Raw genomic sequence first — 210,270 nt, 5'->3', positions numbered from 1 at the left:
ATCAGCAAACATAATGCCCCATAAACACTACATTGCCAAATTTTCCATGCAGTGCCAGAAAATGCCTAAACCGTGCCAACTATAGTGTTTCCCTTGTCAGCCCCTTATTAATAATTACTTCTGTCCTCATCCATGGACCCATTCTGTGCAGATGTTGGGGATAAAAACAGAACTTGATCACCTTGGTCATGCTGGGCGAGATCAATGGCACCACAACTTCCAGGAGATTTCTCACAACTGGCTTAGCTGCCCATAGCAGCCAATCAGATTCCACCTTCCACGTTTCAGAGATTCTTTGGAAAATGAAAGGTGGAATCTGATTGGTTGCTATGGGCAACTAAGCCAGTTCTACTTTACACCTGTTTGATAAATCTCCCCTCTTGTCTTTGTATTAGGCCTAGTTCATACGAACGTATGGCTTTTATAGTTTTTCCGCTCCGTTGTGTTTCCGCTTCTGTTCCGTTTTTCCGTTCCGTTTTTCCGTATGGCATATACAGTATACAGTAATTACATAGAAAAAATTGGGCTGGGCATAACATTTTCAATAGATGGTTCAGCAAAAACGGAACAGATACGGTAGACATACGGATGCATTTCCGTATGTGTTCCGTTTTTTTTGTGGACCCATTGACTTTAATGGAGCCACGGAACGTGATTTGCGGCCAAATATAAGACATGTTCTATCTTTCAACGGAACGGAAATACGGAAACGGAATGTATACGGAACACATTCCGTTTTTTTGCGGAACCATTGAAATGAATGGTTCCGTATACGGACCGTATACGGAACACAAAAAAAGTCCCGTACACTCGAAAAAAAAAGTTATGCCTTACTGATATGATCCACAAATACAATTAGTGGGCCTCAACAGGAAAACATAGCAACCAATCACAGCTCAGTTTTCATTTTTAATTAAAACGTTAAGAAATAAAAGGTGAGCCCTGATTTGTTGCTATGGGCAACTAAGGCCCCTTTCACATGGGCGAGTATTCCGCGCGGATGCGATGCGTGAGTTGAATGCATTGCACCCGCACTGAATACCGACCCATTCATTTCTATAGGGCTGTTCACATGAGCGGTGATTTTCACGCATCACTTGTGCGTTGCGTGAAAATCGCAGCATGCTCTATATTCTGCGTTTGTCACGTAACGCAGGCCCCATAGAAATGAATGGGGTTGCGTGAAAATCGCAAGCATCCGCAAGCAAGTGCGGATGCGGTGCGATTTTCACGCACCGTTGCTAGGAGACAATCGGGATGGAGACCCGATCATTATTATTTTCCCTTATAACATGGTTATAAGGGAAAATAATAGCATTCTGAATACAGAATGCATAGTACAATAGCGCTGGAGGGGTTAAAAAATATATTTTTTTTAACTCACCTTAATCCACTTGCTCGCGCAGTCGGCATCTCCTTCTGTCTTCATCATAGCTGTGTACAGGAAAAGGACCTGTGGTGACGTCACTTCGGTCATCACATGGTCCATCACATGATCCATCACGATGGTAAAAGATCATGTGATGGATCATGTGATGACCGGAGTGATGTCACCACAGGTCCTTTTACTGCACAAAGCTAAGATGAAGACAGAAGGAGATGCCGGCTGCGCGATCAAGTGGATTAAGGTGAGTAAAATTCTTTTTTTTATTTTTTTTAACCCCTCCAGCGCTATGTTACTATGCATTCTGTATTCAGAATGCTATTATTTTCCTTTTTAACCATGTTATAAGGGAAAATAATACAATCTACAGAGCACCGATCCCAAGCCCGAACTTCTGTGAAGAAGTTAAGGTTTGGGTACCAAACATGCGCGATTTTTCTCACGCGAGTGCAAAACGCATTACAATGTTTTGCACTCGCGCGGAAAAATCGCGCGTGTTCCCGCAACGCACCCGCACATTTTCCCACAACGCCCGTGTGAAAGAGGCCTAAGACAGTTTTTCGGGTGGTGTTGGCATTTACACTACAAATACACTGTGCCTCATTTATCAAAACTATCTTAGTTGCCCATAGCAACCAGAGCTCAGCTTTAATTTTTTTTTAGAAAACATTAAGAAATTAAAGGTAAGCGCTGATTGGTTGCTATGGGCAACTAAGACAGTTTTGATAAATGAGCTTGTAGTGTAAATGCTATTTTCGGTCATTGTGCTCAGTCAGTCTGACAGGATTTTGGAGGGATGGACCGCTGCAGCTTCAGTAGCTGAGTGTCGACAGTCGTGGCAAGATTTTGTGCAGTTTTACACTCGGCTACTTATGGCTGCATTAGCGCTCCGTGCCTCCAAAATTCTGTCAGGATGGCGGAGCACAACACGGATGCAGAACAATGTACAGTATTATGTCCATCCCACAAGCCGCACAAACAGTCCCCTTTACATTTTAAGATGGGTTTCTCACAGGATGGCAGCCATCTTTATTCTGAACCGTGATGTCACCCACTAGACAAAACAAGCATAGGTTGTTAAATAAAGGTGCTTTTTATTTTTACTCACGTTTATTCATTTTCTGCTTTGTTTTTCCAGAGAACCCCTTTAGGCCTCATGCACACGACAGTGAATAATGGCCGTGTGACGGCCGTCTAAGTAACGGCCGTCACACAGCCATTTTTAGCACCAATGAAAGTCTATGCGGCTATTCACATGGCCGTTCTTTTAATGGACAGTGAATAGCGTCCGTCCAAATATAGGAAGTGTCCTATTTTTGTCAGTTTCCACGGCCAGACGGACCCCATTGAAATGTATGGGACCCTGTTTAACAGCCGATTGACAGGAGTGCACCCATCTAACGGCCGTTAAAAACGGGTACACTTTATATGGCAATTTAGGGGTTAAAAAAACCCTCACCTCATCCACTTGCTCGCGCTGCGGCAGTCTCTTCTCTCTTCATTGAGCAGGACCTGCCGAAGGACCTGCGGTATGTGTGGTGACATAACCACGTAGGAGTGCGCAGTGACGTCATTGCGGCAGGTCCCATTCAGTGAAGAGAGAAGAGACTGCTGCAGCGCGAGCAAGTGGATAATTAGGTGAGTTTTCTTTGCAATGCGCTTTGCACGTGCGTGAGAAAAAACTGAATGTGGTACCCAGACCCAAACCCGGACTTCTTCACTGAAGTTTGGGTTTGGGGGCTACTTTCACACTTGCGTTCAGAGCGGATCCGTCTGAGACGGATCCGCTCATATAATGCAGACGGTGGCTCCGTTCAGAACGGATCCGTCTGCATTATATTGTTAAAAAATTTCTAAGTGTGAAAGTAGCCTCAGACGGATCCGTCCAGACTTTACATTGAAAGTCAATGGGGGACGGATCCGTTTGAAGATTGAGCCATAGTGTGTCATCTTCAAACGGATCCGTCCCCATTGACTTACATTGTAAGTCTGGACGGATCCGCTTGCCTCCGCACGGCCAGGCGGACACCCGAACGCTGCAAGCAGCGTTCGGGTGTCCGCCTGCTGAGCGGAGCGGAGGTCAAACAGTGCCAGACTGATGCATTCTGAGCGGATCCGCGTCCACTCAGAATGCATTAGGGCTGGACAGATGCGTTCGGGGCCGCTTGTGAGCCCCTTCAAACGGAGCTCACAAGCGGACACCCGAACGCTAGTGTGAAAGTAGCCTAAGGTGTTCTATTCATTTTATTATTTTCTCTTATAACATGGTTATAAGGGAAAATAATAGCATTCTTAATACAAAATGCTTACTAAAATGTTGATTGAGGGGTTAAAAAATAAAAAAATAAAACTCACCTCATCCACTTGTTCGCGCAGCCAGCATCATCTTCTTTCTGCAAAAGGACCTTTGATGAGAGCAGGAAAGGAGGGGGCGTGGTGAGAGCAGGACAGGAGGGGGCGTGGTGAGAGCAGGACAGGAGGGGGCGTGGTGAGAGCAGGAAAGGAGGGGGCGGGGTGAGAGCAGGACAGGAGGGGCGTGGTGAGAGCAGGATAGGAGGGGGCGTAGTGAGAGCAGGACAGGAGGGGGCGTGGTGAGAGCAGGACAGGAGGGAGCGTGGTGAGAGCAGGACAGGAGGGAGCGTGGTGAGAGCAGGACAGGAGGGGGCGTGGTGAGAGCAGGACAGGAGGGGCGTGGTGAGAGCAGGACAGGAGGGGGCGGGGTGAGAGCAGGACAGGAGGGGGCGGGGTGAGAGCAGGAAAGGAGGGGGCGGGGTGAGAGCAGGACAGGAGGCGCGTGGTGAGAGCAGGACAGGAGGGGGCGTGGTGAGAGCAGGACAGGAGGGGGCGTGGTGAGAGCAGGACAGGAGGGGGCGTGGTGAGAGCAGGACAGGAGGGGGCGTGGTGAGAGCAGGACAGGAGGGGGCGTGGTGAGAGCAGGACAGGAGGGGGCGTGGTGAGAGCAGGACAGGAGGGGGCGTGGTGAGAGCAGGACAGGAGGGGGCGTGGTGAGAGCAGGACAGGAGGGGGCGTGGTGAGAGCAGGACAGGAGGGGCGTGGTGAGAGCAGGACAGGAGGGGGCGTAGTGAGAGCAGGACAGGAGGGGGCGTGGTGAGAGCAGGACAGGAGGGGCGTAGTGAGAGCAGGACAGGAGGGGGCGTAGGTGAGAGCAGGACAGGAGGGGGCGTGGTGAGAGCAGGACAGGAGGGGGCGTGGTGAGAGCAGGACAGGAGGGGGCGTGGATGCCAATAGCAGGAAAACCAGGCAGATCTGCTCAAGAAAATATATTAGTAAGTGTAATATCTACCTACTTTTTTAATAGTTTTAAAAAGTGCTAACAGAGTGGCCAAGCCCTTTAAACATGTTTCCTCAGGATAGGTCATCAATATCTGATCGGTGAGGGTTAGACTCCTGGCACCCCTACAATCAGCTACTGGCTTGTGAGGTTGGTAACATGGCCTTTGTGAAGCTAAGTACTATTTAAAGGCTATGCACTAAAAATCAATAACCCCATATCTCACCGTAATGCAGTACATAATAAAATTGCACTTTGTTTACTGGTATCAGCGTTGCTTCACATGCTCTCAGAAATGTTCTTCTTCTTGTTTTGCTCATGCTGTCATCTCCTATGAGGCTCTGTGGACGTTCCTGTTGCTTTCACATCCTGTTACATAGCACAGCTAGCAGCCACTTACATATAGGCTGCTGGAACTTGCAAGTAACTTGGTAGTAAGAGTTCATTCCAATCCACAACATGGTGAGTCTTACAGTATGCTACAAGCTGTAATCAGCAGATCTATTTCTCACTTTCTATTCTGTAGAAAGTCCATTATTTGTAGACACAATAGATATTTCTGCTGGTAATGTTAGTGCCGCTATCTACAGTTAGAACCATGGTGTTATAAGCAGATCTCATTACTGACAGCTCTCACTACCTGCACTCTCTTCTGAATACAGTATTGTGTGCAGTCCGCACAGTGAGCGGTCACTTTTCCCACACAGATTTGTACAGTGTGACTTGTGTTTTAAGTTCGGCGTACAAGGTTCAGGTTATCTAAGCATTCTGTTATGGATTCCGCTACCACCGACGATAAGGGTCCATTCACACGTCCGCAACTGTTTTGCAGTCCGAAAATTGCGTATCTGCAAAACACAGACACCGGCCATGTGCAGTCTGCATTTTGTGCACCGCACATGGACGGGACTATGATAGAAATGCCTATTTTTATCCTTGGCTGCGAACAAGAATAGGACATGCTCTATTTTTTTGCGGGGCCGTGGAACGGAAGTGCAGATGCGGACAGCACATGGGGGTGCTGTCCGCATCTTTTACGGTTCCATTAAAAAAAAATTTGGAAAATTGTTTTGTTTTTTTAAAGTGTTGTAGTTGATCAACTGAAATTTGTAAATATATATATATATATATATATATATATAAATATGCTAAAAAGATTTTTTTTAATATAAAATGATAAATAAAAATAAAAAAAACAATATATAAAAATTATTGTTCACTGTAATAAGTCTTCAAAGGAGTAATTCTTATTAGTGTCCAGTAGGGGGAGCAATTACATAGAAGTTGTAAAATGTATGAATGGATAGCCTAGTATGAGGCAGCACGATGTTGTAAAAGTCTGCCTGTAATGTATCAGCGGTTCTGTATGTACTGATACAACAGAGGACTTACTTTTGATTTTTTTTAAAAGTTTCTTTTGACTAAATAATAGCTGTATATGTCGCTCTATAACAGGAGAGAGACTGGTGCGATATATCCCGCTGCCAGATAACTATAATTCTAGCGCTGTCTTGTGTAAATGAAGGTAATCGTTAATTTCTAACGATAATTTGTTTTCCCTTAGTCCTAACAGCAGCACAGATGGGGTTAACTGCCCCCCGTGGACTGGTAGGACCGGCGGAATGTTTAATGAGCCCAAAGAATAAACCAATAAAAGAACTCCAGCTCCCTTAAAGGGAGGGGTTCATCCCCCAGCCCACCGTGTATATCACAAGAAAAAAATGCTTTAGGGTGGGAAATTTGTGTGCTGCTGTTAGGACTAAGGGAAAACAAATTATCGTTAGAAATTAACGATTCCCTTACGTCCTACCAGCAGCACAGATGGGGAGATAGCAAGAAGAATCCCCTAGGGAGGGTCCTCATGCTCGGCAGAAGCAAGAACTGTCTGCCCAAAGGCCGAAAACTCTGATACCCTAGCATCAATCCTATAATGGGAGATGAAGGTTGATTCAGAGCTCCAGGAAGCTGCCTTACAGATCAACTCTAGGGGGAGAAGACTTCTCTCCGCAACAGAGGTAGCTACGGCCCTTGTAGAATGGGCCCTCACAAACTCCGGAGGATCTAAGGATTGAGAGGTGAAAGCTTCCCTGATAGCTTCCTTGACCCAGCGACTAATAGTCGTTTTAGACGCCTTACGGCCTTTAGACTTACCGGCAAACAGGATAAAGAGATTTTCATCCAACCTGAATTCTTTGGATCTATCCACATAGATCTGAAGGCATCTAGATATATCCAGTGGATGTCGCACTGGGACATCAGAGGAGGAGGCAGAGAGTAATACAGGTAGAGAGACTACCTGATTAATATTCTGAAAGGTTGAAACCTTAGGTCTAAAGTAAGGTAGAAATTTTAAAAGGACCCTATCCTGTAGAAACATGGTATATGGGTATAACGCGGAGAAAGCTTGTAGCTCCGAAATTCTTTTGGCCGAAGTTATGGCCAGAAGAAAGACCATCTTAAGTGTTAAAAATTTAAAACTTGCCTCCTCCAAGGGTTCAAAGGGGGGGGATGCTAGCCCCCTGAGAACAACTGACAAATCCCATTGAGGGACGGGTTTCAGTATTGTAGGCTTCAATCTTTCCGCTCCTTTAAGGAAGCGCTTGATGAGAGGGTCCCGAGAATATGGTCTGTTAAGACAGGCCGAGATGGCAAACACTTGGACCTTTAGGGTAGATGGGGCGAGACCTCTGTCCATCCCATCCTGAAGGAACTGTAAGATCGCTGCGAGGGGCGGATCTGCAAACGCCACCTGGTTGGAGCTACACCAAGAGGTGAAGATCCTCATGATCCGGGAGTAGGCCTTTTTAGTAGACTCTGCTCTGGAATGCGATAAAGTTCTCAGGACCGACTCAGAGAGCCCATCCACTCTGGGAAGGGACTGATCAACCTCCAGGCTGTCAGGTTGAGTCTGTGCAGATCTGGGCAGAGATGCGTGTCCCATGACACCAGGGTCTGCTCCGGGGGGAGTCTCCAATATTGTCCCCGACTCATCTGAATGAGCTGGGAAAACCAGGATCTCTTGGGCCAAAATGGTATGATGGCTATTACCGAGGCCTGATCCTGACGGATTTTCATCAATACCCTCGGAATCATGGAAAGGGGAGGGAAGATGTACGCCAGCCTGAACCTCCACGGTGTTGTCAGAGCGCCTATCGCCAGGGGGTTGTCCTCCCTGTCTAGGGAACAAAACCTCTGTACCTTGGCGTTGAACTCGGTTGCCATGAGATACTCCTATGGCATCCCCCATCTGAGGACTAACTATTTGAAGATCTCCGGATGTAGTGACCATTCCATGGTCGATAGGCCGCAATTTAGGCGGTGCGTGATGACGTTGAAGGAGCCTCAGATGTGAGTGGCGGATAGATGGGATAAGTTCAGCTCTGGCCACCGCAGAATTACCCCGATCACAGACGGAAGGGGTAAGAATCTTGTGCCTCCCTGCTTGTCTATATAAAGCACGACAGTCCTGTTGTCTGACGGGACTTTCACTGCTTTGCCCCGAATCTGAGGGGCGAAGTGAAGGAGGGCTAGCCGGATAGCACACATCTCGTGGAGATTTGAAAAAAGATGCCACTCCTGAGGAGACCAGGATCCCCGAACTGGGGACCCGTCTATATGAGCGTCCCAGCCTACTAGGGACGCGTCCATGGTCAATATGAGCCAAGCTGGTTGGGTCATAGACTTCCCCTGTGGTAGATAAAACCACCCTGTGGGGGAAAGTTGGGACTGGTTGAATAGGGGGCACAGGGAATCCAGCCCCAGGGGGCTGCCGTTCCGTTGTTTAAGACCTCCGACTAAAGGGGCCGGAGGTGCTATAAAGCTCAAGGGACTGCATCCACAGTCGCTGACACGAGCCCCACCATCTTCATGAGGGTCCATATGGAGACTCGTTGTGGTACATAAGGGAACCTTGCTAGGTCCTGTATCCGCATTCTTCTTTCTGGTGTCAACTGGAGGGACATCTCCAGAGAGTCGACTAAGAATCCTAGATGACGGATAGAAGTCGAAGGGCTCACGTTCGACTTCAGCCAGTTGACAATCCAACCTAGGTGGAGCAGAAGAAAAAATGCGACATGAAGAAGATGGGAAAGTAGAGGCCAGATGTCCAAGTAAGGGACAATGGTCAGATCTTGGAGTCTCAATGCTGCCACTACCGATACTATGACCTTGGTGAAGGTCAGGGGGGCAGACGAGATTCCGAAGGGAGGGGCGGCAAACTGGAGATGTCTGCCTACTCCTAGTATCTGGACCGTGATCCTGAAAAATTTCCCAGCCTTGAGGTCCAGAATGGCCATCACCTCCCCAGAGCTGAGGAGGTGGCTGACCGACCTTATAGTTTCCGTGTGGAATCTGGTCCTCCTTAAAAAGGGATTGAGAAGTATTCAATCTATGATCGTCCGAAGATCTCCCGTCTTCTTGGGAACCAGGTATACTGGAGAATAAATCCCTAGACCCTTCTCCCCTGCCGGTACCTCCTCCAGGGTTCCCTTGGAAAGGTAGTCTTGAACATAGACCTCCAAGATTCTTTGCCTGGCCGGCAAAAAACTGCGAGTAGCAATGAGTCTTCCTGGGGGGAGAAAAACAAGGTCTATTAGATTGCCTATGGCAACGATATTTTGGACCCAAGGATGCGGGATTTCTTGGGCCCATAAGAGTCTGGATAAAAGACGCCCCCTTAGAGGGAGGTGGAGAAGGGGTACGGGAAAAACCAGAAGTGTAACGACAGGGATAGCAGGGCTTATCCAAGAGCCTCAGAGAGGCCCATAGTCAGGAGGTTTGTTTTGCCTCCCTGGTGGGTTTACGGGAGCGCCTAGAAAATTTTCTAGGCGGCCCCCCCCAATCTCTGCGTCCAACCTGCTGTCCTGGCCGGCCCCCGCGGGCTTGTCTACCCCTGCCTCGAAAGGATTGTTGGGGGAGACTCTTCCCCTTTTTATCTGAAAGACCCTCCATAATGGTGTCTAATTCAGATCCGAATAGACGGCCAGGTTCAAAGGGGAGCCCACAGAGGTTATACTTGGACGCATTATCTGCGTTCCAAGGTTTCAGCCACAGAGGTCTCCTAGCGGCAGATACTAAAGCCATTGTTTTGGCTGCCAACTTTAACTGAAGTTGGGCTGTGTCACATAGGAAGTCCATGGCCAAATTGACGGACTTGAAGGCAGCGAGGATATCATCGCGAGAGACACTCTGGTCGACATCCGTCTGGATCTGATTCAACCTGGCTCTGAGGAAGGACGAGACCTCTGTGGCAGCAATGGAAGTCGAGGCGGAAGCGGCGGCAGCCGAGTAACCTCGTCTAAGGGTGCACTCTGTCCTTCTATCTAGAGGGTCCTGCAGGCTAGACCCATCGTCTGCAGGAACCAGAGTGCGCCTGGACAACTTGGCAATTGCCATGTCCACCTTAGGAATGGAACCCCACGATTCCACTAAGGGTTTAGCCATTGGGAACATTTGTTTGAATTTCCTGGTAAGGACTGGGCCTTTTTCCGGCTTTTTCCACTCTGTGCGCATCACAGAGAGAAGGGTCTCATCTGCCCTAAAGACCCGCTGGGTCCGGTAGGCGGGATCGGAAGACTCCCCTACGTCAACATCATGGTCCCCCGACCTGATGGACCTCAGAAGCTTCTGAGTCTTTTCCGGTGGAAAAAAGCCAGAAGTCGATTCTTCTTCCTCAGAAGAAGATGACCCCACAGAAAGGGGTAAAGGCCTATCGGGGCCCCCGCTCACCTCCATAGGAGCTTGGGAGGGAACAGGTAGCCTCTCATTAAGGAGACGTACGACCCCTTGAATGGAATCGTCAACATAAGTCTTGGCCCACTGGTACATGTCCTGCATCGAAGGCTCAGTAGCAGTGGTGGAACGACAACTGTCACACCTGGAGAAAGGGCAGCTCTCATCAAGAGGCGTATTGCAGTCATAGCAAGCCAGGTGTTTCCTCTTGGTAGCTGTTTTCCGTAGCTGATTGGGCTCTTGGGGAGAGGCCATAGCTGAAAATAGAAAGGGAAAACAATTAAAACATCAAAACATCCTAAAAGAAATAAGGGAAAAACCCTCCATGATTTTTAGGAGCACGAACCAGAGGAGTCAGTAATAAGCTCTGAAAGGCAAAAAAATCCCGTCTGGATAGAGAAATATCACAGAAATGCAGGAGACTCTGGAGCTTGCTTGTAAGAGCAGCGCAGCCAGAGACCGACTGAATGGAAGCAGGGAGCTTAAATAGAGTAGCTCCGCCCAGGGGAGTGGTCTTTGTTAAAATAATCCTCCCCCTAACGATACTGCCATTCATCAGCTGTAGCCTTCCCTAAAAGAGAAGGTTAATGAATAAGTGGTGATCCCCACCACACCTCCATCCCCCCTAGAGAAAGAAAAAAACCGGCCGGTACTCTTTATCCTGAATTTCTGCAGTCAGGACCGAACGGCCGGCCGAGGGACCGGAAGTGACGCCGCGGCTAGGCCCGCGTCACTTCCGGTCATGGCGGCGCCCATACCAGCCATGCAGCGGAGCGCTGCCGACTCACAGGGGGAGACCGAGGCAAGTAGACTAATCCACTTGCAGAAAATGAGGCGCAAAAATAAGCGCACTAACAACTGGAAAAAAAAGGGGGACACTCATGGCTCTAAGAGTCAAAAAAACGTCCCCAATTCTCAACAAGGAGAGAGTAAAACTCGCCAGTCCACCTGTCCAAAGGACAGAAAAAAACACGGTGGGCTGGGGGATGAACCCCTCCCTTTAAGGGAGCTGGAGTTCTTTTATTGGTTTATTCTTTGGGCTCATTAAACATTCCGCCGGTCCTACCAGTCCACGGGGGGCAGTTAACCCCATCTGTGCTGCTGGTAGGACGTAAGGGAATTTGTAATTACCACTGTGATAGCGATATGCCGCTTCGGGGGAAAGGACTTATATTTGGTTGATCGGATACAGATGACAGGCTGTCAATTACATTACCCATCCTGATGTCCGTAGGAAGGTGAAGTGCTGGATGGCCGAGTGTCATGCCCTGCTCAGACTATGTGCGGAGGTCTGCCAGATTAGCAGTACACGTATAGTCTTTTTTTTGGAGTTATGTTAGATCCGCCTCCCTTCAGGTGCACTGGGTGGGGTCGTTGGTTTAAATTACTCTAACTCCCAGTGTACCGTGCGGGCTATAGCTTCTGTCAGGCTGTGGAAGCAAGGATTGAAAGATTGGCTTTTCCTGCTCTGTTAAGATAAATTGGTTTCTGATTTCTTTGGTTTGCTGTCTAGGCTGTTTGTGTGTCGTCTGTTCCTTCCTGGTGCTGAGGGAGCAGGCTGCCCCTTTTCCCCTTGCACCATCTCAGGGATTCTAGGGTATTCTCAGCCCAGGCACGAGGACACATTATTCCCACCTTCAGGGTCTAAATGTGGGCCTAGCAGAATAGGGAGAGCTGTAGGGATTTGCTAGGAGGTGACCTTATCCCCGACTTCTCGCCTAGAAACTTGTTTGTTTAGTTATATGTGTATATGATATCCTGTCCGCCGTGACACCGAGCTCTACCTACCCGTGACGTGGCGTCCCAGGTGAGCGGGTTCAACGGCGTGGTGTTCGTCCTTCAGGCAGAATAGTTGGTGATGCTGAATATCGAGCGGTCCTTATCTTAAAAGGACCAGCGGAACTCTAAGGTGCAAAGAATTCTGTTATACTGCAGGGTACCAAACGCGTTTCGAGGCTCAGTGCCTCTTCCTCAGTGGCCTGCAGTATATGACTTGTATAACACATATATAGGGAAGTTACGTCTTTCAGGGAAGGGGTAACCCCAAAAGGTCAAAGTAACAATGAAGACATGAAATGGATCGTCCGTGGAGCATGTATAAAATCATACCATTACACATTTAAGAAGTATCAATTTGAAATCTTAATAAAATATGTCAATTGAAATAGTGTATCAATAAAGGAAGGCCCGAGTAGAGAGGATCTCATGTATGAATTAAATGATGGCCGTGTTGCTGATAATGTACAGGTAACCTACTATATTACAATACGCTTGAAAAAATGATGATATTGTTCACAGTGGACCGTGGTGTATATAGTAATAGTCTCATTAGTGCACTAGTCATGTGCTATATGTAGTGGTGGTCTCATTAGTGCAGTGGTGGATATAATTATGAAGTGATACACTGGTGTATCTGGTGTACACTGGTGTATTCTGTGCAGTATTTTTATATTTTATTATTTGTTTTTGTTTTTTTATTTTTGTGAGTGTACATTATTAATGTGTATAATTTGTTAGAGTGAATATACTACTAGTATATCTGATACTGTAACTGTAGTAAGTTATTAATATTCATTTTTGGTTTCTTTATCTCTTTGTTCACATGAGGTGTATTTGTACAGTGTACTGCAGTGTATTGTCATTCACCGTAAGCCTGATCAGACTCAGCTATACCATGGCAATCCGGAGACCTGTGAAGGTGTCCGGTTGCCATGGTAACCATCGAGACGCTGCCACAGCAGAGCAGCAGCACGATGGGGGAGGGAGCTCCCTCCCTCAGTTTAGCCTTCAAGCATCGGCCGCTGCCACTCCATGTGCAATGACCAGGAACGGGTAACACTGAGGCCACTTTAATGCAGTGGCCAGGTCAGGTGGATAATATATCCTGTATTTTTCGTGACGCCAATTGCAGCATGCATAGGGTACTATCCCAGGGCCCTTCCAAGGTGTTATAACGCACGTCCCAGATTAGGAATGCCAAAGTGGTGCAATGGCCGATAAGGTCTCTATATCTTGATGTTAGTTCTGTCACCTACCTGTGTACTGCCAGACTCCTGGCTCACTTGCAATAAATTTGAGTGTAGTGATAGTAGGAGTAATAAAAGAACTTGGCAGAATAAGTGATGTCCAGACCTTTAGATGAAGTTCAAACGTTGCTTTACTTGAAATAACTTGCATCCAAGCGGTATACAGCTTTGGTCTCTTGGTCCCAGCAATCATTGGCAAGAATGAGTACTTCTACTTTAAATGTGGAGCTTGCAGGAGAAAACGTCTGCTTGGTAGCTCTGTAATGGTGGCGTGGTTAGCTTCTGCACTTATCAGGTAACTTTTGCTGTGTGGGGACAGACTAGCTGAGGAGGAATTGGCTTCTCCTAGGCACTGGACTTATCTCACAGATGGATTCTCAGGGAATGCTTTCTTCCTGGAACTCTGGAGGTTGTCTGTAGTTTCTGCTTTTCTCATCCAGCTGAGCTGAAGGTGCTCAAGCTGGGTTTATGGCCAAGTCTCAGCTGATACTAGGTCCTTGCTGACTTCCCTATGCAGGGGGCTTTCCTGAACGCCATCACACAGCCTTCCCCAACAGGGGTGGATGGCACACTACTCTAACTTCCTTCTCCACCCATGCTGCAGGATGTGGGACCAACCCAACTCTCCACAGGGGGGGAGCTAAGCTGAAATAATAATCCATTCCAGCTCAGATATACTAAACCAGGAATGCTCAACCTGTGGCCCTCCAGCTGTTGTAAAACTACAACTCCCACCATGCCCTGCTGTAGGCTGATAACTGTTCAGGGATGCTGAGAGTTGTAGTTTTGCAACAGCTGGAGGGCCGCAGGTTGAGCATGCCTGTACTAAACTATACCTGCCAATGAGTTGCTGCCACCTACTGGTAACCAGGCAAATTACATGAACAATTGTATTTAACATGGTTTTATATGCACATTTGTGGAGGACATAATATAAATTACATCAGATAACAGTATAAAGGCTCTCAGGAGATAGTAGCGGGGTAGAGGCGTGTAGTAACACAACTCTGGGGTGTTACACATGCAGCGGCATGGAAGGGGTTAAATGGCAGACAAGCAAATGGGGCTTGTTCCTCACCGGCCATCCTGAAGGGGGGGGGGGGTCTTGTTGCCTTGCCAGCCATCCTGAAGGAAGGGGGCGGTGGGCTTGTTGCCTTGCCAACCCATCCTGAAGGAAGGGGGGAGGGGTTGTTGCAGCGCGGGGCATCCTGAAGGGGGGTGGGCTTGTTGCCACGCCGGCCATCTTGAAGGGAATGGGGGTTACAGCTTGTAGGAAGGTGAGGACGGCATCCTACACGGTGGAGGAAGAGGGACAGCATCAGGCCGCTGCCACAGTAGAGCAGCGGCCCGATGATTAGCCCCTTCCATGCAGCGGTCCCTAAGGAGCATGGCATGGAAGGGGTTATATGTGATAAGTTACAATTCCAGCTCACCTGTGCATAAATACTCAGCGTGCACGGAATGACCAGGGGATCCAAAATGTGATGATAAGAAGAAGAAAAAATCCGGCACTGTAGATGCTTTGCAGTAGAAATCTTCCATTTATTACAGCAACATAAATCCACGTACAGACAATGCAGACACAAGCGGAACTCTGTTGACGCATTTCAGAACAAAAACGAAAAAAGATAAACAGAACCAATTGGAGAAATGATTTTCTCCACACAAAAAAATTTGCATAAAATTGTTTTGTTTTTACAAAGGTGTCCATGTCCATATTAAGTGTACAGGACTGAGCTACAATACAAAGTACAGCCTCTGTACACGGCCCTGAACTTGGTATACTATGAAAGGCTTTAAACAGCTGATTGGCAGTGTAACACCCCAGAGTGGCGTTACCACTACTGCACCCTGCTACTATCTCTAATAGGCTAATATAAGGATATCTTATGTATGTCTTTCCAGGTCTTCCACAACGTGCATTCATAATCTTGTTATGTAACTGTTTATTACATGTAATGTGCCTGGTTCACCAGCAGGTGGCAGCGTAAATGGCAGAGCTAACCTTAGAGAGAATAGAACTTAGCATTCCATTCTCTCCTCTTTGGGCAGAAGTGGGCCAGTCCTGCTTGCTACCAGAAGGAGGTGGGGCAGTTCTGGTTGAGACTCCATGTTAGAGCTGCCAGGATTCAAACCTACTTTTTGGATGAACTTAAGTGCGACTACAAAAGAGTTAAGTGCAGCATATAGAGGAAATAAAGAAACCAAGTGAGCTTGTCAGTACAGCAGAGTGAAAGATATAGCAAAGTTGAGTTTACCTGCCAGTTCAATGCTAAAGCCTGCTGGAATCAAGACAAAGCCTGAAACTGTTTGGATAAACGTTTAAAGTAAAGCTGCCATTGAACTTCATCTCAAGGTCTGGACTCAAGTTATTTCTTCAAATCCCTCAATTATGCCCCCTATTTATTGCTTCGGAGCCAAAGCCTGGGGTCCAGCCATATCCAGGTAGAAGCACCATGACACACATAAAGAGACAAATTTAGGCCGCAACATACCACTCTGCATTTCCTACACCTGGGACACGATAGGAAGGGCCCTGGGGGGCGGCGCCCATTGCAGCAGGGATGCCAGGAGTCAGACCCCCCCACCAATCAGATAATAGGTCATCAATATTTAAAGGGGTTATTCAACCCCTAAAATGCCTCCCCATACGCCAAGCACCCTGACAGAGGTTATACTTACCCGGCTCCCCGGGCACCCACATCGCTTCTGACGCCCATGCATCTGGCGTTGCAGGGGCAGCCAATAGCAGGCCACGACGGGAATGAGCCTCCTTAGCATCGCATTTTTCTCAGCAATCCTGGCACATATGAACATGGGACCAACATAGATTCCTTCAGCTGCCAAGCGCACAGGTCAGCCAGTTTCATAGGTACAAATCTGCTGACAGATGCCCTTTAAGTCCAAGGAAAACCTATTTAATCCCTAAAACTCCATATCATAGAGGCTCAACTTCTTTAGGTCAGTGCTCCACAACCTGGGGCTCTCCAGTTGCAGGTTGTCACTCACAACTTTCACTACATCTAAAAGGAATTTTTTTTTTTTTTTTTTAGATCATCAATTGATCACAAAAATTCATAAAATATTTTACACAGAATTGCTATGGAGAATAATCAGCAAAACAGACTGGATGCAGTAGTCCCCCCCGTCGGTGCCTCAAACACCCGCCAAACAGATGGAATACATGTCAGTGTAAAATGCAGTGAGGTGATTCACCAGTAGAAAGTATCAATGAATATCCGCTACAAGTGTCTGTGATGTTCAACTCGCTGCACAACCCAGCGGAAGATTAATGTATGAGAAAATGCAGCCCAAAAATAGTAATACAATGGAGCGCAGAGTCACATAACATCCACCAAATACATCCAGATGGAATACGCCCATATACAATAAATCAAAAATAACAGGCTGCAAGATCAAACTCCTACACAGAAATGTCCACTGGGGACGTGAACATACCCACAGACATGATGAAGGGTTAAGGCACCGAACACAGGGCAGGAAAGAACCCCGACGCGCGTTTCGCCTCAGCTTCGTCAGGAGGTTAATGTGAGTGTGGCCATGGCTCCCCCTTTATACCCCTCATGCAGCTACACCTATAGTTAATATAATTCAGCTGATACCTATTAATCGAGCGCTTGTGCCCGATGATGCACGCCGAGGACATCATGAAGACGCCGCATTCATCAGGAGGAGGGGTGGAACGCAAACGTGTGTTCCAGCCCGCCTCCCAAGGAAACGTAGCGGCGTCCCCACGTGACCCGGCGCGCAGCGCATCCTGGCCAAGCGCTATATCAGCCTATACGGCAAACCTGCCAAACGGCTCCGAAAGTACCAGAGCCCATCCAAATATATGGCGAATAATCCTAGCCCTTAATGGGATTTGCATGAGGTATATAAAGTCCGGAAAAACCACAAGACCACATGGCTCATGATAGGGATAAAAAAGGGGGAGAGAATAAAGGTGGGGAAAGAATAAAGGAGAAGAAAAACAGGAATAAATCAACAAAAAATGAACAAAAAATCTGCACTGTACGGTAGTATAAACATGATTCCACAATTTCATAATTTCATACAGATATTCATGAATTTCACACCATAAATTAGTACATAGGGGACAGCATGATTTTATATAGATTGAAACCCATGATATTATAAAAGCGGGTACACAAGAATTTAACAAATTTATACGCCGGAAATAACATGATTTCCTATGAATTAAATCCCATAGTTTTTAACAATAAATTTACATATCCATGACACCATGATTCCATATATAATTACAACAATTTATAATAACCAAATTTTAGGTGCATGATTATGTAATGTAATATTTAATATATATTTCCTCTAAGACATAGTATATGTATATCAATTATGTATATGTACAGAAAAGAACAATATTTTTCAAAAAACAAATAGTGATATTATGTTCTTGCCAATATTATCAAGAATAAATGCAAGTAACCCGTGCAACGATAATTATATAAGTATAGGCCCTAACCAATAGAGGTCCCATCCTATCTAGCCCATTCAAAAGAAATCTGCATAGACCCTGTGAAATTATACTCCCGCTTAAATATTTTCAAAGTAGGAGACCGTGACCCATTCAATTCATCCCATATCATAAAAAGATCCCACAACCATTAGGAAGGGGAAAAAAATTCATAATTAATGTGAGGTACTGCGGGGGATGATCGATGGACCCGAGTGCCACTGGGCCCACCTAAGCCTAGTGGGTCCAGTGCAGTCAGGCCCATCGTCACACCCCAGCAGCACTCAACATATACATAATCAGTTATCCTAAGACCAAAATTGTGAACTTATACAGGAAGACCGTACTGGTCAATAACATCTTCCAGTACGGACTATATTACACCCGCCAGTGACCTAACCTGTGCAAAGAATATTGACTAAATAAATAAAAATTCCAAAATTCATAATCATAAATATACATAGAGTTGATAATTCATACTAAAGGGTGAGGGTGTGTCCAAAACCAGCTGGGTACCATCAATCATGGTTATACCAGCCTAATCGGGCACAACATCACCCAATGATATACATAAGGTCCTAAAACAATATTATGTTTTGATTATAATCCATACAGATCCATTATCCAATAATCTAGCCCATATATCATAGCAGATTCCTTATCAGATAATCATGGCACCAACCACACAAAAATAAATAAAAAGATCATGATGTTTCTTTATGTTGATATCCTCTTTTTTATTTGCATCATAGAATTTCCGGCACATGTGAGAACTGCTCCTCTACTCGAACACCTCCACTCCTCGTACCATGACCACACGAAAACTAAATAGAATAAAAACCAGTTAAAATCACTGAAAAATTCAGTAACAACGCTACCCTAAATAAAGGATTTGAAACTCAAAGCCTCATTTAATCCATGAGGAGTCACTGTGTTGAGCAGAACCATCCATTTAGTCTCTTTTTGGAGGAGGCAGCGTTTTATGTTGCCCCCTCTAATCCCCAAACGTACCCGGTCTATCCCTTTAAACAGAATACCCCTGGGGTTGCAGCCATGCACCTCCCTAAAATGTTTTGCCACTGGTTTCAACTTTCTAAGTTTCTCGCACTCCGTGATCTCGGCAGCAGCCTTGATGTCACGAATGTGTGGTCATGCCTATATAGACCAGGCCACAGGGGCACTCAGCACGATAGATCACCGCCTCCGTTTTACAGGAGATGTGATGCACAATTTTATACTCCTTCTCCCTGTTGGTGTTAGTAAATTTGTCTGACCGAATCATATATTTACATGCTGTACAATCACCGCAGGGGCCCTTATCTCCAAATATCCCTCCCTTTGTAGGGGCCACATAGTGGCTCCTGGTCACAATATCTCTCAAATTTTTAGCTCTCTTCCAAGTAAGGCTACTTTCACACTAGCGTTCGATCGGATCCGTTCTGAACGGATCCGATCATAATAATGCAGACGGAGGCTCCGTTCAGAACGGATCCGTCTGCATTATTTTTAGCATATAACAGCTAAGTGTGAAAATAGCCTCGTACGGATCCGTCCAGACTTTCAATGTAAAGTCAATGGGGGACGGATCCGCCTGAAGATTGAGCCATATTGTGGCATCTTCAAACGGATCCGTCCCCATTGACTTACATTGTAAGTCTGGGCGGATCCGCACGCCTCCGCACGGCCAGGCGGACACCCGAACGCTGCAAGCAGCGTTCAGCTGTCCGCCTGTCCGTGCGGAGGCGAGCGGAGCGGAGGCTGAACGCCGCCAGACTGATGCAGTCTGAGCGGATCCGCTCCATTCAGACTGCATCAGGGATGGACGGCTGCGTTCGGGTCCGCTTGTGAGCTCCTTCAAACGGAGCTCACGAGCGGACCGACGAACGCTAGTGTGAAAGTGGCCTAACCAGTGGCCTATCCGAGATGACCTTTTTCAGGTCTCTATCTGTGCGAAGAACCTGCCAGTGTTTATGGAGAATATCTTGCATTTGTCTCCATTGGGCATTGAAGTTGGTAATAAACCTAGGAAAGCCAAAATCTTTTTCTTTTTTGCGTGAGGATTGTTTGAGTAAACTATCCCGCGAGGAGTTTTTGGCCCTATCATAGCCTTTTTTGATTACTTTGTGGCTATACCCTCTCTCTCGAAGTCGCCTAGAGAGATCCGCTGCCTCTCGCTCGAAGCTTACTTCGCTAGAACAAATTCTCCTGGCTCGACAAAATTGTCCAATGGGTATAGCGCGAGCGACTTGTGGATGATGCGAGGAGGAGGAGAACAATAATGAATTTGTGGCCGTGGGCTGCCGATGTATATCAAAGCCCAAAAGGCCATCATTCTCCACAGTAATCGCAAGATCCAAAAAATCGACACGCTCGCCACTATAAACCCACGTTAACTTTATGTTCTGATCATTGGAGTTAAGATCATCCATAAACTTCTTCAAGTGCGACGTCGAGCCCTGCCAAATGAACAGCACATCATCAATGTACCTCGACCACGGCGTCCATTAAGGGCTAGGATTATTCGCCATATATTTGGATGGGCTCTGGTACTTTCGGAGCCGTTTGGCAGGTTTGCCGTATAGGATGATATAGCGCTTGGCCAGGATGCGCTGCGCGCCGGGTCACGTGGGGACGCCGCTACGTTTCCTTGGGAGGCGGGCTGGAACGCACGTTTGCGTTCCACCCCTCCTCCTGCTGAATGCGGCGTCTTCATGATGTCCTCGGCGTGCATCATCGGGCACAAGCGCTCGATTAATAGGTATCAGCTGAATTATATTAACTATAGGTGTAGCTGCATGAGGGGTATAAAGGGGGAGCCATGGCCACACTCACATTAACCTCCTGACGAAGCTGAGGCGAAACGCGCGTCGGGGTTCTTTCCTGCCCTGTGTTCGGTGCCTTAACCCTTCATCATGTCTGTGGGTATGTTCACGTCCCCAGTGGACATTTCTGTGTAGGAGTTTGATCTTGCAGCCTGTTATTTTTGATTTATTGTATATGGGCGTATTCCATCTGGATGTATTTGGTGGATGTTATGTGACTCTGCGCTCCATTGTATTACTATTTTTGGGCTGCATTTTCTCATACATTAATCTTCCGCTGGGTTGTGCAGCGAGTTGAACATCACAGACACTTGTAGCGGATATTCATTGATACTTTCTACTGGTGAATCACCTCACTGCATTTTACACTGACATGTATTCCATCTGTTTGGCGGGTGTTTGAGGCACCGACGGGGGGGACTACTGCATCCAGTCTGTTTTGCTGATTATTCTCCATAGCAATTCTGTGTAAAATATTTTATGAATTTTTGTGATCAATTGATGATCTAATAAAGTATTTATATTTCTACTGGGCATTCTATGGTTGTCTTTATAGCAGCATTTATAGGTTTATATGATTGGTTCTCTGTTTGCCCTTATTTACGGTATTATAGGGAGGCCTTTTTCTTCTTTTTTCGGTTCTATATTTATTTTTTTAACCTGGAACTTGAGTGCCAGATTATCAGATGTTCTAGATGGTCGTTGAAAAGCATATGGAATTCAGTGTAAAGCTGAAATTGCACATGTAGGTTCTGATAGTGTTTCAAGCCAAAGCCAGTAGTAGATCCTCAGAATGGAGAAGTATACGTACTTCCACTATATTACCTGTTCCTTTTAAACATATTTCTGGCATGGTCTCAAAAACCTGCATCAAAAACTGCATGTGCGATTTCAGCCTAAGGGGACGTTCACACTGCAGCTTTTAAATGGAATTTTGGCACCGACAGCCGCGCTGAAATTTGGCTGAAAACCAGCCAATGGACGTGTCCTTTCGGCCTCCCATACATCTCTACTGGATGCAACGCTGAGGATCGCAAAGCGGCGGCTTAAAGCCACGGCCGCGCCAAGAAGGGACCTGTTGGCAAGCCTCAGCACTGCCACTCCTATGTATAGGTAGCAGAGGGGACGCAGCCGTTGGTGGGTTCTTGGCGAGGCTGTCCGCGCCAAAATTCCACTTAAAAAGCCGCTGTGTGAACATCCCTTAAGTGTGGAAACACTTCAGGACACTGCCAGCTATCTTCTGTACAGTCGTGGCCAAAAGTTTTGAGAATGACACAAATATTAGATTTCACAAAGTATGCTGCTAAACTGCTTTTAGATCTTTGTTTCAGTTGTTTCTGTGATCTAGTGAAGTATAATTACACGCACTTCATACGTTTCAAAGGCTTTTATCGACACCTACATGACATTTATGCAAAGAGTCAGTATTTGCAGTGTTGGCCCTTCTTTTTCAGGACCTCTGCAATTTGACTGGGCATGCGCTCAATCAACTTCTGGGCCAAATCCTGACTGATAGCAACCCATTCTTTCATAATCACTTCTTGGAGTTTGTCAGAATTAGTGGGTTTTTGTTTGTCCACCCGCCTCTTGAGGATTAACCACAAGTTCTCATTGGGATTAAGATCTGGGGAGTTTCCAGGCCATGGACCCAAAATGTCAACGTTTTGGTCGCCGAGCCACTTAGTTATCACTTTTTCCTTATGGCACGGTGCTCCATCGTGCTGGAAAATGCATTGTTCTTCACCAAACTGTTGTTGGAAGAAGTTGCTGTTAGAGGGTGTTTTGGTACCATTCTTTATTCATGGCTGTGTTTTTTGGGCAAAATTGTGAGTGAGCCCACTCCCTTGGATGAGAAGCAACCCCACATATGAATGGTCTCAGGAGGCTTTACTGTTGGCATGACACAGGACTGATAGTAGCGCTCACCTTTTCTTCTCCGGACAAGCCTTTTTCCTGATGCCCCAAACAATCGGAAAAGAGGTTTCATCGGAGAATATGACTTTGCCCCAGTCCTCAGCAGTCCATTCACCATATTTTGCCATTCCTGAGCAAGCTCTGCACTAGTGGCACTCCGATCCCGCAGCTGAATCCTCTTTAGGGGACGATCCTCGACTTTCTTAGACGCCCTGAAGCCTTCTTAACAAGAATTGAACCTCTTTCCTTGAAGTTCTTGATGATCCTATAAATTGTGGATTGAGGTACAATCTTAGTAGCCACAATATCCTTGCCTGTGAAGCCATTTTTATGCAACACAATGATGGCTGCACACGTTTCTTTGCAGGTCACCATGGTTAACAATGGAAGAACAATGATTTCAAGCATCACCCTCCTTTTAACAGGTCAAGATTGCCATTTTAACCCAATCAGCCTGACATAATGATCTCCAGCCTTGTGCTCGTCAACATTCTCACCTGAGTTAACAAGACGATTACTGAAATGATCTCAGCAGGTCCTTTAATGACAGCAATGAAATGCAGTGGAAAGGTTTTTTTGGGATTAAGTTAATTTTCATGGCAAAGAAGGCCTATGCAATTCATCTGATCACTCTTCATAACATTATGGAGTATATGCAAATTGCTATTATAAAAACTTAAGCAGCAACTTTTCCAATATTTATGTAAGTAGTATCAATGAGGCTATCTGGTTTGAACATCTTTTCGTTGAAGGGTTCTGCAAGCTGTCCAGGATGTCCTGCTCCTAGGACACTCAATAATCAAGTTATTTATGGAGTTAACTGGCCGCAAGGGTTCAGTTTACAGCAGAACCACCATGAAAAAGAAAGTATTACATAGTTCCCACTGAAATGTATTGGGAGTCTGTATAATGAATGGATGTGCTGCTCTCTGCTCCAAATAACAGATAAGGGCCCTGAAAAGTGGGCCAACCCCCTATCAATTCCTCTAATGGGATATATTAATTTAATTGGATTTCAACAAACAGTAATTCTCTTAGAATAAAAAATTCTGCAGCAACCAATAGTGGGAGCTCAATGTAAATGGATTTATGCCATATCTTTTGACAAAAGTAAATTTGCTTCCAGTAAGCTCCCTCTAGTGGTGGCTCCAGGAAAACAGAATATTCTTATTTATATCTAGGAGTGAATTGGGAGCTCCATATAAGAAAAATGCAGCTCTCATCCCTACAAACAAATATTTAAAAATTACTCATCACAGAATTTCGGTCCTCGTTTCCTGTGTCTGGTCTTAAGAAACATTATTTTGCAGCTATGTTTAGGAAAATTAGACATTCTGGACGATTAGATGCTGGATAAAGGAATTAGAAGGTACACCCATTTCCAATACCCCAAAACAACAACTATATCAAAAGGAATTATTTAATCTTTCAGTGGCAATAAAAAAATGGCATTTATTTTTCAGAAATCTGGAAAAGTGGAAGATAGTCCATAACTTAGAAGATACAAAATTTATTGTGAACATCTTGATTTTTCTATTTTTATTTTAGATTTTTCCCTCTGAGCTGCTCAGGCTCTAGATACTCGTAGGAGCCCTCTAATCCTCCGGAGCAGGGCCTGGATGAAGCTGTGCCGAGATCGCACTTTACAGTACATGCTTTCAATATCCAGCAGTCTCTTCTGCAAGGACTCCCCAAAGAGGTTTGCACCTTCTCTCTGAAGCTGTAGATAAAAAATAAAATAAAAAACGGTAGTATTAAATGGGTGTTCTCATTTTGTACTTAAAGGGGTTGGCCACTATACAAGTACTTTCCACTATATAGTGGAAGGTAGGGTAAAAAAAGAGAGTTTCCTAATATACTTTATTAAAAAACCCGAATGGTAATGTTTTTATAATGAGCCCCACCCCCACTGAGCCCCGCTCTGAGTGCAGCCAGTTCGTCCATGGCTGCACACGACATGGAGGAGCTTTAGAATTAGAGAAAGCTTGTCCATGGCTTTATTCTAACCGCACATGCGCTGCTTTTCCTAATAAGAGCAGCGCATGCCCAGTCTGCCCCTGCCACTGGCGCGCTCCCAGCTCCAACTCTATCTCTACAACCGGCTTATTCCTGTCAGAGTTCGGAGTGGGAAGAAAAGTAAGAGCGCCAGTGGCAGACTGGGCATGCGCTGCTCTTATTAGCAAAAGCAGCGCATGTGCAGTTAAAATAAAGCCATGGACGATCTTTCTCTAAAGCTCCTCTATGTCGCGTGCAGCCATGGACGAACTGGCTGCATGCAGAGCGGGGATGAGGGGGTGGGGCTCATTATAAAAACATTATCATTCAGATTTTTTTTATAAAGTATATTAGGAAACTCTTTTTTACCCTACCTCCCACTATATAGTGGAAAGTACTTATATAGTGGTCAACCCCTTTAAACATTCTTCAATCCTAATTCACAACACCTTAATGAAGTGTGTCCCTTCAAAGCTCAGCCGCTTGTACTGCAGAACTCTCACCCTCCCTAATTCACCAACAGGAAGCTAGTCTGCCACGATATAATGAAGCTGCAGCGCAGTCACAGGTCACCCTGTACACATACTATTTCACATTACACTTGCCATTTCTACTCTTCTACCCTGCCCCTCCAAATGCAGAGACTGTCTGCCTGAATCAGTGCTGATGCTGCTGTGATCACAGGTCTTCATTAGCTACCAAGTTCCCTTTGAAGGTCACACAAGCATTCATTGCCTCTTTGGGTAAGATTCAAATTATTTTAGGTGCCTGTCCTATGAGGTGCGTTGCTGGAGGTACCCTTTAAAATAATAAGTTCACTAGCCGCACCCCTATACAATTGGCAATAGCAATAATGAGGCAGAAAAAGCATTACATTATAAGAATCTAGGAAATTTGAGTACATGTAAAGGAATTTGCTTAGTAGGGTGCAATATATTGCTCCCTGTTATCAGCAGGGCCGGTGCAAGGATTTTTGCCAACACAAGCGAAGCTACATTTTGCCCCCCCCCCCCTCGCTTCTCCTCTCTGTGGTCCTGGTTTCTTCTCTCTGCTTCAGACAATGGCTGGTTTAAGGACAATATTTTTCGCCCTCTAAGACACACCTAGGTTTTAGAGGAGGATAATAAGAAAAAAATATTTTCCATTACACCTCAGGTCAGACCAGCAATCAGACCCCCAATGTTAATCAGACCTCAGCTCACAGCCCCAATCAGACCCTCAATGTTAATCAGACCTCAGATCAGAACGCCATGTCAGACATCAGCCCCCAATGTCAGCCATCAGACCCCATGTTACATTTCTCCCCCTTCATGTCACATTTTTCCGCCCTCCCCCAGGGTGCGCCCTAAGGCGACCGCTTGGTCTGCCTTATGGTAGCACCGGCCCTGGTTATCAGCCATTTCAAACTCTGGAGAGGCTGAATAAACTATCACTACTTAGAAGAAGGAGGTCATACACATGCAGAAAACGGTCAGCTGAACGATCTGGCAGTGACTTATCTCCCAGGAGAACAAAAGGATTGTGTGAGAATATTCACTTCACCCGATCCTTCTCTCCTTGACATCATTTGTTAGTGGACAGTCTGGGTCTCCCCATACACGTTAAACGGTCGGTGGGTTTGGCTGCCAGCACACTTATGTGTATGGGGACCTCAAAGGGGTTGTCTCCGCTCGCCGTTACTAAGGCGAGAATAGACAGTCCCGACCACCTCCCAGATGGGAAACAGCACTTTCCCTTACGTCCTACCAGCAGCACAGATGGGGTTAACTGCCTCTGTGGACTGGTAGGACCGGCGGAATTTTAATGAGCCCAAGAACCAATAAACGATCTTCGGCTCCCTGAAAAGGAGGAGATCACCCCCCAGCCCACCGTGTTTTTTTCTGTCCTCTGGACAGGTGGACTAGCGTATCGCTCCCCCTCAGGCAGGATAGAGTGCTCCTGAAGTTTTTACCATACTTCAGACCTAAGGTGCCTACCTTTCAAAACATCAACCAGGTAATCTCTTTACCAGTTTTGTTTACAACCTCCTCCTCTGATACTCCAGCTAGAGACCCGCTGGATATTTCAAGATGCCTCCAGATCTATGTGGATAGATCCAGAGAGTTCAGGATAGATGAGAATCTCCTTATCCTGTTTGCCGGTAAGTCTAAAGGCCGTAAAGCGTCTAAAGCCACCATTAGTCGCTGGATCAAGGAGGCCATTAGGGAAGCCTTTGTCTCCCAATCCTTAGATCCTCCCGAGTTTGTGAGAGCCCATTCTACTAGGGCGGTCTCCACCTCGGTTGCGGAAAGAAGCCTTCTCCCCTTAGAGTTGATCTGCAAGGCGGCCTCCTGGAGCTCTGAGTCAACCTTCATCTCCCATTATAGGATAGATGCTAGGATGGCAGAGTTTTCGGCTTTTGGGCAGACTGTTCTTAGTTCTGCCAGGCATGAGGACCCTCCCTAGGGGATTCTTCTTGCTATCTTCCCATCTGTGCTGCTGGTAGGACGTAAGGGAATCGTTAATTTCAAACGATAATTTGTTTTCCCTTAGTCCTAACAGCAGCACACAAATATCCCACCCTAGATACATTATGCTTGTTAAAAACACGGTGGGCTGGGGGGTGATCTCCTCCTTTTCAGGGAGCTGAAGATCGTTTATTGGTTCTTGGGCTCATTAAAATTCCGCCGGTCCTACCAGTCCACAGGGGCAGTTAACCCCATCTGTGCTGCTGTTAGGACTAAGGGAAAACAAATTATTGCTAGAAATTAACGATTTTCAGTAGCTCTCATGCACGGCTCAGATGACTTCTGCTGTTTCCCGGCCGGGAGGTGGTCTGGGCTGTGTCTCATCTTGCCTTAGTAACGGCGAGATGAGACATCCTCTTTAAGTCACATCATATTTCCAATGCTAAATGCCACCTGAGATGTTTACGTCGATGCATGCGCCGGTTATCAGCTGCTACTCTTAAAATGCTACTGAACTATTATAAAACTGTCAGTGGCCCTTTATTCACAATTATATAACTAAGAGATGAAGAAGAATCTCTCTCTCACCATTTCCATGTCCTGCTGGCTCAGTTTGTTCGTTGTCCTGAGGTCAGCATTACGCTCGCCATTTAGTGTGTCTGCCAAGAAATAAAAATGTTACGTTTTCAGTAGCCAGCTTCCAACACTTGTCTGCGCTCTTCTGGTAACTCATGAGAATTTACCTTGGAATCTTCTGCTGGTAAAAGATGCATTGGAGAATAAGGAGTCCTGGCCGTCACTTGGTGTGCACTGAAGCAGGTAGTACTCTAGGTGGCGCCATAAGATGAAGAGGCATGTTTCTATGATATCTATTACAACAAATGGTTAAGGTTAACATGTGATGCATATACAGATGAGTGGCCCAGCATAAAAGGCTACTCCTTCTCCTCCACAAGGCTGTGACCCTCAGGGTCACAAAGAAAACGGATGAACCATGAATACATACACCTGCTAAAGAGAGTAGTCCATATAATGTAGAAACAGACTGGTGATCACATACTTGCTAATCTCACAGATACAAACCCACTGGCACCAGTAAAACTCCAGACACTGTTATGTTAAGTGCAGCTCTTGATGGGGTGGGGCATGACACAGGGTTTCAAAGAAATGTCACTAGGCTTAAAAGGGTTGTTTAACCCTAGGGACCTCTTCTGCGTACCGCCCCCCAACCCCCCTATACTTTCCTGATCCTCACTCACCCCTGGGTTTTCTGCTCGATTATTCTCCCATGGGCTCTGCAGATCTCACATTTGTTTGACTTGGGTCACGTGGCCGCTGCAGCAAATGACTGGTCACAGCAGTGACCCGTCACCCATTTGTCATGTCACTGGGTCATGTGATCTATGGAAGACACATCATCAATGACTCGCTGCAGTGGCCACAAAAACGAGATTTTTGTATAACTTACCAGTAAAATCTCTTTCTCGCTCTTTCCTTGGGGGACACAGAAGACCTTGGGTATAGCTCATCTCCATAGGAGGCGTGACACTAAGTGAAAACTGTTAAGCCCCTCCTCCACAGCTATACCCTCAGCCTGGAGAGAGAGACTGCCAGTTGCGTGTCCAAGCAGTGAGAAAAGGCAAAGTCCAACAAGGAACCAACAAGCCAACTACCCAACGGGTAACAAAAACTCGGAAAACGCACAGAGAAAAAACAATTAATGGGTGGGTGCTGTGTCCCCCAAGGAAAGAGCGAGAAAGAGATTTTACTGGTAAGTTATACAAAAATCTCGTTTTCTCGCCCAGTTTCCTTGGGGGACACAGAAGACCTTGGGACGTTCAAAAGCAGTCCAAAAGGGGGAGGGACACAACACCAAGGCGAAGCACCCGAAAGGCATCAATGAACCGCCGCCTGTAAACCCAGGCGGGGTAAGGCAGCATCTGCCAAAGTCAGAGTATGCACCCTGTAGAACTCAGAAAGGCGTGCAAGGCAGACCTGTGGCCACCGTGCCCAAATGCACGGCCGAAGCCCAATGCCTCCGGCCCAGGAGACACCGACCGCTCTGGTGAAAGGAACGGTGACACCAAAGACAGAAACCTGCCCTAGGTGCGGTAACCTCAGCAATAGCCAACCTGATCAAGCGGAGGAAAACCACCCTGGAGTCTGCCAACCCTATGCACAGACCTCCTGGAAACCCAAGAGGCCGAACGACTGCAAGAGTCGGAGATCTCCAAGTAAACAACGGCCAGGCCCAAACAACGTCCAAATAGGTGAGGTGTTGAAGCGAAGGCAACACCACCTTCAGAAGGAAGGAAGGAAGGAAGAAACGAGATGCAGAACAGCCCTGTCCTGGAAAGGACAGAAAACTCATAACAAAAAAAGGGGGCCATGCCGGCACCCGTCAGAGACACGACTGATACGGAACACAACCGTACAGGACAGAAGGAGAGAGTGAACTCCTGTAACAGCTCCAAGGGCAAGATTGGAGCGCCGAGAGCTCTGGATATAGTCCCCAGGGCGGTACCGAAGGACAGCACAGAGGAACCAAAGAGCCACTCCGAGGAAGAAGGTCTTGGCAGGCCCAGAGGGTCGGGAACGCTGGAAGAGGAAGAACAGCGCCGACACTTGACACCTCAACCAAAAGACAGAACCATGGGGAAAGAACTTCAGAGTGGGGAATGCACAGCTTTCCACAGAACCCCAGACAAAAAACCCTAAATCTTACGACAGAACCTGGACGAGACACAGCCAGGAGTGGACAGCAGTGAACCCGCTGGAGTCGCCTGGCAAGCAGGCGAAACCCAATGAGAACAGGCGCAGACCAGTAACACGGGCAGAAGGGTCGACAAAACTAGCCCCGTCGGCCCCGAACAACGTTGACCCGCATCCACCCGAATGGGGAGCAGAAGGACAGATGCAAAGACCCAAAAGGATCCGCCAGACGCCAGGAGAAGGCAGGCTAAAGACCATGCTGATGTAACCACGTTGAACAGCCCCTGTGTGGGATCAAAGGACAATCTGAACCGAAAAGGTAGTCCCCCCAAGTTACCGAGAAGGTAAGTTTACATCAGGACCATCGTCTTAGAACGGGCCACGCAATCTGCACCCAGCGGGAGGACAGAACGCGGTAGACTCGGTAAATAAGCACACAGCTAATACAGCCAGCGCGAACAAGGGAGACAGTACGAGGCCAAAAGGAACACCGGAACCATCCACAGGAACAACCAGGCTCACCCCAGAGGGGAGGACAGTGAAAACACAGCCTCCGTAGTCTTGTGGGAAGCCACATCGGAGTGATCTGTATAGAGCGGGAGCCAAACAAAGCCGGCGAAAAGAGGCAGTCGAGACAGAGGCCGACATAACACCCTCCAACCGAAAGGAGGAGGAGTGGGCAACAGGGAAGCCATAAGACAGCTCAAAAACAGAACCCGCTACACTGTGAGACGCCCGGTCCACCGCCTCGCAGAAGGCGAATACCTTGAAGAACCCAAGGCGGAGGTCCTCCGGACCTGGGTAATCCAGCACCCAAGAGAAGTTGGGTGACCGTCCCGAGAAGAGCAGCCCGAACCCGGCAGCAGATCAGACAGAAAGCGTAGAGGCGCCAAGAGGAAGGACTCATACCACACTGCATCCGAAGAGGAGGAAATTGCGGCAGGCAAGGGAACCGCAGTCCTGACAGCGCCAATGAAGAATTCGAGAGGCCCCGCAGACAACAGCACTCTCGACCATGGGACCACTAGCGCAGGGAAGCAATGCTGCAGAAGGACGCAAAGGGCATGCATCTAGGACCCACGAACACTCCCTGGAATGAAAGGCCAACTAAATGAATGAGCACCACCCAGCTCGGTGCAGCAGAGAGAAATAGAGCCTGTCCGGTCAAGAGGACAGAAGGAACTCCCTAGGGACGAGTGCAAGGCTGGCGGCAAGCATCGGCTCCCAAGAAACAAAGGTATGCCGCAGGAAGCAGGTGAGGCATACGAACGAGCAGCCCCGCAAGCAGCGAGAAGGCCAACCCACCTAGAAAAAAGGGGGGCTCGTCCCAGAGCGCCACAGCATGTACGGAATCGCAAAGTGCAACCTGAAAGGGAGCTATGCACAAAACCAGTATAGCATGCGACGGAACGCAATCAGTCCACCCCGAAAGGGGGGAAATTGTACCTGGCCAACTACAGTTGGCAAGAGTGCAAAGACCGGTCCCAAAAGGGAGTGATGCCTAAGGCCGAACCTACTTCAGAGAAGCAGGACATACCCTATAAACCAGCAGGAATGCAGGAGGTCCATCTAGTGAAAGGGGAACATGCACAGGGTATCCTAGCATTAAATGAGTGTGCAATAATACACCCAACACTGAACTCAGCGAGAGAGTAACTACTCTGCCAATGAATGGGGACATGTACAAGTCCAGCCCAGCCACATAAGGACAGCCGTGAATCCCAGGAGCGTGCCAAATTCTGCCCTTGAAGTGAGAAGTGGTCACGCACAAGGCCAGCACCGTATCCAATGGAAGTGCAAGCGTTCCACCCATGATAGAGGGCCATTCTCATGGCCAGCAATGTATCCGGTGAGTGTAGCACACCGCCCAGAAAAAGGGGGTAAAGCACATGGCCAGCATCTCCTCCAGGGAGAGTGCGAGCACACCGCCATGCATGGGAGTCATACACATGGCCAGCAACGTACTGGCGAGAGACAACCACAGTCACTAAGAACGCGTGCATGTCGCCTGAGGAAGGAAGGCATGCCCCTGGCTGGCAGCGAATCCAGCAAGAGTGCGTACACTGCCTACGGAAGAGGAGTCATGCCCATGGCCGACAGCGGATCCAGCGAGAGTGCAAGCACCCTGCCATGTATGGGGTACATGCACGTGGCCAGCAACGTACCTGCGAGGAAACACCCAAAGACAGAGGGATGTATGTATGCTGTCTGAGGGAAGGAGGCATACCTAAGGCCGGCAGGGAATCCAATGAGAGTGCAGCATACCGCCTAAGAAAAGGCCGGCAGCGCAATCAGTGAGAGTGCAGCACAATAACATAGTACATAAGTACATCATAGCACATCAGCGAGAGTGCAGCATAATAACATAGTACATAAGTACATCATAGCACATCAGCGCCGCCTGGAAGGGGGTCGTGCACACAGCCAGTACCGTATCCGGTGAAAGTGCAGTATCCCGCCTAAAAAAGGGGGGATGCACATGATCGGCATCAGATCCAGTGAGAGTGCTGCGTTCCGCCCAGGAAGGGGGTCACGCACATGGCCGGCAGCGAATCCAGTGAGTGCAGCGTTCCGCCCACGGAAGGGGGTCACGCACATGGCCGGCAGCAAATCCAGAGAGTGCAGCGTTCCACCTATGGAAGGGGGTCGTGCAGAAGGCCAGCACCGTATCCGGTGAAGGTGCAGCATTCCGCCCAAGAAGGGGGTCATGCACATGGCCAGCCAGGGAGAGTGCAGTAGCCCGCCTAGGAGGGGGGGGGGGAATGCACATGGCAGGCACCATAACTGGAGAGACGATGAATGCTGCCTACAGAGGGCCGAATGCACTTGGCCAGCGCCGTATCCTGGAAGAGGCAAGAAAACCGCCTAAAAGGGGAAATGCCCTAGCAGCGACGCAGGCTGGGAGCGCAACACCATGCCGCCTGTGGAAGGAGGTCATGCAGACATGCAGCATTACTGATGAGGCTGCAGCGTCAAGCGCAGCCCAATAGAAATCATGATCTATTATTTTTATTTCATTATTTTTTTTTTTTTTTTTTTTTTTTTTCTTTCAACTCAGCCTCTGAGGTTAAAGGGGAGCCACCATATAGGGGCCCTGAGAAAAAAATGGGGGCCAACTATACAGACCCAATTTTGGGAGCCGGCCTGCACCCAAAGGGTTAACAGGGATCCGGCCTGGAGGGCGGCGTGCGATCCCCTGGGGGCGGAGGAACCTCCAGGCGGGAAAATTCGCGCCTGGAGAAGTTCCCGCCCCCTCCACCAGAGACCGGAAGATTGCGGCCTAGTAGGCCGCGAAGCCGGGGGCTAAATTGCGGCCCCCGGCCCGTCATACCGCCGGGACCTGGGGCGGAACGGCGCTTCAAACCGGCCGCGGGAGCCCACCCCGCGGGCCGGTCGGGATTGCGGCACAGCAGGCCGAAGCCTGGGACCAAGTAGCGGAGCCCCGCCGACCGCCACCTGCTGGGCATAGCCCAATGCCGGCCGCGGGAGCCCACCCCGCCGGCCAGAAGAGATAGGGGCCCGGAATGGCGGTTCGCCGGCGCGGGAGCCCACCCGGCCGGCCGGAGAGACAGGACTGGAATGGTGGCTCGCTGGCCGCGGGAGCCCACCCCGCCTGCCGGAAGTAAGGAGGCCTGGAATGGCGGACCGCCGCGGGAGCCGCGGAACCTAAAATCTTTTGCGGCGCCCGGCCGCACCGGAATATTAGTGCTGACCGGACCGGAGCCCGTGATGGACCAGGGGCAGCAAGGCGCGGGCCCTGTGGCCCTGAAGCAGTGGCCGGTAAGAGGGAGGGGGACCCTGAGACCGGGTCTGTGAGGGTGGGAATCCTGCCTAACCCCTACGTCAGGGGCAGCTAGGTCTGCAGCTCCCCAGGCATTCTTCTTGCAGGAAGAAGGGTGCCATGTCCTATGGGAGCAAAATGTCGCCCTGTGGCAGCCAGGGGCCAGCCTAGGGCTAGCAGGGACAAAAGGGTCCAGAGGCCCTGTCAGTATGGGAGTCAGGCACGCAGGAGACCGGGGTGGGGTGAGGGGTGAGGGGGGGGACGTAGGGCTGGAGAAGCCAATCTCTCACCATAGCCGTCTTCACCCTCGGTCCGTTCCAGCAGGGTCGCCCCTTCAGCTACTGGCACCGTAGTGGCAGGACGCTGGAAGAGGGACTTGGCGTGCGGGCGACCCTTGTGCTGGCGGGATGTAGGGGAGCTGGGCTGCCCTGATCCACCTTGCCTTCTGTGGGGGAGGCAGCAGTGCGGATGACCGGCACTGGCGCAGCTCGACCCCGGGAGAAACAGAGAGGTCTAGTGCGTCTCTGTTGTCCCTGATGATCTGGAACAAAAAGAAAAGAAAAAAGTAAAAATCAAAATTTAAAACAAGGGGAAAACAGCCCTGCAGTAGCAGGGAGTGTCTTGCCTCCTTGGACACTAAGCAAAAACTGGCAGTCTCTCTCTCCAGGCTGAGGGTATAGCTGTGGAGGAGGGGCTTAACAGTTTTCACTTAGTGTCACGCCTCCTATGGAGATGAGCTATACCCAAGGTCTTCTGTGTCCCCCAAGGAAACTGGGCGAGAAAAACCCATGTCAAACCAGCTGTTGACACTGGGAGACCCGAGACCTGTAGTGCCTGAAGAAGGCAATGGTGCTGGAACCAGTGGCGGGAAACAGTTAAGTATGATTACAATGTGGGTTTGGCCACATTGGATGGCTCTTCAGAAAAGGTTAGGGAGGGCGGGGGGAGGTGTTTCATATACTTCCTTTTACTTTAATAATTTCTCAGTGAACAAGTGCTTTGACACCCCCCCCCCCCCCCATGTATTATAACAGAAAAAAGGATACAGCAGCAGACGGACAACAGCTTCGCTCTGCTATTGATGAGTTTCACCAGTCTCCGTCTTGCCAGTAAATGCTTCTGGGTGGTTGATATTTTATCTACTCCAACTGGTGTCTCAGACTGGCAAAGCTAGAATAAAAAACACAATACAAAAACATGAAGGATCTGTATGAATGGGGTAGTAAAAACACAGAACAGCTTGGCTGATACCTCTTTGATCTCATCTGGGGGGAGTTGCTCCACGTTCTGTAATTTGCCGACGCTCTGTCGGTGGATGTCGTAGTATGTGAAGAAATCACTGGAGCATTGCTTCAACAGAGACAACACAATACCCAAACTGGGCAGTCGCCAGGACGGAAACAGTGATGCCTGGTTTTCTGCAGCAGGAAAAAGAATTTCGGTTGGTACAGTAGTAGGCCAGGGTTCTTGGAGACTTCAGTATTGTAATATCCTTAGGATGCACCTTGAAAATCAGATTGGTTAGTCGACTCCTGGCAGCCCCACCAATTTGCTGACTGCTCAGATGGGTGCCATGGCCCCTTCATTGGTTACTAGGCACTGCACTGACATTTGGTAGTGGCTGCTCCTGGTATTGCAGCTCAATCCCATTCCCTTGAATCGAACGGAGCTGCATAACCAGGCACAGCTACTGAAGGAAGGGTATTTGTCAGCTTTCCCCACCTAAAGAAAGTCCTGATGTTTCTTTTAAAGTCCCATTACTTATCACAACTGACTGTATATAACACTCTCATAACGTATACCCACAACTTGCCTAATCTGGAGGTATCTCTGCTGCTGCCGCTCTCAGACAGGCTAGGGGTGAAGAGACACACCATTTGCTGGAGGTTAGGGGAATTCTGCAGCATCAGCGTATGGCAGTACTCCATCACATTGGAACAGATCTACAAAGAAAAAAAAAGAAAAATGCATTAAAAACTGGTAACAACTATTCACCTAACGAAAGGAGCTATGTGAATCATAGAACACAATAGAGGAAAGGTATCAGACAAGGAGTCAGGGTAGAATGGAATAATTTCCCTCAATGGGTATTATATGCAGATAAAGAGATAGAGTTCCTGGCTAGCTCACTTGCCTGCTGCATTGCCAGCTCCATGTCGTCCTTCTTGCTCACACCATCCTCGTAAGGGCCATCGTCCTGTAAACTGAGCTGGCGGAGTTTGTCGGAACCCCCAAAGCGGTTTAACAAAGACAGGCAGAGGCGCTAAAAAACAAGATGTATAATGAGCAATCACTATGACACAGATAAAAATAGTAGAAGACATTTTTAAATAAAATCTGGTGATCAGATTTCATCACTGAGAGAAGTTTCAGTTTGTGGCTCACTTCTCCTATAGCGGCCACAGCAGGACAAATGTGGTATTACAAAGTGGCCACTCGAATGAGAGACCATGTAAGGCTACTTTCACACTAGCGTTCGTCGGTCCGCTCGTGAGCTCCGTTTGAAGGGGCTCACGAGCGGACCCGAACGCTTCCGTCCAGCCCTGATGCAGTCTGAATGGATGCGGATCCGCTCAGACTGCATCAGTCTGGCGGCGTTCAGCCTCCGCTCCGCTCGCCTCCGCATGGACAGGCGGACAGCTGAACGCTGCTTGCAGCGTTCGGGTGTCCGCCTGGCCGTGCGGATCCGTCCAGACTTACAATGTAAGTCAATGGGGACGGATCCGTTTGAAGATGCAACAATATGGCTCAATCTTCAAGCGGATCGGTCCCCCATTGACTTTACATTGAAAGTCTGGACGGATCCGTCCGAGGCTATTTTCACACTTAGCTTTTATATGCTAATATAATGCAGACGGATCCGTTCTGAACGCTAGTGTGAAAGTAGCCTAATACATAATTCACACTGAGTCCTCCGGAGCAGGAACCTCTTTGTAAGAGGGCTTATACAGGGAGTGCAGAATTATTAGGCAAGTTGTATTTTTGAGGATTAATTTTATTATTGAACTACAACCATGTTCTCAATGAACCCAAAAAACTCATTAATATCAAAGCTGAATATTTTTGGAAGTAGTTTTTAGTTTGTTTTTAGTTTTAGCTATTTTAGGGGGATATCTGTGTGTGCAGGTGACTATTACTGTGCATAATTATTAGGCAACTTAACAAAAAACAAATATATACCCATTTCAATTATTTATTTTTACCAGTGAAACCAATATAACATCTCAACATTCACAAATATACATTTCTGACATTCAAAAACAAAACAAAAACAAAATCAGAGACCAGTATAGCCACCTTTCTTTGCAAGGACACTCAAAAGCCTGCCATCCATGGATTCTGTCAGTGTTTTGATCTGTTCACCATCAACATTGCGTGCAGCAGCAACCACAGCCTCCCAGACACTGTTCAGAGAGGTATACTGTTTCCCTCCTTGTAAATCTCACATTTGATGATGGACCACAGGTTCTCAATGGGGTTCAGATCAGGTGAACAAGGAGGCCATGTCATTAGATTTTCTTCTTTTATACCCTTTCTTGCCAGCCACGTTGTGGAGTACTTGGACGCGTGTGATGGAGCATTGTCCTGCATGAAAATCATGTTTTTCTTACCTTGCAGACTTCTTCCTGTACCACTGCTTGAAGAAGGTGTCTTCCAGAAACTGGCAGTAGGACTGGGAGTTGAGCTTGACTCCATCCTCAACCCAAAAAGGCCCCACAAGCTCATCTTTGATGATACCAGCCCAAACCAGTACTCCACCTCCACCTTGCTGGTGTCTGAGTCGGACTGGAGCTCTCTGCCCTTTACCAATCCAGCCACGGGCCCATCCATCTGGCCCATCAAGACTCACTCTCATTTCATCAGTCCATAAAACCTTAGAAAAATCAGTCTTGAGATATTTCTTGGCCCAGTCTTGACGTTTCAGCTTGTGTGTCTTGTTCAGTGGTGGTCGTCTTTCAGCCTTTCTTACCTTGGCCATGTCTCTGAGTATTGCACACCTTGTGCTTTTGGGCACTCCAGTGATGTTGCAGCTCTGAAATATGGCCAAACTGGTGGCAAGTGGCATCTTGGCAGCTGCACGCTTGACTTTTCTCAGTTCATGGGCAGTTATTTTGCGCCTTGGTTTTTCCACACGCTTCTTGCGACCCTGTTGACTATTTTGAATGAAACGCTTGATTGTTCGATGATCACGCTTCAGAAGCTTTGCAATTTTAAGAGTGCTGCATCCCTCTGCAAGATATCTCACTATTTTTGACTTTTCGGAGCCTGTCAAGTCCTTCTTTTGACCCATTTTGCCAAAGGAAAGGAAGTTGCCTAATAATTATGCACACCTGATATAGGGTGTTGATGTCATTAGACCACACCCCTTCTCATTACAGAGATGCACATCACCTAATATGCTTAATTGGTAGGAGGCTTTCGAGCCTATACAGCTTCGAGTAGGACAACATGCATAAAGAGGATGATGTGGTCAAAATACTAATTTGCCTAATAATTCTGCACGTAGTGTAGATAGGGGTGGTCCCATTAGGACATGCTACACCGTATTACACCGAGCTGTCTACTAAGTATCTTTATATAATGTTTATCAGATTTATTTTCATCCACTAAAAAGCCTCAATAGCTGCAGAACGCCGATATCTGCCTGTGTTCTCCTAATGTACTGGTATAATAACCACTACCATCTTCTATTGAAATCCATAGCGAGGAAAGAACTGTAATCACATTACCTGAAATCGACCAACATGTCCGTGCAGCTCGATCATGGGACCCTCATTTAAGACAGAACCCAGATCATTGACAACCTCTGCAGGACAAGAATATGAAATTAATAACGTTAAGACGGACAGTGATGGCTCCTTAATGACCAAGAACAAATCAGATATCTGACCAGTTAAATAGCTTTACTATATGCAAAGTAACGTAATTTTTATTAGATGCATGGAATCGCTAAAATGAGCATATTTTCTTTAATCCTTTAGGGATACAGTTCTTCTACAACTTTTAAAGAGCATTTATCATGATGATCAACCCTAGTAAACCAGGCAGGGGCATATTGGGAACGTAAAGTGGCCCTGGAAAAAATAAATAAAAGCTCCCCATGTTGTAGACGGGTCCACAATTAGGCCGGGCCAGCACATCATATTGTGGCACAAGATACTGCCCCAGCAGAGCCAAATACCACAGTGCAGCACAAAATAATGCCCCAGCAGGACAAAAACTGGATTTTTGTACTTACCGTAAAATCCTTTTCTCGTTGGATGCATTGGGGGACACAGCACCATGGGTATATACCCAGCTGCCACTAGGAGGGAAAAAAGTGTTGGCTCCATCCAGATGGGCTATACCCTTTGCACAGATACTAAACTAACCAGTTGGTACTAAAGCAGTAGGAGCACCAAAATCCAGAATGAAAAATGAAGCCAACATATCCTAAACCAGGAAGAGGACCAATATCCAAGAGTCCCGGTAAACTGAACGAAGAAAAAACATCAAGGGTGGGATCTGTGTCCCCCAATGCATCCAACGAGAAAAAGATTTTACGGTAAGTACAAAAATCCAGTTGTCTCGTGAATGGCAATGGGGGAAACAGCACCATGGGACGTCCCAAAGCAGTCCCCAAGGGTGGGAAGAGACAACCATGCAAAAAACATAACGCACCGCCGCTTGCAGAACCTTGCGACCCAAACTGGTGTCAGCAGAGGCCAAGGAATGGATGTGGTAAAACCTGGAGAAGGTGTGAACTGAGGCCCAGGTGGCGTCCTTGCAGACCTGGGAAGCAGAGGCCTGATGCCGGAGCGCCCAGGATGCCCCGACCACTCTAGGAAAGTGAGCGGTCAACCTGAATGGGGGAACAGAACGAGGACGCAGTTAACTGGAGATACAGCCGGAGCGCCCGGACCACATCAACCGTGGAGAGACCACTCTCTGGGATGAGAGGGGTTGGGACAGAATGAAGGCAGTACAATCTCCTCATTAATGTGGAAGGAGGAAACCACCTTGGGGAGAAAGGAGGGAATCAGGTGCAGGACAACCTTGTCCTGGTGGAAAACAAAAAAGGAGGGACCGGCAAAAGAGTGCCACCAGCTCAGAGACTCTGCGAATGGAGGTAATCGTGACCAGAAAGGCAAGCTTAAACACTTCACATCCACCCATAGGATATAAACGTCCTATGGGTGGATGTTTTTCTCTGAATGGACGTTCTGGAATGTCCATTCAGAGATGGCAGCTGCCGATCGGGGGTCCCGCTCACCCCAGAGAGAAGGCAGGGACAGTTCTCAGGTGTCCCTGCCTCTAAAAGTCGCTGCATACACAGCGCTCAGCGAGTGATGTGTATACAAATCGCTTCCTGTCCCGGCCCGGTGGTCATGTGACCGCCGGGGCCAGGAGAGTGCAGGAGCTGTCGGATCTTCCATAGACCTTGATCAGCTCTGCACTGAGGCTGTACAGCGCTGTACAGCCTCTCTGGGGGCTGAAGTAAATGTCCCCCAGAGGTCTTATGTGACCTTATGGGGGACGCAACGTGTAAAATAAAAAATAAAACAATAAAGTGTTTAAAAAAAAAAAAAAGGTTTCACATGTAAAAAAATAAAAATAAAAAAAATACCCCAATCACATAGTAACATAGTACATAAGGCCGAAAAAAGACATTTGTCCATCCAGTTCGGCCTGTTATCCTGCAAGTTAATTAAGTAGTAAAAAAAGAAAAAGTAAAAAAAAAACCTGTAAGACACAGTAACAACCGACTCTATAAATATATCACATGATCCACCCCGTCCGATAAACACCATTAAAAAAACACCTTACATCACAAAAAGTGCAACTCCAAGCGATCAATAAGAAAATCGCTCAAAAAATAAAAACTATAGCTCTCAGAACATAGAGACATTAACCCCTTCCCGACTGCCATACGGCTATATACGTGCCCTTGCAGCTAGCACGTGTATAGACGTCATGGCAGCTCTTTAGTTCAGTAATGCCGGCAAGGGACCGATCAGAGTGGTCCCTTGCCGGCAATCGATCCGATGGGTTAGTCTGTGCAGACTAACCAATCGGATCGCGGGAGTGTAAAGTGCCTGTTCCAGGCTCTCAGACTACGGAAACACTAAAACATAATTTTTTGTGTTTCAAAAATGCTATTATTGTGTAAAACAGCTGGCCCAGTGACGTTACGACTAGTATCAACTGGCCTGGGCGTCTAAGCTCTGTTCACTTGAATGGAGCTTAACCCCGCCCAGGCCAGTTGATACTAGTCGTAACGTCACTGGGCCAGCGGTAAACAGTGAGAGCGCCGCTGCCTTCTCAAACAGCTGATCGGCAGAAGCCCTTTAAATAAATAAGTAAAAGTATACATATTAGGTATTGCCACGTCCGTAATGATCTGCTCTATAAAAATATGTCACATGACCTAACCCCTCAGGTGAATGCTGTAAAAAAATAAAATAAAAACTGTGCTAAAACATAGTGAAATAATGAATGTTCAAAAAAAAAATCATATGTACCCAAAAATGGTACCAATAAAAAAGTCAACCCTTCCTGCAAAAATATGAGCCCCTGCACCAGATGATCGGCAGAAAAAAAAATAATAATATGGCATTCAGTAAATGGAGACACAATAATTTTTTTTTCAAAAATGCTTCATTATGTTAAACTGAAACAAACAAACAAAGTAGACATGTTTGATATCATTGCGTCCGTAACTACTTGGTCTATAAAAATAGCACATGATCTAACCCTGTCAGATGAATGTTGTAAAAAATAAAAACAGTGCCAGTGGTTAGCTTGCCTCACAAAAAATGTAATATAGAGCAATTAAAAATTATGTGTACCCCAAAATAGTACCAATAAAACTGTCCCCTTATCCCCTAGTTTCCAAAATGGGATAATTTTTTTTTAGAGTGTCTACTGTAAGGGTGCATCAGGGGGGCTTAAAATGGGACATGGCATATCTAAAAACCAGTTCAGGTAAATCTGCCTTCCAAAAACCATACGGTGCTCCTTTTCTTCTGCGCCCTGCCATGTACCCTTACATCAGTTTACGACCACATGTGGGGCGTTTCTGTAAACCGCAGAATCAGGGTAATAAATATTGAGTTTTGTTTCGTTGATAACTCTCGATATGTCAAAGAAAAAAAGTGGATTAAAATGGAAAATCTTCCCAAAAAAGTGAAATTTAGAAATGTAATCTCCAATTTCCTTTAATTCTTGTGGAACACCTAAAAGGTTAACAAAGTTTGTAAAATCAGTTTAGAGTACGTTGAGGGGTGTAGTTTCTACAATGGGCCCCACAAAGTGACTTCAGACCTGAACTGGTCCTTAAAAAGTGGGTTTTGGAAATTCTCAAAAATTTTAAGAATTGCTTCAACATTTCTAAGCCTTCTAATGTCCTAAAAAAAATAAAATGACATTTCCAAAATGATGCCAACATAAAAGTAGATATATGGGGAATGTTAAGTAATAAATATTTTATGAGGTATAACTTTCTGTTTTAAAAGCAGAGAAATAGAAATTTAGAAAATTGCGGGTTTTTCATAATTTTTGGTAAATTTGGGATTATTTTATAAATAAAGGTAAAATATATAGACTCAAATTTACCACTGTCATCAAGTACAACGTGTCACGAGAAAACAACCTCAGAATGGCTTGGATAAGTAAAAGCATTCCAAAGTTATTACCACATAATGTGACACATGTCAGATTTGCAAAATTAGTCTGTCAGGAAGGGGGAAATGGCCCGGATGTGAAGTGGTTAAAAGAGACGTAAGAAAGGGAGATCTCCTTCAATGGCTCAAAGAGAAAGAACTGAAGGGCATCTAAGACCAGATTCAAATCCCATGGTTCCACCGGAGAACGGAAGGGAGGGGCGCGATGAGCCACCCCCTGAAGGAAGCTTTTCACTTGGGAAAGAGAAGCCAAAAGCGTTTGGAAAAGAACAGACAAGGCCGAGACCTGACCGTTGAGAGAGGCTAGTATCTGTGAAGAGGGTATAGCCCATCTGGGTGGAGCCAACACTTTTCCTTTCTAGTGTGAGCCTCCTAGCGGCAGCTGGGCATATACCCATGGTGCTGTGTCCCCCAATGCCATTCACAAGAAATACCTCCTCAGAAGCTGTCCATTTGTGGTGGCCAGTGCTAGCTCCAATTGCCTCGGGATGGAAGCACAGTTAAATTTAGGATTTAAGAAGGTACCTGTGGTCACCAGCCAGGTGCATAACTACTCGACTGTGGAAGCATCAGATCATTACTTACCTGGCTGGCAGCCGTGATGAGGGCTCAGACAGCCCCCCGGAAATTTCCCTGTAAAGTCTAGGGCCATACTGCTTAGTAGGGATGATCTTAGAGGATAAAATAATCCCTATATTACTGCAAAGAGATCTGATGTTGCAGCATAATTATTAGTGTGTTTTGCAAATAAGGTTATCAGAGCACCAAGGGGCTGGTCTATCCCCTCAGAGCACCGTTTCACCTACTCCTCTTCGAAATGTAGCAGTTGAACTGGAGAGACTTCATAGGAGCATATGGGACTGATCTCAGGAGGCTCTCCCAGCTGAGATCTGAACTGTGCAAGCACAGAGGACAGCCTCAGTGCTTGTGCCATATAGGAGAGTGGCGAGTTGCGATGGGGGAGAGGAGTAGGTGAAGCTGTGGCCAAGGGACCAGGCTAGCCCCTCGTTGCTCTGAATACCTAATTGTATAAAAATAAATAAGTATACTGCAATGGCACATCCATTTGCAGCAACATAGTGCTCAATTTATACACCATGATCAAACCTAACAGGCAGTGTGACTGGTTTAAACGGGTTGATCATGGTGACAGATGCTCTTTAAATTGTTCTGTCTACATAGTCATAACAGGGTTGGTTTTCCCTGCGCTGCACGTTTACGGTGCTTGACACTAACAATGTATGGCAGATGCTTCCAAAGGGTTAACATTTCAACAGGGGACAACAGGATTATGAATAGTTTAGATCCACATATCCACAAAAGATTACTGGCCCTGGATATTTACAGGAATCAAATGAAAAAGGAGGAGGATATAGGAGATTGCACTAGACACTGCACATATTAATTCCCAAGAGGAAATGACCACCTACCTGGAAGTGCAGCTTTACTGATAATGCCGGTAAGAAGTGCCAGCTCCTGCAAAGAACCAAGGCTGCCCTCTTTGCTTCGGAGAATGGCGTGGATTGTATCTGAATGAGCTATTAGGAACTGTAACACCTATCAGAAAAGAGGAGCAGTTAGAAAGAAACGCTTTTCTCTATATTACAATTTCTGGCATATGCAGAGTTAATAAAAAATATGCGAAAAGCAACAGAACCCCTCCCCACCTATCAGCAAAATTAGGGTCCCCTGATTCCAGCCACCTATCCTATTCACTCTCTGCCTAGATGTTGCTGGCTTTGGCCATCTCATCTTTGTGAACAGTAGTCAGAGTTTTCAATAGGTAGGAGCCCCCCACCCACCCCCACCTCAAAATACCATTCTGCGGATATGTCATAAATGTCTACACTGGACAAACTTGTTAATATCGGACTTTTATGTCTTTCTTGCAGCATACATGGCCGCGGCTCTCGTCCTGACACATACCTGTCCTGCCGCCTGTAGATGTTGTGCTGTGCTGGAGGTCAGAATCACTTGGCATAGCTGCAGTGCAGGTAACAGAATCTGCCTGTACCTTTCTAACGGTGCTGGGATGAAGACAGGGGTATCTCTCATTCCGTACACTCTAAATACACAAGAAAGTACAAGATTAACTTGCATATAATAAACATCATCATTAGATTAACTGTGCAGTTTATATCCAGTGCCAGAGCCAAGTCATGAGCAGGTATCAGAGGAATGGAATAAAATGTTAAAACTGGGCAGTCAGCAGCTGCCTCTAGGGGTAGTTTAGAAACTTACCGCATACGGTTTTATCATCAAGTTATTAACCCTTGCCACTTCACAATACAATGGCACATCACAATTTTCATGAAACACCATGCAGGAGCCAGCTGTAACCAACCGCCAACATCCCGCTGTAAAAAAAAAAAAAATGGGGGGCACATTTATTAAGACTGGCGTTTTAGACGCCGGTCTTACTAAAGGCCCATAGCTTGTGGAGGATCTGCCGAAGTTATGAAGAGGCGCAGGTCTATTCATAACTTCGGCGCATCCAGTGCCAGTTCTGACTTGTGTACATCTGACTTGTGTACTTGCCTATTATTCCCTGTCTATAGCCTAAAAGATTGCCTTTCACTAAAAACACCATCAAACAATATTACACTGAAATGCAGGAGTATTGTAGTGTATGAGGCAAGAAGACCACACAATCATGTTCCAGAGTGGTACAAAAAAAAAGGAAAAAAATGTATTTCAAAAAATGATAAATAAACTAATTTTAATAAAAATTCCCTTGTATTATAATGTAAAAATTGTGAACGTAAAGAATATATAGTGATCCCTCAAAATACAATGGCCTCAGAATACAATATTTTCAACTTATTAACTTAACTTAAGCCATCGAAAGTTGAAACAGATCCATACAATGCCTCAGATCCAACCAGTCAGTATGGCCATTTCTTTGGTAAAACACCTGTATTGGTTGTCTAATAGCGCCTCTTTACAGTACAGTGCGGTACTTTTGGGGTTTTGGAACCAATTACAAATTTTCCACACAAGCTACAATGGTTTCAACTTAATGGTCGCCTTGGAACCAATTAAATATTGTAACTTGAGGGACCACGGTACATGTTCGGTATTGCGCAATTCTTACCGACATGTAAAAAAAAAATTAAAAAAAAATTGAAATTAGTGTTTTTCACATTTTCCTTTAAAACATTATAGCAGAGAATACATAGTATAGCAGCTGTCCTTGTTATTAAAGCTCAATCCCATTCACTTTAATGGGACTGAGCGCCATAAAGACTGGACGTGACAAAATAGGCCGAGGCTGCAGCCTAAATGCAGCGGTCTCCTTCACTGAACGGGCAGCTGACTGTCGGAGATAAACACTGTACATCAGAGCCTCTAAACCCACCTTTACTCTACTGGTGTCAGATGCAAATGAAATTGTAAATGATCACCTTTCGGATATCACTGCATCCCTTGAGATATTCTCCAGATTTTAGTTCTGTAACTAACACAATAGACATCACCCATTTTTTCTCCCTGAGCGTTACTACAAAAATAGTATTCTCTGCCATTACCCATGTTGATCTGTATCCGGACGCATGCCATATACTTGGCACTGAGCCAGTCTGATGATAACCCCTGACCGCAACAGTTCCAGGGCGCCTTGCTGGCCTTTCGCAACACGGGTTAGGAACGCCTGCAGAAAGACAATTATTATTACCAATATGTAAGAAAAATGAATAGACCAAATATAAAATGTGCTTGTAAAAAAGAGTTTGTGTGCAGAGAGACTAAACATGGAGAGCATTGAAGATTAACCTCTTAGGAATGCAGCCAAGTTTGGTACTTAAAGGGGTTGTCCGGCTCAGAGCGGAACCCGGACATATCCCCATTTTCACGCAGGCAGCCCCCCTGACTTGAGCATCGGAGCAGTTCATGCCCCGATGCTCTCCTAAGCGCTGTTCTCTGCTGCACATCCCAGTTCTCCCACTGCTGGGACATGACATGTGTTCTACAGCGGAGGACAGTGATTGGCTGCAGCAGTCAGATGCCACACCCCTGCACATCACCGACACTGTAATATGCAGGCATATGGTACGTCACCACTGAAGCCAATTAGTGTCTGTGAGCGCCGCGACCTTCTCAGAGCTCTTCCTAGGTCAGTGACGACACGTTCATGTGTCACATGGCCTAGGAGAAGATCAGCCCCATAGAGATGAATGGGGCTGACCTGTGATACCAAGCACAGCTGGTACACAATGTACGGCACTGTACTTCTCAAACAGCTGATCGGCGAGCTTCCTGGGTGTCAGACCTCCACCAATCAGATACTGATGACCTATTCTGTGAGTTACTTTTCGACCATGGTTCTACTAATTGTACCCTCAGCATCATGTGTACAGTCACCCAATGATCAGACTGAAACTCACAGCATTATAAATCACTTTGATGCCGTGACTTCAGCAGAGACAAGTTGAGACTGTCCAGAAAGTGTGACCGTCACATGGACTGTCTTTTCCGGACCACAAATGGTCATCTGAAACTGGCCTCAGTCTTTGTCTTAATAGACAATAAACCTACTGAACTCGTACCATTTTCGATTCGTAGATGTACAGAGCCTTCAGTAATGGAGGCTGAGGATTGAGCAGGTTCTGTAAGATGACATCATCCTGTGCAAGACTGTCCACCAGAGCCTGGAGGTATCCGCTGTTACAGAGGTACACCAGCCACTGCTGTTGCTTGTCCACACAGACTATCCTGTCCAATAAGGCTAGTGCCAACATCTGAAGAAAAAAAAAAGAAAAGATTTTTTTTAAAATTTAATGAAAACAAAAATACGGCTGCAATTTGGTGCAAATTAGCCAACATTCTCTGCGAGTCAAACTCTACTTACTCGGCCTATTTCACGCCCATCGCAGGAATCTCTACAGATGACCTCCATTAGGGCCGCCCCGTAGCTCTCAAAGATGTTGAGATTGTCCCTCTGGAGTTTACTGAATACATCTTCTGGGGCAGTCAGTCTCTCCCACATGGTCTTATTGGCTGAAGATGCAAAGTAACAATCAGAAAGGCTGCAGTATACATGATCTTACCTGCTTTATCGTTATCCCTTCATGCATCTTGATGTGATAGTATGTTAGGACGATTGCACAGCAGTCCCACTGTGCCCATGCAATCACCAGAGGAATGGCAGCTCTAATACACAGCTACAGCTGCACTGTCACCCTTATCGTGACACTTTTACCAAGGAGACCCCTTTATTGCTTGGTTTGTTCCTCCAAAATGAAATAAATAAAAATAAAATGCCCCAAAATAGCACATATACCACAAAATGGTACATAAAGCAACAGCAAATTGTCCAGCAGAAAAAAAAACAAAAAAAAAAAACCATACGTTGCAGAAATAAAAAGGGTATCAGTTCCAGAATGGCCAAAGGAGACATCTCAACCTTTTTTGTGGTTCTAAAGGAGTTGATACACAAACTTGTAACCACTTTGTAAAATATGTCACCTGCTGCCAGCAACTGTAGTCCGTTGTATAAAGATACTGCTGACCTACAAAGGAGATGCTTCAAAGTGGCTCCCCCTTGTGGAGACAACAGGCATGAGTGCCACGAAAGAGTATGAGCTCTGCAGAACAGTGCTCTATATTGGAGGGGCTGTCCGGGATTAGCAAAAATGGTTTACAAGCCATGGGTTGTGTCCGATATTGCAGCTCATCACTGTTCAGGTAAATGGAGCTGAACGGCAATACCATACACTGCCCATGGGTATGAGTGGAGCCGTTTCTGGAGGGAAAATGAGGCAGTTCTGTTTCTCATCCTCTACGACCTATTTAAAAAACATAGGATGTTTTGTGCTTGCCTGTAAAAATGCTTTTCTCGCTGAGTTCATTGGGGGACACAAAAGACCATGGGTATAGCTGCTGCCACTAGGAGGCGACACTAAGCAAAAGAAAAGTGTTAGCTCCTCCCCTCAACTATACCCCTCCTGCAGACACTGAGCTAATCGGTTTGGACAAAAGCAGTAGGCGCAGCCAGGAGAAGCCAACAGGAAACAATAAAAAGTACGAAAGCGTAGAGGAGTCAGAATCAAGAACTGGAGGGACCAATCAATGAGCGCCAGCAATGTACTTACGGGGTGGGAGCTGTGTCCCCCAATGAACTCAGCGAGAAAAGGATTTTACAGGTAAGCACAAAAAATCCTATTTTCTCGCTCGTATCATTGGGGGGACACAGAAGACCATGGGACGTTAAAGAGCAGTACCATGGGGAGGGAACAAGAACAGAATGAATCCAAGGCCCGTCACAATGCCCCGCACAGAAATGAGGGGGAGGACACATCCGGAACCCTGAAAAGGGACAGGAAGAATCATTCCCAGAAAGGCCAGCCAGAGAGCGGCTGAACACGCACAGGCTCCGGCTGGGCAGAAGAAAAACTGTCCAGGGAATATAAGTCACGGCTTAGGAGACTGCAGAAGATACAAGAGAGAGACCTAGCCTGGATTTAGAAGACTTCTGAGGAAGTGATATCCATGGATCAGAACCCCAGGAAAAAACCCTGCTAGTGCCATCAACAGACACAACATGGTGCGAGAAGAAAAAAGCTCAGCGGAAAACTGATTGGAAGAAGACCAACTAAAAATGGCGTCTGGATATCAAGGGACAGAGGAAGTGCAGATGTGAAAGAAATGTTGCCCCCCACGGGGGACGAAGAAGGGGTGCCAGAAGGCAAGGCCCCAAAACCGTAACAGGCTGCCAGAAGAGAAATTCACTCCAATGGGACCATGACGAACAAGGCAAGGCTAGAGAACCTGGATGGCATGAAAATGGCCCACAAGTTCTTGAGGGAGTGAAGAAAGTCAATGGGAATAAGGCAGTGAAACTGACCCAAACCACAAAAAAGGAGGGGAGTAACCTGGCAGGAAAAAAAGTGTCCGCTTCAGACCTACGGCCAAGGGGTTTGCTGCAAGGGGTACACCAATAGGATAAGTAGAGGTAGGTAGAGTAGGACCTCTTAAATTCCAGAACAAGATAGGAGAGAAGCCGTCAGATACACCATGGAAGGCTGCCTGAACTGGTAGACCTAACCGGAAGCTGAAGAAAAAAAACAAAAGGGATGAAAAATTGAAGGCTGTGTAAACTCATCAGACACTGTTGACCGCCAATGTGGAACAACCCCGCCTAAAGAAGAAAAGAATGGGGTTAAATAAATTCTGCGCCAGGAATGGAGTGTGGACACCGAACGCCACAAGTCCCAGGAAAAAACTGGTAACAGAACCAATATGACCCTCGCAGGCACTCTACAGCAGAAAGGGGGAATACGAGAACTCAATGGCTACGGAAACTGGCCGAGCAGGCAGAAAAAGGAGAAAGTGGAACTACTCGCCCTGCGGAAGGGGAGAAGTAGAAGAGGCTGATGCTGCTCAGTAGGGGACCAGCATTTAGGGGTGACAACAAGGATAGTACACAACCGCTCTACCCGGGGAGGGGAGCCATGGAAACAATTCACATATGCAAACTGAATAGGTACATACCCAAAACCACAAGGAGGCAACGCAGATGCTGTCACCGTAGTACATGGTAGAGGCAATGCATTACATGTGAAGAGAAGTAGGCGCGAAGCCAGCGCCATAGAAATCGGCAGGTTACACCATGCACAGAAAACCGTACTAAAACCCACGAGAAGTGAGCAAACCCACCAGCTGCAGCATGTCATGGCATGGGCAGATGACAGCACTAATGGGAATAAGAGTACCTGTCAGCCAGCGCCTCAGGAACACCAAACATATAAGGCCTAGAGGATCTATCGCACCCGGTGATGGCAGAACATGAGCACAGTGCCACCTGTGAGAAGGAAATGTAGGCACAATCACCGCTACAACTAGCAAGAAGGTTCTAGAAGGAGGAATAGTGCGCAGATACCACACAAAACACCAGGGCCGATACTCCAAATGGAGAAAGGGCATGCAGTAAAAACCATGAACACAAATACTCCCCCTGGGACGGAGGCACACAGTAGTGGCTCCTATGAAAGACTGAAAATGCAATAGGATCGACAGCTTCCAGATGTAGGGAATCACTCTGCTGATGGAAAGATGGGAACCCGGCAAGATGTACCAGGACCGCTGATAGTGTAAGCACTACAGGTTGTGCAACTACTCCTCCAATGGAAGGAGGGTAATGCTACAGGATCTACAGTATGCAATTGTGGTGCAACTAATACACCTATAGGGGGGAAATCCAAAAGGACAGATGATAACCACTATTAGTGCAATTACTCCGCCTGCGGAGGGGGTAATGCAACATGACATATGGTATCTGGCGGAAGTGCAGTTACCCAGTGCAACAGACGGCGGCCTCACCCCGCGGGCCGGGCAAAAAACTGCGCTGCCGGAACACCATTGCGCTGCATGGCCGAAAGCGTGGCGTCCGCTCCCGAAAGGGGTGGATCATGGCGGTATGTGTCGGGGAGCGGGAGCCCCCTTCGCTCCCCTATCTGCATGTCTGACCGTGCGCTACGGTCCACCGCGGTGCGCTCAGCCTCCCACTGTTGGAAGCGCCTGCCAGGGGGTTCCACTGCATTAACCCCCTATGTGCCGCTGTCCCGGCTTGGAGGACAACAATGAGCGACTGGAACCTGCCAGAAGGGGAGTGAAAGGGAATGGCTTCAGGGGTGCTGGGCTACGCTGAAGCCCTGTGCCTGTTAACCCCTGAAAACTATTGCCACCAACGAGGGAGGGGGAAGACCAAACGACCCAGGAGGGTAAAACATACTTACCTAGTCCCGTGTACTCACCTCATCTTCATCCTCTTCTCTTGCCGCCATCTTCACCCTTTCTCTTCTCCAGCAGGGTCACCCCTTAAGCTACTGGCACCGCAGTGGCAGGACGCTGGAAGAGGGACTTAGATGGGGGACCCTTCTGCTGGCAGGATGCAGGGGAGCGAGGCTGCCCTGGTCCACCTTGTCTTCTTGTGGGGGAGGAGGCAGCGTGGCGGACCAACGCTGGCATGCTCCCCCGAGAGAACAGGGAGACAAGGCGACCACTGTTTCCCAACTGAAAAGAAGTAAAAAATAAAATAAAAGGAGCTACCCTGCAGAGCAGAGAGGCCTTGCCTCCTATTGACACTAGAAAAAAAACTGAAGCTCTCTCTCCAGGCTGGAGGGGGTATAGCTGCCAGGGGAGGAGCTAACAGCTTTTACTAGTGTCAACGCCTCCTAGGGGTCATAGCTATACCCACGGTTCCTGTGTCCCCCAATGAATATGGGCGAGAAACAGAGGCTTTAAGAATCCCTTGCCTTCTGGAGAACGGGAATGAGCAGCGGGCTTGGTGACCCCCTAGACTCCCGTCTCTTGGGTGGGAACGCAGGCAGCTTGGAGACTGCAAACAGCCCAGCTAAACACCAAGCTCAGTGTCTGCAGGAGGGGTATAGCTGAGGGGAGGAGCTAACACAGTTTTTTTGCTTAGTGTCGCCTCCTAGTGGCAGCAGCTATACCCATGGTCTTCTGTGTCCCCCAATGATACGTGCGAGAAAACAGTGCACCACAGTGCTATTATACAGTGTATTAGGAGAATACGCAAAATCCTTAGTCACTAACCATTTTAGTACATTTTTTTTATCAAATATTCTTTATTTATTTTCAGCATAATTTAAATTACCGTACATCCAAATTAAGAAATAAATTAATCTAATCTTCTTTCCCAACAATTATCCACCCCTAATAATAACCCCCCCACCCTCGGCCTCTGAACCAAACATAAGCAGTCCTCCCACATAGAACTTACTACTAACCTAGGAATTCCAGATCACTTTAAATATAATATTTTTTTGCTTTTTAACTATTTTTTGTGAATAATGCAAATTATGAATTATATAGGACTGGGACAACCTCAGTGCCTGACTTTAAAGGCTACTGATGACCTATCCTCAGAATAGATCATCATTATCTGATCTGTGGGGGTCAGACACCTGGGACCCCTGCCGATCAGCAGTTTGAGAAGTCACCGGCGCTCCTGTGAGCACATCGGCCTTCTCCTTGCTCACCAAGCACAGCGCCACTTGTATAGAGGCTGTGCTTGGTATTGCGCTCAGCCCCATAGACGTGACTGGAGCTGAGCATGATACCAAGCACAGCCTCTATACAATGTACAGCACTGTGCTTGGTGAGCAAGGAGAAGGCCGCTGTGCTCAGAGAAGCGCCGGTGCATTCTCAAATTGCTGATCAGCAGGGGTCCCAGGTGTCGGACCCCCACAGATCAGATACTGATTACCTACCCAGAGAAAAGGTTAGGACTCCCACCTAATCAAATACAACCTCTCTGTAGAGATGATTCCCAAGTCGTTCTACCAATATTTTTTTTACAGGGCTGAATACATTTTTTACACCTTTCTTTTTGATAATACTTTATATAATTTAGAAAACATTTTACTTTTAAATAACTGCTCATCCCTCTTATCGATCTGCACCTACCTGCTTCAAGTGTGTCCGGTTCATCTGGCCTCTGGGCAATTTGCAAATAATACAGCAAAGCGCCATACAGATGTGCTCGTACTCTCTGCAATCCTCCACCTGCTCAGAAAGAAATGAAAATCAGAGAGTGACGCACACCAATCTGCAGCATTTCACTGGATCTGGCTAGGGCTTCCCCCACCAAAATTAGTGCTGGTTTCCAGTCCCAGGACAATCAGCTAATTGCCCGGCAGCAACACTTGGAACAGGCTGTCTCTCATGAGACAGCCCCTTCAATCACGGCAGAACAATTCCTAAAATACTTTGGGCCAGATTTATCATTAGCTCAGGTCAGAATAATGGAGTGAAAAAGTCCCCAAAAAAGTCCCAAACGCTAAAACTGCGCATAAATTTGCGACTTTTTTCTGCTCTGCACTATGCTTGCCAGTTTTCTGAAAGTGGGCGTGTTTTCTTATGTAAATGAATCTCTAGACAGATTTACTATTGGGACTATTTTAAAAGTCACAAAAAAGTCGCAACGTGTGACTTTTGTAAAGCTGCTTACTGACGGATAAACTGCTACCGTCAAACCACATTTATTACAGTCTTAAAGGGCCGATCATAAATCGGACTTGGCTAAAACTGACTTTAGCCATATGTTAAAGTGGAGTGAGCTGTCAGAGTCATGATAAATCTGGCCCTTTATGTTTACTTTCACATAGAGGCTTACAGACCCAGCAGCTAAGGCGTTGAAGTCCAGGCAGTTCTGCTTACTAATGATTGTCTAGACTGGACCCAACTGTAACAAACCCTCCAGTGTGAGAAATATCAGGTTTTCAGTCAATGGATGTAAACAAGACTGTTTCTGCTCACTGACTGCAAGAAGATATCTTAAATATGTTGAGAATACACATTGTATATTCGTAAACAACTGAACTTTTAATTATTCAGTGAAAACATTTAATTTGCCTAAAACTGGGGAAAAACAAACTTTAAACCCATGGATATAAATGATACAAACAATTTCTAAGATGGCTTGTACTTTGGCCTCAGCCACCTGTGTGATTGGCCAATTCTGGAGGCGGAGACAAAGTGAAAGGAGGAGCTAGTGCATGTACTGCCACTCATGCCAATGTTAACAATGGCGCCATCGTATGGCAGACTATTGTACCTTTTTCATCTGCAGGTGTCTGTATGACCCTGATGATTCACTGAAGAGCAACAAATAGTCAAGAAACAAGCAGTGCTGTGCCAAAACAGCTAGCCAATCTATTTGGGCAGAGTTTAAGCTCTGACCTGTCTTTAGAATAAATTCCAGCAGTTTCCTAAGGATCATATGAAGTGAGGAGTCTCCAATGGAGGCAAATCCTGCAGACAAGGTGTCCGTTCCTGGAGGTGCAGCGAAGGAGCCGTCCAGCAAGAGCACATACTGTGACTGCTTGACCCCCAGAGCGCTTAGTGGCTGCTTCTGCTCAGTGCGTATCGATTGGCTCAGGTGCACGGTGAGGGTGAACACAGCCCCCGCCACTACCGGCATAAGGTCCTTAGTTGCCTCGTCGTCCAGAATCTGCAAACAGTGAAAGAGATATTGAACCAGTGCACAGGCTGGTATTGAACAACCCAATGCACATAATGAATGGCCATTAAAAATTCAATACACCAATCCAGATGAGCGAGGGATTAACAGAAGTCAAACAGGAAAAAAAAAAAAAATAGCTTGTTGCCCAATGGAAGAAAAAGACACAATTTAGTAGTCAATAGCTGCTAATTACTTTAATGAATGCAGGCACTGACTCAATATCCAACCGAGGAATCAAAAGACAGTAACAGACGGCAGAAGTCACAATACATTTTCAGCATGGTAAAAATAATCTTCTTGGGATTTTAAATGGAATCTGTCAGCAGTTCTGACAATGCTAAACTGCTGACAACACTAGGAAGGATCTGAGGAGAGCAGTACAAACATACCTTTTGTGGTTCAGTTATTAACAGGAGTAGTGAGAATATGAAGTTTTATTTTGAAAGATTCTGATCCTTAAAGAGGTTGTCCCATGATTAATATAGAAAATGTAAATAAGACATCATATAGTACATGATAATACCTTTCTAACAAAGCTGGAACCAGCCTTGTACCTAAAATAGGTCCAGAGATCTCTACATTCATTGCTCTGCTAGATTAAAGGGGTTCTGCACTTTGTTTAAACTGATGATCTATCCTCTGGATAGATCATCAGCTTCTGATCGGCGGGGGTCCGACACCCGATCAGCTGTTTGAGAAGGCAGCAGTGCTCCAGCAGCGCCGCGGCCTTCTCACTGTTTACCGCCGGCCCAGTGACGTCACGACTAGTATCACTGGCCTGGGCGGGGCTAAGCTCCAATCAAGTGAACAGAGCTTAGCCCCGCCCAGGCAAGTTGATACTAGTCGTGACGTCACTTGGCCGGCGGTAAACAGTGAGAAGGCCGCGGCGCTGCTGCCTTCTCAAACAGCTGATTGGCGGGGGTCCCGGGTGTCGGACCCCCGCCGATCAGATGCTGATGATCTATCCAGAGGATAGATCAGTTTAAACAAAGTGCAGAACCCCTTTAATATTAAACTGACAGCTCAAGGGAGTGTCTTTTCTGCTACAGATAAGAGTCTGTGTCCATGCTCTCCCTATCACAGCTCAGGAGGCAGTTGAAGGATTAAACTGAGCATGTGCGGTCATCTCAGTAAGCAGAGAAAAAAAAACTATAGGCTAAACATACATTTTATTCAATAACTCAGTGGCTAAGCTAAATTTTTAATTACATGTAATTATAAAAGTATTCAGATCCATGTGCTGGTTTGAAAACTAGAATTTTTTTTCATGGGAGGTGGAGCTTCACTGTGAAGTGTACACAGCATTGAGATGAATCCCAGACCCTCACCTCCAAGTGACAGCTGTAGCATCCAACCACTACAACCTTAGTGCAGTGTTTACAGCAGAGGGTTTGTTTCAATATCAAACTAGACAGTTATGAGAACTGCCCCCTTCAGAAGACTGTAATGCAGCCACATTTTATCTGCCTTCTGACCTGAACTAATGCATCATATAGATGGCATGACTTGGAGCTGCCCAGCAGCCCCATTGGTTCTGAGGACCTCTGCTTATTCACTATTCAGCATCACAGAAATACGTACAAGAAGAGTACAGAAGCCTAAATATGCATCATACTGTATATACTGGTGGGTACATTACCTTGTCATGCAAGTCCTGAAGTAGATCCCTAATGATCAACTGCCTCTGCTCTGCCGGGATCAGATCTTGAGGACAGGCGGTCAGGATAATCTCCACCAGCTGCCTCCAGGACTCCAGCGCGTGACGTTTGGCGTGAAGACACTGGAACATCTTGTTTCTTTCTACTGCATACTGCAGGATAGTGTTGATTTCCTGAAGATATATCAGATACGGCCATCTTACAGAAAACGATCACATGATTACATTGTAATAAAGTACATACACACAAGAATCTAGAAGTCTTACAGGTGTAGCAAGTCTTCTATGACTGCAGCTTATCTACAGCTCTTTCTAACACCGTATTGGTCATAGATCTGAAAGATATTGAGTGGGTGAGGAAATTCCACCAAGAATGCAGAGATCACCACAACCAACTGGGGTAGCAGCAAATCAAGAGCCTGCTGAGCTCAATGGCCATCCACCGGTGACAAATTTTGCAATAGGTCACTGAAAAAAGGAGATTTTTGTGGACTCACCTGTAAAATGTCTTTCTCGCTGAGTTCATTGGGTGACACAGGACCGTGGGTATAGCTGCTTGCTGCCACTAGGAGGCGAAACTAGGCTAGAAACGGATATGCTCTCTCCTGACTGGTGAGTGCATAGCTTGCAGGGGAGGAGCCATCAGTTTGTACCCAAGCAGTAGGAGTAGCAGAAAAGAACTGATAATGCAGTCAGAACATTACCTACATTAGTAGGTATGAACTAAAACTGAAACCCAACAAATAACCAATCACCGCCATGCGCAGTAACAATGGAAAAAAAGAATGGGTGGGAGCTGTGTCCCCCAATAAACTCAGCGAGAAAGATTTTACAGGCTAGTCCTCAAAAATCTCCTTATCTCGCTCATATCATTGGGGAACAAAGGACCGTGGGACGTCCCAAAGCAGTCCACGGGGAGGGAACAAACAATACTCACCCATGGAAAAACTGCCCTCGGAGACGTTCAGGAAACCGCCGCTTGCAAGACTTTACGGCTTAGGGCAGTATCTGCTGATGCCAGGGAGTGCACCTGGTAGAATTTCGTGAACGTGTGAAAGGAAGATCACGTTGCTGCCTTACACAACTGGACAGCTGATGCATGATGGAAGCGCCAATCGCTCTGGATGAAAGGGTCGCGATTCCAGGGGGCGGAGCCCTGCCCCGGGAACGGTATGCCTACGTGATTGCCAAACGTATCCACCTGGCAATTTTCATCTTAGAAGCGGTGCATCCCTTACGAGGACCGCCAGGAAGCACGAATAAGGAATCCGTGCGGCGGAAAGAGCTAGAGACAGCCAGATAAATCCTCAGAGCACGAACTACGTCCAGTTTGTGAAGAGAATGCTGCCTAGGATGCGAGAGCTGGGCAAAAGGAAGGGAGGACAATGTCCTCGTTAACGTGGAAGGCCGAGACTACCTTCGGTTGAAAAGAAGGTATGGGCCGGAGCACCGCCTTATCCTGATGAAGGACTAAAAAGGGTTCCCTACGGAAAGGGCTGCCGACTGAGACACGCCTGATGGATGTGACAGCCACCAGGAATGACACCTTCCAGGAAAGAAGACGCAGGGACACCGTCCAAAGCGGTTCAAACTGAGCCAATTGGAGTGAACCTAGAACGAGGTTCAGATCCCAGGAAGGCAAGGAAGTAGGGAGGAATAATATGAGCCACCCCTTGGAGGAAGGTTTTAACTGGGCCTTTTGAGGCCAGAGGGCGCTGAAGCAAAATAGACAGCGCAGACACCTGAGCCTTTAAGGAGCCAAGGGCTAGTCCCAATTCCAGACCGGATTGAAGGAAGAAGAGAATCGTGGAAAGAGAAGCGTAGGGGAGAGAGATTACGAGGCTGGCTTCCTGGCTCTGATCATGTGTGAATAACCTCATCAGTGAAACCTCGCTGTTTCAACAGCCACGCCGTCAAACGAAGCGAATCTAAATGATGATGGAAGGCAGGTCCCTGAGAGAGCAGATCGGCCCTGAGAGGAAAGGGGACATGGTGCATCTGCTAGGAGGACGACGACGTCGGGAGTACCACGCCCGGCGGGGCCAGTCCGGTTGATAAGGATCGCCTGAACGCCCTCCGTCTTGATCCTGCGCAGGACACGCGGCAGGAGAGGAAGAGGCGGGAACACATACACTAGGGAGAACTCTTTCCACGGTGCTACCAGAGCGCCTGTGGCGCGTGCCTTGGGATCTTTTGTGCGAGAGAAGAAGGTGGGAAGTTTGTGTTTGAACCTGGACGCCATCAAGTCCACCACCGGACGACCCCACGGGAGACAGATCTGTTAGAACACCTCCAGGTGCAGGGTCCAGAGTCGCCCGGATGAGAAAATCTGCTGCCCAGTTCTCCACTCCCAGAATGAACACAGCTGAAAGAGCTGGGACATGTAACTCCGCCCACCTCAGGATTTTTGCCAACTCCCTCATCTACGCAGGGCTGCGGGCACCCCCCTGGTGGTTGATATAAGCCACCGCCGTGGCATTGTCGGATTGAATCCGTACTGGCCGGCCCTTCAGGAGAGAGGCCCAATAGAGAAGGGAGAGCCGAATGGCCCAGAGTTCCAAGATGTTGATTGGCAATCTGGACTCCAATTGAGACCATAAGCCCTGGGAGGGAAGACTCCTCCCCAGCCTTGAAGGCTTGCGTCGGTGGTAATGATCGTCCACGAGACCGGGAGAAAAGACTTCCGCGACTGCAAGGTCGGGATTCGGAGCCACCATCTGAGAGCTAGACCTGTGTGGGCAGACTCATGTGATGGTCCAGGGACAGTGGAGATTTGTCCCACTGAGTCAAGATCGCCCGTTGGAGCGGGAGGGAGTGAAATTGTGCAAATGGTTCACCAATTTGATGTCTAAGATAGGCCGAACAGAACCCTCCTTTTTCGGAACTACAAACACGTTCGAATAAAACCCTGTAAACTGTTCCATCCGAGGGACCGGGGAGATCACTCCTCGAGCTATCAGGGAATTAATTGCCTGGAACAAGGCGGAGGCCCTCTCTGCTTCCTTGGGAACTTAGAACCGGAAGAAGTGCTCCGGGGGAGGGGAGGTAAATTCGATTTTGTAACCTGATGGAACTACCTCGAGTGCCCATGTGTCTGAGATGTGGGCCCGCCAAATCTCCTGATAAAAGAGAAGACGCCCCCCACCTGTGAGGCCTGTTTGGTGGCCGAGGAATGGGAGGATTGAGATTTAGGCCGCCAGGCCGACTGAGACTTAAAGAACGGCCTTTTCTTCTGTTCCTGTGCGATAGCGGCAGGAGGCCCCCCCTGATGCTGGCCGCGTATTGCAGGTGTGGCAAAAGGAATCGCCCCGTGCAAACGAGGACCTAGCACGAGGGGCGCGTTTGGACTTAGTTTGGGGAAGGGATGTACTCTTCCCGCCCGTGGCCTCTGAGATTATCTCATCCAGCCGGGTACCAAACAAGCGGGACCCTCCAAAGGGCAAGCCTGAAAGGGAGCGTTTGTAAGAGGCATCTGCTGCCCATACCTTGAGCCAGAGCTCCTGCTGCACGGTGATGGCGAGGGCTGAAGAGCAGGCTATCAAAGTACCTGCGTCCAAAGACGCTTCACAGAGGTACTTTACTGCCTGAGCAATCAGCAAAGCCTGAGACTGGAGCTCTGCCAGAAGGAGGTCCGACGCCATACCGCGATGTAAACTAAGCACCCATTCCGAGACCACCTTTGCCACCCAGGCGGAGGTGAAGATAGGAAGCAAGGCAGAGCCACTTGCGGCAAACAGGGACTTCGTCGGATAAAGACGGTGACTGTCTACTGGATCCTGGAGGGCGGAGCCGTCGGCTACCAGAATAGCGGTATTTTTGGCCAGACATGCCACCCGAGGAGCCACCTTGGGAGGGAAAGCCCATTTTGCCACAGACTCCACCAGGAAGGGATATAGTAAATCAAGTCGCTTAGGTGGAGCAAAGAGACGATCTGGGTGGTCCCAGGCCTTGGTATTGACCACGGTAAAGTCTTCATGTAAGGGAAACCCCTTCGGATTTTGTCTGGAGCGAAGGAAAGACACCCTCTGGCTAGTGGAGGGAGGGTCGTCTTGCACCTGGAAAGTATCCCGGACTACTGTTACTAGGCTATCCATCTTAGAAGATTGTTCCAAATCTATGTCAGATAGTGAGTCACCAATCTCCCCTTCAGACAGGGCTTCCCCACGAACGGAGGATATGTCCGAGCGAGATTCAAGGGGGGATGGAGAAGCAGAGGCAGAAGAGGAGTAACGGCGTCCTGCTCTGGTCTGCTTCTGTGACGACTTGCTCCTGAGAAAGTCACCCAAGGAAGGTGAGGACTGCTCTGATGGGGACTTATCAACCAAGCGACTGCTATAGGGTGGGTTGGGATATTTTAGCGAGGTCCTCCACCGCCCGTGATAGGGAACGCGCCCAGCGGCGTTCCACAGAATCAGAGCGGTCAACGGGCTGCCTAGGCTGGGGGGGCAATGCTAGCCCAGACTGAGAGCACCGCAAGGGAACTTTAGACTGCATACAGTACATGCAAAGTGTGTAACAATAGACAGGCGGGGGTCATTAGTGGGATCAGACATTGCTGACTAGGGCTGAATGACCGACTCAGGGCTGGGGAGGGTGTAAGGGTCCGTCCTACCAGCAACCGAGTGTCACACCTGTGACAGGTCTTAGAAGGTCTGAAAGATTATCTGCACATTAGCGATCTGACAGCCTCTTTTGGTTTCACTTTGTGTGTTGCTGGTATGTCCACACATCCTGTTCAGGTGTGGATCATGTGACCTTTACCTATCCCTATTTAGTCTGACTTTACCCATCACTCCTTGCTCTGGGTAGCTTCATTTGGTTTTGGAAGAGCTGGAGTGTGGTTCTTGTTGAAGTCCTGTTCATCCATCATCCTCAGAAGTCAAGTGTTCCGCTAGGGCATCCGAGGGTCACCAGGGTTTTCTCGGTTCCTGTGTATGGTCATCTCTACCATCGAGAGGTGCCCATACGGATAGGAGTTAGGGCCAGGAGCAGGGTTTTATAGGTGGTGACCCTTTTCCTTCCCTAGCAGTGAGGGCTAGTGTCTTTCCCCTTTCTTCTTGTTGTCTTTTGGTGGTGTTCTCCCCTACTACATCCGTGACACTGAGGCTACCCAGGCCCTGTGCTTCCTTAGAGACGCGGCTGCAGTGAGAGAAGCGCGGTAATGAGAAAAAAAACGCCCACTGCAGTGGCAGGAAGCCAAGCCCCACCCCCTGGGGGGAACCGCCTACGGCCTGTGCGGCCGAGAAGCCGGGGCCTAAAGTTTACCCGCGGCCGACTGCGAATGTTCGGTCAGCCGCTACTTAAAAGGGACTGGGGCTGAATAAACTGCCGTTCGCGGCATCTCCACTATGCATAGGGACCCAGCGTTGCTGAGAAGTTCGGAAAAGCCTTTTAAGACAGACATTTTCACAGTGATTGTCAAAAGGAGACTTCTTTAAGATGCAAACCATAAAAAAAATCCACAATCAGGGCAAATTTACCTCAAACATTAAAGGCCTCTGTCCGATGGCAGCCATCCCCTGAAGTGCATTGACCTCTGCTACCAGAACTCGATGGAGGAGCTGTTAAGACAGAAAGCATTCAGTGATCATGTCACAAGTTCTACCCGAATGAACTCCTCAGCTAGAAGACCTGCTCACTTTCACGTTGCAGACCGTCTGACCGTTTCTGTCTTTGTGCTCGCAGTTAGTGATCACTTGCTCTATTTGGATGCGGTCAAAGTAGTCCAGCTGAAGCTGCTCAGGGATCTCCTGGGTGAAATTTATGGAGTCCAAGATGCTCAAAATTTTCCTGCGAACTACCAAGAAAACAAAAGCCATTAAAATTCAAAATATGCCTTAGAAAACTAAAATTTTGATGATTCTTCTAGCGAAAACCACACACCAAAAAAAAAAAAAAAGAGAGCATGTGTATTATAGGAAACGGCATTACCAACAACTCCCTAATACACTTCTATTATCCAAACTGCCACCTTTAGAGGACAGGGGTGATTCAGAGAACGGCAGTGTAGAGCCCCTGCAATGGATCTGCTGTAAACAAAGGTCATGGCAAAAAACTGCTCACATGAAGCTGTACGGACTTCTACTGTAGATCTATTGTGGCTCCCTGTTTTATGAGCAGATTTCTCCGGAACACCGGGAGACAGCTTGGGCTGCCCACTCAGCTAATCACTAGCCACAGTGGTTGTGGAGCAGGCAGTCTGAGCCATTTCTTCTTTGAACCTAGCAGCATGAATGGAGAGCAGCGGGGCCGGAGCTGTGATAGGTGAGGTGCATAATGATTTATTTCTTTTTGTTTTAAACCCAAATTAAATTAAATTCTTTTTACTCTGGAATACCCCATTAGGAATGCTCATATCCATGCTGGCAAATAAAATCTGAATTACAACCAAAACAGGTTCTCAGTATGTAACCACCTATTAGAACTGGGAACCACTTTTTATGTTTTACCTTTTGAGGATGTGTCAAAGTGAAGAAACGTGTAAACGCTCCGGTTGTCCTCCTCCATACCAGATTCACCATCAGCTACTGAGTGCAAATGAGAACGTTTAGGGAAACCATTTGTACACACATTACTTATCTTGTACTGGTCCGGAGTTACATCTTGCATTATACTCCAGGATTGCACTCACTATTCTGCTGGTGGAGTCACTGTGTACATACATTACTTATCCTGTACTGATCCTGAGTTACATCCTGTATTATACTCCAGAGCTGTACTCACTATTCTGCTGGTGGAGTCACTGTGTACATACATTACATTACTTATCTTGTACTGATCCAGTTACATCCTGTATTCTACTTCAGAGCTGTACTCACTGTTATGCCGGGGGAGTCACTGTGTACATACATTACTTATCCTGTACTAATCCTGTTGCTGCCTGTATTATACTCCAGAGCTGCACTCACTATTCTGTTGATGGAGACACCGTGTACATACATTACATATCCTGTGCTGATCCTGAATTACAGCCTGCATTAGGCCACATGCACATGGCTATTATGCGCAGATATTTCTGCTGAAAATCTGAAACGCAAAACAGTACCAGCTAAGTAGGCGAGGTTTGGTGTGGATGTGGCCTTACACTCCAAAGTTGCACTCCCTATTCTGCTGATGGAGTCACTGTGTACATTACATAAACTACATTACCATGTACTGATCCTGTACATGCTGTATTATACCCCAGAGCTGCACTCACTATTTTGCTGGTGAAGTAATTGTATACATAAATGATTTATCCTGTACTGATTCTAAGTTATAGCTTCAATCCAGAACTGCATTAACATTTCAGCAAGCTGCAGAGCTGAAATCGCCCCCTCACCTATATATGGACGGACAGGTACATCATCTAGAAGGAGGTTGAGCAGCCTTTGTGTATGGGAGCGCTGGCGGTTAAGAGATGTAACACGCAGTTCAATGGACAAAGTCTTCATCAGCCACGACATCTGATTGAGGGAAGAGATTTCATGTGCTAAAAAAAAAAAAAAAAAAAAGTTTTTCCACAGTGATAACATACATACTTTGTTGTTATAGGCCGTGGGTGCAGTACAGTCTCATCTAATAAATAAGACCATCACCTCTCGGTTCTCTAAGAACTCAATGTATTATATATTATTTAAAGTGTAACTCTAAATGTAATTTTTATTTGTTTCAGGTGGAGGGAGTTTCTGTACGGCTAGGATAACATCTGCATTGGAGGTTCTGCCAATAGTTGGTCCAGCAGAATGCATCAATTCCGGGAAACCTGACGGATTCCATTATAGTCAATTGGATAAAACTGTTGCTGGCAGTGTCTGGCATATGCTGTATCAGGCAATTCCAGTATTCTGTTCCTATGCCATAACAGAATATCGGTATTTCGAATTATATGTGAACCTAGCCGGATATATTTTCCAATTTTGTAAACTTTTATTTGAAAATAAAGTGTCCCTTTAGCAACTCACTCATTTATAGATACCAGTAATATGCTAAGACAGAATCCTCAGCCTGCCTCTTGTCTCCCTGCCCTATCCGAAGACTCCCTACTAGTGTTGAGCGAACTTGTGTTTTAAGTTCGGCGTCTAAAGTTCGAGTTCAGGTTATCGAAGTATCCCGTTATGGATTCTAAATTCCGTTATGGTCCATGGTAGCGGAATCCATAACGGGATACTTTGATAACCCGAACCTGAACTTTAGACGCTGAACTTAAAACACAAGTGCGCTCAACACTACTCCGTACATATCGAATATAAACAGATATTGCTTTGTACATATCTTGCAATAGCTTCTACAGTACCTTATCCTTGTGTATAATAACAGTATGTATAAGTGGGTACTATGCTACAGCGGGTACTATGCTACTTTACATAGTACCCGCTAGGGATCGACCGATATTGATTTTTTAGGGCCGATACCGATAATTTGTGGACTTTCAGGCCGATAGCCGATAATTTATACCGATATTCTGGGAATTTTCATTTTTGAAAAAAAAAAAAAAATTCCCACAAATCTGCTGAAAATTAATGTTTATTGTTAATGTGTATTTTTTTTTGTAAATCTTTCTTTTTCATTTATATTTAATATTTTGGTGTTTTTATTATTTTTTTTTGTAACTTTTTTTTTTTAACTAACTTTTAGCCCCCTTAGGGACTAGAACCCTTGTCCTATTCACCCTGATAGAGATCTATCAGGGTGAATAGGATCTCACACTGTCCCTGCTGCTCTGTGCTTTGTGCACACAGCAGCATGGAGCTTATCATGGCAGCCAGGGCTTCAATAGCGTCCTGGCTGCCATGGTAACCGATCGGAACCCCAGCATTACACTGCTGGGGCTCCGATCGGAGGAGCAGGGGAGAGGGGATCCTGTGGGGGGGCGCACTGCGACTGGGGTGGGGGGGAGCACCACTGCTTAATACTGGGGGGGAGGGGGGGCGCACTGCGCCACCAATGTCTGATACTGGGGGGGAGGGGGGGCGCACTGCGCCACCAATGTCTGATACTGGGGGGCTTGGGGGGGCGCACAGCGCCACCAATGAAGCTTAATCTCTAATTTATTAATATACAGGAGGCGGGAGCTGGCTGCAGGATCACATAGCCGGCTCCCGGCCTCTATGAGCTGTAGCTGCGATCCCCGGCACCTGAGGAGTTAACTACCGCAGATCGCAGCTACAGCTCATAGAGGTCGGGAGCCGGCTATGTGATCCTGCAGCTCCCGCCTCCTGTATATGAATGAATGATAGATTAATCTTCATTGGTGGAGCAGTGGACATAGCTCCTCCCCTCCTCCTGTCCCCTGTACTTTCATTGGCGGCAGCAGCAGCAGCACAGGGGGGAGGAGACACTGCTCCTTCCCCCCTGTGCTGCTGCTGAGGGAACACGGAGAGCGCTGTCAGCAGCGCGATCTGTGTTCCCATACACTATCGGAATATCGGCAAAATAGATGCCGATACCGATAGCGTTCAAAATCCTGAATATCGGCCGATAATATCGGTAAATCCGATAATCGGTCGATCCCTAGTACCCGCCTCCAAAACAGTCTAGGGCAGCGCTACAGACCACCCATTTGTGCGGGTGATGTCAAGGGCTCGCATAGTGATGTGAAGCCCAGTACGTCACAGGGAGTAAACAAACAGACCAAGGAAATGCTCCACTCTTTAAGTAGTAAAAGAATAAAGAATAGCTTATATCCGGGTTCAGCCCTGAATCTGAAGAGCCGCTTTAAGTTTTTTAGTTTTCAGGGAACCCCTTTAGCTCCCATAGCAGTGAACACTAACTATGGAAATAACACGGCACAGCAATGTACGCTGTTTCCATAACCCAGGAGTTACGGAAACAGCAGAGCAGTGGTCGCTTTCCCGTTTCCATAGCTCCGCCTCCCAATCTGGCGCTTACTGCAGTTCTTTCCATCTCGCCCACGAAAGGGGGAGATGGGACAACCCCTTTTAAAGGTTAGGTTCCCACAACAAAATTTTAAGGTGCGACTTTAGAGTTATAATCCAGAGAAATATCTTAAGTTGTATGCAGCAAAGCGAACATCTGTGGACTGCGGCTGTAAGTCGTGTTACTAAAAATCACCAATGGAGCCCTAAATTGTTTTGGATTTACCTTTCACAGAGAAGGGTAGGTGGTGAAGCTGGGTGACCAGGAAATCCTGACTAGTGCGAAGATAACGCATAGTAGGGCCAGAGGTGTCTGCACAGGCACAGAGCTGATGGATGACCTGAAATACATCAAGTTATTCCATTAAATCATGCATTAAAACATTTCAAACTGTATCACAACCTAAGACAAAATCACTAAATGAAAACGGACCAAAATAATTTCATATACATATAAAAAAATCCTGAATCACAAAAGCATACTACATGCAGAACGGCTGGTTTACACGGGGAGTCCTACCTGATAGCACAGCTCAGCAAGGTGCGGAGCCTCAAGCACAGCCACTGGCCCCTGTCTTCCATCAGTTCCATTCTTAAGGATATCCAAAATGGAATGAAGACAGGTTCGGGGGAAGCCCAAAACTCCTAAAATTAAAACAGACAATATAAGTCATGAGAAATTATTTTCACTGTGACCAATTTTTTTTATGTCAGGATCCTATCCTATGTCCTCCAATTATCAGTGCGAGGAAGCAATAGCATACTATATGTACCACAGAGACAGATGACGTGGCTGCTATGGGAACCAAGGGGAGATATGGATGGGGGTATAAGTGCCTCCTGTTGTAAGTGGGTATTAGCATGGTGGAGGCTCTTTATCTTGGTGTCAATTAGAAAATGAAAGAATAATGAACGGATTTTTACGTTTATGATTTACCTCTAACAAAAACTAACTATTTGCACACTATAGGAAAAAAAGCGTTGTCCTGTGTGCACTTCCCCAGTTCCGGACACCAGAGACGCTGGCGCTTTTTCCTTTAGTATACAAGCATTGCCACTGCTGCTGGATTACAGGGTGGTCGTAATCCCTGGATACAAGACGTGTATAATGTAATGGAAAAATAAATCCAGCCAGCAAAAGAAGCAATATGGAAAATCACAATGAGAAATTCCATTTGCTGAAGTGAGACAACCCCATTAGGGTTAGATAAAATTCAATTATAGGTTTAAAAAAAAAGGAATACTGTGGACAAAATGGTACAATATTTGGGGTCCTGGGATAAACATTCCTGAAAAACTGAAAGCTGTACTGGTGTATAACGGCTCTGTATGATGTATAGTTTTACTTTTGCTGTATCGGTATGTAAAGTGCTAACACATTTTCTACTCTATCTGCTGTTAGTATTACCGATTGTATGCTACATGTTCCAGAAAGAACGTGTTTGGTAGTAGCAGAGCCTACATTTAAGGTACTCTATACTATAGATCAGTGTTCCTCACCTGCAGTCCTCAGGACCCTCCTGCCGGTCATGATTTGAGAATATCCCACTGAATGACTACCTGTGGCAAGTCCGGATGTACTGTCACTAATGATATCACCTGCTCAATACTAAGAAAATCCTGAACACATTGCCTGGAGGGGGACCCTGAGCCCTGGAGTTGAGGAGCACTGCTTTAAGGACACATTTTATACAAAGGACTGTGCAATTGACACTCCTTGCAAAATGCATGTACAAATATAGCTTTACATATAGATATAAAGTATTCTGCACCTGAGTCTTGAAGATTTGTCGTACTGACTGGTTTCTTCAGCTCAAACCCCAGGAGATATAAAGCCAGGTTGGGTGGCTTCATTTCAAGGGAGGTGATCAGCAGGTTAAGGATGTGAATTTTGGTCTCGTGGTGGACTGTCGCCAGTTTCTTCTCGTCTTCCATTTCTAAAGTATAAAAAACAAATATCACAAAAGTGACATATTACACCATCTAAAGCTCATACGTCACAGTGCACATGCAACCGGTTATTTGGGGGTGCACTGACCTTCTAGGGGGTTAGCCACCTCCTCCGATTCTTCACTGTCCAGGCACTCGACAAAACCAGCCATCAGTTTCTGACTAACTTTCTGCCAGAACAAAGAATGAACTTGTTTTAGAGAAGAAAGTTTCACTTTTCTTCTAGATATCAGACAGATACCATTTGCTGTCTTCAGGACACGGTCATCTAATTTAGCTCTCTGCAATGTAGAGCCACTTTATATAATCTGAATATACAATATGGTGATGAGGAGGTGTATCTGTACGTGGTAGATGAAGCCAGTCACCAATATATTGTCTTTTACTTACTTATATGCAAGGATTTTAAAGGGGTCATTTCATAAGGACAACTACTATCAATATACCATATTAATGCAGCATGAGCATTGTAGAGAGGGGTTCCCCCGCTCCGGATCCCATTATGAGCCAGGAGAAGGAGACTCTCTGCAACAATGGCTCGATTCTGGCGGACTTGAGCTGTCCTTGCATTACATGAACGGCCACCATGTAACACTACATTTTCCCTGTGGAGCCTGCTGCACGGGGAATGTCTGGCTGGCTGTGGCCTCCCCTAGCTACATCAGCTGCTTGCTGTTGGGCACATTCTGAAAGGGGATGTCTCTAATGAGCAAATCCCTTTAAAGTGTACTGCCAATTATAGAGAACTAGCCTCATGTCAATAGCTGGTGCGGGCCGGTACACTGAACCCCCCTCCCAACAGATCGAACAAACAGGCTGAGAACTCTGACCACTGTCTCATTCTGAGAAGAAAGACCATAGATTTGCACTTCAGTCTTGGACCCATCTTTCCTGCTCCCTGGAACTGAAGTGGAACACGACACTGTTGGCCATGGACCAAGGGCATGAGCAGCAATGTCCATAGGTCATGTCAAGATTTGCCTCTCAGTGATTGTTACTTGGCTGTACCATGTCCAGGATTATAACTAATGTGTTCTTAAAAAAGCAAAGTCTAAAACTGCAGTTAAAGGGGTTGTCTCCTCTCAGACAATTGGGGCATATGGCTAGGATATGCCCCCATTGTCTTAAAGGTGTGGGTCCCACCGCTGGGACTCGCACCTAGATCGAGAAAGGAGCCTCGAAAGTGGAGGAAAGCACACTGCGAGGCTGCACTGAAGATTCGTCTTTACCGGGTCCTGGGTAAAATCCCCCACAAGCTTGGCTTGGATGTTGGCGTTACTGGAAATTTTACACAAGATCTTTGCACTTTCAAACGCCAATTCAGGATTGCTGGAGCCATGATAAAGATACCTGGAAAACAGGAACAGAAGATAACAGGTTCAGTTTACAGGGTTACACCCATCTCAGACATTGATGGCTTAGCGATAGGATATGCCACCAATATCAAATAGGTGCAGCCCGACCTTGAGATGGAAGTGGGTCCCAGAGGTGAGACCTATTCGACACTGGCGGCATATCCTAGCAATAAGTCATTAAGATCTAAGATGGGAATACCCCTTTAATGCTACTTTTACTCTGCCTTTGCACTGTCCATTTGTTATATGTGCTAAGAAAGTTCTCAAAATATATGTCCAACATATCCATAGGTCTAAATGTTCTCTTGGTCTTCTGTGGCCAAGTGTATGTCAGTACACCTTCTCTACTGTACACTGCAGCAGTATTGCAACGGTACACTCATTTTTTTATTTAACATGGAAGCCTATGGGAGATGTAGGTCACTGCATGTCTATATACAGCCAAATGTTGGAGGCACATATAAAGAAAACCTCTCAGCACATGCCTGTGACAGACATTGCAATCGCAGTGTGAATACAATTTAATTTTTAGTAGTGAAGCCCCAGCAAAAGCTGTAAAGAGGCTGCACCTTCTATATCATTTCCAGGTTCTCATATATGTTTCCTGTTGCTTACACAGCAGCAAGATAATCCGGAGTGCTCCACTCAAGCCATCATTCCCTTAAAGGGGTTATCCAACCCCTATAACGACGCCCCCCCCAATCGAAGAGACAGATTCCCTTAAACACACTAGGGCTAACTTCATAGAAAGCCGCTAGCTTAAAACCTACAAGAACAGGGAGACCATACATACTATGTGGATTTGAACACTCACCTAGCAATATTCACTACATGATCGGCCTTCTTGGATCGTGGGTTGATGCCTTGCAACAACTGTTCCAGAGGGGTGACGATCAGCGGAATGTGGCTCTCCCGCAACAAGTCCATGAAGAGGTTCTCTTTCTGCAGCGTCAGATTCAGAAGCATGAAACAGCACGTCACGGCCTTCTCCAAATGTTTCTTACCTGGGAAACACAAACAGTCACACCACATGCTATCTTCTGGAAAGAGCGCAGAAATCACAAAACTAAAAAGTTAATAAAAGCAGCACTGCAGTGATGAGATCAGTGCATTACAAAGTTGGGGATGCTGTCTGCTTCCAGTGCCGGCGGTGAACAGCAAGGGAGGCCATCAGTTAACAAAAAGGTGGACAACCCTTCAAAGAGTATTTTGGCCCTAAATGACCAGACACTTGATAGCGATTTTGTGAATGTGATGGTTCAATGGCCCTAGCTCCCCCCCCCCCCCCCCCCCCCCCTCCCCTCTCATTCTCAGGCTGCCAAAATCAACGTTACAAAAAAACTAACAGGCGACTTTCTAACACCTTCCAGAATCCACCCCCCCCTTTTTTGGGTTTAAGAAGGGATAAAGTGAATAAAAAGTAAAAATAAAAAAAATATTTTTTTATATATATTAATATTTCTTTTTCTAGTTCTTTATTCTTTAAAATTGGCAGATATTTTATCATTTAAAATAACCCTGTGTAATACCAATTCTGGAGCATCTATTCTCATCATTCTATGTTATGCCATTCCTTTAATATTCCGGCTAAAAGTTTACAAATAAATTGCCAGGAGTCTGCAGTAAAGGTACTGCTGGTTGTTACCAGTGGTGTGTGTCTGACTCGATCCAATCAGTACTAGTGGTGTCAGACTGTGCAGGGATAAAACTGGTAACCCCCATTTGTACCTTTACTGCAAGCTGACGGCAATTCACTAATAACTTCTAGTACAAAGATCTGTCATCCAATGAACTGCGCTGTGCATGGTTAGCTAATCGGTGGCAGTGCTGGGTGACAGAAACCCACCGAACAGACTGAGGACCTATCCCCATTTAAATCACTGTTTGTTCTCAATGTATTTCTCCCCAGCTTCAGACTTTCCAATCTGGCAGCCTTCTAGATATTGCTAAAATACTCATGCGCCTATGGGTAACCTTAGAAAACCGTGATGTGTTGCATACTGTACCAGGAAAAGGGGCATAGGTGTCCAACTGTGTGACACCCTCTTCCAGCAAGCTGAGACACAACTCCAACATTGGGGACTCATTCAGTAAGTGATGCATTAAACTGAAGCCAGGCGGCTTGTAAGCAGCTTTCTCCTCTCCTGTAAAGGAAATATAGGTTGAGGCAGATGGTCAGCGATATCCAAACTATAAATGCCTAATGATGATATGAAAAAAATACAGTAAAAAATATAAAAAGCTTCTAAGATCCTAGGCAATAATTTATCACCAGAAGAAAGTGGCAGACATTTCTGCTGTAGTGAACACTAGAGGGAAAATGGAGTAATACCATTCAGCCATTTAGGTAACATATCCAAGAGCGCCAGAGCAGGAGCCACTGACACTAGGCAGCTCTCAAGTCCTAAGAACTATGGCATATGAAAAAAGGTTACTTCACCAACATAATCCATAATGGGAGCCACTTACCCTGCATCTCTACATATTGCTCGACAAAGTCTTCCGGTTGAGGCTCGTAATCTCTCAAGAGTTTGTAAAAGACATCGAGTACAGCTTCAGCCACTTCCCACTGTTGGGAGAATAAAGAGACAAAGATGATGATGACTATGCTACTAGGTCTTCTCTAAACGACCACGCCTTCAGATTTTAAGTGCCTTTATAAGTAGGTAAATCACCAGACTAACAGTACGGGGTTTGAGCAAAATTCTACCTTTTCTGCAGCTCTCCTGTAAGCTCTGGTGCGGAAACGGAGGAAAACAGTATCGCGGAGAAACTGCAGGTAGGGTTCAAATCCAGGGGGTCGTAAGCCAGCTCCGAGGTTGGACGGAAAATAGCTCTCCACTAAGGTGCCAATGAGGTTGCAGAAGGCTCTGGTGAGTGGATACTCCTCAGCTCGTGACTCAATTTCATTCAGCTCCACCTTAAAAAAACGGTAGATATCATTTAAATCAACTGCACTACTGCAAAACCATAATGTTTAAAGGGCTTTTCCAGCCTGTAAGTGATGGTGATAAGCCATCACTAGATGATCAGCAGGGGCACCATAGCAATCAGCTGTTGTGTGCAGCTCCGTCGCTGGAACTTGGAGCTACAGAGGGCCGTCAGCATTGTAGTGGACAGAGCTTGACTTCAATGGGAGCAGCGCTGTCCACTACATAGTTGACCGGGCTCTGTAGCTCCTTCACCGACGGCTGATTGCTGGGGGTGCAGGGTGCTGGACTAATGCCGATGGCCATCACTTAAAAGGCTATGAACATTTTTGGGGCAATCTTTTTTTTAATGATTACATTTTACTTATTCTGGGCTTAAAGGGGTTGTCTCACTTCAGCAAGTGGCATTTATCATGTAGAAAAAGTTAATACAAGGCACTTACTAATGTATTGCGATTGTCCATATTGCTTACAGACCACCCTGCAATCCATCAGTGGTGGTCGTGATTGCACACTATAGGAAAAAGCATCAGCCTCTCTGCTGGCCGGGACCATGGGAGCGCACATAGACTAGTGCTTTTTCCTATAGTGTGCAAGCACGACCACCACTGATGGATTGCAGGGTGGTCTGTAACCATGGAAACGAGCAGTGTATAATGTGATCGAAAAAAAGAATCCAGCACGCAAAGAAAGCAATTTGGATAATAACAATACATTTGTATCATTTTTGCAATTGGTCTGTATTAAAAAATATTCAGGAGCTTTGCCATAAAGGGTTAACTTCTGCTTAGCTGTGAGAATTGTACTCCCACTTTGTGCAGGTCTCTAAGTCACTTATAGCTCAAAAGCACAAAAGGTCCCTTCAGATGGGACAATTCAGCAGGAAGGAACCATTCCTTCCTAGCAAGCCCCTGCTCTTCAGTGAAAGAGACCACTGCATTTACATGTAGTGATCTCCTCCGCAGTAAAAGGAGGAGCGATCAATAATGCCATGGTTCACCCACATAAGGAATAATTGTTAGACAATGCAATCTGCTGCCAGCAAAAGACAATTTAGGTGCCTGCACAAACTATTCAATTACCCGACGAACGAGCGCTTCGCTCTTTCATTGGGTAACCGGCGGCACCTTTACACCGCCAGATAATTGAATGCTCCAATCAGACCAATTATCGCTGTGTATACCAAAACATCTGTGTGTGTAAACAGCCATCTGACCAATGACTGGTCAGAAAATCTGCTGGTGTAATACAGCCCTAAAAAGCCCTTCATTTAAACCACATGCTTATAAGTAAGATAAGACTTTAGCTATAATGGGTGTTTATTAGGTCAGAAATAAAAAATCTGTTAGCTGAGCTGCAATATGGAACACAGTAAAGACACAGAGCATGCTACTAGAGAATCTCAAGGCTGTACAGTGAAAGGGGCTCAACATTTTTATTAAAGGCCAATCGAACAAAAATGATCTAGCTCAAAATTAGTACAATGCAATCATTTTAAAAAATGGCCCTCAAGGGGTCCATAGTTTTTAAAAAGCCCCTTAACCCCTAATACACATATTTTGGGCTGTTTTAGCCATTTGCTGGTTAACTGTAGAAAGAACTTTACTTTTAATGTTAATAAAGTAATTTTTGTCTCTTTATAGCTGTTGGGTTTTTAGATCATGATATAGTAGAAACAATGGGGGAGATTTATTAAACTGATGTAAAGTAGAACAGGCTTAGTTGCACATAGCAACCAATCAGATTCCTCCCTTAATTTTTCACAGCTCCTTTGGAAAAAGAAAGGTGGATTCTGATTGGTTGCTATGGGCAACTAAGCCAGTTCTACTTTACACCAGTTTGATAAAAATCTAAAATGGGTGATCGGCTGCATCTATAGACGGGCAGATTATTAGGAGTAGGAACATTCGCCCACAATAAACTGCACGACAATCGGGCAGTGTAAACCCGCCATTAGATTTTGTGACGGATACATACTGCAGCATCAAAGATCTTAGATGCCAGGGATCAGCTAAGTGTAGAGTATCATAAATAATTGAGATTACCTCTATTCCAGCCGCTTGTCTTTGTGCTGTGCGTCTCACAGTTTGCAGAATCTGATAAGTTAAAAGTCAGACTGTTGGTAAAATAGGAGTAAACGGACAGACAACTGACTGAGTTCAAAAGGCATAAAACACAGACAAAGGTTCTAAAATCCCAATTCTATTGTACCTGGGTATGTTCCAAGGACTGCCAAAGAGAAGCAGCTATCTCTGGAGACTTCCCAAAAGCAGTCAGTGTCTTCAGCAGCTCTGCTTTCAGGACGGGAGGAATACTACATTGTAAAAGTCCTAGTATCACAATAACCGGCGTCCACTGGGAATGTTCACAAAGGGCCAGACGGGCACTCTCACTCTGTTCACAAGCAAATAGAAAGAAAATATATAGATATGACATGCAATAAATTTTACATTTAGTTACCATGTATTTCCACTGTCACCTGGCATCATTGCAGGGGCAGCATGTGCCCACCGCAGCCAAACGCTAGGTGTAGCAATAACAGCTCTACAGGTAGTAGCATGAGAACCCACAGGGACCATGGTGCAGGAATAGTGCTGAATTTAAACAGTATATTAGAAGGGTCTCTTTAGTATAGACAATCAAACCGAGCTATATATTTACATGACTTCTTGTCCTGTACTACTCCAGAGCTGTACTCACTATTCTGCTGATGGAGTCACTGTGTACATACATTACATTACTTATCCTGTACTGATCCTGAGTTACATCCTGTATTGTACTCCAGAGCTGTACTCACTATTCTGCTGGTGGAGTCAAATGTGTACATACATTACTTATCCTGAGTTACATCTTGTATTAGATTCCAGAGCTGCACTCACTATTCTGCTGATGGAGTCACTGTGTACATACATTACATTACTTATCCTGTACTGATCCTGAGTTACATCCTGTATTGTACTCCAGAGCTGTACTCACTATTCTGCTGGTGGAGTCAAATGTGTACATACATTACTTATCCTGAGTTACATCTTGTATTAGATTCCAGAGCTGCACTCACTATTCTGCTGGTAGAGTCACTGTGTACATACATTACATAACTTATCCCGTACTGATCCTGAGTTACATCCTGTATTACACCTCAGAGCTGCACTCACTAGGTAGCTGAGCACATCATTAGCAGAAGTTCAGTTTACTGATAACCAGTCATAATACAAGACCCTTATACATCATAATCTACCCCAGCCTACCCATTCAATGACTGTGGTGGTGAGCTGCAAGAATGCCACCAGTCCATCCATCTCCCGCTGAGTGATGCCCCTCAATGGAGGGTGACGTTGGTGGACAATGTCAGCACTTGGTACATCTTTCCGTAAGTGTTCATAGTACAGCATTAGTGAGTGGAAGAAGTGGTCCCAGGACACAGGGCTGCCGGCCTGCAAGTTCTCTGCTGGGATTTAACAGCAAAAATTATACGTATATTAAGACTACGGATATACCAACAGATATATAGCCTAAACTCTGAAATACTTTATTTATTTTTTTGGAATCAGATCATTTTTATGCAAAACAATGAAATACAACCCCCATTCCCCTTGCAGGACTGCAACTTAGAGAAGGTCCATAGTAAAGTCACTATTAGGGTCCATTCACACGTCCGCAAAATGGATCCGCATCCGTTCCGCAATTTTGCGGAACGGGTGCAGACCCATTCATTTTCAATGGGGCCGGAATGTGCTGTCCGCATCCACATTTGCGGATCCGCACTTCTGCATCCGTGTTTCCGTTTCTGCAAAAAAATAGAACATGTCCTATTCTTGTCCGCAATTGCGGACAAGAACAGGCATATTCTATTAGTGCCGGCAATGTGCGGTCCGCAAAATGCGGAATGCACATTGCCGCTTTCCGTGTTTTGCAGATCCGTGGCTCCGTGTTTCCGCAAAACAGGTTGCGGACGTGTGAATGGAGCCTTAATGGTTCTCCAACAAAGTTTGGAATTGTAGACTACCACTTGACTCTGTGGGATTCTTCGTCCCATACATCAGACTCATCTCACAGTCCCATACACACTACTTTAGTAATGCCCGAGCTGATAGGCAGGGCCCTGCCAGATGATACCAATCCTACATCTCTCCTCTTACAGCTTTATCATTATAATGACTCACTCCTGCTGTATTTAGTCTTCCCCTAGTACCATCAATCCTATAATACAAAAAGACTAGAAAGTGACATTAGAAATGTTGCAACCATGAGGCCCATATCTTCTCACATTTCACGATATACAAATCTCTCCAATTGTATCGAGGTATGAACTTTCTCTACCAATTCTTGTACTTTTGGAGGATTTGGAGCAATCCAATAACATGCAATTAGTTTTCTTGCCTGACATAATATCCGTATAATAGTTACTCTCTTTTCTAGAATTACAGGCAATGTATAACATATCCCAATATACATACCAAGACGGACATATCTATTTTTATACGAAACACTGTGTTCAGTAGTTCAGTAACGTCCGTCCAGTATCGTCTCAGTCGTGGACAGTTCCACATAAGGTGGATTAGGTCTGCATTACGCGTTCCACATCTCGGGCATCGGTCATCCTCCCGATACCCCATTTTCTTTCATTACTACTGGAGTTCTATATACTCTATGGAGTAGATATAACAGAGACTATGGGCCTCACTCACTGCCACTTCAGGGAGTCTTGGGCAGTTTAAATTCTTGTTGTAACAGTATATTCCTTAAGAGTACCAGTATCGAATAATTGTCAGATACGGCCAAGCCCATGTCTCTCCCAGGCTTGTGCATTTGACACTTTATTTAATTCCCTATACATGTGATTAGGCCATATTGGTGTAAACGTTGTATACCAGTGAGATTCTAGCTACATTTCTAGCTTTCCACACTTCATGTAATGTATGTAGACTCTGGTATTGATCACTTTTCTATAGAAGGTTCCATCTTCTAGGGCTGACACTAGGCATTTTTCATTAGACCTCCTGCAAAATGCGGGCCGCAATGCACGAACACTGTCCGTGGGGCAGCTGCAGCGGACCAATTCACTTTAATGGATCCGCGATCCGGCCGTTCCGCAAAAAGATAGGACATGTTTTATCTTTTTGTGGAACGGAAGTACGGGACGAAACCCCACGGAAGCACTCCGTAGTGCTCCCGTAGGGTTCCGGGCTTACGTTCCGCATCTCCGGATTTGCAGACCCATTGAAGTGAACGTGTCCGCATTCGCGATGCAGAATGGCGACGGAACAGCGCCCATGTATTGCAGATCCGCAAATGCGGTCCACAATACGGCAACGGGAAGAACACCTTAGTGAGCAGGAGGTCTTAAGGAGATGCCGTACAAACCGGCTCCGCTGTGTTAATCCTATCTTCATCTCCCCAACCCCTGATGTGCTATTACAGGGCCACCAAATAATATATTCATGGGTCTGGGACATTAAGTCCTCCTTGAGTTTTTGGCCTGCATAATGTAGTGAGCTTTATATGTGGGATTCCCTTCTTCCAGATAAGACCCCTAAAGATCGCAATAACAGTGTAGAAAAACTGGAGTGGTATCCAAATTGGGGCATTATGTAATACGTATAATAGCTGGGGCATGAGAATCATTTTAAGTAAGTTAGTGCGACCAATTATAGTAAGGGGCACACAGGTCCAGACCTGGACCTTCCGTCTTAATATATCCAGCATCGGTACCAAATTTAATTTGACAAAATCCTGGTTCCTGGCCGACACCTGAATGCTTAAGTATTTAAAGGATGTGACTACTTGTAATCCTGCCGTAAGATTATGTTTTTAGACAATGGCATCAACAGCAACTTTGTCCAATTAATGACCAAGCCGGACAGCTTACCAAAGCCTTTTATCATTGACATGGCCTCTGGAAGGGGGGAATCCTATTTGTCTAGGAACAGTAGTAAGTCATCTGCATATAAAGCGACCTTTTCAGATAAGGACCAACATTGAAAGCCTGGCACTGTACCCGCCTTTCTAAGTGCCTCTGCCAGAGGCTCCACCGCCACAGCAAACAATAGAGGCGATAAAGGGGCACCCCTGTCTAGTCCCTCTGTGTAACAAAGGGGTCTGAGATTCTCCCATTCACCCTTATTTTGGCTGTGGGACCAGCATATGGTAGTTGTATCCATTTAGTAAACTCAGGCCCAAACCCATCTTCTTGAGCACTATCCACAGGTACCGCCATTTCACGCTGTCAAAGGCTCTGGCCGCATCAAGAGATGCGACCGCCGCATTCAAGGCGTGCACCTGGCTAGCCTAAATATTCAAATATAATCTCCCGATATTCACCGCTGTTGACATGTTAGGCATAAAACCAGCATGGTCAGTATGAATGAGTGATGTGATCACTGAATTCAAACGGCTTGCCATTACTTTTGCTAATATTTTAACATCCGCCTGCAGTAAGGAGATAGGTCCATAAGACTCCGCCGCCAGGACATCCTTACCCGGTTTAGGAATCACTACCACTATCGCTTCTTTCAAAGAAGTGGGCAATCTACCCTGTTTTTGGGCTTCATTATAGACGTCTAACAGGTGAGGTAATAGTATTGAGATATAGGTTTTATAAATTTCCACTGGCAATCCATCTCCCCCCGGGGCCTTATTATTGGACATATCTCCCATCTCCATTTCTTTTACAGTGATAGGGGCATCTAATATAGTTCTCTGTTCCATACTTAGAGTATGAAGTCCTAGCGGGTCAAGAAACCCCTTAATCTCTGCCTCAGAAGCACAGGTTTTAGATTCATACAATGAGTAACAAGTGCATGATCTCTAATATCATGTAGAACTGCGTACAGCAGCTATATAAGCCGATTGAGCCTTAGACACTAATGCCAATAATCTACCTGCTTGCTACCCTTCCTCAGAATACGATTCCTTTTGAAAAAAACATCTATTTTTTGCATTCAGTAGTAAGCGTTCATTTAGCTGATCTACAGATGGATGTGCTACATACCTAGCCTCTGCCGTCTCTACCTCTAATAGCATCCTTTGCACCTTGGCTCTAGTTGTATTTACCTCTGCTAGTAGTATCTCCCTTAAAAAGGCCTCCATGGTGTCCCATACCACCAATCGGGATGCCATGGGTGAATTCGTCTTTTCACCTATGCCAGCCACATCTGCGCGCAGTTGGCCAGTATGGGTTACATTTCCAAATCATATCCCCTCTCAACACAGGAGGAAGGATGTTCACTGTAACAAGTACTGGGGAAGATATTTTAGGTGAATTAGGTGACCCATCGCAGCGTTACCCAGTATTAGGTCTATTCTGGATAACGATCCATAAGTACTGGAGTAACAGGAATATGATTTTGTTTGCGGGTTCCTTAGTCTCGAAAAATCTAATAAGGAGGCTTTGTGCAGAAGTCTCCCAAATGGGGTGGTCTCCCCAGCTGTTGGTTGGACAGACGTACCTAACCTACCTAAAGCTGGGCACATTACATTATTGAAGTCCCCTAGCAGTATTGTTGGAAAGTCCGGTAGTTCAGTGAGAAAATAAATCCCTCTCCTGACGACAAGCGGTGAATATGGTGGAGGGCTGTAAATCCCTATTATAGCACAGGGGGTTGTAAAGAGTTTACCATATAGACAAACGTAACGCCCCTCTTCATCTAACCGCTTTGATACACATTCAAATACTATATTCCTGTGAATAAGGATACTCACTCCTCTCGCATATGTGGAATAAGTGGCATAAAAACAGTGCCCTGCCAATTGGGGATTAAGTAAGCGAGCCTGATCTGACGGTAAAGGTGTCTCTTGCAGGGTACATATCAGGGGTTGGTAGTTTTTCATACTATCCATAATGGCTCTGCTTTTATTAGCTTCCTTTATCCCACTGACATTCCAGCTCAAAAACCTCACTAAGTTAGCCATACATATCCCATGATATTATAAAAGTATCCTCATACCTCCACAGAGTCGATGACACGCCCAGCGCGTATTTACGAATTGCAGTGTGACCCTCATTTTGATTCCACAGGACCCTTATCCTCATAGTTGCAGTTCCCAAGGTACTAACCCTAAACTTTCCCCGAACAGTGCCTCTTACAAGGCAGTTAAAAGCTGAAAGCGCCAGCTTTCCCAGCAGGGCCCCGCTAAAGCACCTATCCCTAGGTCTGCGGGAACTGAGAAGACCTGCTGACAAAATTAGCTAATCCACCAGAAAGAAGGGTGGCGCTCACAGAACGGATAACAATAAAACGGTATGAACACAGAACAGTAATTATATATTCACTAATATCAGAGCCGTTTGTGTCATAGCTCCGAACCCCCCCCCCCCCCCTTTATACGGGGTCGTCACATATTATATCCCCGCTGCATTCTATAATAACGAGTACTTCCCGTATACAATCGAGCCAGCATATCAGACACTCTCTGCGTTATCTAATATCTGCACAGTCACCACTCTTAGTTTTGCTGAGTACATCATGGAATAAGTGACATTGAGCGCCCTCAAGCGTCGCTTTATATCCAGGAATCATGCTCTTCTTTTCTACACCTCTAGGGAATAATCAGGAAAGAGCGACACCTTGTGTCCATTGACGGAAAGCTCAGGTAAATCTCTAGCTTTTCTGAGAATAATGTTCCGATCTCTAGAATGGAGTATTTTCATGAGCAAAGGTCTTGGTGGTAATGAGCGAGCTGGGACTCTGTTGGCCCGTTCAACCCGAAATAATGGGGTTAAAGTCTCCACTCCAAACTTTTCTTTCAGCCAAGCCTCAAAAATTTCTGTGGGGTTTGCCCCTTCCACCTTTTTCGGGCACCCCCTGCCAGTCGCACGTTATTCCGGCGTAGCTGGTTCTCTAGTTCATCTTGCTTAGCTGCTACTGAATCTAATCTTCAGGCATGTTCTATTGCAGTGTTTCCCAACCAGTGTGCCTCCAGCTGTTGCAAAACTACAACTCCCAGCATGCCCGGACAGCATTTGGCTGTGCGGGCATGCTGGGAGTTGTAGTTTTGTAACAGCTGGAGGCACACTGGTTGGGAAACCCTGTTCTATTGCATCTCTTTTGAGAGGTTGTATGGCGTCCTCTGTCTTCCAGGGCGGTAGTGCACTCAGCCAGCTTTTTTAAGTCATGTCTGACTATAGTGATGTCTTCTTTTATAGCTCCCACTTCTACTGTGAGTGTTTAGTGACTTGCCACATTTAGCTATAGCCCGCATAACATCTTTGAGAGTCTGCTTTTCCCGAGTCCGATTCCTGGGCCCCTGACTCCATTTCTGAGTTACGCGTCTGCAGGGCATCATATCTGTTAGGGCTACATATATTTCCAGCTTCGGCCCCTGCGTCTTCACCCTCTGAGTCTAGGCCATTATCGTCTGGTGGAGGCGATTGCTTTTTAGGAGTCCCTTTTGCGTTTAATGTTGTAGTTGAGCAAGCATATTTTTCTAGCCTTGCCGCGGCATCTCGCTGTACCTCCACTGTGCGGTTCGGGCGCCCAGGAGCAGCTGATCTGGCGCCATCTTGAGAATCCTTGTTCACTCCTCTCACCTCCTTTATCTTGGTCATGCCTGAGAGGTGACGCTTCTGCCAGACACCAATGTGATCCTCGCTTTCGCAGCGAGAATACTCGAGTTTTTCAGGATAAACTGCCGGGAATGTGCAGGAGCTCAGCAGACACACGGCTGCTCACATGCCAGGCTAGCCAAGCCAATTTGACCCAGCAGCTAAGAAAAACTGGCAGGAAAAGGGTGTATAACAAAGGCAATTAAAGGGTCCTTGACTTTTCACTAAAAACTTTCGATATTTCATTTGATATAACATATCAAGTTTCGATCAATGGGGATCTGAGCACTGAGACCCCCACAAATCCCCAGAACGAGGGAAGAGAAGCACCTGCAACACAGCATTCCCTCTCTCCTGGCTGTCCCAGATGAACTCTTTCCATCCTCAGCAGGGAGGAGAGAGCGCACGCTTCTCTCCCCTTACTCCGGGGATCTGTAGGGGTTTCGGTCCTAAGAGCCCCACTGATCAAAACTTTTGATGTGTCTTTATTACATATTTTGGGAAAAGTTATTAACCCTTGAAAAGGGGTTCTGCACTTTGTTTAAACTGATGATCTATCCTCTGAATAGATCAGCACCTGATCGGCGGGGGTCCATCATCCAGGACCCGCGTCGATCAGCTGTTTGAGAAGGCAGCAGTGCTGCAGCCTTCTCACTGTTTACCACTGGCCCAGTGACGTCACGACTTGTTTCAACTGGCCTGGACAGGGCTAAGCTCTGTTCACTTGAATGGAGCTTAGCCGCGCCCAGGCCGTGACCTCACTGTTTACCGCAGGCCCAGTGACAAGGCCGCGGCGCTGCTGGAGCGCCGCTGCCTTCTCAAACAGCTAATCGGCGGGGGTCCCGGATGTCGGACGACCGCCGATCAGATGCTGAAGATCTATCCAGAAAATAGATCATCAAAGTGCAGAACCCCTTTAAGTATGTTACATCCAAGTGTCATTCTCTTAGCTCCCTAGAATCAGTCAACCTAGGTAAGTGAGGCTTCTGTGTGAGGCCTCAATACTAACCGTGGCTGCTGCCGTTGGCTTTGAGGAAACTGAAGCAGTAATGGGCACATTGAGGACCCGTGGCCAGACCCTGCAGCATCTTCAGGTAAGGAATATACAGAGTGGGGGGCAGCAGGTCACTCATTTGCCTCACAAACTTTGACAGCAAAACCTGAAATATTAGCATAGGGAATAAGCAATTAGGGGAAAAAAACACTTTACACAAGAAAAAAAAAGCAAGTTTTAATTGCCATGAATTCTCAACAGGGCTCCAGACAGTAACTAAAATAGTTGCTATTAATAGAAAATATAATTTGGCTTCCAAATTTTGAACTTATCCAAACCCCTATAATGCCCCCCAAAATGTCCAGGCACCGCATACAGGTTATACTTAGTCCGCTCCCCGGGGTCAAGCCACAGCAGGCCGCGGCGGCTGTGCAGGCATCAGCAGCGACGTGGGTGCCATTATAGGGTTGGGTAACTCATTTAAAAGCCAAAAGGCACCAAGTGTTTGGTTTAGCGTACAGTATTGCTGCACAGACAGAGTTGTTTCAGATAACCTGTCGTCATGATAATGTGTCATATATGTGTATACATAATTAATGGCACCATATTCACCAATATATGGTTTGTAAATGGCATTTTTTTAGAATTTCCCCTCTGCAGACTACATCTATAATTCTCAGTTGTCCCTAAACTGGTGGATGGAGAGAAGATCTTCACCATATCCCCCCTTTAAGACTGCAGATCGCTGCAGAAATGCTGTGCTTCTAATGCTTTCAGGGGGGAAATCCTCTCAAAATCCGCCCGTTACATATGTACATTTTTCAGTAGATTCGCAGGGAGATCTGTAGAAGACAAATTCGGCCACATCTTGACCTACCCATACCCTAATTCTTGAAGGATAGTCCTAGGTTGTTGCCTCTAAAAAACTCCATTATCTCAAATTCATAAGCAGCACAAAGGGCTCACAGGTCTTCCAGCTCCAATCAAATAATTTGGAACCTCCACTGATCCCAAGAAAGAGTCAACGGGAAATATTCATTTGGATTACTGGTACGTAATGCTTCAATGACTGCAGGGCAAATGTATGACCAGCCCAAGCTAATGATGTCTAAACCACCTTACAACCCCTGTAACCTGCATATAATCTACAGAACAGGTGTATCTTACCTGGCGTTGAGGAGGCCTTTGGTGAGCAACTCCAAGATAGGAGCCCATCAAGGTGGTGTTCTGAAGAGGTTCGGTTGGACACCAAAATTCAAGTGCTAGCTCAAGATGGAAGGGATCTTTCTTGTAAAGTTCACCAAGCTATTAAAAGCAATATGAAGCCAATGTCAAAAGAGCTCTGTGTCATTAGTCAATGCAATATGGTCATTATGTAGGCAAGACCACCTTACCAACAGCAGAAGGTGCTCTAAATCTCGGCGCAGAGAGGTCGGCGGCTCGTTACCCATCTGCAGGCTCATGTGAATTAAACGGGCATCTTCCTCAGCTCGGTTCCTCAGCTGTTTGACCTAGCCAGAAAGAAAACCATCACTCCAAGCATTCTGCTATTCTTTCAACCCCCTAAAAAAATTCTGTTGCCCTCGCCACATCCTATCATCACTGCAGTGAGGTCTTATGTCGGTACATCTGGGTCCGATTTCTCAGAAATACACTGTTGACGCAGGGACATGGCGTAGATCCAGATCGCCATTTGCATGTTCACCGATTAGAGTAGCAGTTGTGTATGCACACATGTAGACACTGATGTGGAAGGTCATTTGGATCCATACCATGTCCCTATGACAACAATTAACTTGACCGACAACACATATCAGAAATCTCAGGTGTAAAGCACCAATTCAATATCTATACAAAAAAATAAGATACTACATTTCTTTCAAATATTAATTATTATTTCTTGGAGGTTTCCATTCAATGAGGTTGTGAAGTTAAACTTATGAATAGATTTCAATTATCCACAGTGCCCCAATCTTCAGATATCTCCTCCTTTCTTGCTTGTGCCTTACACAGAAAAGCTTTTCTTGCATCGCCATCTGACCAAGGCGGGATAACTGCTCAATTCATAAGCCAGCCACCAACCAATGACTATGTATTGGTTGTGAGAGAGAGGGCTTATCTATTGAAAAAACCCAGTTGGCCTCCCCCTCCTTTCACACAGCCACGGTCATGTGCCACAGGAAACACTGTCTTACGTCACGCACAAGCAGGAAAAACACAAGGGTATAGCGGAAGATTGGGGCACCATGATGTGTATATATACAGATCTCACAGTGACGTATAGCAAAACTTATCCCTCCCACAGAGTTGTATGACAAATTATGGTTTTCTTTTAAATTGAGGATATTTTTAATTTTTATTTAATGCACTCCGTCGTCTCATCCACTTTACCCCATATCTCTGGCAGAAAAATGACTTCATAAAAATTGGCACTCCTTCGTATCACCATAGGGCTCAATGTATTGACAAAGAGCTGGATAAATCTAACCCATCAGCTCCATATCTCCTTTCCTGTAAACAGTACATGACAAACTGGCTGCAACCTGAAGTCACCACTAGAGGGAGCTCAGTCCACTGGAGTTAATACAGTTAAACACTGAACTTAATGGAAGCTGTAACCATCTCTGTACAGTGAGTGGAGGCTGCCGGAAAACAGACTTATGTTGGAACAGTGAATGAACAAGCACAGAAGAGCATCCCTCCAGGCGCAGCATACACAGTGGTGACGTGAGCGAATCACGTCACCACTGCGGCGCGGAAAACGGGATGACTGTTTACCCACCATGCAAATGGAAACCCGCGTTAGTATCTGGCACACAATAAATAGATTAGGACCTATTTGTAGTGGTTTTTTTTTTCAAATTGGCCAACCCCTTTAACCCACCTTCATGGGCATTCTAGTCAGGAAATCTGTGACCAGTGTGTGAATCCTACGGATGAAAAATTCTTCTTGGGAGAAGATATCGGAGGCCACCACAGCATCGGTGAGGAAGAGGAAGGCACTACCCCCAACAGCCATCTCTGCTACGACCTCATCTGCCTCTGTGTACTCTGCTAATGCTGAAAGACAACAGAAGAGTAATATTACCAATAACACCCAGATCCTCACAAATACTGTATAAAATAAACCTGGAATCAATTCATACCTGTAACTTCAGTCAGCTGAGATATGCCTCGTAGGGCAAGTGCCCAGGCCAGCCGCACTGTGGCTTGCAGACCAGATAACTTCCATGGCTGGGAGTCCTGCAGTCTCTGGTGAATGGCTGCGACATACTGTTTTTCGGTCAGAAGAGGGGTCTGGTGCATTAATTCTGGGATTATAGCAAAGGAAATATTTAAACCATCAAGCATATCTGTTGTCTAAATGATTAGATTCCAAAACTGTGTAATGATTGACTCCCTTTTACACAGGTATGGAGCTAATAGTGAAATGTTGAGAGCCTGCAGCCACCACTATGGGGAGCTTAGTGCATGGAGACAGACCTGCTTCTAATTGAACTCAATGATAAATCTGTCTTCAGTAATCTCCAGACATGAAAAACGTTAGCAGTTGTAAAGGAAAAAGGAGTTTTTGCAAAAAGAAGACTTACCATCCCTGTCTTCAGTCCCCAATTCCAAAAAGCCAACATCAAAGCAGTAGAGCAGGGCCATGAAGAGGTACAGGTTAACGCTGTCCAAAGTACCGTCTGCTTCCACAGAGACCTTCTCAAGGTATCCAATCAGAAGGAGCGTATCATCCTTATTCAGTGGCGTCTGACAGGCCCAGGAAAATAGACTTTCTGCAAGTGACTGGCGGCTTTCCTTTATGAGATCTGAGACCTGTCAGGTTATAGCACGAAGGGGTTAATGTCTTGCTGGTCTGCTCTGTTTTTCAGATGGGGAATGGCTGCGTGCGTCGGATTTAAAGGGGGTATCCCACTAATAATACTTGTCTCCCATCCACAGTGTTTTATCGATGGAGGTCTGACCGATGGAACTCACAGCTACAGTCATGTGAAAAAATTAGGACACCCTTTGAAAGCATGTGGTTTTTTGTAACATTTTTAATAAAAGGTTATTTTATCTCCGTTTCAACAATACAGAGAGATTAAAGTAATCCGACTAAACAAAGAAAACTGAAGAAAAGTCTTTTCAAGATCTTCTGTAAATGTCATTCTACAAAAATGCCTATTCTAACTGAGGAAAAAGATAGGACACCCTTGCCCCTAATAGCGAGTGTTACCTCCTTTGGCTGAAATAACTGCAGTGAGACGGTTCTTGTAGCCATCTACCAGTCTTCGACATCGGTCTGAGGAAATTTTACCCCACTCCTCAATGCAGAACTTTTTCAGCTGTGAGATGTTTGAGGGGTTTCTTGCACGTACAGCCCTTTTCAAGTCACCCCACAGCATCTCAATGGGATTCAAATCTGGACTTTGACTTGGCCATTCCAGGACTCTCCATTTCTTCTTTTTCAGCCAATCTTTGGTTGATTTACTAGTATGTTTTGGGTCATTGTCATGTTGCATGGTCCAGTTCCGCTTCAGCTTTAATTTTCTAACTGATGGTCTCACATGTTCTTCAAGCACCTTCTGATACACAGTAGAATTCATCGTGGATTCTATGATGGTGAGCTGACCAGGTCCTGCTGCAGCAAAGCAGCCCCAAACCATGACACTTCCACCTCCATGCTTCACAGTTGGTATGAGGTTCTTTTCTTGGAATGCTGTGTTTGGTTTACGCCAAACATGTCCTCTGCTGTTGTGTCCAAATAATTCAATTTTGGACTCATCTGTCCAAAGAACATTATTCCAGAAGTCCTGGTCTTTGTCAACTTTATCTCTGGCAAATGTCAGTCTGGCCTCGATGTTTCTCTTGGAAAGCAAAGGTTTCCTCCTTGCACACCTCCCATGCAAGTTAAACTTGTACAGTCTCTTTCTGATTGTAGAGGCATGTACTTCTACATCAACAGTAGCCAGAGCCTGCTGTAGTTCTCGAGATGACACTTTAGGGTTTTTGGAGACCTCTTTTAGCATCTTGCGGTCTGCTCTTGGGGTGAACTTGCTGGGGCGACCAGTCCTGGGCATGTTGGCAGTTGTTTTGAAAGCCCTCCACTTGTAGACTATCTTCCGGACAGTGGAATGGCTGATTTCAAAATCTTTTGAGATCTTTTTAAATCCCTTCCCAGACTCATAGGCTGCTACAATCTTTTTTCTGAAGTCCTCTGACAGCTCTTTTGCTCTCACCATGGTGCTCACTCTCACTTCAACAGTCAGGAGCACACCAAACTAAATGTCTGAGGTTTAAATAGGGCAAGCCTCATTCAACATGCAGAGTAACGATCTACTAATTATGTGCACCTGGTGTGATATACCTGTGTGAGATCTGAGCCAATTTAAGAGGGAATACATGTGAGGGTGTCCTATCTTTTTCCTCAGTTAGAATAGGCATTTTTGTAGAATGACATTTACAGAAGATCTTGAAAAGACTTTTCTTCAGTTTTCTTTGTTTAGTTGGATTACTTTAATCTCTCTGTATTGTTGAAACGGAGATGAAATAACCTTTTATTAAAAATGTTACAAAAAACCACATGCTTTCAAAGGGTGTCCTAATTTTTTCACATGACTGTATAAGGAGAATGAGGGTCCGCTCCTGCCGCCTGAGAGCGCTATACCTGTACACAACCACTTTTTTTCTCATGTGGCACTTGAGGCCCCTCATTCTTGTGATTGCTGGGTGGCCTAGCAGACGGACCCTCACTGATCAAACACTACTGTATTCTGTGGATACGTGTTTTAGTGGAGCAAACCCTTTTTGTCCTACTGCAGACATGGTAGACGGGTTGGCTAAAGGTGGATTTGCACTGTGGAATAATCAGGAAGATTATCGGGAACTAAAGTTCCTGCGAACGCTCGTTCCCAACAATCTGCCTGTGTAAAGGTGCAGCCGATCACTCGATGAACAAGCTAAACACTCGTTCATCAGCTGAAACTGTTGCTTGTGCTGGCACCTAAATGATTGTTTCTGGACAGCAGATCGTGCCGTCTAAACATCCATTTGGATGTCTGCCCTGTCAAATTTCAATAGTTCTTTCTGCGTCTACCATGGGGACCATAGGTATTGGTGACTCTAGATAACCTGAGGCCAATCGCCCGCCGCCACGAATGGTGACCATGGGTATTGATGCCCAGAAACAATGCAGCTGTATGAGGACGAGTGATCGCAAAAGTGACCTCTTGTTCTCATACTGTGGAGGTGATCGCTTCACCTCCACTGAGCGAGCAGCTGACTGCTGGGAAGGAACACTTCCTTCTCGACAATCTGCTGTTCCTCGGTCGGTGTAAATGCACAGAGAAGCTATAGATCAGATTAAATAGAAAAGCATGAAATGAATAGAGAAAATGCTGATAGATAGAGAGAGATATATATATATATATCTCTCTCTCTCTCTATCTATCTATATATACATACATACATATACATACATATATACACACACACACTTATTTTGTATTTTATTTTTTTCATTTTCTGAGCATTTTTAACATTTAGTGTTCTTTTAAAGAAGAACAATGAGGAGGAGACCGAGTCCTTCTCCGGGGGTGTCTCCTTCTCCCCTGGCTGTAGCGCTGTCCAATCTCAGTGCACAGCGTCACAGCTAGGGAGGTTATTTCTCCCTGGCTGTGATGCTCTGCGATTGGACAGCGCTACAGCCAGGGGAAAAGGAGACACCCCCGGAGAAGGACTCAGGTCTCCTCCTCATTGTTCTGATGCTCAGTATTAGCATACTAAGAGGGCGAAATCCGGCAGGGCACAGCGGGGCATATTTAAAAAAAATTAAATAAATCAAGCATCAGCATCATCCCTTAAAAAAAGTCGCATGAAAGGTCCTCTTTAAGACTTCAAGCTAGTGACAATCCTCCCTCCTATGTAACCTGCTGTATTCTTTCCCACACTGTACATCTCCTCCAAGAAAGAACCAGCACGCATCGGTGACTAGGATCTCAGACAATCGGGGAGAACATGTTATTTTGTTTTTACTATATTGGTAATGAATTACAAGTTTCAGGGCCGAACTGGCCCCTTTGTCAAATTCCGACCAATGTAACCTGTGTACCTCCTTTCGATGCTTCTCATTGCCCAATCCTCTTTCTTTCTGAAGCTTATCAAATTCATTGTTCACGTCAATCTGAGACACCAGAGTTAGGATTTTCTGAGTTAAGCCACTTTCCATCAGGTCGTCCGTAAATCGCGTTGTCATTGACTCCACCTCTGGGCTGTAAATAGGAAAATACTGCTGAACATCTAGATCTCGGTACACGTTTGTACTGATGAAACATGGGGAGTGTCAGGTAGGAATTTGTGACCCTCTTACATGCAGTCAGCAAACCCAGCAGATAGCTGATTTTGCAGGGAAGTTTCTGCCAACTGGTCTTTTCCCCCCACATATAAATGAAGGCAGGCCCAAGCACAGCAGAACGAGAGCCACTAGCTGTTTAAGAGGTATTGCAGCTTCACAATACTGAATGGCTTTCTTTTAGTATATGGCATATAGGGTGGGCCACCTGCGGCACTACAGCAGTTGTGAAACTACAAATCCCAGAATGCTCCGATTATTTCTATGAGAGTTCTGAGGAGAGCAGAGCAAGTATGCATGCAGGGAGTTGTAGTTTCACAACAGCTGGAGTGCCACAGGTTGCCCACTCCTTGCATATGCCATCAGTATCAGATTGGAGGGGGTCCACCACTCGGCCCCCTCGCCAATCAGCCGTTTGGAGGGGCTGCGGCACTCATGCAAGCACTGTGGCCTCATTATTATTACTCTTCACACCTATATGGGCAGCGTAATTACAGCCTAATCTTGTTCGCTTGAATGTGACTGCCTGCATTGCCGTTGCTGAATAGACAGCCTGCCAGTATACAATGGAGAGGCTGCAATGCTCGGAGAAGTGCAGCAGCCCCATCCAGCAGCTAACCGGCAAGGGTGTCGGCAGTCAGGCCCCCACAATCTGATATTCATGGCCTATACTAAGGATAGGCCATCAATATTGTGAAGCCAGGATACCCCTTTAAGGTGGCCATACACACAATTGATCAAAATGGATCATTTAACGAAAACTCAGAGGTGAACAATGAAGCGGAAGATGTCAGACCGTCAGTGCCAGAAAAGAAGTCGGCTATTATGTCTAAAATTTTTGCCCAATAGATGGCAGTCCAGGACCTGCATCTTGCAGTCAGGCGTTGCACAAAAGACCTTTCCACAAAACAACCTTCCCAATGAGAGACTTTTAGTCTTTTGCAGCGTAAAGATTATTAAATAAAAAAACCTGTTAATTTATGCAATGTGCAGCACGAACACCTTCAGAAGCTCTCTGCTCCGGCTCACAGAGAGGTGTCTCAAGGGGGACCCTAACAGAACACAGGGACACGGCTTGTCCTGGCGGGACAATCCATCACATACAGTGATCTTCTCCATACCTGAGGTCCATTGTAAATGTTTTGCCCTTTCTGGACTGGATGAGGGTACACAAGGAGTTGGCGATACATCTCTTCCCATCCCAGTATAACAGCACAGCGACCAGTCCGCGCGTGAGGCCTGGGAAATGAGGCTGCTGATGTTCTCCTGCAATACAAAACCATTTTACTGGTCAGATGCATGCAGCCTGCGCGCAGACCATTATAATAAAAGTGGACCCTTTATTATGTACTTCATATATCAATAATGTATTATTTCCCTTACCGGCTACTCTAGGACGTGAAAAAGCAGTGCAGCTGCCCCCAGAGATTGCAGTGCCGGAGCTCCTCTTCTCACCCAGTTCACTACCCGTGGCAGGTAACAATTGGGGTGGGAGTAGTGACCAGAGCCATTAATCCCTTAGCGCCACAACCAATAGCGACCATGGCATCTAAAGCGTTTTGATAGATGTACATCCGCCCCTGTAGGGGCCAACTCCCCTGCACCCAGATGCACGCTCTTATGCCCGGGTCTCGACCAGAAGTGTTCCTTTGTCATCTCATTCAGCTGCATAATAGTAAATGCAACTAAGCAGGAACACTGTGCGGGAATAGGTGCGCACATCACATGTGAGGGCAGCGGAGACAGCGGCATAAGGGATTTATGCCAAACAGCACCAAAAAAATAATTATATATATATATATATATAAAAAAAATTGCAGAATTAGTCAGCAAGTCACATATACCCTAAAGGAGGGCCATTATAAAAAAATAAAATAAACAGCTCATCGCATAGAAAAAAAAACTGCCTATGTCAATGGAAAAAGTTGCGGCTCTTAAAATGCGTCGACACGTCTTAAACAGGCTCGTTACTAACGGGGTTAAGGGAATCTTTATCCTTCTCTCCTATTTAGGATTCAGTTTACATTAAAGGTTTGTCCCAGTTAAAGGAGTTGTCCCGCATCTCAGCATTTTATTCCTGATCCCCGCAGCCAACTGCTGAAAATCCTCATCCTCGTCTGCTCCCTGCCTCCCTTCAGTGGTCTTCCATTCCACAGACTGGGTCACGTGCCGCTTGGGGACAGGTCACCACTAAACATTCACTGGCCGGACTAGAAAGCAGGTGAAAGCTGCCAAGGACCCGGAACAAAGCAGCAGGTTATAATTTTCTCAGCAAGAACAAGAACAACGCGCTGCACGGGAAAGGCAAAATTGCTCAAGAGGGACGATGTCTCCACCAATCACGAGGATGGTGTCTGGGTCCTGGGTGGTTGAGCAGGCACGCTGCCACTACATCGTTATAACAGATAATGGAACAGCGCGCCTGTCACACTGGACACTATTGATCAAAACCACTGCAAAATCTCTGCTTGCTGTCAGTGAAAAGGACCACTCTTGTTGACAGACAGATGTAAAAAAAAAAAAAAAATGTCTAATAGCTGAGGGTTTTTTACAGTTGTATTCAGTCTATTAGGTATTAGCAGCATACATCTCGCTTGTCCCGATAGTTTGATACAATATATCAGTCCAGGTAAAAGGTAGCTGGAGGATTATATAGACTGGATACAACTGAAGCAAAGCCTCAGCTGTGAGAAGCTTAAGCCTATATACTTTTATTATTGTAATTTCAATGAAAACAAGCTAAAAAAAACATTACTGATCATGTGCAGTTCATACAGGTCACGAGAGAGATACGCTGTGACAAGCTGTGTATTTGTGTTGGCTGGACTAGATCACTGCTAGTCCTGAATGCACACAACGATTGTTTCATTCACTGACAGCAAACATATCTTGAACAGGGAAAGGTGAGCATACACACAGTATACCAGAACACTGATTAAAGGGGTTATCCAAATTTCAAGAAAAAAAAAAACCCACATGTGCCAGGCCCTTCACCCGTAATATACTTACCCAGCTACCGGCGCCGCTCCTGGTCCCCGCTTCTCCCTATGCGCGGATGAAAACATCCGGTGTCGCGGGGGGAGCAGCCAATGGCAGGCGGGGACAAGCCTCGCGGGTGACGCTAGGGAGGCTTGCCCCCGTCCCTGCCTGCTCCTCCCCGACAGGAAGAAGCAACAGCGGCTGTGCGGGGACCAGGAGTGGCGCAGAGATCGGGGTAAGTATATTACCCTGGTGACAAGCCCAACACATGTGGGAGGGGGGGGGGGGGGGGGTCTTGGAATTGGATAACCCCTTTAAGCTTTACTTACATAGTTAAAGTGGTGTTACCATCTTATAAAGTGATGGCATATAGGGTATCCTACAGTGAAGGGGCGCAGTGTTAAATCAGAGCTGCAGCCCCTTCACAGTCCCAAAGTCAGACTAGAGAGGAAACTATCCCTTTAAAGGGGTTCTCTCATTAAGACAATGTATCCTCTATATACAGGATAGAAAATAAGGGGGTCATTTACTAACCAGAAATACACCTATATTAGGAGTATTTCTGGCGGAGTTGCGGCGCAAAGGTCCTTTGCACCGCAATCTGCGACTTTTCCCCGCACACACCAGGTCTAAAAAATGGGTGTGGCGTGGGCAGAGAAGGGGCGGGCCGGGAGGCCAGTCTCATTTACAATTTTCTACGCCTGGTAACCGTAAGACAGCTAGGAAGCAGTCAACTATTACATTTAGAAGTGGTGGTGGATCCTCTACATAACTCCGGCCGATCCACCGTCAGCTATGGGGGATATGCGTCTAAAACGCCGGTCTTAATAAATGACCCCCTAAGTGTCTGATCGATGGAGCTCTGACCATTGGGGAGAATTGCGAATAGGGACCCGTTCTCCCCTGTTAGAATGTAGCTGCGGTCATGTACTGCTGCTCCATTCAGCTCTATGGGGCTGCCAGCAAAGCACTTTGCTATCTCCAGCAGTCCTATATAGTGTCTGCGCCTCCATTTAAACCGAAAGCATGGCGCCCAGTTATTGTGGTCGATGGAGGTCCCAGCAGTTGTACCCCTGCCAATCAAAAACTTATATCCTATCTCGCAAATAGAGGATAAGATGTCTTAAAAGGGGATGTCTGGTTTTAGGAGGAAACTGGACATAATAAGGGATCCACCTGCAATAAATAAGTGATCGTTGCTTACCTGGCAGATCTTGCGCCACTGCTCTGTTTCACCCAGTTGGACTGTTTATCTGGCTGCAGGAGTGATATCATGTTGACACCAAGTGACCAATGCAGCCAAACACTGACTTCTTGTGTGCACTGTTGAGGGCAGCGATTGGCTGCAGCAGTCATGGGTTGTCGACATGATGCCAGCGCTGCAGACAGATAAACAGAGCAGCGACACAGTATATGCCAAATCAGTAATGATCATTTCTTTAATGCAGGTGGATCCCCTGTGCTTCCTCCAGAAACTGGACAACCCTTTAAAGGGGTCCTCCAAGAATACCGATTTTTTTAGCAACTGCCCACAGCCTGCCTCTGCAAACAGAAGGCTCCCTGTGACACGGCCACAAGCAGCAGCTCACCAGTGACTATGCCCATGCAGTGCTAGAAGGAAACAAGCCAGGGAGTGGAACATGGACACAGCGGAGGCATCGCAGATGACTAGGGCAGCAGGGAGCAGGTACATACGAATCTTCTGTTTATAGAGGCAGGCGGAGAATCATTATTCCCGGAGAACCCCTTTACGTTACACAGACATATACAACCAGTCACCACCTGCTAGCAGAAGCTCCACCGCGGCCACCTCTCCGATATTGAATAAGTCGCTGAGGATAAATGCCTCTTTGATGAGAGCTTCTGGGAGAAGTCGGGTTCCTTGCTGCCCCTTAATGGCGATGCCCTCTGTGCTGGCTTTCTGGATCTTTTCATGTTGTTGGGGACTCTTTGCCTGCAGTGAAATAAGAAGAGATTTAACTGAATGTGCGGGCTGCAGCTCCATTCACACCTATGGGAGCACCATCAACGCTAAGCTCGGAGCTAGTGCCAGTGTCTGCACAGAGGTGTCTTTATACCAGGCCCTACTGATGCTGGTGAACCAGGGGGTGGACATATATAGTACAGGGCCCCGTGCAAGAACTGTATGTGGGCCCCTTGTTGTTTAACAACCATTTTATCAAGAGGGAGGGACACATGGTGGTGCCCCTTACTATGACTCCAGTCAATCCTTCATCTAACGGATCAGTATCAATCAGTAATTTTGAGCCATGAGGACCTCAGTGCCCATTTTTGAGCCCCCCTTGTCTATAGCCCCCCCCTGTGGTGATCTAACCGCGCCTCTGAATTAAAGGAGCAGTGCCTGTAATGAAGAGCTTACCAGAAAGCTATAGGTAGGAATACTATATCTAAGAATAGAAGGCAGCGGTGACCACACTGGATCCATACGCTTGAGTACAGGACAAGATGGCAGTCAGTCCCCAGGGTTAAAGATGGTAGTGGTGGGGCAGGGTCTTTAAGGGTACTTTCACACTTGCGTTGCTGGATTCCGGCAGGCAGTTCCGGCAATCTGTATGCAAACGGAAACCATTTGTAGACAGATCCGGATGCGGATCCGTCTCACAAATGCATTGCAATACCGGATCCGTCTCTTTGGTGTCATCCAGAAAAACTGACCCGGTATATATATTTTTTTACATTTTTAAAGGTCTGCGCATGCGCAGGCCAGAAGACCGGATCTGTCAATGCGGCAATTTTAAGGCACTAATACATTCCTATGGAAAAAAATGCCGGATCCGGCATTCCGGCAACTTTTCAGGATTTTTGGCGGGAGAGAAATTATGCAGTATGCTGCGGTATTACCGTATACCGTAAAAGTACTGAACTGATGCATCCTGGACGGATTGCTTTCCATTCAGATTGCATTAGGATAAAACTGATCAGTTTATTTCCGGTATAGAGCCCCTAGGACGGAACTCAATACCGGAAAACTTTGACGCAAGTGTGAAGGTACCCAAACAGACATAAATATCACACGCCATATCCGCTCTCGTCTCATAAAACTTACTGGGTTTTTGAAGAGGGAGATGAAGTCCGGCTTATGCTTCTTGAGCAGCAGGTCCAGGACGTGCACAGCCTCCGGCTGCCTCTTCAGCAACGCATTTTCCACTGCCGTCCAGATGTTTTTGTATGGACCCCACAAACTGGCCCCTGGAACAGATCACAACTTATACGTCACCATTAACGTACAAACTTCCTCTGTGTAAAGCGATATTGCCCCCACCCTATGTACTATAATCATTATCGTACAGTGGAGCCTTGCTTGCATCCCAAACACATGGGAGGGCATCAATTATTACTGTGGAGAAGGACTACAATTCCCAGCATTTGATGGACACTTTAGCCCCTCTGTCCACCCCACATTTATGCTCTACATAGGAATACCACACCTTACAGCACTGAGCCCCCACTGGGACCTGCTCGTATCTCCATAACGGGGCCCCTATGTGAAGAGAGAGCACACCGCGCATGCACAGCCACCCGCCATTTACCACTATGGGAGTTCAGAAAATAGCCAAGTGCCAATGCAAACCAGTGTGTCTCCATGGTTACAGAACACAAACAAACCCTGCTTTGCACTCTGATCCTACAGTCATGGGTTACTTTCTGCCTTGTCTTCAAATTGTTACAAATCTATAAAAATGGGTTAGTTGGGAAGATGACACAGCAAAGTGTGCATGACTGCATATCCTGCTGGTATATACATTACTAATCCTGCACCGATCCTGAGTTATATCCTGTATTATACTCCAGAGCTGCACTCACTATTCTGCTGGTGGACTCACTGTGTACACACATTACATTACTTTTCCTGTACTGATCCTGAGTCACATCCTGTATTATACCCCAGAGCTGCACTCACTATTCTGCTGGTGGAGTCACTGTGTACATATATTACATTACTTATCCTGTACTGATCCTGAGTTATATCCTGTATTATACTCCAGAGCTGCACTCGCTAATTTGCTGGGGGGGGGGGGTTCACTGTGTACATACATTACATATCCTGTACTGATCCTGAGTTACATCCTGTATAATACTCCAGAGCTGTACTCACAATTCTGGTGGAGTCACAGTGTACATACATGACTTAGGCTACTTTCACACTTGCGCCAATCTGCATGCAAACTGAAAGCCTTTGTAGACGGATCCGGATCAGTCTCACAAATGCATTACAATACCGGATCCGTCTCTCCGCATGTCATCCGGAAAAACGGATCCATTATATTTTTTTCACATGCGCAGACCGGGAGGACGGATCCGGCACTAATACATTTCAATGTAAATTAATACCGGATCTGGCATTCCGGCAACTGATCTGGAATTTTGGACGGAGATAATACCGCAGCATGCTGCGGTATTTCCTCTGTCCAAAGCGCAGTTCAGTGACACACTCCGGGCGGTAAATGGCGCTTATGTGCGTCTTTCATTGTAATTTGTATTTCCTTCTAATCTTAGAGTGAAATATCCGAGTCCTGCTCACAGGGTGGGCACGGACTTTCCCCCATACTAGCAGGACGATCGACCATGCTGGGACTTGTAGCCCCACGGAGCCTTCAGCACATGTTTACTGGCGTTCACTAAGCGCTATGGACGACTCGTGCAGGACGGGAGGCCAGCTCTGGAGGCAGCCCCGAGCTGCAGCCTCCCGGACTGACCACTCCTTACAGCGCAGGGACACACACCAACACGACCCTGCAATACAAGTTTCCATTTTACCTGAATTTACCGCCAACGGCGCTGCCATCTTGGGACTGAACTTCCCAACCGGAACCCGCCTGCTCTCTTCAGGCTGCCTTCACGATTGCCTGTCCAGACAGCTCTCAAAAGAAAGACTATATCCTTCCCAAAACTAATCCCCGGCGGCCTTACTTGCACCAGACAGTCCGGGAATTATCCTGTGCACAGCGAAAATTCGATTATGAATTCTTATTTAGCCGTCTGTCAGAAAAGTTTGGAACGAAAGGGCTGCTGGGAGATGTAGTTTGCTTCGCGTTTAGTAGTTTGAGTCAGGAAGCGGAAGAACTACATTTCCCAGCGGCCACCGCTAGAGGGCCATCATGGGGCTGTTTTTAGCTACTCGTCTCCGTTCAAAGACTGGTAATGTGACAGGAGCCCATAGGATTCTGGGAGATGTAGTGTAAGTCGGCTATTATTGTGTTTAGTTAGGAAACGGGGAAAACTACGTGTCCCAGCAGCGATTCCCACATGTCCTAAAAAGGCAAAGCGCACTGGAAGTAAGTGTCTTCTCTGGTTTGTGTTACAGCATGAGGGCATTGAAATAAATTGTCTGTTGTAATAAAAGGGACTTTTTATTATAGTAAAAACGTTCACCGGACCTTGTGCAACGCTCGTCGGGATATGTAGTTCGTGCGCGGTAGAAGACGGGCTAGCCGTGTTTGATATGTGAGTATTGTCTGGGACACCTCTGGTAATGGGGTCGCATCTTGGTGATAGTACCCCTGACTGACAACTGCGCTGCAGTGTAACTACGAATGCACGGTATTCTTCAGAACCAGTTCCTGGCTGAAACTACAACTCCCGTCGTGCTCTGCGGTGCATGCTTCGGCCTCGTTTTTCGTTTCGGACACTTCGCGCATGCTCATGGCGCTCCCCCCTCCCTCAGCTGCCAGAACAGTATCCCCCCCCCCAATGTAAGATGGTGGCCGTCTGGTGGTGAAGATCCCCAGGACAGGAGCATCCAGGCCCCGGGTATTTCTAACGCTGTCTCGAAACCAAGCCGGTTATCCACGGATTGTATCCAGTGAGCTCCGACAAACTGCCAGAGAAGGAGGAGGAGCCGCCGGTCCGCCCCCCAGTGCCCGCCATTACCATCCCAGCACACAGAGTGAGCGGCCAGGGCGGTGCGAGGGTAAGGAGAGCAGGGGGATCCTGTCACAGGCCTCGGCCTCACTCACGTTATGTCCAGACCTGGGAGCGGCCTGCACACCTCTCTTCCGACCTGCCCTGGGGCCAGGCCTCACACACATCCTCCAGATCTCCTGCAGGCCTCACCCAGCTGTGCCCCACACACTACCAGCCTGCCCTCCTGTCAGACACAACCTCTGCTCCACCTCACTCCTGAATACACAGCCTCGCCCCCCTCACAAACATCTCAAAAGACTGCCACACAGAACCTCCCCTGGCGGACTGCGCCTTCCCGTCGTCCCCTCCTCCCCTGGCGGACTGCGCCTTCCCGTCGTCCCCTCCTCCCCTGGCGGACTGCGCCTTCCCGTCGTCCCCTCCTCCCCTGGCGGACTGCGCCTTCCCGTCGTCCCCTCCTCCCTGGCGGACTGCGCCTTCCCGTCGTCCCCTCCTCCCCTGGCGGACTGCGCCTTCCCGACGTCCCCTTCCCATCCCCTTTGGCGGACTGCGCCTTCCCGACGCCCCCTTCCCTTCCCCTTTGGCGGACTGCGCCTTCCCGACGCCCCCTTCCCATCCCCTTTGGCGGACTGCGCCTTCCCGACGCCCCCTTCCCATCCCCTTTGGCGGACTGCGCCTTCCCGACGCCCCCTTCCCATCCCCTTTGGCGGACTGCGCCTTCCCGACGCCACCTTCCCATCCCCTTTGGCGGACTGCGCCTTCCCGACGCCACCTTCCCATCCCCTTTGGCGGACTGCGCCTTCCCGACGCCACCTTCCCATCCCCTTTGGCGGACTGCGCCTTCCCGACGCCACCTTCCCATCCCCTTTGGCGGACTGCGCCTTCCCGACGCCACCTTCCCATCCCCTTTGGCGGACTGCGCCTTCCCGACGCCACCTTCCCATCCCCTTTGGCGGACTGCGCCTTCCCGACGCCACCTTCCCATCCCCTTTGGCGGACTGCGCCTTCCCGACGCCACCTTCCCATCCCCTTTGGCGGACTGCGCCTTCCCGACGCCACCTTCCCATCCCCTTTGGCGGACTGCGCCTTCCCGACGCCACCTTCCCATCCCCTTTGGCGGACTGCGCCTTCCCGACGCCACCTTCCCATCCCCTTTGGCGGACTGCGCCTTCCCGACGCCACCTTCCCATCCCCTTTGGCGGACTGCGCCTTCCCGACGCCACCTTCCCATCCCCTTTGGCGGACTGCGCCTTCCCGACGCCACCTTCCCATCCCCTTTGGCGGACTGCGCCTTCCCGACGCCACCTTCCCATCCCCTTTGGCGGACTGCGCCTTCCCGACGCCACCTTCCCATCCCCTTTGGCGGACTGCGCCTTCCCGACGCCACCTTCCCATCCCCTTTGGCGGACTGCGCCTTCCCGACGCCCCCTTCCCATCCCCTTTGGCGGACTGCGCCTTCCCGACGCCCCCTTCCCATCCCCTTTGGCGGACTGCGCCTTCCCGACGCCACCTTCCCATCCCCTCTGGCGGACTGCGCCTTCCCCTCGTCCCCTTCTCCCAAACATGGTCTCCAAAGCAACTCTATCACTAACAGCCTCCTACATGGATGGCCCCAGCTTTCAATGACCTCCTCCTAGACACATCCCCAGCATTGCCAGCCTTGATTCCCACTGGCCTCATCCTTCTCTTTCCCAACTTTCACTTCCTCCTGAGATTCACCCCTGGTTATGTCTCCCCCCACCATCTTAGGTGCAGCCCCCATATGTACTACCCTTGGCTGAGGAATAGACTGTGATGATGAGCGCTTGTTCCTGAATCCCATGATGGCTTTCTAACGGGAAAGCTGTCCTCTGCTTATAGAGTGAATGACATCATGGTTGTAGTCATCTGTTGGGAGTCATCGTCCAGCCCTGGCCGATGGTTGCCTCCTCACTTGCTCTGTTTCTAGTCACACCTTGACCTACCTTGACCTGAGGTGGCCTCACACAGTATGCATTGTATTTCATGTTATGTGCAGACTAGAACTCCTTACACAAGCAGCGGCTATGTACATGATAGGAGTAGTCCCCTTGATCTAGATGTTGTCTTTCCTTGGTACATTGGATTCTTGTAGTTTGGATCTTCATTCCTTGCTGGGCTTGTGTTTGTGCACAGCAGCCAGTCTGAGGAAGCAGATCTGCAGCTATGACTGAGCCTGTCCTAGGGCAGGCGACCATCCCGCAGTCTGTCCATAGGACATAGGTGCTCACAGGTGGAAGTCTTGGTTCAGAGTCTGTACCAGTCCGTATTGCCTGTCCTGTCACACGGGCTCCTGGAGTCTAGAGCTACAGCAGTGTCGCCCCTTAAAGGGATTTTGTGGTTTAATATTGATGACCTATCCTCAGAATAGCTTGTCAATATCAATTTTTTGGGGGTCCAGCACTCCCACCAATCAGCTGTTTGAAGAGGCCTCCAAGCAGCTTACAACGCACAGCGCCATCTGTGGTACAGTGTCGGTACTTGGTATTGCAGCTCAGCCCCCATCACTCTAATGGGACTGAGCAGCGTGAGCCACGTAACCAATAAACGTGTCTTCAGTGGCCTAGGAAGAATTTGCAGCGCCCCCTTCCTTTAACAGCTGATTGGTTTCAGCGTAACGTGGTGGTGTTCCTCTGCAATTGCTTCTACAAATGTGAATGAATGGGCAGCCGGGTGCTCCCTCTAACAACGGACACTGTCCGTCAGTGCCGACGGTTTAGTCATACATTTCCAATAGGAATAACCCAGTGCAGAGTAAAGCAACGCTCAAAGCCTCTGACAAGACATAAAACGACAGAACGCGACCCTTTCCCCTCCTGGACCTTTGCCAGGTCATGTGACCTTCGTTTTCTGGGGTTTTATGGAAGAAGCCATCGGGGCGGTCCTCACGTGACCGCGCACTTCTTCGTGTAGACTACATTTCCTAGTCTCCCTGTTCATGTGTGAGGATGGCGTGTCCTGCGCATGTTCCCGCGGATAAGACTGAGAATGGTATAAAACAATGAAGCCTCATTCACATGTCAGTGATGAATCCGTGATGGGGTCTGTGTGTCCTTTTTTTTTTTTTTTTTTTTTTTTTCTCGCTGTCCGTGTGCCATCCGTGTTTCACGGACGCTGAGCAGCTGAATATTTTTTTTCAAAGCATCTCTTTCTAATGATCTGCACGGATCATCCTTGATGGATCTGTGAACTTGGACAAAATAGAGCATGCACGTGGTAAAACAAATGATGTGTGCGCTCTCCGTGGAACACGGAATGAGGCTTTGCCCGAGTCATGCCGATCCCTGCAGTTCTCAGTCACTCAGGAATAGTTGGCCTGTCACAGGGGTGACCCTTCTCGGCCAGTGTTAGGCCCCTTTCACCTGCGCGGGTGCAGTGCGTAACGTGAACGCATAGAACCCGCACTGATTCTGTGTACATGAGCGTTTTTTTTCCCCCATGCATCAGTGAAAACGCAGCATGTTCTATAGTCTGCGTTTTTCATGCAGCCATGGCCCCATAGAAGTGAATGGGGCTTCAGTGAGAAAGGCATTGCATCCAGAAGCAAGTGCGGGTGCGATGCGTTTTTCACTGATGGTTGCTAAGAGATGTTGTTTGTAAAACATTCAGTTTTTTTTTTTATTTTTTATTATCACGCGCGTGAAAAACGCACTGCACTCGTGCAGAAAAAAATTAACGCAAACGTAGACAAACCTAATCCGTATCGCTCGTGTGAAAGGGGCCTTAGGGTTCATGCGCCTGGCTGTAGGTTCGGTCTGCATCGGATCCACTTTTATTATGGATCGGATGCAGACCCATTAGTTTCAATGGTGCTGTGAATCAGAAAAGAGACAACATGACTTGTTATAGACGGTTTTACAGACAAGCACATGGCACTTCTAGATGATTTGGAATAAATACATTAGATGGACAGCCCCTTTAAGGGCTTGATCGGTGTATTCCACATAAGGTTCACATCTGATCACTTTATTGGATACATTCTTTTATTTGATTTTTCTGCCGCATTAACCCTATTGCTCCCTGTTATCAGCCCTTTAAGACTGACGGACAGGAGACGGTCTGATCTTGTATCGCTTCCCGCACTGTTCAGCTTTGGGTTAGTGGCCCTTTAACCCTTCCTCCTCCATACACCCTACCCCTGATCCTTGCTCTCCTCCTTGCTCCGTCTATTTTTGGGAAGTCCATGGTGACACATTATTGCAGACATGCTGCTTTCCAATCCGAGCCCTCAGCCACCTCCTCGGCTCACACGCTTACAGATCCTTGTGCCGCTTGGATAATAACCTTTTGTGCATCCAACCGCGTTGTACGAAAGCAAGTTTATTCAGTCTAGGCACCCGGAAAACGTAGCGCTCCGCACTTGTGCTTCCCTTCCTTCTGTGAGTTTCCTGAATGGCAAATCTGTCGGGTGGTGTAGTAATGCAGGACTCTGACAGTTTTCACCCAGCTTTCCTGGAGTCCTGCATGACTTGGTGACTAGGCAGAGCTGACTCCTGTGAGAAGTGGTCGCAGCAGATTTTGCTGGTTGCTGTGCATCAGAGTTTGGAAATCACTGTGCCACTCTAGTGTCACATTGGCACTACCCTGCTGTGACTGTCTTTTATAGGCAGCATGTTTGGCCCTTTACTGACAAACCTGATGGGGATCCCGGCAGCAGGACCCGGCGATTGGTCATCGATGTAATGTCCTTGTGGATGCCTTTATTCATTTACTGGCTAACAGTAAGGGTCCGTCAAAGTGGGCCCGAGAGCAGTCTATGCTCTGCCACTGACAACAGCTTGTAGTCAGCAGTCCGTCCACTCCAGCCATGTGCCTTCTGCTGTGTTCACAACGTCTGAAGCATTTCTTTACTGTATATTAGGGAATGACTATTGTATGAATCTTCATCTTAGAAATATGTGAGACATATCGCACCATTAGTCATAAAGGAGACAAGCAGACGGATTCTGCCGCAGTACTGGCGCCAAGGGTGGCTGCCAGTTGTATCCTGCTCAGTGCAGCCTGAAAGATGCCACCTAAACGTCCAAAGACTTTAACCTGTAATCCGCTCCATAGCAGCCAAACCACAGCACAAGAGACTGAGAGGGGGACAGCGGACACTGTGCCCGCTGCTTAAAGGGGTTTACTGAGACTTTAGAACTGTTCATCGGCATCTGATCAGTGGGGTTCCAACACCCATGACCCCTGCCGATCATGGGTATATGTGTTACGCCAGGAGTTTGTAAACCTCTGGGGGGCACAGGCATGAGAAGCAATGTGCTCTCCTGCCCGTACTCCATGCGTTGCTGCGGCCACATTCATAAATTTTACACTCTGTACTGAGTGTTAAGAGAATGGAGCACTTTAGGGAAGGAAAAGACTGCGAAAAATGCTAAATTGATTATAGAAGTGTATTAGAAGTTTTTTAGGGCATTAGGGACATCATATTAAAATTTGATGCAAAGGTTTAATTACTCTTTAAGGCCTGTGAGCGCCGCACAGCGTTGTACACTGTATAGCGGCTGTGCTTGATATCGCATCTCGGCCCTATTCACTTCTATGGGGCTGAGCTGCGCCTAGGCCATGTGACTGATGAATGTGACTTCACATAGCCTAGAGAAAGCGGACTATGCCGTGGTGCTACTGCCAGCACCACTCACTGCCCTCCAAAGCAGCTGATCAGAGGGTCCTGGGTGTCGGACCTCTACCGTTCAGATACTGATGACCTCTCCTGAAGATAGGTCATCAGTATTAAAGTCTTGGAAAACCCCTTTAACATGGCTGTCGATGGTGGATGGAGACCAGCTTCCTGTACTGTACTGGTGCTAAAACTGGTCTGTTACTCTCCACATTTATCAGAATATATGTCTAAGCATCATGGGAGGTCGCTGCTATATCCTCCAGTCCACCATGATGTACATGGAAGAGGCAGGCAACTTGTTACTTCTCCTGCTCTACAGCACCATATAGATTTGCCTAGGGTTACCTTATGAATAATTGCTATGGCAGGCTGCGGAGTTCATATCCTGGTAAGATGTCACCATCTGTACTTCCTGGTAAATTCAGAGTTTTGTCCGTTCCCCGTCGTTTATCTAGATAATAGATAAGTGTGTTTGTTGCAGAAGCGACTGACTCATCTGTTTAGAGGTAGTAGCCCTGATGTGACACCACGTCCTGCTAGTCACAAGACCGGTTCAGTAGGAGGAATTTCATCGGTACTGCCCACAGCAACCAGGCAGCGCTGGCATGGGCCACCTGGTAAACTCAGCTGCCATCTAGTAGAGGACAGGGAGGGATGTTTGGGTAGGAAGGCTGACCTTGTGGTCATGATGGCCACGTTTGACTGCTTCATGAAAGTCTTGCTCATGGTGCATGCTGCTCTTCTGCCTGGTTCTTACCCTGAAGACCAAGGACTACTCCCAAAGCATCACTGAGCTCCCTCTCTGGTTCACGGCTTGAGATTATTATGGAATGGGGGGGGGGGGGAGCTGTGACTGAGACGCAGAGTACTCAACCTGTAGCATCTACAGGCACTTCATTATAGTTGGCTAATACGTAACAAGGGAGATTAATAATAAAGGTTATGTACAGCGCCGGCCCCAGGGGTGGAGAGGGGTTGAGGATGACAACTATGGCTGACGAGCTGTGGGAAAAAGTGAGCCCAGGACATTGCCTACAGAGGCCTCTATTTCTAGCATGGCTGACCAGTGGAAATCAAAATCGGTCCAACTTACTGATAAGCAGAAGTTTGGCATGTCTCATGGGTGCTGCTTAAAGGGGTTATCCCATGAATAATAGAACAAATGAAAATCGGACATCATGTAGTGCATGGCATCTCTTTCAAGAAAGCTAGAACCAGCCCAGGGTCCAGAGACTACTCCAATTCTTTGCTCCAATTGCTCTGCTAGATTCTCTGGCAGCTCTAGGGATGTCCTTTCTGCTGCAGCTGGTTGCAGTTGAAGGATGGAATTCAACATCTATGCGTCCACCTCAGTGAGGTGGACAGGGAGATTGGAAAAATAAACAGCAGGTGGCGCTGCACAGATACATTTTATTGAATAACTCCGCTATACAACATGTTTAACCTCTTCAGGACCCTGCCATTTTTCACCTTAAGGGGCAGGCCATTTTTTGCAAATCTGACCGGTGTCACTTTAAAACGCTTTAACTTATCCAGGCCATTCTCAAATTGTTTTCTCGTCACATATTGTACTTTGACAGTGGTAAATTTGAGTCAAAATATTTCATTTTTATTTATAAAAAAAATTTACTAAAAATTTCGAAACATTTGCAGTTTTCAAAATTTCAATTTCTCTGCTTTTAAAACAAAATGGCGATACCTCCTAAAATAGTTATTAGTTTACATTTCCCATATGTCTACTTCATGGTTGGATCATTTTGTAAATTACATTTTCTTTTTTTGGGATGTTAGAAGGTTTAGAAGCAAATCTTAAAATGTTTCAGAAAATTTCCAAAACCGCCCAAAAATTGCCCAATTTTAGAAACTACACCCCTCAAGGTATTCAAAACCTATTTTACAAACTTTAACCCTTTTAGGTGTTCCACAAGAATTAAAGGAAAACGTAGATGAAATTTCAGAATTTCACTTTTATGGCAGATTTTCCATTTTTTCCAGTAACAAAGCAAGGGTTAACAGCCAAACAAAACTCAATATTTATTGCCCTGATTCTGTAGTTTACAGAAACACCACATATGTGGTCGTGAACTGCTGTATGGGCACACGACAAGGCGCAGAAGGAAATGAACACCATATGGTTTTTGGAAGGCAGATTTCACTGGGATAATTTTAAGTTGCCATGTCACATTTGAAAACCCCCTGATGAACCCCTAGAGTAGAAACGCCAAAAAAGTTAGCCTATTTTGGAAACTACAGGATGTGACAGTTTTGTTGGTACTATTTTACGGTACATATGATTTTTGTTTGCTCTATATTACACTTTTTGTGAGGCAAGGTAACAAATAGCTGTTTTGGCACTTCTTAGGTCATGTTCTATTTTTATAGAGCCAGTTGTTACAGACACCATAATATCAAATATGACTACTTTTTTTGTTTCAGTTTTAGATAATAAAGCATTTTTGAAAAAAATGTTTATATTTTTATTTTGTGTCTCCATATTCTGAAAGCCATAGTTTATTTTTATTTTTTGGTTGACTGTCTTATGTAGGGGCTAATCTTTTCGGTATGAAATGATGGTTTGATTGGTACTATTTTAGGGTGCATATGACTTTTTGATCGCTTGGTATTACACTTTTTGTGTTGGCTTTTTTGAGACAGGGTTTTTTTTTTGTTTACCGGTCATGTAATACCTTTATACAGCAGGTTGTTACGGACACTGCGATACCTAATATTTATACTTTTTTTATTTTATTTTTTTTTTTATGTACGTTTTACACTAACAGTATTTGTGAAACTAAAAAAATCATGTTTGTATCTCCATATTCTGAGAGCCATATTTTTTATTTTTTTTATTTTTTTTTGCCCGATTGTTTTACGTAGGGTCTACTTTTTTGTGGGATGAGATGCCTGTTTAATGGGTACTGTTTTGGGAGGCATACACCTTTTTGATCGCTTTGTGTTGCACTTTTTGTGATGTAAGGTGACAAAAAAATGATTGTTTTAGCACAGTTTTTATTTAATTATTTTTCTACCATGTTCAGGTGAAGGGGTGGATCATGTGATTGTGTGTGACATGCTGTTCTTGTAAGCGCCTATAGAAGGCATCGGGCTCGCCTTCTCTGCCATCGGGTCCCTGCCACTTCCCCGATGGCGAAGTGGAGGGCACCCGTATCCTCCCTGAACCCTCTGCATGCCATGGACAGTTTTGACCGCGGCAAAAAAGGGGTTAACACACCGGCATCAGTGTTTTCACCGATGCCGGCGTATGCAGCAGGGGCCCGGCTGTCCGTGACTGCCAGGTCTGTGCCGCTGAAGGGGTGCAGCTCCTGCACCTGCCTGATCAGCCCGCCGTACATGTAACGTGCGGGTACTTAAAGGGTTAATTACATGCCATTTCAAAAGGATTCAGATCCAGGTGCTGGTTTGAAGACAGTAGAATATTTTTCGAGGAGCAACTCCATTAAAAGGGCAACATGGAAGTGATAACGAGTCCTCATATTACAGGTCCACGTACTGGCTCTTTAACGATACGTCTTCCACCAGTAACCAGCTGCTTTTCAGTTTGGAGAAGCCGGACCCTCGTTGATGAGCTGATGGTGGGGGGGGGGGGGGGCGGTTCTCGTTAAGGCTTGTCTCCATGAGCATTTCCCCTCTAATAGAAAGGAATATTTTGCATTTGAGCCGTCGGTACAAAGCTCCTGTCAGCAGGTACAACCTCACTGCCACTATGGAGTGCCCATAAGTGGATCTGATTGGCACAGAGGGTTTTCTTTTACGGCTACGCTCCAGAAACCTGTGTTGTATTTTCTCCGCTCCTTTCATTCCCTCCTGATTTGCTTTGCCAGCAGAGTAATGGTAATAACTGCACCTCCCGAGTCACCCTCTTGGTACCAGTTTTATACCTGTTTAGTTATGTGCCTTTTTTTGCACAATCAAACAGCGGGTACAGCATCTACCCCCTGACATTATGTTTCTGGGAGATTTGGGTGTCAAATCTTGCTGCAGTTACAACTTGCCCAACTCTTCTAAAAGGCAAATCTAGTCCTTATCCCCTTACATGACTAACTGGTTGGAATGCCGCTCTTGTAAGTGCTGCAGCCAGTCACTGGTCTCAGTGGTGACATGCTGTTCTTGTAAGCACTGACGCCAGTCACTGGACTCAGTGGTGACATGCTGCTCTTGTAAGCGCTGCAGCCAGTCACTGGTCTCGGTGGTGACATGCTGTTCTTGTAAGCGCTGCAGCCAGTCACTGGTCTCGGTGGGGACATGCTGCTCTTGTAAGCGCTGCAGCCAGTCACTGGTCTCGGTGGGGACATGCTGCTCTTGTAAGCGCTGCAGCCAGTCACTGGTCTCAGGTGGGGACATGCTGCTCTTGCACACATAACTGCTTTCCCAGGCTCCTGAATGGCTTATGTTGCGACATGCACTGTGTTGCATCATGTAACGTACTGAGGATGTCTGGGTGCCACCTTTTCTGGCAGGCACCCTATTGTTATGCTGATGTCCCACTGCAGTCTGGGTCAGTGATCCCGGTGACATTTTTACAGCCTGTCCAGTCACAGCTATTGACTTGTCTGCATTCCAGTTCCCCGGATGACTGTGAACAGGCTTTCCCTCCACTCATCACATTCCTTTCCATGTGTTTGGGGTCCTGCTTGTGTTTTGAAGGGGTTGTCCAAATTTAGATGGAAGATTCCTAAAGTAAATTCCTCAGTTTCCTTACTCCAGCATCTGAAGGTACTGCATTCTCAAATATTCTGGATGATGTGACTTGTAAGACCTTTCAGGAAGGACCACACATGATATTTGGATAGTTTTAACACTTAAAGGGGTATTCTGGTTTTAAAAAGTTAGCCCCACATGAAAACAGCGGCCTTGTGAAGCCCCCTTGACATAGACTGAGTGGCTGGTCAGAAATGCGCGCCGCCGCTCCTTTTGATTTCTATGGGAGTGCAGGAGTTAGCTAAGTGCGGCACTCTATCTCCGGTGCTCCCAAAGAGCACCGGAACTCTGAGGGAGGGAGTGGAGGCCCCTGTTCTCCTGATCGGTGTTGTCCCACTGGTAGGACCCCCACCAATCTGATACTTATCCCCTATACTGTATATGGGGGATAACTTGGTATGACTGGAATACCCCTTTAAGCTCTCGCCTATAGTCCCCTTGAGAAGTGAAAGTTGTGCCCCGTTTGCACTAGCAACAAAGACCGTTTTTCATAAACCTGCCCTGTCTGGAGCTCAGGGAAGGATGGTGTAGTCATTGGGCCTCCATCGATCAGACTAGTGCCCACCATGATTGTGGGTTCTTTAGTGTATGTGTTTGGAGCCCCCTGTGGCTTCTTATGTCAGCATGGTGGGTGATGATGACTAGAGATGTAATTTGAAGCTATCGCTTTGTGTCAGGTTGTTATCTTTATAGTGCAACGTTTTGTCTGGTGGGGGTCTGAGACCCCCTGCTAATCTCTAGAAGGAGGAGAGAGAAGTGCGCTATAGGATGTCTGTATGTCCAACTTGATTCAGTCTCCTGCAGCTCACTCTGTGAGCACTTCTCTCTCCTCGTTCTAGCAATCAATGGGGATCTTGACACGCCCACCAATCTAAACGTGATATGTCACTATGACATATGAAAAGTTGTGCCAAGCCGACTATACACAGTACATATGTCATCCAAACTTGGCAACCGTCCCCATGCACAAGAATCCAACTGCTATAATACTGTTCCATATAGACAAGATTGGGACTAATATTATAATACTCCGCCTATGTACAAGAATAAATCTCTAACCGCCAGAGGTCACGCTACATTTTTTGGTAGAGTAAAAATACTCCCCTTTTTAAGAAGGAGTACAAAATACAACACCAGATGGCTGTTTTGTCTTTTCTTTTGTGGCCAGATTTTATTAAAAAAAGTTTTCATTCAGCGTCGCCATGTGAGGGCTTGCTGTTTGCGGAGTGTATTGTATTTTGGATCCTTATCACATAAATTTTATTATATTTTTTAGATAGTAATGGGATAACAGTTCTGCCATTGCTTTTTGCACTTTAAATGGGGTGTTCTCCTTTTGGCATAACTAGTGCTACTGTTCGGTGGGTTATTACTATATGCATATAGTTTTGTGTGTGTTCAGTATATTTTCCCCATTTTTTTATTTTTATTTTTTTATTCGTAGGGCGGTATAAATAATGTTATCGTTATTATATGGGTCCCTGGAAATAAAAAAAATAAAAAAAAAAAATATATATATATATATATATATATATATATATATATATATATATATATATACAGTACAGACCAAAAGTTTGGACACACCTTCTCATTCAAAGAGTTTTCTTTATTTTCATGACTATGAAAATTGTAGATTCACACTGAAGGCATCAAAACTATGAATTAACACATGTGGAATTATCTACATAACAAAAAAGTGTGAAACAACTGAAAATGTCATATTCTAGGTTCTTCAAAGTAGCCACCTTTTGCTTTGATTACTGCTTTGCACACTCTTGGCATTCTCTTGATGAGCTTCAAGAGGTAGTCACCTGAAATGGTCTTCCAACAGTCTTGAAGGAGTTCCCAGAGATGCTTAGCACTTGTTGGCCCTTTTGCCTTCACTCTGCGGTCCAGCTCACCCCAAACCATCTCGATTGGGTTCAGGTCCGGTGACTGTGGAGGCCAGGTCATCTGGCGCAGCACCCCATCACTCTCCTTCATGGTCAAATAGCCCTTACACAGCCTGGAGGTGTGTTTGGGGTCATTGTCCTGTTGAAAAATAAATGATGGTCCAACTAAACGCAAACAGGATGGAATAGCATGCCGCTGCAAGATGCTGTGGAGGCCGTGCTGGTTCAGTATGCCTTCAATTTTGAATAAACCCCCAACAGTGTCACGAGCAAAGCACCCCCACACCATCACACCTCCTCCTCCATGCTTCATGGTGGGAACCAGGCATGTAGAGTCCATCCGTTCAGCTTTTCTGCATCGCACAAAGACACGGTGGTTGGAACCAAAGATCTCAAATTTAGACTCATCAGACCAAAGCACAGATTTCCACTGGTCTAATGTCCATTCCTTGTGTTCTTTAGCCCAAACAAGTCTCTTCTGCTTGTTGCCTGTCCTTAGCAGTGGTTTCCTAGCAGATATTCTACCATAAAAGGCCACAGTCTCCTCTTACCAGTTGTTCTAGAGATGTGTCTGCTGCTAGAACTCTGTGTGGCATTGACCTGGTCTCTAATCTGAGCTGCTGTTAACCTGCGATTTCTGAGGCTGGTGACTCGGATGAACTTATCCTCCGCAGCAGAGGTGACTCTTGGTCTTCCTTTCCTGGGCCAGTTTCTTTGTAGCGCTTGATGGTTTTTGTGACTGCACTTGGGGACACTTTCAAAGTTTTCCCAATTTTTAGGACTGACTGACCTTCATTTCTTAAAGTAATGATGGCCACACGTTTTTCTTTACTAAGCTGCTTTTTTTCTTGCCATAATACAAATTCTAACAGTCTATTCAGTAGGACTATCAGCTGTGTATCCACCTGACTTCTCTACAACGCAACTGATGGTCTCAACCCCATTTATAAGGCAAGAAATCCCACCTATTAAACCTGACAGTGCACACCTGTGAAGTGAAAACCATTTCAGGTGACTACCTCTTGAAGCTCATCGAGAGAATGCCAAGAGTGTGCAAAGCAGTAATCGAAGCAAAAGGTGGCTACTTTGAAGAACCTAGAATATGACATATTTTCAGTTGTTTCACACTTTTTTGTTATGTATATCATTCCACATGTGTTAATTCATAGTTTTGATGCCTTCAGTGTGAGTCTACAATTTTCATAGTCATATGTGTGTTTTTTTTTGTTTTTTTTTTACCTATTTATTTACTTTATTTTTTACCAATTAATTACAGTCCATTACTATACCAGTGACAGTCCGTCTATTCAACTGTGTCTGTGGTGCAGTAATGTCGGGCCCCCATCTGTCATGCCACCACATTGGCACCCGCAGCTGAGTTAGGCTACTTTCACACTAGCGTTCGTCGGTCCGCTCGTGAGCTCCGTTTGAAGGGGCTCACGAGCGGACCCGAACGCTTCCGTCCAGCCCTGATGCAGTCTGAATGGATGCGGATCCGCTCAGACTGCATCAGTCTGGCGGCGTTCAGCCTCCGCTCCGCTCGCCTCCGCAGCTTGCAGCGTTCGGGTGTCCGCCTGGCCGTGCGGAGGCGTGCAGATCCGTCCAGACTTACAATGTAAGTCAATGGGGACGGATCCGTTTGAAGATGCCACAATATGGCTCAATCTTCAAGCGGATCCGTCCCCCATTGACTTTACATTGAAAGTCTGGACGGATCCGTCCGAGGCTATTTTCCGTCCGAGGCTATTAGCTTTTATATGCTAATATAATGCAGACGGATCCGTTCTGAACGGAGCCTCCGTCTGCATTATTATGATCGGATCCGTTCAGAACGGATCCGATCGAACGCTAGTGTGAAAGTAGCCTTAGCAGGGTGCCGATGTCGCTCTGCCTAGATGCTGCAGTCACTATTGACCGCGTTATCTAAGGAGTTAAGCTGACCGGCATTGGAGCTCTCCCCCCCCAGCAGTACTGGGATCCCGCGCTGATCTGTATCGGCGCAGCCAGTGAACCCTGTCCAGTTCCAGCTTCCCATGCAAGGTTTAATGGCGCAGGCGGCAGGGACTGAACAGACTAGAAAAGCTGCACAAATCCAGTGTTCCATCTGTACGGGTATCTGGAATGTTTGGCGGTATTTATGTAGAAGGATAGAAGTACTATAAAGCCCCCTCCCACACATCTCCTTCACCTTTGCCTCTTTTCACAATTGGTGATGAGCGAATCCTCAGTGGTTTGTATCTGGCATGTCTGTATTTCCCAATGCAGTGTTCCCAGACTATAATCGTGGGTGTCCGTCTTGATTTAACCCTTCCCCACCAATTTGGACTTATCATTGAAATCTCTGCCATTAATACGCCTCTGGGTATCTCTGTGAGCCAGCTCTGTGAAAAGACCCATTCTGTGCCTAACAAGTGTCCTCCAGTGTAGGATTGGTTGCTATGACTTCAGGCCTGAATCTGTGTCACATTAACCATTGCAGGCTTGTAGACAGATCAGTAGTAACTGGACTTGTATGTATATATTTTTTCTTTTCGACTGGCTTTCTCAATTACTCGGATGACTTCAGCAAGTGGCAATTATCATGTAAAGAAAGTTAATACAAGGCTGTTACTAATGTATTGTGATTGTCGATATTACTTCCTTTGCTGGCTGGATTAATTTTTCCATCACATTATACACTGCTTGTATTCATGGTTATGACCACCCTGCAATTCATCAGTGGTGGTCGTGCTTGCGCACTATAGTAAAAAGCGCCAGCCCCTCTGGTGGCTTGGACCGTGGGAGGGCAGATATGCTGGTGCTTTTTCCTAAAGTGTGCAAGCACGACCACCACTGATGAATTGCAGGGTGGTCATAACCATGAATGCAAGCAGTGTATAATGTAATGGAAAAATGAATCCATCCAGCGAAGGAAGCAATATGGACAATCGCAATACATTAGTAAGTGCCTGGTATTAACTTTCTCTACATTAGAAATGCTATTTGCTGAAGTGAGACAACCCCTTTAACGAAATGTCTTCAAGAAACGAATACAAGTCAAGTTGTTCTGACCTATTACTGCTATACCATGACCTGGATGAATAAGATATTTCACAGAGACACTGCTGGCTTATAGATGCTGGCCAAAGAAGGTGAGAGGACATGTTCAGGCGGCAGGCATAGCACACTTTCCGTGGACCTTTTTGGGGTACATGTAGATATTGGAGTATTAAAATTTGCTGAAAACAGGTTGCATGGTAATGGCTCCCCCACTTCATTTGTGGTGCGAGTTTTTCACCGAATCACGTCTTTGACACCTCCTCTCCAAACACCTCATTAAAAAGATGTTGACACTGTACCTCCTTCTTCTGGTTGTCCTACCTTAGGCTTCTTTCACACTGGCATTTCTGGGTTCCGCTTGTGAGATCCGTTTCAGGGCTCTCACAAGCTGCCCAAAACCGATCAGTTCAGCCCCAATGCATTCTGAATGGATAAGGATCCGTTCAAAATGCATCAATTTGGCTGCGTTTGGTCTCCGTTGAGTTTTTTTAGACTGTCACTAAAACCAGCTGACTATGCAGAGCCAAACAGATCCGTCCTGACTTACAATGTAAGTCAATGGGGACGGATCCGTTTATCACTGACCTTCAATGTAAGTCAAGACTGATCAGTTACGTGCAGATACTAGACGGATCCGCACAAAACTCAAGTGTGAAAGTAGTTAGCTTTTAGGAAAAAAATATATGTACCCCGAGATCCCCTCTTAGGTGTTGGGGACCAGTGGCTGTTAGAAGTCTATTATGTCTACTTTCTAAGATGCAAAAATAATGAGGGGGTTCTTCACCTAAATTTCTTTTTTGAAAAATCTGATTACTACGGAAAGTAGCACGTGTGTATTTAGCCTTTCTCTGCTTTTAGTTGAGCCGGAATCTGTGACCTGAATAGACTGTGACAGACTGGTTTCTGGAGGCAGTGATACGGGGCCACGCTTTATGGCAGCCCGTGTTATTCATGAGATTTTTTAGCTGTAGAATACAGGCTGAAATGCTACGTCTACGAAGTTTTATAACGTGCAATAAGGACAGGTGTTTATCACCAGGTGGTTGAGCACTTTTCGAGGATATCAGCTGAGCTCATAAATGTGCTCAATTGGAGAACAGAAAAATGACAGATTACTGAAGTGCGGTATATAAAACATCGCTCGCAAAACCGCTGTAGGATTGTGTGATGATTCAAGGGTGTCCTTCCTTGTGGCAAGAATGCATACAATTCCATGAGCGCGATTCATGGGCTGCGGGCCCACAAAGTCAAAATTACAAGCATAAACCTCTCCAGGGCTAAACATTTGGATTGTAGTTAGATACCACAGTTTTATGGTCGCCTGATGGTCTTGACAGGGAACTAAGGTTGCTAAACCTTCAACACTGCCGGTATCTAGATTTGCTGGTGCTCACGGATCCATATTGGACATGGACAAGTGCTACAGTACTAATCTTAAACCTTGGTTGGGCGCTATAGTTGGACTATGTACAGAATGGTACACATCATCGCAGCTTCACCACGTGAAGACCACCCACCGTATATAAACAGTTGGCGGTTTTGATTCTTAGAGAACCATTGTCAACCACTGCTGAGGGAGGTTTTTCACAGTTTCTGTATATTTCGCTCTCCCATACACCCAGATCAATAACCTCATTAATCACGTCACTGCTCACTGGTGTGAACGAATAACATGAGTTCTGCAATGTTTTTTTGGGAACAGATTAAAAATATCTGAGCTGGCATAGATTGGTCCTTTAATTTATAGTGGGTTCTGGAGTAAATTTGAGTAAATCTGCTGATTCTTGGAAGGTCACTCCCTCCTCCAGTCTTTGGTCATCACTAAGATCTTTCTCTTCATCATATGCAGTTGCCCTCTCTTTTTCTATTTGTCATCAGTATATCTAAAACACTCAACTTTTATTTCAGTCAGCAGAGTTAGGCTCCATTTCCACGTCCGTATAATGGGTCCACATCCTTTCCGCAAATTGCAAAACGGGTGCGGACCCATTCATTCTCTACGGGGACGGAATGGATGTGGAGAGTACACTAGGTGCTCTCTGCATTTCCGGAGCGCACCCCCGATCTTCTGGTCCGCGGCTCCGTAAAAAAATAGAACATGTCCTATTCTTGTTCGCAATTGCAGACAAAAATAGGCAGTTCTGTAGGGGTGCCAACCAGGTGTATTGCGGATCCGCAATGCACTACGGACGTCTGAATGGAGCCTAAAAGGGAAAAGGATGATAACAATTGGAGCCAAGTACTGGTTTTACTTCTCAATTTAACTAATGGAATCTGCAAAGACATAGTGGAGAAGTAGGTGAAGAGTGGCACGCCACCCGCCCCCCAATCCACTGCTAGATAGATGCAATGATGAGAGTAGGTTGCGCTACTTGCTCTAATTCCTTTCATCCCTTTTACTTTGTATATTGTAATAAAAGTTGAATTTTAGATATACTGATGATAAATGGAAAATTAGCAATTCGTAGTCAGAAGTCTAATTGTTAAAACCTGCTATGCACATACACGTACATTTGTCAGTCCTGTGGTGCTGAGGGTGGAGATGACGAGGGGAGTTGCCCCTATGTTTACGGGTTGATTGGAGTCCGATATGGGGCAGCCTGTTACACAATAAGATTGGGTCAAAATCGATGTCGTCTTGCGTTCATCTTCAGTGTCAGGTTGTATTCAAGGTAAAACTGTCAGGGGTTATGTTTGCGGGACTTCGCGAAGCAAAAACTTTGGCTCATTGGAGCCAATACATTCTAATACTGTATGGAGCTCCCGCTCCGTAAAGTATTGGAGCTAAGTTTTATGCGAATCTACTTCGGATGTTTCATCCGAAGTAGATTCGCTCATCCCTACTAATGACCTATCCCCTGGCTAGGTCATCAGTATCTGATCAGGGGGGTGGGTTTCACACCGGGACCCCTGCCGATCCTCCACAGGATAGGATATCAGTAAAAAATGTAATCTCGGAGAACCCTTTTAAAGAGGAACTCTCACCGCTCCCGAGATGCCTGTTTTAATAGCTTCATGCATTCCCCGTGTAATAACAATTCTGGAGCATCTATTCTTATGTCTGTATGTTGTGCCATTCCTTTATTATTTCAACTAGAAGCTATGAATGAATTGCTAGCAGTCTGCAGTAACGGTACAGAGGGCGGTAACAAGTTGGATAGAGATTGGATAAAGTGAGTCTGTGCAGGTGTCCGTTCCCCCCTCCCCAAACTGGTTACCTCCCCTCTGTACTCTTACTGCAGACTGCTAGCAATTATTCATAGCTTCTAGTAGAAATTAAAAAGGAATGGCACATCATAGAGACATAAGAATAGATGCTCCAGAATTATTATTACATGGGGAATGCATGAAGCTATTAAAACCGGCATCGGGAGCGGTGAAAGCTGGGTTAGATGAGACTTCCTGTATTGGTAATGTGTTGTAAGTTTACTGCTACTATGACAGGAAGATGTTATCTGAAAAGTAATTCTCATGATAATAGTAGGTGCAGAGTTGGGATGGCAGTTTAACAGCTCTATATTGTTTTCTTGGTAGGACTCTATAAAGATACCTACAGAAGATCTTTGCACTTATCAGTTGTAATTGAGTCACTCGACCCCCCCCCCCCCCCCCCTTTTCCCTTTCTGGTCACAGTGATGGTCTGAAAGTCAAGCTAGAATGTTTGCCATGCTAAAAGTTGAAGTAAACAGAAAGTTAGAGAGATAAAACAACATTAGTAGAATTTCCTAAAACTTTTTCTTTGAAGGCAACCAGAAACCCTGGTATTCAAAAAGGTGTTTTTTGTATTTATTTTTTTCCATATTACGTGAAGCGCAGCCTTCTCCTGGTAGTCTTGGCTAATGTTTCTCCATGTCTCCTTTCTCTTTCAGATTGCTGCATCATCACAGATTTTAATTTCACTAAATTATCCTCAGTCTGGAAAATATATCTTTTTGGTTTTGTTTTGGTTTTCTTCTCCCTTTTTGGGATCCAAGAAAGATGTCCCGCAGCCCCGATGTGAAGGAAGACCCTGTGGAGTGCCCCCTTTGCATGGAGCCTTTGGAAATTGATGACATCAATTTTTTTCCTTGCACATGTGGATATCAAATTTGCCGCTTCTGTTGGCACCGTATACGCACAGACGAGAACGGGCTCTGTCCCGCATGCCGAAAGGTTAGAGTTCAAGACTTTCTTGCTTGGTAATCTGTGTGGATTATATATTTTCTTAATACTGGTTTTGACATTCTTTGGGTATTAAATTAAAAATCTGTAGGGATCTGTCTACTGGGACCACCACCGATCTGGAGAAAAAGTTGCCTTATCACCCAGTTGCTTGAAGTGATGGTCACACATTATGTAGCGATTCGGTGCAGTCTGAGATGTGGATTAAGGGCCGTTATGCACAGGCTGCGGATGAGCCCACTTATTACGAGCGCTTGGTCCTATTAATTGCTCCATGTGAATGTGTCACTGATCACCTGACTAATGAGGTCTCCTCTTTCATGCCGCACAAAAGTTAGTGCTTATTTGGCAGCACATTGGCACTGCAAGAAAACTGAACACTTGATGTCCGGTTATCCCACATGCTACAGAAGATTGCCAGGGGTTTCTGCAGCAGGATACCCCGAGATCAGCGTCTTGTCAGGGGACTGTTCTAACAAGAAGTATTGTTTAAAGTGGATGGCACCTTGAAGGGGTTGTCTGAGGTTTTGTTACTGTTGGCCTATATTCAGGATAGATCTGAACGATGGGGGTCTGACTTCAGGAACTCCATCTCATCAGCTGTTTGGAGAGGTTTAACAAGCACCACGCCGTAAATTGTATAGCGGCTGTGCTTGGTATTGCAACCCATTCCTGTTCACTTGGGTAGGACTTAGCTGCATATAGCCCGTGTAACCGACGAACATGTCACTGACCTAAGAAGAGCCTGCAGCATTCACTGGAGCACTGCGGTCTCTTCAAACAGCTGATCAGTGGGGGAGTCGGGACGCAGACCCCCTCCAATTAGATACTGAGGACAACCCCCTTAAAGAGGACTTTTCATCTGTTTAACCCTAGTCTAATTAGGGTCCTGCCTTATAGGGCAGCCCCCACTGATGTCATCGCATTTCCCCTCCAAAAGACCGCTATAACCAAGTCGGCAAATTAGAATATAAGGCGCCGAAATCAACAGCGGACGAACGGGGGGGCTTTGAAAAAATAAATGATGACATCAGTGGGGCCCCCCTATAAGGTAGGACCCTAATTAGACTAGGGCTAAACAAATTAAAGGTTCTCTTTAAGGGGCTATCCACTTTGGACATCTGCATCTGTGACGGAACACAAAAAATAAACCTGACGGCTGAGCCTTAGTGAGTAGGGATGTCTAAGCTTGTACTGTTTCTTCCACAGCCATATCCAGAAGACCCCGCTGTCTACAAACCTCTCTCCCAGGAAGAACTGCAGAGGATAAAGAATGAAAAGAAGCAAAAACAGAACGAACGCAAACAGAAAATATCAGAAAACCGCAAACATTTGGCCAGTGTACGCGTGGTGCAGAAAAACTTAGTCTTTGTAGTGGGCCTTTCACAACGCCTCGCAGACCCCGAGGTGAGTGTCAGGATTATCCGTATACATGCAAAAAGGATTATTCTTCCAGCGACTTTCTGTAAAATTGTGGGTTACCAATAGCCGTCGGGGGACCTCTGGTTCCCTATATGTGGTAGTGAGGCATCAGTTCTCATGCTACTTTTCCCCATCCATAGGGAAAGAGGTTTGTCGGAAGTCACAGTAGTCTGACATTTTACGGCAATGGAGCACCATGTACTGATACCGCGTGCTGATCGTTTTCATCCTTTCATACGTTGCTTTATCAGTCTGCTGTTTATGGACCTTTTAGATTTTATTCATATTTAGACTTTATCAAACAAAGGGAACCTTTTGGGAAATGAAAGCCTTATGTAGATCCCTGTTCTTGCTTGGGATCATATGTTCTCATCAGGCTTTTTCGATGTTCACATGTTGAGTAACGCCCTGCCCTCTCCGTTTTGTTCGGGGCGTTCCTTAACACATGAACAACTAAACAGCCTGAGTATTCATGTGCCTGATGGCTGGCCCCAGAAGCCATTATTATAATCTCTACTAGATTGGTCTGCTTTCTCTAAGAATTTTCTATTGTGCCTTGGACAGAGGGAAAGGAGCAAAGTGACATGATTTCTTTCCAACCGCAGGTTTTAAAACGGCCAGAATATTTTGGGAAGTTTGGTAAAATACATAAAGTTGTCATCAACAACAGCACATCCTATGCAGGCTCACAGGTTGGTATTTCTCGTTTTCTTCTAAACTATTTAATTTGAGCTTTTGCTTTTGGAAAAGCTGGGTGGCCACCGACATGGCTGCAATCACAGGTCCCCAAGTTCCTTGATATATTTAGAAACGCTAAAATCCATTTGCCTCATCTGTTCCCTTTTCAAAATGCCTAAAAATAAGATAATTTTTTTATTTTATGCACTTATATAGCGCTACTATATTCCGCAGCGCTTTACAGACATTAGCATCCAACTGTCCCCAACGGGGCTCACAATCTAAGGTCCCTATCAGTATGTCTTCAGAGTGTGGGAGGAAACCAGAGGAAACCCACTCAAACACGGGGAGAACATACAAACTCCATGCAGATGTTGTCCATGGTCGGATTTGAACCTAGGACCCCAGCACTGCCTATCGACAACCTTTCTCCCAAATTCCTGGGACATACAGATTCGTGAACTTTCAGCTGCCATTTTTCCACAGATTTTATATATATATTTTTTTTCTCTGCAATTTCTGCCATCAGCAGAGTCATTTTTTTTATTTTTTTTTCATGACTTTACTTGACCTTGGATTGTAGATCTTGTTATTTTTGACTGACCAAAAGCATTAAAGGGCTTGTCCCCAGGTTGTGTGCGGTATTGCAGCTCGTCTCCATCCACTTCAGTAGTAGAACTGCCACAACCTATGGACAGACTACTGCCCTGTTGCTAGAAAAAGCAGCCATATCTAATCCCCTTCAAACATGCCATCGGCCATTCATGACATTGAGAGACAAAGCAGGTTTTCCAAAGTCATCTGCCTCGCTTTCTCTGGCCCATTCCAAAGCAAATAAATTGGTACTTACCTGCCATTTGCATCAGTGTTTGATCGGTGAGGGTCCGCCTAATGGGAGCCACAGCACCGTCAACTTTTACAAAGCGCTTGGTCAGAATTGTTAGTATTTGAGGATGAAAGCCAAGTGAGCCTTTGCTATTTAAAGGTGTTTTACGTAGGATAGGTCATCAATATCTAATTGGTAGGGGTCTGACTCCTGCCCCCCCCCCCCATGGTCAGCTCATTGAAAGGGCTTCAAAATGTATTGAGCTGTACTTGGTAAACAATGGAGGAGGGATGCAAAGCTCAAGTGCTGGAGCCCCTTCGGTCATCCAGCTGATCAGCGGGGGTCTGTCATGAGACCATCAATATAAAAATCCTTGAAAAATCCTTTAATGGGGTTTTCCCTTGTTGTAAAGCGATAGCATATTGCTGTGCCCCATTTGCTTTTTTTCCAGCACCACAGCTAGGTCCAGGAGCACAGGCGTGTTCTTACTTTGTCCACAGGTTTGCTGTATATCTAGAGCCAGAATTAGAAATGCATAGGCGAATTGCAGATAATGGAGTTTAGTGCACATGAACTTTTTATGCCTTTTCCTAGAGATTTTAAAGGAAAATGTAGTAACTTCATAAATGCAGATGAGAAGCTTCAGCTGGATGTCAGACAGTTTACATGCTTCACTTTACTTGGTTTATTAATCTATAGAGTTGGTGAGAGTTTCTCTTTTGTGTCTTTTTCAGGGTCCAAGTGCCAGTGCATATGTCACATACATCCGGTCAGAAGATGCACTTCGAGCTATACAGTGTGTCAACAATGTGGTAGTAGATGGGAGAACGCTTAAGGTAACCATCAGGCATTCAGTAACCCTATAGAACCTGTCTAGCTAAAGGCTTGAAGTGGGTGTCTAGCCTTTTAAATTCTAAGTAGATCTGATGTTCTGTGCTAATATATATCTGTCTGTTCTTTACGTGCGACCAAAGGACTAGACTGTCCGGGAAGGTTTTATGGTCTCGGCTCTCTAGCACATACCGTTCCTGAGATATTCCCAAAAAATGACCTGCATTAGCCAATACAAGCCTGCAAGTCTTTCTCTTTATATCCCAACTGCCATACACGGTCACATGTCCCTTATCAGCCAATAGAAGCTCACAGGCCCTTTTATTTTTTTTTTTTTTTTTTTAAGGAGACGGGGAACACTGGGGGTCACTGCTGTAGAGGTCACTGTTATGGGGGATACTGTCTAGCTTTTAAAGAAACACAAACAATAAAGGAAATTCATGAAGTATACCCGTCCGTCTGAAAAATGCATTGAAATACCGGATCCATCTCTCCGGTGTCATCCATAAAAACGGATCCAGTATATATATTTTTTGCATTTTTAAAGGTCTGCGCAGACTAGAAAGCCAGATCCGTTTTGCCAGAACACTTAATGCCGGATCCGGTATTCCGGCAAGTAATCAGTATTTCTCGCCCAGTTTCCTTGGGGGACACAGAAGACCTTGGGTATAGCTCATCTCCATAGGAGGCGTGACACTAAGTGAAGACTGTTAAGCCCCTCCTCCACAGCTATACCCTCAGCCTGGAGAGAGAGGCTGCCAGTTTTTGCTTAGTGTCCAAGGAGGCAAGACACTCCCTGCTCTGCAGGGCTCTTTTCTCCTTGTTTAAATTTTTGATTTTTACTTTTTTCTTTTCTTTTTGTTCCAGAACATCAGGGACAACAGAGACGCACTAGACCTCTCTGTTTCTCCCGGGGTTGAGCTGCGCCAGTGCCGGTCATCCGCACTGCTGCCTCCCCCACAGAAGGCAAGGTGGACCAGGGCAGCCCAGCTCCCCTGCATCCCGCCAGCGCAAGGGTCGCCCGCACGCCAAGTCCCTCTTCCAGCGTCCTGCCACTACGGTGCCAGTAGCTGAAGGGGCGACCCTGCTGGAGTGGACCGAGGGTGAAGACGGCTGTGGTAAGAGAGTGGCTTCTCCAGCCCTACGTCCCCCACCCCCCACCCAATGGTCTCCTGCGTGCCTGAGGGGTGGCCCCCCCCCCCCCCCATACTGGGCCTCTGGACCCCCCCCCATACTGGGCCTCTGGACCCCCCCCCCCCCCATACTGGGCCTCTGGACCCCCCCCCCCCATACTGGGCCTCTGGACCCCCCCCCCATACTGGGCCTCTGGACCCTTCCCCTGCTGGACCTAAGCTGGTCCCTGGGGTGCCGCAGTGCGGCAATCTGCTCCCTGCCTTTTTTTCCTGGCCTTCATAGGACCAGGATACGGCGATGCAGCTAGTGGCTGTCGGCCGTCGCCTGCTATTGGGCCTTACCGGAGTGTGCAGGACGCTGCAGTGGAGTAAGGCCTCGCCTCCGGCCAGCACTGATATTCCGGTGCGGCCGGGCGCCGCGAAAATTAGGCTCCGCGGCCAGCAAGCCGCCATACCGGCCCCTGTCTCGTCCGGCGGCGGGGTGGGCTCCCGCGGCCGGCAAACGTCATTCCGGCCCCTGTCTCGTCCGGCGGCGGGGTGGGCTCCCGCGGCCGGAAAACGCCATTCCGGGTCTCGTCCGTCGGCGGGGTGGGCTCCCGCGGCCGGAAAACGCCATTCCAGGTCCCTGTCTCGTCCGGCGGCGGGGTGGGCTCCCGCGGCCGGCAAACCGCCAGCGGGGCTCCGCAAATTTGGTCCCATGCTTCGCGGCCTGCTGGGCCGCATTTCCGACCGGCCCGCGGGGTGGGCTCCCGCGGCCGGTTTGAAGCGGCAGGTCGCTACAGCATTCCGCCTCAGGTCCCGGCGGTATAACGGGCCGGGCGCCGCAATTTAGCCCCCGGCTTCGCGGCCTACTAGGCCGCAATATTCCGGTCTCTGGTGGAGGGGGCGGGAACTTCTCCGGGCGCGAATTTTTCCCGCCTGGAGGTTCCTCCGCCCCCAGGGGATCGCACGCCGCCCTCCAGGCCGGATTCCTGTTAACCCTTTGGGTACAGGCCGGCCCCCAAAAAATGGGTCTGTTTAGTTGGCCCCCTTTTTTCTCCTGCCTCTCAGGTGCCCCTATATGGTGGCTCCCCTTTAGCCTCAGAGGCTGTGTTTCAATAAATAAATAAAAAAAAAAAAAAAAAAGGAGAGAAGAATATATGTGAATTAAATAATAATAGATCATGGTTTCTATTAGACTGCGCAGGACGCTGCAGCCTCATCAGTAATGCTGCATGTCGGCATGACCTCTTTCCACGGGCGGCATGGTGTTGCGCTCCCAGCCTGCGTCGCTGCTAGGGCATTTTCCCCTTTTAGGCGGTTTTCTTGCCTCTTCCAGGTACGGCACTGGCCAAGTGCGTTCGGCCCTTCTGTAGGCAGCATTCATCGTCTCTCCAGTTATGGTGCCTGCCATGTGCATCCCCCCCCCCCCTCCTAGGCGGGCTACTGCACTCTCCCTGGCTGGCCATGTGCATGACCCCCTTCTTAGGCGGAATACTGCATCTTCACCGGATACGGTGCTGGCCATGTGCACGACCCCCTTCCATAAGCGGAACGCTGCACTCTCTGGTTTTGCTGCCGACCATGTGCGTGACCCCCTTCCGTGGGCGGAACGCAGCACTCACTGGATTCGCTGCCGGCCGTGTGCGTGAGCCGGCCATGTGCGTGACCCCCCTTCCTGGGCGGAACGCAGCACTCTCACTGGATCTGTTGCCGATCATGTGCATGACCCCCTTTTTTAGGCGGAATACTGCACTCTCACCGGATACGGTACTGGCTATGTGCACGACCCCCTTCTATAGGCGGAAGGCTGCACTCTCACTGATGTGCTATGTTGTACTTAGGTACTATGTTATTATGCTGCACTCTCACTGGTTTCGCTGCCGGCCATTTCTTAGGCGGTATGCTGCACTCTCATTGGATTCCCTGCCGGCCTTGGGTATGCCTCCTTCCCTCAGGCAGCTTACATACATCCCTCTGTCTGTGGTTGTTTCCTCGCAGGTACGTCACTGACCATGTGCGTGTGCCCAATACATGGCGGGGTGCTTTCACTCTCGCTGGATCCGCTGTCGGCCATATGCATGACCCCTCTTCCGTGGCGGTGTACGCACTCTTGCTGGATTCGCTGCCAGCCAGGGGCTTGCCTTCCTTCCTCAGGCGACATGCACGCATTCTTAGTGACTGTGTTTGTATCTCGCCAGTACGTTGCTGGCCATGTGTATGACTCCCATACATGGCGGTGTGCTCGCACTCTCCCTGGATGAGATGCTGGCCATGTGCTTTACCCCCCTTTTTTTCTGGGCGGCATGCTACACTCTCACCGGATACATTGCTGGCCATGTGAATGGCCCTCTAACAGGGGTGGAACGCTTGCACTTCCATTGGATACGGTGCTGGCCTTGTGCGTGACCACCTCTCATTTCAAGGGCAGAATTTGGCACGCTCATGAGATTCACGGCTGTCCTTATATGGCTGTGCTGGACTTGTACAGGTCCCCCTTCGTTAGCAGAGTGGTTGCACTCTCGCTGAGTTCAGTGTTGGGTGCATTGTGGCACACTCACTTAATGCTGGGATACCCTGTGCTTGTTCCCCTTTTGCTAGGTGGACCTCCTGCGTTCCTGCTGGTTTATAGGGTATGTCCTGCTTCTCTGAAGTAGGTACGGCCTTAGGCATCTCTTCCTTTTGGGACGGGCCTTTGCACTCTTACCGACTGCTGTTGACCTGGTACATTTCCCCCTTTCGGGGTGGACTGGTTGCGTTCCACCGCATGCTATGCTAGGTTTGTGCATAACTCCCTTTCAGGTTGCACTTGCAATTCCGTACATGCTGTGGCACTCTGGGGCGGGCCCCCCTTTTTCTAGGTGGGTTGGCCTTCCCGCTGCTTACGGGGCTGCTCGTACGTATGCCTCACCTGCTTCCTGCGGCATACCTTTGTTTCTTGGATGCGATGCTTGCCGCAAGCCTTGCACTCGTCCCTAAGGAGTTCATTCTGTCCTCCTGACCGAACAGGTTCTATTGCTCTCTGCTGCACCGAGCTGGGTGGTGCTCATTCATTTCGTTGGCTTTTCATTCCAGGGAGTGTTCGTGGGTCCTACATGCATGCCCATTCGTCCTTCTGCGGCATTGCTTCCCTGCGCTGGTGGTCACATGGTCGAGAGTGCTGTTGTCTGCAGCGCCTCTCGAATTCTTCGTTGGCTCTGGCAGGACTGCGGTTCCCTTGCCTGCTGCAATTTCCTCCTCTTCGGATGCAGTGTGGTATGAGTCCTTCCTCTTGGCGCCTCTACGCTTCTGTCTGATCTGCTACCAGGTTCGGGCTGCTCTTCTCGGGAAGGTCACCCGACTTCTCTTGGGTGCTCGATTACCCGGGTCCGGAGGACCTCCGCCTTGGGTTCTTCACGGTATTCGCCTTCTGCGAGGCGGTGGACCGGGCGTCTCACAGTATAGTGGGTTCTGCTTTGAGCTGTCCTATGGCTTCCCTGTTGCCCACTCCTCCTCCTTTCGGTGGGAGGGTGTTATGCCGGCCTCTGTCTCGACTGCCTTATCTCGCCGGCCTTGTTTGGCTCCCGCTCGGTACAGATCGCTCCAATGTGGCTTCCCGCCTGACTTCAGAGGCTGTTCTTCGTTGTCCTCCCTTCTGGGGCGAGCATGGTTGTTCATGTGGGTGGTTCCGGTGTTCCTTTTGGCCTCGTACTGTCTCCCTTGTTCACACTGGCTGTATTAGCTGTGTGCCTATTTACCGAGTCTACCGCGTTCTGTTCTCCCGCTGAGTGCAGATTGCGTGGCCCATTCTAAGACGATGGTCCTGCTGTAGACTTACCTTCTCGATAACTTGGGGGGACTACCTTTTCATTCCAGATTCTCCTGATCTCCCACACCGGGACGGTCCGACGTGGTTACGTCAGCATGGATTTTAGCCTGTCTTCTCCTGGCATCAGGCGGATCGTTTGGGTTCTTTCCATCTGTCCTTCTGCTTCCCCATTCGGGTGGATACGGGATAACGTTGTTCGAGGGCCGATGGGGCTATTTTTGTCGACCCTTCTGCCTGTGCTGCTGGTCTGCGCCTGATCACATTGGGTTTTCGCCCGCTTGCCAGGCGACTCTAGCGGGTTCGCTACTGTCCACTCCTGGCAGTGTTTCGTCCAGGATCTGTCGTAGGGCTTAGGTTTTTTTGTCTGGGGTTCTGTGGGAAGCTGTGCATTCCCCACTCTGAATTTCTCTCCCCATGGTTTGGTCTTTTACTTGAGGTGTCAAGTGTCGGCGCTGTCTTCCTCTTCCAGCGTTATCGGCCCCCTGGGCCTGCCAAGACCTTCTTCCTCGGAGTGGCTCTTTGGTTCCTCTGTGCTGTCCTTCGGTACCGCCCTGGGGACTTTATACTGAGCTCTCGGTGCTCCAATCTTGTCCTTGGAGCCGTTACAGAAGTTCTCTCTACCCCTTCTGTCCTGTACGGTTGTGTTCCGTATCAGTCGTGTCTCTGACGGGTGCCGGAATGGTCCTTTTTTGTTCCAAGCCTTCTGTCTTTTCCAGGACAGGGCTGTTCTACGTTCGGTTTCTTCCTTCCTTCTGAAGGTGGTGTTTGCCTTTCGCTTCAACACCTCACCTGTTTGGGCCTTGCCGCTTTTATTTGGGGATCTCCGACTCTTGTAGCCGTTCGGCCTCTTGGGTTTCTAGGAGGTCTGTGCATAGGGTTGACTGACTCCAGGGTGGTTTTCCTCCGCTTGATCAGTTTGGCTATTGCTGAGGTTACCGCACCGAGGGCAGGATTCTGTCTTTGGTGTCACCGTTCATTTCGCCAGAGCGGTTGGTGCCTCCTGGGCCGGAGGCATTGGCTTCGGCCATGCATTTGGGCAAGGCGGCCACGGGTCTACCTTGCGCCTTGCCGTGTTCTACAGGGTGCATACTCTGACTTTGGCAGATGCTGCCTTGCCCCGCCTGGGGTTGCGGGCGGCGGTTCATTGATGCCTTTCGGGTGCTTCACCTTGGGCTGTGGTCCCTCCCCCTTTTGGACTGCTTTTGAACGTCCCAAGGTCTTCTGTGTCCCCCAAGGAAACTGGGCGAGAAAACGAGATTTTTGTATTACTTACCAGTAAAATCTCTTTCTCGCTCTTTCCTTGGGGGACACAGCACCCACCCATTCATTGTTTTTTCTCTGTACGGTTTCCGAGTTTTTTGTTGCCCGTCGGGTTGTTGGCTTGTTGGTTCCTTGTTGGACTTTGCCTTTTCTCACTGCTTGGACACGCAACTGGCAGCCTCTCTCTCCAGGCTGAGGGTATAGCTGTGGAGGAGGGGCTTAACAGTCTTCACTTAGTGTCACGCCTCCTATGGAGATGAGCTATACCCAAGGTCTTCTGTGTCCCCCAAGGAAAGAGCGAGAAAGAGATTTTACTGGTAAGTAATACAAAAATCTCGTTTTTTGGCTGGAGAGAGAACTGCAGCATGCTGCGGTATTTCCTCCATCCAAAAAATGTAAGAGGGACTGAACTGATGCATCCTGAACGGAATACTCTCCATTCAGAATGCATTAGAATAAAACTGATACTTTTCTTTTTTTTCCAATATTGAGCTCCTGTGACGAAACTCAATACTGGAAAGCAAAAACGCTAGTGTGAAAGTACCCTTAGCCACCACTCGACAGAGGTAAAGAAAAAAACATGCAATAAGCTCCGCCTAGTGGCTACTGCAAACAACCAAAATTTTTATGTTTAATCTGATCCGCATTTTGTTGTGGATCCATTCATTTCAGTGGGACCAGAAAAAATACAGACAGCATACCGTTCTATTACAATTTTAATGAACATGATAAAAAAATAAATGAAGGGGTTAAGTAGTAGCTGTAATGTTAATAAATACATTGCAGCTATTGGAATGTTCCATGGAGGAAAATCCAAATCCGAGCATCTCCCCTGCGACATTGGTAAACGCTCCCCCGTGTCCTAATGATGGCTGCACTGAACGCCGTTCCACGGGGAAGTCTTTCTGAAGTCACTTCTGTGTGTGCTCTATTGTAAGGCTCTGCACCTCCAACTGATGTCGTTCCAGCTCCTGTTGTACCCGCCATTATTCCCACTGTCGAACAAAGGCGGCGACAAGTGAATGTACACAGGTGCTGCTTTGTTTTCAAGGGTGGAACATATTTCCACTATTTTGTTCTTGCCTTTTATGCAGGAATTGTTATTTATTCAGCCCCTATTGAACTGCATTAATGATCACAGCAGATGGAACCGCAGTATTCTGCAGTTTAAAGTGACGCTAAACCCTGCGGTCTACAGCTTATCAAAGAGGGGCGGCTGATATTAGTCCTACCTATGATGTCAGGTTCTCGGCACTGGAGATGTGACAAAAAGTAGTGATCTTGAGGACCAGGGTTTTTTCTGATCTCATTGAAGAACATTGTTGTGACTGATAACACGGCTATCTATCTCTTAGATAGATAGATCTCTATCTATCTATCTCTATCTTTGATCTGTCTCTGGTCTGCCGATCTGTCTGCCGTAATACATATCTCTAAGGCCTCTTTCACACATGCGTGTTTTCTGCACGGGCACGATGCATGACCGGAATAGCACCCGCACTGAATCCTGACCCATTCATTTCAATGGGTCTGTGTACATGAGTGTTTTTTTTTCACGCATCAGTTCTGCATTGCGTGAAAAAACACAGCATGTTCTATAGTCGTGGTTTTTTTTATGCAGCCCTTGCCCCATAGAAGTGAATGGGGCTTCAGTGAAAAATGCATCGCATCCGGAAAAAAGTCTGGATGCGATGCGTTTTTCACTGACTGTTGCTAAGAGATGTTGTTTGTAAACATTCAGTTTTATTCTCACGCCTGTGAAAAACGCATCAATACGCATTGTACCTGCGTGGAAAAACTGAACGCGATCACAGACAAAACTGACTGAACTTGCTTGCAAAATGGTGCGAGTTTCACTGAACGCATCCGGAGCCAATCCGCCAGGTTTGTGTGAAAGAGGCCAAAATGCCGTTCAGAACACCACAGGCAAGATGGCCGCCCCTGTAATCATGTTCAGGAAATAGAATGAAAAAAAATCTACAATCGGAAAATAAACACACATTAGAAAAAAAAGGATATGGATCACTATCTGGTATTAATTGGCAGCAAAAAATTCAGTTGACACATTCCCTTTAAGTGCAAGATAATTGTCTCCTTGGCTCTGGGCACTGTCTGAAGAAATATTCCCACGGTGTGGTCATATCTGTTTATTGCTCTGGTTACCACTAAATTGCAGCACATCAGTGACATTTTGCTGGGATGTTACTGTGTTTTACTGAAACCTTGTGTGTCACAAAGGTGGTTTCAATACCTGCGTATCTTAAAGGGCTATTTTTTTTTTTTTTTTTTTTTTTTTTGTTTTGTAATGAAAGGTTGTGAAATTTTTAGCTTTTCATTACACAATGAGTAATAGTTACCTGTTAAACCCTTTAGCCCCTTCCCGCAGCTTTTAGTGAAAAGTAATTAATCCCACTTTTCCGATCACAAGCAGGAGGACGGTTGTAATAGACCCCTGTGCTACCAGCAGGATTGTGAAATGCCAATATCGGCAGCTAAATCCCACTGAGATGGCCTGATGGCACTGTGCAAGAAAATACCTTTGTAGTCCTGATGGCCAGGGCTAGCATCGCCATGGAGGGAGCCTGGGACCGCACGCAGTCCCCAGGGTGCTCTCATGTAAAAAAAGGTTAGGGTGCCTGTACACAGTGCAGAAAAGGCGCACCAAAACCATCCAAAAACGCACATAAATCTTCACTATTTATCGTTTGGTGCAGATATTCCGCCCAACTCGCCCTTCCATTAAAGAGGGTGAAATCCGCACATGAAGAACGCAACAGCAGGGGACATGCTGCAGATTTGAAAATCTGCACAGCAGGTCAATTTCCGCACCTAAGGCCTCATGCACACGACCGTTCCATTTTTTGTGGTCCACAAAAAAATCAAAGCCGTCCGTGTGCCTTCCGCAATTTGTGGAATGAAACGGGCGGCCCATTGTAGAAATGCCTATTCTTGTCCACAAAACGGACAAGAATAGGACATGTTCTAATTTTTTTCTGAGGCCACGGAACGGAGCAACGGATGCGGACAGCACGCTGAGTGCTGTCCACATCTTTTGCGGCCCCTTTGAAGTGAATGGCTCTGCATTCGAGCTGCCAAAACGGCGGCTTGGATGCGGACCCAAACAACGGCTGTGTGCATGAGGCCTAAAAAAAAAAAAGCAAAGTGTGCATGAGATGTGTCTAATCTCGTACATTTTGCTGGTACTGTATTAGGCTGCGGTTTTTCTGCACAAAAATCCACGTATAAAAAAAAAGGCACATAAGCCGCCTCATGTGCAGGCACCCGTGGTGTTCCCTAACGGGTGTTTGTGCGTGTGCAATACACTGGCATATATACCAGTACATTGTAATAAAATAATGATTTCATTATAGTCCTTTTATGAAAATGAAATGAACAAGTTAAGCACTAACCTATCTGCACCACAAAATTGTGAGAGTGCAAACTAGAGTGTCTCCTATGAAAATAAGATCCCGTATTAACCAACAAAAAAGTCATTGGTTCTGGAATAGCGGGATGAAAATGTATACATTATAAAAGTACAAAATATTTCCTGGGAGAGGGATGCCTGCCGCGTCTTTGGCAGTAGCTTGTCTTATCCTCTTACGTTTTGGATTCAGTAACAGCAGTGTCTTTCTTCTTTCTCTTGAAGGCGTCTTTAGGTACCACGAAATACTGCAGTTACTTCTTAAAAAATATGCAGTGTCCAAAGCCAGACTGTATGTATCTACACGAGTTGGGGGATGAGGCGGCCAGTTTTACAAAAGAGGAAATGCAGGTAAGTGACCAGTCAATGGTATTACTCTAGAAAACATACAATGCTATCCACGCACCTCTCGACTGCCGATTCTTTATATGAATCCCATCCAACAAACCGTAAGGGACGCTTGTATTGCAAGAGTTCTTTTCTTCAGAAAATGTTTCCATATACAATAGTAAATGAGACCGTATATTCATACCAGTCCATTAGATGTTGCATAAAACCCCTCAGTCCGGGTATGGATACCAGCTTGGCTCACCACACAGATGGGCAAGGCGAGGTGAACGTCGCCTGCAACCTTTCAGGGGCAAGCCCCCTTTCCCAAGCATTGCCCAAGTTTGCCCTTGAAAGGTAAAAATCTTAAACTCTACCAACATAAAGCCTATGTTTGCTAATATTTATTTTGTACATTTAGTCTTATCCTTCAGTCACATCTAGAGCTGCATCCAGAATTCTCCTTGTTTCCTGGTACCGTAGAGTAGTGCATTATGGGCGTTCAGCTATAGCTTCACTTACCGTATGTGTCAGGTTGCAGGTTTACAGTGAGGCTTAGTCCTGCATCCAGCAGCAGTTAGGTCTGGGGGTAACTGGAGCAGAAGACTTTCTGCTGTGGTCGAGGGCGTGGAATCTTTGGTCTTACATGTTGGACCCCATATGCCCTTCCACTTGATTTATATATGTTAATAAACTGGCAGTGCAAGATAGAACGCTGGCAGCCATATTAATTACCCTTGTTAACACTTAATAAGGTCATTAGTGCAGTACTGATCACAGTACTCGTGCAATGTAAATTGTGATACAGCTGACTCCACACACTGCTATGGCCCAGCAACCATAACAAACACATTTAGGCTCCATTCACACGTCCGCCGGACAACGTCAATGTGCGTTCCGCATTTTGAGGACCGCATATTGCCGGCACTAATAGAATATGCAATTGCGGACAAGAATAGGACATGTTCTATTTTTGTTCGGGAACAGAAATGCGGAATGAAATTGCAGACGTGTGAATGGACCCTTACATGTATTGCAGCGTAGCATTCTTTCTGCCTTTTCTTCTTTCCCTTCCTTCCTCCCTTCTTTCCCTCTATCCCCTTCCTCCCTTCTCTCATTTCCCTGCTATCCCCTTTCTTTCTTTTTCTTTCTCTCCCCTTCCGCCTTTGCCTTCCAGACATATGCTCACTTCTCCTCCTCTGGTTACTGATGGAAGAGTGCACACAAGGGGATAGTTTTTTGAATCCAATACACTTTGATATTGTGACGTCTAAGGGTCCTGTTGCTTCTGTGCAGGATTTTCCCTGTTTGTACTAGCACTGGTTTGTCTGGTGGACGTCGCGGTCTTTGGATGCCGTCGGTGGATGCATTCTTCCTTGCTAATTTCCTGACCTTACTTTCCGCAGGCGGGTAAACATCAGGAATACGAGCAGAAGTTGCTTCAGGAACTCTACAAACTAAATCCTAACTTCTTACAGTTGTCTACGGGTACAGTTGACAAGAATAAAAACAAAGTAACTCCCCAGCAGAGGTACGATGTGTAAGTACTGGCGCGGCATGACTGCTTTCCCGTCTGCATGTCTGTATCTGCCCCGTCATGTGATGTCATTTTGGGGAACTAGAATGTGTGACGATAGTTTCTGTCAAAGGTTTTATATCCAGCGGTGGTGCCACACTGACACCTGCAGGCAGTTAGTGGTATTACCGCTATGTCCTTTAGGCTAAGACTACACAGTAACAAAAAAATGTGTGCACCTTGCTGTCAGACTGGAGTCATGCGACTAGAGGTGTGATTTGGCTACAAGTCACGGGCGATTAATGATTTGCAAAATGTACTAAACATGAGCAAAAGAACACTGTAATGTCGCAATTGAGTGGCAGTCCACACAACTTACATTGGCTCAGTGCTATCAGCGACGTTTCCAGCATAAAGTTCAATGGGATTGGTCTGCGATTTCAGCTTGATTGCATCGATTGTCCAGATGTAGCTGTCACTTTTACATTAGGCATTGGATGGTTGTCAGGGTTTTCTAGAAGGAGATACATTTGCAGCCTCTGCTGAAGGGCCTGGACAATTCGGATATCGTGGGGCCGTGCCAGGGTTATGCATTAGTGTCTGTGTGTGTCTCCTGACTCTATTCTGCTCAGTTTAGTTATCCCCCTGTCGGGGGTTTGTCTATATATACCGTCCAACGTACATTAAATTTGATTAATATTTTGCCACTTTTCTTTTTTGCTGGCAGTATGCAGAGAGGTCGTCTTTTTCCAGGGACGGTTGCTTTTGCCATGCTGTTAGATTCCAGCACTATGCCACCCTGGGGTCAGCTCCCCTATAGCTACTTTCAGACCAATGATTTTCCATTCTGGGTGCTGTATAAGTGTAGAATGGACTGCACCCAGACTGAAAAATGACCTAGTGCATAAATTCACTGGAGCAGTTTTCCACACAGGCAGTCAGTCAGTGTGCACCATCCAGCTCTGATTGTCCTGCAAGACTCATTTACTGACGTGAAAGGGACTGCAAACGGATGAATCAGATTGTGGCCTGTTTAACCCCTTTCCAACATGTCACGTGATAGTACATTACATGTTGGGTCTTTAAAGATGTTTCACCCAGCTAATGCCGATAGCGGATGTTTAACCTCTCAGATGCCGCAATCTGACCGTGTAGATTACCGGAAGGGTACGCTCCGGCTACCCTGTGTGGCGATCTGAGGAGCCGGAGTTTGTGTGCAGAAGCTCCTGTCTTAATGAATGACAGGAGGCTGCTGTATAGTGTTTTCTATGGAGCCCCTGTCTGTAGCAGGGCTCCATACGAACATGGTAAAATCATCATTAGCATTGGAGTCTATGAGAATAGCAATCTAAAGATTGCTTGTTATAGTTCCCTATAGGAAGTGTGTAAAAAAATAAAAATAAATACACATCATGGGTATACTATCAAAATATATAAGTATTTCTCCTATACTGAAAAATGGGAACCGAAAGGGTGTCAAAATGGCCATTTTTTTGTTGAGTCTCCTCCCACAAAAAGTGATCAAAAAGTCGTACACACCCCAGAATGATATCAATGAAAAGTAAACAAAAATGAGCCCTCACACGGCTCTGCACACATAACTACAAAAAAGATATAGGGATAAAAAAATGAAAAAAATAAATTCAAAACGCAAGAAAAACATGGTGCATATGTGGTATCGTCTGATTCATACTGACCTGGAGAATGAAGAGCACCTGTAAAAAAAAAAAAAAACACTGTAAGGCCTCTTTCACACGACCGTTTTTTTTTTTTTCCGTTTTGCGGGCCGTTTTTTGCGGTCCATATACGGAACCATTCATTTCAATGGTTCCGCAAAAAAAAACTGAATGTGTTCCGTATGCATTCCGTTTTTCCGTTCCGTTGAAAGATAGAACATGTCCTATATTTGGCCGCAAATCACGTTCCGTGCCTCCATTAAAGTCTATGGGTCCGCAAAAAAACGGAATGCATACGGAAATGCATCCGTATGTCTTCCGTATCCGTTCCGTTTTTTGTGGAACCATCTATTGAAAATGTTATGCCCAGCCCAATTTTTTATATGAAATTACTGTATACTGTATTTGCCATACGGAAAAACGGAACGGAAACAGAACCACAACGGATCTGTGAAAAACGGACCGCAAAACACTAAGATGGACATACTGTCATGTAAAAGAGGCCTAAATGTGTGGCAGACTTTTTATTTTATTTCATTTCCACCCCTTTTGTAATTATTTTTTCCACCACATCTTATGCAATATTAAATGGTGGCATTAGAAAGTAAAACTTGTCATATGGCTACGTCAACGGAAAACAAAAAAAAATATGGCTCTGGAAAAGCAAGGAGCGCAAAACAAAAACGAACAAACCTCTGGGGTACAAAGGGATTCATATCGCTTGTTCAAAAGAGTCTGTATACATTCTCTGCTCCTCGGCGGGGACATAATGTTAGCAAGTCTTTTGGGTTTTACTGCAGTGGTCTGCCACCAATGATCAGGCACCCTTTTCATGTTAGGTTTTCAACAGGTCCACAGATGCCGATGCACATATCCAGCTTGTTTGATTAATTGGGTCTGGGACAGCCCCTCTGGAAGACTGTCTTAAAGGGGTTTTCACATCTTAGACATATGTGGCATGCTTGCCGTTCATTTTTGTGGGATTTTCAAAAACAGCTGAGCGAGAACTCTGCTATTTTCAGCAATTCCATTGAAATATATGGAAGTTGGCCGCACATGCAAGGCTGCTCTTCTATCACTTTGGAGGTCCCATTCTGGAGATAGGTGCGGGTCTCAGAGGTGAGACACCCACCTGTCGGACATCAGTTGCATATCCTAACTATGTCTAAGATGAGACAAGCCCTTTAATTTAACTGTCATCCTATATCTTCCTATGTGTCTTGCAGAGCTGGGTGACAACCAGTATGGCAGTTGTCACCCAGCTTTGCCAGGGTCCTGATTGTCAGGTAATAGACAGTGAATCTTCCGCTCATTATCCGGGCAGATATTCTGATTGGGACTCTAGGAAGCGGATGTACACCACGTTTTTCAGTGCACCCTGCCTGACATTGGTATGGTCCTTTGGAGTCGCACAGTCCGGTCACCTTGGGAAGGTGTTGCTACTATAAACTGTGAACCCATTCCCTGCCAGCGCCCTGAGTCCTCCCTCCCTCTGTGAAGGTCACACTTTTAGTATCTGCTCCTTTTTAGTTTTTTTTTCTGTCCATTTTTAAAGGTAAACTCCACTTTTGGACATAAAAATGTAGGTAACTTTGTAAATCCTTTCCTTTTTTCATCTTGGACTCCTTTAGCGTTCTGGCTTTTTCTTCTCCGTTCACATCCATTGCTAGTTCCTTCCTGGAATCTGTATGCAGTCTATTAGCACTCTGCAGAGTCCTATCATCTAGTGGTGAGCGAATTGAAGCCAAATTAATTGAGTTCGAACCAAATTTCCATTAGTGAAATTACTATTTAACCGCCGCCTAACGCAGGGATGCGTCCTCCGGGTGGTCGGGTTGTTTCTCGTTGATGCATCGGCGCGATGCGCGCGCTTACAGCGACGCGCTGCTCGGAAGTTATACTACAGCCTGCCAGCGATGATCATTCGTTGGCAGGCTGTAGATGTTAAAATAATCGCATCAGAAAGGTATATCAGACGCTGTTTTGTTAACAGCGTCTAATATACATGCTACTTGGTCCTCTGGTGGTCCCTTTTGCTTGGATCGACCACCAGAGGACACAGGCAGCTCTGTAAGTAGCACCAATCGCCACACTACACTACAGCCTCCCCCCCCCCCCACTTATTAACCCCTGATCACCCCATATAGACTCCCTGATCACCCCCTGTAAGGCTCCATTCAGATGTCCGTATGTGTTTTGCGGATCCGCAAAACACGGACACTGGCAATGTGCTTTCCACATTTTGCGGATCCGCACATTGCCAGAACTATATAGAAAATGCCTTTTCTTGTCCGCAATTGCGCACACTTGTGCGCACACTTGCGTTCAGTCCGCCCCACCCCAGTGACAGAATATATATTTTTTCTGATCACTGCAAAAACACCGTAAAAGCGCTGCGGCTCTATAAAGATCAGTTTTGAGGGGCATGGCGAGTTCATAGATTTTTTTTTTAATTTTTTTTTTTTTGGCACAAGTTAGCGGAAATTGATTTTTTTTTCCTTACAAAGTCTCATTCCACTAACTTGTGACAAAAAATAAAATCTTACATGAACTCACCATACCCCTCACGGAATCCAAATGCGTAAAAATGCCCTGTGAAATCCTAAAGGTACTCATTGGAATTTGGACCCCTTTGTGCACCTTTGGCTGCAAAAAAGTGTCACACATGTGGTATCGCCGTACTCAGAAGTAGGGCAATGTGTTTTGGGGTGTATTTGTACATATACCCATGCTGGGTGAGAGAAATCTCTGTAAAATGACAACTTTGTATAAAAAAAAAAAGGGGAAAAGTTGTCTTTTACAGAGATATTTATCTCATCCAGCATGGGTATATGTAAAAAAAAATTCTTACGCTTTAGGGCCCCTAAAATGCCAGGGCAGTGTAACTACCCCACAAGTGACTCCATTTTGGAAAGAAGACACCCCAAGGTATTTTGTGAGGGGCATGGCGAGTTCATGTAAAACTCGCTATGCCCATCAACAATTTTTGCACGATATTTTGTGCGGTGTCTTCAGTCAAGATGGCTGCGACAGCCTCTAAGCGAACAAATGTATAATCTGAATATATATATTTTTTTCCACCCTGATTAACCCCTGAAAGGCCTAAATTGTAGCCTCAGCTGCCATGATCAGCGATAAACGTGGCATCTGAGGGGTTCAATGACGCCCACTACATCCAAAGGAATGCGCTTCGTGAATAATTAGTTCGTCGCAAATTAAATTTCTCTTCTGAAATTTGGCAAAGCAGCCTATTTTTTTCTAGCTTCGCTCAACTCTAATGTGACCTACCAGCTGAGCTGTTACCCGAGCTCCCAAGGTGCACTGCTCTCTGGTAAAAGGAAACAAGCAGATTTTTGTATTGTCTTTCTGTCTGAATGGAGCATATCCTTTAAAAAAAAAAAAAGTATTTTCAAAGATATTCTATATTTTATGTGGTAGTTTTCCTCTGAGTGGCCACTAATAAGTAGGCACATAACATACACAGGCGTGACACCCCCCCAATGTTTTATAAAGCTGCAGGTGTGAAAGTGACCTAAACCGTAAGCCCACAGTTGCATTTTTTTTTTCTCCTGGGTAGTATCTGTACCCTTAGGCCTCATGCACACGACCGATGTGTGTTTTGCACTCCACAAATTGCGGATCTGCAGAACGGCACGGACAGCCATTGATATAACTGCCTATGGGACAGGATAGAGAGAGATATATATATATATATATATATATATATATATATATATATATATATATATATTATTATTTTTTTGGGCAGAACGGAGCAACGCATGCGAACAGCACACGGAGTGCTGTCCGTATCTTTTGCTGCCCCATTGAAGTGAATGGGTCCGACTCCGCACCTGAGCTGCAAAAACTGCGGCTCAGATGCAGACCAAAACAACGGTCGTGTGCATGAGGCCTTAGGCTTAGGCTACACCTAGACTTTTTATAGTGCTGCACTATTATTAACGAGGGGCGCATTAAGTTGCATGCCATCTAACGTGTTCCTGTGGACAGCACAGTAGCTAGATAGTGGATATTGGGAAAAACCTTTGGTACAGAAAGTCAGTGTGTAGCAATGTCACTGCTGATAACCCAGTGCCTGTACAGTCCTAACATGTTAGTTTTAGTAACTACATGCATCCCCCCTGTAATAACATTTCTGAAGCTTCTTTTCTTAGAATTTTATGTTGTGCCATTCTTTTATTATTCCTGCTAGAAGCTTACAAATTGTCAGCAGTCTGCAATAAAGGTACTGCTGGGTGTTACCTGTATTGGGTGTATCTGAATATCTAATCAGTGCTGCAGGTGTCAGACTGCAGGGACACACCCCCGGCTGGTAACACCCAGCTGTACCTTTACTACAAGCTGCTGACAATTCATTCATAACTTCTAGTAGAAATAATAAAGCAACAGCACAACAAAGAGCCATAAGAATAGAATATATTATTAATACATGGTGAATTCAGTGGTTACTAAAACAGACATGTCTGGAGAGGCGACAGGTCCTCTTTAAAGAACCTTTTGAAGATGTCTTTCTCCTCTTAAATATTGATGACCTATCTTCTGGATATCACCGCGTTCTGACACCCTCACTGATCAGTGGTATGCAGCAGCTGCCAGTATCTAACATATAACACTGGAAGATGCAGAAGGCTCCTTCCACTGTAGTGGCCCCGCCAAGCATAGAACCCCCACTGATCTGATATCGATTAGCTATTTTAGGGATACGATATCAATATCCAAAGGGTGGAAACCCCCATAATGGGGTTGTCTTAACTCCGACATAGGGGGATATCACTGGGATGTCTGATAGATGCGGGTCCCACCTCTGGGACTTGCACCTGTACTTAGAACGAAGCCCATAACGTGAAGGAGGGCGTACCCGCCCTTCATTCATTCCGATGGGAGTGCTTAAAATAGCCAAATGGCGCGCTTGGCTAATTTAGGCAGTTTCATTGAAATTAATGAGTAGCACACCACCCACTTCGATGGGGCTTTCAGAAATCGCCAAGCCAGCACTCAGCTATTTTAAATCTCTCTTATAAGAATGAATGGAGGGTGGCTGCGCGGTGCGCCCTCCTTCACTTTGTGAACTCTGTTCAAAACATAGGTACGGCTCCCAGAGGTGGGAGCCGTACCTATCAGACATTGGGGGTAGGGATGAGCGAAGCAAGCTTGGGATGCTACATCCGAAGTCGCTTTGTTCAAAACTTTGGATTAATACTGTACAGTGATCCATTTCCCTACAGTATTAAACTCTATGGGCTCCAATGAGCCCAAGTTAGTTATTTGCGAAGTCGCGCGTGACTTTGTTGAATAAGATGCAGAATATTTTAGAAGTGGGGTGGTAGCGAGTGCAGGCCTGTATGTGAACTGGACAGTGTCATATCTGAAATCCGATGAGATTGGGCTTCACAAGCAGCACAGAGTATCGGTCTTGATGGGTGATGCAGCAGAGACCACAACAGCACAGAGGATTTCTGCCGGACCTGGTCAGTCTCTAGTTGTTTCTTTGGAAGTCGGGACAGTCGGTCTACAATCTCCATTCGTGACTTTTGAGACTCGAGACATTTTGTTCTATTTTCCTTTCTTCCTCATAGAATTTTTGCTGTTGTGTTTCTGCCTTATTTTTGCGCATTCTTGTTTAATTTCTTCATCACTTTTTTTTTTTCTTTCCTGTTTTGTATCCTTTTTTTTTTTTTCTCCCTATTTTAATTTTTTTAGACCCAACAGTAATAACAAAGACGCCTGGCCATCATTACAGAGTTCAAGCAGATCCACCAATGGTTTAACACTGGAACACAGAAAATCGCCTCCTATATTAGACAATGGCTTAGATCCAGACCATTTGACTCCAGACGGTCCAGACTCAGACTTTGGGTAATTGAACTACCTCTTCATTTTGGGTGGTTCACTTTTCTTACAATCCTGCCCCCCTCCCCCCTTCTTCAGTTTCCCGTCTTCCGTCTTGTCTTGTCCCACCTGTTCCATGTGACCTCATTCCACTTTTTCAGTGACTGCTGCTTCCCTTGTTTTAAGGCTTTGGACAAGCTCTTTGCATAGGGGGGATGTGATCTAGACCCTTCCCCTGTTAGCCCATTTCAGAGCAGATTGTGCTACCATGGGTTTCATAGCTGCCTATTGGCACCCTTTAGTATTGCGCTGGGTGCTGTGTCCTATGAGCTAGATGCCAGAGACATCATCTGCATATCAACTTAGCTTGGTCTAGGGGTTCTGTTATCATAGTCCTCCCTCCCTGTAGGAGCTCAGCAGAATGCAAGTGTTGTATTTGGCAGTCTCTATCTGCCATAGGATAATGCAGTGCTCTGGCCCATAAAGGGTTACTATGTGGGTGCTAAGCCCTTTCACCCTACAGGGCTCAGACACATAGTTGGAGAGGATGTATACTGCACCTGGCGCTCTACCAATCGGCCCTGCAGAGATATAGGAAGCTGGAATCCAGCTGGAAAGGACTTTTAAGTACATGGACTAGGTGGCACCTCTCCCTCATTGTATTAAATTGTGACTAAAATGACAGTAAATGACGAGAGAGAAATCTTTTTCCTCGGCTTTCTGACCCGATTTCTTTAATGTCCCTTTTCTTTCCAGTAGATATAGCTTACCCCCCCCCCCCTTTTTTTTTTTGTTTGTTTCACACTCCCACAGACCACCTGACTGTTTTTCACACCTTGCTGCTTACAAAACCTGTTTCTTGCAAATTTTTAGGCTGTTTTGGGATACCGCAGAGCATAATGTTTCCAAATTTGGCAGGGTCATAGAGGACGATACAAGGTATGTAGAGCTATAATTTTTTTATTTTTTTTCTTGGATTTGAAATATCACCCCAAGACTGAAGCTAGATGATGACTTGAGGACCTGTCGCCTCTCCTGCCATGTCTGTTTTAGTAAATACGTGTATTCCCCGTTAAGTAACAGTTCTGGAGCATTTTTTTCTCATTACTCTGTATTGTACCATTCCTCAGTTATTTCTCCCAAACATTTATCAATAAATTGATAACTTTTCCTTTATAAAGGAACATTTCTCTGCACAGTCTCATACTAGCAGCACTGATTGGACTCAACTCCAATTCTTGGAGGAATAGTAGAGGAACAGAACAACACAAAATTATAAGAAAGGCTGCTCTAGGGTGGTTGTTTTTGAATTGTCATTTACTAAGACAGACGTGTCAGGAGAGGTAATGTGTCCTCTTCTTAGAGCTAGGCACATGCTGTGTAATATGCCTCCTTGCAAATAAAGTTTAGTTATTGCAAATAAAAAAATTCTGCAACTTCCCTGTACTTTAGCAAGTAATCTCAGTATCTTTGCTTACTGTCAGTGAATGGGAACATTCTTTACAACTCCTGTGAGCAGCATAAGAGACCTCGGATACAGATATACAAGCCCCCCACCTGGGTCAGCTGAACTTAGACCCAGTTTGCAACCTTTGGATGTAATCTATGGATATCTTAATTCACTGATGGCAAGCAGCAATAGTGAATTGAAATAAAGTTTGTGAAGTGGAAGAAGTTTTTTTCTCATGTTGTAAACAGTGGTTTACTTGTGGAGCGTAAAACTAAATAAGGGTACTTTCACACTCGGGGCAGGACGGATCCGACAGGCTGTTCACAATGTCGCATCCGTCCTGCGGCTATTTCGCCGTGCCGCCGCTCCGTCCCTATTGACTATATTGGGGACCGGGGCGGTGCACGGTGAATGTACTGCATGTCCGACTTTTTAGTCCGGCGGCTTTCGCCGTGCTGCGCCGGAGCTCCGCCCCCCCGTCCTCATTGAGCGGCGGCACGGCGAAATAGCCGCAGGACGGATCCGACATGGTGAACAGCCTGTCGTATCCGTCCTGCCGCAAGTGTGAAAGTACCCTAAAAAAATCCTTTATTTTACTTTTTTTATATCTCCGCTTGCTCCCAGTGAACGGAAATATTTTTTGTTTACATACAGAGGCTGAAAACCTTACTCAGTCACATGCAGCAGACACAGTTGTATACTATAACAAGCTCTGCGCCTGTGTCAGTTGGACTAGGTCCGGGTCAGTCTTCAGCCACTGGATGTAACCGGTGTTTTTTATTCACTGACAGTAGGCAGAGTTCTTGAAAAGTGGCGATGATCTGAATCACAAAGGAGATTTCCAAGTGGTAGAACTTTTTTGGTACACAGTTATTAATGGGGTTTTCCATGACTATAGAATATGGATTTCATCTATAGGGTACACCATCAATATCAGATCAGACAGGGTCCAATTGACTGCACCCCCGCTGGTCTGCTGACTGAAGAGCCCACAGATCTCCAGTTACCATTGGATCCCTTTTATCATTTACCATACCCAGCACTGTGGATTTGTTAATTGCCTTCCCATTCAAATGAACTGGACATGACGGTGATATAGCGGGCTCATCCACTGCTAAAGGTATGGCGCTGTGCCTAGTGTGTAACCAAGCATGGTTCCCAACATTAATCTGATATTGATTACCTATCCTAAGGATACCAAATCAGTCCTGGAGAGCTCCTTTAAAGGCTATGCCTCTGGGGCAATTTTTTAAATGTTTGCATTTTACTCATTTTGGGCTACAAAATATTCAATTAGTCTTCATTAAAGGGGTTTTTCCATCACATACAATGGGGGCATATATTTCTAGGATATGCCCCCATTGTCTGATAGGTGCGGGTCCCACCTCTGGGACTCCCACCTACAACGAGAACGGAGCTGGGAAATTAACGGAGGGCTCATGGGCAGTCGCCCTCCATTCATTTCAATGAGGCTGCCAAAAATAGCAGAGGGCTGGCTCAGCTATTTCCATCTGCCCCATAGAAATGAATGGGAGCAGCACTTGGTGGTGGACGGACCCTGGGAAACCCAGGGTCCTCCAGCCACAGCTCTTCCCGCTCCATACCTATCAGACAATGGGGGCATATATTAGCGATATGCCCCCATTGTATGTGATGGGAATACCCCTTTAAAAATTCTCTGCCGTTTTTGAGCTACAAGGGTGAAAAATCAGTCTGTTTGCACACCGTCTCTGTTAGTTCTGTCAGGGCTTTAGTGAAACCTTCTCTGATTTCCTGACCTCATAAACACTCATTTAAAGCCATTTTCTTATCCGTTTGATAAGCGTTTAGCCATGAGTGCTTGAGGTCAGAAGATCAGTGATAAGGCTCCACATGAGCTGTCAGTGATACACTACTCACATTTTATTTTTTAACCCCTATACCTAAAAAACGGCTAAAAGATTTTAATAAACACCAATTGAAAAAACTAAAAAAAATTTAGCTCAAAATGAGTAAAATTCAATCATAAAAATGTCTTTTTTTTTTTTTTTTTCTAGTTAAATCAATGCTGGCTGTTCTGCCCACAGAACCCCTTGTTTCTCAGTCTTCTCTTATATTACTATGCATGTGCCTTACTTGGATCACTTTGGCCTACGCGCCCCTCTCTCACACCTGTAGCTATTCCTCCTTGTGGCACCATGTGCTTCATCATGTAGCCTCCAGCCTTACTGTATGACATATCCGCTCTGCCCTTCAGTCTTATTTATTATGTCCGTGCATCCTCAAAAGACCCTTGAGAACTTTAACTTGGCACCCCATGTTTATCACTTTCCTCATGTGTGCTCTGAGATGCTAACCTCTAACCCTAGACCTGATAACTGTCTGACAGTGACGTTCCTATGCAGGACCTTACTCCTATTGGTTTTTGGGTTCTTTATTCTATGTACTTGGAAATTGGGGGGTGGGGGGGGTGGGCGGGGGGTCGAGGACTAATGCAGCTTGCGTGGTCTATAACTATAGTGTTTAGCTTGCCAGAGCTCTCCTATTATTTTACTAGTCAATGACTAGGAATAAGCAAGTGTGGGTCTCTGAGATGTGAGACCCCATGGTGCGGCAGGACGCTTGTGGCAAAATGCAGACTACCTGTGGTGGCAAATAGCCCCAAGATTTACAGTCAAAATGGTGAGGACATTGGCCACCACACATGAGCATGGTTTGGCTTCACAGCTGCGTGTAGTAGTTTTACTTTGTGCAGTGACCACTTGTATATGATCTTTTGATTATTTTTTTTGTCTTCATTTTATATTTCAGTGTATGATTTTTTTTAATTTTTTTTTTAGTTCTTTTTAACTTTACTTGTAGTGATGTTGACCTTTTAGAGTTGTGTTACAGGACTGTAAGACTGTGGACGGGAAAAGCATTTCACAATTTTAAATGTATATGAAAAAGGAAAGTAACTATTAGTCTCTGCAGTACTGGATTTGTTCTGACTTCTCCATTCACCTCTAAAGCTGCTCTCAGATTTTCTCAGTTGCTTTAGAAATGTCTAGCATATTGGCTCCACTCTGCTTTCAGACATGTGGCTTACCAGCTTGACTGGGATGGCATAACTCACCAAGCCACCCATGATGTACAACAGGATACCCGCAAAATTCTGGATTGAACTGTACACAACGACATTTGTAGCGCAACATTTTGATGCACTAATGTCGTGCGACAATTTTTATAATGGCAGGCTATGGTGTCGCACTGCAACATACTGCGACGCAACAGTCGCAAAAAAAACATTTGAGATGGATTTTTCTGCGACTGTTGTCGCAGTCGCAGCATGTTGCAATGCGACTCTATAGACTGCCATTATAAAAATTGTCGCACGACATTAGTGCATCAAAATGTTGCGCTACAAATGTTGCAGTGTAGTTGTGCCCTATCTATGTCGCGCGATAAATGTTGTGTAGACGTAGCCTTAAAGGCTATGGACACCTTCGGGGATATTTATTTATGATTGCATTTTTACTAATTTTTAGTTGGTTATTAAACATTTTCAGCAGTTTTTGTGATACATGGGTTTAAAAATCAGTCTATTTGCAGGCGCTCCTGAGTTCCATCAGTTGAGGGTTCATGTGAAGCCTCATCTCATAAACACTCTATAGCTAAACATTTATCAAACTGATAAGAATAAGGCCTAATTGAGTGTTTGAGGTCAGAAGATCATAGATGAGGCCGAATGCACACGGCCGTGTTCCGTGGCCAAGAGCGGTCCGTGGTAACACGGCCTGGCATCCTGTTGAGAGCAGGAGCGCACTGCGTCATTGGTTGCTATGACGCCGTGCGCTTCATGCAGCCGCTGGACTACAGTAATACACTCATACAGTGCATTACTGTAAGTCCTCAGCTGACAGAACTCAGGAGCAACAGTCTGCAAAAAGACTAACTTAAAAAAAGATTTTTAGCCCAAAATGAGTAAGTCTACTTTCACACTCACGTTTTGTCTTTCCGTTTGTGAGATCTGTTCAGGGCTCTCACAAGCGGTCCAAAACGGATCAGTATGCATTCTGAATGGGAAAATGATCCGCTAAGAATGCATCAGTTCAGTCTCCATTCCGTCTGATGAAACTGAGCCAAACTGATCTGTCCTGGCACACAATGCAAGTCAACGGGGACGGATCCGTTTTCCCTGACACAATCTGGCACAATAAAAAATTGATCCGTCCTCCACTGACTTTCAATGGTGTTCAAGACTGATCCGTCTTGGCTATGTTACAGATAGACTTGCCAAATATTCAGACGCAAACACACATAATGTAAAGTCATAATTTTATTGATACAATTTAATACAACACATAACAACATTAAAGAATTAGCAGCAATACATAAAGTGCCATGACAAAAATATTCACCCCAAAACGGTCATGTTAGATATATTTCTAGTGGGTGTATGATATACTTAATGTGCAATCACCCCAAATGTCAGTAATACACCACACTTGCATATATCACCTTAGTCCTGCCCACGGTATTGTGAACCACATAAAAAATAGTAACCAAGGCCTAATATAAAAGACAAATGCCCCAATAATATATCCCAAGTTAGGCTGACGGTTACTAAAGCATATGCTATACAATACCGTGAAACAAACACCAAATATGTATAAAGGGCAGGAATATAACATACAGACTGAAGACCTTGAGGGATCGCTACCCCTGTCGCGTGTTTCACCTCGCTTCCTCTTGGGGGCATACCCAACCATCACAACACCCTCTTATTTATACCCCATCCCATGAGTGCATACTGCCCAAACCTGTGTATAATCTACCACACCTGAAAATCCACAGGCAGTATCATTATTAGGCTCCATTCAGACGTCCGTAAGTGTTTCGCAAATCACGGACACCCGCAATGTGCGTTCCGCATTTTGCGGACCGCTTATTGCCGGCACTAATAGAATATGCCTATTCTTGGCCGCAATTACGGACAATAATAGGACATGTTCTATTTTTTCCGGAACCGAAATGCGGACCCGGAAGTGTGGGTCCACATTTCCGGATGTGCGGCCCCATAGAAATGAATGGGTCCGCAATTCCGTTCCTCAAAATGCAGAATGAAATTGCGGACATGTTAAACCGCCCTCAAGGCCCCATTCACATCAGAAATTCGCCAGCATCCAAGCCAAGTAGCGCGATAAGTGGCGGTCAAGTGATCACATTGACCATGTGATCCGCCGTATCGTAACTTCCAGCGGCCTCCAAAAGATGGCGACATTTCTGAGTATATCGCGATCACTTGATCATACCGGTCACTTTAAACGCGATGCCTACAGACACACACGATCACACACAATCAGATTATGTTGCCAGGAGCGCCATTTTAGAGAAGGGCAACCTGCCCATATCCTGATCTCAGGAGAACATCAACATAAGATGGACATATTAAGCTAGATTACAAGATAGTTAAGGGATATCTATTGATCGAAAATTATCTTGGCAACAATCTAAATTTCTTCACTACAACACATGCCAAGAATATATTACAAATATATATTCCGGGGTAGTTTCACCCTATCACTGTACCAATTAAAAGCATGGGATATAATAGTCAATTAATGTATTTGTGTAAACATGATTATTAGTGCCCTGAAGAGTATACATAATTTATAGTAGAAAACTACTAAAAGTGGCACAAGTAGTGACCAATGAGTATCCAAAAATGATTACATCATAAATTCTGTGATCAATAAAGTAAGACATTGAAGCCAATTTATAACTACACTAATAAAAAATTAATAAGGTCATAAAAAGACTAAAAATACACATGTTAAAGATAATACTAACGGATCTGTTCTGAACGGATGCAGGCGGCTGTAGTATCTGAACGGATCAGTCCTTGACTGATCCGCACAAAATGCGAGTGTGAAAATAGTCTTAAAAGCAAAAAAAAATTGCCCCAAAGGTGTCCATAGCCTTTAAATGTTATCATACCTTGCAATTATGTTTCAGAATAGTTGTGATACCCTGGACAGTTAGTCTTAGGAATATTCATAAACAGTGTTCCTGTGCCGTATACAGTGAGGTCCATAAAAATTGGGACATCAACACAATTCTAACATTTTTGGCTCTATACACCACCACAATGGATTTGAAATGAAACAAACAGGATGTGCTTTAACTGCAGACTGTCAGCTTTAATTAGAGGGTATTTACATCTAAATCAGTTGAACGGTGTAGGAAATGCAACAGTTTGCATATGTGCCTCCCACTTGTTAAGCGACTAAAAGTATTGGGACAATTGGCTTCTCAGCTGTTCCATGGCCAGGTGTGCGTTATTCCCACATTATCCCAATTACAATGAGCAGATAAAAGGTCCAGAGTTCATTTCAAGTGTGCTATTTGCATTTGGAATCTGTTGCTGTCAACTCTCAAGATGAGATCCAAAGAGCTGTCACTATCAGTGAAGCAAGCCATCATTAGGCTGAAAAAACAAAACAAACCCATCAGAGAGATAGCAAAAACATTAGGCATGGCCAAAACAACTGTTTGGAACATTCTTAAAAAGAAGGAACGCATCGGTGAGCTCGGCAACACCAAAAGACCTGGAAGACCACGGAAGACCGAAGAATTCTTTCCCTGGTGAAGAAAACACCCTTCACAACACTTGGCCAGATCAAGAACACTCTCCAGGAGGTAGGTGTATGTGTGTCAAAGTCGGCAATCAAGAGAAGACTTCACCAGAGTGAATACAGAGGGTTCACCACAAGATGTAAACCATTGGTGAGCCTCAAAAACAGGAAGCCAGATTAGAGTTTGCCAAACGACATCTAAAAAAGCCTTCACAGTTCTGGAACGAGATCCTATGGACAGATGAGACCAAGATCAACTTGTACCAGAGTGATGGGAAGAGAAGAGTATGGAAAAGGAAAGGAACTGCTCATGATCCTAAGCATACCACCTCATCAGTGAAGCATGGTGGTGGTAGTGTCATGGCGTGGGCATGTATGGCTGCCAATAGAACTGGTTCTCTTGTATTTATTGATGATGTGACTGCTGACAAAAGCAGCAGGATGAATTCTGGAGTGTTTTGGGCAATATTACCTGCTCATATTCATCCAAATGCTTCAGAACGCATTGAATGGCACTTCACATTGCAGATGGACAATGACCCAAAGCATACTGCAAAAGCAACCAAAGGGTTTTTTTAAGGGAAAGAAGTGGAATGTTATGCAATGGCCAAGTCAATCACCGGACCTGAATCCGATTGAGCATGCATTTCACTTGCTGAAGACAATACTGAAGGGAAAATGCCCCAAGAACAAGCAGGAACTGAAGACAGTTGCAGTAGAGGCCTGGCAGAGCATCACCAGGGATGAAACCCAGCATCTGGTGATGTCTATGCGTTCCAGACTTCAGGCTGTAATTGACTGCAAAGGATTTGCAACCAAGTATTAAAAAGTGAAAGTTAGATTTATGATTATTATTCTGTCCCATTACTTTTGGTTCCTTAACAAGTGGGAGGCACATATACAAAATATTGTAATTCCTACACTGTTCACCTGATTTGGATGTAAATACCCTTAAATAAAGCTGACAGTCTGCAGTTAAAGCACATCTTGTTTGTTTCATTTCAAATCCATTGTCGTGGTGTATAGAGTCAGAAATGTTAGACTTGTGTCTATGTCCCAATATTTATGGATCTGACTGTATGAGTGAGCAGTGAGTTCTGGATTGTTTTCCTTCATCTTGGCCTGTAAATTGTAACCACGACATATATTTTTCTATTTTCAGTTCTGTCGACAAATCATCAGAGTCGTTGAGTATAGGGAACGGAGATAACCTGCAACAGGTAAGTGAAAAAGCGCCAAAGAGGTGGAATAGAAAGTTGTATACACATTATAGATCCATTATGTGGTGTGTATCGAAGTCTGTGTGCCTCTCTTCCTGAGACTCTATATGGGGGGGAGCGGGGGTACATAATGGTTCGGTTCATGTCATAGGAGTGAGAAATCGGTGAACGCACTACCCCCTGGACCACAGTGCCTACAGGAGTAAGCCCGTTTGGAACAACGGCCTTTCTGCCTTCTCCAAAAGATGTCGGTATACACTGCTTTTTTTTTTTGCATTCACGTTTTTAAAGCTTTCTGATTAAAGGTTGACTTAGAGCCCATTTACATGCAGCAATTATCCCCACATTCGTTACAGAGGGTGACGTTCGGCTGATTTTAAACACTGGATTGTACAAACCCTTGTTCCCAATAGATGTCAAGCTAATCTGCAGATGGTCCTTTAAGGGTGCCTTCACATGCCACAGGTTTTATTATAAAAATTTCTACACCTGAAAATCGGCTCAATTAGTCTGAATGGGATTGTTTTGGTGACAAACCCATTATTTGCCTCAAGCCCTATTCAAATGACTGGAACAGATTTTCAAGCTTATACACTTCTGAAAAAGAATCTGCCATATGTAAAGGCACCTTTTACGTAGACTGAGGAAATTATTGGGGATGAACATTCGTACAAGCGCTCATTCCTGATAATTGCCCCATGTAAATGTGCCGACAATTACTAGAAAAATGAGCAAAGCACTCATTGGTTAGGTTGTCATTTATGCAGCACATTGTCCTGTGTAAAGAGCTACAAACAGTGACTGTACAGGAGTACAGAATGATCGCAGTACTGATCATTCATCCCCATATACAGAGGATGACTTCTGCATGTAAATAAGCCTTTACTCTGTACTGTGATTTGAATATTCACAAAATAGAAGGGGATCAGCTTAGGAGCATTGCATTGATAAATGTAATGATGCCATCCCAAGTCACACTCCTGGGATAGCATACGGAAGGTGCACTGCTGTAGTTGAGTTCCCACCTCGTACTCCTCCCTGATCTGACTGAGCACATGGACTGAGACTGTCTGCTGTTTTAAAAGTGCAAACAGAAAGGAAGTTGGGCAGCACGGTGTCTTGCAGCGCTGGGGTCCTAAGTTTGAATCCGACCAAGGACAACATCTACATGAAGTTTGTATGTTCTCCCTGTGTTTGCGTGGGTTTCCTCCGGGTGCTCCGGTTGCCTCCCACACTCCAGAAGATATACTGATAGGGACCTTGGGATATAGTAGCGCTATATAAGTGCATAAAATAAGTTACACTCTAGACGGGGACCAGTATACATGGAGTAACTTCAGAAAATAATAAGTTGCCTAAAATATTCATATAGATTATTAAAGGGGTTGGCCCACTTTGGACCTTGATGGCCTATTGCTAGGATATGTCATCAATGTCTGATTGGTGCAAGTCCTACCTCTGGGACCCACTCCTATGTCCAGAACAGGACTCCAAAAGTGTAGGAAAGCATTTGTGGCTTGCTCTCCATTCATTGCTGTGGGACTTCCGAAAATGGCCGAGCAAGCGTGCCCAGCTATTTTTAGAGGTCTCATAGTGGTGAATGAGAGTGTACTGCGCAAGTGCGGCCACCTTTCCATTCACCGCTGTGGAACTGCCAGAAGACTGAGCCAATGCTCGGCTATTTGCAGAACTCTCATAGCAGTGAATGGTGGGTGACTGCGCATACACAGCTGTGTTCAATTGGGGGTCCCGTTCTGGAGAGACGAGCGGACTCTTTTCTAAGTATAGGTGCAGGTTCCAGTGTGGGGCCTGCTCCTATCTGATGTCCCAGATAGGACCGCCTCTTTTAATATGTGATAAAACAAATGTCTGATGGCAGTGCCCCCTTAGTTGTCTACTCTCTTTATTATTGATGGCCAATCCTCTGGATAGTTCATCACTGGCACCAAAGCTTACATAGCTCCATTCGTTGTGTAGTAGACAGAGCTGGTTACTGCAGCACTGCCCCCCATTGAGGGGAATCGGAGCAGCGCAGCAGTTACAAGCTTCAGCCAGTACACAATGGATGTAGCTGTGTATTTCCGGCACCAGAGCTACTCTGAAACATCTGAACAATCTGATTTTGATGGCATGTCCTGAGGATTGGCCATTGGTGGTAATGAAGTGGACAACCCTTTTAGGGTACATGCACACGTTCAGGATTCATGTGCATAGAATCTGCACTGAAATCCACAGGTGTTCGCAGGCAAATCTGTGCAGTCAATCCACATGTGGATTTTACTAAGTGAATGAAGAAAATCCGGTAAGGGGAAAAAAAATTGACATGCTGTGGATTTTAAAATCCGCATGGAAAAAAAAATCTGCATCCCGTCCATTGAGAATTTCCAATTCTCATAGAATACAATGTACATGACCTACGGTGCGTATTTTCCGCACGCACTCCTGATCGTGTGCATTTAGCCTTAATGTAAAGTGTAAACTAAGTAGCATTTTACTGTTGCCTTGCAGCACTGGGGTCCTGAATCCAAGGCAACATCTTTTTGAATTTCATATGTTCTCCCCATGTGTGGGTATTGGCTTCCAATGAGTTATGCAATGACAAGGACTGATGTGGATAGTTCATGGTTATTTTTTTAAATCCACAGATATTACCAAGTGACACCCCATCACCTCCGCCAGGTTTATCAAAACCCAACCCCACTGTCCCCATCAGTTCAGCCAATCACAGTGCAAGGTCTCCTTTCGAGGACGCTATGACAGAATCACAGTCTCTATTCTCAGACAACTTCAGACACCCTAACCCTATCCCCAGTGGTCTCCCTACATTTCCCAGTTCCCCACAGACATCCAGTGAATGGCCCACAGCTCCAGAACCTCAAAGTCTTTTCACATCAGGTATCTATAATTTCTTTGGCCTTTTCAGTAAAAAGTCTTGACAGTCTGATGCAGTCACAGTAGTGACACAGCCCAGGTAAAATGTACATTTGTTTTCCTTTTTTTTACCCAGAAACTATTCCGGTCTCCTCATCCACGGACTGGCAAGCAGCATTCGGCTTTGGCTCTTCTAAGCAGCAAGAGGATGACCTAGGTTTTGATCCATTTGATATCACCCGCAAAGCCTTAGCAGACTTGATTGAGAAAGAACTCTCTGTCCAAGACCAGTCTGCATTGTCACCCACATCTCTTCAGAACCCTTCTCCTCACACTACTGCCAAAGGGCCAGGCTCTGGCTTCCTTCACCCAACCACAGTCGCCAATGCCAACTCTATCTCTAGCACCTTTCCCGTCTTGCCACAGAGGTTCCCACCGTTTCAACACAGAGCAGTTTATAACTCGTTCAGTTACCCGGGCCAGGCAGCACGGTATCCGTGGATGGCCTTTCCACGCAATAACATCATGCACTTGAACCACACAGCAAATCCAACATCCAACAGTAATTTCATGGACTTGGGTCACCCTTCTCAACACAACACAGGCCTAGGAGGGATTCCCATTTCAGGTAGGTTGCACCTAAGTCTTTGATTACAGGGGAACTCCTTGAGGATGTTAAGAATTTGTTGGTTATCAGTTTGGGATTGTTTTTATTACCAGGCCTTTCAATGTTCACAGAAAACCAAGGCACTTGACTCAACTATGGATGAAAAGTATCCATACAATATCCAACAGTTTCACCATTAATTATAGGTTCTCAAGTTTTCTTTCCTTTCTTTTGCACACTCCGATGGAAATGTCAGATTGCTGCAGAACTCAAGGTTCAGTTATTCCTCAGGTAGACATGTAAATCATTACTCGTGTGGTCTGTTTAGACACTGGATATTACCACAAGAGGATGTAAAAGTGCTTCCCCTAAAAAAGGCTCTGAGGCTACTTTGGGTAGTGAACTTTTTGGTGAGAGATGGTTGACTTCTAGGTGTTCCTCTACAATGCACTCAGACATTTTGCCCAGCTCACAGACTGAGAGGGGGCGCATCACTGGACTAAGAGAAACAGGATGTTCATTTCAATGAATTGCCCTCCACCTAGGCTGTTCCTTTCTGTTAGGTGGCAGTAGGAGCAGTGGTTACATGAGGGCATGCGCAACAAACACGCTCTGGACGGCCTAGACAAACCACTAGTAAAAAGGATTGTTTGATCCCCGGAAAAGCATGATTATTGTTGTCCAGCATACAGACACAATCAAGAAACTTGGACTGCTACTGACTGGAACCATATTGTCTTTAGAGACAAATCCAGGTTCTGTTTGAGTTCCAGCGATTCGAGTATGGTGGCCTAGTGGTGAGCGCTAAAATCCAGCCTTTGCTATGCAATGATGCAATGCCCCAACTGCTGGTGTGAATATCTGGGGAGCCATTGTGTAAAAGTCACTCTAGTAGTGTAATCGCTTATATACATCATCCTTACATTCATACACACACAGTTTAATTTGATTCCAAAGTTCCTTCTTGGTGTGTTTTTATTTAATTTTTTTGTCAGTGACTTTTTATATGGTCCTTGAAAAGCTTTTTGACCACAATTTTAGAGCTAATAATTGGTCTATAAGCCAGTTGAGCCTAGAGGCTCACATAGCAAAATGACCAGGCTGTGCAGAAGTATGGGATCTTGGGGACATACTGCTGCCAAATTCCAGTCCAGTGGTCGAAAATTCACTATCGTCCAGGTTGCTTGTTCTCAATGAAATCTGCCAAAAATTCAGTGGGTGTATGAAAGTTTTTTTTCTAAAAGCTCATGTACATGTTCGCAACTTTTTGTTTGTTTTTTTTACTGCTCCAATGGATCAAAAGTGAAAATGAAGTACTTTTCTAATGGGTCTTAATGAAAACTCCTGTTTTGTTTCTACAGCACCGAGTCAGATCTATACATCTCCAACTAATGACAAAGTACAGTACAGACCAAAAGTTTGGACACACCTTCTCATTCAAAGAGTTTTCTTTATTTTCATGACTATGAAAATTGTAGATTCACACTGAAGGCATCAAAATTATGAATTAACACATGTGGAATTATATACATAACAAAAAAGTGTTGAAACAACTGAAAATGTCATATTCTAGGTTCTTCAAAGTAGCCATCTTTTGCTTTGATTACTGCTTTGTACACTCTTGGCATTCTCTTGATGAGCTTCAAGAGGTAGTCACCTGAAATGGTTTTCACTTCACAGATGTGCCCTGTCAGGTTTAATAAGTGAGATTTCTTGCCTTTTATAAATGGGGTCGGGACCATCAGTTGCTTTGTGGAGAAGTCAGGTGGATACACAGCTAATAGTCCTACTGAATAGACTGTTAGAATTTGTATTATGGCAAGAAAAAAGAAGCGAAGTAAAGAAAAACAAGTGGCCATCATTACTTTAAGAAATGAAGGTCTGTCAGTCCGAAAAATTGGGAAAACTTTGAAAGTGTCCCCAAGTGCAGTCACAAAAACCATCAAGCGCTACAAAGAAACTGGCTCATATCTGGACCGCCCCAGGAAAGGACGACCAAGAGTCACCTCTGCTGCGGAGGATAAGTTCATCCGAGTCACCAGCCTCAGAAATCGCAGGTTAACAGCAGCTCAGATTAGAGACCAGGTCAATGCCACACAGAGTTCTAGCAGCAGACACATCTCTAGAACAACTGTTAAGAGGAGACTGTGGCCTTTTATGGTAGAATATCTGCTAGGAAACCACTGCTAAGGACAGGCAACAAGCAGAAGAGACTTGTTTGGGCTAAAGAACACAAGTAATGGACATTAGACCAGTGGAAATCTGTGCTTTGGTCTGATGAGTCCAAATTTGAGATCTTTGGTTCCAACCACCGTGTCTTTGTGCGATGCAGAAAAAGTGAACGGATGGACTCTACATGCCTGGTTCCCACCGTGAGGCATGGAGGAGGTGTGATGGTGTGGGGGTGCTTTGCTGGTGACACTGTTGGGGATTTATTCAAAATTGAAGGCATACTGAACCAGCATGGCTACCACAGCATCTTGCAGCGGCATGCTATTCCATCCGGTTTGCGTTTAATTGGACCATCATTTATTTTTCAACAGGACAATGACCCCAAACACACCTCCAGGCTGTGTAAGGGCTATTTGACCATGAAGGAGAGTGATGGGGTGCTGCGCCAGATGACCTGGCCTCCACAGTCACCGGACCTGAACCCAATCGAGATGGTTTGGGGTGAGCTGGACCGCAGAGTGAAGGCAAAAGGGCCAAGAAGTGCTAAGCATCTCTGGGAACTCCTTAAAGGGAACCTGTCATGTGGATATTTGATTATAATCTAACTAATTATATACAATCATTAACTACTAAAAAGTACTTTAGATGTATTCACTTACTGGTGTGACAGATGGTTACCTCATAATATACACACAAAGATGCCACATGCTAATGAGCTGATTCGAGTCCGGCGTGAGGTCATCAAATCCAGCGTATATTTAATTCAGAGCTATGGCCACTCCCCTGCCCACCTGCTGCTGATTCCTATGGAAACAAACTGTCACTCAGCAGCAGGTGGGCGGGGAGAGTCAGGGGCTCATGAATATTCATGACTCATCATTATCAGCTGGAGCTTTTCAATACAAGATGTTGGCAGATTGACTGGGTCAATTAAAGAAAGTGACCCAGCATTTTGATAAGCGAATCAGTTACTTAGTTAGGACACCATAAAACTGGTGACAGGTTCCCTTTAAAGACTGTTGGAAGACCATTTCAGGTGACTACCTCTTGAAGCTCATCAAGAGAATGCCAAGAGTGTGCAAAGCAGTAATCAAAGCAAAAGGTGGCTACTTTGAAAAACCTAGAATATTACATATTTTCAGTTGTTTCACACTTTTTTGTTATGTATATAATTCCACATGTGTTAATTCATAGTTTTGATGCCTTCAGTGTGAATCTACAATCTTCATAGTCATGAAAATAAAGAAAACTCTTTGAATGAGAAGGTGTGTCTAAAACTATAAAGGATGTTTTGATGGGGTCCACATTTTGGGGTCAGCTAAGACCTCATGCACACGGACGTTTTTCGGGTCTGCATCGGCTGCGGACCCATTCACTTCAATGGGGCCGCAAAAGATGCGGACAACACTGTTCCACCGTTCCGTGGCCCCGCCAAAAAAATAAAAATAAATACCATGTCCTATTCTTGTCTGTTTTGTGGACAAGAATGGGCATTTCTACAATGGGCCTTCCGTTCCGCAAATTGCGAAAGGCACACCGGCGGCTTCAGTTTTTTGCGGACCGCAAAAAACTGCACGGTCATGTGCATGAGGCCTAAGACTGATTTATTTGTATTTTTTTTTTCCACTTTTTTAAGCGCTATTCCATTTAAAGGGAATGTGTCATCAGAAAATGACACATTGTTTAAATCGCATTTTCATTTTTAACATTTTTGAGAATTTTTATTCTAACAATCAATTTTTTTCCATATCAATGTCTATATTTAAACAAAAAATCCTGCAGTCCCCTCCTTTCTGTCTTTAGCCCATGGGGCTGCCATAAAGCAATTTTTTAAATGCGGTCAAGAACATCTCGGCAAGATGGCAGCTCCCATAATCATGTTTAGCAAATAGTATAAAAAAACTAAACAGATAAGAAAAAAAAGCATTTTTGTCACTATATTGTTTTTTTTTGAAAGTCAATGGGTCTGCAGAAAATCATGGAAAACGGAACAACGGACACGGGACACAACAACGGTCGTGTGCATGAGGCCTTAGGGTCCATTCACACATCCGTCACACAGCGGCAATGTGCGTTCCGCATTTTGCAGACCGCGCATTGCCGGCACTAAGAGAATATGCCTATTCTTGTCCGCTATTGCGGCCTTAGCTGACCCCAAGATGTGTGAATGGAGCTTTATGTAGAGGCCTCTTGGTTCTTGTGTGCTCTAAAATAATCCATAGCCTTTCTAAGAGTTTGTAATTGACTGCCGGAGAGCTGACTGGATTGTATGTGACAGTAAGACAGCAAACACATTCTGTATAGTCTGATCCTGTAGTTCTACTGCCAAACATGCATTTGGTGGATTAGGAACATGTAGACTGTAGAGGACAAATGGAAGAAAGTATAACTGCAGGATCAGTCTATAAGGTTTGTTTGTTGTCTTACCTGCAGGGGTGTTGCTAGGGTCTTAAAACATCAGGGGCACGAGCCCAAGTTATGTCAACCCCTTCCCCCATCCTCAAAACTGAGCTCCTCCACTCAGTCTATATGCACAGCGCCCCCCACCCAGTATATAAACGGCTGTCCCGGGGACAAGAGAAGGGGAGGGGCTGTGGCCACTGCGCCACCAATGAAGAGGAATCTCTCATTCATTCTAATTTCAAATTGAACAGGAGGCGGGAGCTGGCTGCAGAATCACTTAGCCGGCTCCCGACCTCTATGAGCAATAGCTGCGATCTGCGGTAGTTAACCCCTCAGGTGCCGCGGATCTCAGCTACTGCTCATAGAGGTCGGGAGCCGGCTATGCGATTCTGCAGCCAGCTCCCGCCTCCCGCCAAGCCCCCCAGTATTAGACATTGGTGGTGCAGTCCCGCCCCCCCCCCCCCAACCCCAGTATTAGACATTGGTGGTGCAGAGCAGCAGGGACAGTGTGAGCTCCTATTCACAGTATAGGTGCACAGCTCTCCCGCCCACAGTATAGGTGCACAGCTCTCCCGCCCACAGTGTAGGGGCACAGCTCTCTCGCCCACAGTGTAGGGGCACAGCTCTCTCGCCCACAGTGTAGGGGCACAGCTCTCTCGCCCACAGTGTAGGGGCACAGCTCTCTCGCCCACAGTGTAGGGGCACAGCTCTCCCGCCCACAGTGTAGGGGCACAGCTCTCCCGCCCACAGTGTAGGGGCACAGCTCTCCCGCCCACAGTGTAGGGGCACAGCTCTCCCGCCCACAGTGTAGGGGCACAGCTCTCCCGCCCACAGTGTAGGGGCACAGCTCTCCCGCCCACAGTGTAGGGGCACAGCTCTCCCGCCCACAGTGTAGGGGCACAGCTCTCCCGCCCACAGTGTAGGGGCACAGCTCTCCCGCCCACAGTGTAGGGGCACAGCTCTCCCGCCCACAGTGTAGGGGCACAGCTCTCCCGCCCACAGTGTAGGGGCACAGCTCTCCCGCCCACAGTATGCCGTATATGGTGAGGACAGGACACAGCAGCTCTGTAATCTGCCCCCAGGATAACTACAGGATGTTCTTCATAGACCCATACTGAGCCACCAGTGCGGGAATGCTGGTTCATTCACCTACACTAGACTGGCAGTAAATGGAGCTGCTAATTATGTGTTTAGTGTGTCTCTTGCTAAACTCATACGGAGCTGCCTAGCAGCTCCACACTGGTGGCTCAGTGCAGAGCAATGGAGAAAGGTTCGTGGGCAACATGCTTGTAATCCGGGCCCTAGCGACGCCCCTGCTTACATGTAAGATGCACAGGTCTACATCGTAGCTGTATAAGCAAAATAGATTTTTAATTTTATTACTAAGCCGTGTTAAGGTATTTCATTTTTAATGCGTAGTGTCGATTTAAATTGTTGCAAAGGTGAGCATAGGCTTTATTACTACATACTATGAATTTATAAGGATATGTAACTAAAACTCAAATTCCAGTGGAAATGTGTAAGGAAAGTATTAGATGTTTCATTTCCTTTCTCTTGATCTTTGCTCAGTAGTAGCAGTGACCTATAAAAGACTGAGAATAATGTCTTCCTACATCCAGATGACATTTTCATTGTTGCTGTCGGCAGAATTTGGAATGCAATTTAAAATAAGGTTTCTGTGAACGGCCTCTTGTCTAAAGTGCAGAATAATGCATGCAATTGTTCGCTGTAGAAAATGTTCTTAAGAGTCCAGTACCTGCCATTGAGTGAAGGGCCTGGCTATGTGTCGCGAGTTATTTCATGTAACAAATTTTAATGGTGTGACAATGGAACATGTTGCGACAATCGCAAAAAATCCACCTAAGTTGGATTTTCCTGCAACTGTCAAGTCGTAGTCGCTACATGTGGCATGTCACATAATACCATTAAAATACATGATATCAAATGTCTCATGATATGTAGCCATACCGCTTTACGTCGTGTGACTGTCACTGTGTTGCCGGTCCCTAGGGGTTGATCATCACATGGCCACTCAACCACCTAACTGTTCTGCCCGAGCTCAGCTCTGGGAAAAGTACTTAAAGGGGTTGAACCCAGGCATACCCTTATTTTCACCCAGGCAGCACCCCTGATGTCGGCATCGGAGCATCTCATGCTCCGATGCGCTCGCTTGCCCTGCGCTAGATCTCGCAGGGCACAGGCTCTTTTGCTCATCATAACACACTGCCGGGCGTCTCCAGCTCTGATGGGCAGGTTTTAGCGCTGCCCTAATCTGTGTCGGTGATGTCACCGTGCTTCCTGGCAGCCCCATGGAGAGCCCCGGTACGTCACCGGATATCCAAAAAATGCCTTTCCCCTGCGTGATGTAGTGCAGGGCAAAGGAGAGCATCGGAGCATGAACTGCTCTGGTGCTCAAGTCAGTAGGGCAGCCTGGGTGAAAATGGTGGTATGTCCGGGTTCAGCTCTGAACCCAGACAACCCCTTTAACTGTTCTGCCGGAGCTGAGCTCGGGCAGAAGTGGAGGGGAGAGGGCTGCTTTAGTTGCTGATATCTCCTGAAAGGTAGCAGCTAGAAGCATAGAACTGGTCTTGTTTAAAAGCTGGCATTCCATTGGCATTAATCAAAGCAGGAGATATCACTGTTAGAAATAGACTCCAGAATAATTGTGGGTAAAACCTGCTTTCACTTTCAGCTGTATTCACTGCATCCCAATTTCTAACAGTGATATCTTCCCTTGTACTGAAGATATTGCTGTCATTCTGGTATTGAAAGCCTGAAATGTCTGCTTTCAAACAATACAAAGCTGGTACCAAACCAGAAATATGAGCAGCTAAAGCACAAAAAAAAAAAACTAATCCCATAAAATAAAAATTAAAATGTTATGACTGCTAGAACACAAAGGGGGAAATATTATTGGTCCTTCAGGCTAAAATTGTCACTAAGGGGTTAAAAGTGCAATTTTGTCCCCTGAGTTGTGCACCAACAAGATTTACTACAAAAAATCTACAATAAAAAGTGAAATTTTTGGGAGAGTTTTTCCAATTTTAACGGGGCTGTTAGGCCGAGTTCACACGAACGTGTGTGACCCGTGCTGCGGCCCGCAATGCACGATCGCCGGGCCATGCGTCAGCCGCATCGGATCGCGGACCCATTCACTTTAATGGATCCGCCCGTTCCGCAAAAAGATAGGACATGTACTTCCGTTCCGCAAAAAGATAGGACATGTACTTCCGTTCCGCAAAAAGATAGGACATGTACTTCCGTTCCGCAAAAAGATAGGACATGTACTTCCGTTCCGCAAAAAGATAGGACATGTACTTCCGTTCCGCAAAAAGATAGGACATGTACTTCCGTTCCGCAAAAAGATAGAACGGGACGCAACCCCAGGGAAGCACTCCGTAGTGCTTCCGAGGGGTCCCGTTCCGTGCGGCCCTTCCGCAATTCCGGATTTGCGGACCCATTGAAGTGAATGGGTCCACATCTGTGAAGCGGAATGCACACTGAACTGTGGCCGTGTATTGCTGGCCGCAATACAGCCACGGATCACACGCGTTCGTGTGAACTAGGCCTTAGTAGGTTAATGAACTGATGGGCTCAGTCATTACTCTTTTATGGTTGTTTCATCGTCCTACACCTTATCAGACTGCGTACTGGTCATCTGGTGACAGAAGTCATGTCACTTTTCCATAAATCCAAAGTAAGAAGCTGGTTGCAAATAGTGATTTGTGTATTTCTCACTTCTTATTGGTCATACTGTGTTGTTAGAATGACGCAAGGTTTGAAAGAACACCAAACAGCCTCCATGTGTCATAGGCCTTAGTGGAAACCATAACACAGTATATTAGTTTAACTTGGAGTGGTCCTTTAATGAAGTAATGTCCCATTTTACTCAAGCTACTCTTGCAAGTGTCTTTACTGATGAGAATTGTAGGCCTCTAGGCAATTATGCCTCATGTTGACTGTAATAGTAGTAATCTTTATATAGCGCCAACATATTCCGCGGCTCCTTACAATTCAGGGGTTCATGTACAAACAGTCATAAATAACATAGCAACAGACAAGTTGATTACTACAACAAGAGGAATGAGGGCCCTGCTCACAAGAGCTTACAATTTATGAGGGGATAGGGGTGACACAAAAGGTAGAAGTGCTTGTTATGTACGATAGTCCAGCCATCTTGGGAGAATAGGGGAGCAGATATAAAGCCACATGAGCCAGTCAGCAGCCGATTTACGAAGTGCTTCTGGGTGCAGTGGAGCCTCAGCACTGTGGAGGGCTTTGTGGGTGAGGACGAGCAGTTTGAATTAGATTCTATAGTGTATGGGTTGCCAGTGCAATGACTGACACAGGGCGGAGGCATCAGAGTAGCAGTTGGCCAGATAGGTGACCCTGGCTGCTGCATTAAGAATAGATTGGAGAGGGGAGAGTCTGGTGAGGGGAAGGCCAATTAATAGTCAGTTGCAGTAATCAAGGCGGGAGTGGATCAGCGCAACAATGAGTTTTTGTTGCCATAGTGAGAAAGGTGCAGGCAGCATGAGTGGGAGAGAGATTGAATATTGGAGGTGAATGAAAGATCGGTGTCAAGTCACCCCAAGACAGCGGGCGTGCTGCCTGTGTTGCACACAGAGAGGCAGGTATCAGGTTTAGGTAGGTTAGTAGATGGAGAGAACACAAGAAGTTACGTTTTTTTTCAAAGATTAAGTTTTAGATACAGAGAGGATATAATGTGAGAGACAGTCGCTGGTGTTCTGTAATACAGCAGGTGTGATGTTAGGGGATGAAGTGTATAGTTGTGTGCCATCAGCATAGAGATGGTACTGGAAACCAAATCTGCTGATGGTCTGTCCAGTTGGTGCTGTGTACAGGGAGAAGAGGAGAGGGCCTAGGATTGAACCCTGAGGAACTCCAACAGCGAGGGGCAGAGGTAAGGAAGTGGAGCAAGGGAATGATGCACTGAAAGAGCGACCAGAGAGATGGGAAGAACACCAGGAGAGGGCGGTGTCCTTTAGGTCGATGGATTGGAGCATGGCGAGCAGGAGATGGTGGTCTACAGTGTCAAAAGCTGCAGAGAGGTCAAGGAGAATGAGCAGAGAGTAGTTACCGTTGCATTTGTCACTTTGGTGAGGGCAGTTTTTGTCGAATGCAGGGGACAAAAACCAGATTGTAGTGGATCAAGAAATCTGTAAGTGTATGAGGGTCGATGGCCTGTAGGTTTCTGTGCATGTAATAGGTAGGGAAGTGCTGGGATGGGTGCAGATTTGTGAGAGTGAAGGAAAGGATATTGTGGTCAGAAAGCGGGAGAGGAGAGTTATTAAAGTTGGAGATTGAGCAGAGCCGGTAGAAAACCAAGTCCAGTGTGTTAGTCTTTGTGTGTCTGAGAGTTAGAGAGTTGAGAAAGGCCAAGAGAGAAGGTTAGGGAGAGAAGCTGGGAAGCAGATGGGGAGATGGGGCCGTTTATGGGGATGTTGAAGTCTCCCAAGATAAGGGTTGGTATTTCTGAGGACAGGAAGTGTGGCAGCCAGGCAGCAAAGTGATCCAGGAACTGGGTGGGTGAGCCAGGGGGATGGTATAGAAGCGCTACTCTGAGGGAAAGGGGATGGAAGCGCCTGAGGGTGTGAACCTCGAAAGAAGGGAATAAGAGTGATGGAACTGGGGGGGGTGACCTGGAAAGTGCATTGTGGGGACAGGAGAATGCCAACTCCACCACCATGTCTGTTCTCAGGTATGGGAGAAGTGTAGGCTGCCATAGGAGAGAGCAGCAGGGGAAGCTGTGTCAGATTCCTGAATCCAGGTTTCAGTGAGGGCCAACAGGCTAAGAGTTAAAAAGAAGTTTGGAATGTAGAGGAGCTTGTTGCAGACTGACCGTGAATTCCAGAGCGCACAGTTAAGAGGGGAAAGAAGGTGGACAACAAATGTTGATGAGGTTTGCAAGGTTTCTGTGAGAGATGGGGGAGGGGTTGATGTGGGGGCAGGGTGGGCCGGGGTTAGGAGAGATATCCCCTGAAATAAGAAGTAAAAGTAAAGCGAGTAAAATCAAATGGTTGTAGGATTTGTGGGAGAGCTTGTTGTGCTGCACCCTGGCACTCGATGGTTTCAATTGATTAAGGGAGGTGAAAAGAGCATGGGGGGGGGGGGGGGGAGTGGAGGAGAGAGGGGCAGGTGTGGATGGAAGGTAATGGAGGAGGAACAGGGCGGTAAATGTGGAGGTAAAAAGCACATATAAAAAGGACATAGATACAAGGCACATAGTTGAGGAAGAGTGAGAGGATGTGTAGTCCTGATAACCTTCCTGTCTTCTGCCCCGTCTAACTGCCATGTTTAACTGCATGACACTTAGCGATGAAGACACTTTGTGGGAGAAGACCCGTGCATGCACCCCACACCCGTAATCTGTATGCTAATATCTTTAATTGATAGCCTCTAAATTTGTGCCTTTGCAGTTCCCTCCACCCTCCACATTCTCATACTTCAAAGGGCTACTAAACCCAGAATACAAAGAAAAAATAACCATCAAAACAGAACATGCTCCCCTTGCGTGTCTTTATTCTCTCTTATTTTGTCATATATCACAATTGCAGACCATGAAAAGTAAACTAGAAAAGCGGTGCATTGTTCTCTCAAGCTGCAGCCATGTCTTCTCCCACCTCTGATGCTTGAGCAGTGTGCCAGGAAGTTTAGGAGGAGGAGGCTGGGTTTAGTCTGGATAATTGTCTACACAGTGAGCGTGGCTGATTTGTTGGAAGGAATACTACATTCACCAGGACAAATTCCTCTTCTCACGCCTAAATAGTGCCATAGCTTGGCAGATTTGCCTTTAAGCATCATCTGATTTACTTGCATAATTTTAAAGGAAATGTGTCACCAAAAAAATTACCTATTGTTAAAATTATGTTTAACATATTCTTAAAGAATTTTTAATATTTTTACATTTCCATGTTAATATCTATATTTATACAAAAAAACATAAAATCCTGCAGTTTTCTCACTGGCCACGAAGAATAATGGGCACCACTTCTTGGTCTGTACAGATCACTTTACTGCAGTTATCTGCTTATCTATACACAGACTTGCTATCTCATTCTAATCCTGCCTGTAATGATAAGACAGGATCCAGCATTCACAATAGGTGACTGTCAGAGCTTATCTATGCTTTCCTTGTACAATGACCTCTGCACAGGGCACAGAACATGCCTAGTAGACTCTCCCATAGAAGTCAATGAGGTCCCCTCGTGACCACTGTGTCTACTGACCATGGGGCTGCTGTAAAGCAATTTTCTTGATGCTTTTTAAATGCTGTAATGAACTGCTCAGGCAAAATAGCCGCCCACATAATCATACTCAGGAAATAGAATAAAAAAACACTGCAATCAGAAAATAGATTAGAAAAGAAGAATGTGTTACGATCAGGTTTTAACTGGCAGAAAAATATTTTGGTGACACATTTCTTCTAAGGGCTGTTTCACACGAGCGGATGCCGTGCGTGACATCCGCTCCGTGAATGATGGTCAAGACCCGATGGGGACAGCAGAGGCACGGAGCATTAACATGATTGATAATGCTCCGTGCCGCTTTGTGATCTCTTTACTACGAAATCACAGTGACAACTTTATCTCGCTGTGATTTCATAGTAAAGAGATCACAGAGGCACGGAGCATTATCAGTCATGTTAATTCTCCGTGCTTCTGCAGTCCGCAGCGGGTCTTGGCTGTCATTTACGGAGCGGATGTCACGCACGGCATCCGCTCGTGTGAAACAACCCTAAGGGTACATTATCTGGATTGTGTGTACGGATACACAAGACTTGTAATCCAGCTTTCCCACACTGATGGATGTCAGATTTACCTAGACAGACTGAGAAATCTTTCTTGCCTATTTTTAGGTATACTTTACATTCAGGCACCTGGGAAAGCTGGGGAAGACTTTCTGTAGTGTCAGCGCACTATTACTGTCTAGTATCCCTGCATACACACGGGAAAAGATTTTGTAAGAAACTTCTAACCTTCTAGTGCAGGGGCTTCTCAAGTACTTTTTGTAAAGGTCCACATACTTGAATCTGCTGTAGGATGAAGGTCCAAGCTGCAAAACAAAAACAAATATTTTATTATTTTTTACAATAGATCCCACCTCCAAGCCCACCTAATCTCCTTTCTGCTGACCAAACAGTAAGAATGTCCTTTTAGTGCCCCCTAACAATAATGATGCCCCTTTAATGCCTTTCAAACAGTATGATATCCATTTAGTGCTCCACAGAGTACGATACCCCTTGGTGCTCCCACACATTATGATGTTCCTTAGTGACCCTGACACATTGTGATGCCTCCTTATTTCCTTCCCACAGAGTATGAATACCCTAAGTGACCCTTGACAGTTGTAATGCCCTCTTCGTGCCCTCTTCAGAGTAATACCCCATTGTGCCCCTTTCATAGTAATAGTACCCCATTGTGCCGCTTTCATAGTAATAGTACCCCATTGTGCCCCTTTCATAGTAATAGTACCCCATTGTGCCCCTTTCATAGTAATAGTACCCCATTGTGCCCCTTTCATAGTAATAGTACCCCATTGTGCCCCTTTCATAGTAATAGTACCCCATTGTGCCCCTTTCATAGTAATAGTACCCCATTGTGCCCCTTTCATAGTAATACCCCATTGTGCCCCTTTCATAGTAGTAATACCCCATTGTGCCCCTTTCATAGTAGTAATACCCCATTGTGCCCCTTTCATAGTAGTAATACCCCATTGTGCCCCTTTCATAGTAGTAATACCCCATTGTGCCCCTTTCATAGTAGTAATACCCCATTGTGCCCCTTTCATAGTAGTAATACCCCATTGTGCCCCTTTCATAGTAGTAATCCCCATTGTGCCCCCTTCATAGTAATAATCCCCATTGTGCCCCCTTCATAGTAATAATCCCCATTGTGCCCCCTTCATAGTAATAATCCCCATTGTGCCCCCTTCATAGTAATAATCCCCATTGTGCCCCCTTCATAGTAATAATCCCCCTTGTGCCCCCTTCATAGTAATAATCCCCCTTGTGCCCCCTTCATAGTAATAATCCCCCTTGTGCCCCCTTCATAGTAATAATCCCCCTTGTGCCCCCTTCATAGTAATAATCCCCCTTGTGCCCCCTTCATAGTAATAATCCCCCTTGTGCCCCCTTCATAGTAATAATCCCCCTTGTGCCCCCTTCATAGTAATAATCCCCCTTGTGCCCCCTTCATAGTAATAATCCCCCTTGTGCCCCCTTCATAGTAATAATCCCCCTTGTGCCCCCTTCATAGTAATATGCCCCTTGTGCCCCCTTCATAGTAATATGCCCCTTAATAGTAGTAATGCCCATTGTGCTCCCTTCACAGCAGGGTGGATTTGATTTAAATCACTAGTCAGTAAGGCTTGATTTAAATCATAGTTTTCTACATAAAGACTAATTCTTGCTGGTATAACTTATAATATGCAAGTAGAAGCAGATTTATAGAATAACAACTTTTCATATTAGTTTGATTAGGTTGATTCTGCATTCATAGGTTTGTAGAAGTTAGGATTAAGGTATTTTTCTCAACTCTGTTCATGTTATAAATTTTTTGCTGTGAAGAAGAGGCATGTGATCTCTGCTGAGTCAAATTCAGTTTTGAGAACTGCAAAAGTTAAACCAAGCATCTGTGATAATATCTTGTAGGCAGAGAAACTGCCCAACAATCTTAAAAAAAACCTCTGGAAGAGCATGACATTGTGAATGGATTAATGGAATTTATTTACCCCTAAAATTACACAAATAGAAACATAGGAACATAGAATGTGTCGGCAGATAAGAACCATTTGGCCCATCTAGTCTGCCCAATATACTGAATACTATGGATAGCCCCTGGCCCTATCTTATATGAAGGATGGCCTTATGCCTATCCCATGCATGCTTAAACTCCTTCACTGTATTTGCAGGAAGGCTATTCCATGCATCCACTACTCTCTCAGTAAAGTAATACTTCCTGATATTACTTTTAAACCTTTGCCCCTCTAATTTAAAACTATGTCCTCTTGTAGCAGTTTTTTTCTTTTAAATATTCTCTCCTCTTTTACCTTGTTGATTCCCTTTATGTATTTAAAAGTTTCTATCATATGTATCCCCTCTGTCTCGTCTTTCTTCCAAGCTATACATGTTAAGGTCCTTTAATATTTCCTGGTAAGTTTTAGCCTGCAATCCATGTACTAGTTTAGTAGCTCTTCTCTGAACTCTCTCCAAAGTATCAATATCCTTCTGGAGATATGGTCTCCAGTACTGCGCACAATACTCCAAATGAGGTCTCACTAGTGCTCTGTAGGGCGGCATGAGCACCTCCCTCTTTCTACTGGTAATGCCTCTCCCTATACACCCAAGCATTCTGCTAGCATTTCCTGCTGCTCTATGACATTGTGTGCCTACTTTTTAAGGGTCCATTCACACGTCTGTGTGTGTGTCTTGGGGATCCGCAAAACACGGACATCGGCGATGTGCGTTCCACATTTTGCGGACCGCACATTGCCGGGACGTAATAGAAAATGCCTAATCTTGTCCGCAATTGCGGGCAAGAATAGGACATGTTCTATTTTTTTCGGGAACGGAATTGCAGACCCGGAAGCGCGGGTCCGCAATTTCGGATCCGGGCTAGAAATGAATAGGTCCGCAATTCCGTTCCGCGAACGTGTGAATGGACCCTAAGTCCCTTTCCTCAGATACTGAGGTTAGGACTGTATCACTGATTTTATATTCTGCTCTTGGGTTTTTACGCCCCAGGTGCATTATCTTGCACTTATCAACATTAAATTTTAGTTGCCAGATTTTTGACCATTCCTCTAGTTTTCCTAAGTCCTTTTCCATTTGGTGTATTCCTCCAGGAACATCAACCCTGTTACAAATCTTTGTGTCATCAGCAAAAAGACACACCTTACCATTGAGGCCTTCTGCAATTTCGCTGATAAAGATATTAAACAATATGGGTCCCAGAACAGATCCCTGAGGTACCCCACTGGTAACAAGACCATGGTCTGAATATACTCCATTGACTACAACCCTCTGTTGTCTGTCCCCCAGCCACTGCCTAATCCCTTCAACAATATGGGAGTCCAGCCTTATTCTACATAATAAAAAAAACGAATCTTTATTTCATGATGGAATAACCTTTTGGATGGTAATATTTTCCTCAAAAAGCATTTTATATAAAAAGAAATCTGATTTAAATAAATAAAAAATATATATATATATTTTTTTTTTTTTGGATCATTGATTTTTATCCACCCTGCTTCACAGTAGTAGTGTCCTCTGCCCCCTTCATAGTACAAATCCCCATTGTGCCCACTTTATAGTAGTAATGCCCTCTGTGCCCCTTCATGGTAGTAATGCCCTCTGTGCACTGTGCCCCCTTCACATTGGCAATGCCCATTGTGCCCCCTCTGTTAAAAATAAATATAAATGTACCTACTCACCTTGTCCCGTTCCTGAAGCTCACAGCTCTCTCTGCAGCCCTGTGTGGGCGGAGCTTATGCAGATTTCCGTGCTGCAGGCTCCTCACACACAGGCCGACAGCTGAATGATGGAGCAGGGAGAAGTCTTCCTGCTTCACCATTCAGAGTGCTGCCGGCCTGAAGGAGAGTAGGGGTGCGGGGAGCTGAGTGGTGAGTGACAGGACATCAGCTCCCTGCGCTCCAGCAATGAGCGCTTCCTTCTGTATTGAGTTCTCATCGCTTCTAGGCTCTGGCCCCCTGTGAGAGCCGGCACCGCGGGCGGACTCCCCCTTAGCAGGCCACTGTGCAGGGGTCCGGACAACTGGTAACTGCGGTCTGGATTCGGACTGCCTTCTGCCAGTTCATTACCTTTGTTCTAGTGCTTTCACAGTGCTGTCGATTAGTGTATTGGAGTTAGGCCCCGCCCCTTCCTGGTTTTGTCGGACTGTGTGGTCATGTTAGTGCACATAAAGTGATAAGTCTGTCATCAGCCAAAGATGGAGAGGCAGGGAGGAATTACCTGACTGCGTTCTATAGCAGGATGAGGTGAAGACAACCTTTCCTTAGGAGATTATTAGTGATCGAGCATGCTCGGCCGAACATTGCTCTGCACATGGCGGTACTCAGCCAAACACCTGTTCAGCTCGAGCATCTCGATGACATGGTACTCGGCCGAGTCCTCCCCTCATGGGTCTTGACTGCTACACAGCCAATAAATGTGCAGGTAAGTACTGCCCTCACTGTAATGCCAGTAGCCATGTTGGCTACTGGCATTACAGTGATTGGCCGGCCGGAACGCGTCATTGGGTGCTATATAGCACCCAATGATACATGTTCGGCTCATTCGTAGTCGGGGAGTCCTGAGCATAGGGACAGAGAGTGTAGGAGTGTAAATGAATATTTTTCTTGTACAAAAACGTTTCAGACACCCAAAAGTCCTTTTAAGGACAATTGTGTGTGACAGCAGCAATATATATTTTTAGCGCATCCGGCGCTAAATATCGTGTAATAGGCTGCTGTGGACAGTTAAATTATTTTTGCCACATCTCCTGTTTAAAGCGTGCGCATCCCTAAAATATCAGTGACATCCAGTGTGCCTTTTTCTGTAGACACTGCAAACAGTGACATTACCTGTGGTACCTGTCCTGTATAACGTTTCCTAATCACAAATACCTTTGTAAAAAATGTTGCTCATACACTTCCAAATCCTACGCTACTGTACGTGTGACATACTTTCAAGCATATATCACATTTAAAATGAAGAAGGCGGGGAAGTGGCCGTGATGCCGATGGTGCACGCAGAGGCCGTGGCCCTGGGTGCGGAGAAACTGTGCCTGCTGCCAGAGCACAAGAAAAACAATCATCCACGATACCTAGCTTCATGTCCCAGTTTGCAGGGCGGCGCAACACTCCACTCTTAAAGTCAGACCAGTGCGACCAGGTGGTTGGTTGGATTGCAGCAGATAATGCTTCCAGTCGGTTAAGCACCACCCTGTCTTCCACCAAGTCCAGTCTCAGTAGCCAAGAGTCTGGTCAATACAATCCTCACCCTGATCTTCCTTCCTCCCACCATGTACTGTCTGGCCAAACAAGTGATCCCACACTCTGGTATTCTGAGGACCCCTTTTCATCGCCATTACTTGATTTGGCCCTTTCGCAAAGCACACTTGAAGAGGGACATGAGATCTTGTTCCCTGATTCACAACCCCTTTAGCATCCTACTGTCACAAGAACATAATGGTGGGGAACAGCAATTAGTATTTAATGAGGTGGATGATGATGAGACACAGTTGCCAATGAGTCAACCGCAATTACTGTCTAAAGAGGTTGATGAAGAGTATGAGACACAGTTGTCAATCACTGAGGTTGTGGCTAGGTCAACAAATCAGGAGGATGATCAGAGTGAGGAAGTGGAAGAGGAGGTGGTGGACGGTGAGGTCACTGACCCAACCTAGGAAGGTGGAAAGCAGAGTGAAGACAGCAGTACAGAGGGGGAGGGATCTGCAGCACCACAACAGGCTGAAAGAGGCAGTGGGGGTGCCAAAAGGGAGAAGGCGGGCCACACCAAACAGGCCTGCAACTGTTCCACGGAGCACCCCCTTGCAGAAAACTCCCTTGCCAATGGGGTAGATGTTCCGCAGTATGGAGCTTTTTTGAGGAAAGTGCGGACGACAAAAAAAAATTGGTAGTTTGCAACCTGTGCGAAATGAGCTGGGACGTGAACACTAGCAACCTCACCAGCATGATCCGCCACATGGCATCCAAGCACCGTAATAAGTGGGACGAACGCCTGGGTCCACAATCTGTGTCTGCAGGTCACACCACTGCCTCCTCTTCCCCTATGGTACGTGCTGGCCAATCACCTGTTGAAGGCGCAGGCCTGGATGCCTCCCGCCCTGCACCTAGACCTTCAAGCACCATCAGCGACCACATCTACTCCCGTGTCCCGGCGCAGCGTCCAAATGTCCTTACCCCAGGCTTTTGAACGCAAGCGCAAATACCCAGCCATCCACCCACAGGCCATAGCACTAAATGCGCAGCTTTCCAAATTACTGGCCCTTGAAATGCTGCCACTATTTTCCAAGGTGTGCCGTGCCCGCCTTACATCAACACGTGTCCTGTAACATCATACGTGCCCTGACCAACACAGTTACTGGGAAGGTCCACTTAACCACGGATACATGGACAAGTGCATTTGGCCAGGGACGCTACATTTCCATGACTGCACACTGGGTGAATATTGTGGAGGCCGGGAGCGAGTCGTAACCCTGTGATTGCAAAGGTGCTACCGACTCCAAGGATTGCGGGTTCTACGTCGATCAGGGTTTCCGCCAGCTCCAAACTCCACTTCTCTGCCTCCACTTCCACCTCCCGATTTATCCACGTGCAGCACCAGTCAGTCATCAGTTGGTAGCTGGAAGCAGTGTAGCACTGCAGTGGGGAAGCGGCAACAGGCTGAGCTGAAGCTGATATGCTTAGGAGACAAGCAGCACACCGCCGCAGAGCTGTGGCAGGGGATAAGAGACTAGGCTGAGCTGTGGCTCTCGCCACTTAACCTACAACCAGGCATGGTTGTGTCTGGCAATGGCCGAAACTTGGTGGCGGCTTTGGAGCTTGGCAAGCTCAGACACATCCCATGCCTAGCCCATGTGTTCAACCTTGTGGTTCAGCTGTTTCTCAAAACCTACCCCTATTTGCCTGAGCTACTCTGGTGAAGGTACGCGGCATGTGTGCACATTTCTGCAAGTCATCGACAGCATCAGCCAGTCTGTCAACGCTGCAGCAGCGCTTGAAATTGCCAGCTCACCTGTTGTTGTGCGATGTGAGCACGCGCTGTAACTCCAAGTTCCACATGTTGACCAGGCTTTGTGAGCAGCAGAGTACCGTAGTGGAATACCAGCTGCAACATGGTCGTCGCCTTTCCAGTCAGCTTCCGCTATTCACAAGCAATGAGTGGGCATAGATGCCTGACCTCTGTGAGGTTTTAAGAAACTTTTGAGGAATCAACACAGATGGTGAGCAGCAATAACGCTATTATCATCGTAACTATCCCACTTCTGTGTCTACTCAAACGCTCGCTGCTCACAATTAAGAACGACTCTTTGCATGTGGAAATGGGGGATGACATTTCACAGGGTGATAGCCAGACCACCCTCAGTTCGTCTTCTCAGTGCGAATTGGATGATGATGATGATGAGGAGGAGGAGCAGGAGATGGTTGCCTCCACTACAGAGGGTAGTACCCACGGGAATTTAATTCCATCTGTTCAGCGTGGGTGGGAGGAAGAGGGGAAGAGGATGAGGAGATTGAGAGTGATCCTCCCGACAATAGCGAAGTCTTGCCTGTTGGTACTCTGGCACACATGGCTGACTAAATGTTAGCCTGCCTTTCCCGCTACCCGGGGTTATATGAATTTTAGACAACATGGATTACTGGTTGTTCATCCTTCTTGACCCCCGCTACAAAGAGCACTTCTCATCTCTCATTCATCTGGAGAGGACGAGCAAAACGGTGCAATACCAGAAGATCCTTGTTGAAAAATTGCTCCAAAAATTTCCATCTGACAATGCTGGCGGCAGAGTCTGTAGTTCCTTGGCCAACCGAGGAGCAGAGACAAGGGGAATACACGGCAGTTCCAACAGAGGCAGGGCAACAATCTCCAAAGCCTGGGACAGTTTCATGACACCCCGCCAGCACCCTGACCCTCATGTGCTGCCTAGTGTCACAAGGAGGGAAACATTTTGGAAGATGGTGAAGGAGTACATAGCAGACCGTGTCGGCGTCCTAAATGATCCCTCAGTGCCTTACAACTACTGGGTATCCAAGCTGGACAAGTGGCATGAACTGGCGCTCTACTCCTTGGAGGTGCTGGCCTGCCCTGCCGCCAGTGTTTTGTCTTAGCCGGTATTTAGTGCTGTTGGTGGCATTATAACAGATAAGCTTATCCGCCTGTCAACTGAAAATGCTGACAGGTTGACTTTTTTTTTTTTTTTTAAATGAACAAGGACTGGATTGACCATGACTTCTCTACTCCACCAGAGGAAAGCTGATGAACTTTAAAGGCACTTTAAATGTGTTGTTTATAATGTACTGAATGCACTGTATTCCACCACAAACAAGGGTATATGGTTGAATCTTCCTTTTCTCATCCTCCTTCTCTTCGATCATATCAACACATGCTTATTTGTCGCATATCGCATATATGCCCTTCGCATATAATGTTTTACAGGGTTAGCTCACCTGCAGCCCCTCACCTAAAATCTTTTACAGGGTCAGCTTACCAGCAGGCCCCCGCATATAATTTTTTACAGGGTCAGCTCACCAGCAGGCCTTCACCTAAAATCTTTTACAGGGTCAGATCACCTGCAGGCCCGCACCTAATTATACCTAATCGGTAATTTGCGTGCATGCTGCCTTGCTTGGATGTGGTAGCCGTAGCTGTCTCAAGCTTCCTCTCCATAATTCCCCTGTTACCCATGGTCTACATGGTTTGGGCTGAAAATAACATCAAAAGTTGATAGGCCAGGCATCCGAATGGATCATCGCCATCACAGGGACGTGCGATCAGCCCCAGGTTATCTAGAGTTGCCAAAGCGGCAGCAGGCCCTTGATCCAAATGTTTTTGAGGGTCACCAGCAGGCGATCAATCATAATTTTTTTTAAGGCTGTGTATGATGCCCTCCTTTTTGTGATATACAGGTTGTATCGGAGTGCCTCTTCCTTGTAATTTTTGGCAGCACTTGCACTTTTATACAGGAAAGAATGTTTCCTAACAATTTTCCTCTAAATCAATTTTATCTTCGGTTTTGTGCGTATTACTGTCAGTCTGTAAAAGTGGCGTACTACTCGGACAACATAATTCCCAGCAGCGACCTGGGAGTCCAAGATGCATCCAGACATCCTCCCCATGCTGTTCCAGAACCATTTTGGTGGTGTTTCCATACATTTCTGACCTTTTCCTATGAACCAGGCATGAGCCTGTCCTTTAATATACCATAGTAGGCAGTTCTAGTAACTAGGGGGATTGTCTGCAAATTTACCTTTTTGTGGTGCTTTTGTCACTGTGAGTAGTGTAAATATATATTTTTTTTTTAATTATTCTTTTAAACCCCTTAAAGCAGGCATGTCCAAACTGCGGCCCTCCAGCTGTTGCAAAACTACAACTCCCAGCATGCCCTAATAGCTGTAAGCTATCCAGGCATGCTGGGAGTTGTAGTTTTGCAACAGCTGGAGGGCCGCAGTTTGGACATGCCTGCCTTAAAGGTTGGCATTTATCATGTAGATAAAGTTTTTATACAAGGCTTTTTTAATTTGCATTATACACTGTTTCCAGGGGTTACGATCACCACTGCAAAAGCACATGCGCAGCAGCTCCCGTCCTGGCCACCTCATATATTCGCTGCTTCGTTGGTCGTAAACCCTGGAAATGAGCAGTGTATAATGTATAAATCGGCCAAGAAGGCAATATGGAAAAATCACAACACATTAGTAAGTGCCTTGTATTAAAGGGGTTTCCGGATTTATTTATAAATTTTTTTAAACTTATCCTCTCCTCCTGTCAGTGACGGTCTAACACCCAGAACCCTTCACTGTGAGGTGCATTCTGCACACTGCATTAACTAATTCCAGTACGGGCCTAATTTTGCAAATCTTTTCACTTTATCTGGTAATAACTTTGGAACTCTTTTAGTTATCCAAGCCATTCAGAGATTTTCTCGTGACAAAGTGTACTACATGTTAATGGTAAATTTGTCAATATGTTTTACCTTTTATTTATAAAAAAAAATATAAAAATCCAAAAATGTTAATTTTTAAAAAATTCACTGTTTTCTAAATTTGAATCTCTCTGCTTTTAAGGGCTCATGCACACGAACGTATTTTCTTTCCGTGTCCTGTTTGGTTTCGCACATGGTCCGCCAAAAATTCACTTCAGTGTGTCCGCAAAACAAATGGAAGTTACTCCGTGTGCATTCCGTTTCCATATTTCCATTCCACAAAAAAATAGAACATGTCCTATTATTGTCTGCATTACGGTTAAGGATAGTACTGTTCTATGAAATGCCAGCTGCTCCGTTTCGCAAAATACGGAATGCACACGGATGTTATCCGTATTTCTCGCTCGTTATCATTGGGGGGGACACAGGACCGTGGGTATAGCTTGCTGCTGCCACTAGGTGAGATTAGGCTAAAAAAAAGTTAACACCTCCCCTGCAGGCTATACCTCCTCCACCCAGGAGAGAGCATATCAGTTTTAGCTTGGTGTCCGTAGGAGGCAGACCTCCCTGCCTTAAGCAGGGTGGCTTCTCCGTTTTATTTTTTTTATTTTTCCCTTTTAGGTCTGGGAAACAGTCACCCAGCCTCTGTTATCCTGGGAGCAAGGCCGGTGTCGGAGTCCCTCACCGCTCGACCTCCCCACAGAAGCAAAAGGAGGATCCAGGGCAGCCCTGCTTCCCGCCAGCCAAGGGGTCACTTAGGTCAGCCAACGAAAAAGACCCTCCCGCCATACCAGATTCCTGCCACTCCGGTGCCAGCTGCTGAGGAGGTGACCCTGCTGGAAAAGGTGACCTTGCAGGTCCACTTCGGGAAAGGGAAGAGGATGAAGATGAGGTGAGTAAACGGGACTAGGTAAGTAGGCAGTAAACACCCCCCCCCCCCCCCCTTCACAGGTGGAGTAATTGCACTACCACTGGCTTAACTGTTTGCAGTATTAATTAGCACCTTCCATAGGTAGGGTAATTGCACTACCATTGGATACGGTCCTGACTGTCGCTCTATTCCCTTCCATAGGTGGACTATTGCACTTTCATCAGTCGCTTTGCCATCACAGTGCTTCCTGTTGCATTACCCCCTTCCACAAGTGATCCGCTAACAGGGGGATAACTAAGCATCTTGGGATGGTGCAATTCAACTATGCCGCCTTAGCTCCTTTCACAAGCAGGGCGTGGCAACAGTCGGTACCGGCAGGTGCCCGGTACTATTCATCTAGTGGTATGAGTGCCTCCAGTGGATACGGTGGCTATTTCCACATTGTATCCTTCTTTTCGGTGCTGGTTTGGGGCATGATTATGACACCCTCTTTCTTCTCAGGGGGTTACCTAGCAACACTTATGTGTCCTAGAGACCCATCTCCTTGGGCCTCCACTGTTCCAGTCGGTCATGATATTGTCCTCATCAATACATAGTGTGTACGCCATTGCACATAATATGAGGAGTACGTTCCAGCGAGTTGTGTGTTTCACTGACTCTCTATTCTCTGTATTCTCTATTCTCGTCTTATCTGGGAAAGTGGTTATGCTGGCACTCTGGTTTAGCTACTACAGCGTGTTCTGCTCCACAGGTGCAGATTTTACACTAGTGCTAGAGTTCTTAGTCGCTGCAGTGGGGCATCCCCCTCAGGTAGGGGTTCTACCCTGGCGCTAGCTTTGGCAGTTGCTCCTGTGCAGCGCCCTTCCCAGGTAGGGGGTTTAAGGTTAGCTCTACTTAACTATGTATGGCTTCTACGGGATTTCCTCAGGCCTCCCCTTTAGTTTTGTGCTTACGGGGCAGGCAGTGGCTACTACTGTGGGAGTGGTATTTGTGTTACCACTACATACAATGGTTCCTACTGCACAGCTCCTTCGTCAGGTGGTGGATTTTTCTAGCATTGTATTCGGTGTCCTCTGCGGTGTGGCCCCCTCCTCTGCTGTGGTATGGCGCTAGCAATACAGTTGTGGCTCCCCTTTGCATGGCTTCCTCCTCAGGTTGAGTTTTTACACAGCCACTAAATCCTTGGCTATTTCTGTATAGCGGCAGTCTCAGATGGGGAATGGGATTTAGACCTAGCCTCCTTTTTTTTTTTTTTTCCTCCTTCTTTCTTTTTCCTTCTCTGGCTCGGGGTTTACAGCCAGCCTGCAATCCTTGGTAGCTCCTATGTTACTACTTTCCCCTCATCTGCATTTGCACAGGTATTTGTTTTGTGGCCTTCTATTTCCAGACCCGGCTGGTGGGCTGTGGCGCCTACCACATCCAACCTTCTACAGGGAATCCTTCCCATTGGTCCTGGGTGTGCTAATTGTATCTACACTTATCTCTCTTAAGACATGACTAATGTCTGTCATGTCAGGCCTATGGTGGTCATACTTTTTCACTGCCCATCGTGTGGGTAGACTATGAGACTCCCCACGCCAGACAGAGCGGGGTTGCTATCACGTATTGCCACCGCTCATAAGCGTTTCTTTCCTGGAAAAGAACACCCTTTCTATTTCTTCTTCCTCCTCAAGCTGAATCGTTGCCGCTCTCCCCCTTCTTTCTTCCTGGCCAGTAGCCATGATCAGTACTGCTCTGGAATCCCATCACTTTTTTTTCCTATGTGACCAGTGTTTCTCGGGTTTGGTTGGGGTGTTGGACGTAGTCATCGCACTTCACCCGGCAAGAGTATTTCTATCATCTTGGTCCGGTTCATTTTTCCCCGTCAGGCAGTGTTGCCACTCTGTCAATATATGGTCGCTGACGAGGCTTCCCATCGCCGGTGATCCTCACATCGGCTATTATTCTACCCATCTCCCAGGTACCTGGTTCTTTGGCCTGCGGTTGGGCATGCCTGATTCAGGCGTTTTTTCTCTGTGGTTTATCAACCAGTTTCTCCAGCTGAAGTCTCATCACAAGCCTCTATGCCTCTGGGGGCATTGGTCTACCAATTTACCGCTTCCTAGGGAGCGTTTCTTTTTAGCAGAGGAGGATCCTGCGGTCCTAGAATTTTGGTTCTGCTTCTAGAGTTAAGGCCAGGTACCTGGTTTCGTCAAAACAACCTGGTGGCTTTTCCGTTAGGAACATGACCTCTCTCTGCGATGTCTTCTTTTCCCCTTTTCTTTCTGGGAAGGTGGCATTCCCGGTGGTGGGCTCATCCGCCCAGGTGGATTTCGGCATTGGTAGCGCCTTTCTTGTACGTACATTTTTTTTATTATTTTTTATTATTTTATTTTTTTTCTGGTCATGCATCCACATAAGGCAGTGCTCCGCCCAATACCTTCTTTTTTGCTAAATATATTCGCTGCCTTCCACGTCAACAGACATTGTTTTCCTTCTCCTTTCGCATTCTAGGGAGCGAGCTCTCCATCAGCCATGAGATTCGGGCTCGGAGATTTGCTTGTCCATGATTAGCTCTGTCCACCGTACGGACTCTTGCCTACTTATTCCTGGGGGTCCTTGTAAAGGCTCAGCGGCCTCTAAGGGGACTTTCCAGGTGGATCTGTTTGACAGTTGCTGAGGCATTCCCCTCCCGGGGAAAGGCACCGCCCTGCGGAGTTACGGTACACCCGCGTCCCACGCTCCTGTGTCCCCCAAAGATAACTAGCAAGAAAACAAGATTTTTGCCAACTCACCTGTAAAATCTTTCTCACTGAGTTTTTTCATTGGGGGACACGGCACCCACCCAGTATGGATATTTCCTTTTGACGCTATTGTTTAGTGATGGGTTAGCTAGGTGCGTCCTCAGTTTGATTCGGACCACTGGCGTTTGTTGTGTATTTTTATTCTTCTTGTTTTGTTTTTTTTCTCCTACTGCTTGGACACAAATTGATATGCTCTCTCTTGGCTGGAGGGGGTATAGCCTGCAAGGGAGGAGTTAACAGTTCTAGCCTCCTTCTAGTGGCAGCAGCAAGCTATACCCACGGTCCTGTGTCCCCAAATGAAAACTCAGCGAGAGAGAGATTTTACAAGTGAGTTCACAAAAATCTTTTTTTGCGGACCACAAAATACATACGGTCTTGTGCATGAGCCCTAAGATAGTGATACTTCATTAAATATTCATTAACAGATATTACCCATATGTCTACTTTATGTTGGCATAATTTTGGTAATGTAATTTTTATTTTATTTTTAATTTTAGAAGAAATTTTTGAAATTTTTAAGAATTTCTAGTTAGCTTTTTTAAAGGGAAAACTGTGCTGTGCTTAAAATAGGGTTGCTAGGTATGGTCCGTCTATCTGTTGATAGACCGCATGCTGCGTGCAAGGTCACATTACTGACAGCCAGGGACTGTAAGTAAATGATTAAAGCCAGCTCCTCCCCAGCAGCTTATAACAGTGCCTGGGCTGTGTGCACTTCTCCCTGTCCCTGCGCTTGGCAGACGCTCCCTGACTCAGCAGACTGGGACAATGCAGAGCCGAAGCAGCGCAGACCAGGGAAGGGAGATGTTCAGTCTGCTCAGTGTATAAATGAAAGCAACATGTGGTAAGAGGACCCCTTTGTGCTGCAGGAGATTAACCCTTTACGGGGGAGGGCTCTGGTTACTGACACTTTTGGGGGGCTATTGTTACTGGCTAGCGAGGGCAGGCGGGATTAGCCTCAGGGTGAGGGCAGTGGCGGCCATCTTAACTGAAATTGCAGTTTTATGCAGACTGGTTGCTAAGGGCTGAATCTTATTAAATATGGGGTAAGTCAGTCTAATAGTAACTGATTCTGGAATATCATGTTAGTAACTACATATATGAAAATTGAAATTGGGGTCTAAATGTGACAGTTATCCCTTAAGGACCAGTTCAGTTCTGAAGTCACTTAGTGGGGCTTGCATAATAGAATCAACCCCTAAATGACCCCATTTTAGAAACTACACCTCTCAAACTATTCAAAAACAGGGTTTAGAAATAATGTTAACCCTTTAGGTATTCCATAGGAATTAAATCAAAATAGAGGTGAAAAAAAATAATTAAACTCGCCTCATCCACTTGTTCGCGTTGCCCGGCTCGTCATCTTTTTTCTTCTTTGATGACCTGGGAGGAAAAGGACCTTTGGTGACGTCACTGCGCTCATCACATGGTCCTTTTCTCCCAGGTCCTCAAAGAAGACAAGCCACGCTGCGCGAACAAGTGGATGACCACCGCTCCCATGCTGACGGAAATTTTTTGGGCAGCCCCATAGAAATGAATTAAGGGTGGCTGCGCAGCCGCAGTGCGCCCTGCTCCACTTTCGGTGTAGGTGCAGGTCCGAGATGGGAATACCCCTTTAATGCTAGCAGCCCTTTTAGGTAAGTTACACAGATGATGGATGAAAACATTTGTATCAGTATATCAGTCGCTGTTCTAGATTTATATCAAGCTGGCAGCTCAGGGGGTGTGTCCTGTCTGCTGCAGTTCTCTCCCTATCACAGCTCTGGTGACGGATGGAACTGAGCATGTGTGGCCACTTCAGTGAGGTGGACACAGAAATAACAAAAAAGAAAACAAACAGCAGGTGGCACTATAAAGATAAATATTGAATAACGGTGACCATACAAAATTTTTAATTACATGCAAACTACAAATATGCTCAGATCCAGGTGCTGGTTTGAAAACTTAAATATTTTTATTAGGACATCCCCTTTAAAGTTACCAAGATCTGCGTGTGTTCTTCTAATTTGGTACAATAAGGGTCTACGTCTGGCTTATTTAACCTACTAATGTAACTGCAGTACAAATAAGTGACCATGTATAATCTTTGTTCGTTGAAGGTGAAATGTATATTATGGCGAGAGACGATCACTTGGGAAGCTCTGGAAATGGAGAATGAATATAGGAATAAATGTGGAGTATGCTTATTTCCAACACACAATTATTTAAGGCATAGTTTTTTTTTCTTTTTTAATTGTGTTGTAGCAACCAGTTTTGAGAAAAATGACAATGAAAATTTTAAAAAATCATAAACATTTTAACAGCTTTTAAAACATTTAAACTTTTTCAGTCTTTGTGGCCTATCGAAACACAGTAGTTTGGAAAATTAAGCAGTGGCTAATGTACAATGTTTGTTTAAAGGCAGCAGGCATACAGTATTTTATTTGACGCTAATACGTGCATCGAGCTATAGAATAATTTTATGTTTACATAAATTTTTTATTACACATTATAACGTTATCATTTTTATAGTTTTTTTGCACATTTGTTCAATTTAAAGATCTTTAAAAATCATACGCAGTCATCCTGAATTTAATGTTAATTTTATCATTTTAAATGTTTTTGTTTTTTATAAATTGGCATATTTTTCTGTTGGTTTTAATCTAGTATTTGAGAGTTGAAGCATAACTACACATTACCCCTTAATCAAAAACCAAGTTACTTTTGGATTTTAAATTAAAATAAAAAAATTTAAAACTTCTACCGTACTTACCCTTAAGTAAAAAATTTCTAATAACTTTTTATATTTTTATGTTTATTTTTTATTTTTATTTTTTATTTTGAATAAATCTCCCAGACCACAGCAATTCAGTAGAGAGTATAAATATGAAGGAATGGCAGGACGGGCTAAGGGCACTTCTGCCCAACATAAACATCAACTTTGGTGGGCTGCCCAATGCTTCTTCCCCTTCAAACGCGCACAGTGCACCAACGTCCAACAATGCCACAACTAACAGCCTGAACTGGGACTGCCCGACCAGCTGGATGGATCCCGCCATAATCACAGGTAATCGTTTCTTCCACTTCATTGACATCTCATTCGACGTGCCCCGTCAAGGACATAACAGCCATATAATCGGCATCTGCGGCCAAGTATATGTTGCGTTCATGAAAAAAATACCAGTCGTTAGCTGCAGAACAACTCTCTGGGTCTGGCTGTGTTCATTTTGTATCTATCTTCCTCCACTGCAAAAATGCAAATTACTTTGTTCCCGGAGGTTTTTTTTTTTTTCCTTCAATATTTTACACTAAAATTCAGATCACTTCTATTAAATGAGTAATAAAATTAAAAAAAGTGGGGTTTGCGGGCAAAATTATTTGAACTTTAAAACCATACTCCACATTTGTTCAGTAGGATGAAAGGATTGCTTGTATGTTATATGAATTTTTGCTGTTTTTTTTTTAATTAGTTTTTTTTTTCCTTTACCGTGGGGGAAAACACAGTTTGTTTTTTAAAGTGCTGTGGAATATGTTGGCGCCATATATAGTTTATTTCAGCAGTTCGTTCTATGTAAAATGATATGTTGCTTTATTGTGGTAACTAAGTTTCTGAAAGAGTATGCATCTTTGTCTCTGACGTTGGGTGAGTGGGGATGTGTTCAATTCGGACACACCCCAGTTTAAAGGCTATTGGACAAGCATTTATAGGAAACACTCATTACCGATAATTGGCTTGAGTAATCAAGCTACCGATGAAAGAGCAAGCGCTATTTGGTCAGTATTTCAGGATGAAAGATGCCCTATTATCAGCAGAACATCTCCTTGGAATCTGCTGCCAACGATGACCAATAGAACTGAATACGGGAGGAACGAGTGCGGCAGCAATCGTTCCTCCCACATGCAGTTTGCATTGGCCTCTGGAATCAGGCCGGTGCAAATGAGCGCAGTGTAATACAGCCTTTAGTATGTGTTTTTTCAGGTTTATATTTTGTGTATTTATTTTTTACTGGTAACTATTGAACTAAATTAAGAAACTTAATATAACTGCATGGTTTTCCACGATTTTATCAATTTTCTTTTCTTTTCTTAAATAGGAATTCCATCATCCACCGGAAATGGTTTAGAACCTCTGCAAGATGACAATCCACCACACTGGTTAAAATCACTGCAAGCCCTGACAGAAATGGACGGCCCCAGCAGCTCTATACCTCCCCACCACCCTCATAACAATCTGTTCAGCACACAGATACCCCTACACAGAGCAAATTGGAGCCCATACCCTCCCCCAACAAACCCTGCCAGTTTCCACTCTCCTCCCCCAGGCTTTCAGACAGCCTTCAGACCACCAACCAAAACCCCCACAGATCTACTACAGAGCTCAGCCCTGGACCGTCATTGAAAATATAAAGGGACACTTTAGAAATTTGGGGAATTCTTTCCCCACCAATTTCAAATGTCAAAATCAAATCCTCAGTGTTTCCTTCTCATACAATGCTTCTCCAGAATTCTCAAAGAGTCTTGGTTACAAGGGGCTCCAACAACCCCCTAACCCCCACCCATGCATTTACAAAATTGACAACCAACGAAGCGAGATTCCGCCATTTCTTGCAGTGCTGAAGTTCATTTGCTGAGGTGACTAGTTTATTTACATCCGAAAGCACCAACAAGTTTCCTGAACCACTAAAGAGAGAGAGAGAGAGAGAGAGATGGAAATAAAAATCAAATATAACTTTAAAAAGGAAAAAAAAAAAATGCAAATCGAGAAATCATTGGTCTGCTGCATGAGAATGTTGTTTGTTTTTTTTCTCTAAAAAATAAAGCTTTAATTTAAAAAAAAAAGTGATTTAACAGCTCTGAGATCTTAGCTAGTTACAAGTAGCAGAAATAATTTTAAGAAATAAAATTAGGGATGATGAATAGAAACCTAACTTGATCAGTAATTTAAAAGTTATTGTGGGGAAAGCACCATGAAAATTAAATGCCATTTAACTTGTTGGATTTTATTTTTGGTCAAGGTTTTGTAAATCGGTAGCGTCTGATGGAACACACCATTTCATGCTTTACTTTGTTCAGGACCAAAGCGAGCTGGATTTACAAATTATATATGTATATTCGATCCCCTCCGGCATTGAAGGGGTTGAGACAAAGCTAACAATTTTTGGCAACTTATTGTCCATAGTAGCTAATTATTAAAAAAAAAGTTTTTTTTTCCATATAAGCGGATTGTAATGTTTGCCATATACAATGGTGCTTTCCAAGACGTGAGCAGCAGCAGGCCATAGTAAAAATTGGGCACGTTTTGCATTTCAATTAAAAAGAATCCATGATATGTTCAGCTTCAGGAAAACTAAATTTCATGATAGCCTTTTTTGAGTATTCTCTCTTGATCAGTGCAAACTTGATTATTTCATTTATTCTTTGTTATTTGAAGATCTGTGAAGGTGTTGGTGTAATTGCTTTCTGGTGTCGAGTCACTCTTGGTCTTCTCGGAACAACTCCAGATAATCCCGTAAGGTTCCAGTCATCATGAATATATATATATATGCTGCTTCCCTAGACCTGTGTTTTGTTTGCACATAAGTGGATTTGCTGCCTTCTTCCTACCTGATTTTTTTTTTTTTTAGGAATTTGGAAAAGGTAGCTATTTTTCTTCAGAAAAAAAAAACCCAAATATTTGGTTTTGATCTTTTATCACATCCTGGAGTTCAGCGTCCAACAGTTTCAGCATCATCAAGGATGATGGAAATCACTTGCAGGTCTTTCGACCCATCTCCTGAATTTGTATAACTTTTCTGGCGTTATTATCTGCAGTATTGAAAAAGATTGAGAAGAGGAGAAGTCTTTAAGAGAGGGGGGAAAATAAATATGACAAATTAAAACATGGTTATAACCTGACGCTAAAACTAAACCAAGAAAATGTACCTCTGTCTTCAGAATAAAAACTAAAATCTTAAATAAAACAGAAAACTTGATGATAAATCAGTTTGGAATTCCTTTTTTGTAAATGGGAGCAGAACTTAAGGGGTTGGGCCCCATCCAGACATTTGACATATTGATGGGTTATGCCATGAATGTCTGATAGGTGCAGGTCTCACCTTTGAGACCTGATCCTATCTCAAGAACTTGGACCCATCATTGAGAGGATGCTGCGCATGCGTGGCTTTCTCCATTTACTGTTATGGGACTTCCAAAAATATACAAGCGAGTGTACTTGGCTATTTTCAGAAGGCCCATAGGGGTGAACAGAGAGGATGCCATACATCTTTTAATGGCAGGGCCCCGATCTTGAGGTAGGAGTGGGACCTACACCTATGATACATTTATGGCATATGCTGTCGATAGCCATATATGTCCAGATGGGATAACCTCTGTTTTTTGGAGTTTAAATGTGAACCCCAGCCCGTTGTACCTGTTGAAAAGAATTACTCGCATGCTCCCCACTGCTACTTTCTGGGTCCCTGGCTCCCCTCACTAGTCTTCCATTCCCCGTCCTGTAAACATACGGATAGGGTCATGTTCGCTGCTGCAGCCAATGGCTGGCCTCAGAGTTGATGAATAACATGCTGCTTGGGGAGACTTAACCGCTAAGGCCAGTCATTGAGTGCAACAGCACACGTGAACCCACTTGTCCAGAACTTTACAGGATGGAGTCAGAACAGATCGGAGCAGGTGAGTGGTTTTTTTTTATTTATTTATTTTTTTTTTTCCCCAACAGGCTGGATCATTCTATGTAATTTTAGTGTTTTGAAGGGCTTCTGTCAGCCCACTAAACCGTTTTTTTTCTTCCCTGTTTGAATTCCAAATCTCGCGCCTGCGCCGTACCTGTCTTTAATCGGCGCAGGCGCACTGAGAGGCGGCCGCTCCATCCTCAATGCGCCTGCGCCGGGTGTAGATGTGACGTCATCGGCGCAGGCGCATTGAGGATGGAGCGGCCGCCTCTCAGTGCGCCTGCGCTGATTAAAGACAGGTACGGCGCAGGCGCGAGATTTGGAATTCAAACAGGGCCAGCAGAGAACGATTCCGTTCCCTGGCCCTGTCAATCACAATGCGGAGGGGGCGTCATTAGGATCAGAGGATGCGGCTGCTACCAGCAAGTAGCCGCCCTACTTGCTGGTAGCATGGTAATTTACATATTATAAAAATAGCTTTTTATCAAATTCTACTGAACCAAAATGAATATTTAGCTTATGTATGCAGAGCTCGCAGTATAGGGATTATTAGTAATATTTTTATTTTTTTTTAAACTGTTTAGTGGGCTGACAGAAACCCTTTAAAGGCTATGGACACCTTTTGCAATTAAAATATTCTTTATTTGCTTCCTAAATGCAAAAATGAGCAACTGAAACTGAATGTGCTGCTGAAGCTGACAAATGTCAGATCACTGCTTCTGTGCCTGTGGCTCTCTGCTCTCCCCCTCCCTTTGTTAGAGAAAATAGCAGGAGGTTATACAACAGCAGTATTTCCTCCAAAGCCTGAAATATACTTCTCAAACGAGGATATGGATGGCTTAAAACATAACCTTTACAGAAAATTCTAAAATGGTGAAAAAAGAAATCCAAAGAGTGTAGCTCACATGCTGTAGCTAGGGAGGGAAATGTACACTAGGCAGTTTACAGGGGAAAGGCAGCAGCATCCTAGACACACAGATCCATCATGTATTGAAAGGAAGGATGTGTCCATTTGAGAATTTTGCATAAGGAGCTCAGTGCAGATTAAAGAATGAATATTGCAGCCTGAGTTAGTGCAACTTTCTTTACATAAAATGTCAATATGTCCGTAGCCTTTAAAGTTAATTGGGTTTACCAGTACTTAAATATTGTTGGCCTATCCTCAGGATATGTCATCAATTTCAGATTAGTGGGGGACCCAGCACCTCAAACTATCCGTCTGTTTGCGGCAGCCACTGGCACTCAAGACTATGTAGTGGGCAGAGGTAAAGGAATCTGTCTGCTCTGTAGTGACCGTGCTGGTGTACTGCAAATCAGCTGCCATGCATCTGAAACTACACAGAGATCAGAGCCTTCCATCCACTATGTAGTTCCCTGAGCCAGTGGCTGCACAAGACAGCTTATCAGTGGGGTGTGTGAGTGTGCTTGGCTATTTTCGGAAGTCCCATAGCAGTAATAGGATGCATGCTGTGCAAGCACAGCCACCTCTGTGGGACTGCTGGAAGTAGCCAGCACTCCGCCGTTTTTGGGACTCCCATAGCAGTGAACGGAGGGTGGCTTCGCTTGCGCCGTGCACTCTTTTTTTTTTTTTCACTTTGAGCGGGCTTCGTTCTGGAGATAGGTGCGTGTCCCAGAGGTGGGATCGTAGCATATTGTAGCAATATGCCATCAATGTCTGAGAATAGACAGCCCCTTTAAATGAGTGTTTGAGCTGTCAGGAATTCAGAGATAAGAACTATACATCCAGCCGTCAGAACAGCAACATGATGGGACTTGGTGTAAAACAGAAAGTGACAGACTAAAACGGAACCATTAAGACACAAACTGCTTAAGCTTTTAAATAAAAACTGATTAAAAATAAAATGCAATCATTAAAAATTGCCTCCGAAGATGTTCATAGGCTTTAAAGATTATATGTACTGGACCACCCATTCTGACATGATGTAATTATTTGGAAAGTCCCAATCACGGACCACATGTTTATAAGGCTGTCAATGGGCAAATGTTGGAAGACCCACAAATGGACTAACCCTTGTTTCCTTTAGTCTAGTTTTAGTTAAGAATTGGTAGAAAACTATACAGTATATGAGTATAAAACTATGCGTATAACTATTAAGGATGGTGCTCGGTGGTATGGACAACGATTCAAAGACAGGTTGGCATCAACTGGATCTTCGACAAACAAGTTAAGACAACTTTGACAGGGCCCCCATGTGATGACATTATCACTGCCTGATCCTGTCAATCAAAGTGCAGAGGGCGCGACAATTGCAGAGAGAACAGAGCCTCTAGATGTAAATGTAACGCCCCCGTTGCTTCTAGAGGCTCATTTGCATATATCCAAACATTTTTCACAGCAATGCAGAAACATATGAACATGGGACCGACACAGATGCCTTCAGCTGCAACAGGTCAGCCAGTTTCATAGGTACAAATCTGCTGACAGATGCCCTTTAACAAATCTCATCTTCATGCTTTGGAAATTGTACACACGTAAATTGACATGTAGAGCAGATTTTAGAAACCATGGCATGTCAATTTATTTTGCAGATTTCACTCCTTTAAATGTGAGTGGTGATATCTGCTGCAGAAACTTCCACCCTGTATGCAGGTACCTTTTTTAAAGGAGTTGTGCACCTTTTGTGGGTGATGATTTTGGCAAACCTCCCTCTTAAGCAGAACTGCAACTAGAAGCCTATTTAAGTGCTTTCCGCTCTGCTGAAGCGGCACAGCAGGGACCCACCTCCAGATTCACAAGTTCAGTCTGTGGTTTTGTCAAAATAGGTTTTATTCAAAAATGTGTCCGTTTTAGTCCGGTAAGGGAATGGTCTGCTTATAGAGGGGCAGCTTCCGTAGTACAAAGGGAGTAAAATCAGTCACAGAAATCTAGGGGCATGTCACTGTATATGGAAACTAATCTGCACAGAATGTGGTGAGGGGTCATGATCGCTGTGTAGCAGATGCCATGTTTTTTATTTTTACGAAATCGCAATTTTTACAAAAGCTAGAGATCTTTAACGGGGTGTCTGTCTGTTGCAAGCTGTTCACAAATTTAAATACCGGTAGTTTCTAAGTTTGAAATCCACAATTTTCAAATCCTTTCGGGCCTTTAAAGGAGACAGAGTGGTAGAAGTTGAACTCTCTTAGACTGTTAGCGTGCTGCTCTGGCATCTCCATGGAGAATCCAGGACTGTGATCACTCCTGCAGAAAACAAGTAAGAAACTGAAAGATCTGTTGCATCTTATCTGCTTCTTATAGCAAGCCTGTAAAGCTTAAATGATTTATATTACCATTTTTGAGGACTCTGCAGAGCTAATCAAATAAAATAGTAACATAGCTTGTAAGACTGAAAACAAGACATCCATCCATCCAGTTTGGCCTATTATCTTACTATGTTGATATAGAGAATGGCAAAAAAAAAAAAAACACGAATAGCAAATTTTCCCTTATGCCCATGACAGCACCCTTGAGAGAGCCCGCCTCTATCCAGGACAGGAAACGGGAACTTCCGTGGAGAGCTTCTTAAGGAGGGACCCGGCCTCTATCCACCAGTTCCTGTTTCCTGTCCTATGGATAGGATGCATTTCTGTGGAGAGCTACAAAGGCTGCAGGGCCCCGTCGGTGTTTGTCTTATATCTATAGGGGTTACCTGGTATGGCATAAGTCTCCACTAGGAAGTCTGGAATTCCACCCTTCCTGGTCCTGGCTGGTGCCAGGTTGGGATCCACACGCCGTACCAGTTGTACCGGGAGGTACCGCTGTCACGCCGGAACCTCCTGGCGTTGTTCAGGAGGTCAGGGCCCTCTTACTCCTGCAGGCCGCATCCCCTATTGGCATTACAGAGGCAGGGGGCGGAGCGGGGCTCTTGTTCTCGCGTTAAGCGCAGACCGGAAGGGACGTACGGCCTCTTCCGGTATTTGGAATGCACGGCGTTCCGGAAGTAAAGAGAGGAAGGCCGCAGGCGGGTTTTTCAACGGGACCATACCTGCGGTATTTAACCCCGTTCAGTACGCAAGTGCAAGGGTGCGTGCCAGCCAGAGAAAGACGTCTGCAGACCTCGTCTATGGAAGACCCTCCATCCCTGGACTGTACCATGGAAAAAGAGTGGTCAGCGCATTAGTGACCAGGACAACCACGATACACAATCGGTACTCCTGGTGGGGTTAAGGGGGTTAATCCCCAGCATTCTCGTTACAAAATTCTTATTCTAAGAGGGCCATTCTGTTTATTTGTTCCTAGAATATCAAAAAGAGCCCTAGTAAGGCGAATTCTAAAACACGTGGAAAGGAGTGCGCAACTTGTAGGAAAAAGTTGACCCCCTCCTGGCCAAAGTTGCTTTGCCAGAACTGTATTAATAAGATGGTAGAAGAGTCCCCATAATTTATGCAAAGTATCAAAAACATGGTGAGATCTGAAATCGCAGGTTCTGTGAAAGAATTTAAGAAAATTCCTTCCATCTTTCCCCCCTGGCAGGCAGGGTCATTCTAGTCGCTTCTCAGATTCGGATTCTTCTGAAGCTGAGGCAGAACAGGGGGAGATCCGGGATAGTTCAGATTCATCATCAGAAGGGGAGTCGGGTAAACCATTATTTTCCCACGAAGACACAGACGCCTTGCTTAAAGGGGTTGTCTGGGTTCAGAGCTGAACCCGGACATCCCTAAATTTTCACCCCGGCAGCCCCCCTGACATGAGCATCGGAGCAGTTCATCGGACAACCCCTTTAAGGCCATCAGGGCCACAATGAAGGTGGACAAGTCTAAGGAGCAAAACACAGTCCAGCAGATTATGTTCGTCGACCTGGGTCATAAAAAAAATCAAGTTTTTTTCCTATAAATGAGAACATAAAATTCCTAATTCAAAAAGAATAGGAAAAAAACTTATAAAAAATTCTTCTTCCCAAAAAATGTTAAAAGAAAGTATCCATTTGAGGGGATGCTCTACCTGGGATAGGCCTCTTAAGATAGATGCTCCTATCTCCAAGATGTCCAAAAAATCAGCCTTACCATTCGAGGATTTAACCTGTTTAGGACATGGGGCGATACGCCCTGATGTCCCGATCCTTAAGGACACAGGACATAACGGCGGGTGGTGATCGGAACTCAGTGCCTGCTCAAATCATTGAGCAGGCACCTGGGGACAATGCGCCGGGGGGTCCTGTGACCCCCCTGCGTAGGCGATCGCAGAAAACCGCAGGTCAATTCAGACCTGCGGTTTGCTGCGTTTCTGGGTTATTCAGGTCTCTGGGGACCCAATAACCTGGAACAGGATGGTGATCGGTGGTGTGATAATACACCACCAATCACCATCCTGCGATCCTGAGAGGTGATGTGACATCACCTCTCAGGATTGCCTCTCATTGGTCGGCTCGGCGGGCGGGAGGTTCAAATTATCGCAGTGCTCCTCTCTTCCTCCTTTTCAGTCCGGGAGCCAGAGGAGAGGAGCGCTGCATCAATCATCAGAGCCAGCACCCCCTATCTGTTCAGAGCTCAGGATCCAGCACCCCATCTGTGCCCCAGCACCACCAGGTATTTAGGGAAAGGCTAGGGACAAGGTAGATTAGGCATGGATATTTAGGGAAAGTTGGTGAAAGAAAAAAAAAACTGTTACTGATTGCATCACCCTAAATCAGGTGTCTGGGGGTCCACAGCACAGCTGTGTGACCCTAGACCCCCCCCCAGGGGTGCTGCAGCTTGCCCTCCCATCCCCCCCCCCCCCACAACTTTTTTGGGGCGCAAGCAGTTTTATTTTATTTTTTTGCGCGTACGCTGACTGTGGCCGGCACTCATAGCGTCCGGCCACTGTTAGCGCATCACACACCCCATCGCTGTTTAACTTCGGACAGTTGATCAGCGAACACCTGTGCCCCCACACACACACGCACACTGAATAAAGATTTACACGCAGACACACTCCCCTATGGCCCGGAGGAGGCATACACCCAGCTTGCCTCTGACTCAGAGAGTACCAGTGGGGACTAGGATGACCCCACTTTCCTTTTATCATCCGCGTCCTCCTCCTCATCTAGTGATGATGATGAGCCCCCAAGGCGGCGGAGATGCTGCCAGACGGAGCAAGGGGACAGCCATGTTAGGGACCATGTGGCCCACCCTAGTACGAGCAGCTCTAGGGCTCGTACTAGTTTTCCTGCCCACCAGTTAAGTCCATTGGAGCCCCCTGCCGGTGAACTTGTCTAGTGTACCCCAGAGCGTTTTGAGCCCGTGATTCCTGATTTTGTAGGCCAACCAGGAATCCAGATTTCTACAGTGGGCTTCACTGAATACGACTATTTGTCATTTTTTTTCAGTAACCACTTTGTAAATCTAATGGTGGAGCAAACAAACCTGTACGCCCAACAGTTTGTTGCTCAACACCCGGGCTCCTTTTTGGCTAGGCCCGCTGGCTGGACCCCGATCAGTGCAGCCGAGATGAGGACATTTTGGGGCCTCGTGCTGCACATGGGCCTAGTCAAGAAACCTAGTGTCAGACATTACTGGAGTGGGGACGTCCTGTACCAGACCCCACTTTACAGTACAGCCATGACACGCTCCCGGTTCGAGGCCATCTGGAAATGCCTGCATTATGCAGATAATGCAGCATGTCCCCCCCCCAAGGTGATCCTGCCTATGACCGCCTGTACAAAATCAGGCTGGTCATCGATCACTTTGGGGCCAAATTTATACAGGCCTATGTACCTGGAAGGGAGGTCGTGGTTGATGAGTCTCTCATTGCTTTCAAGGGGAGACTCCTTTTCCACCATTATGTTCCCTCTAAGCGGGTGAGGTATGGCGTGAAGCTGTACAAACTTTGTGAGAGTACCTCAGGGTACACCTACAAGTTTCGTGTGTACGACCGTATTCAACCCCCAGAATGTCCCCCCACTCTGGGTGTTAGCGGGAAACTTGTGTGGGACCTTATGCACCCACTGCTAGATAAGGATTACCACCTGTACGTGGATAACTTTTATACTAGTGTCCCCTTGTTCCAGTCCCTCGTCGCCAGATCCAGTCCGCTTGTGGGACGGTGCGGAAAAATCAACGCAGCCTCCCTCCCTACCTACCCCCTCCAGGTACCTATCCCCAGGGGTGGGACCCGTGCCCTTACCAGTGGAACTGGTCAGATATAAGGACAAGAGGGATGTCCTTGTACTGTCCACAATTCATGGTAATAGCATCACCCCTGTCCCTGTGCGAGGTACCGTGGCAACGGTCCTCAAGCCCGATTGTATCCTTGAATGCAATCGGTATATGGGAGGAGTTGATCTCTCTGACAAGTCCTTAAGCCATATAACGCCATGCGCAAAACCCGGGCATGGTACAAAAAAATTGCGGTCTACTTGGTACAGGTTGCCTTGTACAACTCTTTTGTGCTGTCCTGGAGCGCTGGCAACACAGGGACTTTCCTTCAGTTCTATGAGGCAGTCCTCAAGGCCCTGATCTTTTCTGACCGGGAAAGAGCAGTCCGGAGTACCTTGGGAACTGGAGGTGCCCAGGTCGTCCATGGCCAACACTTTCCAGGTGTGGTAACTCATACTGGAAAGAAGGGACGGACCCCAAAAAAGTGCAGAGTGTGTCACAGGAGGGGGATACGGAAGGACACCACTACTCCACACTTCCATGGAGTACTAAATGTATATCCCAATTTAGCCACTGACAATCGGATAAAAAACTGGTTCTCAGACTTGAGACACTAAAACAAAAAAAAAAAGTTTCCAAAAATATTTTGTTAAACTAAAATAAAAAATTTATTGGGTATCGCCGCGTCCATAAGAATCTGCTCTATAAAAATACCCCCCGCCCCCAAACCCCTCAGATGAACATGGTCAAAAAAATAAAAACTGTGCAAAAAAACAGATTTTTATTTTCACCTTACATCACAAAAATTGTAACAGCAAGCGATCAAAAAGTCATATGCCCCCCAAAATAGTGCCAATAAAAGTCTTCTCATCACGCAAAAAATGAGATACTAAAATTTTTTGTTTTGTTTATAAAAAGATAATATAGTGTAAAACATAAATAGACATTAGGTCTACCTATTTCCATTTGAATCCGTTTTTTTTCCAGTAACAAAGTGAGGGTTAACAGCCAAACAAAACTTAATATTTATTACCCTGATTATGCAGTTTACAGAAACACCCCATATGTGGTTGTAAACTGCTGTATAACCAAACTGCAGGGCACAGAAGGAAAGGAACGCCGTATGGTTTCTGGAAGGCAGATTTTGATGGCTTTTTATTTTATTTTTTTTATTGATTTTTTTGTCACCATATCCTATTTGAGGCCTCCCTGATGTACCGCTAGAGTAGAAACTCCATAAAAGCGACACCATCTAAGAAACTACACCCCTCAAGATATTCAAAACTGATTTTACAAACTTTATTAACCCTTTAGGTGTTCCTCAACAGTTTATGGCAAATGGAGATGAAAATTCAGAATTTCTATTTTTGGTAACCTTGCCTCACAAAAATGTAATATAGATAAACCAAAAATCATATGTACCCTAAAAATTATTCCAACAAAACTGCCACCTTATCCCGTAGTTTCCAAAATGGGGTCTCTTTTATGGAGTTTCTACTCCAGGGGGGCTTCAAATGGGACATGGTGTAAATAAACCAGTCCAGCAAAATCTGCCTTCCAAAAACCACACGGCGCACCTTTTCTTCTACTCCCTACTGTGTGCCTGTACAGTAGTTTACGGCCACATATGGGGTGTTTCTGCAAACTACAGAATCGGGGCAATAAATATAGCATTTTGGTTGGCTGTTAACCCTTGATTTCTTACTGGAAGAAAATTGATTAAAATGAAATTTTTGGGCAAATTTTCAACCCCCATTTGCCAATAACTCTTGTGCAACACCTAAAGGGTTAACAAAGTTTGTAAAATCAGTTTTGAATACCTTGAGGGGTGTAGTTTCTTAGATGGGGTCACTTTTATGGAGTTTCTACTCTAGAGGTGCATCAGGGGGCCTTCAAATGGGACATGGTGTAAATAAACCAGTCTAGCAAAATCTGCCTTCCAAAAACCATACGGCATTCCTTTTCCTCTTCCTCTATGCCCTACTGTGTGGCCGTACAGTAGTTTACGGCCACATATGGGGTGGTTCTGCAAACTACAGAATCAGGGCAATAAATATAGCATTTTGTTTGGCTGTTAACCCTTGCTTTGTTACTGGAAAAAATGAATTAAAATGGAAAATTTGCCCAAAAATTTAAATTCTCAAATTTCATCTCCATTTGCCGAAAACGCTTGTGCAGCACCTAAAGCGTTAACAAAGTTTGTAAAATCAGTTTTGAATACCTTGAGGGGTGTAGTTTCTTAGATGGGGTCACTTTTATGGAGTTTCTACTCTAGGGGTGCATCAGGGGGCTTCGAACGGGACATGGTGTAAATAAACCAGTCTTGCAAAATCTGCCTTCCAAAAACCATACGGCATTCCTTTCCCTCTACGCCCTACCATGTGCCCGTACAGTAGTTTATGACCACAAATGGGGTGTTTCTGCAAACTACAGAATTTGGGCAATAAATATAGCATTTTGTTTAGCTGTTAACCCTTGCTTTGTTACTGGAAAAAAAATTGATTTAAAATGGAAAATTTGAAAAAAAAAATAAAAAATTCTGAAAGGTTATCTCCATTTGCCATTAACTCTTATGGAACACCTAAAGGGTTAACGACATTTGTAAAATCAGTTTTGAATACCTTGAGGGGTGTAGTTTCTAGAATGGGGTCATTTTTGGGTGGTTTCTATTATGTAACCCTCACAAAGTGACTTCAGACCTGAACTGGTCCCTAAAATTGGATTTTGGGAGGTATTAACATGTATTAAAGAAGTAGAGAAATTGAAACTTGGAAATTTGCAATTTTTCCCAAATTTTCGGTAAATTTGCTATTTTTTTTATAAATAAAAATGATTTTTTTTAACTTTATTTTACCAGTGTCATGAAGTACAATATTTGACAAAAAAACAAACTTTTCCAGAATTGCCTGGATAAGTGAAAGCGTTTTAAATTGACACTGGTCAGATTTGCAAAAAATGGTGTGAAATATGGCTGTGTCCTAAAGGGATTAAAAGATCCAATGGACAGGAGAGCTGATGTGTACCTTAAGAACGCCTGGGAGGCATTTAAACCTAATATTGCCGCTACTTCCACAGCAAGATCCCTTAAATTATGGTTACAGCACCTGGAATCCCACATAGAAAACAAAACTCCAGAACAAATACTAGAGGAGAGGTTTTTCCTACTATCATGAAAGCGGTCGACTTTATATCAGATGCCTTGAAACTAAATGCTAGATCTGCGGCTTTAGCTAATTCCGCAAGAAGCGCCGTTTGGTTGAAAGGGTGGTCTGGAGATACAGGATCCCAAAATAAATTATGTTTTATTCCCTGCCAAGGGGATTTCTTATTTGGATCAGTTCTAGACGATTTATTAGAGAAAGCCGCAGATCACAAAAAAGGTTTTCCATCCTCCAAACCTACATAAAGGCGTTAGTTTTTTCGTAAAAACAAGAGGGAATATAAACAAGAATACCATGGGTATGAATAACAAGGGTAGGAAGGAAAAAGGTTTCCTTTTCAGCTCCCAGTCCAGTAACCATTCTAAAAACAGTCAGCAATGACTGTTCCATTCCGGTGGGAGGAAGGCTATTCTTCAGGCTTGGGAGGGGATCTCCGCAAGTCCTTGGATTCTGGGCATTCTAAGAGACTGGTTCCGTCTAGAGTTCGCCTCCCCCCCCCCCCCCCCCACCGGAAAGGATGAAGGTTGCAAGTTTGGACCAAAACTCTATAAAAAATTAAAATAAAAAAACAGGCCTTAAAGTAAGTTATTTTCACTCTTAAAAAAGAAAGTCTTAATAGAGGTTCCAGAATCAGAAAGAGGGAGAGGATTTTATTCTTCCCTTTTTCTGGTCCCCAAACCAGATAGGGCTTTCAGAATGATAATAAACCTGGGATGCCTAAACCAATTCCTAAAGTACAAAAGATTCAGAATGGAATCTGTACAATCAGCAATAAAGCAGTTATTTCCGGAATGCGTAATGTCAATCCTAGACATAAAAGATGCCTATTATCCAATCCCAATCCATGCAGACTCCCAGAAGTTCCTAAGGGTAGCAGTATCCAAGGAGGGGACAGATCCACCACTTTCAATACAGAACACTCCCATTCAGAGTACCCCAAGCTCCCAGGCTGTTATTCCTCCCTAGTCTGGTTCTATTCTAGTCTTCTCTCAAGGGTGCTGTCATGGGCATAAGGGAAATATAGGATTACACTCACTGGTAATCACTTTTCCATGAACCCATGACAGTACCCGCTACTTATTCCCTCCCCCCCAAAAAATACAAAAAAAAATCATTTCTTTTATTTATTTATTTTTTTTTTTTTTTTTATTAGGAGTTTTTGGATGTTTTATATGTTTTGGAACAGGTTCTCGCAAATAACTGGTGGATAGAGGCCGGGTCCCCCCTTAAGAAGCTCTTGTTTCCTGTCCTGGATGAAGGTGGGCTCTCTCAAGGGTGCTGTTATGGGCTCATGGAAAAGTGATTACCGATGAGTGTAATCTTATATTTCCTCATCTTAGAGAAGAATTTTTTTTCCCAGTTCAAAATCTGACAGAATAACTGCCTGGATCAAGAACCCTTATCCATAGCTCTAGTATCCATGACCTGTAATATTTAAAGCGTACCTGTGTTTAAAAAAAAAAAAGTTTGCAAAATGGCTGTGCTTTTTTGTACAGCCATAGGTATGAAGGAACAGTTACAGTTGTGCTTCCCAAAGTCTGTTTCAGCCATATTATTCTATGTTTCAGCTGCACAGCTAAATGCATTTCTCTCAGAAGCAGAGAGTGTCTCCCATCTGCCAGTACTTTATGCAGTGAGCTCAATTCCCTTTCCTCCGACTAGTTTGATAAATCACACTTACAGAAAGGCTAGAGGCTCCTGTGATGTTTGGTATCTGTGTAGAAGCATCCAGGGATGGATCTTGCCTAACAACAGACAGTGGACTGCAACTTGGGTGAAAGTGGGCCCCCTAGTGGCCATGACTTTACAGCTTTTTTTTTTTCCCCAGGTGGATGCAGGCATATTTTTTATGACGTTTAGAAATGTGTTAGTTACAAAATTCTCTATTAAATAATAAACTTTTCAGAAATGTTATGCTGTCCTCACCGAGGGAAACGTAAACTAGTGACAGACACGCTAATTTGAATCAGTAGATGGATGAGGAGAGCAGGCGCCCATCAATAACTATGACTCTTCTCAGGCAGCTGTGACTTTTCGAGGGCTTTCAATAATTAGGATTAGGGATGAACGAATCAACTTCGGATGAAACATTCGAAGTAGCTTCGCATAAAACTTTTAGAATACTATACGGTGCAAGCGCTCTGTACAGTATTAAAATGTATTGGTTCCTATGAGCCGAAGTTATTACTTAAGTCAATTCGCTCATCCCTAGTAACTACGTAATAATCTCAGATTTGTTTTCCTTTCCTTTGACCTGGATGGGACCATGAAAACTAAAAACTGAGGGGATGTACAGGTGAAACTCCAAAAATTGGAATATCATGCATTTATTTCAGTAATGAAAATTAAAAGGAATTGCATTAATGCAGCTTAAAATTAGAATTCTGTGAAAAGGTTCAATATTCTAGGCTCTCAAAGTGTCACACCCTAGTCAGCTAATAATCCATACCCCCTGAGGAAAGAGGACCTCAAAATTGTGACTTTATGGCTTACAGCTTATGAGACCCCAATCATCCAAATTATACCAAATAAAGGCTTGAAATATCTCGCTTTGCATGTAATGAGTCTGTCTCATATATTAGTTTCACTTTTTAAGTTGCATTACTGAAATAAATTACCTTTACACACTATTCAATTTTTTTTTTTGTTTCACCTGTATACCCAGCGCAAATGTGAAATTGATTGGACATCACTAACCTGGCACAAGCTGCCCTCTGCTGCAGACTGAGCTGTCTCTCCTGGATACAGCAGATGGTGAATGCAACAAACACTGTGAAGATTATCAAACTGCTGACAAGGGCGATGATGACCGCCAGACGAAAACCTTTATGAGGCATCAGTGAGGTGGCTAGGAGAAAATGGGACACACAGTGCAGGTTGTGATAAAATGAAAGTCAAATAGAGAAATTTTCTTCCAAAAACAGCATTTTACCTTTTTTGTGGATTGTGTATGGCATTGCAATTTGGCTCCATTTTAGTGAACGGTATTGTGATCCTGTGGTCAAGTGTGGTGGTGTTTTTTTGTTTTTTCACAAGAAAGCAGACTGTGTGCTGTCCGCATCTTTTGTAGCCCCATTGAGGTGATTGGGCCTGCATCTGAGCCGCAAAAAATGCAGATTGGATGTAGACCAAAAATGTGAATGGGGCTTTATTCATAGCACAATAATTATTAAAGACACTGTGAGTTCCAACCCCTATCGCAGCCTTACTGTACTGTAAAAACAGCAACATTTGAGTACAGGACAGTAGACCCGTGGTTGGGCTGGAACCAGGGGAGCAGCACCAATGAGGCCAGGTGAGGCGATCGCCTCAGGCAGCACCAGGTGGGGGCAAGAGGGGGGCAGTGGATGGGAAATGAGCGCTTTCAGTGTGGCAAAGGGGTTAGGTTAAGAAATTGGCATGGGGGGGGGGGCACAGTTTTTAATTTTTGCCTCAGGCAGCAAAAAGGCTAGGTGCACCCCTGGCTGGAACTCGCAGGACCCTAGACTCAGATGCAGTGATTTGGGGTTAGCCAAGTCATGGTAAGTCTGGGAAATGAGGCCATCTCACAGACAATATTTCCTGGACCCCACAAACTTGGGTGAAACGGACCTAATGTATATGGTTTGTTGGACTGATGAGGATGCAGACCCAGATCAATGTGTGTTGGTGATCCCCGGACATAATCCAGGGATTACCAATGTAAAAGAATATACGTACAGTAATACATAATACTGTCATACATGGAGTAACCAATATCAGTTCTGTATAGTGACAAAATAACAGCTGGAAACATAAAGCTTGCATCAAGCTGCCACTGCGTATTTTGATGACAATGTAGTCTTTTTTTTGTTCAATGCTGTAGTCCAGCATTATATGAGCACATCCACCATCCGTTACAGAGAGTGGACCCCAATAGGAGTCTGAGAAGGTGGATCATACCACAGGGGCTCACTTTGATGTTCCTTAGAATTTTATTAAAGTGTGTTAAGAATTAGAAAAAAAATGTGTTTTTGCTCCATTAACAGCGCTACTCTTTGATTGGTGTCTGGTACTGCATCTCATAAACACTGAAGTGAATACCGGTTATGGTATGCTGGCTGGCTAAGGACAACCTTTATTTTAATAGTAGACAACACTCTAAACTATCACTCTCCAAGTCCTTACCCTGACATTGGGGTTCATGATGACTCCACTGGAGGGCATTTCCTTTCTTTTCACATGTGAGCTTATAATGGCCCAGTAATTTGAATCCTTCAAAGCAGTTAAATAAAGCTAGAGCCCAAGGAGTGTTCTGTAGCTTCAGTCATGTGGAAGGATCCACCAGATGGCGCCATGAGTACAGGACACAGCTCTGTAGCTAGAACACAATAAACATTGGGGAACATTTATTATGAGTTTTACACCACTTTTTGGCGTATTAATGATGCAGATTTTGTTGCAGTGTTTTTAGCCGCTCAAGCTGCTGTTCCTGAGAAGCGGGGAAGAGGGCAGGCCAGTCTCATTTATCATTTTCCACAACAGTTTTTGGCCTGGAAAAGTGACTCAACTCTACTCCAGCAAGAGAACTGGCGTCGATTTTAGTATTTCACATGGCCTGCTGGAGGTAGCGCCAAAGTTATGTAGAGGCATGTGCCTCCACTTGCAGAGCAGAGGGGACGAAGACCGGCGTCTAAATCACCAGTCTTAATAAATGTTCCAATTATTTTTACTGTTCATATTTGGTCATCAACAAACACTACAGCAAAGCCTAAGGGTACAGCCACAAAGTCCGTTTTTTTATACGGTTTTTGAAGCAGGTGTGGATGATAAAAGGCAAGAAAGTGTTAATGACAAATATGAATTCTCTTTTTGAATTCACGCTTGGTTTTGGCTTCAAAAACTGGTCTCGGATTAACTACTGGATGGGATTTTTTTTATTTTTTATATTATTACCTAAATTACACTATGGTTACTATGGTGATTATATTACAGTGAACCAAAATAGATTAAAATTATATATAGTAAAAAGATTAAATGAGAGGTTATAAAGTGCATTAAAAAGTATTCATACACCTTGAACTTGTCCACATTTTTTCACATTACAAGCACAAATTTAAATGTATTTTATTGGGATAGCAAGTATGTGTGAAGTGAAAAATGCTTTACAAAATGTTTAATAAATAAAAATGTGGAGAGCATTTGTATTCATCCCCCTGTACTGATACCCCTAAATAGAATACAGTGTAACCAATTGCCTTCAGAAGTCACCTAACTAGTAAATAGAGTATACCTGTGTGTAATGTATTCTCAGTGTATCTATAACTGTTCTGTGAAGGCCCTTAGAGTTTTTTTTAGAGACCATTAGTGATCAAACAGCATCATGAAAACCAAGGAACACACCATACAGGTCAGGGATAAAGTTGTGGAGAAGTGTAAAGCATGGTTAAGTTATAAAAAAAAAATCCTAAGCTCTGAACATTTCACGGCGCACTGTTCAATCCATTGTCCAAAAATGGAAGGAGTATGGCACAACTGAAACCCTATCAAGACATGGCCGCCCACCTAAACTGACAGCCCAGGCAAGGAGAGCACTAATTTCAGAATCAGCCAAGAGGCCCATAGTTTCTGTGGAGGAGCTGCAGAAAACCACAGCTCAGGTGGGAGAATCTGAATACAAATCCATGCCCCACTTTCCAGATTTTTATTTATTACATGTTTTGAAAACCATGTATTATTTTTTTTTTTACACTTCACACATACTTGCTACTTTGTGTTGGTCTATCACATACAATTCCATTAAAGTACATTTAAATTGGTGGGTGTAACGTGAAAAAAAATTGGAAAAGTTTAAGCGGTATGAATACTTTTTCAAGGCACTGCATATCATACTATCTTTACGGTTTTCGAAATGCCCACTTTTTACAGAAGAACAATTACAGAAATGAAAAAGCTGGTTGCAATCCTTATCTGTAGATATGTGGAAGTAGGATTAAAATAATTTAATTTTTTTCTCCATTTTTTTTTATTTGGAAAAAATTTACAAGTAAAAGTAATTATTTAGGAAATAATAATTTTCTGGATTTTCACCAGTTCAGGAGTATATTCTTAAATATGAGCATGGCCTTACCTGAGGAGTTGGGTATCACTGCGTCCAGCGTCTGGTTTCTACCTTCAGCATCTCCAACTGAGTTGATTCCAGGTGAAATGAGAGCGAATATGTAGCATGTAAAAAGTATCATATTATTCTGAGATCCCCTGATGTGTTTGTTCCTTCAGCATTCCCATTTTTGCTCACACTGACCCCGAGCAAGAATGAGTCTCATTTAAAAAGCTTGTCATTATAGTCTTGATCTGGACTGCTCTATTATCACTTAGTAATGTCTGTGTTAGCCATGACGTTAACGCCCCCCCCCCCTCCCCCCTCCACAATTCTCCATCTGTTTAAATCCCCCACCTTTAATACCAGATCATTACCAAAGTCTGCCACCCCCAAGATAAATGTTTAAAGGACCATTAAACCTAAAGTCAGCAGCTTATAAATGTGCAGCTGGTATTCACATGGATCGATGAAAACGTGTCCTGACCTATAGAATGAATGAGGCTGAGCTGCTGCCTGTGACAGTACTATAAGGCCCGGTCAACATGACCGTATTATGGACACGTCATTGTCACCATAACAAGGTCACCCATTCATATAATGACTATGCAGCTTCTCCCTGATAACATTGGCTTCAGCTGCAGTGCCCAACCCAGTCCACATCTACAGAAATGGTGGGCCTGAAGGAACTAGGAAGACAAGTGGATGCTAGGCAATATAAGCTCATTAAAACTTTGAATACCTTAGTGGAGGGTAAAAAAAAGATAGACATCATGCTTCATTTTTCATACAGTGACTTTTTCAATTGAATTTACGCAAAACATTTTGCGTAAGTCCCATTACTCTGCCAGCCTTCCCACCACATTTATTATCTTCTACGCCAGTTTTCTGCCATGGAAGAATACTGAAGTCTACAAAAGTCAAGGTGCATTTATCGGGAGCAGCATCCAGCTGCACACCTGGTTATCATAGCCCAGCGTATGCCACCAGGCTATTATAAATTAGCCCCTTAGTGTTAAAAAAAAGATATAGCAGTGCAACATCATTAACCTGAGAAATCTGTGGTTTTGGTGGAAGTGATATTTCTACATAACAAATAATCTTTGTGTAGTAGATTAATAGAAAACAAAACAGACCCAACAATTAGTACATGCTTACCGTTTCATTAATTCAAAGGGGCATGCTCAAAATAATAGCAGTGAGGAGTTAAATTGGTGAAGTAATTCATTCTGTGAAATAAGAAGTGTCAATTTTGGCCCTTATTTAAGGTGGCAAATGTTACACATGTTGCTTATAGTGCATTTCCTCCTGAAATACTGGGGAAAATAGATCATTCCTGACATTGTTCTGATGAAGAACATACTTTGATTAAGAGTTAAGTTGAGAGAGGGAAAAACATATAGAGAAGTGCAGTAAATTATAGGCTGTTCAGCTAAGGCTACTTTCACACTAGTGGCAGGACAGATCCGACAGGCTGTTCACCCTGTCGGATCCGTCCTGCCGCCGTTCCGCTGGACTGACACTCTGTCCCTATTGACTAGAATGGGAACAGGGGGCGGAGCTCCGGCGCATTACGGCAATGCACGACGAGAGGCCGCCGGACTAAAAGTACTGTATGTCCGACTTTAGTCCAGCGGCCTTTCACCGCGCACTTCCGTGCTGCATCAGAGCTTCGCCTCTGTCCCCATTATAGTCAATGGAAATGGAGCGGCAGTCCGGCGGCATGGCAAAATAGCGGCAGGACGGATCCAACAGGGTGAACAGCCTGTCGGATCCGTCCTGCCGCTGGTATGAAAGTAGCCTACAACGATCTCAGATGCCTTGAAGTGGCAACCAAAACCTGAAAGATGCAGAAGGAGGAAGAAAACTACTGTTCGAATGGTTTGAAGAATAGCCAAAATGGCAAAGTCTCAGCCAGTGACCACCTCCAGAAAGATCAAAGAAGATCTGAAGTTACCAGTGAGTACTGATACAGTCAGGAGATGATCAAGTTACCAGCAAGAACTCCCTGCAAAGTCCCATTGTTGAAAAAAAGACAGACATGTCCTGAATACGTTAGAATTTGCCAAGGAACATATTGAATTGTAACAAGTGTTCATAGAAATGCTCGTTCCCAATAATTGACCTATATAATCAGGCAATAAATGAGCAAAAGCTTGTTTGTCAGCTAATTCATATTCTTTTTTTCACGTGTAGTCAATGATGTACTGCTGATAATCATTAGAACTGAATGGGGAGGAACAACTATGGTAGCAATCATTTCTTCCCCATACACTTTGCAAATGAGTGCCAATTGACTTTTTTTTTTTTTTTCGGCCCCTTGAAATAGAATGATGTTACAATGCAGCCCCCAGACCAAAAAATGCTGTGCATCCCTGCCAGCAAACTTCAGCTAGCATCTGAAGTTAAAAAAAATAATCTTAAATTGCTGCAAAAATGCTGAAACATGCCACTACTAAAAAGCTGTGTGAAAGCAGCCTAAGGCCTCATGCACACAACTGTATGTGTTTTGCAGACCGCAAATTGCGGATCCGTTGTCTGTTGCCGTTTTTGTTTCTGTGTGTCTTCCGTTTTCTTTTTTGAGGCGCGCAAAAGAAAAAGGAAGGTGTTTAATTATGTGATTTTAATATCCCACCCAGGATACAGGTATCTATGCTGTTCACCTGAGTGTTTGGTGGCCATTTTCTGTAGTCTTTCCAGGGTACAGAGTTTCGTTAGCTTTCTTGGCTTTGCTGATCTTTGATTCTCACTTTTTGCGTCTTGGTTTCACCATGGAGGATGACTCTGAGGAAGAGGTCGTACTGCATTAGCTTGTTTCTCCGTTTTGTTGAATGAGGAACCAAGTAGAAGGCGGTGATTTTGGCTCCATCCAATTGTTTCCCAACGGTACAGGAAAGGACACTTCCATACCCTCTACACAGATCTTCATCAGCATCCAAGTTATTTTCGTTCAGTCGGATGTCAGTGTCTACTTTTGATTGCTTGCTGTCCTCTCTATGTACTGTCCTCCACTTCAAGGACACTAACATGAGGCACAGCATTTCTCCTGAGGAAAGGCTCATGGTCACGTTGAGGTAAGCAGTATGTTATTTATAGTTAACAGTCATGTGCACTGCTTCTGTCAGGAGGAACATGGTTCTAAAAAAATGGCTGGTTAGACCTGTGCTAATGTTTGCTGAAGTTACCTTTCTTTCGCCATCATTTATTTGTGCCATTCTAAATTACCATTGTTTATTTGAATCACTGCCACATAACATGCCAAGATTAAACATAGTCGTGTGTTTTTTAAAGCTTTTAAATTTTTGTTCTGCCGTCATTATCATGCAGTGTTCACATCATCCTACATTGCCCATACATTCTGCATGGAAATGGCATAATATAGCTTGTAGGAGTGGTGCCCACACCCCCATTGTTGCTAGTGTTTGGAGCATACGCAAATTTGGAAGATAAATTCGGGAACTCTATGCAGACTACTTTTTCATCCCAGAGGGGTCCTTGCCATGGCAGATGGACGCTATTAGTGGCAGTGTTTGATTTCTTCTGTGCTCGTTAGTTTTTTTTGTTTTGTTCAGATAGATTATTGAATTTATGTGGTAGTTGAGTGTAGGGACTCGCAAGACAATGAGGACCCTTGACGTGGCCTTGCGGGCTGAGGTTTTTGGGCCGTAACAGGGTTAAAAGTCAACATAATTAATAATGTTTTACCAAAAAGTAGATTTTTAGAAACATCATTAGTCTTTTTGCTATATGGTCCAAAAAACCTTCTAATACCTCATTTAAAAATTAATACATAACCAATTATGTGTATAAAGTGATATTTCTTGAAGTATTGTGCGTGTCTATGTTCTGTTGAGATGTGAAGTACTGTTAATGTAATTTGAGTCACAAACACGAACAGAAGGCAATTTACATTTTTTTTTTATTTATTTACTTAAATCATACCCCCCCCCCCCCAATCAAAAACACAGGCAAAATACCTGTATATATTAACAACAGATAGATATAATAAAATAAAAACAATAATATAACAAACTTACAGATCCAAAAGGTCTCTAGTGAATGAGCCAGGGGCATATGAGGATCCTGGGTGGACATGGCCAGGATGTGGGGCCCCTGTTGAATAACTGGGCAGATTACTGGACTGGCCAAGGGGGGGCTGGGGTCTTGGGACCCGCGGTGAGGTTGGGGAAAGGTGGCCCTTGCGGTGGGTATGGATGTTGCGGGTAGCTGGTGCCGTGCTGTTAAGGTGGAGGTCATCAATATTTGACGACGGAAATTATTGATTTAAGAGTGTATGTCTCCCTGGTAATTAGAGGCATACATCTCAAAGACCAGTATTACCAAAGCAATACAAAGATTATGCCTTCGTAAGGGTACCCGCCTGAGTAATGGCGCCAGCCCCCTCGATAAAGATTCTTCTTGTCCCTCAGTCCTCCTCTGGGCTAGGAACTCTATTACACGGGCATCAATCATTTCCTGAGTATCTTGTCCAGAGGAAGACTGACAGACATTCCTCCTACGCCTGGGCTGAGGCTGTTGGGATGCTTCAGGGCTCCCCTCTGAAACGACGCCAGTTTCCCTGGCCGGTTTGGCTTGGTCCTCAGCCGGGGTTGGTGCTGGACTTGTGGCAGGGGAGTATCGCCACCACCCAAATCTGACTCCTCCGGGTCATTCAGACTGCTGTATGTCTACTATATAAGGTGAGCCTGCATAGATGACATAAGGTTTTAAAATGTTAAAGTTTTGCCTAAACAATTTAGCATTGCACACATTACCTAAACAAAACATTGAAGGACTGTTGCTTTGGACAGAGTTCAAATAGCCAAAAACATTTAGAAGATTGCTGGGTGTTTGGAGCTGTCCAGCACAAAAACATGTATACACATTCCAGGAGCTAACCAAGTGCTGGTATTTTCTGTCCGTCTTTATCTGGCCTGCTTAACCAGCAGCCCTCCAGATGTTGTTAAACTACAACTCACATCATTCCCGGACAACCTACATCGATCAGCCTACACAAGGCCATGGTGGGATTTGTAGTTTTCCACCAGCTGAAGGGATGCATTTTGAGCATCCCTGGTCTTTCTAATGGGAGAAGGAGATTCCCATTGCTTGCTAGAGTTTTGTAACTTTTTGTGTGTTTTTTAATCCGCTGGTTTGAGAGCAAACATTACAAATATGTAAAAGACCAAACCAGTACAGAATAAAAGCAAACATGTGTTGACTATAAATTTTACACACATAAATCACATGACCACTTCTACTGTATAAAAAGACACACCTTTTGAAAAGAACCCCCAAAAATGTCACAGCACAATTGTGGGGAAAAAAATCCTTAAAAGGAGTTGTCAGTCCTTTGACTATACTGATGAACTATCCTCAGGATAGGTCATAAATATCAGATCGGCGGTGGTCCGACACCCGGCACCCCCGCCGATCAGCTGTCTCCCTTCTCTCTTCCTGTTCTGCTGCTGATATCTATGGTCTTTGGCATAGAAAGTAGCGATCCACAGGAAAAGAGATAGATGGCATGTGCGCTCTGCATGAGCCGTCTCCTCATACAGCTAATCGGCATTGGTGCCAGGTGTGGTACCACCGCCGATCTGATATTGATGACCTATCCTGAGGATAGGTCAGCAATATAGTCAAAGCCCGGACAAACCATTTAAGGATTTACAACAATTGGTAACCCTAAATAAAAAAAAATGTGGTCCACCAATGGGTTGAACTGTGCAAACAAACTGGTATAGGCCACCGCCATCATAGATAGCAGACCAAACAACAAAGAAATGTCTGCTATAATTCTTGCAGGGGCCAATGACAGATACAGTGCAATACAGTATTTCATTTATAAAAAATACTTATGGCCTCAAATCCATCACAGGACATATAAACTGTAATTGCTGGGTGTATAAGGACGGCCTTTTTTTGGAAGCTCCATCACCACTGCGGCTCTTTTTGTTCAGTTCCCGACGAAACTGGTCCCGGCAGCTGTTCCAACGGGTCTTTGATGTTTTCACAGTGAAGAAGACAAACCTTAAAATAAGAATAGTAAAAACAACTATAACAAATAACATGACAATTACCAAACAAAAATGAGACTAAAACCAATTTGCATACAAAAAAATGCTAAAAAAAAATAAATAAAGGGTAGATTGAACAGCACATGGTACAGTAGGGCAGGTGTGGGTATCCTAATGTACAATAATTGCATGAAGGAGGAGGTTATTTTGCCAAGCCCATTTCAAAATACTAGTTTATAATATGTGATGGTGACACCTATTTGCTGATCAATTACAACAGCGCCACATGTGTCACAAAATAAAAAGTGCACATGCAGGGTATACATTACTACTGTGTGCTGTAGCAAAAAGGTCAGGACATCCATTAAAACATGGTGGTGTCTAGTAGAAATTGCACTACAAATCAAACATGTACAGAATTAAGCCTGGCCACAAAAAGGGGCAGGATTATGACCCCATGGAAGTGTCACGGCTGGCGGTGGGGGAAACCCCCAGCCGTGCGGTGCCAGGAGAAGGTAGGGTTACCACTTAGCCGGGACCACAGAGTTGGAGAGCAGGTCACCTCCTATAGCGTCCCTAACGCTGACCCTGTCTCCTGTCTGTATGAGCCGACCTTGGTGGTAGGAGGACTCATACGCCGGAACCTGCCACAGACAACAAACCCTGGATCCCATGTGCAGGTGCTGCAGTTCAGACACCAACGAACACAGCACACACCAGACATCCCACAGGAACCCAGGACCACAAGCTGCACTAACATAAAACCCCACACACACCTAAATAACACAGTGAAACATAGAAATTCCCGACAGAGGTTTTATGACCAGAAGGATGGTCCCCACTGGTAGATGGTGGAAACAGGAGGCTGCTCCAGCCAGCATGGCTGAGAGCAACCTACTGAACCAAGCCAGGAACTGAGGCTTTATAGGCCAAGTGGCCCCACCCACCGGTCAGACACACCCAGTGACTCACAGACACACTGGGAAGGGAATTAACCCTTCCAACACCACAGAAGGGAAGGGAAGACAGCAACTAAAAGGAACAGTGTCCACACACAACAAACACACTGTGCCCACCAATAAAAGGCACACCTAAAGGAGAGGTTGCCAGGTGCAACCGCATGCCTACCGCAGCAAGCTGCCTAACACCGCTCAGGCAGCGCTGCTGCCACATATCCAATGTTGCCAGCGGCAACCACACCTAGACCGCAGGCAACTGCATGCGGTCACAAGAAGTCACGACCATGACCAAAGGTCGTGACAGGAAGTCATAGCAAAGTCATTACTGACAACACAGGGGCAGGGCACTACAACGACATAGCTGGCACTTGCCTAACTCAGCACGAGCTCTGCTATCCGCTTTCTGCCATTCTGCAGGACGACGGGCCACTTGCTCCCATGAAACCTCCTTCCTCACCCTATCTTGATAGACATTGGTCCGGCTGTCCCAAAGTTCTCCACAATCTCCCGGAGTGATTAGCTTCTCCACATTCCAACGTGGAATTTTGGTGACACAAAACACAGAATGGCAAAATTAGACTCCAAACTTTGCCACAGGTGGCTAGCAATCACCAATACTTTTGTACTTGTACTTTTTTTTTTTACACTTTATTGCCAAAAGGTCTTGAAGACAGGTTGCCAGGCAATGTATCCGCAAGAAATGCGGAAGTGGATGACATACGGATGGCTTCCGTTGTGCATCCGCAGTTTTTGAGGATCCATTGACTTATATGGGTCCGCAAA

General features: G+C 45.7%; 2 protein-coding genes across 13 annotated transcripts; one reads left to right on the top strand and one right to left on the bottom strand.

Annotated features, from left to right (window-relative positions):
• Positions 1 to 24,089: 24,089 nt before the first annotated feature.
• NUP205 (nucleoporin 205) lies at positions 24,090 to 97,702 on the bottom strand. 3 transcript variants are annotated; one of them, XM_044281228.1, is made up of 43 exons: positions 97,626 to 97,702; positions 95,914 to 96,056; positions 94,629 to 94,800; positions 90,989 to 91,133; positions 89,628 to 89,787; positions 86,122 to 86,350; positions 85,678 to 85,842; positions 85,416 to 85,591; positions 83,926 to 84,042; positions 83,699 to 83,836; positions 82,547 to 82,697; positions 75,242 to 75,441; positions 74,205 to 74,387; positions 74,039 to 74,089; positions 71,774 to 71,983; positions 71,533 to 71,632; positions 71,070 to 71,207; positions 69,878 to 70,067; positions 68,938 to 69,058; positions 67,797 to 67,878; positions 67,531 to 67,695; positions 66,279 to 66,403; positions 65,985 to 66,099; positions 63,223 to 63,372; positions 62,351 to 62,428; positions 61,541 to 61,698; positions 61,382 to 61,462; positions 55,884 to 56,075; positions 53,962 to 54,232; positions 52,687 to 52,785; positions 47,108 to 47,256; positions 46,806 to 46,997; positions 45,789 to 45,910; positions 44,188 to 44,326; positions 43,692 to 43,818; positions 38,329 to 38,405; positions 35,733 to 35,861; positions 35,412 to 35,541; positions 34,850 to 35,016; positions 34,645 to 34,768; positions 27,849 to 27,974; positions 27,694 to 27,764; positions 24,090 to 24,383 (listed from the first exon to the last, which is right to left on the bottom strand). In XM_044281228.1, the coding sequence occupies exons 1-43, from the start codon at positions 97,651 to 97,653 to the stop codon at positions 24,231 to 24,233; spliced, it is 6,039 nt and encodes a 2,012-aa protein (XP_044137163.1). In that variant the 5' UTR covers positions 97,654 to 97,702; the 3' UTR covers positions 24,090 to 24,230. The 3 variants fall into 3 exon arrangements, with proteins under 3 accessions (XP_044137163.1, XP_044137165.1, XP_044137166.1); XM_044281230.1 differs by having other exon boundaries at positions 62,351 to 62,425; XM_044281231.1 differs by having other exon boundaries at positions 75,242 to 75,438.
• Positions 97,703 to 98,065: 363 nt separating this feature from the next.
• Positions 98,066 to 185,526, top strand: CNOT4 (CCR4-NOT transcription complex subunit 4). Of its 10 annotated transcripts, XM_044281219.1 has the most exons (15): positions 98,116 to 98,143; positions 98,228 to 98,312; positions 117,890 to 118,172; positions 119,391 to 119,588; positions 120,209 to 120,295; positions 121,842 to 121,943; positions 131,768 to 131,893; positions 133,276 to 133,409; positions 140,783 to 140,938; positions 141,785 to 141,850; positions 150,120 to 150,177; positions 152,823 to 153,072; positions 153,185 to 153,676; positions 182,405 to 182,614; positions 183,642 to 185,526. In XM_044281219.1, exons 3-15 carry the CDS (start codon positions 117,999 to 118,001, stop codon positions 183,944 to 183,946), a joined length of 2,358 nt encoding a protein of 785 aa, XP_044137154.1. In that variant the 5' UTR covers positions 98,116 to 98,143; positions 98,228 to 98,312; positions 117,890 to 117,998; the 3' UTR covers positions 183,947 to 185,526. The 10 variants fall into 10 exon arrangements, with proteins under 10 accessions (XP_044137155.1, XP_044137154.1, XP_044137156.1 ...); XM_044281220.1 differs by lacking the exon at positions 98,228 to 98,312 and having other exon boundaries at positions 98,066 to 98,143; XM_044281221.1 differs by lacking the exons at positions 98,116 to 98,143; positions 98,228 to 98,312 and adding an exon at positions 98,537 to 98,778 and having other exon boundaries at positions 133,276 to 133,400.
• Positions 185,527 to 210,270: the final 24,744 nt, after the last annotated feature.

The sequence above is a fragment of the Bufo gargarizans genome, chromosome 2, assembly GCF_014858855.1.
Source record: "Bufo gargarizans isolate SCDJY-AF-19 chromosome 2, ASM1485885v1, whole genome shotgun sequence".
NCBI classification, from domain to species: Eukaryota; Metazoa; Chordata; class Amphibia; order Anura; family Bufonidae; genus Bufo; species Bufo gargarizans.
The sequence above is the reverse complement of the archived record's forward strand: the minus strand, read 5'-3'. Positions and strand labels throughout refer to the sequence as shown.

Coding starts and splice junctions, on each gene's coding strand:
- NUP205 (XM_044281228.1), bottom strand. CDS start 97,653: ATGGCAGCGCCGTTGGCGGTAAATTCAG. Junction 75,442..82,546: donor AGCCAACGGCAGCAGCCACG/GTTAGTATTGAG, acceptor GTTAAATCCCAG/CAGAGAACTTGCAGGCCGGC. Junction 67,696..67,796: donor GGTGGCTAACCCCCTAGAAG/GTCAGTGCACCC, acceptor TTTATACTTTAG/AAATGGAAGACGAGAAGAAA.
- CNOT4 (XM_044281220.1), top strand. CDS start 117,999: ATGTCCCGCAGCCCCGATGTGAAGGAAGACCCTGTGGAGTGCCCCCTT. Junction 131,894..133,275: donor TTACAAAAGAGGAAATGCAG/GTAAGTGACCAG, acceptor TACTTTCCGCAG/GCGGGTAAACATCAGGAATA. Junction 153,073..153,184: donor TCAAAGTCTTTTCACATCAG/GTATCTATAATT, acceptor TTTTTTACCCAG/AAACTATTCCGGTCTCCTCA.